The sequence below is a fragment of the Vicugna pacos genome, chromosome 18 (genome assembly GCF_048564905.1).
Source record: "Vicugna pacos chromosome 18, VicPac4, whole genome shotgun sequence".
In the NCBI taxonomy this organism is placed as follows: domain Eukaryota; kingdom Metazoa; phylum Chordata; class Mammalia; order Artiodactyla; family Camelidae; genus Vicugna; species Vicugna pacos.
The window spans coordinates 4175562-4463919 of NC_133004.1; the positions used below are offsets into that span (position 1 = coordinate 4175562).

The 288358-nt window shown below is 42.2% G+C and overlaps 2 protein-coding genes and 2 long non-coding RNA genes across 6 annotated transcripts; 2 read left to right on the forward strand and 2 right to left on the reverse strand.

The window, feature by feature from the left end:
- Positions 1–8302: 8302 nt before the first annotated feature.
- Positions 8303–34468, forward strand: LOC140686861 (uncharacterized). 2 transcript variants are annotated; one of them, XM_072942036.1, is made up of 7 exons: positions 8303–8713; positions 9188–9468; positions 9994–10072; positions 31019–31045; positions 32855–32913; positions 33111–33263; positions 33800–33861. In XM_072942036.1, the coding sequence occupies exons 1-6, from the start codon at positions 8521–8523 to the stop codon at positions 33204–33206; spliced, it is 735 nt and encodes a 244-aa protein (XP_072798137.1). In that variant the 5' UTR covers positions 8303–8520; the 3' UTR covers positions 33207–33263; positions 33800–33861. The 2 variants fall into 2 exon arrangements, 1 of the variants encoding a protein (XP_072798137.1); XR_012060831.1 differs by lacking the exons at positions 8303–8713; positions 31019–31045 and adding an exon at positions 34205–34468 and having other exon boundaries at positions 9252–9468; positions 9933–10072; positions 33800–34001.
- Positions 34469–38531: 4063 nt separating this feature from the next.
- LOC140686864 (trafficking protein particle complex subunit 9-like) lies at positions 38532–185047 on the forward strand. 2 transcript variants are annotated; one of them, XM_072942039.1, is made up of 15 exons: positions 38532–38807; positions 39086–39206; positions 44314–44423; positions 45763–45886; positions 70692–70831; positions 75267–75485; positions 97200–97385; positions 98711–98832; positions 99488–99585; positions 99863–99983; positions 135652–136223; positions 151689–151776; positions 158008–158194; positions 158747–158890; positions 160673–160744. In XM_072942039.1, exons 9-11 carry the CDS (start codon positions 99534–99536, stop codon positions 135974–135976), a joined length of 498 nt encoding a protein of 165 aa, XP_072798140.1. In that variant the 5' UTR covers positions 38532–38807; positions 39086–39206; positions 44314–44423; positions 45763–45886; positions 70692–70831; positions 75267–75485; positions 97200–97385; positions 98711–98832; positions 99488–99533; the 3' UTR covers positions 135977–136223; positions 151689–151776; positions 158008–158194; positions 158747–158890; positions 160673–160744. The 2 variants fall into 2 exon arrangements, with proteins under 2 accessions (XP_072798140.1, XP_072798141.1); XM_072942040.1 differs by lacking the exons at positions 38532–38807; positions 39086–39206; positions 44314–44423; ... (8 more) ...; positions 158008–158194; positions 158747–158890 and adding an exon at positions 184521–185047 and having other exon boundaries at positions 135861–136223; positions 160673–160806.
- A 56418-nt stretch (positions 185048–241465) lies between these two features.
- On the reverse strand, positions 241466–248754 carry LOC140686880 (uncharacterized). The gene is made up of 3 exons (XR_012060859.1): positions 248606–248754; positions 245936–246050; positions 241466–241550 (listed from the first exon to the last, which is right to left on the reverse strand). It is a non-coding gene; the product is annotated as an uncharacterized lncRNA (long non-coding RNA).
- LOC140686875 (uncharacterized) lies at positions 248743–261282 on the reverse strand. The gene is made up of 5 exons (XR_012060854.1): positions 261251–261282; positions 251847–251994; positions 250551–250610; positions 249639–249833; positions 248743–248892 (listed from the first exon to the last, which is right to left on the reverse strand). It is a non-coding gene; the product is annotated as an uncharacterized lncRNA (long non-coding RNA).
- Positions 261283–288358: the final 27076 nt, after the last annotated feature.

Sequence of the window (288358 nt, forward strand, 5' to 3'; positions counted from 1 at the left end):
ATAACTTTTACAAATGTGAACATTATTATTCATAATTTAAGTAACCAGATAAAACCACAGTTATTTATTATGAAGATTGAAAACTATTTACACGGTCTCTTAATTAGAAGTAGCTTTATTAGAAGACTGAAGGGTATTTAAAAGATGGAAAAATACCCATGATGACACCATCATTTTTATTAACTAAATATCAAGAACTGTGCAGGGATAAGATTTAACCCTCTGCAAACTGCCAAGTTAGCATGAGGTAGTTTGTGGATGCTGCCAGAGGACAGGACACTCCCCCAGGATCAGAGACAAAGGACTTCCTGCCAGCACAGCAGGCAGCCTGTGGTTCAAGTTCATATTGGTTCCTGAGTTCCTTTCCTATTGCTGTTGTAACAAAGGACCACAGACTCAGTGGCTTAAAGCAATACACATTCATCTTCTCACTGTTCTAGGGTGCAGTAGTGCAAAGTCAATGTCAGTGGGCTAAAACCAACGAGTGGCCAAGGCTAAGTTCCACACCGAGGCTCTTGGGAGGGATTCGTCATCCTACCTTTCCCAGCTTGCAGAGGTGCTCACACTCCTTGGCCCAGGGCCTGTGTCACTGTGACCTCTGCTGCCACTTTACATCTCTGTCTCTGACTATATAGATATAGAGGAAGAGTCTTCTACATCTGGTATGGACCCTTTTTCCTACGTGGACATTGTATCCCTATTTATGTGCAGATGAAAACCCCTTCCCTCCAGGGTGCGGTGGCATCAGCTCACAAGATGACCACTCTGGGCTTTAAGTGTCCGCTTTGTATTGTCATCAGGGAACTTCTCTCTCCATAGTTAGCTCTGTGTTAATTTGTTGTTATATTTTACCCAGAATTACTGAAAGTTTTACTTAAAAGGGATCCTAATTAGCTCTGTTTACCTGTTTCCAGAGCTGAAAGCTTCAGTTCTAGAGTATCAGTTTGATTTTTCCTAAAAATACATTCCAGTATATTTCTCTGGTGAAAGTCTCTACCCTGTTATCTATTGTCCCATCATTTCCTTATTTTCTTGAATATATTAAAAGTATTTTATAGCCTTTATTGGTAACTCTGATGCCTACATCACCTGGGGTTTGCATCCTTTGTCTAATGCTCCTTATTCTCATGTTATCTGTCATATACTCTGGACATGTTGCATGTCTAGAAATTCTTTATTACATGGCAGACATTGCAAATGAAAAATCCATGTTATCTTCCGTGAGAGCTTTTCTACCTTCCCGTTAGGCAGACAGTGTGAGGGACTGATCATGTCACTCCAATCAGGCGCTGAGGTGGATCAGGACTAAAGTGCCTTTTTTCTTAAAACAGCTTTGAGGTATACTTGGCAAAATAATTTTCACACGTTTAAAGTGTACAGCTTAATACGTTTTGACGTAAGTATATCCCCAAGGAACCATGACCACACTCAAGTCAGTGAACATACCCATCACCCACAAAGCTTCTCTCCTGACTTTTGTTGTCCCTCCCTCCCTCCCCGTCTCTTCCCCTGGGAACCATTGATCTGCTTTCTATCACAACATATTGGTTTGCATTTTCAAGATCCTTATATGAATGGATTCATGCAGTATCTACTCTATGTTGTCTGACTTCTTTCATTCAGTGTAATTATTTTGAGAATCATCTGTGTTGCTGTATTAATAGCTTGTTTGTCTTATAGTAGAATATTGTTTAGTGCTGAGTTTTTACTGAAGAGTTTATTGTGAGCAGTGTTTGTATAGACCATCATTTCTTTCTGCATTTACTTCTTGATGGATGCATGGGTTATTTACAACTTGTGCTATTATAAATAAAATAGCAGTGAATATTTGGTTACAAGTCTTTGTATGGACATATGCTTTTCCTTTCTAAAGCACCAGATGAGGAATGTCTGGATTATATGGTACACAGGTGTTTACCTTTTTAAAAGAATCTGTTAAAGACTTTTCCAAAATGGTTGTACTATTGTAAATTCCTCGTGGTGTGTATCAGTTCTGGTTGCTCTACTTCCTTGCCAGCACCTTGTAAGGTCAGTCTTTCTAACTGTATTCATTCTAGTATGTATGTGAACTAGTATCTCACTGTGGTTTTTAAAAGTATTTCTCTAATGACTAATGACACCTTTAATCAGCATCTTTTCATATGCTTATTATCCATCTGGATATCTTTACTGAAGTGTGTTTTCTGGCCTCATTCATTCAGGTGTTTGAATTATTATTGAATTTTGAGACCTCTTTATTCTGGATCAGATACAAAGAGAGACCTTTATCAGATATATGATCTGCAAATAGCTTCTGTCTATGGCTTGTCTTTTCATTTGCTTAGCAGTGTTTAGAAGAGCATTGAAGAGTCTTCATGTTCATAAAGTTCACTCTATCAGTTTCTTTTTAAAATAGATGATACTTTTGGTGTCATAGCAAAGAAAAATTTGCCAAACCCAAGGCCATAAACCTTAAGCCTATGCTTGTTCTCCTAGCTGTTTTATAGTTTTAGATTTCCTATTAAGATCTATGATCCATTTTGAGGTAAATTTTGTATATTTTGTGAGGTGTGGATCAAAGTTCATTTTTTTTTTTTGCGTATCACGATCTAATTGTTCCAGCACTACATGCTGAAAAGATCCTTTCTCCACAGCATCCTTTTTGAGAATCAATTGTCTGTATAAGTCTTGGTTTAGTTCTGAACATTCTATTGTGTTCCATTATTCTATTTTCCTGTTTTACACCAACACCATAATTTCTGATTACTGTAGCTTTATAAAAAAAAGTTTGAAAATCAGATAGTGCAAGTCTTCCAACTTTGTTTTTCTTGTTCAAAGTTGTTTTGGATTTTTGGGATCCTTTGAATTTTTATATGAATTATAGAATAAGTTTTTAAATTCCTTACATCCTGTTCTGCCAAAATTCCACCCATGTCTTTGGCCGTCTCCAAAGCCACATTTTCTGAAGAAGTCTCTCTAGATCCCAGGTGAAAGGAATTTCTCTTTCGTCTGTGCTCAAATCACATTTGATATTATTTGATTACATTTAATCATATTTGCCTGTATGTACTTGTCTGACCTTTCCAGCCATTTAGTAAATCTCAAAAGATTAGGAATCTTGACTTGGTTCCCTCTGTGTGCTGAGAAACTAGTTCTATGCTTTGCAGGAGTGAGCCCTGCAGTAAGAGGTATCTGCAGCACACATCTAGCTCATTGCTTGAATATTGTCAAGGAATTCTGCAGATTTAGAATTGTTTATTGATTGTTGTCTCCAAGACGGCTCAGTCTTTTTTATTTCTATTGCTACTGCTGCAGTTTCAAAGAACAATGGGCTAGTTATTTTCCAAATATCAAATCATACTCTAATTGTGTTGTCACGCAAATTATGTGCTGCTGTGTCTTAACAACCTGCTTAGTGTTCACAGGCTCCTTCACTCATGGAAAATTTGGGAGAATGTCATATCCTTAGAGATAGCAATGCTGTCTTTGGCGACCTGAGCAGCAGTATCTGAATTCACTCCTGCTGTTTTTCCAGTGTCCCCTCTAGACCTCCTCCAGCCCTCCATGGGGGGCCCTGCAGTTCTGCCCTAGAAAAGCCTGTTGCTTCTCAGGAAGACTTCCCTATGAAACATAATCATGTCCTTCTTGTGGGGACATTCAGTCCAGAGACCTGAAAGCAGGGGAAAATATTTAGCCTGCTTTTGGTAGAACCTAAATTCTTCCATACTTGTTAGAAGCAATTTCAATGAGGAAACTGTTTTGGCATCTAACAAATCAGCATAAATGACTGATGAGGAAGATCAGCTTCCCCATCCCACTCAGTCATCATGTTGATGTGACACACACATTGGCAAACATTTTCTCCTGTGAGCAACATAAAGTTCAAGACGTTATGAATGGCTTTTTGTTTTTATTTCTTAGTCTTTCCACATTCACTGTGTCTCGTGAGATTATATGAATCCTGCTTATTTTCAGCCCAGCACTAAACTTTTTAAAAGGATCACGTGTTTAAAAGGCTAGTGGACAATTTTTTAGAAGACAGAAATCCTTAGATTTTGGTCCCAGAGTTGAATCTTGGTTAGTGGTGAATGAAAATTCCCGTTAAAATTTTAAATTCAGTGATATAAAGTCTTAAAAATAGTTAAATATTAGTCAATTTCATTAAACACTATAAGAGTTATTTACCTTTAAGCCTGTTTCTGGGGCAATTTTGCAATGATTCCCTCCCTTTATCGATTCCCTCTTTATCAGAATCCTTGAGAGGCCCCTGTCATCATTGTCAGTATCATCATCATCATCATGGAACTGATTCTTCTGGAAGATTCTAGGAAAATAAAGAGATGGACGGGATTATGTGTAGGTCAGTGTGTGCATATACAATAAGAACAGCTGTCAGACATTAGATGCAAGATACCCATTTCATTTAGGGGAGAATGTGGTCATGAAATCCTGATGTGGTGAATGAAGGAAGTGGTGGGAACAGGATAGTCAATGGAAAGGAGGAGGAAGTGAGTGAATTGGAGAGCATAGATCCTTGGTTAGTTGATCAGCACATTGGTGAGAATGAGGGGAGTGTGATGGCAGAATCATGTCCCTCCCCGGCCACAGGGTAGCCACCTGTGACATGTTACTGTACATGGCAAAAGGGATGACAGATATTTTAGGATTAAAAATCTTAGAGGATTTCTGTCTCCTAAATTGTCTATTAGTTAGCCTTTAAACCCATGATACATTATTATAGATTAGTGCAGGGGCACAAATAAAAAGGATTCATATAATCTCACCAGACAAACTGAATGTAGAAAGGATAAGGAAGAAAAACAAAAAGTCACTTATAAGTGCCTTGAACCATAAATTGCTCATGAGGAAATGTTACACAAGGTGAATGTCACAGCCACATACATACTGCCTGAGTGGGATGGGACAAGGGGATCCTGAGATGAGACAATAGGGTGAGTAGTCTGGATTGTCCAGGTGGGCTGAATGTAATCACAGGGGTCCTTAAAATGGAGGATATTTCCCAGCTGAGTTTAAAATCAGAGGGAGGTGTAGCGATGGAGCAATGTTCAGAAAGGCTGCTGACCATGAAAATGGAGGAAGTTGAGGGGCACAAGCTAAGGAAGGTGGGTGACCTCTGTAAACTGGAAAAAAAAAAGGAAACATTCTCTTCTAGACCCTCTAGAAGGAAGGAACCCTGCTGGTATCTTGAATTTATCCCAATGAGAACTGTGTTGGATCTCTGACATCCACAGCCATAAGCTAATAAGTCTGTGCTGGTTTAAGCTATTAAGCTTATGGGAATTTGTTACAGTGGTAATAGGAAAATAACATAGTGAGTGGTAGTGTAAGGGATTAAAGGTCTAGGATGGGGTGTGGAGAGAATTCTGACATTTACACCTAAAAAACAACCAGGTGAAGTGGGAAGGTGTTTTAAGGAAGACCTACCTGGCAGGGCTGTCAAGCAGACTGGAGTGAGCGAATCCTTGGAGTTAGAGGAATCAATTAAACCTCACAAGGAAAATAAGAAATAAAATGTAGCAGGGCTTCAGTGTTAGTAGATGTAGGAATGGAAATGGGCAGAGAGATATAAACATTATTTTGAAATTAGCTACAGGTTTGATGACTGCATGTTTGGGAGAGTTAGCCGATGTGTGGACTGAATGCATCCCCTCAAAATCCATATGTCGAAACCTCATCTCCCAGGGTGATGATATAGGGATGCGGGGCCTTTGGGAGGTGATTAGTAGGATAAAATGAGGTCATGAGAGTAGAGCCCTCATGAATGGTATTAGTGTTCTTATACAGGGCCCCAAAGTGCTTGCTTCTCTCTCCTCTCTGGGCCATGAAGATAGTGGGAAGACAGCCATCTTCGAGCTGGCAATCCTCTCCCAGATACATTGACCTTGAAAGCCTCAGCCTCCAAACCATAAGGAATATGCTGGTTGTTTAAGCCACCCGACACACGGTAATTTGTTACAGAATCCCAGACTGACGAAGACAGTGGAGAATGCCACTGTGTTTTGCACTGATTGCCTGGAGAATGCTGAAACCCAGGGAAGTGGGCAGCACAGACGTTTACTCATTTAATCCTGCCAACACTGTAGGGGATAGAGTCTACATTTTCCTCGCTATTTAAAAGGTAAGGAAAAAGAGGCACAAATAATAACAATGACAACGACAACAACAACAACAACAGCAACAATAATTTGTCCAAGATTCACACAGAACTCCCTGGAGGGAGAGTGAGAATTAATACTTATGCAGGCTGGCCCCAGAGCCCCTGCTCATAACTACTAAGTCAGATCACCTTGCTTATTTAATCAGTTTTTTTCAACTGTGATATGAGTGTACTGTGTCCAGTAACTTATAATTTCAAAATACCTCACTGTAAGGGAAACATTAGTCGCAGGCATTACAACCCACAGAAAGCTAGACATACAAAAATAACTTGTTAGGGCAAGATAACCAATAATGTTTTTAAATATTATACCTGCTGACCCTTTGCAATAAAGTGTTTATTTATAATTCTGTCTGGCTACAGAATAACATCATAATCCTGCATGTGGCTGGTGGCTCCCGTGTTGGACAGCACGGGTCTAGAGAATTTAAATGTCTTGCCCAGCCTTGCCCAGGAAGCTCGTGGTGGGATCAGAGCTATAGTCTGGGACTGTTCCTTCCTATCCAAGTCCCTCATGGAAGTTTAGAAGCTTCTCCTTTGGTGCCCAGCTGTCTATCCGTACTTATGACATCTTGTCAGGTGCCCCGGCCTGCTCCTGAACATCAGCCAGAACCCACTTCTGCTCTTTTTTGGCCAGGTAATACCTTCTAGCAACTTCCATTGCCTTCTTGGCATCAGTTTTTACATGGAAGGGTAGTGGCTAGAGAAGGAAATGTGTCCACATGACAGGTTTTTTATAAATATAGTAGGAGTGGTCAAGAGAAGAAAACCTCAGGAATACGAGTGGAAGCAGGTCATTTAATATACCAAATGCGTACTTTCAATGTATGTTTGTGTTTCCGAGTCCACGCTTGTTCTACTCGTGCATTATAGGCCAACACATCAGGAGACAAGGATTTGGGGCAAGAAATAGCGGCTTTAATTTGTAAAGCCAGCGGAGAAGATGGTAGACCAATGTCCTGGAGAACCATCATCCCAAGTCAGAATTCAGGCTCTTCTTATATTAAAAAGGGGAAGCGGGAATGCTTGGTTGTTGCAAACTTGGTGTATGAATTCTTTGTTGTTAGAATCCTTTGTTCTTGCAGCTCTTCACCTGGGTCAGATCCGTGTAAACCTCCAACAAGCAAATGTTATTTTCTATTCTGTATCTTGTTATCTTTATACGAATGGAAAAGTGATAATATCCTTCAAAGTCAGAGCCTTGAGAATAGGGTCTCCTGTATATTTCAGGATCTAGGCAACATTGTTTCACAAAAGGTGCAGAAACAGCAAGACTAAGCCTAGGAAACAGGGCACAGGTTTAAAGTCAAAGGAACAGATCTAATATGGAGTCAGATTTGTTCTTTCCTATTTCAGTAGTGCCATGGAGAAGGCACTGTGGGCAGCTTTCTGTAGGGTCCTGGAGGCTTTCTCTCTCAGCCTCTGTGCGCCTCTATTGAAAACCCGTCATCGCTATCTGGCCTGCTGGAAAACCAGTCCGCCTGTTTTGCCCTGAAGTTGTGTTCTGTTTATAACTCATCTCTACTCCTTGGAAAACAACTCAATAAAAACTCAGTTGGTTTCCCACCAGCCCTGAGCAGGGGTGAGGGATAGCATGTTAATATTTTATAAAAAAAATATATAAAAATGTTTTAAAACAGCACTGGGCACATAGGAGAGAGACAATCAATGCTTCCTGGCTTAAATCGAAAATGATGACTCAGTGAGTCTATGGCTGCTGTATTTGCTGAACTAGTTACTCCTTTGCTCCATTACACATTTATTTTAACTGAAAAAGAAATATATGCATATGGTTAAAAAAATTCAAACAGAGCAAAAAATACTCAAGTGAAAGAAGTTTTCCCTCATCCTCTGTTCTTACATGCCTCCCTGGAGATGCCAATGTTTACAATCCTTTGTGTGCTTTTCCAGATATGCTATGCAAGTTCCCACCAATGTATGTAAATTCCTTTAAAGTTTTACTTATTTTTAACTTTAAGGGATTTAAATCCTCAAGTGGCTTCTGCCACAGTAATAGAAAAGAAGAAATCTGACTCCATATTAGATCTGTTCCTTTGACTTTAACCCTGTGCTCTGTCTCCTAGGCTTCTTGCTTGTAAAACAATGTTGCCTAGAGCCTAAAATATACAGGAGAGCCTATTCTGAAGGCTCTGACCTTTAAGGGTATTTAACACTTTTCCAATCATATAAAGATAACACGTTGCAGAATAGAAAATAACGTTTGTTTTGTTGGAGGTTTACAGGGATCTGACCCAGGGAGATAGCTGCAAGAACAAAGGATTCTAACAAGAAGGAATTCCTACACCAAGAAGTTTGCAAAAACCAAGCACATAGGAAAGCAGCCTGAATTCTGACTTGGGGAGATGGTTTTCCAGGACATTAGTTTGCCATCTAGGTCTACAGAAACTTGCTATTCCATGCCCCAACACTTGGTCTCCCAACTTACTGGCCTGTCCTGCACTGAGGAGAATGAATTTGGACTCAATAACACTTCTACCTACCTAGCAAGTTGGACACTGGGACTGAGGGCAGCTCTCCCACACACAGGGGCCTACGGTGAGCCCTTGATTATTCCCCGAGGTTGGGGTGTGGTTTACCCAGGAGGGATGGGGACTCTACACCAACACTCAGGCAGTCTGCTCCTTCTGGGGCTCTGACATTTTACCTCCCGCTCCCTGCCAGCCCAACATTTGGGACAGTGGAGCTAAGGCAGAGATCGTGCCTGCCTGTTTCCCAGCGTGTAAAAGGGGAATATGTACTCTTCCCAAGGTAGTTCTGAGAAACAACACCTGCGGGTGCTTGGTTCCCTGAGCAACAGTAAACCTAGCTCCTTGTGGGGGCAACGGGTATGATACCCGTAGGGTTTCTGCAGAGACCTTAGCTGGAGGGCTGGGCCAGGGACGTAAAATATGAGCTGTGGGCAATGACGGGTAAGAGAAGGGTGTATAGGCAGGACTGCTGCCTCCTTCGGGGTGCCACAAGAGGTAAAACGCTTTCTCCCCATCTCTGTTACTCCCCTCCCAATTCCAGATAACTGCCTTCCCTCTGCTCCTCCTGTCCATGTGTCTCCCTCCACTTTTCCCCGCCTCCCCTCCTCCTCCCCTATTCTCCCTCCCTCGGTTCCCCTTCTCTCTCAGGACCCAGAGCGGATCGCTGGCCCTCCTGCGCATGCGCAGTTGCTGCCAGCTGGACCGCGGGTTGGAAGCTCCAGCTCCGAGCCGGGGATCGGCCCCAATGGCTTCTCAGCTCTGTCGCCCTGTAGGCCTTTGGCTACTGCCTGGGGCCGGGGCCTCTGGCTGTGGAAGTGCAAGGTGAGGGGATATCGGGAAAGGGGTGAGGCGGCTGCGGGAGGGCGGTCGGCGTGTCACAGCCCCCCAGGGCGCCAGTCAGCGTGTGTTCAGCTGGATTGCTCGGGCCAGACCCCTCTGCCCGCGCCACCTGCCCCGGCGCCCCGGCCACAGCTGTCCAGGGCCAGGTGTGCCCCTGCGCCTCTTGGCCCAGCCGGGCTCCCCTCAGTCCGCGGCTGGCGTCCGCTTCCCCTCTCCCGCCCGCGAGTCCTCCCCTCCCGGGCTTCCTCTCCTAGGCCGCCGACCCGTCCCCACCACTGGGCGGGCTGTGTCCCGGGCGGGCGGGGTCTGCACACCCGGACGGGGCGGGCGGCTTGGGCTGGGGCTGGGGCTGGCCTCCGAGCGGGGCTGCAGCCCGCGTCCCCCACCCCGCTCTCCCTGCCCCGCGACCCCGGGGCTGCCTTCCTCTCCCTTTCCCGATCCCTGAGGTCCAGATTAGCGGCGTGGGCGCTGCTCCCCAGGCTGAGAGCCCGCGGCTGTAACTCCCAGCTTCTCCTGGTGGAGTCGGGAAAAGGGAGCGGCAGTGCTGAGGGAGCTTCTGTCTCCTTGATCAGGATTTCTGCCCCAGGTAAGTACCTTGAACACTTTCAGGTGTTATGATGGCGGTGCTTGTTGATGTCACATGTTTTCATACTGAGAGGGATTACAGTGGTGAAAGCAGGGCTTGGTTCAGTTAAAAATGAGCTGAAGGCATGAGGCTGTCTCATCCTCCATCATTCACTCTCCCAGGGTGAAACGTGAGACCATCGATCTTAAAAAGATACTTATAGTCCGTAACTAGTCCAGCCCAGCTACTGTGTGTTAACAGGAACAGCACAACCTGAGGCGTTGGAGACCCAGGGACATTGCACTCCTAAAGAGCTCCTGGCAAAATCTGGTTTGTTTTGTTTTTTTTTGTTTGTTTGTTTTACTTAAATTGTGGGACAGACTAGTAGTATAGAGGGAAAAATAATTGGCAAGAAGGATTTTTTCATATAACAGCTTTATTGTGATATTGTTCTCACACCATGAAGTCCACCCACTTGAATGTTACAATTCAGCAGCTTTTAGCATATTCACATTTGTGCAACCATTATTATTCCAGAACGTTTTCATCACATCAGAAAGACCAGTTGAAATGCATGACCTATCCACCCCTTCCCAGTGGTGGTTCTAAAGAAGTTTCTTGGCTGTTCCTGACCATAAATTAACTTGTTACATTCCATGAAATATCTGGGAGGAATTCTAATCAGAATTGCAATGAATCTGTCTATCAAAGCAGGAAGAATTAATGTCTTTATGGCATAAACTTCTTCTACACATGAATATATCTGGGACCCTATCTTTTCATCTGTCCAGAGCCAGGCCTATGGGAAATCCTCATTAATTCTTGGGTTTGTGAATGATGAGATTCAATACATCATTAGATGCAACTGTAGCCTTTCACTGAAGAGAAAAGTAACCTCGTAGAAGCCAAGTGATTCTCTGATGGTTAGAATGAGTGACCGCCAGTGCTGGAGTAATCGAGTGGACTTGGTGCTTGCAGAGTTCTCCACCACCTACAGCTAAGGGGATTACTATGTTCTTTTACTTTTTTTTTTTATGGCGTTGCTTTTATTTTTACTTATTATATAAAATTATTTTTTATTGAAGTGTTGTAAATTTACCATGTTAGCTTCAGATGTACAGCAGAGATTCAGTTATAAGCTTATGCATATGTATATAAATGTTTTTCAGATTGTTTTTAGTACAACTCATTACAAGAAATTGAAAATAGTACCCTGTGCTATATAGTAGGTCCTTGTCATTTATTTTATATTTATTAATGTGTATCTGTTAATCCACCCTTTCCTGCCTGCTAACAACAGTTTGCTTTCTATGTCCATGAGTCTATTTCTAGCAGCACCGTTTTTGCTAGCAATATATGCTGGTTGGCTCTTTTCTGTTTCAGTAGTTCCATCTTATGTGTGGGCGTTTTTCTTCTGGTGGGCCTGTGTGTGGTTTGCACACGTGATAATAGAGATCTGTATTTGGGAGAACTCCAGGCCTCGTGTAGTCCCTCGTATGGAGCGCCCACTGAACTGATGCTTGAACTTGGAAAAAAACAGTAAATGTTGGAATTTCCACTATGGTTGAGACTTCCAGGTTTCTATAACCTCTTTAGCCCACCTAAATTTTGGCTGCACCCAATACTGGATAATTTGGTGGAACTTCATGGTATGGTGGTGTAGAGACAGGGCCTTGTATGCTTCTTCTCTTTCCTTTTTCTAACAATCATTTTCCTGGGCCTTCCAGGTACTCCCCCAGAAGGGCCCAGGGCTGGCTTGGTGTTGCACTGAGGCAATATTTGTTAATAAGTCCCTTTCCTCATCTCTTCTGAGCCTCCATTTCCTTCTCTGCACAATGAAGGCTTAGACTAGATAAGTGCTTTTCAGTTTCTTTTAAAGCCATGTTTCCTTTGAGAAACAGAAAATTCAAATCTCTCCTCCCATCACAACCCTTTAGATTTTGACACGTCCTCCAAGGAGTCACATAGCTCTTTGTGGTAAATTGACGTGATTGTGATTCCACGTGGCACAGAAAAGACTCTTCAGAGATTTATTGCAGGGAGAGGGCAGGAAAGGGGCAGTATGTCACACTTTCTTGTGTGAGCACTGGAGCAAAGGCTTGGGTTTAAATACAGTGTCTGATGTGGCATCTCTCTAATCTTGCACAATGTGATAAACCTCTATCCCTAGTTTCTTAATGTGTCAAGTTGGGGTGGTAATGTTTTAAGGCTTTTGTGAAACATTATACATATAAGCCATTTGTGTCTCGGTAGATACAAGACCTGCTAGAGAGTCGGAATTTCTTTAAAAATACATATATATTGTCCACATCACTCTGTCTGTGTGTATTTTGAAGTTCCTGGAGGGTGAGGGTTGAGTGTAATGTCCATCGTGGGACAGGTGGCCCATGGGTCTGTGTGCCTCAGATTGCCCCCTCCTCCCCAGTCCTCTTCCTCTCAGTCCAGGATGAAGTTCCCTAGTAGATTTACACACAGGTCTTGTGGAAATGGCTTTTCATTTTATTGTTTCACCAAGGAGGGTTGCCATCATGATCTCTGTGGTCAGGTTTTGGTGACCTGAAGGCTATGCAATTGGGGATTTCTATTTTATAAAAAGAAAAAAAATTACAAATACAAAATTAGACCTAGGTTGGTGGCAGGGGCTTTTGAAAGTGGGGACCATTAGCTTTTTTAGCTTCAGGTGCAGTGGCCTCTGGCCACGAGGACACATCCTCATGCTCTGAATTTGGAGGGACCAGTGGGTTCAGTGGGAATATTTACTGAGTGCATCTCATGGGCTGCGCATTCTCTTATTTGTACTGTGTGTTCCTTATTTGAGACGGTGAGCTGATTTAAACTCAATAGCCTCTTTAAAATAATAGACTTTTTATTTTTAGATGTAATGTAGATTCCCATGTAGTTGTAAGAGATAATATGGAGAGGGCCTATGGACTCTTTGCCCAATTTTCTTTAATAGTTCCATCTTGCAAATTTGGGGTACTATTCATTCGTGACTCACTAACCCTTTTAGGTTTGTGTTATTGCCCTCATTTCTATTTATGAATAAACTGGTGTTGAGAGAAGCACACAGGTCTGCCCAGGTCACCCACGTGGTTAGTGAAGATTTGGGTGGAACGTGGGCTTGGCATTTCCAAGCAGAACCATTATGATGGTCTGTGGCAGGGAGCAGCATTCACTTTGCTTGTTTATTCATTCATTCAACAAACATTTATTGAATAAACTCTGTGGGTCAGATGCTTTCATAGGGTTATCTGATTCTTCAGCAGTATGGAGAATCAGGTAATGTTTTCTTTTTTTTTTTTTTAATATGAGAAAAATATCTCTGAGAGGTTATAATCTCCCCAGAGGAAAAATAGCTCATAAATGAGGGATAGTACATTTGTACAGTTCCTTCTTCTTATGCAGGTGGTACCCTAGGCATTTTACATTTGCAAACTTCCATAATCCAGATATATTCTTGTAAGGCAAGAAGTTTTTTTTTAATTGAAGTATAGTCAAGTTTACAATGTTGTGTCAGTTGCAAGGTGGTTTTTTTTGAATTTTGAATGGAGAAAATATTTTTTGAGGGGGATAATTAAGTTTATTTATTTGTTTCATTTTTCTAAAATGAGGTACTGAGGATTGAGCCTAGGTCCTTGAACATGCTAAGCACGTGCTCTACCACTGAACTGTACCCTCCTCCCCAAAGCAAGTTTTCTTACCCATTATTCTGCACCTTAGGAGTTCAAATAAATTGGCGTTGAAATCCAGATATTTTGATCCTACTATGGTTCTTTTCATTATATTCTGCTGAGGGGTGGGGAAGCAGTTCCTTTATTCATTCATTTATTCAGCAGTTTTGAGCACCGACTTTGCATCAGGGCCTGCCTAGGTGCTTGGAAACAGAAAACAAGAAATGATCCTTTTCTGCAGGGGATGGAAGCCTAGACCAAAAGCTGGGTAATGTGATCTGAGCTTCAGTAGCCATGTGCAGACGCTGAGGACAAACTTATCCCCGATTTGCTTGGACTTCCCTTGCCTTCTGGCTGGTGCACACCAGGTCGCCGCATCCCAGTGAGGCCCGCAGCCCACAGCACAGTATGTACATCGATTTACCCTCCCTTCTCGGCAGGGCCTGCAACATGAACGCCCCTGACTACGTGCAGTGCGCTGAGGACCACCAGACTCTCCCGATTGTGGTCCAACCCGTGGGGATCATCTTAGAGAATTTCTTTTGCATCTATAATGGAATCTCCTTGGTGAGCCAGATCAGACCGTGCGGCTCCCAGTGGGCACTCTGTATCTACTATAGGTATCTCTATGCGCCCGAGAATGGATGGAGTGTCTTCCAGACCCACCGCAATGTCATGGGCCTTGTCACCATTACTGACTGCCTCTTGGCCAAGACCTTCTAGAAGCTCCACGCACAGAGGAGCTGTATGGCACCACGCTCTACGACTCTCAGCTCTTTGTCTTTGTGCTGTATGGGGAGGTGGCCGAGCAGCCGCACACCGACGTGGCCTTCAATCTACGAGGACTGCAGGGTGGTGGAGAAGAGGATCGACGACTTCACTGAGTCACTCTTCATCTTGCCCAAGTCCAAGTGGCTGGATGGGGACCCCGAAAATTCTGGGGAGAAGACCCCCCTCCTCTACATCCTATTTGAGAAGGAGGACTTCGTGGGACTGGACACAGACAGCAGGCAAGTCAACCTGAAGGCCGGGCCACCCTGGCTGTGTGACAGATTGCTTCCCTACATCCAGAATGGGATCATCAAGGAGGAGGGCTTTCTTGTAGCCAAGGCGGGAAGGAGGTGTAGCCCGCCGGTTTTCAGACGTTTAAAACTAAATCCGCCTTTGTTTCAGAGAGATCCTTTTAGGGTTAGTGTGGACACTTACTCCCCCTTTTCAGCCAGGACACTTGGGGGGACCCGTGGAGTTGCTGTCCAATAGAGTAGCCACAGCTACTGTTGTTAGTAGTGCTGGGGAGGAGGCCGGTCTGAGCTGAGATGTGCTGTAGGTCAAATGCACATCAGACGCTGAAACTTGTCTAGTAAAAAGAATATAAACTATCTTGTTACTTTCTATATTGATTACACGTCAAAATGATAGTATTTTACATACAGTAGTATAAGTAAGGTCTGTTCTTAAAATCAGTTACTTGGTTTTTTTTTTTGTTACATTTTAAACGTGGCAACTGGGAAACGTTATTTACATGACTCTCATTTCATTCCTGTTGGACAGCCTGTCCTGGGACAGTTTCATCCCTTTGCTTATAAATGAGACTCTGAATCCCGAGACGCAGAACGAGGTGCTGGTTGAGCTCAGGGTGGAGCCGATGTCTCCTGCCTCCCAGGCCCAGCACCAGCACGGCTCAGGCCCTCTCCCCTGCCTGACAGCCACCATGCCAATTTAGGACATCAGAAACACTGCCAGGGGCTTCCGAATTAGCTCCTTACGCAGGGAAAGGCGTGTCACGGTGTATGGGACACAGCAGGGAAAAATTCGTCCTCACTTTGTCCCTGTGATTAGGTCAAAGGCCCCACTCTGCCTTGGAAGTGCAGACGATCACTTCTGGGCTGCCTAACCCCTCACCCTCTACTATGTTTCCCTGTGTATCTTTCAAGCTGTCCCTCGGGCAGAAGAGGGTGAGACGTCTTTGCCGAGAGGTGGTCCCCCTTTACTGGGGAGAGTGAGGTGAGCTGTGTCCCCCCGGCCTACGGCCTCGGGCCTTGAGTCTGGAGAGCACTCATGGCGGTCCCACAGGTGACGTTCGGAGGACATGGCACGTGCTGCCGGGCCCGCTGTGCAGGAGGGGCTCTGTGATTCTCTGTGATTTTAAGGTCAGATTCTACTTTCTTGTTGTTGGTAAGATGGAGGAGAAGATGCCAGAGAATTGATAAAAAGAAAATCCACACCAGTCCTGTGAATGACAGACACAGGGGATCCGTGTCCCACCTGCGTGTGGTGCCTGGCAGGCTCTGGAATAATTTTCACTTCCTCCCCGGACATTCCTCTATGGCTTAAGGAAGGGGAGAGGCATGTCGTGGCCATGATCTGTACTTGTCCTCACAGGGCCCTGTGATCTACATGCCCACACTACACTTCTGCTCCTTGGAGATGAGGTGTCAGGTTTAGGAAACTGGGCACTGCTGAGGGCATAGCTGCCAGAACCGTGCTACACCAAGGCTGGCTCCGTTCACCTCACCTGTCACCTCCTGTTGAGTCCTAAGGCGTCATTCAAGGTAGGTGCATCGGTGCAATGAAAGCAGGGACCTCCTTCATCCCCTGGACAGACTGGTGGGTGATCAGTGGAAGCCTGGAGCCCTGCCCCAGCCCCACGCCAGTGCCTCCTATTTTGTCATAGGAGGCACTGGTGACATTTTTGCTCAGCAACTGCTTGGCTCTGATTCTGCAGAGCCAACAGAGAATGCCAGCTTGTTTTTGCCTTTTGAAGTCTGCCCTTGGGATTTGGCGGAGTAGCTGGATGTGTGCTTAGCCCATAGTGGTTGACACTGTCACCATTGTTTACCCAGAACCTCGTGTACCAGGCATGGCTGCCGGCATCAAAATACAGCAGCGCATTAAACCTCCCTCCTGGTGGGTCTGTCTGTTCTGGTACCATAAGGGCTCAGCCAGCATCTGAACGTCAGTGAGATAACGTGGCCAGTGAGCTCGGGTCAAGCACGTTCTCCTCCAGTGACTTTTACTCCATTGTTGCTTTTACTATTACACAGTCATTAATTTTTTAAACAATGCTTTGGTTCAGGAGCAGAACCTAATTCTCCCCTGTTCCTCTTGGTGGGAGTGAGTAAAGTTGTCCAGCTTGAAATGCGACCACATTTTGTAGCTCAAAAGCTGTCTACACGCATTTAGGTGAAGTTTTGGTTTGGGGCGCTGACCACGTTGGGGTCCCCCGGCAGCATCGCTCCCCTCAGGCCCCTGCCTTCCCTGGATCAGGAGGTGAGGGTGGGTCTCACCGTCCCCGCGTCCCTGTCCTCATCACACTCACGTAATTTCTTGTAAATGCTGTCAAAGTCATTTTTGTTCTCGTGTGTTTCTAATTTTGGCTGTTCCTCTATTCCTTTTTCTATTTTCCTTTATCCCTTATACCACCCCGTGAGCATGTTGTTCGGTCTGAAAATGTGGGCTGTGCACACCCTGCATTGGAATAGCCAGATCGCCCTCTGTGCCGTCTCCATCGCTATAAAAAGCAAAAACTTAACAGTTGCCATGATTCGTATATTATCCTAGTCATCTTATTTTCTACTTTTTTGGAATTTTTGCTATGTTAGCACATCACCCACTGGAGTTTGATATCTGTTAAAGTCCTTGCTTTGAGGAACCTGTTAGTTCGTCCTTATATTTGGTAACAAATGCTCTCTTACTAATTTTGTTTATTTGTTTTGAAGAAGTGAGATGCGAATTGATTTAGGCGGCTGCTGAGGGATTTTTTTCATGGAGTATTTAAACTTGGAAAGTCAAATTCTGCAGCACCTTGCTTGATTCTGGCTTTTACACAAACGTGCTCGGCACATGGTTCCTGGCTGTCGCTGTGTGACGTGCGTGACGGCGCTTCCTGGCCGGCGGTCACTGGTGAGGAAGTGGCCGGCTCGGGGGTGAGCAGCTGCAGGGGACGCTGTTGGAGGAAGCAGTCACCGGTTTTTTGTTTTTTGGTTTTTTTTTTTGCATTCACCTTCCCAGTGCCATTTACTTTACTTTGCATTCATAGAGGGGCAGGAGCGGGCCTAAAACCATGCCACTCTTTTGTTCCCTTTATGAGGCTGGTTTTTCTAAGTATCAGGAAAACATTGCCTTGTCCTAAGGAACTGGTTCACTTGGATCTGGTGGACACAGGGACCGCTAAAGGGGACCGTAGCTTCCTCTCTGCTTCAGCCAGTGGGCATTCAGAGCCAGGTCTGTGGTTTGCCTCAGCAGCCGTGCAGGCCTCCCTGCACCGGCCTTTACTTTTACCCCTTTTTGGCAGTAAATAGCTGACTCTGTGTCTGTTGCAGCTGATGTCCACCACTGACGGCCGTGTGGTTATTTTGCGGTAGTGAGTCTCCAACACCCCTGTCAGCCGTGAAGGGACCTTGCATTCTCACCCCGACCCTGGTTCATCTCACCCAGGGAAAGGGCTTGGCCACCACCGTCATGCTGGACATGAGGCCTTGTTTCTCCTTTCATGCTCTGGTCCAAATGTGGACACTTCATCCTTCACTGACTTGGTCTCGCTTGAGACAGTCCAGACTTTCTGAAAGAGTCCATCACATTCTGGGGGGGAACAGAACAGAAGTAAGAGTCGCAAGTAGGAGTCTAGGCTGTCTGGGTTGGCAAATGCAGGCTGGGATCTGTGATGGCCGGTCTGTGCCCTGGAAACTGGCCTTTCCCGTGGCTCCCGAGAGAAAAGGGGTCGGAGCGAGAACAGACTTGCCTGGGTTCCTACCATCCTCATCTGCTCACTGACAGGAGTGTCAGCTAACTAGGAGCTCCCCCAGACCTCGGGCCCTTCAAACCTCAGATCACGGGAGATCCTTGAGTCCCTTCTTCTGGTCCTTCTTTGTGAGAATCCAGTGCCTTCTGAGGTGACTGGCAGCAGGAGATGCCTCCCCCTCCAGGGAACTCCCTTCGGAGGACTGTGACTCAGTGCACCTTGCTGTGAGCTTGTGGGTTTCCATCGTGCTCCCTGCAGAACCAGACTTGAGACTGGCTTAGCGACAGAAATAACAAGACTGATTCCAGGGCAGGGCCAGGTGGAGGAAACAGTGGAAATTGAATGTGACCTCAAACACCTAGGTGGGTGCTGGGGCTGTTACTAAAATGGGGAGCCTGGGAGGTACCTGCCAGGAATCGAAGTCTAGAGTAAATGGTGGACATAAGGCCTTTTTTTTTGACATATGGCATTTTTAAGATGCCATTTGTCATCCAAGTTAGGACTTCCAAGAGGCACTCGTGTCTATGAGACTGGGGCTCAGGTGAAGGAGCCGGACTAGAGATACACATTGGGATTCGTCATTCTTAGCTGGTGTTCACAGCCGTGCAAGTGGATCAGCTCATCTCAAGAGGTGCAGACTGTGTCTGAGGGGGGGCAGGGCTGTGCCTGGTTTGGAGGAAAGCCCGGACCATGCAGCTTTGGTGTGTCAGTCAGCGGCGTTTGTGATTTTCAGAGCAATGGCATTTATCCTTAAGGTTCTGGGGGGTGGGCAGGGCCACACAGGAAGAAATCTGAAGAGAGGGTTTTGGCCACGTGTGCGCGTCTTGGGACGATCCAGAGGCTGCAGGGTCCAGAAGGGGAAACTCCTCAGAAGCTGGAGTCGGAGTGGGGAGTTGGGAGAATGTAGTCACACTCTCCTGTGATGAAGGGAGGCAGGCCTAGGGAGTCCGCACCCTAGCGGACTCTCTTTCCCACGAACAAAAGGCAATCAGACAGAAGATTTGAGGTAAGAAGGGATGGGCGTTGGGAGAGGAGCCAACCTGGAGAACGGTGGTTGAACAATTCTTGAATAGTCTCCCTGAAACATAGAGTTAAAAAAACCCAGACTCTTAAGAATATTGATAGTGACTGGGGAGGAGGCAGTTGTTTTTCTGACCTCCTAAGGGTAAGGTATGTATCCGGGGATATACAGAAGAATCGGGCAGTCTGTTCCTGGGGCTTCACCCTTACCAGGGGGAACAGTGCAAGTTTAAAGGGGGAGAAGGGCAGCGGAGGGAAACTAGCCAGGCCCCGTGTCACGTACCAGTCGGCCGCCCTACTTGCGTGTTGCATTCACATCCATGCCTCCCAAGTGGGCGGTGGCAGCCCCGTTTTGAAGATTGGGAAGCCTCCTCAGAGGTTTAAGGAATTGGTTCATTTAGCAGCTAGTAAATGCTGTAGCAGGATTCCAGCAGGGCCTTGTCAGACTTCAAGGGCATGTTCTCTCTACTAATTCCGGTTGTACCTGAAATGGTGAAGTGAGTCAGTTTCGGAGCCTTTCAGAGAAAGTACGCTTTAAGTGCCTCAGGACTGTTGCACAAAGCTCAGTGTTCTTTCATGGTTCGGAACCACCGCAGTGCTTTTTGCCCCACAGATGTAAGGTCTTACTCCTTTGACGATGGCGTGGTTGTAAATGACATACAGGTGCAAAACCACACTTAGCAGCTTCTGAAGGGAAACTCTCCTGTTCTCCCTTGATCGGCTTTCTTCCACGGGATGTAACTGTGCTGCAGCTAAGGCCTGAGCTTTCCGTATGGAGTGAGGGTTTGATATCCAAATTTAGCATAAAACAGTCAGATGGAGAAAATCGAAGATGACAATATATTTTGGGGTTTCATTAGACAAGACATACTATCTGTTAATGGCTCATAAAGCTAATGAAATTGAGTACAGAACATTGCATTTCTTACTTTCTACTGAGAGCTGTCTTCCAACATAAGGTTCTCTGCTTTGGAACTTCAGCTCAGCCACTAGGGCGCCTGTCATTGTGTTGGTGTGATTGCATTTACACAGTGCATGTAATCTGGGCTTCCTTAGCCCCAAACACTCCAGTGCAGAATCATAGGCTGTAGCCATCACTTAGTTATACAAATACTTCTAAAACTATATGATACCAAAAAAAATAAATAAATAAAAATAAAGAGAGAGAGGGAGATTGCCTTTATCAAAGTTCCTTTGGATTTTAACTGCAAAGTGTTGTTGAGCAGCTCTGGTTTCCTTTGGATATGAATATATACATTTCTTTGCATGTAACTTGGATTTCAGGCTTGAACACCAAGCTCTTGTTTTCCATGAGCCACAAAAATCATAGCCAAATGACACACGTATGAAACAGTTTATTCTTTTTATCTGAGACAGAATCCTTGAATTTGGGACTTGAGCTGCGACTTTCCTGTTTGCTCTTCCCACCCCTCTTGTCACCTCACTCCTTTTTCCCACGTGGCCTCCAAGAGGTCATGGTCTCATAAGAGCAGGTGGACAAATACCAGTTGGTCGCCAAGCAGTGCTGCTGTAGATGGAGCCCAGCCAAGAGCTAAAGGACATCATCAGGGAGGACTTCCTGGAAGAAATTGGCTCTACATTCAGTTCTGGGGACAGAGTAAGAGTCAGCCAGGGGAAGGAATCAAGAGGGTGACTCAGGTGGCAGGAGCAGCCCGGGTAGAGGCCTGGAGGCTTGTGGGGTGGGGACTCGGGGAGACTGCCCTGTGTGGTCCAGGGTGGTGGGTGACCCTGCTTTGAAGGACACTGGAGAGGGCCTAGGGGTGGAGGGCTTTGGAGGAGCTTGGTTTTTACTAGAACTGACACAGAAGAGGCAGTGAAGGGTGTCAGCATGAAGTGACCCTTAGGAGAGCAGCTCTGCCTGTCCTTTTGAGTCCCACCCCTTCATTCTTTTATTCACAACACACGCAATTCTGAGTGTCTAGGGGAGAGGGGGTGGACCCACAGTAGTAAGCAAAATGTACTTGCTTCTTGAGAGCTTAGCAGTGTCAGAAGTTGACTTAGATTAAAATGTTTTATTAACACAGCAGGGCACCTAATCCAAAGTGCGGAGGTTGGAGGGAAGGAAGACTTCCTTGACAAACAGTTAAAATGAGCCTGGAGGCTAGTGGGAAGTAGCAGCAGGTCACGGGGCCCCTGAGGTCACTGGGGACCTGGTACTGAGGTGAGGATGGACAAGCAGGGTCGGGGGTGGGGCTAGAACTCTACCAGGGAGCCTCTGATGGGTTTGGAGTGGGGGAGATGTAATCAAATTTGTGCTTTGGGAAGGCTGCCTTGGCTGTGTGTGTGTGTGTGTGTGTGTGTAGCGGGGAAGAGGGGGAGGGTGTCACCAACTGGGAGGGTCATTAGAAGACCATTCACAGGCTCGGAGGCCACCAGTGGGAGAGGGGCGTCGGGACTGCTTGGGGACCGCAGGGGCAGAGTGGATGCCGGGTTTCCTTGTGTGGAGGGCTTGTTAGCGGGGTCGCTCTAGCGACACCTTGTGGCTGGAAGTAAACAGATGGAGGCCGCCAGGTGGACTTACCTCTTCTCTCCTTCCCTGCCTTGTGTGATGATCTTAGCTCTGCCAACATATGGAACAGAAGAGCTAAGTTCCAGAGTAGCCCAGGACTTTGCTGGGCTCGTTCAAGTGAGAGCAGATAGGATTTAGGCTTGTGTTGAGATCTGTAAGTTAATTTAGCTAGAAACGTCCTGTCTTTTGGATTTTCATAGGGGTAGTAATTCTTGATAAAGTTTGCTTTCTTGGTGAGAGGAATTTTAATACAACTGATGTCTTTCTCAAAAAATATCTTATCTTTTAAGAAATTTAATATTCAAAATAATAGGAATATTTTAAAATGATAAACTAAGGCTTTCGTGTAGTTTCTTTGGTTTCTGAGTTGATGTGTAGGTAGACCCTTTGCATTACATAATAGCACATCTTTGACAGTATTTAAAGAGCTGTTAGTGAGCGCCCCCAATTTGAAAGCATCATTAAAGCTTGCTCTGAAATAGTGAAGTCATATAGGTCTTGTTTGCAGAAGCCAGATATTTGGTTTATAGTCTGCAGCATAGCTCCCTTTATAAAATAATAATAGATTCAAAATTAACAAAGTGGAAAATAATTGATTTTTTTTAAAAAATGAAACATAAACTTTCTTGTGCTATTGTTGCAACTGGAAATTTTGAAAAGAAAAATCCTATTGTAATATCATCTAAGTGAAATACATATATGTCTGTCACATTTGAATAGTAACTGCACAGTGGTTTTTGAAGTCAGGATCATTCCAGCTCAGATACTGGCATTGATGGTTGCTGGTTTTCAATGGAAGAGCCTAAATTTGCTTTCTTAGCTTTATTCTTTTCATTTCTTATATTTTCTTTTCTTTTCTTTTCTTCTCTTTTCTTTTCTTTTCTCTCTCTCTCTTTTTTTTTTTTTTTTTTGGGTAGTGCGAGGGTTGAGTAGTGCTGTGCCAGCATGATTTGGGGGCAATTTGTGGGCAGATGTCGTGCAGCAGCAGTGAGATATTTCCATGCATTTTACTTTCCGGACATCACCAGGGAACATGTGTGGTTTGTGCCTGCAGGATGGGATGCTGCAGGACTCCCTGGTCCATCAATGTTATGTCTTGGAGCTGCTCCGGTCAGTGAATGATTTTCTGTGGCTTGGAGCTAATGTGGTCTGATGCAGATGATCAGATGTGTAACTAAAGTACTATTACTTGAAATAAGAGAAAAGCTAGCAAAAATGTCTCTAAAATACAGGATGAGGGAGGAGAATTGGCTGAGCTGCTTGCAGTGGGGAATATTCTCAGGTGACCCCCTCACTGTGTCTCCTGTCACTATCCCCCACAGCCCTGCATGGCAGTCCTACTGAAGCAACCATGCACTTTCTCAGAAACGCGCTGAATTTCCTTGTGCCTCTGATTGTTCACTTTTTTTTTTTTGAAAGCACATCTTGCCCTTTGCTTAAATGCCATCCCTGCTAGCCACCACTTACACTCATTCTTCTGGACCTCGTCCATATATAGCTGCTGAATGAAAGAACAAAATGTAGTATCTCCATTTAGTGGAATATTATTCAGACATAAGAGTGAATAAAAAAGAAAAAATAAATAAAGGGGAATATGAAAAAAGCCATCTGCTCTGGGTAGTCCACCCTGACTGCTCAACCCGGCCTTTTCCCTTTGAAACCCCACCCCTTATACCCCACTCTAACTATTTTTGATAGTATTTACCACCTTCTAATAAAGTTTAACATTTTCAAAAAAAAAGAGGCATGCTGATACCACTTCAACATGGGAAAGCCTTGATAACAGCACGTTAACTGAAAGGAACCAGACACAAACGGCCACATATTGTTGATTTCAGTGATCTTAGAAATGCCCAGAATTGGCTCATGCAGTGGCAGAGAGCAGATGATGGTTGCAAGGGGCTGGGTGGAGGGGGTTTGTGGAGTGACTGCTAGTGACAGGGGTGTTCTATTGGGGTGATGAAGTGTTCTGGAAATAGATGGTGGTGAGGGCTGCACAACCGTGAGTGTGCTGAAGACTGCTGAGCGCTGTCTCTGGGAGTGCTTGTTGTTGGGGCGGCTTTATTTTGTTCTCATCCTGTAATGTGAAGGGTCATCTTGTGCTGAGACCATTCAACTCCTGTGAGTGGTAAGGCTAAGAGACTTTGCAGAGTCATGTTTCTTTTTTCCCCCTTGCTGAGTGTAGGCAAAAATGGTTTAAGCCTGAGAAAGTGCTCCATATGCAGAAATGTCTTTCAGTTTTGGCTGGTGTAAAAATCTTGTGAGCTTTTTAATCATTTAGGACAGTCTGTAGGGGAAAACAGCCTGTGAAGCCTGGGTGAGACTTGGAAGAGCCGCACTACCCTCCCAGACACGGGTGGGGATTTCACCCCCATTCAGGCAGTGAAGGGCCAAGACCCGTGAGAGGAGTTGACAGTCATGAATATTTATGTGTATCCGCTGCTTCATCTTGGATATTAATTTCTAGCTGAGTCATTTTGTGGCAGCAGCCTCATCCTACATCAGGAATTTATAGTATCTGCTCTTTGAGGTGAAGAGCTGACAGACTTGATTATTTAACAGTCTATCTTGTATTGATATCTCAGATTCCTTTGTCAATCGCAAAACAGCAGAAATACAGACGTCCTTTAATGCCGATGTGACCTGGAGCAGGTTCAGTTTCTGTACCTCAGTGACCTTATCTGCGTGTGGGGAAGATGATAACAGTGCTTCCCTCAGAGGGGCTGGTGAGAGGAGACTGAGAAGCACAAATGGAAGACTTACACGAGATGCTCATGAATGACAAAATTTAGTGCTCTCAGCCTGGTGAGGCCTCAGGGGCAGAGATGTCAGAACAGAGCAGTCCTAGCCGGAGTTCGATCCGCATTGGCAGGTTTTATGATCACTATCACCACTGTGGGTTATCAGGTAGTTTTAAGACTTGGTAATATGAATTCATGAATAATGTTAAAGACTAGACAACTCAGATCCGGTTTACATAGTTCTCAAGATTTCCTGTGAGAAATGGATAATTTTTCCCCATCTTAAATCTGAGTGGATTCTCTAAAAAAATTCTGTATTCCTCCATCTTTTTCCTTTAATTCTCCTTTTTTTTAAATAAAAGTTTTTAAATGGAGTTACTGGGGACTGAACTGAGGGCCTCATGCGTGCTGAGCACATACTCTCTCAACTGAGGTATACTCTCCCCCATAATTGTTTTAAACTTTACTTTCTTAGTATTCAGAGGTTAGAGGCCTCTAATTCTTTTTTTGGAGACTTGTCCATAAACCGGTAAATCTAAAATTAATGGACAAAATTTGGTTTATTAAAAAAATCATTAGAACTTTTATCAATCCATTCAAAAGGAAATGCTTATTGAGTTAAAATGTTTCTCCTTTATGGTGACTTCTAATTTTTGGTCTAGCTTAACTTATTAAAAGTAATCCTCATCATCATAATGACCAAGCTTGCTGTGAGTGGACACCTACCAAAGGCTAAACTGTTTTTCTCATGTTTTACTTCAAAGCAGGTGTTTGACGGTAGGTATCAATGTCTCCTTTTTGCAGCTGAGGGATTGAGAGGTGGGCAGCTTGTCCCAAATCAAACGCAGCTGGCGGTGCCTAGCTCGGTGCTGGAACCCAGGCTGCACAGGATGCATTCTCAATTTCTCCTCTGATCAGCCTCCCGTTGAGTGGTTTCCCGAACTCCTGTGAGTCCATAAATGACCGATTTTGGCGATCTCAGCCTGATGAGGCCTTCAAAGGAGAGACACCAGTGAGAATGTGAGACAGAGTGGCATAAATTAAAATTGTACATTTTCACAAATGTTGCATTCTCAGGTAATGACTTAAATAGTTTATGTTTTCTTTATATTAGTGCTATGTAAGCACTAAAAACAAAACATTAAAAATGATTATAGTGCAAAATAGGAGTGGGCTTTGAAAGTCCAATCATTGCTAATGATGTTGCTTGTTTTTCTCTAGTGGTGCTTATTGACAGAATAATTTACAATGACTGAATTTGTTTTATGTATGTAGTCTTAGTATGGAGGAAAAGTTTGTCAGTGCATATTGAAAGTAAAATCTTTACTCTTTTCTTTCCTGATGATAAATATGTACGTTGTTTCCATGGCTTAAGTATATTTCCTCATTTGTGAAATTTGAGTGATGCCGTTTACCATGTCTGACTGTGAGAGGTAGACGCCTTGTATACAAAGCATCCAAGAGCTGCTTAGTAAAAATGTGCTGTCACAATGACAGATAGTTTAGAAGGATCAACTGTGAATACTAAAGAGGGTGGCTTGTTTCTGATGCATATTCAATATGGATATATATGAATATGGCTTAAAGTAACAAGGATTCAGGGTTTTGTGTGTGTGTGTGCGTGCAGTATGAAGTTTTAATGAAATCTGTATCATTCTATTGAGACAGGGACTAGTTAAATTGACTTAAGCAGACGACCTTGAAGATTATTTACACAGAATGTGTATTGTTACAACTCAGTGTTCATGCTGCCGTGTAACTCTACACTCAGACATTTAAATTCGTAGGACTCTGACCAGAAGCATTAAGTTTAGAAAAATCCACATTGATCATTTTCAGGGAATAAGCTTCTCTCTTTTGTGATTAAAGAAAATTTTGATTTATTTTTCTGCACTCTTAATAGGTTTTAAAATATCAAAACATTGATTTGACATGTCAGCTTTTTTAATAGAAAAAAGCTCATGCTGTTTTAATATGTAAATAAATGTTTTTGTATTTCAATACACTTCTATGATTTCCTGGCTCTTTGAGAAGTATTTTGCAAGATACTTAGATTACCTCCTGTTGGAAAAATACAGACATGACTTTTATGAATATAGGCCTAGTACAGGTCTGTTGGTTTTTGCTACAGTGCAAGACATGAGGACTAGGAGAGCAGTATGTGCTACATAAGCTTTTAGTTATCTGATTCTTGTTTCTGATCCACAGGCAATTTTTGTGTTGCACCTTTCCAGGCAACCAGGAAGGCCTTTTAAGCCATAGGTGGCGCTGTTACACCTTCTTACAGTCTTAACTTTCCTGTTTGTAAAGGAAGTCTTAAACAACTTTTTTTTTTTTTTGATTCCTTTGCTTAGTGCTTCAGGGTAGCACAATGTCCATTATGTCTGACTACCTGGAACTATTATTCTGCTTATGTCTTAGTTTTATTCTATCATCTCGCTGTGAACATTTCAGACTTCCTGTGCAAACAGTTGCAACATCGGACTTTTCTTGCAGTGTTAGAAACCAGTGAGCCGGGATTTTATAAAAGAGCTAGAAGCGGCCTCTGGAGCACCTTAAAGCTGAAAAGTGTACTGAGTTCCCTAAGTATTATCCCCACCGCTGTGTGTCAATGGGTGGTAGGAGATTTGGTACATATACAAAGGGGTGTGGTGTTTTGACTTGGGTTTGCGTGCACGCGCTGCCACTGAGCTACGTGATCCTGAGTCAGTTCTTTCTGAGTTTTTCCCTCGTCTGTGAGATGGGGACACTCATTTCTGCTTTGTAGAATTGTGAGAATTAGAAATTATGTAAAGTGTTTAGCACAGTGTGTATGAAAAGAGGGCTCATAATCTTAACTGCTGTTTGGTGTGAAGCCATCATTTGAGAGTCTTTGGCAATTACTGAGAAACAGGAAAATAAGAAAAGCTGGTTTTATGATGAAAGATATTTGAGGAGGTTCCATAGTTCCTATACACATAATTTAGCATCAGCAGAGTCAGGACAGTTACACAGTCGCCCTGAACCAATGTTAAGCCACAGAATTTTTGTTACTTCATATATGTTGGGGCTTAAGGGGACCCAATACTTATACACATGTTGTGTCCAGCAGCCAACTGAGAGATGACAAAGAAGAACAGGCAGGCGATAAATGTCTCCTTTATTACTGATGAAGCCACGTTCTCCATGAAATTCAGGGCTGTGGGAGAGTGAGTGTCATGACACTATGTCCCAGAATTAGAGACTTACGCAGTCCCAGGTAACTCTGGTCCACAGCGAGCATTCCCTTGAGAGATTCTGACCCATAATGCACAGGACTGTCTTGCCATGGAACTGAGCATCCCAGCTGCTTCCTAAGGGTGGCCAACACTGGAGGGGAAGGAAAGCTTTCATATGCCCTGCTTGTCTCCCCGGACTCACACCTCAATCTGTTAGTGTGAGGAGGGCTAGCCGTGGGCCAGTGGTCAGGGGTGTGAAGGGAGAAGCAGTCTCCCATGGACCAGAGGAGTGGGGAGGAGGGAATCCCCCCTCAGATTAAACAGGTGGTGGCTTGAAACAGAAGGGTGCTCCTCAAGAGTTTATAAGAGGGGAAATAAGGATTTCCTTTGGGACTCAGAATAGTCATGAAACACAGAAGATGATTAGATGGGAGACATGTAAATCACTTTCTTATTAAATTGAAATTTGTTGGGCACCAAAAATGTGCTACATTCTTTTCTGAGAGTTTTACAGAAATGAATCCTCCAATTTTCACAACAAGTGAGTAAGAAAGATTTGATTGTTATCCCAGGTTTACAGTGTGGAAATTGAGGCACACAGAGGGTAAGTAATTTGGCCAAGGTAACAGAGCTAGTAAGTGGCAGAGCTGGGATTTAAATCCTGGCTATCTGGTTTCCAGGCTCCCAGGGATGGGCTTTGGGTGTTTACAGGTATCTGCATCCCTGGATCTCTGTACCTCTGCATCAGTTAGACCAGAAAGGACAGGGAAAGTGGAGTTATACAGGTACTCACAGTCGTGTCTCAGCCACTGTCCATGGAGTGTGCCCCGTGATTGGCATTAATTGTTTTCCAGGCAGTAGATCTGTTCTTATAACAGAAATTTAGTCCATTGAGTTAATCTAGAAACCCTTCCTGCTCTGCTTCTGTCCACGCTTGCCATGTGACTGCCTGCCCGAGATTGGGCCGTGGAGGAGAATCTGTACTCATGGTTGAACTCTGATATTTCAATCTGGTTTGTAGTTTCACATCTCCTGTTACATTAATAAATTGAATTTCTGGTTTTCTTGCATCAGTGTGTCATAAGTTTGCTTAATGTGAAACCAGTCCATGGGAGCCGAGGGGTGCTGACGGTATAATTTCTGAGCATGTGGCATTTCTACCCGTGCAGAAATGGCTGGAGGATGTCCACCTTCCTCACTGATTTCTCCCAGCAGCAGGGTCCTCTCCCACCCCCGGATGTGAGGATGGGATCTCTCTGAGTAGGCCATTCAGAGGCCGAGTAGACCAATCAGATGAAGTACCTGGAAGTGGGTTTAATAGAAGAAAAGGGCTTCCAGGTAGTCCGATGGGCTGTTTGAGTCCGTTTGGTGAAAAGATGTCCACTGTCTGTGGTTGAGCTGCTTCTTTGCTGTTTAAAAGTCTGTATTACATGAAGGGATTTTAAAAAGCAGAAAGGTGTGATTTCAGGTGGTACATCTGCACCGGTGAGTAGTGCTGGATGACCGCCTGTGTGAGGAATAGACAGAGTCTTACAAACTTCATAAAACAGCTTTTAAAGCTCTTCCATCTGAGTGCACTTCGTATGGGGTCCAGTTCATGACTGGTCGCGCTGAGAGGGCACGTAACTGATGATGGCAGAAAGGACACGGAGGCATCAAAAAGGTCCCAGACATGTTCTGTGTTTAGAGGATGGGGCACAGAGTAACATATTTGAGCTGGTTTTTCATTGAACACTTTTGAGTATTTTCTAGGACTCCCCAATCCCCCATGGTTCCATGCAGCTGGGTGTCCCCTCAGTGCAGCTCTGTCAGCACTTGCCCTGGGCTGACGCGGTGTCACGGGGAGCAGGACGGTCAGTGTCCCCGGCTCCTCCGAGCTCCGTCTCCTCATCCGCAGAGCCGGGTTTCTCATCCGTGTCTACTTAGTAGGATTGCTGAGAATCACACGTGATGATTGTCAGGTGTGATTTGTGGTTGTCTCTGTGATTGGCGTATAGTCAATATTTGATAGAAACACATGTTTTTTATTATAATTGTGGCTCCTAGATTGCAGTGGTTTTTAGTCTGCATTTATTTTTTTATATAAATTTATTCTTATTTTTAAGTAAGCACTTGTATTTATTTATTTTCATGAAGGTACAGGGGATTGAAGCCAGGAACATGTGCGTGCACAACAGGTGCTCTACAATGGAGTAATACCCACCCTCCTTGTCTGCACTTAAAAATAAATATTTCAATACACAAAATATTTCTTAAACACCATCATGGGTCCTATTTTCTGCATAGACAATTGAATACATATGCCATCTCAATAAGAATAAATGTCATAGGGACATACCTTTCTAAATCTGTTTACGTGTTTTAAAACGATCATAGCTAGTGAAAAACACGAGTCTTGGATCCACTACTTCTTAGGGTCTGCTTTGCCATCATGGGGAATTACATTCTACAGAGAAGGCTAATTGGATCTCATTGATATTTGGATGATTTTGCAATGTTCAAGGCTTTCAAAAGCTGACCGTTTTGTATTTTAAACTAACTACAAAGTTATCTTCTAGAAGTTGTAAGTCCTTAGCTTGTGAAGTGCCCAGTAATTCAGTTTGTATATGTCTGTGTCTCTGTGAACGTGTATGTGTGTGATTTCAGGAATGTAGCAATAAGTTCCATATAGCCTTCTGAAATCTTTCTCCTCCAGTTCAAGGTGTAGGTATATATTTACACAAATAAATTGATACTCTTTTGTGATTTGGCATATTGGTGGGAATAAGAGGTTCTCATAATTGTTTCAGAAGGGTTGGGGAGCATGAGCTTAGAAAATGGGAGGAGATAGAGGCAGGGAGGTTCTTTAAACTTTGTGCAAGATGAGAAACAGTAGCTTTTCTTTTTTCTTCTAAAGCAAACTGGCACTGAATTGTAACATACTAATACTCAGAATTGCTTTTCTGATCAGAGACAAGTGCCTCAGATTTTTCAAGGCAACATGAATGATGAAATGTGTTTTAGCAGTTATCTTTAAAAGTAGTTTTATTTTTCAAGTATAAGTCTATAGACTGTTCTTTTTTTCCAGCTGTACAAGAATTTCTCATTGATCCAGGTACGTGATCAATGTGTTTAGTTTCTTTGGGTTATTTATTTTTTTTAAGTGCTTGATTCATTCTGGTGTGAATGAATGTTTAAAATTTCTGGATTTTGATCTTTAAAACTTGCTGATTTATCAGAACTGCAAAAAACCTGATGTTTGTTCCTTGTTTGGTGGGGCAACCTATTGATTTATGTTGTCTGTTATAGAGGGAAATTCTTCCTCTAGCCTGTAGATAATTAAGTGAATGGTTTGCAGTGTGCCTTAAAAATTATTTGAATGCATTGAGCATGTTTGTCCAGTGAATTTTGGATTGAGTCATAATAATGACTTTGCTTTGATTCTGTGGCTTTTGTCCTCTCCACAAGAATTTGAATTCTCTGTTGCATTTTGTATTCGTGTTCTTAACAGGGGAAGGAATTTTGCATTTTTTACAGAGGTGGGTTTTCCTATCCCCTCTGAATTCCTTCTGTAATTGATACAGCGAAAATCTGTTATTGCAGTGCTTAATTATTTCATAAAAAATTTTTTGGCTTAATCAGAAACAATGACAAAGAATGATAATAAAAAATACGAAAACCTTCCTTCCTTTGAAGAATAGAAATGAGGTGGTCAGGCTCACGCATGCTTTGTACCTGACACACTTACTCTCATGTCATTGTGTATCATGAGTCGGAGATGGAGTTGCTTCAGGTTTATAGATTTTTGTTTTAACATTTGTGTTGAATTCATTCTCTAGGCATGATGATTCCTGTTGCCTTTGTGGAAAGTGTAGATGAAGGGAAACAAATGCTTTGTTTTGTTTTCAGGAGGCCTGAGATGCTGATGAGAAAAGAGTAGAGGGTGGGCTGAGGAAAATAGTGATAGACCCTCACCTCCAGGCTGAAATTAATGAACAAAGAAATCAATTAAGTGTATTGGTATTTGACTAATAGAAGTCAGACAGCCCAGACTGTCTAGTTATGCCCAAAGGAAAGTACTGAATTCACCTGCAGAATTAGGTGCTTTACCATGTAGAAGCAGCTTAGAGCAATCAGAAAAATCAGTCTTATGATGAGATATAAAAAGAATATAATATCTTTTATTTCTGAAACTTTTCTACATTAAGTTGTGTAGAGCTAAAATTAAGTTTCAAGCACCAGGAGTTAAGAGTTTAGGTGGTTCTGTGGGATCGTTATTCAGGGATGTGTCTAGACCCTGCTGGAGTGGCCGAAGCTGGCAGGAAAAGATCCAGAGCCAGGATTTGTCATCCTAGGATGTCCTCCATAATGGTTCCATGTGGGAGCCCATGATTGAGTTAACAAGTTGTAACACATCCCAGCCGCCTGTCAACTTTAAGAAAAAAAATGTGCTTATTAACTGCTTTAAAGCAAACACCTGTGCATCCTCACTCCTGTCTCCTTGCCATAAAAAGCAGAGACAATGCCTTGCTTGCATATTTGAGGTTATAGATAGCACACTGCTTATTGCAGAGCAATGACCCAGGCCCTCAGCTATAAACGCCAGGCCTGCGTGGTGTTAGATAGTCTATTATCCCCAAAACAGGGACCAGGCTGGTCTGGTGGTCTGCTTTGTAATGAACATGTCTAAAAAATGTATCTTGTTCCCCTCAGCCCATGACTTCCCTAAAGGTAAACTAAGCCTTAGTACTCATGGTGGAGTCTACAATCTCTGTCTCATCCCTTCTTTCCCCAAGTTCCTGCCTACTATCTCACAACTGTTATTGACTTTTTACTTTGATTATACACAATAAATATGGGAGCATTTGAGAGACTCGTGGATTTGGCTCCCTAATCCCTCTCGCTTTCTTTCCTTTTTCCACAGTCTTGAGAAATTCATTCCGTGTCGGTAAGACTTCCGCCAGCCAGAACCCACAGTTCCAGGTGAGAAGGATGCAGGCTTTATCCCTCCTACCCGAGGGAGAGAGAGGAGATAATTGAGATATGCTCCCCTGTGGTCCCTTCCTGCCCCAGGGCCACTCCAGTTCACCTGCAGCCTTCTGGCCTCTGCTCACAGGGCCTCTGTCCCAGGATTGACCGCAGCCTTTTATTCCCTTGTCAACATTCCCTGTGCCTTTCAGAGGTTGCTCTCTTCTCTGCAATTCAACCCTGGCAGATGTGATGGTGGTCAGCGTGCTGATGGGCAGTTACTTGGGGACTCCCAGGAGCCATGCTGATTCTCCTGAGTCATTCGGGGTTACAGAACTGTCAAGCACTGCAGGAAGCCCATTCACGTGAGTTCAACACAGCATTACATCACTTTCATTTTATTTTTGAATTTTCAGTGGAGAAATTATTTGTAGCACACTGTTCCAGATTTTAGGCCGCCTGCTTTCCTCACCACCATTTCCTTGTTGGCTCTGGTGCTTGTTTTAAGAACCAGGTTTCTTCTCTGGTCATTTGTAGCAGCTGGGCTTGCCGAATCCTTGATTTGCATTTGAAGCAGAATGCTTCTTCGTGATGTCAAACTGATTTTCCTTGTCATGTCTGAATATTTCTTGTACACTCAGCAACAGTTTCAAGTGAAATGCTCTTGTCCAATTTCGGTTAACTAATATTTGCTGATCTCCTGCTTTCATGCTGAGGGCAGTTTCTTCTTCCTGTAATAAATGTTAGCAATTTGCATTTACTATGGAAGGTACTAATCCGAGGTGCTTTTGTTCTTAACAGTTTTAATACAAATCACCCATTAAAATGTACAGCGGATTTTACTCTATGCCCAGAAATGTGCATCCCAGTCAATCTTAGAATATTTTCTTCCCCCCAACAGGAAACCCAGTACGCATAAGCAGACATTATCAACTTCCCCATCCTCCCCAAGCCCCAGGGAGCCACTCTTCTGTCTCTGTGGATTTGCCTGTGCTGAACATTTCATGCAAATCGAGTCACTTCATGGAAGTGGAACCGTCTATTTTGACTGACTTCTTTCACACTGAGTAACGTTTTCAGTGTTTGTCCACGTTGTGGCCTGGGTCAGTACTCTATGCTTTGCTATTGCTGAATAATATTTCACTGTATGGCTGGGCCCCTTTGTTTACCCATTCATCACGTGATAGACATTTGGGTTGTTTCTGTTTTTTGGCTCTGAAAATTAATGGCGAAAAGTAATGGTGAATATTCCTGTAGGAGTTTTTATGTTAACATTTGTTTTCAGTTCTCTTACTTGTGTGCCCAGGAAGCAGAATTGCTGGATCATTCAGAAGCCAAATGTTCAACTCTCTGAGGACGTGCCAGGATGTTTTCCAAAGTGGTCACGCTGTGTTACATCCTCACCAGCAATGGCTGCGGGCTCCGCTTCCTCTGTGTCCTCATTAGTGCTTGTTAATCTTTTTTTGATTTTAACCTATTGTAGTGAATGTGAAGCGGTTTCTTCTAGTTGTTTTGACTTGATTTCCTTTAGAGCTAATGTTATTGAACACCGTTTCATTGTGCTTATTGGCCATTTGTATATTTTCCTTGAAAAATATCTTTTCAGATTCTTTTTTCATTTTTTAATTGAGTTGCCTTTTTATTGTTGAGCTGTGGAATTTTTTTTTTTGATACACAAATTCCTTATCAGATAAATGATTTGAAAAAATTTTCTCCTGAGTGTTGTTTTTTCACTTTCTGGATGGTGTTTTTTGAAGCAAAGTTTTAAAGTTTAATGAACTCCAATTTATCTCTGTTTTCATTTTTCCTTGTGCTTTTGGGGTAATATTTAATATCTGATGTATTTTATTAAAACTTGTATATATAAAATAACTTAATTCTTAGGACCGTTCTAGGAGATGGGTGCGGTGGTTGTCCCCAGTCTATGCATCGGAGACTGAGATGCAGAGAATTTGACTGACATATTAGTGTCAAAGCTACCCAGTGCTGTGGGAATTCAGACCCTCATGTTTTTCCCTAGCATCTGAGCTCAACACCACCATGCTCCAATCTTTCCAGGAAACGTTAATGAAAAAAATCTTTACTTTTTTGATTTCTTGTTAGATTTTTTTCTTATTGGGGACCTCAAATTCTCATTTTCTTTTCGGATATCAGTGTCAATTTATTTTAGGTCTCATGTAGGGAGAAGCATTGCTATCAGTTAACTTCTTTATTACTCACTCTCCAGTGATGATTGTTGCTAGTTGATCTAATCAAGTCATGCTTAAGTCTTTCCTGCTCATGACACTAACAGCAGAGTCATGACTTATAGAATGCTCAAAGAAGAAAGTACTTGATTGATTTTATTTTGCCAACCAATCAAACCAATCAAATAAAACCCTGGTGTTGACACAGACTATAAGCCCTCCAAAATAGGGTCACTGTCTTCATTGTGTTTCATTTGTTGGGTCACAGTGTCTGGATAGTGCCTTGCTGTCCAGCAGTTTTGTGAGGATACGGTGCTCGTGAATCATTGTAAGGACAGAATTTTGACAACAGACTGTGTTGTTCATTTCACGACGGAAAAGGTAATATAGAATTACTGTTCAGATCTGTTTTAAAATTAAGCTTTGAATTTTGAGAATAGTTCAAGAAGCCATACAAAGCTCTTTTTCACTAATTTTAGATCTATCTTAGACACATTATGTTTACATAGCAGAGTAACTTATCAAGTAGATTTGACAAAGGAGTGTTATATTGATTATTTGTTTTAGTTGAAATATTCTACCAGGGATAAAGTCATAAGTGCCCATAAATGAACAAATATGTTTGTATTTAAATGCAACATGGGAGCAGACTACATATGTTTCTATATAATATATATGACTATGTGTTTTAATCTTTCTGTCAGTGTTTTTATAGTTTTTCATCAATGTTGTAACTTTAGAATTCTTCTATGGAAATCACCCCCAATTCTAGTGCAGTTTGTACTGTGTATCCTGTCTTATGCATGGGATTCCACTGTCCCCTCAGTGAGGAATTTCCTCTCCTATTGTGTTAGGAGCAGAGTTAAAGGAACTGTGATTTCTAGGCCTTTGCTCTCCATGTGTTTGCAGTTGGCTCTCAGTCACGATTTTCCCTTTCCAGAGTTTTCATTGTTAAATTAGAATTTCTGAAAATAACTATTAATATGTTGCATTGGTCTCCCTAGAAACTTGACGTCTTTGTGCTTTTCAGTTTTCAATTTATGAAAAATGCAAATGCACTCTTGTTTTTAAGTTGTCCTTTTTCAATAGATATTTGTCTCTTAATTGATAGAATAATTTTTCCCAATGAATGAATTGGTGTGCATGTTTTAAAGGATAACTTACTTTTTATTTTTCTTATTGTAACAGTAATATTCATTGTAGAGAATTTAGTAAATAAGGATTAACACAGTAATAACTTCACAATGGCCTCTAATCTCACCTGGAGATACAGTTGTAAGGTTTGAAATTGAGAATTATAAGTCCTCTCAAATTTTTCTTTTTCAAGTACGTATAGGTTACTGAGATCCTCGAATTCCCATATGAATTGTAGCATCAGATAGTTTCTGCAGAGGAGCCCGCTGGGATTGTGATCGAGACCACGTTGAATATACGGATCGCTCTGGGGAGCACTGCCATTCCAAGAGCACTTTCTTTTGATAGGGGAATGTGTGTGGAGTGTCTGTCCTGGTATTTAGGTCTTCTTTAACTTTTTTTTTCAACAATGCTTTGAGTTTACAGAGTATTATTTTACTTTAATTATCTTTGCCTTTATATTGAGGACAAGTGTGCAAGGTACTGGGATCAGAAGTGTATTTGAGCCCCGCAACTTGCTGCCACCATGGACGCTGCGCTCTTGCTTCACCCGCTGTACAATCTTGCACAGAATACGACCTCAGTAACTCTCTCTTGAATGAATGATTATATGATTGTTGGATGATGCTTGAGAGTCCTTGTGATGATTTTTTTCCCCAGCCTTTCCCCAGTTCTTAACTATGCCCTTTCTCTTCCTAAACTCCAGCCTGGGTTTCAGCCTGCCTATGGCATTGATTTTCCTTGTCTGTGGACTCTTCCTTTCACTGGTTCCCGATAATGTTACATGTGGGCTGTGGAAACTTGCTAGATGTCAAGAAAGAGCTAATCCATTGTAGGCCAGTATTTTTAGAGTTTGTTATTGTTTTATTGATTGAAATTAAATGAGGCTGCCCCCTGAGCCCTCCCATGAGCACTTTTGACCTTCCTACAGCTGATACTGCTCTAGTTGCTACATGTGCCCTTTCCCCAGCCTTGATTTTGTAATTGAATAAGTCACCATCACTGGAGCCCTCTCTTTAAAAGATAAAGAGAACATTTGCTCCTTTTCCCTGTTTGGGGACTTCAATGAGATGAGATCCCAGATAAAGAATGGAGCCCCACCTCTTTCTGACCCCCGCTGTTTCCGTTCCTTTCTTCAGGGGAAAAGAGTACAATTCAACAGTATAAAGATTGATTGTGAGCTAATGAGATAGACAAGACAACCGATCATTTATTAAATAACCTTTCATGATAGAAACAAATGTATTATACACACAAACAGCACACAAAGCACTGTAGTACCATGGTTACAATCGTGGGTCCGAGTTCGTGTCCTGCTCTGGAGAGACCAGTCCTGTGAGATGGAGAACTGGTAAGTCGGCTTAGCCTCTCCAGAACTGGTTTTCTGTCCTGCAGAGACGGGGCTCGCTAGGCGTCCTCCCCGTAGAGGTGCTGTGGGGTGTAAATGACGCGCGTGGGCAGCCTGAGCACAGCTGCTCATTCCTCGTAAGTGCAGGGTAGCATAGCTTTTGCGGTGATGGCTTTATGACCGCCCCATGTAGACTGTCAGTGCTCTGAAGGGATGCCTTGTGGTTTGGAGATGGGATTCTCACTTCTGTAAATACCCAAGTATAGTGTTATTGGGTCCTGCTGATTTCAGTCTTTTCTTTAGAAAGTACATATTGTAGATATATTTTTCAAGCATGCGTGCTTTTTTTCTTTTACTATTTAAAGTTCTACCCTCTCATCTCTTGGTGTTACTTTTCATGGAATCCAGGAAACAGTCCTAAGCTACCTGCCTCTTCACACTTTTCCGTGGTGGTTTCCTTCCCTGATTAGAAGAGGGTTTTGCATAGGAAATTTTATTTGTTCCCCTTTTCTTGGAGTCTCTCTCTCTGTCTGCCCATCTCTCACCTCTCAATCTGTCCATTTCTCAACCCACTGCTTCTTCTGACATGTTCCAAAACGCATTTCAGGTAGCTTACAGAAGAACAGATACCAAATAAACAGGTGAGAAAATGGGGCCCAGTTCAGACAGTGAGGCTAGGAGGCGAGCCTGTGTGAGGGTTGCAGGCGTGAGACACATGCCTCTGCCATGTGACTTATAAGATCGACAGCAGCAGTGTGCTTCAAGCTCCCAGCAGACACAGGGAAGCAGGATTTGAGGGAGATGCTTACTGGCTGTGAAATAAATAAGTGACTTAGGAGAAGCCCAGCCTTTCCAGCTACTAAGGCTTAGGAGAATATTTTGAGTGTCTTCCAAAATCAGAGTATGGCATCTTTTCTTTTTTCAGAGTTCTATGTATAGTTGGTTACATTCTATACCTGGAAATTTCTCCAAAACTGCTTCCCACGTGAGTCCCATGGCTCGGGGATTGGGTGGTTCTGCTCATTGATGGGGGTTGGCCAGAAACAGAAAATGAGAGCCTCAAAGGGGCCTGGGATTTGTCAGTTATGTTTTGTCAGTGCTGTAGGGTTCAAGAAATGCTTTCACCGTTTCTCTCCATCTGAGGCGGCAGCGTAATCTCTTACCAGCATCAGGAGCTCAGGGCCACGGGATGGTGGGGGCTGACTGCACTGCCGTCAAGACAGCTGAGCTAGTCACTGCAGGTGTGGTTCTTTTACATACTGCATTTCATGTTCTTTACTAGAATGTTTCAACAGGGAGTTAATTAACTGAGTTAATTAACATTTAATAAATATGATCTTTGTTGAAAAGACAGTTATAAGCAGAATATAAGCTGTGAAGTCTTTAAAAACGGTTTCATTACTGAAATTTCATTTGGGGAGATACACGGTTTATCTTATATATGGCTCTCTTTTAAAGTAACAAAGAAACAAGACAGAAAAGGCAGAGGATGATTTCTGTTCTTCCTCTCGGCTTGCAGGTGCCCTCACCCCCAGTAGCATCAATCAAGACACCAGCACTGACACTGGCCGTGCTCAGAACTGCCTCAGCCCTGAAGACACTGCTGACAAATAGAAGGGGGCCACGCCCTGTTACAGCAGGTGCTCTCACTTTGTGGGTCCTTATGTAACTGCGTGGTGTTAATCAGGATCGCCCGTCCTATATTGTGTGATGCTGCTGCTTTGTCTCCTAGTTACTTGTTTCTCTAAGTATTCTTGTATTATTCTCCAATGCATAGTACTACACACCTAAAAACGCTTTTTTTCAGATGAAAAAGAATGTGCATTTAAAATAATAACTCTGAAAAAGGGGGCAAAAAAGGCTATCCTTGTCCCGCTATTCAAAGATAATAATTAACACGTTAACGTATATTTTCATCAGTGTGGATCACCTCTGTCATAAAAAACCAGAGAGCACTCTGTGACTGTTTACTGTGTGGACACCTCCATTTTCCATTCGGCTTTTTATATGTTTTTCTACAATATTCTATCTCCTCTGGCATGATTTTTGATGACCAGTATAGCATTCTGTCTTGTGGAGGCATTGTCCATTTTACTTCGGACTTAAATAAACTTTTAAATTCCAAGTATACTTAACTGAAATACTGAAAAGAGAACTGTGGTGGTAGAGGAAGGCCCTACCTTCCTTCCCCTTATTTCCGAAGAGTAAAAACTGTTGAAAATTTGATATATATGTTTCATGACCTTTATGCCTATGACATACATATATACACACATATGAGAATTCCATGTATACGTGTGTGTATATATGCTTTATTTAAATATGAGACCATACTATATGTTTTTCTGCAGCTCGCTTTAATCACTCAGGTGTATATCATAGACGTCCTCCCACTCCAGACTCACACGGTCCTTTCAGATAGAGTGGAGGGGTCTCCTGATTTGCGGGTGTGGTCTCTTTCCCACGCACACCTTTGGTGAGAGAATGCTGTGGACAAGGCCCTGGACCACGGCGAAACGCCGGCTCCCTCATTGCTCGCAGCTCGTCGTGATTTAACGCATCATTGTCTTGATGGTGGACAGTTAAGTTTTCTCCATTTTCCACTGTCAGAAAGGATATTTGACTGGCATCTTTCTTGTACAGACATTCCTGTGATCTTTTATGAGTATTCCTTTAGTTAAGGCTTCTGGAAATTTAGTCCCTGGATGTGACATTTACATTCATCACAGACTCCATTCAAGTAACTCTAGAAATTCCTTCCATAGGGGAATGAAAAGATGCACAATTACTTATGTAACCAATTCTCTATTGCTGGATATGATTTCACTTCAGTTTTTCTTCCCACCATTGTAAACAGTGCTGTGTAAATGCCCTGATGGGTACATCTTTTTGGACTGAATTTGTTTTTTCCTAGAGGAAACGATTCGTAGAAGTGGTGTTGAGTCAGTGTGTACGTACGTTTTTCAGAGTTTACATATCCATTGACATGTCGTCCTCTGAAAATGTCGCTCATGGTTTCTTCTCCCACAGATGGACACTAGATAGAATATCTTTTAAAAATATTTGCCAATATGATGAGCAAAAGTGCTTTTTCATTGTTTTAGTTTGCATTTGATGACCAGTGAGGTATTGAGCATTTTTCACTCATTAGCCATTTGACTTTTTTAAAATGAATGATTCCTTTTATCCTTTGCACACATTTAAGTGGGGGAGCTTCTTGTTGGTTTGTGACAGCTCTTTGTATGTTATGAACATTAACTTCTTGTCTTCAACAACATGTATCACAGAGCTTTTTCTTGTCATTTCTTGCCTTTCATTTTGTTTAGGAGGATTTTAATTTTGGTAGTGTCTCAAAATATTCTTATGAAAATAAATGTATTCCTTATGTGTTTTATCTTTGAAATTATTCTTAAAAATAATTTCTTATACTGGAATAAATCTCCTCTGTAGGTTTTTTTTAATCTCTAAGATGGAGATGATAATAGTACTTGTTAATGTAAGGGTAAGTTGAGTTAATAAGAAGAAAGTGTTGTATTTGCTGTTATTAGTACTTTTTTATATTTACATCACTGTCTGTAAATTATCTTGTGGTCCTTATGAGAGGAATAGTATTTATTCTTTCTAGGTGATTGTCTGATTGTCTCAGGACAATTACTGAAGTCATACTTTTCTCTTTGATTTGAAATCCCACCTTTACAAAATACTTATGTACACTAGAGTCTCTTTTTGAGCACATGGTTCCCTTCTGTCAATCTGCCTTTCTTACTCCAGCACCATAACTTACATATTGTAAAAATTTATTTAATAATTGGCAGTCTGAATTTTTTTTCATTCTTTTCTTCCATCCCAAATTTTCTTGTCTATTATTATGATTTTATTATTCCGGAAGAATTCCAAAATATTTTGTTCAAGTTAAAAAAAAATCAGATTGGAGTTGTCATGGGAGTTTTCAGTAAGTTTTGAATTATTCTGATGAGAACTTACATCTTTACAAAACTGCTTTCCTCCATGCAATTTGTTGATGTCTCTACATTCTCACCTCTTACTTTACCCCTCAGTACAGCCCTGAAGTTTCTCCATTTAGAACATGGGCATTATTTTTTAACTTATTCCAGATTATTGTTTATGTTTTTGTCAATTTTGTAAGTGAAAATTTTTTGCTATTATATTTTTAAACGCTTAAAACTGAAATTTAGAAAGGAAGATTCGGTTTGTAAATACTCACTTTGTAATTTGTCATTTAAAATTGTAAGTATTAAGTAGTTGTTCCAGAATCCTTTCTTTTTTGTTTTTAAAAATTTGTGTCGAAGATTCTCAAAATGTTCATAGCTAAGTAGTATAGGTGGGGAGACAGATGGAGAGAGGTAGTGTGGCTCATGTACAAACTGTGAGCAGTTTCATGGCTGCCTTTAGGCTGGAGAAACCACAGAAGAGCCCAGGTTAGACAAGGAATGGCTTTGTATGCACTTGAAAGCCAGCTTTCCTGCCTGTATGGTGAAGCCTGGTGGGCGTGGCAGGTAGATGATCAAGGTCTGATCAAGGTCATTTGCTGCACAGAGCGCTGTGTCTGTGAGAAATGGTGACCATTGCCATGGCAAATGCTTGGTGCCAGGAACAATGCAGGGGAGCTGGGGAGCCTGTGTTAAGGATTTTCCAGTCCTGGGAGTGGGAAGATCAGACTCTGCATTCAGATCTGAGTTTGAATTATTCCTCTTTAGTTTACTGGACCTCTGACTTTTGTCAAGTTATGCATCCTGTTTGAACTCCTGCTTTGTTGTCTCTCAAAACAGAAGAATTACAGCCTGCTGCTAGAGTGTTTGATCAGGGTAAATGATTTGTGTCTATAAGATGCCACGTACAGTCACAAGCTCAGTGAGCAATGAGCTGTCCCCTCTTCTCCTGCAACTCAGTGCTCGATAAGTCATCAGCAGAAAGCGAGTCCCTAATTTGTATGTGGTGCAAGGAAGAACAAAACTAACGTCTTGCCTTTCCCTGGCAGTATTCTTACTTCTTTGCTTCATGTACCTCTTTCCTCCTTCACTCTCCCCTTTCACCTCCTCCACCAAGAGCCCGAGACTCTCTCAGAACACTAGATTCAAATTATTTAAATGTTGGCTCATTCCCATGAAATGACAGTGACTTAAAAAAACTGTACACATCCCAGAATTCATTGTATTTGATTTACACACACACACACACACACGTGCACACACACACACACACACATCAGGCTACCTCCCATTTACTGAGGGAGAAGGGCCACTTTTTCTGAGTTTTCATTTACTCAGCATGAGAGCAGTCTCTTAAGCAGAATTTCACCTGGCTTCGTGCATGGTTTTTTAAATTGGATTTCTGCTTTTTGTCCATAAAAATATTCTCCTATTAGAAGACAGGAAGTGGAGACATAGATATTCTGCTGAGATATTGGTGTTATCATATTTGAGTTTTAATGGACATAAGGCGGCATAGAGTCATACATTATTATGGATGAGAATCCATGATGATGTAACTTGGACAAGAATCTGGGTCTCCTGCCATCGTGTCCATGCGGGTGAAGAGGCAACTGGGTGGGGGATGGCAGGGAACCTTCTTGCTTGAGTTCCAGGTTCTTGTTAGTTTTCATTGCTCAGCTGCCTTTAGTTTATGTCCATGAGGCCTCTCATGGGAAGGTCACTATGTCCTGAGAGACTGAGTTACTAATCAGCAGAAAGCTCTGGACCCACTCATATTTTCCAGAGTTTTTCTGCTGACCTGCTGACACTTTATATAAATGAGACCTAACAAACTACTGGATATAAAATCCTTATTGTTATCATTTGCCCTCGAGTTCCATAGGAATGGGGTGCTGTCTCAGGCTGTCTAAGGCTAGATCTGAACAAAGATAGGGTGATAGGCTCTGCTGCTGGACCCTCCCTAGTCGAATGGGATTTCCACCTTAGTTTTTAGAATTAGGCAGATGAGTTCAAATCTTGTCTTTACCAATTATTAGCTTTGTGACCTTGGGGAAATAACTACTTTTTTGGTTCCAATTTTCTTTATCTGTAAATAAGTTCAGTATTTATTTTAGGGTTTTTGTTTTAGAATTGAATGTGCTAATTCCCTAATTTATTCCTAAAATACTGATCACATGGTTCTATGCTGGTGCCTTAGTAGTTGATTGCTAAGGGACTCAACAGTGAGAATGGGGATGGGGCCCCCTGGATCATACAGCTTATATTCCAGGATATGCTTGTAAAAGACAAGATTGCAGTGGATTTTTAGTAAATGTCCATTCCTTTCCTAATCCCCATTGATTGTGTATATATCTTTATACTAATATATGAACAATTTTTTTTGCAATTTAAATCTCTTTGTAGTATTTAAAGAATGTAGCTATAACAAAAATACGTGAAATAAAATGACTTGACTTTTATTTTCCTTTCAATAAGCAAAACAAAATAAAATAGAAAAGAAAAGAAAAAGTATTGAAGGAGTAGAAATAATTTTATTTCCGTGGAATCAACTCCCTATGTTAGGTTTTTCCATTGTGTTGTTCAACATCATATAAAATTGACAGGTTGTGACTTCAGTGTTGATAGCTAGGTGAGTATAGTTTCTTTTTGTGGTTGTCTTTGATGAATTATTTGCACTAGATCATAAATGATGTGCATGTTACATATTGGAAACGAGGAAACATTGGAGACATACTACCTCCAATGCAGTCATTTTGTTACCGAGTCCAAACTCGTTCTGCTCGCCGCATGACAGGCCAATAAACCGGGAGATGAGGTGTTGGAGCAAGGAATAGTGACTTCACTTGCAATGCTGGCAGACCCAGAAGACGGCAGACTGATGTCCTGGAGAACTATCTTCCCCAAGTAAGAATTCAGTCTCCTTTTATACTAAAAAGGGGGGGGTTGTGGTTGGTTGTTGCATACTTCTTGCTTTATGAATTGTTTGTCCTTTGAATCCGCTGTTCTTGCAGCTGTCCATGTGGATCAAATCATGGTACCCCTGTAAAACCTCCAAAAAAACAAAGGCTATTCTCTATTATGCAACTTGCCATCTCTACAGAAGTGCAGATGAGCTAACATTTTTAAAGATCAGGGCCAGGAGAATAGGCTTTCCTGCAGATTTCAGGCTAAAGGCAACTTTCTTTTTCAAATGGTGCAGAGCTACCAAGTCTGAGCCTAGGAAACAGGGCACAGGTTTAAACTCAAAGGAACAGATTTAACATAGGGTAAAAACTGTTACATTTTACTACAATTCCGTTTCCAGCTTCATAGATAATATTAGTAAGAAATATGAGTAATTTTGTATTTTTGCTTCTTAATAACCGATAAGTGTACCAACTATATTTTGTGAGCAGGGATGCTGTGCAGGCATTGGGGTGACAGCAAACTCTTGTAGGTGTGGCCGACCCTGCAACATCTCTGATGCCCCGTGAGTGTTGGTGAGGGTCCCCGTAGCCAGGGGCTCTCTTCAGGAACCAGCATATGGGCATTGACCTCTGGAGACCTCTTTTTCGGCTGCAGGAATTTTTTCAGATATTGAGATTGAAAAATCACTCCAGCTGGGAATAATTAGGGAAAAAAAAGAAAAGGAAAAGGGTTTGGAGTAGAGTAGAAGAGTAGGACTTAAGATCACGGAGCCTGAGTGCTTGGCAGTGGGGCCTCGGGAGAGAGGGGAGCAGAGGTGGGGAGGGGCCTGGCTCCGGAACCAGCTCCTGTAATTGTCCCTGCACGCAAGCCACATAGCTTTAAATTGGCCTGGGCCACCTCTCTGGGCTGGATATCACCCTGGGCAGAACCGTGGTATCTGTAAAGTAAAATGACTTCACAACTATTGCACAGAGCTGCAGGTGTAAGAGAGCCTAAGCCTGTCTCAGAGTGCAGGGGACAAGCGGAAAGGAATGGCAAAATTTCCACTGACAATTGAAATTTTGTTAAATAGCCTGCTACAGTTGTTTGCATCACTTGAATGAATGCAGGCATATTTCTGTGGGCATTTATAGGTTCACTGAACCCCACCAGCCCCTCTTGCCCCCATCGGAGATGGGCTTTCTCAAGCACAGTGCCCCTCCTGCTTGGGTGGAAAACGCTGCTGGTCCTTGCCTGGGGCCGGGCTGCTGCAGGGCACTGAATCCCCGAGGCACGGCCTGTGAGACACGACAGGAACATCTCTGCTCTTGACTGGGTGCCTCCGTTTCCCCTGCAGTGTAAAAATGCCGGTGACTGAGTTAGAAGCATGCTTCCAAGCTGTCCATGTCCTTGGCATCCAGAAGCGGAGCCTGGAAGCTTTCGAATTTATCCAGAATGCGGTTTACATTCACCTTCAGCAGGTGAGTGTATGTCCTTACACAAGTGGAGGAATTACTGCAGTTTTCCTGGAACTTTCTCACTACAAGTCCATTTGATTTTTCTGTGCTAGGATTCAGTATGGCCTGCTAAAAACTCTGGAGTGAGATCTTGAAACCCTGATGAAGAGCATTATTTATTTCATTTCTCTATATGATACTCTTTTACTTTTAAAATTCAGAATTTTTGGTTGTTTCAAAAATTTTTGGGGGGGGTTGGAGAATCATGTTTACTCTTACCATCTTTGCAACCTGTTGCTTTGTGCCTCTCACCTGTCTTCTGTCACTTGTGAGGCGGTTCCATTTGTGACCCTGTCCGGGTTGTTCATGTTATAAAACATAAAGCCTGTAAAAGTACAGTCCCTTTTCCTCCGAAGACATTCCACAAATACTCCTTTAACCTGGGTGTGGTTTTAAGAAGACAGAATCTTTAGAACATGTCCTTGCAGGTTGCTAGTGCAAAATCCCAAAATCAATAGTCTAGCTCAACATCTAAAATCTTTCTAATTTACCTTGGAATTGTATGGATAAGTGAAGCAGTTTGCTAAGAACTCAGACCAGGTTTAGAATACAGGTTGGTGTAGCTCAGCAGGTCCTCCCAAGCTGATGCTCTGCCAGAGGGCGGGGCCGAGGGGAGAGGGCGGGTCCTGCCCTCCCTGAGGTGACAATTTCATGGCAAAGACTTTCACCTGGTGAAGAACTTGGAGTTTCTTCTAAGAAGAGTGGGTCTTAAAAGAGTCCAAAAAGCGCGGGAGTGGCACAGTCCCATTTGTCTCAAGTAGGGGAGAGCGGCTGTGGGGCCACTTAGGAGACTCGTGAGTCCAGGTGGGCAGTGTTGGTGGCTTCCACTTGAGCGGTGGGACGGTCAGTGTTTAAAAGCGAACATATTGAAGGCATGTTTAGATGGTAAAAAGGAAAGGATGAAGGCTGGCTGTGAATGCAGGATGGAGTAAGGCCCAGGTTTCTGGGTGGATTAATGAGGTAAATGATGGTCCTTCTGTGCTCTGAGGAGGGAAAGCTGCAGAGGGAGTTCTGCGGAAAACTGATGAGTTCAGCTGTGGGTAAAGTGAAAGGTTGTTAGATGTGTGGTCTGGGAGCTCAGGTGAGAGCCAGTAGTGAGTAGGGGGAGGTGAGAGGGACTTTCAAATAATTTTGTATTGTGAACATACAAATAAGTATGAGTAATGACACATTTAACACCTCTATATTCTGGATTTAAAGCCCAGTAACATTTTGCTATACTGACTGCAGAGGTTCTTAATATTTTTTAATAGAAATAAGTAGAAACAAAATAGTGGAGTTAGTGAGCATCTTAGAGTAGATGTGTGTCCTTGTATGTATTTTTATACCTCATCTGTTTATAACCATAATCTACAAAAAGTTATCTTGCTTAGCATAAGAGTTAAACACAGGGAAGTGACACACATTGTTGGGGGTTGAAGCTGATCTTCTCGGGCAAATTATGGACCCTCTCTTTGCCTTAGTTGCATCGTCTGTGACTGCCCCAGGGCCCCTCATCACAGCTGATTTCCTAGAGTAGATGTTGGGAGGGAGGCTGCTGAAGGGAGTAAGAGGTGGCAACTGCTAGGGATATTGAAGAGAGACAAAAACAGATTAAAGCCGATAAACTGAGTACAAATACCCTCTAAATAGAAGGAATCCCGCAGTGTTTTGAGCCGCTTATCATAAGGGAAAGAAAATCACTTGGATCCAAAGCTCTTGAGCATATGAGTATTGTGGGTGGGAGGGTGTCATTATAAAAGTGTTGAGAAAAGGCCTCTTTGTTTTCCTTGACATTACCAGTAAGGATGGGGAGCTGAAGCGAAACCCTCTGCTTCACAGTTGAAGGTGCTGTTTTGTGCGAAACTGACCAAAGTTTGGAAACAAGTCATCAGCGATGCTGGCAAAAGAAGAGACTTCTGGATTGGGTGGGGCACTTGCTGTGACTTCCAGGTGACCTGCTGGCTGGGGGCTGTGTGGCGGGCAGTAGTTTTGCAGGGTAGCCCGGGCATAATCCCTAGCTCTGATGCTGCTGGTCTGATTAACAGACCTGGGCGCACACTGTCCTAATGGGGCAGCTCGGGATGTGGCCCTGCCGTGCTGAGAGCGAGAAGAGGGCTCCCCTGAGGAGGTGTCCCTGTGGAGAGTGGAAACGTACTCCTGCAGGGGAGGAAGAGCCTCTGAGCAGCGGGCCGGATGCACAGGCAAGACCAGCATGATCACTGATGTTTCCGGGAGCCGGAAGTCATACAGTGGCCCAAACGGCCTTGTTCCTGAGAGACTGGAGGAAATAGATGCTGAAAAGGCAGGCTAGGGTCAGACCCTGTGGTGGGTTATGAGTGACAGGAGAGGATTGTTCAGGCAGGCATGAGACAACCCTGTGGGCGTCCCAGCTGGGGCGTCACGCCGAAGGGAAGAGCAGAGTTATAGACTTTGCCACTTATTAGCTGTGTGACTTTGAGCAATATCACCCCACCTCTCTCTATATATATCTTCATCTGTAAAGTGACACAGTGACAAGGTCGTGTCATCAGAAGCATTAGCTTAGCTCTGATCCTCTTTGTCGACTCCTGTCAGTGCTTCCCTGCAAGGTTCTGCAACGGCTGCTTTTACCATGAGACGGGAGGGCATAGAGGGACACTGTAATACCCGAGGGCAGGAAGGGGTTGCTTTAAAAGCAGACATGTAACAGCCTGCAGCTGCAGACCTGCAGGCAGTTTGGTTGACGGTCCTTGAGAGGACTTTGGAGGCCTTAGCGTCGTCTTAAGTCTTGTTTCCCCTTGGGGACCGGATTTGCCTTTGGGGATTGATGTTGAAGATTTGAGCTTCTGCAAAGCTGTTTTCAGAGATGTGTATATACGTAAAATATCATATAAAATAAAATGATTTATTTAACGTGTGCGAATTTATAGCTGTTAGGAACAGCTCTGGTGGCCTGGTCTCCACGGGGGACACCAAGGGTCAGCAGAGCGTGCAGGAGGGCAGGCAGCCTGCAGTGCTTCTGTGCGGTGTTCTCCCCAGCAGGGCGCTCTGCTGAGTTGAGTCTTCTACGAGTTTTGTTGCCAGAGGAGCAGACAGCAAATTAATGAGTTCTACAGGGATTGTATAATGACAGGAAGAAATAGGAACCCGGAGATTTTCCGGACTAAAACACGCTTTGGTTCCTGATTCAGTGTGTTCCATTACAGAATTGATGAGTTGTGTCTATTCTGGAACGTCATTGAAATAAAGTTCAGCCTATATGTTAAGGGCTTTGTTTTATTTGGCTGGAGGACTCGAGCCGGGATGACAGCCTCTCAGATCACTCTGAGGGACTGCTCCCAAGAGGTAGGGGAGGAGCTAGGATATATAGAAGCTTACAACAAAGACCAGGTAATTGGAACAATAAAATATTGCTTGTTATCTAAAGAAAACCAGATATCTCATGTTCAAGTATTTACTGCTTTTCTATGTATGGTGAGAAGCAAACATTTGAGTCATTGAATTCATTCCTTTGGCAAGCCCCTGGTTATCTAGGGCCAGTATCCTGTCCTTTCTTACTCTGAGTCTGCTCAGAGGGCACCACTGTGAGTGGCTGAGAGGCCGGGCTGTAGGCATGTACTCGCTGGGGGTTGGCAGCAGCCGCTGATGACTCGGATTCAGCATTCTTTGTTTACTGTCATGGTTGCAGTATTTTCATGCACATTGTAGTATTTTCATTCACAGTGCTCCCACTTGGTCCTAAATTTGACCAATATTTTGAGAGAAATTTCATGACCAATTTTGTCCCATGGTGCTAGGATGGCTCATTCCTAGTTCAGGTGAAGAATCTTCTAAGTTGCCATTCAAGGTGTAAGTTTTTTTTTGTCAGGCCCTGTTGATACTAAAAGTTCTCTGGATCACCTGTCTTACTAGTCTATTATGATACAGAAAGTGTTTACCCATCTTTGCTCATTCCCATACCTAGAATCACACTATTATATTTATTTTATTCAGGGTTATAAATTTTATCTGTTTCTTCAAGATGTTTAGCCATCATCAATCTTGTGGGCCTAGTTACACATTGGGAAATGTAACAGACAACAATTTTATAAAATAGACAGGATATAAGTAATACAGCTAGTAACGTTAATAAAGTCACGAGTAAGAATTTAATAGTCGAGAAGTTGTATTTTTGGGTTAAAATTTTGCTTGTGTTTCTGAGTTTGATCCTATGAGAAAGTTCATATTTATGGTCAGGGTCAGAGCAGGTATTAATTGGCCAGTTGAAATCTCCCACCTTGTAAGATCAACAGTGGCCTAAACAGAACTATAAATTCTTTTTAGAATAACGTTTCTGAGGGCTATCTAATTAGAGCCTTGGAGTAGGGAAACCCACCAAGGTAGCACAGAAGTACTAGACATAGGTAATTTATCATAAACTTAACAAGTGGAGTAGATCATAATCAAAGGTTGGAGAAATTATCAAAGTAATTGGTATACAGTCCTGGTCCGGTGTCTTGGGTCAGCTGTCTAGCTCAGATGTCGTCTTCTTCTCATCCTGGTCTGGTAGCTTTTTCTCCATTTGGGCATTGTTTTAAGGTGAGCAGCACTCGATAGGCCAGTGCACTGCAGGGGCTGTTTCAGATAGGAAATGAATCCGAGACTCCGTTTCCTTCAGCTTTGGTGTGTATGGTCTGGTAAAGAGTACCTGAAAAAGGATCTTCCATTCAGGTTGGAGACAGTTCTTTAAGTCATGCCTGTTGCAGTATGTATAATCCCCTGGCTACAGGTCATGGGGCATTGGAACTTTACCCAAGGATAGATTTCTGAGCTTCAGAAACAAACCTAGAGTATCCTTTTCATAATTCAATTAAACCGTACAGTAATGTGACATAACAGCAAGGAATGATCTGGGAAGTGTCTTAGTAAATATGGACCTCAATTAACAAAACTAGAATTTAATATCCACTAAAATATAATTTATTTTCTCTCTTAAGTTACCCTCAGTTTTCTCAAATATAGCCAAATCAAGATTAATTTTTTACAAGTTAAGTCTGATTATTTGATCATATAGGCTTTTTTAAATTGGCTGTGTTGGAAGTTTTAATACGGAGTCTCAGGGTAGAATGTTAAGGTTTGCTAAGGCCAAGAAAGACACGTCAAGGCTTTTCATGGGTTTCTGCCTTACAGATTTAGGTAAATTCTTTTCTCTTTAAAATCCTTAAAATATCTTTATACTCCTATATCTGTTAGGAGATGATCTCCCTAATTTGTTTGATAGAGCCACTGGGGACCTAAGTGTTTTTAGTCTCTTGAGGGATCAGATAGAGAGAAACGATAAGTGTTCCAAGTGTGATTACATAGGTATAATTTATCAAATTGCTGTGAACCATAACTAGCTTAAGGAGAAGAGATTCTTTACGTCTGGGAAACAGGTTAAAAGCCAGTAGTATTTCAAACAATATCAAAAATTATAACCATATTCAGCAGGTTAATCAGTCCCATGTAACTAATTCTTTTAATGAGAGTTTTCATTAGAACTTTAAAATGTCTTACCCAGTTTAGTTCAGTGCTATAGTGTGAAATTTATTAGGAATCAGTAAATCTCCTTGAAGAGAAAGCATTTTGCAAAACCATCAGAAGAAAACAATTAACTGTCTATAAATGACAAAAGATTTAAAAGCATGGTTAAACACCGTTACACTATAATCAATAAAGAAATCTGTTCACTATACCCATAATTATCACTGGTAACATTTCAGATATACCAGAATTTTAGGGAGTCCATATAATTTCTACAATATCTATATTAATAATATTGTCTCATTCAATATAACCTTAGAAGTTTTATGATTCATTTGACAATTCCATGTTATTTAAAATGCCAAATGAAACTTTATAGTTAAAAATCTCTCTTTGGGATGTTTCAGGGGCCTTCTGTAGCATCCCAAACTTAACTGGAGATTAAAAGAATTTTAATTAATTAAATTAATTTTTATTTAATTAATTAGAATTTTATATTTGGGGAGCTTTTTGAAAGATTTCAGAACACTTGATCAGATAAACATATAGATCACTGTAAAGTAGTACTAATTCATTAACAAGAAAATACGTCAAAGGTAAAGGCAGAACAGATCAGCTAAGTGGTATAAGAAGTTTTACAATCTGTTACTGAAGGAGGATTAACATTTTAAGAAAATTTTTTCCTCTTAACAGAGAGAAAAACAATTCTAATCTTGTACCAGCTTACTTCTAAGATTCATTTACGTTGCCCAATTTGTTTCTAAACTTAGCCAATTCTGACCATGTACAAAACTCTTCCCTCAGGGTTCCTTTTCCACAAGCCTTCCACAGCTTTCTATACTTATATTAGTGTGTCCCTTATTTTTCTTCTATTCAGAAGTAACCAGGTTCAGGAGAAAGTCACTATTTTTCATTAACAAAATATAATTCCATTCTTATATCTTCCTTTATGCATTTATATTACTTTCCTAGGATACTGAGATCATTCCCTTACTAATAGAGACTATTTCAGTGTGGCACCAACCATTTATTAATATTTCTATATACCTTTAGTTTCACTGTAAGAGGAAGTTAAATGTTAAGTAATTCGTATTTCAATGTTATTTTATCTGAAAATGGCATAGCTATTTAATAAAATCTTGTCATTTAACTTAATTTAGCACAACACTAGAATTTAAAGATACCAAACACTTAGAGATTATCTTAAACATACATTTTAAAAATATATTTTAAATATTTACCCAAAGCTCTCATCTCATTTGCATTTAATTTACTTAAAATTTTACCACAGCACATTACTTTTATTTTTTTTTTGACAAATCTGCAACAGATATAACAGGATCTTATTTGACTTTCATTAAACCTAGGTACAGTAAAGGTATTATACATAATATTGATGACTTTAAAGATGTCTATATTAATTAGAACATACTTAAACTAAACAATATCAAATATTATCTTAATATTGAATATTTTCCATTTCACATGACGCTGAAAGTCAATTTGTTCAGTTGTTATTTTAAAAATACTTAATGTTTAAGCTCTTATATTTTTACGTCAATTAAGCAGAGCTCTATGACTTTGAATTGTTTTTCTTTAGCAGTAGAAATATCTCACTTCTATAATGTGTACACAGGCTTATAATCAGAAAAAAGCTAGAGATCTCATAGCTTCACTTTAAAACTTACTTATAAGATATGTATAATAATAGTTGGAGTAAGCTGAATCTGCTTGCTCAAATCATTAAGGCTTACTATTTATGAAACAGACAGTTAAAATTTCTTCACAATGTCTGAAGGACCCTTCAGAGTTCTGAGTTCTAATATGCCAAAAATTTCTTGGCCTTAAGGTTTATTTCGTTGAGCTAATTAAACTCAGTCCTAGGTCACTGTTTGTTGTATTTATATTTCTGATGTGCAAGACAAAGACACTGTCTTCCAGGTCCCCAGAGAACTGCTCTCTCACCCAGGACGTATTTTATCTCCTTAAATGGCATTTTTGTATCAGTGAGAAGAGCTGTAAACAAAGAATTCCATGTTTTAAAACTTTAAGGCTTACTTAAATATGTCTGCCAAAACTTGCATAAGGCATTTAGTAAGATCTCTTTTCCTTGTGTTATAAGTTAAACCCAGGGTAAACCTGTATTTTTTAATTAGCCACTCAAATTAGTTTTTAGTTTTACATTATATTGGACGGCTTATGTAACTATATTGGTTTATTTTAATTTGTTCAATTAATATTTTCAGGGGGACAGATATGTGCCTAGCCTTATAATACCAAGAAGGGGAAGTGTTTTTCCTCTTAAACATATGTATCCCACAACACAAGCAAAAGTTTTGTATAAAGACCATTTAAATATACCAATTTCACAAACTTTTATCTCAATTTTATTAAATCTTATACCTTTAATTTTTATATTTATTAAGTTTAATCAATAATTCTTATTTCTAGAAGGAGTGTCAGAAACCTTTTTTTGTGTGTGTGTGCATTGTATATAATTTTATAGAAGTCTCTAGGATGCCCAAGATTCAGCCAAAGAGCTTAGGCACTTCTCAGTTTTTAATTTCATTAATTGGTTTGTTATCCCAATTATTGATCAAGTATTTCAGTCTATATATACATATATTTCAAACTGTGGTAAGTAAAATGGGCTTGTTTGAACTTTAATCTTGGGGGGGAGTAGGTGAACTCTTTGGCCCTTTTTTTTTTAACTTTACGTTGTGTAGTATCAAAACCCTGTATGTAAACCCAAAAATGTCCATTTTATTTATTTGATTCAAAATAACCATATAAAAATATTTATCCTTTTGGGATAAGCCACTTATTTTTTTTTTCGACATTTTTACAATCATTTTTCCAGTTATTCAACCTAATTAACATTAATTATTCTAAGTTTTTATTAGCATATCTAGAAACATTTATCAGAAAGGAAAACACAAACGTAGCTTTTCAAACCAGTTTTATTTTTTTAACTAAGTTCTTAGGTTAACCATTAGATATATTTTTCTACATTTAAACTTGATTTTAATAGAAACCATAAAACAACTGTTTATAATGAGATCTCTTTAAACTTTCACCAATTAAAAAGTTTTTCCAAATTAAAAAATCCATCATATGGCCGTCAATTTATATACAAATATAATATATATATAGTGATTTTAAGCCAATAAGATGAAGAGGCCCTTCCACATGAGAGTCGGGGTGTTGCCTAAATAAAATTCAAAGGTTTACTCTCCAAAAGCTAAAAGCCTTTGTGGTCCAGGCTGATGCAGCCAAGTTTAAGATGGCAAAATATCTGAAAATTGGTACAATCAAAGAATTGCTTAGAATCCCAATTTATTTGCGTGGCCACCATATGTACACAATACTTGAAACTTTTGTATGGTGGAGTCCAAGGTTTCCTTTAAAAAATAAATTAAACATACATATACATACATACACACACTTAAAACACCCAGAGAAAGATAAAACATTTACATTTCAAGGACACAGGAAGAGAAATCCAAGTTACCCCTAAAGGGGATTTTGTTTTTATAAGTTCAGAATTCCAAAAAATGTTTTTATCAGGCCTGGTTAGTTATTTTCAGAGTGAGTTTTTTTTTTTTCTTATTCCCAATTAATGTTGTAAATTTTGTATGTACATAAACCTGGCTGGGGTAATAGTTGGAGACTGGCAATCTGTCATTTCTTTTTCTTTTCTTTTCTGTTCTTTATTTTTTTTTTTGAAAGTTCTATTCCCCATTGTAAGGTCGGGTTCTCAGAATAAATTTGCTAGTAAGATTTCCCACAGGGACAACTCTGTGTCATGAAGTCTTTGTGTCTACCACTCCTGGAAGATTCTCTGTCACCCGAGAAAGCTGTTACCAGCCAGGAGGATGGTCCGAATTTTGGAGTTGAAAGTTTCCTCATAAGAGTTTTACTTTTATCCTGAAAAATTCAATGGAGGTAACCAAATTGAGGAAAATATTAGACCAGACTCTTACCTAACCACTCAGTCCTGAACCCAGTGTCTTTCAACTTGGACTCACTCAGGATGTCTCCACTGGGTGAGTATTTTCCTCATATGTTTCCACCAGCCCCACTTTGGACATATCCTCAAGGTGGATATTTCCTGTTATCTTTCAACCAGGCCCCACTCAATATGTCTCCACTGGGTGGGTAATTCACCTCAGTTTCTTTCAACTGGAGGGCCACGTACCTGGATACACCGCCAGATAAAACTTAGGATCATCAACCAATATGTGAGATCCGAGAACCTAGAGAGACTCACCCAAATTCATCTGGACTCCCCGAGGAGGTGGATGGGCACAAAGGGCCACTGCTGGTACCAAGGCTCTGGTTACTTGGAGAGTTCAGGTGGAGAGAAATCTGCTGTGGTGCTTCATGGTGTCCAAAACTGTTGACTGAAATACATGTGCAGCCTAAAAGTTAAGAGTTATGTTTCATTTGGCGGGAGGACTCGAGCCGGGATGACAGCCTGTCAGAACTCTCTGAGGGACTGCTCCCAAGAGGTTGAGGCAGAGCTAGGATATATAGGAGCTTTACAACAAAGACCAGGTTGTTGGAGCAATAAAAGATTGCTTGTTATCTAAAGAAAGCCAGGTATCTCAAGTTCAAGAATTTAGTACTTTTGTATGTGTGAGAGGAAGCAAATATTTGGACTCACTGAATTCATTTTTTAGACAAGCACCTAGTTATCTCGGGCCAGTAGCCTGTCCTTTCTTATTCTGAGTCTGCTCAGATGACACCATTGTGAGTTGCTGTAGCAGCTGGGCTGCAGGCCTGTCCTAGCTGGGGGGTGGCGGCAGCCTTTAATGACTTGGTTTCAGTATTCTTTGTTTACTGTCATGGTTGCAGTATTCTCATTCACATTGTAGTATTTTCGTTCACAGACTGATTATGGATAATCTGCAACCTTGGAAAGCAACCGAGATGGAATTACTGCAGGTACCTTCTGCTTTAATAAGCCATGTGCAAACATAAACAGGGAGGAAGCATACACTTGGATTTGGAGGTGTAGGAAAGGGATCCTGCACATTGCAGGAGAACGCAATGCAGAATTCCTTAAGTCCAACTTTCTTTACTGTAGTGGTTTCTGAGAACAGTTTATGGTAATTAACCAACATTGACAAACTGCACAAATTGCATTTAAGAGCTGGCCGGCTGAAACTTGTGTATTGGAGAGGTGGAATTCAAAGGTAAGTGGTCAGGTGGATTGGAGAGAGATGGAGCCAAGGCCTGGGCCCAGATTCCGGTTTAAATTGCCACTTCTTCACCATAGGGCCTTGGAATAGGATTCAAAATCTCTTAACCTGTTGGTGAATCTGTGAAATGGGCATAATATTCGTTTCACCCTGGGATTGTTGTAAGATCTAAAGAGTATTATAGCACACATGAAGCACTTAACCCACTGCCACTTAGCAGTGTTCACTGTGTGGGGCCGCCCCGCTTAGCATGTGTCAGAGCCGTAAAGGCAGCATTTGTCTGTTGAGGATGCACTTGCAGCCCCTTGGCTAGGTTATGAATTTGGTGATTTCCTATAATCCTTGTAATTCTATGTGCCGTGGACAGTTATTTTCATGGACAGATGAGGAATCTCATGGTAAAAAGACTGTATAATTTGCCCAAAATCAGACCATAATTTTGGGTGCAGAGGCCTCGGTTCAGCATGGGCCCCTGGGCCTTCTGCCCTCTCTGTTCAGCACCAGAGCCAGATATGGAGTCGGCTGTTTCCCTGCCCAGAATATCCGGCAGGCCGCAAGACACATCTGGCCCTGTGCTGCTTGAGCAAAAACTCCGAAGGAGAGACAGTCACAAAAGGGATAAACATAAAAACAGACGACAGCAAATTGTGATCAGCTCTGAGAAGGAAAGGAACATGTCTCGCCGTGCAGAGCTGGGAGCTTTCCCGTCTGGGCTGCTCTGGGGGTGTTCATCTCAGCTAAACAAGTTCTGCTGCTGCACCAAGGCAGGAAGGCAGGGCGCGTGTGGCCAGGTAGACAGGGCCTCGTTGATCTTACTCATTCCCCATTAAGCGACAGTTGTCTCGGGCACTTAACTAATAAACAGATGTTGGCCATAATCATCACGCACTTTGCTTGGTAGTTTTATTGGCCCCAGCATTGAGATGAGGTCATTGAAGCTGGGGAGTTTGCTGCATGCCCGTGATTACCTTGCAAATACCCCGACTGTTCTTTCAATCTAGACTGGTAATGGCTGTCATGTCCCAGCCCTGTGAATGGCATCGTGTAGCTTCTCCCAAGTGGCCCAAATGACTGACATTGATATGCTTAATTCGTTGGAAATAGTATGTGACAATAATAGAAAAAGGTAGTAAGAAATTGTTTGGAAAACTGGAAAAAACCTTTTCTTCCCCAGCTGGGGGAGCGTAACCTGTATCACTCACCCTACTCACTGCCTGTCACCTCCTCCCCGCCGACTCCGTGTTCATAAGCCACACTGAGTCTTGGGAGAACATTTTGCCTCATGACACTTTTGACTAGGACCTGCAACTTCTTTGTCCCTGGTTAACTCTCTCTTCAAAGCCATTCAACTTTTTTGCAGGCTCCTCCACTCAGATGTAAGAATAGCCTCTTTAAACTTCTTGATGCAGCTCCTTAATGAAGATCTTGTGATGGAAACCTAGCCAAAACTGGGATGTATGCATATAGTGACTGCAAACTCAGCACTTTGTTAGTTCAGAATCAGAGGGGTGAGTGACTCAGGAAATGCTTTTTTAAGGTAACAAGGGGAAAGTGAAAGGACGCTTGTTGTGTGAGAAAGAAACATCTCAATCACAGCCAGTAAGGCACCTGTGTTCAGGATGGGGTGTGGCGAGTGCAGAGTTCTCACAAAGAAAATAGTGGTGTGATGGGAGCGGGGACAGTTGGGTACTTTATTGGGGAGGAAAAAAAGTGGGCTGAACATTTCCTTGTTGAACAAGAGGATTGTGACATGATGTGCTTGTATTTTGGAGAGAAGGGTTTTGTGGGGACAAGCCTAGGAGTACGCTGTATGTCTGGGGAGTCAGCACAACAGAGAAACACAGAGAACCGGGCAGACCCCAAGACCCATGCTGGGGGAGAGACTGCCCACCAATTGGAGCCCTGGAGGCTGCTTCTGTCCCTTAGCTGTGGCCTCAGACCTCCCTTCACAGCCCAGTCCTGTTGATACAAGAATAAAAAACGTTGGGCATGAGAAGGGCTGTGTCCCAGGCTTTCATTGAGCCCCTGGGATGTGCCCCACCAGATTTTGTTCCTTAACTTAATGCAGTAAAGAATTCAAGAGGAAGCCAGTGTTGAGTAAAGGTAGATTTATTCAGAGAGATACATTGATAGGCAAGAGAAACTTCACGAGGTGTGGGGGTTTGGTGCTCATATTAGAAGTAGGTACACACTCCACACATTGTGGGCCTTCCCCAAAGAGGGAGAGAGAGTGGTGACCGCGAGGTGGCGCTGTGTTGCTTGTTTTCTTGGGCTTGGTGGTTTCATATGCTAATAAGTAGAAGGACCAGCCTTAGGGCAAGGGGCTAGGATTCCCAGGGAGTTGGCCATTTCCCACCCTTTGACCTTTTGTGGCTAGCATTGGGACTGCCATGTTGCCTGGGGCATGTTATTCACCAAGTTACTATTACAATGGATGTTTACTGAAGCTCAAGATCTGCTAGAAGTTAAATCTCTTCATCCTGAGCCTCAAGGCCTATTGCGGTTTGAATCCTTTAGCATTTTGATGTTAATTGCTGTGGCCTTCCTTGAATGGCTGTGCTCTTCCCCCTTCCATCCTGTCTCACTGTGATGACACAGAGACAGCAAAGTTCGGGCCCTACCTGTGCTCCTGCATTTAAAGGTGGGAGGTGTGAGGTGGGCTTATGATGACCCTGAATGGTAAGAAAAATGTTTCAGATTTTCCTACGTGAGACATGGGGACCTGACAGCAACCTCCGCAGATTTATCTCACGGGCATTATCGCTTGTGTTGTTATAGAAACAACAGGCAAGCCAAGAAACAAGTATAACTCACAAGGTTGTAGTACTGAGATTTATTTCGCTGGCACGCTCAGACGGGCTTCATTTCCAAAGCTCTGAGCACCTCCAAGACGTGCACATGAGGTTTTATAGGGTTAATTACAAGTATGGGGCTATTAGCCAATAAGGCTCAAACAACAAAAAGCAAGGAATCAGTACACTGAAGCTTATCAATTTGGAACAGATCCCGTTACTGACAATTGTTGTCCTTGGATTTACGTGTTAGCTTATTAGCCCATTAAACTGACACTAAACTTCAGGTTTACCAGGTAGCTCAGCAAAACTTAGATCAGTAAACCGACACTTATCACACTTAGATTTGTGACTTAGCTTGTTAGCCCAGCTGGGGTTTTCCTTCACAGTGTCACATATATTTTTTATTTTTCTTTTTATCTTTTTTTAAGTATTTAACCCAAATTTAATATCAGGGTTTTTTGGGAAAGAAATTTCTCTTTATCTTTTCTTTGGGGTTCTTTTGGGGGGGAGGTAATTAGATGTATTTATCTGTTAGTGGAGGCCCTGGGGCTTGAACCCAGGACCCCGTGCACGCTAAGCACATGCTCTACCACCCGCCCCTTCATCATTTTCTTTTTGCTTTAGCTGCCAAGAATCTTACAGCTGAATTTGTAGTCGGCCTTTAACACTTGCCCTGACTTCATGGAATCCATTTTTATGAGTTTATCTCCCCCTGGTTTCATTTAAGTATTGAATCTCCATTTTCTCTTCACTCTCCGTTTTGCATTTTTGTTGTTATGGTTGTTAAGCTGTGTTTAACAGAATTGTTTAAATTCTCTTTTAGCAAGAGGCTGAATGTAAATAAATATGTAAGCAAACAGCACAATTAAATGCTTTTATACATTCTGAGCTGTTTAGTAGTAACTTAAAAACCGAATTGAATATTAAAGTGATAGCATTTTAAAAATATTTTTTAATTTTTCATAAAAATATAGCTGATTTAAAATATGATATTAGTTCCAGGTGTACAATAGATGCTCCATTTATAGTTACTGTAAAACATTGTCTGTATTCCCTATGTTGTAAGATACATCCCTCTAGCGTGTTTACATTACATGTTGCAGTTTGTATAAGAAAGTTGGGTAACGCAGAGTCTGGAACGTGGCTGTGTATGACTCAGGTTCACGCTCACCCTGCCTGTCAGAGCTCAGGCCTTCACTACTTTCTGCAGGGGAGCGAGTGGAGGCAGCTCTCATCAGCGCTGTCACCACCCTCTGAGTGGCAGTGACAGCAGTGACTGTGTGTGGACGTGCAAATTGTTTTTCCAAGAGCTTTATATGCGTTTCTGCATTTAATAATTAAAGCCCTCCTGTGAGGAAGCGTTTTTAATGCATAATACATTTTATTTTGATATTGATAGATTTCAAACCTCTGGAAAATTTACAGTAGTACAATAAACGCTTAGATACAGTTCACCTTATAGGGCACAATTTGGCTTTCTGTGTCTGGCTTATTTTAGCATAAAATTTCAAGGTTCATCCATATTGTAGCCTGAATCAGTACTTTATTCTTTTTGTTTGATAATATCCTTTTCCATTTTTTTTTGGTTTTAGTCTATTTAAAAATATTTTCATTGAAGTCTAGTCAGTTTATAATGTTGTGTCAGTTTCTTGTCTACAGCAAAAGACTTCAGTTAAAAAGGAACATACCTGCATTCATTTTCATACTGTTTTTAAACATAAGTTACTATAAGATATTAAATATATTCTCCTGTGCTATACAGTATAAACTTGCTGTTTATTCTTTACATACTCAGTAACTGCAAATCTTGAACTCCCAATTTATTCCTTCCCACACCCTACCCCCTCTGGTAACCACAGTTTGTTTTCTGTGACTCTGTGTCTGTTTCTGTTCTGTAGATAAGTTTATTTTTTTGTTTCTTTCTTTTTTTTTTTTTTAGATTCCACATGTCAGCAATCTCATGTGGTATTTTCCTTTCTCTTTCTGGCTAACTTCACTTAGAATGACATTCTCCATGTCCATTGATGTTGCTGCAAATGGCATTATTTTATTATTATTTTATGGCTGAATAGTAGTCTATTGGACAAATATGCTACAACCTCTTTATCCAGCCATCTGTCAGTGGACATTTCGGTTGTTTCCATGTCTTGCTATTGTAAATAGTGCTGCTGTGAACATTGGGGTGTAGGTGTCTTTTTTAATTAGGGTTCCTTCTGGATATATGCCCAGGAGTGGGATTGCTGGGTCATCTGGGAGGTCAAGGTTTTGTCTTTTGATGAACCTCTATACATTTTTCCACAATGGCTCCACCAAACTGCATTCCCACCACAGTGTAGGAGGGTTCCCAATTCTCCGCAGCCTCTCCAGTATTTATTGTCTGTGAACTTCTCAATGATGGCTATTCTGACTGGTGAGAGGTGATATTTGATTGCAGTTTTGATTTGCATTTCTCTGATAATGATATTGAACATTTTTTCATGTGCCTACTGGCCATTTGTGCGTCTTCATTGGAGAAATGTTTCTTTAGGACTTCTGCCATTTTTTGAATTGAATTGTTTGTTTTTCTTTCTTATTAAGTGTAAAAGCTGTTTACATATTCTGGGAATTAAGCCCCTAGCAGTTTCATTTATTGCAAATATTTTCTCCCATTCCATAGGTTGGTTGTCTTTTTGTTTTGCTTACTGTTTCCTTAGCTGTGCAAAAGTTTGTAAGTTTAATTAGATCCCTCTTGTATATTTTTGGTTGTTTTTCTATTGCTTGAGTAGACTGCTCTAGGAAAACATTGCTGAGATGTATGTCACATGTTTTGCCTATGGTTGCTTCTAAGAGGTTTATAGTGTCTTTTCTATATGTTTAATTCTTTAACACATTTTGAATTCATTTTTGTGTATGCTGTGAGGGAGTAGTCTAACTTCATTGATTTACATGCAGCTGTGCAGTTTTCCCTGCACCATTTGCTGAAGAGGCTGTCTTTACTCCATTGTATGTTCTCACCTCCTTTGTCAAAGTTTCAATGACCAAAAGTTTGTGGGCCTATTCTTGGTAAATGTGTTTATCCGTTCATTGATGGATGGATATTGTTAGTAACTTTTGGCTACTCTGAATGATACTGCTATGAATATTGATGTGAAATTTTTATGAGAATATGTTTTCATTCTGTTGGCTGTACAGTTGGCCCTCCATATCTGTAGTTTCCACTACATGGATCCAGATGGCTGATTGTAAAGGGACTCGAACATCCTTGGATTATGGTATCCAGGGTGTGGGGTTCCTGAAACCAACCCCCCAAGGGTATTGAGGGATGACTCTACATATAGGAGTGGAATTGCTGAGCCATATAACTCTAAGCTTTTGAGGAAATACCAGGCTTCTCCAAAGAAGTTGCACAATTGTCCCTTTCCCCTGGCCGCATATGAGGTTTCTCTGCCTCCTGAACGACATTTGTTATTGTCCGTGATTTGGTAATAACCATCCTAGTGGGTGTAAAATGAGATCTCATTTTGATTTTGATTTGTCTAGTGATGTTGAGCATCTTTTCATATGCTTATTGGCCATTTGTATATGTATCTAAATTCGTGGTAAATTTAAAAATTGGGTCTGTTTTATTGTATTGTTCAGTTGTAAGAATTCGTTATATATCCTGGATGCTACTGTCTTATTAGATACATGTTTTGCAAAATTGTTCTTCTATTCTGCACATTGTCTTTCACTATATTTTTTTAAACATTAAAACAATTTCTTTACAGGGGAGGTAGTTAGATGTAATGATTTATTTTATTTTTCTTGCTAAGCAAGCACTCTCTGACTTGAGATACCCATTTCCCCTGTCATTTCACTTTCTTGATGATGTCCTTTGTAAGAAAAGGGTTTTAATTTTGATGAAGTCCAGTTTATCTGCTTTTTTCTTCTATCACTTGTGGTCTTGGTATTGTATCCAGGAAACCAAAGCCTATCCTAGGACCACAAAGATTTATACTGTGTCTTCTTTTAGAAAGTTTATAGGTTTAATTTTTACATTTCTGTCTGTGATCTACTTTGTTTTAATTTTTATTTGTTATATAAAATATGGGTGTTCAGATTCCAGATTGATTCTTTTGCCTGCAGACACCCAGCTGTCCCTGCACAATTTGTTGAATAGACTATTCTTTCAATGGGGTGTTTTTGGCCCCCTAGTGGAAAACTGTCTGTAAATGTAAGTTTTTCCCCGTGGGTTTTTATTGTGTCTCATAGATTTATTTATCCAAACTTATGCCAGCAACATACTGACTTATTACTATAGCATTTTAGTACCTTTTAAAGTGAGTCCTCCAACTTTACTCTTCTTTTGCAAGGTTGTTTTGGATATCCTGGGCCCCTTGCACGTCCATATTAATTTTGGGATCAGTTTTTCAATTTTTGCAAAGAAGTCAGCTGGAATTTTGATAGGGATTCCACTGTATATGTAGATCATTTTGAGGAGTCTTAATATTTTTAATAATACTGTCTATCATTCCATGGAAATGGGATGTCTTCCATATATGTAGATCTTTTAAAATTTATTTTGGTGATACTTCAAAAAGTTCAATGTACAAATCTTGTAAATTTTTGTTAAATGTATCTCTCATTTTATTTTTAATGCTGCTGTAATTGGAAATGCTGAGTTTCTTATGGGTGGGACTATATATCAATCTTCTTATTTCTAGAATTCCTTAACAGCAATTACCCTAGTTATATATTTGCTACTTAAATCTATCCACAACAATTCCCCACCCCGTGTTATAAGAAACCAAGACCCAAGTTAAGCTACCTGAACACCTATGTGGAAATGTGAAATGAGACACTTGGGTGGAGCTTTGTGCAGATGATACTGGAGCTTATTCAGGATGGCTTCATCGTAATTTCTTTTAAACAACCCTTCCAGTGTATTTAGTCAGATACATTAAGAACATGCCCTTTTGATGTGCGGAGTAGCTAAGACTATGATTTTCAAATAATTTCTATTGAGAGTGTTGTTCTTGAAACCTAATTTGCATCAATCTTTGAAGATTTATGTTTCAGGGGCTTTGACTAAAGAACACCTGCCTTTAATCAATAACGACAACTAAATGCTCAAGCAACATGTAAGAGCTTGAGCAAACTGCCCCTACCCCATAGTGCTGGGTGGCTGCAGCTGCAACTGGAGTCAGCGCTTACCTATCCCAGTACGCTTGTGCTGATCTGCTCAAAGTGGTTCGTCCAACAGTTTGTCAGTAGTCTGTTGGACAAAGTCATTAAAAATTGATTGAAGGTTGCTGGAATGCAATATAATCTTATTAATATTAATTAAGCACATATTGAGTGCTTATTGTATGATGGAATTGTCCCTCAGCCTCACATGAATATTATTTCTCATAAAACCTCACATATTTCCTTGTTAATCTCACTTTACAGATAAGGAGACAGACAATTAGGTCTTCTCTCTTTTGGGGGAGCTCATTATCAATGATGGGAAGTTATAAGGAAAAAGATATTGATTCATCATGAGAAAACATTTTTCTGAGGGTCAGCAAAGAAGAAGATGAACACTGAAGAAGGTGATCATTGTTCAAGTGAGACAAGCCCTGGGTTGTGCGGAGTCAGCATCCCTGTCCTAGAGAAGGCACGTGTAGAGCTGCGTACTGGGTGAGGCGGCGCGGCCGCGCAGGGAAAGCGGATGCTGGGCCGTTGGGCTGTGCTCAGGCCCGGTGGGGCTTTCTCCTAAGGGCAGTGGACCATCATTGACAGATTTTATGTTGGAGAGTGGGGTGCTCTCGTAGTTCACTTTTGTCTTGTAGAATGCTTGGAAACATTTAGAAGGCTTGGCAGGAGGTGATGTGATGAGTCAGAGTAGGGTGGCTGCGAGGTGTAGCAGTGTTCAATTTTCAAGTTGTTTTCAGGCCCAGGCTTGTGGCTCAGTAGCCGTGTCAGTTTGAATGACGCACTCAAGGAAGTGAAACAATTTATCTAATCAATTGAAGCAGTGATGTACCCAATTCCCAGGACTGTTGTGGAGATCCAGTGAGATAACGTTTGCAGTGTGCAGCATGGTCCCAGCACAGAGTCAGTGCTGAGTGAGTGACAGTGAGTATCTGGTAGGTCAGGTGTGGGTGGTGGGACTCGGTGTCTGAGGATATCTGGGCCCTGAAGGAGGGGTCCATTCACATCTGTGAGTGATGGGTCTGAGATGGGAGAGGCACGGAGAACTTAGCCCCGGACCAGAGGCCCTGGGCAGGACGGCTATGGGAGGAGCACCGTGAAGTCAGCTCTTTGCAGGTGGAGTTGGAGGTGCCCTTGTGACATCTAAGTGCAGTGTCACGAGCTGAAAGAGGAGGTCTGGGCCCAGGCTGTGCATTTTCGAATAATGTCAACTCCTGAGGACACCGAAGTATTGATCACTGAACGGAAGTCATACTTTACAGGACAAATGAATAGTAGTATCACCTCTGTCATCAAAGCTCACGTCTATTTATTCATCACTCAGTTTGCTAATTGGGTACTTACAGAGCTCACTTCACCGTCCTCCCGTGGGCTCAGGCTCCACAGAAAAGAGCTGGTGTGTCTTCCTCTTTTCCAGAAGAAGACACATTTAGCTTGTAGCCTTCTGTACCTCGCCAGACTTAGGATATTAGTTTGTTGGTTTAATTGTATTTTCTGTTGGCCATGTCCTGACAGGAGAGAAATTTTACCTCATGGTCATGTTTCAAATAGCTGTTACTGAGAATTGCTGATCTGATACATAGTGTATGTATTATATTAACTTTGTAGAGTAGTTATCATTTTTCTGTCTTTGCCCTTTAATTTTGATTGCCCCTTCAGTGTTCTATCCTTTTTGGGTCCTTATTTTTTTTTAATTAAAAAATGTCTGTTAACAGTTAAGAAAACAAAAACAAAGAAAAAATGCACATGGGAGCTAAATTTAGAAAATGTCTAGTGTGTTTTCTATCTCGGCAATGGAGGGTTCTAGAAACTCGTGAAAACTTTCATTACACAAGTTCCTTAAAATGCTGATTAAGAAATAAAACCTTCCTTCCTCATCTTTCAAGCTGCACAACTAATTGTCAAGAAAGTGAGGGGAAATTCTCAGAAGCCAAGACAAATGAGAAAGCAGGGTTTCTGGGAGATATGCGAGCCTTAGAATCCCTGGGGTGCTGGTTCGATCCTGAACTGATTTTCAGTTGCCTTGACAGGAGGGCAGGATGTGAGCCCCAGGCCTCTGACACTAGGAGTTGGATGGGGGATCATATTATGGGCCAAGCCCATCCTGAGGATCTTGGTTTACTAAAGGGTGAAATATGAAAAAAAAAAATTCCTCAAGGCAAGAAAATAAGGAAAGTCAATTTTGTTGGAAGAGGGGAAAAATAACAAATCCAAAGTAAGGATATAGTTTAAAGTTGTTCTGGCATTAGAGTGACCACAAACACCTCGCAGAAAAGCACAGCTACTCCTTGATTGATAAGTTGTGTTTTGAATGAATCAGTGAACAGCCATTCTGAAAAAGGCCTCCAGAGTCTTGTGGATCAAGATACTGGACAGCAAACACCTCCCTTCCAAGGTCTCATTCAAATAACCAGAAAGGTTTTAAAGGAAAGAAGCCATGATCATAGATCTATTTATTAACATTTCTATATGCTACGAATTCAGAGGTGACTATGTAGTTGTCTCCTCTATTATGGACCTTACTTTCTCTTTGGGGAGACAAAATGACATAGTTGGTAATCTTGGTGGAGGGAGGTGTTAGTCTGTTGCACTTAGCCAGGAGAGGAGATTAAGAAAACAGTGAAGGGTGGGTGAACTTTTTAGCTGAGGACAGTCTTGTTCACTTGGCTTTTAATTGCAGGCTCAATGAGCTGTCACTGGAGGGAATAGATCTTACGGAGGATGGGCTTAGCTCAGGCCTCTTTGGAATGGACAAATGAACCTGGAGAAAGACAGTCAAATCTGTGCAGACATTAAAGTTCACTTGAACGTGCTGCATCCCTGAGCCAAAGATAGGACAAATATGCAGCAATTCTTGAGGACAGAAGAGTGGTTTTTAAGGTTCTCCAAGAATGAATCCCATGGAACCGAGATGGCCAGTTGTCAAACTGAGACTTTGTTCTTTGGACGGTGTACCCAGCAAGGGTATTGGCCTTTTATATGTTTCCATTTGTCTTTAATACATGTCTGTTGATGAGGACATGGGCACAAATGGTTGACACCTTGTCGAGGCGATTTTGGATACCTGCCTAGAAGCACGGGCACAGTTGCGGCTGCTTCATACATCTTGCAGCCCGTCCCTTTCCCCGGCTCCGTGATCACGGCAGAGTGGTTCCTTGTTGACCTGTCTGTTTCCTCTGTGACATCATAACCAATGAAAAGACCGGAGCATATTAACTTGGCTTTGTTAAAGTCAAAGAAACAGATCAAATATGGAGTCAGATTTGTTCTTTCCTATTTCAGTAGTACCATGGAGATGGCAGTTTGGGCAGCTTTTTGTAGTGTCCTGGAGGCTTTCTCTCTCAGCTTCTGGGCGCCTCTATTGAAAACCCTTCATTGCTGTCTGGCCTGCTGGTAATGCACACTGCCTGTTTTGCCCTGAAGATGTGTTCTGTTTATAAACTCATCTCTACTCCTTGGAAAACAACTCAAGAAAAACTCAGTTGGTTTTCCACCAGCCATGGGCAGGGGTGAGGTATACCATGTTATTATTTCATAAAATAATAGTAATAATAGTAATAGTAATAGTACTAGAAATAATAATAGTATTATAATAATAATAATAATATAAAAGAAGTCTTAAAACAGGACTGAGCACATTGGAGAGAGTCAATAAATGCTTTCTGGCTTAAATCAAAAGTGATGACTTAGTGATTCCATGGCTGCTGTATTTGCTAAGCTAGTTACTCCTTTGCTCCATTACACATTATTTTAACTAAAAAAGAAATGCAAGCAAATGGTTAAAAAAAAAACTCAAACAGAGCACAAAAATACACAAGTGAAAGAAGTTTTCCCTCATCCTCTGTTCTTTCAGCCCTGTCTGGAGATGCCACTCTTTTGGGTGCTTTTCCAGATATGCTTTGCACATTCCCACCTATGTATGTAAATTCCTTTAAAATTTTAGTTATTTTTAACTTAAAGAGATTTAAATCCTCAAGTGGCTTCTGCCCGGGTAATAGAACAGAACAAATCTGACTCCATATTAGATCTGTTCCTTTGAATTTAACCCTATGCTCTGTCTCCTAGGCTTCATCTTGCTTGTAAAAAATTGTTGCCTAGATCCTGAAGTACACAGGAGAGCTTATTCTGAAGCTCTGACCTTTAAGGATATTTAACACTTTTTCATTCATTAAAAGATAGCAAATTGCAGAATAGAAAATAACGTTTGTTTTGTTGGAGATTTACAGGGATCTGACCCACGCAGATAGCTGCAAGAACAAAGGATTCTAACAAGAAGGAATTCCTACACTAAGAAGTTTGCAACAACCAAGCGCGTAGGAAAGGAGCCTGAATTGTGACTTGGGGAGATGGTTTTCCAGAACATTAGTTTGCCAACTAGGTCTACAGAAACTTGCTATTCCAAGCCCCAACATCTGGTTTCCAAACTTATTGGCCTGTCCTGCACTGAGGAGAATGAATTTGGACTTGGTAACACTCCTATCTACCTAGAAAGCTGGGCACTGGAGCTGAGTGTTATGGAAACAGGCCAGCCAAGAAACAAGCACCAATCGGAGTGCTGGAGTACTCAGAATTATTATGCCGGCGGGCTCAGAGGGGCTTCTGCTCCGAAGTTCTGAGCACCTCCAAGACGTGCACATGAGGTTTTAAATACTTCAATACAAGTAAGGGAATATTAGCCAATAAGACTTAAAGAACAAAAAGCAAGGAATCAGTACACTGGAGCTTATCAATTTGTAATAGATCACGTTACTGACACTTGTTGAGCTTGGAATTACGAGTTAGGTTGTTAGGCCAATAAACTGACACTAAACTTCAGATTTACGAGATAGCCCAGTAGAACTTAGATCAGTAAACCGACACTTATCACACTTAGATTTGTGACTTAGCTTGTTAGCCCAGCTGGACTTTTCCTTCACATGAGGACAGCTCTCCCACCCCCAGGAAACCACTGTGAGCCCTTGATGTTTCCACTAGGGTGGGGTATGATTTACCCAGGAGGGATGGGGACTATGCACCAACACTCAGGCAGTCTGCTCTGTCTGGGGCTCTGATCTTGTACCACACCACTCCCCCCAGCCCAACACCTGGGACAGTGGAGCTAAGGCAGTGATCCTTCCTGCCTGTTTCCCAGCGTGTAAAAGGGGAATATGTGCTCTTCCCAAGGAAGTTCTGAGCGACAACACCTGCGGGTGCTTGGTTCTCAGAGCAACAGAAAACCCAGCTCCGCATGGGGGCAACGGGTGTGACCCCGTAGTGTTTCTGCAGAAGCATCTGATGGAGGGCTGGATCAGGGAGGTAAAACATGAGCTGCGGGACTTGAACGGTTACAGAAGGGTACAGAGGTAGGTCTGCCATCTCAGGGTGCCCTAGAGGTAAAGCTTTTTCTCTCCAACTCCGCTACGACACTCCCCTATCCAGACCCATCCCTTCTCTGCTCTTCCTGTCCATCTGTATCCCTCCACTTTTCCCCTCTTCTCCACCCGCTCCCATCTTCTCCCTCCCTCGCTGTCCCACCTTCTCTCGCAGAATCCAGAGAGGATCCATGTCTCTCCTGCGCATGCGTTGTCGGTGCCTGGTGGTCCGCTGGTTCGAAGCTCCATGTCCGAGCCGGGGATTGGCCCCAAATGCTTCTCAACTCTGTCGCCCGTTAGGCCTTTGGTTCCTGCCTGGGGCCGGGGCTTCTGGCTGTGGAAGTGCAAGGTGGGGGGCTCCCGGGAAAGGGTTCAGGCGGCTTCGGGAGGGTGATCCGCCTTTCACAGCCCCCAAGGGCGCCAGTCAGCCCGTGTTCAGCTGAATTTCTCTGGCCAGACCCTTCTGACAGCACCACCTGCCCCGGCGCCCCGGCCACAGCTGTCCAGGTCCAGGTGTGCGCCTGCCACCTCTCACGCAGCCGGGATCCCCTCAGTCCACGGCTGGCGTCCCCTTCCCCTCTCCCGCCCGCGAGTCCTCTCCTCCCGGGCTTCCTCTCCTCGGCCGCCTGCCCGTCCCCACCAATGGGCGGGCTGTGTCCCGGGCGGGCGTGGTCTGCGGACCTGGACGGGAGCGGGCGGCTTATGCTGGTGCTGGGGCTGGCCTCCGAGCGGGGCTGCAGCCCGCACCCCCCCTTTCCCTCCCCCCTAGGGCTGCCCTCCTTTCCCTTTCACCCTCCCTCAGGACCAGCTCAGTGGCGTGTGTGCTGCTCCCCGGGCTGAGAGCCTCTGGCTGTAGCGCCCAGCTTCACCTGGTGGAGTCGGGAAAAGGGAGCATCAGTGCTGAGCAAGCTTCTGTCTCCTCCCTCAGTGTTTCTGCCGCAGGTAAGTACCTTGAACACTTTCAGGTGTTATGATGGCGGTGCTTGTTGATGTCACGTGTTTTTATAGTGAGAGGGATTAACAGTGGTGAAAGCAGGGCTTGGTTCTGTTAAAAATGAGCTGAAGGCATGAAGCTGTGATATCCTCCTTCCTTCCCTCTCCAAGGGTGAAACGTGTGACCGTCGATTTTAAAAAGACAGTTACAGTCCCTAACTAGCCCAGCCCAGCTAGTGTGTGTTAACAGGAACAGCATCACCAGAGGCCTTGGAGACCCAGGGATATTGCAGTCCTAAAGAACTCCTGGCACAGTTTGGTTTGTATTGGTTTTTTGTTTTTCTTAAATTGTGGGACAGACTAGTGGTATAAAAAGAAAAATATTTGTCAAGAAATATTTTTTCATATAACAGCGTTATTGTGATATAGTTCACACACCATGAAGTACATCCATTTAAATGGTAAAATTCAGCAGCTTTTAGCATATTCACAGTTGTGCAACCATTATTATTCCAGAACGTTTTTATCACTTCAGAAAGAGCAGTGGAAATTAATGACCTATCCACCCCTCCCCAGTGGTGGTTCTAAAGAAATTTCTTGGCTAATCTTGACCATAAATTCACTTGTTACATTCCAAGAAAAATCTGGTAGGAATTCTAATCAGAAATGCAATGAATCTGTCTATCAAAACAGGAAGAATTAACGTCTTTATGGCACAAACTTCTTCTACCCATGAATATATTTCGGACCCTATATTTTCCTCTGTCCAGAGCCTGGCCCATGGGAAGTCCTCACTACTTGTTGGGCTTGTGAATGATGAGATTCTATACATCGTTAGTTGCAGCTGTAGCCTTTCACAGAAGAGAAAAGAAACCTCAGTGAAACAAGTCACTCTCTGATGGTCAGAAAGAGTGACAGCCATTGCTGGAGTGATCCAGTGGACTTGGTGTTTGCAACCAGAATTCTCCACCACCTACAGCTAAGGGGATTAGAGTGTTCTTTTATTTTTTCTTAATGGCGTTGCTTTTATTTTTACTTATTTTTTAAATTATTTTTTATTTAAGTGTAGTCAATTTACAATGTTAGTTTCAGGTGTACAGCAGAGATTCAGTTATAAACATATGCATATGTATATACATATGTTTTAGATTGTTTTTAGTATAACTCATTACAAGAAATTGAATATAGTTCCCTGTGTTATATAGCAGGTCCTTGTCATTTATTTTATATTTACTAATTTGTATCTGTTAATCCCTCCTTTCCTGCCTGCTAAATACAGTTTGCTTTCTTTGTCCATGAGTCCATTTATAGGAGCACCATTTTTCCTAGTAATATATGCTCTTTGGCTGCTTTCAGTTTCAGTAATTCCATCTTATCTGTGGGCGCTTTTCTTCTGGTGGCCTTTATGTGGTTTGCACACGTGGTAATAGAGATCTTTATTTGGGAGAACTCCAGGTCTCGTGTAGTCCCTGGTACAGAATGCCCACTGAATTGATGATTGAACTGGGAAAAAAGCACAGTAAATGCTGGAATTTCCACTATGGTTGAGAATTCCAGGTTTCAATAACCTGTTTAGACAACCTTAATATTGGCTGCACCCATACTGGGTAATTTGGTGGAAATTCATGGTATGGTGGTGTAGAGACGGGGCCTTATATTCTTCTTCTCTTTCTATTTTCTAACACTCATTCTCCTGGGCCTTCCAGATCCTCCCCCAGAAGTGCCCAGGGCTGGCTTGGTGCTGCACTGAGGCAATATTTGTTAATAACGCCCTTTCCTCTTCTCCTCTGAGCCTCCGTTTCTTTCTGTGCACAATGAGCGCTTAGACTAGATAAATACTTTTCAGTTTCTTTTAAAGCCATGTTTCCTTTGAGAAACAGAAAATGCAAATATCTCCTCTCAACCCAACCCTTTAGATTTTGGTATGTCCTCCAAGGAGTGACATAGCTCTTTGTGAAAAATTGATGTGATTTTGATTGCAGGTGACACAGAAAAGACTCTTCAGAGATTTATTGCAGGGAGAGGGCAGGAAAGAGGCAGTATGTGACACTTTCTAGTGTGAGCAATGGAGCAGGGACTTGGATTTAAATACGGTGTCTGACGTGGCCTCTCTCTAATCTTGTAGAATGTGATAAACTTCTCTACCTCAGTTTCTTGATGTGTCAAGTTGGGGTGATAATATTTTAAGGCTTCTGTGAAACATTATACAAATAAGACATTTGTGTCTCGGTAGAAACAAGATCTGCTAGGGATTCAGGGATTTGTTTAAAAAAAATTCTTGTCCATAGCACTCTGTCTGTGTGTATTTAGACGTTCCTGGAGGGTGAGGGTGAGTCTAAAGTCCATTGTGGGACAGGTGGCCCATATTTCTCCATGTCCCAGTTTACCCCCTACTCCCCAGTCCTCTTCCTCAGTCCAGGATGAAGTTCCCTAGTAGATTTACACAGAGGTCTTGTGGAAATGGCTTTTCATTTTATTGTTTCACCAAGAAGGGCTGCCATCATGATCTCTGTGGTCAGGTTTTGAAGGGCTGCCATCATGATATCTGGTAAGAATTCTATGCAATTTGGAGTTCCAATTTAATGAAAAGAAAAAAATTACAAATAGAAAATTAGAACAAGGGTGGTGACAGGGGCTCTTTTAAGTGGACACCATTAGCTTTGTTAGCTTCAGGTGCTGTGGCCTGTTGCCACGAGGACCCATCCTCTTGCTCTGAAGTTGGAGGGACTAGTGGGCTCAGTGGGAATGTTAACTGAGTGTATCTCATGGGCTGGGCATTGTCCTATTTGTACTGTGTGTTCCTTATTTGAGACAGTGAGTTCACCTAACCTCGATAACCTCTTTAAAATATTAGACTTTTAATTTTGAGATGTAATGTAGATTCCCATGTGGTAGTAAGAGATTATATGGAGAGGGCCTATGGGCCCTTTGCCCAGTTTTCTTAATGGTTCCATCTTGCAGTGTTGGGGTACAATTCATTACTGACTCACTAACAATTTGAGGTTTGTGTTATTGCCCTTATTTCTATTCACGATTAAACTGGGGCTTCGAGAAGCACGCAGGCCTGTCCAGGTCACCCACATTGTTAATGCAGAGTCGGGTGAACGTGGGCTTGGGATTTCCAGGCAGTACCATTATGATGGTTTGTGGCAGGGAGCAGCATTCACTTTGCTTGTTTATTCATTCATTCAACAAACATTTATTGAGTAAACTCTGTGGGTCAGATGCTTTCATAGAGTTATCTGATTCTTCAGCAGTACTGAGAATCAGGTAATGTTTATATTTTTTAATCTGAGAAAATTAGCTCTGAGAGGTTATAACCCCCCCAAAGGAAGTATAACTCATAAAGGAGGGATAGAACATGTGTACAGTCACCTCCTTTTATGCAGGTGGTACCCTATGCATTTTACATTTTCAAACATCCATAATCCAGATATATTCTTGTAAGGCAAGGCTTTTTTTTTTAATTGAAGTATAGTCAAGTTTACAATGTTGTGTCAATTGCAAGGTGTTTTTTGACTTTTGAATTAAAAAATACTTTTTCAGCTGGGTAATTAGGTGTATTTACTTGTTTCATTTTTAAAATGAGGTACTGGGGTTTGAACCCAGGACCTCGTACATGCTAAGCATATGCTCTACCAATGAACAATACCCTCTACCCCAAGGCAAGTTTTCTTATCCATTATTATGAAGCTTAGGAGTTCAAATAAATTGAATAGGAATCCAGATCTTTTGATCCTACTGTGGTCCTTCTCTTTATATTCTGCTGAAGGGGGTTGGGGAAGCATTTCCTTTGTTCATTTGTTTATTCAGCATTTTTGAGCAGTGACTTTGCATCAGGGCCTTGCTAGGTGCTTGGAAATAGAAAATAAGAAATGACCTATCTCTGCAGAGGCAGGAAGCCTAGACCAAAAGCTGGGTAATGTGATCCGAGCTACAGTAGCCATATGCAGACTCTGAGGACAAACTGTACCCTTGGATTTGCTTTGGCTTCCCTTGTCTTCTGGCTGGTACACACCAGGTCACCGCAACCCAGATGGGCCCGTAGCACACAGCAGAGAATGTACCTCGATCTCTCCCCTCTCGGCAGGGCCTGCAACATGAGCATCCCTGACTACGTGCAGTGTGCTGAGGACCACCAGACTCGTCCCGTTGTGGTCCAATCCATAGAGATCATCTCAGAGGAGAATTTCTTTTGCATCTATCAGCTACTCACCTCGGTTAGCCATATCAGCCCTTGTGGCTCCCAGTGGACACTCTGTATCCACTACAGGCACCGCTATGTGCCCGAGAATCGGTGGAGCGTCTTCCAGAAACACCCCAAGGTCGTGGGCCTTGTCACCATTACCGAATGTCTCTCTGCCAAGGCCTTCGAGAAGCTCCACATGCAGAGGAGCTGTATGGCACATCGCTTAATGACTCTCAGCTTTTTGTCTTTGTGCAGCATGGGGAGGTAGCCGAGCAGACGCGCACCGACGTTGCCTTCAATCTAAGAGTACTGCAGGGTGGTGGAGAAGAGGATCGAGGACTTCACTGAGTCACTCTTCATCTTGCTCAAGTCCAAGTGGCTGGATGGTGGCCCCAAGAATTCTGGGGACAAGATCCCCCTCCCCTGCATCCCGTTTGAGAAGGAGGACTTCATGGGACTGGACACAGACAGCAGGTAAGTTTACCTGGAAGCCAGTCCACCTTGGCTGTGTGCTGGATTGCTTCCCTACATCCAGAAAGGGATCAGCAAGGAAGAAGTCAATCTTGTAGCCAAGGGGGGAGGGAGGTGCAGCCCGCCGGTTTCCAGACATTTCAAAGTGAATCTGCCTTTATTTCAGAGAGATCCTTTTAGGGTTAGTGTGGACACTTACTCCCGCTTTACAGCCAGGAACATGGTGGGACCCCTGGAGTTGCTGTCCAATAAAGTAGCCAAAGCCACTGATGCTAGGAGCACTGGGGAGGAGGCTGGACTCAGCTGAGATGTGCTGTAGGTCAAATGCACATCAGACGCTGAGGCTTGTCTAGTAAAAGTACATAAACTATCTCTTTACTTCCTATATTGATTACATGTCAAAATAATAGTATTGTACATACAGTAGATTAAGTAAGATCTGTTCTTAAAATCACATTCTAGTATTTGTTTTTTGTTTGTTGGTTTGTTTCTTTGTTTCAAATTTTAAACGTGGCAACTGGGAAACTTTCTTTACATGGCTCTCATTTCATTTCTGTTGGGCAGCCTGTCCTGGTTCATGCTCATCCCTTTGCTTATAGATGAGATGCTGAGCTCCGAGAGGCAGAACGAGGCGCTGGTTGAGCTGCGGCTGGAGCCGCTGTCACCTGCCTCCCAGGCCCAGCACCTTTTCAGCTCAGGCCGTCTCTTCCTGCCCGACAGCCACCATGCCAAGTTAGGACATCAGAAACACCGCCAGGGACTTCCTAATGAACTCCTTATGCAGGGAAAGGCGTATCACGGTGTATGGGACAGAGCAGGGAAATGTGCATTCCCACTTTGTCCCTGTGATTAAGTCAATGGCCCCACTTTGCCTCGGAAGTACAGATGAGCTCTTCTGGGCTGCCTAACCCCCACCTTCTGCTCTGTTTCCCCATATATCTATCGTGTTGTCCCTCGGGCTGAAGAGGGTGAGATGCCTTTGCCGAGACGTGGTCCCCCTTTGCTGGGGTGAGTGAGGGAAGCTGTGTCCCCCCGGCCTACGGCCTCGGTCCTTGAGTCTGGAGAGGGCTCATGGTGGTCCCACAGGTGGCGGTCAGAAGACCTGGCATGTGCTACCGGGCCCGCTTTGGAGGTGGTGCTCTGTGATTCTTGAACTTACCTAAGATCAGATCCTACTTTCTGGTTGTTGGTAAGTTGGAGGAGAAGATGCTAGAGAATTAATAAAAAGAATGTCTAGACCAGCCCTGTGAGTGAGAAGCACAGGGGACACTAGTCCCACCTGCGAGAGCCCACCTAGCAGGCTCTGGATGAATTTTCTGTTCCTCCCCGGAAATAGCTCTATGGCTTAAGGAAGAGGAGAGGCATGTCGTGGCCATGATCTGTACTTGTCCTCACAGGGCCCTGTGATCTACATGCCCGCACTCCCCATCTGCTTCTTGGAGATGAGTTGACATGTTTAGGAGCCTGGGCACTGCTGAGGGCATAGCTCCCAGCACCGTGCTACACAGAGTCTGGCTCTGTTCACCTCACCTGTCAACTCCTGCTGAGGCCCCAGACATTAGTCAAGGTAGGTGCATCAGCGAAACCTAAGCAGGGACCACCTTCTCCCCCTGGACAGAGTGGTGAGTGAGCAGTGGAAGCCTGGAGCCCTGCCCCAGCCCCCACGCCAGTGCCACTTCTTTTGTCATAGGAGGCACTGGTGACATTTTTGCTCAACAAATGCTTGTCTCTGAGTCTGCAGCCCCACCAGAGAATGCCAGCTTGTTTTTGCCTTTAGAAGTCTGCCCTTGGGACTTGGCGGAGTAGCCGGATGTGTACTTAGCCCACAGTGGTTCAGCGCATTAAACCTGCCTCCTTGTGGGTCTGTCTATTGTGGTACCATAAGGGCTCAGCCAGCATCTGAACGTCATTGAGATAACGCGGCCAGTGAGCTAGGGTCAAGCACATTCTCCTCCAGTCACTTTTACTCCATTGTTGCTTTTACTATTACACAGTCATTAATTTTTTAAACAATGCTTTGGTGCAGGAGCAGAGCCTCATTCTCTCCTGCTACTCTTGGTGGAAGTGAGTAAAACGGTCCAGACTGAAATGCGACAACAATTTGTAGCTCAAAAGCTGCCTAGACTCTTGTAGGTCGAATTTTGGTTAGGGGAGCTGAACACGTTGTGGTCCCCCGGCAGCGCCGCTCCCCTCAGGCCCCTGCTTTCCCTTGAGCAGGAGGTGAGGTTGGGCCTCACCATCCCCGTGTCCCTGGCCTCACACACTCACATAAATTCTTGTACATGCAGTCAAAATCATTTTTGTTCTTGTGTGATTCTAATTTTCTCTTGTTCCTCTTTTCCTTTTTCTTTACTCCTTTTTCACTTGTACTGCCCAGTGAGCATGTTGTTGCTTCTGAAAATGTGGGCTGTGCACACCCTGCATTGGAAATAGCCAGATTGCCCTCCGTACAGTCTCCATCACTTTAAAAAGCAACAACTTAACAGCTGTTTTGATCCATCTATTATCTTAGTCATTTTTTATTTTCTAATTTTTTGGAATATTTGCTTTGTTAGCTCATCACCCACTGGTGTTTGATACCTGTTGAAATCCTTGCTTTTGAGGAACATGTTTGGTCCTCCTTTTATTTGGTGACAAATGCGCCCTTATTAAATTTGTTTGATTGTTTTGAAGAAGTAAGATGCGAATTGATTTTGTCGGGTGCTCAGGGATTCTTTTCATGGAGTATTTAAACTTGTAAGGTCAAACTCTGCAGCATTTTGCTCGATTCCTGCTTTTACACAAACGTGCTCGGCACGCGGTTCCTGGCTGTCGCTGTGTGACGTGCGTGACGGCGCTTCCTGGCCGGCGGTCACTGGTGAGGAAGTGGCCGCCACGGAGGTGACAGCTGCAGGGGACGCTGTTGGAGGAAGCGGTCACCGTTTGGTTCTTTAATTTTTTTTTTTTGCATTCAACTTCCCCGTGCCATTTACTTTACTTTGCCTTCATAAAGGGGCAGAATTGGGTCTAAAATCCATGACACTATTTGTTCCCTTTACGAGGCTGGTTTTTCTGGGTATCAGGACAACATGACCTTCTCCTAAGTAGCTGGCTCACCTGGATCTGTTGGACACAGGGACAGCTAAAAGGGCCGTAGCTTCCTCTCTGCTCCAGCCAGTGGGCATTCAGAGCTGGGTCTGTGGTTTGCCTCAGCAGCCGTGCAGACCTCCCTGCCCCGGCCTTTACTTTTAACCCATGTTGGCAGTAAAGAGTTGAATCCGTTTCTGTTGCAGCTGACATCCACCACTGACAGCCGTGTCGTTAGTTTGTGGTAGTCAGTCTCCAACACCCCAGACAACCGTGAAGGAAGATGATTTGGCCGACCTAGGACCCTGGATTCTCACCCTCACCATGGTTCATCTCACCCGGTGGAAGGGTTTGGCCACCACCATCATGCTGACCATGAGGCCTTGTTTCTCCTTTCATGCTCTGGTCCAAATGTGGACACTTCATTTTTCACTGAATTTGTCTCTCTTGAGACAGGCCAGAATATCTGAATGAGTCCATCACATTCTGGGTGGGGAACAGAACAGAAGTAAGTGTCGCAAGTAGATGGAGTCTAGGCTGTCCGGGTTGGCAAATGCAGGCTGGGATCTGTGATGGCTGGGCTGTACACTGGACACAGGCCTTTCCCGTGGCTCCTGAGAGCCCATGAGTTGAAGTGATAACAGCCTTGCATGGATTCCCCCATCCTCATCTGCTCATTGGCAAGTGTGTCTGCTAATTAGGAGCTCCCCCAGACCTCGGGCCCTTCAAAGCTCAGACCATGGGAGAACCTTGAGTCCCTTCTCCTGGACATCCTGTGTGAGAATCCACTGCCTTCTGAGGTGAACAGCGGCAGGAGATGCCTCCCCCTCCAGGGAGCACCCTACGGAGGACTGTTAGTGCACCATGCTGTGAGCTTGTGTGTTTCCGGCCATGGTCCCTACAGAACTACAGTTGAGATGGGCTTATTGATGGAAATAACAGGACTGATTCCAGGGCAGGGCCTGGGGGAGGGAACAGTGGAAATTGAATGTGACCTCAGACACCTCGGTGGGTGCTGGGGCTGTTACTAAAATGGGGAGTCTGGGAGATACCTGCCAGGAATGGAATTCTAGAGTAAATGGTGGGCATGAGGCATTTTTAAGATGCGATTTGTCATCCAAATTAGGACTTCAAAGAGACACTCGGGTCGATGAGCCTGGGGCTCAGGTGAAGGAGCTGGACTAGAGATACACGTTGGGAGTCGTCATTCTTAGCTGGTGTTCACAGCCTTGCATGTGAATTAGATCATCTCGAGAGCTGCAGACTGAGGCTGAGGGGGGGCAGGGCTGTGTCTTGGTTGGAGGAAAGCCCAGACCTTACAGCTTTGGTGTGTCAGTCAGTGGCGTTTGCCATTTTCAAAGCAATGCCAGTTATCCTTAAGGGGCCAGGGGCTGGGCAGGGCCAGCCAGGAAGAAATCTGAAGGGAGGGTCGTGGCCACGTGTGCGTCTTGGGAAGGTTCAGAGTCTGCAGGTTACGGAAGGGTAGACTCCTCAGATGCTAGAGTTGCAGTGAGGAATGGGGAGAAGTTAGTCACAATCACCTGTGAGGGAGGGAGGTCTAGGGAGCCCCACCTTACCGGACTCGCTTTCCCATGAACAGAAGGCAGTCAGACAGAGGATCTGAGGTGAGAAGGGATGGGCACTGGGAGGGGAGCCAACCTGGAGAATGGTGCTTGCAAAATTCTGGAATAGTCTCCCTGAAAAATAGAGTTAAAAATACCCAGACTCTTAAGAACATTGTTAGTGACTTGGGAGGAGGCAGTTGTTTTTCTGGCCTCCTAAGGGTAAGGCATGTATCCAGGGATACACAGAAGATACGGGCAGTCTGTTCCGGGGGCTTGATCGTTACCTGGGGAACAGTGCAAGTTTAAAAGGGGAGAAGGGCAGCGGAGGGAAACTAGCCAGGCCCCGTGTCAGGTACCAGTCGGCCGCCCTACTTGCTTGTTGCATTCACATCCATGCCTCCCAGGTGGGCGCTGACAGCCCCCTTTTAGGGATTGGGAAGCCTTCTCAGAGGGCTTAAAGAATTGGTCCATTTAGTGACTAGTAAATGCTGTAGCAGGATTCAAGCAGGGCCTTGTCAGAATTCAAGGGCATGTTCTCTCTACTGTTTCCAGTACTTCCCTGTTATACCTGGAATGGTGAAGTGGGTCAGTTTTGGAGCCTTTCAGAAAAAGTATGATTTAAGCGCCTCTGGACTGTTTCACAAAGCTCAGCATTCTTTGATGGTTCTGAAGCACGCAGTGATTTTCGCCCCAGAGAGGTAACGTCTAACTCCTTTGATGATGACGTGGTTGCAAATGGTGTACAGGTGCAAAACCAGACTTTGCAGCTTCTGAAGGGAAACTCTCCAGTTCTCCCTTGGTCGGCTTTCTTCCTCGGGATGTATCTGTGCTGCAGCATAGGCCTGAGCTTTCCATATGGAGTGAGAGTTTAATATCCGATGTTAGCATAAAACGGTCAGATGAAGAAAATCGACGTTGACAATTTATTTTTGGGTTTCATTAGTCAAAATATACTATCAGTTAATGGCCCATATAGCAAATGAAATTGAGTACAGGACATTGCATTTCTTACTTTCTATTTAGAGTTCTCTTAGAGAATAATGTCGCCTGCTTTGGAACATCAGCTCCACCACTCACGGCACCTATCAGTGTGTTGGTGTGATTGCATTTACAGAGTGAATGTAATCTGGGCTTCCTCAGCCCCAAACACTTCAGTGCAGAATCACGGGCTGTAGCCGTCTGTTAGTCACGCAAATACTTCTAAAATTATATGATTCCAGAAAAGAAAGAAGAGAGAGAGAGAGATTGCCTTTATCAAATTTCCTTTCAGTTCTAACTGAAAACTGTTGTTGAGCAGCTCTGGTTTCCTTTGGATAAGAATATATACATTTCTTTGCATGTAACCTGGGTTTGGGCTAGAACACCAAGTTCTTGCTGTCCACAAGCCACAAAAATAGTAGCCAAATTGCACACGTGTGAAATAGTTTATACTTTTCTCTGAGAAAGTATCCTTGAATTTGGGACTTGGGCTGTGATTTCTGCTTTTTGCTTCCCCCACCTGTCTTGTAATCTCTCACTCCTTCCCACGTGGTTCCCAAGTGTTCGTGGTCTCAAAGGAGCGGGCAAACACCCAGTTACTCACCATGTACTGCTGCTATAGATAGAGACCAGACAAGACCTAAAGGACATTATCGGAGAGGAATTCCTGGAAGAAATGGGCTGTACATTCAGTTGTGAGGACAGAGTAAGAGTCAGCCAAGAGAAGGAGTCAAGAATGTGGCTCAGGTCGCAGGTGCAGCCCGGGCAGAGGCCTGGAGGCTTTTGGCGTGGGGACCCGGGGAGAGTGCCCTGTGCGGTCCAGGGTGGAGGGAGCCCCTGCTGGGGAGGACACTGGAGAGAGTCCGGGGTGTAGGGCTTTGGAAGAATTTGAGTTTTACTAGAACTGACACAGTAGGCAGTGAAGGGTGTCAACAGAAGTGACCCTCAGGAAAGGTACTTCTGGTTTTGCTTCTGATATACTACAGACAAAAGGGTCGGGACGGGCGAGAGCAGGTATGTCTGTCCCTTTGAGATCCAACCCGTCATTCATTTATTCATAACACGTGCACTTCAGTGAGTCTAGGGGAGAGAGAGTGTAGCCACATAAATAAGCAAAATGTATTTGCTTCTTGAGAGCTTAGCATTGTCAGAAGTTGACTTAGCCTAGAATGTTCTAGGAAGAGAGGAACAAATTGTGGAGGTTGGAGGGAGGGAAGGCTTCCTTGGGAAACAGTCAAAATGAACCTGGAGGCAAGTGGGAAGTAGGAGCAGGTCAGGGGGCTCCTGAGGTCACTGGGGACCTATGTACTGAGATGAGGCTGGGCGAGCAGGGTCTGGGGTGGGGCTAGAACTCTACCAGGGAGCCTCTGAACTGTTTGAAGTGGGGTTGATGTAATCAAATTTGTGCTTTGGGAAGGCTGTCGTGGCTTTGTGTGTGTGTGTAGCGGGAAAGAGGTGGAGGGTGCCACCAACTGGGGGATCATTTGAAGACCATTCACAGGCTGGGATATGGGCTTCGGGGCTACTTGGGGACGGCAGGGGCAGTGTGGATGCCGGCTTTCCTTATGGGGGACTTGTTAGCGGGGCTGCCCTAGAGGCACCTTGTTGCTGGAAGAAAACTGATGGAGGCTGCCAGGTGGACATTCCTCTTCTCTCCTTCCCTGCCTAGTGTGATGATCTTAGCTCAGCCAACATTTGGAAAAAAAGAGCTAATCTCCAGGGTTGCCCAGGCCTTTGTAGAGCTCCTTCAAGTGAGATCTGATAGGATTTAGGTTTGTGTTCAGATCTGGATGTTCACTTAGTTAGAAACGTCCTGTCATTTCGATTTCCATAGGGGTTTTTATTCCTGATAAAGATTGCTTTCTTGGTGAGAGGAAAATTATTACAGCTGTTGTCTTTTGCAAAAAAAATCATATGTTTTAAGAGCTTTAATATTCAAAAGAATAGGAATATATAAAATATTTAAGGAAGTCTTTGGTGTAGTTTCTTTGCTTTCTGAGCTAATGTGGAGTTAGAGCCTTTGCATTACTTAATAGCACATCCTTGTCAGTATTTAAAGAGCTGTTAGTGAGCACCCCAGGCCCCACCTCTCAAAGAATCGTTAAAGTTTGCTCTGAAATAGTGAGGTCATAAAGGTCTTGTTTTCAGAAATCAAAAGGTTTTAAATACGCACCATAGCTCCATTTATAAAATAATAATAAGTTCAAAATTAAGAAAATGGAGGATAATTGATTTTTTTTAAAGCCTAAACATAAACTTTCTTGTGCTAATGTTGCAACTGGAAATTTTGAAAAGAAAAATCCTACTGCAATATCATCTACGTGGTATATATATATAAGTTTCACGTTTGAAAAGTAACTGCGCAGTGGTTTTCAAAGTCAGGAGCATTCCAGCTCAGATACTGGCAGTGATGGTTACTGGTTTTCAATGGAAGAGCCTAAATTTGCCTTCTTAGCTTTTTTTTTTTGTACTGAGAAGGTTGAGTAGTGCTTTGCCAGGATGATTTTCGCGCAATTTGAGGGCAGATGTCATGTTCCAGCAGTGAGATATTTCCATGCATTTTATTTTCTGGACATCACCAGGGCACATGTGGGGTTTGTGCCTGCAGGCTGGAATGCTGCAGGACTCCCTAATCCATCACCATTATGTCCTGGTGCTGCTCCGGTCAGTGAATGATTTTCTGTGACTTGGAGGTAATGTGGTCTGATGGTGATGATCAGACGTGCAGTTAAATGCTATTAATTGAAATAAGAGTAACCTAGAAACATTGCTCTAACAATACAGGATGAGGGAGGAGGATTGGCTGAGCTGCTTGCAGTGGGGTGTCTTCTCAGGTGACTCCCTCACCGTGATTCCTGCCAATATCCGCCCCAGCCCTGCACGGTAGTCCTGCCGAAGCAAGCAAGCACTTTGCTCAGAAACGCACTGAATTTCCTTGTGCCTCTGTTTGTTGGCTTTTTTTTGAAAGCACATTTTGCCCTTTGCTTAAATGCCATCCATGCTAGTCATCCCTTACACTCATTCTTCTGGACCTCGTCCATACATAGCTGCTGAATGGATGAACAGAATGTAGTATCTCCATGTAGTGGAACATTATTCACACGTAAGAGTGAATAAAAAAGAAAAAAAGAGGAGGAAAATGAAAAATGCCACCTGTTTTTGGAAGTCCACCCTGACTGTTCAACCCACACTTTTCCCTTTGAAACCCAATCACTTATGCTCCATTCTACTCTTTTTGATAGTACTTACCACCTTCTAATAATCTTTAACGTTTCCAAAAGAAAAAAAATAAATAAAGAGATGCTGATGCCACTTCAAAATATACAAGCCTTGCTAACAGCATGTTAATTGAAAGGAAGCAGACACAAACGGCCACATATTGTTGATTTCAGTGATCTGAAAAGCCCAGAAAAGGCACATGCAGAGGCAGAGAGCAGGTGATGGTTGGAAGGGGCTGGGTGGAGGGGGATTACGGGGTGAATGCTAGTGATAGGGGGATTCTTTTGGGCTGATGAAGTGTTCTGGAAATAGAAGGTGTTGAGGGCTGCACAACCGTGATTGTGCAGAAGACTGCTGAGCGCTGTGTCTGGGAGTGCCTGTTGTTGGGGCATCTTTATTTTGTTCACATCCTGCAATGTGAAGGGCCATCTTCTGCTGTGGTCATTCTACTCCTGTGAGTGGTGAGGGTCAGAGACTTTGTAGAGTCCTGTTTCTTTTCTCCCTCTGGCTGAGTGTAGGCAAATAAATTTAAGCCTGAGAAATTGCTCCATCTGCAGAAATGTCTTTCAGTTTTGCCTGGTGTAAAAATCTTGAGAGCTTTTAACCTTTGAGGCTAGTCTGTGGGGGTAAATAGCCTATGAAGCCTGGGTGAGCCCGGGAAGAGCCGCGCTTCCCTCCCAGACACGGGTGGGGATTTCACCCCCTTTCAGGCAGTGAAGGGCCCAGACCCGTGGGCAGACTTGACAATCGTGAATATTTACGTGTATCCGCTGCTTCATCTTGGATATTAATTTCAAGCTGAGTCAGTTTGTGGCGGCAGCCTCATCCTACAACAGGAATTTATAGTATCTGCTCTTTGAGGTGAAGACCTGACAGACTTGATTATTTAACAGTCTGCTTTGAATTGATATCTCAGATTCCTTTGTCAAAAGCAAAACAGCAGAAATACAGACGTCCTTTAATTCCAATGTGGCCTGGAACGGGTTTAGTGTCTGTGCCTCAGTGGCCTTATCTGCGGGTGGGGAAGATGATAACAGTGCTTCCCTCAGAGGAGCTGGTGAGGGGAGTGTGAGAAGCACAAATGGAGGACTTACACGAGATGCTCATAAATGACCGAATTTAGTGCTCTCCGCCTGGTGAGGCCTTAGGGGCAGAGATGTCAGAACAGAGCAGTCCTAGCCGGAGCTCGATACGTGATGGTAGCTGTTATGATCAGTATCACCACTGTGGGTTATCAGGTAGTTTTAAGACTTGGTAATATGATTTCATGAATAATGTTAAAAGACTAGACATCTCAGATCCAGTTTACATAATCCTCAAGATTTCTTCTGAGAATTGGATGGTTTCTTCCCCATCTTAAATCTGAGATGAGTCTCTAAAAATTTCCGTATTCCTCCATCCTTTTGCTTTAATTCTCTATTTCTTAAAAAACAAAGTTTTTAGATGGAGTTACTGGGGACTGAACTGAGGGCCTCATGCATGCTAAGTACATACTCTCCCAAATGAGGTATAATCTCTTCCCTGATTTTTTTTTAAAATTTACATCTTAATTTTCAGAGGTTAGAGGCCTCTAATTATTTTTCTGGAGACTTGTCCATGAACCTGTAAATCTACAATTAATGGACAAAATTTGGTTTATTAAAAAAAATCTATAGAATATTCTGCAGTCCATCCAAAAGGAAATGCTCATGGACTTAGAATGTTTCTCCTTTAAGGTGATTTCTCCTGTTTGGTCGAGCTTAATTTGTTAACAGCCATCCTCATCATCATAATGACCAAACTCGCTGTGAGTGGACGCCTAACTGAGGCTAAAATGCTTTGCTCATGTTTTACTTCATAGCAAGTGTTTGATTGTAGGTATCAGTGTCTCCTTTTTTGTAGCTGAGGGATTGAGAGATGGGTCAGCTTGCCCCAAATCACACGCAGCTGGCGGTGGCTAGCTCGATGCTGGAATCCAGGCTGCACAGGATGAATTCTCAATTGCTCCTCTAATCAGCTTCCCGTTGAGTGTTTTCCCGAACTCCTGTGAGCCCATAAATGACCGATTTTAGCTATCTCAGCCTGATGAGGTCTTCAAAGGAGAGACACCAGTGAGAATGAGAGGCAGAGTGGCATAAATTAAAATTGTACATTTTCACAAATGTTTTATTCTCAGGTAATGACTTTAAAGGTAATATTTTTTTAATTTAGTGCTTTGTGAGAACTAAAAACAAAACATTTAAAATAATTATTGTGCAAGAGAGAAGTGGTCTTTGAAAGTCCAACTGTTGCTAATGATGTTACTTGTTTTTTCTAGTGGTGCTTATTTACTGAAAAATTTCCAAACACTGAATTTGTTTTATGTAGTCTTAGTATGAAAGAAAAGTTTGTCAGTGAGTATTGTAAGTAAAATCCTTACTCTTTTCTTTCCTGATGATGAATATCTTAGTTGTTTACATGGCTTAAGTATATTTCATCATTTGTGAAATTTGAGTAATATGGTTTACCTTGTCTGACTGTGAGAGCTGGACGCCTTGTATACAAAGCACCGTAGAGGTGCTTAATAAAAATGTGCTGTCACAGTGACTGATAGTTTAGAAGTATCAACTCTGAATACTAAAAAGGGTAGCTTATTTCTGATGCATATTCAATATGTATATATATGATATACATTATTATGGCTTAAAGTAACTAGGATTGTTTTTTTTTAAGTGCAGTATGAAGCTTTAATGAAATCTGTGTCATTCTAGTGAGACAGGGACTACTTAAATTGCCTTAAGCAGACGACCTTGAAGATTATTTACACAGAATGTGTATTGTTACAGCTCAGAATTCATGTTGCCGTGTAACCATCCATCAGACATTTAATTTCTCGGGATTCTGACCAGAACCATTAAGTTTAGAAAAATCCACATTGATTATTTCAGGGAATAAGCTCCTCTCTTTTGTGACTAAAGAAAATTTTGATTTTTTTCTGCACTCTTTTCAGGTTTTAAAATTTCAAAATTTTGATTTGACATGTCACTTTTTTAATAGAGAGAATAAAGCTCATGCTGTTTTAATATGTAAATAAATGTTTTTGTATTTCAATACCCTTCTATGATTTCCTGGCTCTTTGAGAAGTATTTTGCAAGATACTTAGATTACCTACTGTTGGAAAAATACAGACGTGACTTTTATGAATATAGGCATAGTACAGTTCTGTTGGTTTTTACTACAGTGCAAGACATGAGACCTAGGAGAGCTTTGCTGCTGATTGCCAGGAGGACAGATCTCAGGTCTCAGTCTCCCCTGGTGTAAAATGAAGTGGCTGGACTGGATTCTTTCCTCTTCTAAGATGAGCTTCCATGAGCCTATGTCTTTTGTTTATATTTAGGAGTATTAGCAATATCAGATTAAATACTGAATACCCCTCCATCCCCCCGAAGCAAAGTGCAGTATATGCTACATAAGCTTCTAGTTATCTGATTCTCGTTTCTCATCTTACAGTCAATTTTTGTGTTGCATGTTTCCCGGCAACCTGGAAGATCTTTTTAGCCATAGGTGGCGCTGTTGCAACTTTTTACAGTCTTAATTTTTCTGTTTGTAAAATAAGGCTTAAACAATGTGATTTTATTTTGATTCCTTTGCTTAATGCTTCAGAATAGCACAACGTCCATTATGTCTTTCTACCTGGAAAATTTTTTCTGCTTATATCATAGTTTTATTCTTTTATCTCGCTGTGAACATTTCAGACTTGCTGTGCAAACAATGGCAAAATCGGGCTTTTCTTCTAGTGTTAGAAACCAGTGAGCCGGGATATTTTAAGACAGCTAGAAGCTGCCTCTGGAGCACCATAAAGCTGAAAAGTGTGTTGAGTTCCCTGAGTATTGACCCCGCCGCTGTGTGTTAATTGGTGGGAGTTGATTTGGTACATATATGATGGGGTGTAGTTTCTTGACTTGGGTTTGCCTGCACGTGCTGACACTGAACCATGTGATCCTGAGTCAGCTCGTTCTGAGTTTTCCCCTCGTCTGTGAGAAGGGGACACTCATATCTGCTTTGTAGAATTGTGAGAATTAGTAATTATGTAACATGTTTACCACAGTGGGTATGTCAAGAGAGCTCATAAACTTTAGCTGCTGTTTTGTGTGCAGCCATCATTTTATAGTCTTTGGTAATTACAAAGAAACAAGAAAATAAGAAAAGCTGATTTTATGATGAAAGATATTTGAGGAGGTTCCATAATTCCTACACCCATAATTTAGCATCAGCAGAGTCAGAACTGTTACACAGTCGCCCTGGACCAATGTTAAGCCACAGAAATTTTTGTTACTTCATATATGTTGGGGCCTAAGGGGAACCAATACTTATACACATGTTGTCTCCAGCAGCCAACTGAGAGATGACACAAAAGAGTAGGCAGGTGATAAATGTCTTCTTTGTTACTGATGAAGCCACGTTCTCCATGAACTTCAGGGCTGTGGATAAATGAGTGTCATGATACTGTGTCCCAGAAGTAGAGACTCACCCTGTCCCAGGTATCTCTGGGCCACAGCAAGCCTTCCCTTGAGAGAATGTGCCCCATCATGCACAGGGCTGTTCTGCAATGCAGCTGAGCATCCAGGGTGCTTCCCTAGGGTAGTCAACACTGGAGGGAAAGGAAGGGTTTCACATGCCCTGCTTGTCTCCCTGGAATCACAACTCAATCTGTTAATGTGAGGAGGGCTAGCTGTGGGCCAGGCGTCAGGGCTGTGAAGGGAGTAGCACTCTGCATGGCCCAGAGGAGTGGGGAGGAGGTATCCCTTCCATCAGTTTAAACAGGTGGTGGGATGGAACAGAAGGGTGCATCCCATGAGTTTATAAAAGGAGAAATAAGAATATCCTTTGGGTATTAGTCTAGCCAGGAAACACAGAAGATGATTAGGAAGGAGACTTTAAACCACTGTAAAATTAATTTGACATTTGTTGAGCACCCAAAATGTGCTACATTCTTTTCTGAGCGTTTTACAGAAATGAATCCTTCAATCTTCTCAACAAGCGAGTAAGGAAGGTTTGATTGTTATCCCAGTTTCACAGTGTGGAAATTGAGGCACACAGAGGGTAAGTTGACCAAGGTCACAGAATTAGTAAGTGGCAGAGCAAGTATTTTAACCCTGGCTGTATGGTATTGTGGCTCCCAGAATGGGCTTTGGGTGTTCAGATGTATCTGCATCCCTCGATTTCTGTACGTCTGTGCATCAATTAGCCCAGAAAGGACAGGGAAAGGAGAGTTACACAGGTGCTCACAGTCGTGTCTCGGCAACTGTCCATGAAGAGTGCACCGTGATTAGAATTAATTGTTTTCCAGGCAGCAGATCTGTTGGTATAACAGAAATTTAGTCCATTGAATTCATCTAGAAATCCTTCCTGCTCTGCTTCTGTCCACACTTGCCATGTGACTGCCTGCCCGTGTTTGGGCCGTGGAGGAGAACATATACTCATGGTTGAACTCTGATATTGCAGTCTGGTTCATAGTTTCACATCTTCTGTTACATTAATAAGTTAAATTTCTGGTTTTCTTGCATCAGTGTCTCATGAGTTTGGTTAATGTGAAACCAGTCCATGGGAGCCCAGGGGTTATGATGGTATAAATTTTTAGCACGTTGTGGCACTTCTAGCCATGCAGACATGACTGGGGGATGTACGCCTTTCTCACTGATTTCTCCCAACAGCAGGGTCCTCTCACGGATGTGAGGCTGGGAGCTCTCTGAGTAGCTCAGTCAGAGGCCAAGTCCACCAATCCGAAAATGATGAAGTACCTGGAAGTGGGTTTAATAAAAGTAAAGGGCTTCCAGGTAGTCCGATGGGCTGTTCAAGAAATTTGGTGAAAAGCTGTCCACTGTCTGTGGTTTAGCTGCTTCTTTGCTGTTGAAAAGTCTGGAGTAGATGAAGGGATTTTAAAAAGCAGAAAGGAGTGATTTCAGGTGGTACGTCCACACCGGTGAGAAGTGATGGATGACCGCCTGTGTGAGGCACAGACAGAGTCTTACAAACTTCATAAACCAGCTTCAAATGCTCTGCCATCTGAGTGCGCTTCATATGGGGTCCAGTTCATCACTGGTCACGCTGTGAGGGCAAGTAACTGACGATGGCAGAAAGGACACGGAGGCATCAAAAAGGTCTCACTCATGTTCCCTGTTTAAAGAATGTGGCACAGTGTATTATATTTGAGCTGGTTTTTCACTGAACAGTTTTTAGTGTTTTCTGGGACTCCCCAGTGCCCCAAGGTTCCATGCAGCTGGGTGTCCCCTCATTGCAGCTCCGTCAGCGCTTGCCCTGGGCTGATGTGGTGTCACGGGAAGCAGGACGGTCAGCGTCCCCGGTTCCTCTGAGCTCCGTCTCCTCATCTGCAGAGCCTGGTTTCCCATCCGTGTCTACTTAGTAGGGTTGCTGAGAATCACACGTGATGGTTATCAGGTGTGATTTCTGGTTGTCTCTGCGATTGGCAAATAGCCAATAATTGATAGAAACTCTTGTTTTTTTATTGTAATTGTGTCTCCTAGATTGCAGTGGTTTTTAGTCTGCATTTTTTTATAACTTTACTCATTTTTAAATATGCCCTTATTTTATTTATTTTTTTTTGAGGTTCTGGGGACTGAAGCCAGGACATTGTGCATGCTATGCAGGTGCTCTACAACTGAGTAATACCCACCCTCCTTTTCTGCACTTAAAAATAAATATTGCAATACACAAAATAGCTCTTAAACTCCATCATGGGACCTGGTCTCTGTATAGGCAAATGAACACGTATACTATTTCAATAAGAATAAATGCTGTTGAGACATAAGTTTCTGAATCTGTTAATGTGCTTAAAAACGATCATAGCTAGTGATAAACACGAGACTTAGATCAAGGACTTTTTAGGGTATGTTTTGCCATCATGGGAAATTACATTCTACCGAGAAGGCTAATTGGGTCTCTTTGATATTTGGATGGTTTAGCAGGTGATCAAGGCTTTCCAAAGCTGACAGTTTTGTATTTTAAACTAACTACAAAGTTATCTTCTAGAAGATGGAAATCCTAAGCTTGTGAATTTCCCAGTAATCCAGGGGGTATGTGTCTGTGTCTGTGTCTGTGTGAACGTTTGTGTGTGTGATTTCAGGAATGTAGAAATAAGTTCCATATAGACTTCTGATATCTTTCTCTTCCAGTTCAAGGTTTAAGCATATACTTACACAAATAAATTGATTTTCTTTTGTCATTTGGCATATTGGCGGGAATAAGAGGTTCTCATACTTGTTTCAGAAGGGTTGGGAAGCATGAGCTTAGAAAACGGGAGGAGAAAGAGGCAGGGAGACACTTCACACTTTGTGCAGTATATGAGAAACGGTAGCTTTTCTTTTCTCTTTTCTTCTAAAGCAAACTGGCTCTGAATTGTAACACACTATTACTCAGAATTGCTTTTCTAATCAGATACAAGTGCCTCAGATTTTTCAAGGCAACATGAATGATGAAATGTGTTTTAGCATTTATCTTTAAAAGTAGTTTTATTTCTCAAGTAAAAGACTATAGCCTGTTTCTTCCAGCGTCTCAAGAAATTCTCATTGATCTATGTACATGTTCTATGTGCTTATTTTCTTTTCTTTTTTTTTAAGTGCTTGTTTCATTGTGGTGTGAATCAATGTTTAAAATTTCTGGATTTTGATCTTTAGAAAATGCTGATATATCAGAACTGTTAAAAAACTGATTGTTCTTTGGTCCTTGTTTGGTGGGGCACCCTATTGATTACTCTTGTCTGTTAAAGAGAGAAATTCTTCCTCTAGCCTGCAGATCATTAAGTGTATGGTTTGCAGTATGCCTTTAAATTTCATTGAATGCATTGAACATGATTGTCCAGTGAATTTTGAGTTGACTCATAGTAATGACTTTGCTTTGATTCTGTGGCTTTTGCTCCTCTCCACAAGAGCTTGAATTCTCTGTTGCATTTTGTATACGTGTTCTTCACAGTGGAAGAAATTTTGCATTTTTTACAGAGGTGGTTTTTCCTAACACCTCTGAATGCCTTCTGTAATTGATACAACAAAAATCTGTTATTTCAATGCTTAATTATTTCATAAACTAGTTTTTGGCTTAATCAGAAACAATGACAGAGTGATAATAAAAAATAGGAAAACTTTCCTTCCTTTGAAGAATAGAAATCAGGTGGTCAGGCTCACCCATGCTTTGGGCCTGACACACTTAATCTCATGTCATTGTGTATCATGATTCGGAGATGGAGTTGCTTCAGGTTTATTGATTTTTGTTTTAACATTTGTGTTGAATTCTTTCTCCAGGCTTATGTATCTTGTTGGGTTTGTTGAAACTGTAGAAGGGAAACAAAAGCTTTTTTTGGTTTCCGGAGGCCTGAGTTGCTGATGATAAGGGTTGAGGGTGGGCTGAGGAACAGAGTGACACTCCCTCTGCTCCCAGCTGAAATTGATGAACAATGAAATCAATTAAGTGTATCGGTATTTGACCAATAGAAGTTAGCGAGCCCAAACTGGCTAGTTATGCCCAAAGAAAGTACTGAATTCACCTGCAGAATTAGGTGCTTTACCAAGAAGAAGCAGCTTAGAGCAATCAGAAAAATCAGTCCTATGATGAGATATAAAGTAAATATAATATCTTTTATTTCTGAAACTTTTCTACGTTAAGTTGTGTAGAGCTAAAATTAAGTTTCAAGCACCAGGAGTTAACAGTGTGGGTGGTTCTGTATGATCATTATTCAGGAATGTGCCTAGACTCTGCTAGAGTGGCTGAAGCTGGTAGGAAAAGACCTAGAGCCAGGATTTGTCACCTTAGGGTGTCCTCCATAATGGTTCCATGTGGGAGCCCATGATTGGGTTAACAAATTGTAACAGACCCCAGCCGCCTGTCAAATTTAAGAAGAAAACGTATGCTTAGTAACTGCTTTGCAAGCAAGTGCCTGTGCATCCTCACTCCTGTCTCCTTGCCTTAAAAAGCAGAGATAATGCTTTGCTTGCGTAGATGATGTTTTAGATAGCACTCTGCTCATCGCAAAGCAATGACCCAGGCCCACAGATATAAAGGCTGGGCTTGTGTGCAGTTAGATACTCTATTATCCCCCAAGCAAGGACCTAGCTGGTCTGGTTGTCTGCTTTGTAATTCACATGTCTAAAGAATGTATCTTATTCCCCTCACCCCATGACTTACCTAAAGATACACTAGGCCTTTGTACTCATGGTGGATTCTACAATCTCTGTCTCATCCTTCTTTCCCCAAGTTCCTGCTTACTATCACACAACTGTTAATGACGTTTTCCTTTGATTATACACAATAAATATGGGATCATTTGAGAGGCTCGTGGAGTTGGGTCCCTACGCCCTCTCTCTTTCGTGACTTTTTCCACAGAGTCTTGAGTATTCATTCCCTGTACGTAAGACTTCTGCCAGCCAGAACCCACAGTTCCAGGTGAGAAGGATGCAGGCTTTATCTCTCCTACCCGAGGGAGAGAGAGTAGAAAATTGAGATCTGCTCTTCCGTGGTCCCTTCCTGCCCCAGGTCTGCTCCAGTTCACCTGCAGCCTTCTGGCCTCTGCTCACACTGCCTCTGTCCCAGGACTGACAGCAGCCTTTTCTTCCCTGGTAAACATTTCCTGTGCCTTTTAGAAGTTGGTCTCTTCTCTGCAATACAACCCTGGCAGATGTGATGGTGGTAAACGTGCTGGTGGGCAGTCACTTGGGGACTGCCAGGAGCCATGCTGATTCTCCTGAGTCTCTCATTCGGGGTTACAGAACTGTCGAGCAGCAGAGGAAGCCCTTTAACGTGAGGCCAGCTCAGCATTGCATCACTTTCATTTTATTTTTGAATTTTCAGTGGAGAAATTATTTGTAGCAAACTGTTCCAGATTTTTGGCTGCCTGCTTTCCTCACCACCATTTCCTTGTTGGCTCTGGTGCTTGTTGTAAGAACCAGGTTTCTTCTCTGGTTATTTCTAGCAGCTGGGCTTGCCGAATCCTTGATCTGCATTTGAAGCAGAATGCTTCTTCGTGATGTCAAGCTGATTTTCCTATTTCTGAATATTTCGTGTACACTCAGCAACTCTTTCAAGTGAAATGCTCTTGTCCAATTCTGTTAACCCATATTTGCCGATCTCCTGCTTTCATGCTGAGGGCAGTTTCTTCTTCCTGTAATAAAAGTTAGCAATTTGCATTTACTATTTGAAGGTTCTGGCCCTAGGTGCTTTTGTCCTTAACAGTTTTAATACAATTCACCCATTAAAATGTGCAGCGGTTTTTACTCAAAGCCCAGAATTGTGCATCGCAGTCAATCTTAGAATATTTTCATCCCCCAGCAGGAAGCCCTGTATGCACAAGCAGTCATTCCCATCTTCCTCATCCTCCCCCAGCCCCAGGCAGCCATTGTTCTCTCTCTATGGATTTGCCTGTGCTGGACATTTCATGTAAAACAAGTTATTTCATGTAAATGGAACTGTCTATTGTGACTGACTTCTTTCACACTGAGCAACTTTTTCAATGTATTTCCAGGTTGTGGCCTGGGTCAGTACTCTATGCTTTGCTATTGCTGAATTATATTCTACTGTATATCTGGGCCCTACTGTTTACCCATTCATCAGGTGATAGTCGTTTGTGTTGTTTCTGCTTTTTGTTTGTGAAGAGTAATGGCGCCGTGAATACTCCTGTAGGAATTTTTATGTGAACATTTGTTTTCAGTTCTCTTACTTGTGTGACCAGAGAGCAGAAATGCTGGGTCATTCATAAACCAAATGTTCAACTCTCTGAGGACCTGCCAGGCTGTTTTCTAAAGTGGCCACCCTGTGTTACATCCTCACCAGCAAGGGCTGCGCGCTCCGCTTCCTCTGTGTCTTCATTAGTGCTTGTTACACCTTTTTTTTATTATAACCTATTGTAGTAAGTGTGAAGCGGTTTCTCCTAGTGGTTTTGACTTGATTTCTTTTACAGCTAATAATATTGAACATCGTTTGATTGTGCTTATTGGCCATTTGTATATTTTCTTTGAAAAATACATTTTCAGATACTTTATACACATTTTAATTGAGTTCTCTTTTTCTTGTTGAGTTGTAGGAGTTTTTTCTTTTATTTGAAGATACAAATACTTAATCAGATAAATAATTTGAAAAAATTTTCTCCTCTCTGTTGTTTTTTCACCTTCTGGATGGTGTCCTTTGAAGCAAATTTTTAACATTTGATGAACTCCAATTTATCACTGTTTTCTTTGTTCCTTGAGCTTTTGGGGTAATATTTAAAATCTGAGGTATTTTATTTAAACTTTTATATAAAAAATAACTTAATTCTTAAGACCGTTCTAGGAGATGGGTGCTGTGGTTGTCCCCAGTCTATGGATAGGAGACTGAGGTGCAGAAAATTTCACTGAAATATCAGTGTCACAGCTACCCAGTGCTGTGGGATTTCAGACCCTCATGTTTGTCCCCAGCATTTGTGATCTTCACCACCATGCTCCACTACTGCCTGGAATCATTAATGAAAAAGTTTTCCTTTTTTGATTTCTTGATTGTTTGTTTTCTCATTGGGGAACTCACCTCTTCATTTTCCTTGCAGAGATCTGTGTAGGTTTATTTTAGATCTCATGTACTTATTTATTACACAGGCTCCAGTGATGATTGTGCCTAGTTGTTCTAATCAATTCATACTCAAGTCTTTCCTGCTCATGACACTAAAAAGAGAGTCATGATTTACATAATGCTCAAAGAAGAATGTACTTGAGTGATTTTATTTTTCTAACCAATCAAACAAATCAAATAAAAACCCGGTGTTGGAACAGATTATAAGCCCTGCAGAATAGGGTCACTGTCTTCCTTGTGTTTCATTTGATTTGTCACAGTGTCTGGATAGTGCCTTGCTGTCCAGCAGTTTTGTGAGTATACGGTGCTCGTGAATCATTGTAAGGAAAGAATTTTGACAACAGACTTTGTTGTTCATTTCACAAGGGAAAAGATCATATAGAAATACTGCTCAGATTTATTTTAAAATTAAGCTTGGTGTTTTGAGAAGGGTTCAAGAAACCATACAAAAATCTTTTTCACTAATTTTAAATCTATCTTAGACACATTATGCATACATAGCAGAGTAACTTATCAACTAGTTTTGACAAGAGGTGTGTATTATTGATTATCTATTTTAGTTGAAATATTCTACCTGGGATAAAGTAATCAGTGCCCATAAATGAACAAATATGTTTGTATTTCTATGCAACATGGGAGCAGACTTCATATGTTTCTATATAATATATATGACTGTGTGTTTTAATCTGTCTGTCAGTGTTTTTATAGTTTTTCAGCAATGTTGTAACTTTAGAATTCTTCTATGGAAATCACCCCAAATTCTAGTGCAGTTTGTACTGTGTATCCTGTCTTATGCATGGGATTCCACTGTCCCCTCACTGAGGAATTTCCTCTCCTATTGAGTTAGTAGCAGAGTTAAAGGAACTGTGATTTCTAGGCCTTTGCTCTCCATGTGTTTGCAGTTGGCTGTCAATCAAGATTTTCTCTTTCTTGAGTTTTCATTGTTCAATTAGAATTTTGGAAATAACAATTAATATGTTGCAACACTCTCCCTAGAAACTTGATGTGTTTGTGCTTTTCAGTTTCCAATTTACAAAAAATGTAAATTCACTCCTGTTTTTAAATAGTCCTTTTTCACTAGATATTTGTTTACTTCTTTATAGTCAAAATATTTTCTTCCCAATGAATGAATCGGTTTGCATGTTTTAAAAGATACTTTACTTTTTAAATTTCTTATTCTAACAGGTATATTCGTTGTACAGAATTTAGAAAATAAGGATAAACACAATTATAACTTAAAAATGGCCTCTAATCTCACCTGGAGATACAGTTGTAAGGTTTGAAATTGAGAATTACAAGTCCTCTCAAACTCTTCTTCTATTTCAAGTACGGTTTGGTTACTGAGATCCTCGAATTCTCATATGAATTGTAGCAGCAGATAGTCAGTTTCTGCAGAGGAACCCACTGGGATTGTGATCGAGTCCACGTTGAATATATGGATCGCTCTGGGGAGCACTGCCATCCCAAGAATGCTGTCATTTGATTCAGGAATGTGCGTGGTGTGTCTGTCCAGGTATTTAGGTATTCTTTAATTTTTTTCAGCATTGCATAGAGTTTACATTGGATTATTTTACTATATATTTTGCCTTTATACTGAGGACAAGTGTGCAAGGTACCGGGATCAGAAGTGTATTGGAGCTCCGCAACTTGCTGCCACCATGGACGCTGTGCTCTTGCTTCGCCCACTGTACAATGTTGCACAAAATAGGACCAAAGTAACTCTCCCTTGAAAGAATGATTATATGATTGCTGGATGATGCTTGAGAGTCCTTGTGATGATGTCTTTTTCCCAGAATTTCGCCTCTTCTTAACTATGCCCTTTCCCTTCCTTTCCTCCAGCCTGTGTTTCAGCCTGCCTGTGGCATTGATTTTCCTTGTCTGTGGACTCTTCCTTTCACTAGTTCGTGATAATGTTACATGTGAGATGTGGAAATTTGCTAGATGTCAAGAAAGAGCAAATCCATTGCATGCTAGATTTTTTAGAGTGTGTTATTGTATTATCGATTGAAATGAAATCAGGCTGACCCATTGAGCCATCCCCTGAGCTCTTTTTGCCTTCCTACAGGTGATACTGCTCTCGTTGCTGCATGTGCCCTTCCCCCAGACTTGGTTTTGGAGTTAAGTCACCATCACTGGAGCCCTCCCTTTAAATGATGACGAGAACATTTGCTCTATCTCCTTGTTTGGGGACTTCGATGAGATGAGGCAACAGATAAAGAATGGAGCCCCACCTCATTCTGATCCCCGCTCTTTCCGTTCCTTTCTCCATGGGAAGAGTACAATTCAAAAATATAAAGATTGTGAGCTAATGAGATAGACAAGACAACCGATCATTTATTAAATACCCTTTCATGCCAGAAACAAATGTATTATACACACAAAAGCACATAAAATACGGTAGTACTGTGGTTACAAACGTGGGTCCGAGTTCGAGTCCTGGTCTGTAGTGACAAGTCCTGTGAGATGGAGAATTGATAGGTCGGCTTAGCCTCTCTTGGACTTGTTTTCTGTCCTGCAGAGATGGGGCTCGCTAGGCGTCCCTCCCCCATAGAGGTGCTGAGGGGTGTAAAAGACACGTGAAGGCAGACCGAGCACAGCTGCTCTTTCCTCGTAAGTGCAGGATAGCATCGCTTTTGCGGTGATGGCTTTATGACCGCACCGTGTAGACTCTCAGTGCTCCAAAGGGATGCCTTGCAGATTGGAGATGGGATTCTCACTTCTGTAAATACCCAAGGATTGTGTTATTGGGCCTTGCAGATTTGACTCTATTCTTTAGAAAGTACATAATGTAGATATATTTTTCAAACATGCATGAATTTTTTCTTTTATTATTTATAGTTCTACCCTCTCATCTCTTGGTGTGACTTTTCATGGAATCCAGGAAACAGTCCTAAGCAACCTGCCTCTTCACACTTCTCCGTGGTGGTTTCCTTCCCTGACTAGAAGAGGGTTTTGCATAGGTAATTTTGATTGCTCCCCTTCTCTTGGAGACTCTCTGTTTTTCTGCCCATCTCTCACCTGTCCATCTGTCCATTTCTCTACCCACTCATTCTTCTGACTTGTTTCAATAAGCATTTCAGGCAGCTTACAGAAGAACAGATACCAAATACACAGGTGAGAAAATGGGGCCAAGTTCATACAGTGAGGCTAGGTGTTGAGCCTGTGTGAGAGTTGCAAGCGTGAGACACACGCCTCTGCCTTGTGACTTATAAGATAGACAACATCAATGTGCCTGAAGCTCCCAGCAGACACAGGGAAACAGGGTTTGTGGGAGATGCTCATTGGCTGTGAAATAAATAAGTGGCTTAGTAGAAGCCCAGCCTTTCCAAGTACTAAGGCTTAGGAGAATATTTTAGTGTCTTCCAAAATCAGATTATTGCATCTTTTCTTTTTCAGAGTTTTATGTATAGTTGGTTTACATTCTATACCTGGAAATTTCTCCAAAACTGCTGCCCACGTGAGTCCCATGACTCGGGAATGGGGTGGTTCTGCTCATTGACGGGTGTTGGCCAGAAACGGAAAATGACAGCCTCAAAGGAGCCTGGGATTTATCAGTTATGTTTTGTCAGTGCTGTAGATTTCAGAAAATGCTTTCACCTTTTCTTTCCATCTGAGGCAGCAGCGCGCTCTCTTACCAGCATCAGGAGCTCAGGGCCACGGGATGGTGGGGGCTGACTGCACTGCCGTCAAGACAGCTGAGCTAGTCACTGCAGGTGTGGTTCTTTTACATACTGCAGTTCATGCTCTTTACTAGAATGTTTCAACAGGGAGTTAATTAACTGAGTTAATTAACATTTTATAAATATGATGCTTTGTTGAAAAGACAGTCATAGGCAGAATATAAGTTGTGATCACTTTAGAAATGGTTTCATTACTGAAATTTCAGTAGGAAAGATCCAGTTTATCTTATTTCCGCCTCTCTTTAAAAGTAACAAAGAAACAAGACAGAAAAGGCAGAGGATGATTTCTGTTCTTCCTCTCGGCTTGCAGGCGCCCTCACCTCCAGTGGCATCCATCCAGACACCAGCACTGACACTGGCCGTGCTCAGAACTGCCTCAGCCCTGAAGACACATCTGACAAATGGAAGGGGGCCGCGCCCTGTTACAGCAGGTGCTCTCACTTTGTGGGTCCTTATGTAACTGCGCGGTGTTATTCAGGATCGCCCTTTCTACACTTTGTGACGCTGCTGCGGTGTCTCCTAGTTATTTGTTTCTGTAAGTACTCGTGTAATTTTCCAATGTGTGGTACTAGACATCTAAAAATGCATTTTTCAGATGAAAAATAGTGTGTATTTAATATAAATGTCTGAAAAAAGGGTCAAAAGGATCTATCCTGGTGCCAGTACTCAGAGATAATAATTAACACATTAACATCTATTTTCTGTTCTTTTCATCAGTGTGTATTACCTCTGTCATAAAAACCAGCGAGCAATGTGTGCCTGTATACTGTGTGGAGACCTCCATTTTCCATTCGGCTTATTACACATTTTTCTACAATATTCTATCTCCCCTGGCATGATTTTTAATGACTAGTATAGCATTCTGTCTTGTGGAGTCCTCGTCCATTTTACTTTGGACTTAAATAAACTTTTAAATTCCAAGTATACTTAACTGAAATTCTGAAAAGAGATCTGTTGTGGTACCGAAAGTCCCCTACATCCCTTCCCCTTTTTTCCTGAGAGTAAAAACTGCTGACAATGTGGAGTATATATTTCATGACCTTTATGCCTATGTCATATAAATAAACACATACATACACGTATATGAGAAATCTATGTCTATGTGTGTGTATATATGCTTTATTGAAAAATAAGGCCATACTATATGTTTTCTGCAGCTCGGTTTATTCACTCAGGTATATATCACAGACGTCCTCTCCCTCCAGACTCACCCGGTCCTTTCAGATAGAGTAGAGGGTTTTCCTGATATGCAGGTTTGGTCTCTTGTGTAAGGACACCTTTCGTGGGAGCGTACTGTGGACAAGGCCTTGGACCACGCCGAAACACCGGAACTTTAGTGCCCACAGCTCACCGTGATTTACCGCATCATTGTCTTGATGGTGGACACTTAAGTTTTCTCCATTTTCCACTGTCAGAAAGGGTGTTTGACTGGCATACTTCTTATACAAACATTCCTGTGATCTTGTATGAGTATTATTTTCGTTAAGTTTTCTGGAAATTTAGTCCTTGGATGTGACAACTACATAAATCACAGGCTCCTTTCAAGTGAATCTAGAAATTCCTTCTCCTGTGGGGCATGAAAAGATGTAGAATAACTTATGTAACCAATTCTCTATCGCTGGATATGATTTCACTTCAGCTTTTCTTCTCACCATTGTAAACAGTGCTGTGTAAATGCTCTGATAAGTACATCTTTTTGAACTGAATTTTTCTAAATGAAACGATTCCAAAATGTGGAGTTCAGCCTGTGTGTACACACGTTTTTCAGAGTTTACATATCCATTGACATGTCATCCTCCAAAAGACCGCTCACAGTTTGTTCTCTCAATGATGGACACTAGCTAGAATATCTTTTAAAAATATGTGCCAATATGATGAGCAAAAGTACTTTTTCATTGTTTTAATTTGCACTTGATGACCAGTGAGGTATTGAGCATTTTTCACTCATTAGCCATCTGACTTTTAAAAAGTGAATTATCTCTTTTGTCCTTTGCACACATTTAAGTGAGGCAGCTTCTTGTTGCTTTGTGACAGCTCTATGTATATTATGAACATTAACCCCTTGTCTTCATCAACATGTATCAGAGAGCTTTTCCTTGTCATTTTTTGCCTTTCATTTTGTTCAGAAGGTTCATTTTTGTTGTGGCCCAAAATAATCTTAAGATTGTAAATGTCTTCTTTTTGGGTTTTATTCCTGATATTATTCTTAGAAATACTTTCTTATAATGGTATAAATTTCTTCTGTAGGTTTTTTTAATCTCTAAGATGGAGATGATGATGGTACTTGTTATAGTGAAGAGAAGTTGAATTAATATGAGCAAAGAATTATATTCGCTGTTATTAGTACTTTCTAATATTCACATCACATTCTGTAATTTTTCTTGCGGTCATTATGACTGGAATAGAATTTGTTTTTTCCAGGGGATTCTCTGATTGTCCCAAGACAATTATTGTAATCCTACTTTGCTTTTTAACTTGAAATCCCACCTGTAAAGAATACTTATGTACACTAGAGTCTCTTTTTGAGCTCATGGTTTATTTTTATCAATCTTACTTTCTTACACTAGCACTATATCTTACATATTGTAAACATTTATTTAATATCTGACAGTGCGATTTTTTGATTCTCTTTTCGATCCCAAATTTTCTTGGTTAGTATTATGACTTTATTATTCCTGAAGAATTCTAATATAATTTTTCAAGTTAAAAAAAAAAAGAAGTGCTGTCGTGGGATTTTTTAGTACTTTTGAATTATCTTTAGGAGAACGTACATTTTTACAAAACTGCTTTCCTCCATACAAAATGTTGATGTCTCTACTTTCACACCTCATACTTTACCCCACAGTACAGTCCTGTACTTCCTCCATGTACAACATGGGCATTGTTTTTGAGTTTATTCCAGATTATTGTTGATGTTTTTGTTAATTATTTAAGTCAGAATTTTTTGCTATTGTATATTTTAACTGTTAAAACTGACACCTAGGAAGGCAGATTCGGTTTGTAAATACTCACTTTGTAACTTCTCATTTAAAATTGTAAGTATTAAGTACTTGTTACAGAATCCTTTCTTTTCTGTTTTTAAATATTTGTTTCCAAGATTCTCAAAATGGTCATAGCAAAGTAGTATATGTGGGGACAGAGATGGAGAGAGGTAGTGTGTCTCATGTACAAACTGTGAGCACTTTCATGGCTGTGTTTACGCTGGAAAAGCCACTGAAGAGTCCAGGATAAAACAGGGGTGGCTTTGTATGCAGTTGAAAGCCAGCTTTCTTGCCTGGTGAAGCCTGGTGGGCGTGACAGGTAGATGATCAAGGTCGAATGGAGGTTATTGGCTGCACAGAGCGCTGTGTCTGAGAACTGGAGACCATCGCCATGGGAAATGCTTGGTGCCAGGAACAAAGCAGAGGAGCTGGGGACCCTGTGTGTTAAGGAATTTCCAGCCCTCGGAGTGGGAAGATCAGACTCTGCATTCAGATCTGAGTTTGAATTCATCCTGTTTAGTTTACTTGTCCTCTGACTTTTGTCAAGCTATATACCCTCTTTCACTTCCTGTTTTCTTATCTCTCAAAATAGGAGAATTACAGCCTGCTGCTAGATTGTTTGATCAGGTTAAATAATTAGTGTCTATTAGATGCCACGTACAGTCACAAGCTCAGTGAGAAATGGGCTGTCACCTGTTCTTCTGCAACTCAGTGCTTGACAAGACATGTGGGAAAGCCAGTCCCTAATTTGTGTGTGATGCAAGTAGGAACAAAATTAATGTCTTGCCTTTCCCTAGCAGTATACTTACAGCTTTGCTTCATTTACTTCTTTCCTCCTTTCCTTTCCCCTTTCCCATCCTCCACCAAAAGATCCTGAGACTCTCTCAGAATAGTAGATTCAAATTACTTTAAAGGTTGGCTCATCCTCATGAAATGATAGTAACATAAAAAAAATCTGTGCACATCCCAGAATACATTGTATTTGATTTACACACACACGTGTGCACACATACACACACACAATCAGGCTACCTTCCACTTGCAGAGGGATAAGGACCACTTTTTCTGAGTTTTCACTCACTGAGCTTGAGAACAATGTCTCTTACACAGACTTTCACCAGGCTTCGTGCATGGTGTTTTTAATTGAATTTCGGCTTTGTGGCCATAGATATAGTCTCCTAATAGAAGAGAGAAAGTGGAGACATAGACATTCCGCTGAGATATTGGTGTCATCATATTTTAGTTGGAAAGGACTTAAGACAGCATAGAGTCGTAATATTATATGGGTGAGAATCCATGATGTTGTAACTTGGACAAGAACATGGACCTTCTGCCGTCTTGTCCACAAAGGTGAAGAGGCAACTGGGCAGGGGATGGTAGGGATCCTTCTTGCTTGAGTTCCATGTTCTTGCTAGTTTTCATTGCTCAGTTGCCTTTAGTTTATGTCCATGAGGCCTCTCATGGGAAGGTCACTCTGTCCTGATAGATTGAGTTTCTTATCAGCAAAAAGCTCTGGACCCACTCATATTTCCCAGAGTTTTCTGCTGACCTGCTGACACTTTATATAATTGAGACCAAAGAAACTACTGAATATAAAATCCTTATTGTTATTGTTTGCCCTCGAGTTCCATAGGAAGGGGTGCTGTCTCAGGCTGTCTAAAGCCAGATCTGAACAAAGATAGGGTGACAGGCTGTGCTGCTGGTCCTCCACAGTTGAAGGGGATTTCCAACTTAGCTTTATATTCAAGGCAGATGAGTTCAAATCTTGCCTTTACCAGTTATTATCTTTGTGAATTTGGGGAGAAACTGTACTTTTTTGTGTCCAAATTTGTTTATCTGTAAGTAAGTTCAGTATTTATTTTAAGGTTTCTGTTTTAGAATTGAATGAGCTAATACTCTCATTTATACCTAAACTAGTGATCTCATGGTTCTATGCTGGTGCCTTGGTAGTTGATTACTAAGGGACTCCGCAGTGAGATTGGGGGTGGGGGACCCTGGATAATAGAGCTTATATTCCAGGATATGCTTGTAAAAGACTGGATGTGCAGTGGATTTTTAGTAAATATCTACTCCTTTCCTAATCTGCATTGATTGTGTATATATCTTTATACTAATATATGAACAATTTTTATTGCAATTTAAATATCTTTGTAGTATTTACAATATCTAGTTATAAAAATACGTGAAATAAAAAGATTTGAATTTATTTTCTTTTCAATAAGCAAAACAAAATAAAATAGAAAAGAAAAAAGTTTTGAAGGAGTAGAAATAATTTTATTTCTGTGGAATCAATTCCTTGTAATAGGTTTTTTGTTCATGTTGTTAAAAAGCATATAAAATTGATAGGTTGTGAAATACTGGAAATGAGGAAACAGTGGAGACATACTACCTCTAAGGCAGTCAATTTGTTACCAAGTCCAAACTCGTTCTGCTTGCTGCATGACAGGCCAATTAATCGGGAGATGAGATGTTGGAGTAAGGAAAAGAGACTTTATTTGTAAAGCTGGCAGACCCAGAAAATGGCATATTGTTATCCAGTAGAACTCCCTTCCCCAGGGCAGAATTCAGTCTCCTTTTATACTAAAAAGTGGCGGGGATGTGGCTGGTTGTTGCAAACTTCTTGCTGTATGAATTGTTTGTCCTTGAAATCCTTTGTTCCTGCAGCTGTCCATGTGGGTCAAATTATGGTGCCCCTGTAAAACCTCCAAAAAAAAGAAAGTTATTCACTATTTTACAACTTGCCATCTATACATAAGTGTAGAAGAGCAAATATCCTTAAAGATCAGAGCCCGGAGAATAGACCCTCCTGGATATTTCAGGCTAAAGGCAACTTTCTTTTACAAAAGGTGCAGAGATAGCAAGTCTGAGCCTAGAAAACAAGGTACAGGATTAAAGCCAAATGAACACATCTAACATGGAGTGAAATTTGTTCTTTCTATTACAATTTCTTTTTCTCCCTCATAAATAATTTTAGTAAGAAACGTGAGCAATTTTTTTATTTTTGCTTCTTAATAAAGGACTACAACTACAATTTAGTGAGCAGGGATGCTGTGCGTGCCTTGGTGTCACAGCAAACTCTTGTTGGTGGTGGTCGACCCTGCAACATGCCTGATGCCCCGTGAGTGTTGGTGAGGGTCCCCCTAACCAGGGGCTCTATTCAGGAACCACCATATGCGCGTTGACCTCTGGCACCTCTTTTTCAGCTGCAGGAAAATTTTTCAGATTCTATGATAGAAAAATCACTCCAGCTAGGGATAATCAGGGAATAAAGGAAGAGGAAAAGGGCTTGAAGTAGAGTAGAAGAGAAAGACAGAAGCTCAGGGAGCCTGGGGGCTTGGCAGCGCTGCCTCGGGAGAGAGAGGAGCAGAGGTGTGGATGGGACCGGCTACGTAACCAGCTCCTGCAGCTTTCCCTGCACCCAAGCCACACAGCTTTTAATAGGGCCCAGGACTCTCTCCTGGCTGGATGTCACCCTGGGCAGAACCTTGAGAATCGAAGGTAAGGGGTGGGCAGCACTCACCTAGGGGGTCACTGAGGACTTTGGTCAAGTCCACATTGACTTTTCCAGTCATGTGCCTTCACCTGTTCTTTATCTCAGGATCTGAGAAGCAGGAGCAAGGAACTCAGGGAGAGATCCAGGAAGATATCTGACTGTGTTAAGAGACGACAGTCACAGTGACACTGGGAGCGAAGACACTTGCAGCAAAGTAAAATAACTTCACAACTATTGCATCAGAGCTGCATGTGTGAGAGAGCCTAAGCCTGTCTCAGAGTGCAGGGGACAAGCGGAATGGAATGGTAAAATTAACACTGACAATTGAAATTTTGTTAAATAGCCTGCTACTTTTAATTTTATCACTTCAATGTGCATTTATAGGTTCACACAACCCCACCAGCCCCTCTTGCCCCCATGGGGGATGGGATTTCTCAAGCACAGTGCCCCTCCTGCTTGCTTGGGCCACGCTGAGGGTCCTCACCTGGGGCCAGACTGCTACAGTACACTGAGTCCCCGAGGCACGGCCTGGGATACATGACAGGAACAACTGTGCTCTTGGCTGAGGGCCTCCATTTCCCCCTGCAGTGTAAGAATGCCGGTGACTCAGTTAGAAGCATGCATCCAAGCCGTCCTTCCGTGTCATCACCATCTAGAAGCGGTGCCTGAATCTTCTGAATTTCTGCAGAATGTGGTTTACAATCACCTTGAACAAGTGAGTGTGTGTCCTCTTTCAAGTGGAGGAGTTACTGCCGTTTTCCTGGAACTTACTCATCACTAGTCCATCTGATTTTTCTGTGCTAGGATTTAGTATGGCCTGCTAATAACTCTGCAGTCAGATCTAGAAACCCTGATGAAGAGGATTATTTATTTTCTTTCTTTATATGATAGTATTTTACTTTCAAATTTCTGAGTTTTCAGTTCTTGGAGGAATTTTTTCGGGGGTTGGAGAAACAACTTTGCTCTTACCATCTTTGTGACCTGTTGCTATATGCGTCTCACCTGTCTTCTGTCACTTGTGAGGCGGTACTATTTTTGACCCTGTCCGGGTTGTTCATATTTTAAAACATAAAATCTGTAAAAGTACAGTCCCTTTTACTCTGAAGGCATTCCACAAATACTCCTTTAATCTGGGTATGGTTTTAAGAAGACACAATAATTAGAATATATACTTGCAGGTTGCCAGTGCAAAATCCCCAAATTAATAGTCAAGCTCAACATCTAAAATCTTTCAAATCTACCATGGATTTGTATGGATAAGTGAAGTAGTTTGCTAAGAACTCAATCCTCCCAAGCTGATGCTCTGCCAGATGGTGGAGCCGAGGGACGAGGGTGTGTCCTGCCCTTCCTGAGCTGACAGTTTCATGGCAAGGACCTTCACCAGGTGAAGAAATTGAAGTTTCTTCTAAGAACAGTGGGTCTGAAATGAGTCCAAAAGCGTGGGAGAGACACAATCACATTTGTCTCAAGTAGGGGAGAGTGGCTGTGGGGCCACCTGGGAGACTCATGAGTCCAGGTGGGCAGTGTTGTTGGCTTCCAATTGAGCGGTGGGACGGTCAGTGGGTAAAAGCGAACAGATTGAAGGCATGTTTAGATGGTAAAGAGGAAAGGATCAATGATTTCTGTGAAGGTAGGATGGAGTAAGGCCCAGGTTTCTGGGTGGATTAATGAGTTAAATAATGGTCCTGCTGTGTTCTGAGGAGGGAAAGCAGCAGAGGGAGTTCTGGGTGAAAACTGTTGAGTTCAGCTGTGGGTAAAGTGAAAGGCTGTTAGATGTGTGGTCTGGGAGCTCTGGTGAGAGCCAGTAGTGAGTAGGGGGCGGAGAGAGAGACTTTCAAATCATTTTGTCTTGTGAAAATACATACAAGAATGAGTAATGACACAACCCCTGTATATTCTGGATTTAAACCCAGTAACATTTTGCTATATTGACTGCGGGGGTTCTTAATTTTTTAATAGAAATAAAATAAATAGAAACAAAATAGTGGAGTTAATGAATATCTTAGAGTTGATGTGTGTCCTTGTATGTATTTTCATACCTCATCTGTTTATAAACATAATCTACAAAAAGTTAACTTGCTTAGCATTAGAGTTAAACAGAGGGACGTGACACACTCTGTTGGTGGTTCAAGGTGATTTCTTGGGCAAATTATGTAGCCTCTCTGTGCCTTAGTTGCATCTTCTGTGACTGCCCCCGTGCCCCTCATCACAGCTGATTTCCTAGACTAGATGTTGGGAGGGAGGCTGCTGAAGGGAGTAAGAGGTGGCAACTGCTAGGGTCACTGAAGAGAGAGACAAAAACAGATTAAAGCCGAGAAACTGAGTGCCGATACCCTCAAAGGAGAAAGAATCCCTCAGTTTTTTGAGCCACTTAGCCTAAGAGAAAGAAAATCATGTGGATCCAAAGCTCTTGGGCATATGAGTATTGTGGGTGGGAGGGTTTCATCAGAAAAGGGTTGAGAAAGGCCTTTTGGTTTCCCTTTACGTTTCCAGTAAGGATGAGGTGCAGAAGAAAAACCACCCTTTTCACAGTTGAAGGTGCTGTTTTGTGCGAAACTGTCCGAAGGTTGGAAACCATTCATCAGTGGTGCTGGCAAAAGAAGAGACTTCTGGATTGGGTGGGGCACTTGCTGTGACTTCCAGGTGACCTGCTGGCTGGGGGCTGTGAGGCGGGCAGTAGGTTTGCAGTGTGACCTGGGTATAATCCCTGGCAGTGAGGCTGCTGATCTGACTAGCAGAGCTGGGCAGACACCGTCCTAACGGGGCTGCTCGGGATGAGGCCTGGGACACCTGCCATGCTGAGGGCGAGAGGAGAGCTCCCCTGAGGTTGTGTCCCTGTGAAGATTAGAAACGTCCTCCTGCAGGGGAGGAAGAGCCTCTGAGCAGCGGGCCGGATGCACAGGCAAGACCAGCCTGAGCACGGAGATTTCAGGAAGCCGGAATTCATACAGGCCCGAACAGCCTTGTTCCTGAGAAACTGGAGGGAAAAGATGCTGCAAATGCAGGCTAAGTTCAGACACTATTGTGTGTCATGAGTGATAGGAAAAGACTGTTCAGGCAGCCACGAGAGAACCCTGTGGTTGTCCCAGTTGGGCGTCACACAGGAGGGAGGAGCAGAGTTATATACTTTGCCACTTATTAGCTGTGTGACTTTGAGCAATATCACCCCACTTCTCTCTATATATATCTACATCTGTAAAGAGACACAGTGACAAGCTCGTGTCATCAGAATGCTTTGTTTAGCTCTGATCCCCTTTGTCCAGTCCTGTCAGTGCTGCCCTGCAAGGTTCTGCAGCGGCTGCTCTTGCCCTGTGATGGGAGGTCATAAAAGGGCATTGTAGCACCCGAGGGCAGAAAGGGGTTGCTTTAAAAGCAGACATGTAGCCTCCTGCAGCTGCAGACCTGCAGGCAGTTTGGTTCATGGTCGTGGAGAGGACTTTGGAGGCCTTAGCGTCGTCTTAAGACTTGTTTTCCCTTGGGGACCTGATTTGCCTTTGCAGATTAATGTTGAAGATTTGGGCTTCTGGCAAAGCTGTTTTCAGAGATGGGTATATACGTAAAATATCATATAAAATAAAATGATTTATTTAACGTGAGCGACTTTGCAGCTGTTGGGAAGAGCTGTGTTGGCCTGGTCTCCACGGAGGACACCAAGGGTCAGCAGAGCGTGCGGGAGGGAAGGCAGCCTGCAGTGCTTCTGCGGGGGGTTCTCCCCAGCATGGTGCTCTGCTGAGTTGACTCTTCTCTGAGTTTGGTTGCCAGAGGAGCAGACAGCAAAGTAATGAGTTCTGGAGGGATTGTATAATGACAGGAAGAAATAGGAACCTGGAGATTTTCTGGACTAAAACACGCTTTTGGTTCCTGATTCAGTGTGTTCCATTACAGAATTGATGAGTTGTGTCTATTCTGGGACTTCATTGAAATAAACGTTCAGCCTAAATGTTAAGGGATTTGGTTTATTTGGCTGGAGGACTCGAGCCGGGATGACAGCCTCTCAGATCACTCTGAGGGACTGCTCCCAAGAGGTAGGGGAGGAGCTAGGATAAATAGAATCTTTACAACAAAGATCAGGTAATTGGAACAATAAAATATTGCTTGTTATCTAAAGAAAACCAGATATCTCAAGTTCAAGTATTTAGTGGTTTTCTATGTATGGTGGGAAGCAAACATTTGGGTCATTGAATTCATTCCTTTGGCAAGCCCCTGGCTATCTAGGGCCAGTATCCTGTCCTTTCTTACTCTGAGTCTGCTCAGAGGGCACCACTGTGAGTGGCTGAGAGGCCGGGCTGTAGGCATGTACTCGCTGGGGGTTGGCAGCAGCCGCTGATGACTCGGATTCAGCATTCTTTGTTTACTGTCATGGTTGCAGTATTTTCATGCACATTGTAGTATTTTCATTCACAGTGTTCCCCCTTGGTCCTAAATTCGACCAATATTTTGAGAGACATTTCATGACCAATTTTGTCCCACGTTGCTAGGATGGCTCATTCCTAGTTCAGGTGAAGAATCTTCTGAGTTGCCATTCAAGGTGTTAGTTTTTTTTATCAGGCCCTGTTGATACTAAAAGTTCTCTGGATCACCTGTCTTACTACTCTATTATGATCCAGGAGTGTTTAACCTTCTTTGCTCATTCCCATACCTAGAATCACACTATTATATTTATTTTATTCAGGGTTATAAATTTTATCTGTTTCTTCAAGATGTTTAGCCATCATCAATCTTGTGGGCCTAGTTACACATTGGGAAATGTAACAGACAACAATTTTATAAAATAGACAGGATATAAGTAATACAGCTAGTAACGTTAATAAAGTCACGAGTAAGAATTTAATAGTCGAGAAGTTGTATTTTTGGGTTAAAATTTTGCTTGTGTTTCTGAGTTTGATCCTATGAGAAAGTTCATATTTATGGTCAGGGTCAGAGCAGGTATTAATTGGCCAGTTGAAATCTCCCACCTTGTAAGATCAACAGTGGCCTAAACAGAACTATAATTTCTTTTTAGAATAATGTTTCTGAGGGCTACCTAGTTAGAGCCTTGTATTAGGGAAACCCACCAAGGTAACACAGAAGTACTAGACATAGTTAATTTATCATAAACTTAACAATTGGAGTAGTTCATAATCAAAGTTTGGAGAAATTATCAAGGTAATTGGTATACAGTCCTGGTCCGGTGTCTTGGGTCAGCTGTCTAGCTCAGATGTCGTCTTCTTCTCATCCTGGTCTGGTAGCTTTTTCTCCATTTGGGCATTGTTTTCAGGGGAGCAGCACTCTATAGGCCAGTGCACTGCAGGGGCTGTTTCAGATAGGAAATGAATCCGAGACTCCGTTTCCTTCAGCTTTGGTGTGTATGGTCTAGTTAAGAGTATCTGAAAAAGGGTCTTTCCATTCAGGTTGGAGACAGTTCTTTAAGTCATGCCTGTTGCAGTATGTATAATCCCCTGGCTGCAGGTCATGGGGCATTGGAATTTTACCCAAGGATAGATTACTGAGCTTCAGAATCAAACCTAGAGTATTCTTTTCATAATTCAATTAAACTGTACAGCAGTGTGACATAACAGCAAGGAATGATCTGGGAAGTGTCTTAGTAAATATGGACCTCAATTAACAAAACTAGAATTTAATATCGACTAAAATATAATTTTTTTCTCTCTAAAGTTACCCTCAGTTTTCTCAAATATAGCCAAATCAAGATTAATTTCTTTACAAATTAAATCTGATTATTTGATCATATAGGCTTTTTAAATTGACTGTGTTGGAAGTTTTAATACGGAGTCTCAGGGTAGAATGTTAATAAGGTTTTCTAAGGCCAAGAAAGCCACGTCAAGGCTTTTCATGGATTTTTGCCTTACAGATTTAGGTAAATTCTTTTCTCTTTAAAATCCTTAAAATACCTTTATACTCCTATATCTCTTAGGAGATGATCTCCCTAATTTGTCTGATAGAGCCACTGGGGACCTAAGTATTTTTAGTCTTTTGAGGGATCAGATAGAGAGAAAAGATAACTGTTCCAAGTCTGTATACATAGTTATAATTTATCAAATTGCTGTGAACCATAACTAGCTTAAGGAGAAGAGATTCTTTATGTCTGGGAAACAGGTTAAAAGGCAGTAGTATTTCAAACAATATCAAAAATTATAACCATATTCAGCTGGTTAATCAGTCCCATGTAACTAATTCTTTTAATGAGAGTTTTCATTAGAACTTTAAAATTTCTTACCCAGTTTAGTTCAGTGCTGTAGTTTGAAATTTATTAGAAATCAGTAAATCTCCTTGAAGAGAAAGCATTTTGCAAAACCATCAGAAGAAAGCAATTAACTGTCTATAAATGACAAAAGATTTAAAAGCATGGTTAAACACCGTTACACTATAATCAATAAAGAAACCTGTTCACTATACCCATAATTATCACTGGTAACATTTCAGATAAACCAGAATTTTAGGGAGTCCATATAATTTCTACAATACCTATATTAATAATATTTCTCATTCAATATAACCTTAGAAGTTTTATGATTCATTTGACAATTCCATGTTATTTAAAATGCCAAATGAAACTTTATAGTTAAAAATCTCTCTTTGGGATGTTTCAGGGGCCTTCTGTAGCATCCCAAACTTAACTGGAGATTAAAAGAATTTTAATTAATTAAATTAATTTTTATATAATTAATTAGAATTTTATATTTGGGGAGCTTTTTGAAAGATTTCAGAACACTTGATCAGATAAACATATAGATCACTGTAATGTAGTACTAATTCATTAACAAGAAAATATGTCAAATGTAAAGGCAGAACAGATCAGCTAAATGGTATAAGAAGTTTTACAATCTGTTACTGAAGGTGGATTAATATTTTAAGAAAATTTTTTCCTCTTAACAGAGAGAAAACCAAATCTAATCTTGTTCCAGCTAACTTCTAAGATTCATTTACGTTGCCCAATTTGATTCTAAACTTAGCCAATTCTGACCACGTACAAAACTTTCCTCAGGGTTCCTTTTCCACAAGCCTTCCACAGCTTTCTATACTTATATTAGTGTGTCCCTTATTTTGTCTTCCATTCAGAGGTAACCAGCTTCAGGAGAAAGTCACTATTTTTCATTAACAAAGTATTATTCCATTCTTACATCTTCCTTTACGCATTTATATTACTTTCCTAGGATACTGAGATCATTCCCTTACTAATAGAGACTATTTCTGTGTGACACCAACCATTTATTAATATTTCTAAACACCTTTAGTTTCAGTGTAAGAGGAAGTTAAATGTTAAGTAATTCATATTTCAATCATTTTATCTGGAAATGGCATAGATATTTAATAAAATCTTGTCATTTAACTTAATTTAGCACAACTCTAGAATTTAAAGATATCAAACATTTAGAGATTATTTTAAGCATACATTTTAAAAATATATTTTAAATATTTACCCAAAGCTCTCATCTCATTTGCATTTAATTTACTTAAAATTTTACCACAGCACATTACTGTTATTTTTTTTTGACAAATCTGCAACAGATATAACAGGATCTTATTTGACTTTCATTAAACCTAGGTGCAGTAAAGGTATTATAGTTAAGATGGATGATTTTAAAGATGTCTATATTTATTAGAACATACTTAAACTAAACAATATCAAATATTACCTTAATATTGAATATTTTCCAATTCACATGACACTGAAAGTCAATTTGTTAAGTTTTTATTTTAAAAATACTTAATTTTTAAGCTCTTATATTTTTACATCAATTAAGCAGAGCTCTTTGACTTCGAAATTTTTTTTTTTTAGCAGTAGAAATTTCTCACTTCTATAATCTGTATGCAGGCTTATAAACAGACAAAAGCTAGAGATCTCATAGCTTCACTTTAAAACTTACTTATATTTATAATAATAGTTGGAGTAAGCTGAATTTGCTTGCTCAAATCACTAAGGCTTACTATTTATGAAACAGATAATTAAGATTTCCTCACAAAGTCTGAAGGACCCGTCAGAGTTCTGAGTTCTAAAATGCCAAAAATTTCATGGCCTCAAGTTTTATTTCGTTGAGCTAATTAGGCTCAGTCCTAGGTCACTGTTTGTTGTATTTATATTTCTGATCTGCAAGACAAAGACACTCTCTTCCAGGTCCCCAGATAAATGCTCTGTCACCCAGACCCAATTTTATCTCCTTAATTGGCATTTTTGTATCAGTGAGAAGAGCTGTAAACAAAGAATTCCATGTTTTAAAACTAAGGTTTTCTTTATTTTGTCTTCCAAAGCTTGCATAAGACATTTATTAAGGTCTCTTTTCCTTGAGTTATAAGTTAAACCCAGGGTAAACCTATATTTTTTTTTTAGCTACTCAAATTACTTTTTAGATTTACGTTATATTGGACGTCTCAAGTAACTATATTGGTTTCCTTTAATTTGTTCAATTAATATTTTCAGAGGGATAGACATGTGCCCAGCCTTATAATACCAAGAAGGGGAAGCGTTTTTCCACTGAAACATATCTATCCCACAACATAAGCAAAAGGTTTATATAAAGACCATCTAAATATACCAATTTCACAAACTTTTATCTCAATTTTATTAAATCTTATACCTTTAATTTTTATATTTATTAAGTTTAATCAATAATTCTTATTTCTAGAAGGAGTGACAGAAACCTTTTTTTTGTGGGTGTACATTGTATATAATTTTATAGAAGTCTCTAGGATGCCCAAGTTTCAGCCAAAGAGCTTAGGCCCTTCTCGATTTTTAATTTCATTAATTGGTCTGTTGTCCCAATCCTTGATCAAGTATTTCAGTCTACATATAAATATATGTTAAACTGTGGTAAATAAAACGGACTTGTTTGAACTTTAATGTTGGGGGGGAGTAGGTGAACTCTTTGGCCCTTTTTTTTTAACTTTACGTAGTGTAGTATCAAAACCCTGTATGTAAATCCAAAAATGTCCATTTTATTTATCTCATTCAAAATAACCATATAAAAATATTTATCCTTTTGGGATAAGCCACTTATCTGTTTTTTTGACATTTTTACAATCCTTTTTCCAGTTATTCAACCTAATTAACATTAATTATACTAAGTTTTTATTAGCATCTCTAGAAACATTTATCAGAAAGGAAAAACAAAAATGTAGCTTTTCAAACCAGTTATATTTTTATATCTGAGTTCTTAGGTTAACCATTAGATATATTTTTCTGCATTTAAACTTTATTTTAATAGGTACCAATAAAACAGCCGTTTATAATGAGATCTCTTTAAACTTTCACCAATTAAAAAGTTTTTCCAAATTAAAAAATCCATCATATGGCCATCAATTTATATATATATAAATATATATATATATATATATATATATATATATATATATATATACTGATTTTAAACCAATAAGATGAAGAGGCCCTTCCACATGAGAGTCGGGGTGTTGCCTAAATAAAATTCAAAGGTTTACTCTCCAAAAGCTTAAAGCCTTCGTGGTCCAGGCTGATGCAACAAAGTTTAAGATGGCAAAATATCTGAAAATTGGTACAATCAAAGAATTGCTTAGAATCCCAATTTATTTGCGTGGCCACCGTATGTACACAATACTTGAACTTTTGTATGGCAGAGTCCAAGGTTTCCTTTAAAAACTAAACTAAACATATATGTACTTACATGCACACACTTAAAACATCCAGAGAAAGATAAAACGTTTACATTTCAAGGACACAGGAAGAGAAATCCAAGTTCACACTAAAGGGGATTTTGTTTTTATTAGTTCAGAATGCCAAAAAATGTTTTTATCAGGCCTGGTTATTTCCAGAGTGAGTTTTTTTTCTTTCTTATTCCCGATTAATGTTGTAAGTTTTGTATGTACATAAATCTGGCTGGGGTTTTACTTGGAGACTGGAAATCTGTCATTTCTTTTTCTTTTCTTTTCTGTTCTTTATTTTTTTTTTTTGAAAGTTCTATTCCCCATTGTAAGGTCGGGTTCTCAGAATAAATTTGCTAGTAAGATTTCCCACAGGGACAACTCTGTGTCATGAAGTCTTTGTGTCTACCACTCCCGGAAGATTCCCTGTCACCCGAGAATGCTGTTACCAGCCAGGAGGATGGTCCAAAATTTGGAGTTGAAAGTTTCCTCATAAGAGTTTTACTTTTATCCTGAAAAATTCAATGGAGGTAACCAAATTGAGGAAAACATTAGACCAGCCTCTTACCTAACCACTCAGTCCTGAACCCAGTGTCTTTCAACTTGGACCCACTCGGGATGTCTCCACTGGGTGGGTAATTCACCTCAGTTTCTTTCAACTGGAGGGCCACGTACCTGGATACACCGCCAGATAAAACTTAGGATCATCAACCAATATGTGAGATCTGAGAACCAGGAGAGACTCAGCCAAATTCATCTGGACCCCCCGAGGAGGCGGATGAGCACAAAGGGCCACTGCTGGTACCAAGGCTCTGGTTACTTGGAGAGTTCAGGTGGAGAGAAATCTGCTGTGGTGCTTCATGGTGTCCAAAACTGTTGACTGAAATAAACGTGCAGCCTAAAAGTTAAGAGTTATGTTTTATTTGGCGGGAGGACTCGAGCCAGGATGACCGTCTCTCAGAACTCTCTGAGGGACTGCTCCCAAGAGGTTGAGGAAGAGCTAGGATATATAGGAGCTTTACAACAAAGACCAGGTTGTTGGAACAATAAAAGATTACTTGTTATCTAAAGAAAGCCAGGTATCTCAAGTTCAAGAATTTAGTGATTTTGTATGAATGGGAGGAAGCAAATATTAGGACTCACTGAATTCATTTTTTAGACAAGCACCTAGCTATCTCGGGCCAGTAGCCCGTCCTTTCTTATTCTGAGTCTGCTCAGAGGGCACCATTGTGAGTTGCTACAGTGGCTGGGCTGCAGGCCTGTCCTCGCCGGGGAGTGGCGGAAGCCTTTAATGACTTGGTATCAGTATTCTTTGTTTACTGACATGGTTGCAGTATTCTCATTCACATTGTAGTATTTTCGTTCACAGACCGAATATGGATAATCTGCAAACTTGGAAAGCAACCGAGATGGAATTACTGCAGATACCTTCTGCTTTAATAAGCCGTGTGCAAACATAAACACGGAGGAAGCATACACTTGGATTTGGAGGTGTAGGAAAGGGATCCTGCACATTGCAGGAGAACGCAATGCAGAATTCCTTAAGTCCAACTTTCTTTACTGTAGTGGTTTCTGAGAACAGTTTATGGTAATTAAACAACATTGACAAACGGTGGCAGACATTGCTTTTAAGAGATGGCCGGCTGCAAACTTTTATATTGGACAGGTGGAATTCATAGGCAAGTGGTCAGGTGGATGGGAGAGAGATGGAGCCAAGGCCTGGGCCCAGATTCCGGTTTAAATTGCCATTTCTTCACCATAGGGACTTGGAATAGAATGCATACTCTCAACCTGTTGGTGAATCTGTGAAATGGGCATGATAATATTCATTTCTTCCTGGGATTGTTGTAAGATCTAAAGAGTATTATAGCACACATGAAGCATTTAACACCCTGGCACTTAGCAGTGTTCACTGTGTGGGGCCGCCCCGCTTAGCGTGCGTCAGAGCCGTAAAGGCAGCATTTGTCTGTTGAGGATGCACTTGTAGCCCCTTGGCTAGGTTGTGAATTTGTTGATTTCCTTTAATACTTGTAACTCTGTGTGACATGGGCAGTTATTTTCATGGACAGATGAGGAATCTCAGGGTAAAGAAGACTGTAATTTGCCCAAGGTCAGCCCATAATTTTGGGTGCAGGGGCCTCAGTTCAGCATGGGCCCCTGGGCCTTCTGCTCTCTCCGTTCAGCACCAGAACCAGATATGGAGTTGGCTGTTTCCCTGCCCAGAATATCCGGCAGGACCCAAGACACACCTGGCCCTGTGCTGCTTGAGCAAAAACTCCGGAGGAGAGGGAGTTACAAAAGGGATAAACATAAAAACATACGACAGCAAACTGTGATCAGCTCTGAGAAGGAAAGGAACACGTCTCGCCGTGCAGAGCTGGGAGCTTTCCCGTCTGGGCTGCTCTGGGGGTGTTCATCTCAGCTAAACAAGTTCTGCTGTTGCAGCAAGGCAGGAAGGCAGGGCGCGTGTGGGCAGGTAGACAGGGCCTCGTTGATCGTACTCATTCCCCATTAAGCGGCAGCTTTCACTGGCACTTACCTAGTAAACATTGGCCATAATCTTCACGCAATTTGCTTGGTAGTTTTATTGACCCCAGCTTTGAGATGAGGTCATTGAAACTGGGGAGTTTGCTGCATGCCCGTGATTACCTTGCAAATACCCCCACTGGTCTTTCAACCTAGACTGGTGTGGCTGTCATGCCCCATCCCTGTGAATGGCATCGTGTAGCTTCTCCCAAGTAGCCCAAATGACTGACATTGATATGCTTAATTCGTAGGAAATGGTATGTGGCAATAAGAGAAAAAGGTAGTAAGAAATTGTTTGGGAAACAAGAAAAAAACCTATTCTTCCCCAGCTGGGTGAGCATAACCTGTATCACCCACCCTAATCACTGCCTGTCACCTCCTCCCTGAGGATTCTGTGTTCAGAAGCCACTCTGAGCCTTGGGAGAACATTTTTCCTCATGACACTTTTGACTAGGACCCGCGACATCTCTGTCCCTGGTTAACACTCTCTTCAAAGCCGTTTAAATTTTTTGCAGGTTCCTCCACTCTGATGTAAGAATACCCTGTATAACTTCTTGATGCAGCTCCTTAATGAAGATCTTGTGATGGAAACCTAGCCAAAACTGGGATGTATGCATATAGTGACTGCAACTTCAGCACATTGTGAGTTCATAATCAGAGGGGTGGGTGACTCAGGAAAGGCTTTTTTAAGGTAACAAGGGGAAAGTGAAAGGACGCTTGCTGTGTGAGAAAGAAACATCTCGGTCACAGCCAGCAAGACACCTGTGTTCATGATGGGGTGTGGCGAGTGCAGAGTTCTCACAAAGAAAGAAGTGATGTAATGGGAGGGAGGACAGTTGGGTAATTTATTGGGGAGGAAAAAAGTGGGCTGAACATTTCCTGGTTGAACAAGAGGATTGTGACATGATGTGCTTGTATTTTGGAGAGAAGGGTTTTGTGGGGACAGGCCTAGGAGTACGCTGTATGGCTGGGGAGTCAGCACAACAGAGAAACACAGAGAACCGGGCAGACCCCAAGGCCCAAGCTGGGGGAGAGGCTGCCCGCAAATTGGAACCCTGGAAGCTGGTTCTGTCCCTTAGCTGGGGCCTCAGACGTCACTTCACAGCCCAGTCCTGTTGATACAAGAATAAAAAACGTTGGGCATGAGAAGGGCTGTGTCCCAGGCTTTCGTTGAGCCCCTGGGATGTGCCCCACCAGATTTTGTTCTTTGACTTCATGCAGTAAAGAATTCAAGAGCAAGCCAGTGTTGAGTAAAGGTATATATATTCAGACAGATACATTGAAATGCAAGAGAAACGTCACGAGGTGTGGGGGTTTCATGCACAGATTAGAAGTAGGTACACACCCCACAGACAGAAGGTCTGTCTTCTCCAAAGAGGGAGAGAGAGTGGTGACCGCGAGGTGGCGCTGTGTTGCTTGTTTTCTTGGGCTTGGTGGTTTCATATGCTAATAAGTAGAAGGACCAGCCTTAGGGCAAGGGGCTAGGATTCCCAGGGAGTTGGCCATTTCCCACCCTTTGACCTTTTGTGGCTAGCATTGGGACTGCCATGGTGCCTGGGGCATGTTATTCACCAGGTTACTATTACAATGGATGTTTACTGAATCTCAAGATCTGCTAGAAGTTAAATCTCTTCATCCTGAGCCTCAAGGCCTATTGGGGGTTGAATCCTTCACCATTTTGATGTCAATTGCTGCGGCCTTCCTTGAATGGCTGTGCTCTTCCCCCTTCCATCCTGTATCACTGTGATGACACAAAGACAGCAAAGGCCGGGCCCTAACCGTGCTCCTGCATTTAACGGCAGGAGGTGTGGTGTGGGCTTATGATGACTCTGAGTGGTGAGAAGGATGTTTCAGATTTTCCCACGTGAGACATGGGGATTTACCAGCAGCCTCCCCAGATTTATCTCACGGGCATTATCGCTTGTGTTGTTATGGAAACAAAAGGCCAGCCAAGAAATAAGAATCACACAGAGGGTTGGAGTACTGAGATTTATTACGCTGGCGGGCTCAGAGGGGTTTCTTTTCCAAAGCTCTGAGCACCTCCAAGACGTGCACATGAGGTTTTATAGGGTTAATTACAAGTATGGGGCTATTACCCAATAAGGCTCAAACAACAAAAAGCAAGGAATCAGTACACTGAAGCTTATCAATTTGGAACAGATCACGTTACTGACAACTGTTGACCTTGGATTTTCGGGTTAGCTTAATTAGCCCAGTAAACTGACACTAAACTTCAGATTTACCAGGTAGCCCAGCAAAACTTAGATCAGGAAACCGACACTTATCACACTTTGATTTGTGACTTAGCTTGTTAGCCCAGCTGTGGTTTTCCTTCAGTGTCACTTATCTTTTGAATTTTTCTTTTTTCTTTTTTTTAATATTTAATCCAAATTTAATATCAGGGTTCTTTGGGAAAGAAATTTCTCTTTTTCTTTTCTTTGGTGATCTTTTAGGGGGGCAGTTAATTAGATGTATTTACCTGTTAGTGGAAGCCCTGGGGCTTCAACCCAGGACCCCGTGCACGCTAAGCACACGCTCTACCACCCGCCCCATCATCTTTTCTTTTTGGTTTCGCTGCCAAGAATCCTACAGCTGAATTTCTAGTCAGCCTTAACACTTGCCCTGACTTCATGGAATCCATTTTTATGAGTTTACTTCCCCCTGGTTTCATTTAAGTATTGAATCTTCATTTTCTCTTCACTCTCAGTTTTGCCTTTTTGTTGTTATGGTTGTTAAGCTGTGTTTAACAGAATTGTTTAAATTCTCTTTTAGCAAGAGGCTGAATGTAAATAAATATGTAAGCAAACAGCACAATTAAATGCTTTTATACATTCTGAGCTGTTTAGTAGTAACTTAAAAACCGAATTGAATATTAAAGTGATAGCATTTTAAAAATATTTTTTAATTTTTCATAAAAATATAGCTGATTTAAAATATGATATTAGTTCCAGGTGTACAATAGATGCTCCATTTATAGTTACTGTAAAACATTGTCTGTATTCCCTGTGTTGTAAGATACATCCCTCTAGCGTGTTTACATTACATGTTGCAGTTTGTATAAGAAAGTTGGGTAACGCAGAGTCTGGAACGTGGCTGTGTATGACTCAGGTTCACGCTCACCCTGCCTGTCAGAGCTCAGGCCTTCACTCCTTTCTGCAGGGGAGCGAGTGGAGGCAGCTCTCATCAGCGCTGTCACCACCCTCTGAGTGGCAGTGACAGCAGTGACTGTGTGTGGACGTGCAAATTGTTTTTCCAAGAGCTTTATATGCGTTTCTGCATTTAATAATTAAAGCCCTCCTGTGAGGAAGCGTTTTAAGTTTTTAATGCATAATACATTTTATTTTGATATTGATAGATTTCAAACCTCCGGAAAATTTACAGGAGTAGTACAATAAACGCTTAGATACAGTTCACTTTAAAGGGCACTATTTGGCTTTTTGTGTCTGGCTTATTTTAGCATAAAATTTCAAGGTTCATCCATAATTGTAGCCTGAATCAGTACTTTATTCTTTTTGCTTGATAATATCCTTTTCCTTTTTTTTTCGTTTTTGGTCTATTTAAAAATATTTTCATTGAAGTCTTGTTAGTTTATAATTTTGTGTTAGTTTCTTGTGTACAGCACAACACTTCAGCTAAATAGGAACCTACCTGTATTCATTTTCATCCTCTTTTTAAACATAAGTTACTATAAGATATTAAATATATTCTCCTGTGCTATACAGTATAAACTTGCTGTTTATTCTTTACATACTCAGTATCTGCAAATCTTGAACTCCCAGTTTATTCCTTCCCACACCCTCTCCCCACTGGTAACCATAGTTTGGTTTCTATGTCTCTGTGTCTGTTTCTGTTCTGTAGATAAGTTTATTTTTTTGTTTCTTTCTATTTTTTTTTTTTAGTCCACATGTGAGCAATCTCATATGGTATTTTCCTTTCTCTTTCTGGCTTACTTCACTTAGAATGACATTCTCCAGGTCCATTGATGTTGCTGCCAATGTCATTATTTTATTATTATTTTATGGCTGAATAGTAGTCTATTGGACAAATATGCTACAACCTCTTTATCCAGTCATCTCTCAGTGGACATTTCGGTTGCTTCCATGTCTTGATATTGTAAATAGTGCTGCTGTGTACATTGGGGTGTAGGTGTCTTTTTCAATTAGGGTTCCTTCTGGATATATGCCCAGGAGTGGGATTGCTGGGTCATCTGGGAGGTCAATTTTATGTCTTTAGAGGAACATCTATACACTTTTCCACAATGGCTCCACCAAACTGTATCCCCACCACAGTGTAGGTGTGTTCCCAATTCTCCGCAGACTTTCCAGTATTTATTGTCAGTGAACTTCTGAATGATGGCTATTCTGACTGGTGAGAGGTGATACTTGATTGCAGTTTTGATTTGCATTTCTCTGATAATGATATTGAATATTTTTTCATGTGGCTACTGGCCATTTGTACGTCTTCATTGGAGAAATGTTTCTTTAGGACTTCTGCCAATTTTTGAATTGAATTGTTTGTTTTTCTTTCTTATTAAGTGTAAAAGCTGTTTACATATTCTGGGAATTAAGCCCCTAGCAGTTTCATTTATTGTAAATATTTTCTCCCATTCCATAGGTTGGTTGTCTTTTTGTTTTGCTTACTGTTTCCATAGCTGTGCAAAAGCTTGTAAGTTTAATTAGATCCCTCTTGTATATTTTTGGTTGTTTTTCTATTGCTTGAGTAGACTGCTCTAGGAAAACATTGCTGAGATGTATGTCAGATGTTTTGCCTATGGTTGCTTCTAAGAGGTTTATAGTGTCTTGTCTACATGTTTAAGTCTTTAACACATTTTGTATTCATTTTTGTATATTCTGTGAGGGAGTAGTCTAACTTCAATGATTTACATGCAGCTGTTAAGTTTTCCCTACACCATTTGCTGAAGAGGCTGTCTTTACTCCATTGTATTTTCTCACCTCCTTTGTCAAAGTTTCAATGACCAAAAGTTTGTGGGCCTATTCTTGGTAATTTTGTTTATCCGTTCATTGATGGATGGATATTGTTAGTAACTTTTGGCTACTCTGAATGATACTGCTATGAATATTGATGTGAAATTTTTTATGAGAATATGTTTTCATTCTGTTGGCTGTACATTTGCCCCGCCATATCTGTAGTTTCCACTACATGAATCCAGATGGTTGATTGTAAAGGGACTCGAACGTCCTTGGATTATGGTATCCAGGGTGTGGGGTTCCTGAAACCAACCCCCCAAGGATATTGAGAGATGACTCTATATGTAGGAGTGGAATTGCTGAGACATATAACTCTATGCTTTTGAGGAAATACCAGACTTCTCCAAAGAAGCTGCAACATTGTTCCTTTCCCCTGGCCACATATGAGGTTTCTCTGCCTCCTGAACGACATTTGTTATTGTCCATGTTTTGGTTATAACCATCCTAGTGGGTGTAAAGTGAGATCTCATTTTGTTTTTGACTTCCCTAGTGATGCTGAGCATCTTTTCATATGATTATTGGCCATTTGTATATCTATTTAAATTCGTGGTAAATTTAAAAATTGGGTGTATTTTTTGGTATTGTTCAGTTGTAAGCATGCGTTATATATCCTGGATACTACTCTCTTATTAGATACATGCTTTGCAAAATTTTTCTTCTATTCTGCACATTGTCTTTAACTATATTTTTTTAAACATTAAAACAATTTCTTTACAAGGGAGGTAGTTAGATGTAAAGATTTATTTTATTTTTTTGCAAAGCACGCACTCTCTGACTTGAGATACCCTTTTCCCCTGTCATTTCATTTTCTTGATGATGTCCTTTATAAGAAAAAGTTTTAGTTTTGATGAAGTCCAGTTTATCTGCTTTTTCCTTCTATCACTTGTGCTCTTGGTTTTGTATCTAGGAAACCAAAGCCTATCCTAGGCCCACAAAGATTTATACTGTGTCTTCTTTTAGAAAGTTTATAGGTTTAAGTTTTACATTTCTGTCTGTGATCTATTTTCAATTAATTTTATTTGTTATATAAAATATGGGTGTTCAGATTCCAGATTGATTCTTTTGCCTCCAGATACCCAGCTGTCCCTGAACCATTAGTTGAATAGACTATTCTTTCAATGGAGTGTTTTTGGCCCCCTAGTGGAAAAGTGTCTGTAAATGTAAGTTTTTCCCCGTGGGTTTTTATTGTGTCTTTTAGATTTATTTATCCAAACTTATGCCAGTATCATACTGACTTAGTACTATAGCATTTTAGTACACTTTAAAGTGAGTCCTCCAACTTTACTCTTCTTTTTCAAGGTTGTTTTTGCTGTCCTGGGCCCCTTGCAGGTCCATGTGAATTTTGGGATCAGTTTTTCAATTTTGCATAGAAGTCAGCTGGAATTTTGATAGGGATTCCACTGAATATATAGTTCACTTTGAGGATTTTTAACATTTTTAATAATATTGTCAATCATTCCATGAAAATGGGATGTCTTCCATATATGTAGATCTTTTAAAATTTATTCTGGTGATACTTCAAAAAGTTCAATGTACAAATCTTGTAAATTTTTGTTAAATGTATCTCTCACTTTATTTTTAATGCTGTTGTAAATGGAAAGGCTGAATTTCTTATGTGTGGGACTATGTATCAATCTTCTTATTTGTAGAATTCCTTCACAACAAATACCCTTGGTATATATTTGCTACATAAATCTATCCACAACTATTCCCCGCCCCGTGTTATAAGAAACCAAGACCCAAGGTAAGCTACTTGAAAACACCTATGTGGAAGTGAGAAATGAGACCCTTGGGTGGGTCTTTGTGCAGATGATACTGAGAGCTTATTCTGAATGGCTTCTTCTTAATTACTTTTAAACAACCCTTTCAGTGTATTTAGTCAGATACATTAAGATTATGCCCTTTTGATGTGCGGAGTAGCTAAGACTATAATTTTCAAATAAATTCTAGTGAGAGTGTTGTACTTGAAACCTAATTTGCATCAATCTTTGAAGATTTATGTTTCAGAAGCTTTGACTAAAGAACAACTGTCTTTATTCTATAATGAGAACTAAATGCTCAAGCAACATGTAAGAGTGTGAGAAAACTGCCCCCGCCCCGTAGTGCTGGGTGGCTGCAGCTGTAACTGGAGTCAGCACTTACCTCTCCCAGTATGCTTGTGCTGATCTGCTCAAAGTGGTTCGTCCAACAGTTTGTCAGTAGTCTGTTGGACAAAGTCATAAAACATTGATTGAAGGTTGCTAGAATGCAATATATTCTTATTAATATTAAGTAAGCACATATTGAATGCTTACTGTATGATGGAATTGTCCCTCAGCCTCACATGAATATTATTTCTCTTGAAACCTCACATATTTCCTTGTTATTCTCACTTTACAGATAAGGAGACTGAGAATTAGGTCTTCTCTCTTTTGGGGGGAGCTCATTATTAATGATGGGCAGTTGTAAGGAAAAAGATATTGATTCATCATGAGAAAACATTTTTGTGAGAGTCAGCAATGAAGAAGATGAACACTGAAGAAGGTGATCATTGTTCGAGTGAGACAAGCCCTGGGTTGTGCGGAGTCAGCATCCCTGTCCTAGACACGGCACGTGTAGAGCTGCGTGTTGGGTGAGGCGGCGTGGCCGTGCAGGGAAAGCGGATGCTGGGGCCTTAGGCTGTGCTCAGGCCTGGTTGGGCTTTCTCCTAAGGGGAGTGAACCATCATTGACAGATTTTAAGTAGGAGAGTGGGGTGCTCTCATAGTTCATATTTGTCTTCTAGAATGTTTGGAAACATTTAGAAGGCTTGGCAGGAGATGATGTGATGAGTCAGAGTAGGGTGGCTGCGAGGTGTAGCAGTGTCCAATTTTCAAGTGGTTTTCAGGCCCAGGCTTGTGGCTTAGTAGCCGTGTCAGTTTGAAGGACGCACTCAAGGAAGTGAAACAATTTATCTAATCAATTGAAGCAGTGATGTACCCAATTCCCAGGACTATTGTGGAGATCCAGTGAGATACACTGTGCATTGTGCAGCGTGGTCTCCAGCAGAGAGTCAGTGCTGAGTGAGTGCCAGTGAGTATCTGGTAGGTCAGTTGAGGGTGGTGGTACTCTGTGACTGAGGATATCTGGTCCCTGAAGGAGGGGTCCATTCACATCTGTGAGTGATGGGCCTGAGTTGGGAGACGCAGGGAGACCTTACCCCCCGACCAGGGGCCCTGGTAAGGACGGCTATGGGAGGAACACCGTGAAGTCAGCTCTTTGCATGTGGAGTTGGAGCTGCCTTTGAGACAACTAACTGCAGTGTCACGAGCTTAAAGAGGAGATCTGGGCCCAGGTTGTGCATTTTCCTAAAATCTCAACTCCTAAGGACGCCGAAGTATTTATCACTGAATGTGAAGTCATACTTTAAATGACAAACGAATAGTAGTATTATCTCTGTCATCAAAGCTCACGTCTATTTATTCATCACTCACTTTGCTAATTGGGTACTTACAGAGCTCACTTCACCGTCCTCCCGTGGGCTCAGGCTCCACAGAAAAGAGCTGGTGAGACTCCCTCTTTTCTAGAATAAGACACATTTAGCTTGTAGACTTCTGTACCTCGCCAGACTTAGGAAATTAGTTTGTTGGTTTAATTGTATTTTCTGTTGGCCATGTCCTGACAGGAGAGAAATTTTACCTCATGGTCATGTTTCAATTAGCTGTTACTGAGAATTGCCGATCTGATACATAGTGTATGTATTACATTAACTTTGTAGAGTAGTTATCATTTTTCTGTCTTTGCCCTTTAATTTTGTTTGCCCCTTCAGTGTTCTATTCTTTTTGGGGCCTTATTTTTTTTTAATTAAAAAATGTCTGTTAGCAGTTAAGAAAAAAAAAGCAAAGAAAAAATGCACATGAGAACTAAATTTAGAAAATGTATAGTGTGTTTTCTGTCTCGGCAATGGAGGGTTCTAGAAACTCCTGAAAACCTTCATTACACAAGTTCCTTAAAATGCTGATTGAGAAATAAAACCTTCCTTCCTCATCTTTCAAGCTGCACAACTCATTGTCAAGAAAGTGAGGGAAAATTCTCAGAAGCCAAGACAAACGAGAAAGCAGGGTTTCTGAGAGATACGTGAGCGTTAGAAGCCGTGGTGTGCTGGTTGGCTCCTGAACTGATTTTCAGTTGCCTTGACAGGAGGGAAGGATGTGAGCCCCAGACCTCTCACACTAGGAGTTGGATGGGTGATCATATAATGGGCCAAGCCCATCCTGAGAATCTTGCTTTACTAAAGGGTGAAATAGGAAAAAAAAATTCCTCAAGACAAGAAAGTAAGAAAAGTCAATTTTGTTGGAAGAGGGGAAAAATAACAAATCCAAAGTAAGGATATAGTTTAAAGCTGTTCTGGCATGAGAGTGACCACAAACTCCTGGCAGAAAAGCACAGCTACTCCTTGATTGATAAGTTGTGTTTTGAATGAATCAGTGAACAGGTATTCCGAAAAAGGACTCCAGAGTCTTGTGGATCAAGATACTGGACAGCAAACACCTCTCTTCCAAGGTCTCATTCAAATAACCAGAAAGGTTTTAAAGGAAACTAACAATAATCTGAGTTGTATTTATTGACATTACTATATGCTAAGAATTCAGAGGTGACTATGGAGTTGTCTCCTCTTTTATGGACCTTATTTTCTCTTTGGGGAGAAAAATGACATAGTTGGGTATCTTGGTGGAGGGAGGTGTTAGTCTGTTGCAATTAGCCAGGAGAGGAGATTAAGAAAACAGTGAAAGATGGGTGAACTTTTTAGCTGAGGACAGTCTTGTTCACTTGGCTTTTAATTGCAGGCTCAATGAGCTGTCACTGGAGGGACTAGATCTTACGGAGGATGGACTTAGCTCAGGCCTCTTTTGAATGGACAAGTGAACCTGGAAAAAGACAGTCAAATCTGTGCAGACATTAAAGTTCACTTGAACGTGCTGCATCCCTGAGCCAAAGATAGGACAAATATGCAGCAATTCTTGAGGACAGAAGAGTGGTTTTTAAGGTTCTCCAAGAATGAATCCCATGGAACCGAGATGGCCAGTTGTCAAACTGAGACTTTGTTCTTTGGACGGTGTACCCAGCAAGGGTATTGGCCTTTTATATGTTTCCATTTGTCTTTAATACATGTCTGTTGATGAGGACATGGGCACAAATGTTTGACACCTTGTCGAGGCGATTTTGGATACCTGCCTAGAAGCACGGGCACAGTTGCGGCTGCTTCATACATCTTGCAGCCCATCCCTTTCCCCGGCTCCGTGATCACGGCAGAGTGGTTCCTTGTTGACCTGTCCGTTTCCTCTGTGACATCATAACCCATGAAAAGACCGGAGCATATTAACTTGGCTTTGTTAAAGTCAAAGAAACAGATCAAATATGGAGTCAGATTTGTTCTTTCCTATTTCAGTAGTACCATGGAGATGGCAGTTTGGGCAGCTTTTTGTAGTGTCCTGGAGGCTTTCTCTCTCAGCTTCTGGGTGCCTCTATTGAAAACTCTTCATTGCTGTCTGGCCTGCTGGTAATGCACACTGCCTGTTTTGCCCTGAAGATGTGTTCTGTTTATAAACTCATCTCTACTCCTTGGAAAACAACTCAAGAAAAACTCAGTTGGTTTTCCACCAGCCATGGGCAGGGGTGAGGTAAACCGTGTTATTATTTCATAAAATAATAGTAATAATAGTAATAGTCATAGTAGTAGTACTTGTAGTAATAGTAATAATAATAATAATAATAATAATAATAATAATAATAATAATAATAATAATATTAATAGAAGTCTTAAAACAGGACAGAGCACATTGGAGAGAGTCAATAAATGCTTTCTGGCTTAAATCAAAAGTGATGACTAGTGATTCCATGGCTGCTGTATTTGCTAAGCTAATTACTCCTTTGCTCCATTACACATTTCTTTTATCTGAAAAAGAAATACAAGGAAATGGTTTAAAAAAAACTCAAACAGAGCACAAAAATACACAAGTGAAAGAAGTTTTCCCTCGTCCTCTGTTCTTTCAGCCCTCTCTGGAGATGCCTCTGTTTACTATCCTTTGGGTGCTTTTCCAGATATGCTTTGCACATTCCCACCTATGTATGTAAATTCCTTTAAAATTTTAGTTATTTTTAACTTAAACGGATTTAAATCCTCAAGTGGCTTCTGGCCGGGTAATAGAACTGAACAAATCTGACTCCATATTAGATTTGTTCCTTTGAATTTAACCCTGTGCTCTGTCACCTAGGCTTCATCTTGCTTGTAAAACAATGTTGCCTAGAGCCTGAAATAAACAGGAGACCCTATTCTGAAGGCTCTGACCTTTAAGGATATTTAACACTTTTTCATTCATTAAAAGATAGCAAATTGCAGAATAGAAAATAACGTTTCTTTTGTTGGAGGTTTACAGGGATCTGACCCACGCAGATAGCTGCAAGAACAAAGGATTCTAACAAGAAGGAATTCCTACACTAAGAAGTTTGCACTAACCAAGCACATAGGAAAGGAGCCTGAATTGTGACTTGGGGAGAAGGTTTTCCAGGACATTAGTTTGCCATCTAGGTCTACAGAAACTTGCTATTCCATGCCCCAACATCTGGTCTCCCAACTTATTGGCCTGTCCTGCACTGAGGAGAATGAATTTGGACTTGGTAACACTCCTATCTACCTAGAAAGCTGGGCACTGGAGCTGAGTGTTATGGAAACAGGCCAGCCAAGAAAAAAGCACCAATCGGAGTGTTGGAGTACTCAGAATTATTATGCCGGTGGGCTCAGAGGGGCTTCGGCTCCGAAGTTTTGAGTACCTCCAGACGTGCACATGAGGTTTTAAAGGCTTAATTACAAGTAAGGGGGGATTAGCCAATAAGGCTCAAAGAACAAAAAGCAAGGAATAAGTACACTGGAGCTTATCAATTTTTAACAGATCACATTACTGACACTTGTTGAGCTTGGAATTACGAGTTAGGTTGTTAGGCCAATAAACTGACACTAAACTTCAGATTTACGAGATAGCCCAGCATAATTTAGATCAGTAAACTGACACTTATCACACTTAGATTAGTGACTTAGCTTGTTAGCCCAGCTGGACTTTTCCTTCACATGAGGACAGCTCTCCCACACCCAGGGAACTACCGTGAGCCCTTGATGTTTCCACTAGGGTGGGGTATGGTTTACCCAGGAGGAATGGGGACTATGCACCAACACTCAGGCAGTCTGCTCTGTCTGGGGCTCTGATCTTGTACCATCCCGCTCCCCGCCAGCCCAACACCTGGGACAGTGGAGCTAAGGCAGAGATCCTGCCTGCCTGTTTCCCAGCGTGTAAAAGGGGAATATGTGCTCTTCCCAAGGTAGTTCTGAGTGACAACACCTGCGGGTGCTTGGTTCTCAGAGCAACAGAAAACCCAGCTCCGTGTGGGGGCAACGGGTGTGATCTCCCTAGGGTTTCTGCAGAAGCATCGGACGGAGGGTTGGATCACGGTGGTAAAATTGAGCTGTGGGGCTTGAAGGGTAACAGAAGGGTACAGAGGCAGGTCTGCCGCCTTGGGGTGCCCCAGAGGTAAAGCTTTTTTTCTCCAACTCCGCTAAGACCCTCCCTTCTCCAGAGCCCTTCCTTCTCTCTGCTCATCCTGTCCATCTGTATCTCTCCAATTTTCCCGTCCTCTCCACCCGCTCCCATCTTCTCCCTCCCTCCCTCCCTGTCCCACCTTCTCTCACAGAACCCAGAGAGGATCGCTGGCCCTCCTGCGCATGCGCAGTCAGTGCCAAGTGGTCCGCTGGTTGGGAGCTCCATATCCGAGCCGGGGATCGGGCCCAAAGTCTTCTCAACTACGTCGCCCGGTAGGCCTTTGGTTCCTGCCTGGGGCCGGGGCCTCTGACTGTGGAAGTGCAAGGTGGGGGGCTCCCAGGAAAGGGGTCAGGCGGCTGCGGGAGGGCGGTCCGCCTGTCACAGACCCCAAGGGCGCTAGTCAGCCCGTGTTCAGATGAATTGCTCAGGCCGGACCCCTCTGCCAGCGCCACCTGCCCCGGCGCCCCTGCCACAGTGTCCAGGGCCTGGTGTGCACCTGCCACCTCTCACCCAGCCGGGATCCCCTCAGTCCGCGGCTGGCGTCCCATTCACCTCTCCCTCCCGCTAGTCCTCTCCTCCCGGGCTTCCTCTTCTCGTCCGGCGGCCCGTCCCCGCCCCTGGGCGGGCTGTGTCCCGGGCGGGCGGGGTCTGCGGACCCGGACGGGGGCGGGCGCTTGGGACTGTGGCTGGGGCTGTCCTCCGAGCGAGGCTGCAGCCCGCGTCCCCCTCCCCGCTTTCCCTGCCCCGCGACCCCGGGGCTGCCCTGCTCTCCCTTTCCCGCTCCCTGAGGACCAGCTCTGTGGCGTGGGCGCTGCTACCTGGGCTGAAAGCCTCCGGCTCTAACGCCCAGCTTCTCCTGGTGGAGTTGGGAAAAGGGAGCGTCACTGCTAAGCGAGGTTCTGTCTCCCCCCTCCATGTTTCTGCAGCAGGTAAGTACCTTGAACGCTTTCAGGTGTTATGATGGAGGTGCTTGTTGATGTCACGTGTTTTTATAGTGAGAGGGATTGCAGTGGTGAAAGCAGGGCTTGGTTCTGTTAAAAATGTGCTGAAGGCATGAGGCTGTGACATCCTCCTTCCTTCCCTCTCCCAGGGTGAAAGGAGTGATCCTCGATTTTCAAAAGATAGTTACAGTCCCTAACTAGCCCAGCCCAGCTAGTGTGTGTTAACAGGAACAGCACCACCAGAGGCCTTGGAGACCCAGGGATATTGCAGTCCTAAAGTGCTCCTGGCATAGTTTGGCTTGTTTAGGTTTTTTGTTTTTCTTAAATTGTGGGACAGACTAGTGTATAAACTGAAAAATAATTGTCAAGAAATAATTTTCATAGGACAGTTTTATTGTGATATAGTTCACACACCATGAATTCCATCCATTTAAATGGTACAATTCAGCAGCTTTTTGCATATTCACAGTGGTGCATGCATTATTATTCCAGAACGTTTTCATCACTTCAGAAAGAGCAGTGGAAATGAATGACCTATCCACCCCTCCCAAGTGGTGGTTCTAAAGAAATTTCTTGGCTATTCCTGACCATAAATTAACTTGTTATATTCCAAGAAAAATCTGGTAGGAATTCTAACCAGAATTGAAATGAATCTGTCTATCAAAACAGGAAGAATTTATACCTTTATGGCATAAACTTCTTCTACCGATGAATATATCTGGGACCCTATCTTTTCATCTGACCAGAGCCTGGCCCATGTGAAGTCCTCACTACTTTTTGGGCTTGTGGATGATGAGATTCTATACATCGTTAGTTGCAACTGTAGCCTTTCGCAGAAGAGAAAAGTAACCTCAGTGAAGCAAGTGACTGATGGTCAGAAAGAGTGACAGCCAGTGCTGGAGTGATCCAGTGGACTTGGTGTTTGCAGCTAGATTTCTCGACCACCTACAGTTAAGGGGATTAGAGAGTTCTTTTATTTTTTCTTAATGGCATTGCATTTATTTTTACTTATTTTTTAAAATTATTTTTTATTTAAGTGTAGTCAATTTACAATGTTAGTTTCAAGTGTACAGCAGAGATTCAGTTATAAACATATGCATATGTATATATATATGTTTTAGATTGTTTTTAGTATAAATCACTACAAGAAATTGAATATAGTTCCCTGTGTTATGTAGCAGGTCCTTGTCATTTATTTTATATTTACTAATTTGTATCTGTTAATCCCCCCTTTCCTGCCTGCTAAACACAGTTTGCTTTCAATGTCCATGAGTCCATTACTAGGAGCACCGTTTTTCCTAGTAATATATGCTCTTTTGCTGCTTTCAGTTTCAGTAATTCCATCTTATCTGTGGGCGCTTTTCTTCTGGTGGCCTTAATGTGGTTTGCACACGTGGTAATAGAGATCTGTATTTGGGAGAACCCCAGGCCTCGTGTAGTCCCTGGTACAGAGTGCCCACTGAATTGATGCTTGAACTGGGAAAAAAGCACAGTAAATGTTGGAATTTCCACTATGGTTGAGAATTCTATAACCTCTTTTGACAAACTTAATATTGGCTGCACCCATTCTGGGTAATTTGGTGGAAATTCATGTTATGGTGGTGAAGAGACGGGGCCTTGTATGCTTCTTCTCTTTCTGTTTTCTAACACTCATTCTCCTGGGCCTTCCAGATCCTCCCCTAGAAGTGCCAGGTCTGGGTTGGTGCTGCGCTGAGGCAATATTTGTTAATAAGGCCCTTTCCTCATCTCTTCTGAGCCTCCGGTTCTTTCTCTGCACAATGAGGGCTTAGACTAGATAACTACTTTTCAGTTTCTTTTAAAGCCATGTTTCCTTTGAGAAACAGAAAATGCATATCTCTCCTCTCAAACCAACCCTTTAGATTTTGAAAAGTCCTCCAAGGAGTGACATAGCTCTTTGTGGAAAATGAATGTGATTGTGATTCCAGGTGACACAGAAAAGACTATTCAGAGATTGATTGCAGGGAGAGGGCAGGAAAGGGGCAGTATGTCACACTTTCTAGTGTGAGCACTGGAGCAGGGGCTTGGATTTAAATACGGTGTCTGACGTGGCCTCTCTCTAATCTTGTAGAATGTGATAAACTACTCTACCTCAGTTTCTTGATGTGTCAAGTTGGGGTGATAATATTTTAAGGCTTTTGTGAAACATTATGCACATAAGCCATTTGTGTATGGGTAGAAACAAGACCTGCTAGGGATTCAGGGATTTGTTTAAAAAAAAAAATCTTGTCCATAGCACTCTGTCTGTGTGTATTTAGTAGTTCCTGAAGGGTGAGGGTGAGTCTAAAGTCCATCGTGGGACAGGTGGCCCATGATTCTCTGTGCCCCTGAATGCCCCCTCCTCCCCAGTCCTCTTCCTCAGTCCAGGATGAAGTTCCCTAGTAGATTTACTCAGAGGTCTTGTGAAAATGGCTATTCATTTTATTGTTTCACCAAGAAGGGCTGCCATCATGATCTCTGTGGTCAGGTTTTGAAGGGCTGCCATCATGATATCTGGTAAGAATTCTATGGAATTGGGTGTTTCTATTTAATGAAAAGAAAAAAATTACAAATAGAAAATTAGAACAAGGATGGTCACATGGGCTCTTGGAAGTAGACACCATTAGAAGTTGGAGGGACTAGTGGGCTCAGTGGGAATGTTAACTGAGTGTATCTCATGGGCTGGGCATTGTCCTATTTGTACTGTGTGTTCCTTATTTGAGACAGTGAGCTCACCTAACCTCGAAAACCTCTTTAAAAAGTTAGACTTTTTATTTTGAGATGTAATGTAGATTCCCATGTAGTAGTAAGAGTTAATATGGAGAGAGCCTATGGACTCTTTGCCCAGTTTTCCTTAATGGTTCCATCTTGCAATATTGGGGTACAATTCATTACTGACTCACTAACAATTTGAGGTTTGTGTTATTGCCCTCATTTCTATCCACGATTAAATTGGGGCTTAGAGAAGCACACAGGCCTGCCCAGGTCACCCACATTGTTAGTGCAGAGTCTGGTGAACGTGGGCTTGGGATTCCCAGGAAGTATCATTATGATGGTCTTTGGCAGGGAGCAGCATTCACTTTGCTTGTTTATTCATTCATTCATTCAAGAAACATTTATTGAGTAAATTCTGTGGGTCAGATGCTTTCTTAGGGTTATCTGATTCTTCAGCAGTACTGAGAACCAGGAAATATTTATATTTTTTAAACTGAGAAAATTAGCTCTGAGAGGTTATAACTCCCCCAAAGGAAGAATAGCTCATAAAGGGGGGATAGTACAATTGTACAGTCACCACTTTTTATGCAGGTGGTACCCTAGGCATTTTACATTTGCAAACATCCGTAATCCAGATATATTCTTGCAAGGCATGGATTTTTTTTAATTGATGTATAGTCAAGTTTACAATGTTGTGTCAATTGCAAGGTGTTTTTTGACTTTTGAATTAAAAAATACTTTTTCAGGAGGGAAATTAGGTGTATTTATTTGTTTGATTTTTTAAAATGAGGTACTGGGGTTTGAACCCAGGACCTCGTACATGCTAAGCATGTGCTCCACCAATGAACAGTACCCTCTACCCCAAGGCAAGTTTTCTTATCCATTACTATGAAGCTAAGTGGTTCAAATAAATTGAATAGGAATCCAGATCTTTTGATCCTACTGTGGTCCTTCTCTTTATATTCTGCTGAAGGGGGTTGGGGAAGCATTTCCTTTGTTCATTTCTTTATTCAGCATTTTTGAGCAGTGACTTTGCATCAGGGCCTTGCTAGGTGCTTGGAAATAGAAAATAAGAAATGACCTTTCTCTGCAGAGGCAGGAAGCCTAGACCAAAAGCTGGGTAATGTGATCCGAGCTACAGTAGCCATGTGCAGACTATGAGGACAAACTGTACCCCCGGATTTGCTTTGGCTTCCCTTGCCTTCTGTCTGGTACACACCAGGTCACCGCAACCCAGATGGGCCCATAGCACACAGCAGAGTATGTACCTCGATCTCCTCTCCTGTCTCGGCAGGGCCTGCAACATGAGCATCCCTGACTACGTGCAGTGTGCTGAGGACCACCAGACTCTTCCCGTTGTAGTCCAAACCATGGAGATCATCTCAGAGGAGAATTTCTTTTGCATCTATCAGCTACTCACCTCGGTGAGCCATATCAGCCCATGTGGCTCCCAGTGGACACTCTGTATCCACTACAGGCACCGCTATGTGCCCGAGAATGGGTGGAGCGTCTTCCAGAAACACTGCAAGGTCGTGGGCCTTGTCACCATTACCGACTGTCTCTCTGCCAAGGCCTTGGAGAAGCTCCACGTGCAGAGGAGCTGTATGGCACCTCGATAATGACTCTCAGCTCTTTGTCTTTGTACTGCATGTGGAGGAAGTCGAGCAGCCGCGCACCGACGTTGCCTTCAAATTTAGAGGACTGCAGGGTGGTGGAGAAGAGGATCGAGGACTTCACTGAGTCACTCTTCATCTTGCTCAATTCCAAGTGGCTGGATGGTGGCCCCAAGAATTCTGGGGACAAGATCCCCCTCCCCTGCATCCCGTTTGAGAAGGAGGACTTCATGGGACTGGACACAGACAGCAGGTAAGTTTACCTGGAGGTCAGTCCACCCTGGCTTTGTGCCGGATTGCTTCCCTACATCCAGAAAGGGATCAGCAAGGAAGAAGTCTGTCTTGTAGCCAAGGGGGGATGGAGATGCAGCCCACCGGTTTCCAGACATTTCAAAGTGAATCCGCCTTTGTTTCAGAGAGATCCTTTTAGTGTTAATGTGGACACTTACTCCCGCTTTACAGCCATGACCATGGTGGGACCCCTGGGGTTGCTGTCCAATAAAGTAGCCAAAGCCACTGATGCTAGGAGCACTGGGGAGGAGGCTGGACTGAGCTGAGATGTGCTCTAGGTCAAATGCACATCAGACACTGAGGCTTGTCTAGTAAAAGTATATAAACTATCTCTTTACTTCCTATATTGATTACATGTCAAAATGATAGTATTTTACATACAGTAGATTAAGTAAGATCTGTTCTTAAAATCAGTTTCTAGTATTTGTTTTTTGTTTGTTGGTTTGTTTCTTTGTTTACCATTTTAAACGTGGCAAATGGGAAACGTTATTTACATGGCTCTCATTTCATTTCTGTTGGGCAGCCTGTCCTGGGACAGTCTCATCCCTTTGCTTATAGATGAGATGCTGAACCCCGAGAGGCGGAACGAGGAGCTGGTTGAGCTGGGGCTTGAGCCGGTGTCTCCTGCCTCCCAGGCCCAGCACCTATTCTGCTCAGGCCCTCTCTTCTTGCCCGACAGCCTCCATGCCAAGTTAGGACATCAGAAACACCGCCGGGGACTTCCGAATGAACTCCTTATGCAGGGAAAGGCGTATCACGGTGTATGGGACAGAGCAGGGAAATGTTCATTCTCAGTTTTTCCCTGTGATTAAGTCAACGGCCCCACATTGCCTCGGAAGTACAGACGAGCTCTTCTGGGCTGCCTACCCCCCCAACTTCAGCTCTGTTTCCCGGTGTATCTGTTGTGCTGTCCCTCAGGCAGAAGAGGGTGAGATGCCTTTTCCGAGACGTGGAAACCTTTGCTGGGGAGAGTGAGGGAAGCTGTGTTCCCCCGGCCTACGGCCTCTGTCCTTGAGTCTGGAGAGGGCTCATGGTGGTCCCACAGGTGACGGTCGGAGAACCTGGCACATGTTTCTGGGCCCGCTGTGAAGGAAGTGCTCTGTGACTCTTGAACTTAGCTAAGATCAGATCCTACTCTCTGGTTGTTGGTAAGTTGGAGGGGAAGATGCTAGAGAATTGATAAAAAGAATGTCTAGACCAGCCCTGTGAGTGAGAAGCACAGGGGACACGAGTCCCACCTGCGAGAGATAATGTAGCGGGCTCTGGATGAATTTTCTGTTCCTCCCAGACATACCTCTATGACTTAAGGAAGGGGAGAGGCATGCTGTAGCCATGATCTGTACTTGTCCTCTCAGGGCCCTGTGATCTACATGCCCGCACTCCCCATCTGCTTCTTAAGATGAGCTGGCATGTATAGGATCCTGGGCACTGCTGAGGGCATAGCTGCCAGCACCGTGCTACACCAAGTCTGGCTCCGTTCACCTCTCCTGTCAACACCTGCTGAGGCCCCAGGCATTAGTCAAGGTAGGTGCATCAGTGCAACATAAGCAGGGACCACTTCTCCCCCTGGACAGACTGGTGAGTGAGCAGTGGAAGCCTGGAGCCCTGCCCCAGCCCCCACGCCAGTGCCTCCTCTTTTGTCATAGGAGGCACTGGTGATATTTTTGCTCAACAAATGCTTGTCTCTGAGTCTGCAGCCCCACCAGAGAATGCCAGCTTGTTTTTGTCTTTTGAAGTCTGCCCTTGGGACTTGGCGGAGTATCCGGATGTGTAATTAGCCCACAGTGGTTGACACTGTCCCCATTGTTTACCCAGAACCTCGTGTACCAGGCATGGCTCCCAGTATCGAAATACAGCAGCGCATTAAACCTCCCTCCTTTTGGGTCTGTCTGTTCTGGTACCATAAGGGCTCAGCCAGCTTCTGAACGTCAGTGAGATAACGCGGCCAGTGAGCTCGGGTCAAGCACATTCTCCTCCAGTCACTTTTACCCCATTGTTGCTTTTAGTATTCCACAGTCATTAATTATTTAAACAATTCTTTGGTACAGGAGCAGAGCCTAATTCTCTCCTGCTACTCTTGGTGGAAGTGAGTAAAACGGTCCAGACTGAAATGCGACCACAATTTGTAGCTCAAAAGCTGCCTTGAAGCTTGTAGGTGGAATTTTGGTTAGGGGCGCTGACCACGTTGGGGTCCCCCGGCAGCGCCGCTCCCCTTAGGTCCCTGCTTTCCCTGGAGCAGGGGGTGAGGGTGGGTCTCACCATCCCCTCGTCCCTGGCCTCACACACTCACGTAAATTCTTGTACATGCTGTCAAAATCATTTTTGTTCTTGTGTGTTTCTAATTTTCTCTTGTTCCTCTTTTCCTTTTTCTTTATTCCTTTTTCATTTGTACTGCCCAGTGAGCATGTTGTTGCATCTGAAAATGTGGGCTGTGCACACCCTGCATTGGAAATAGCCAGATTGCCCTCCATACTGTCTCCATCGCTTTAAAAAGCAAAATCTTAATATCTGTCTTGATCCATGTATTATCCTAGTCATTTTGTATTTTCTAATGTTTTGGAATATTTGCTTTGTTAGCACATTACCCACTGGTGTTAGATACCTGTTAAAATCCTTGCTTTGAGGGACCTGTTTGGTCCTCCTTTTATTTGGTGACAAATGCGCCCTTATTAAATTTGTTTGATTGTTTTGAAGAAGTAAGATGCGAATTGATTTAGTCGGCTGCTCAGGGATTCTTTTCATGGAGTATTTAAACTTGTAAGCTCAAACTCTGCAGCATTTTGCTCGATTCCTGCTTTTACACAAACGTGCTCGGCACGCGGTTCCTGGCTGTCGCTGTGTGACGTGCGTGACGGCGCTTCCTGGCCAGCGGTCACTGGTGAGGAAGTGGCCGGCTCGGGGGTGACAGCTGCAGGGGACGCTGTTGGAGGAAGCGGTCACCGTTTGGTTCTTTAATTTTTTTTTTTTGCATTCAACTTCCCCGTGCCATTTACTTTACTTTGCCTTCATAAAGGGGCAGAATTGGGTCTAAAATCCATGACACTATTTGTTCCCTTTACGAGGCTGGTTTTTCTGGGTATCAGGACAACATGACCTTCTCCTAAGTAGCTGGCTCACCTGGATCTGTTGGACACAGGGACAGCTAAAAGGGCCGTAGCTTCCTCTCTGCTCCAGCCAGTGGGCATTCAGAGCTGGGTCTGTGGTTTGCCTCAGCAGCCGTGCAGACCTCCCTGCCCCGGCCTTTACTTTTAACCCATGTTGGCAGTAAAGAGTTGAATCCGTTTCTGTTGCAGCTGACATCCACCACTGACAGCCGTGTCGTTAGTTTGTGGTAGTCAGTCTCCAACACCCCAGACAACCGTGAAGGAAGATGATTTGGCCGACCTAGGACCCTGGATTCTCACCCTCACCATGGTTCATCTCACCCGGTGGAAGGGTGTGGCCACCACCATCATGCTGACCATGAGGCCTTGTTTCTCCTTTCATGCTCTGGTCCAAATGTGGACACTTCATTTTTCACTGAATCTGTCTCGCTTGAGACAGGCCAGAATATCTGAATGAGTCCATCACATTCTGGGTGGGGAACAGAACAGAAGTAAGTGTCGCAAGTAGATGGAGTCTAGGCTGTCCGGGTTGGCAAATGCAGGCTGGGATCTGTGATGGCTGGGCTGTACACTGGACACAGGTCTTTCCCGTGGCTCCCGAGAGCCCAGGAGTTGGAGTGATAACAGCCTTGCATGGATTCCCCCATCCTCATCTGCTCACTGGCAAGTGTGTCTGCTAATTAGGAGCTCCCCCAGACCTCGGGCCCTTCAAAGCTCAGACCACGGGAAAATCTTGAGTCCCTTCTCCTGGGCCTCCTGTGTGAGAATCCAGTGCCTTCTGAGGTGACCAGCGGCAGGAGATGCCTCCCCCTCCAGGGAGCACCCTACGGCGGACTGTTAGTGAACCATGCTGTGAGCTTGTGTGTTTCCGGCCATGGTCCCTGCAAAACCACACTTGAGATCAGCTTATTGGCGAAAATAAAAGGACTGATTCCAGGGCAGGGCCGGGGGGAGGGAACAGTGGAAATTGAATGTGAGCTGAGACAACTAGGTGGGTGCTGAGGCTGTTACTAAAATGGGGAGTCTGGGAGGTACCTGCCAGGAATCGAATTCCAGAGTAAATGGTGGACATGAGGCATTTTTAAGATGCCATTTTTCATCCAAGTTAGGACTTCAAAGAGGCACTCGGCTCTATGAGACTGGGGCTCAGGTGAAGGAGCTGGACTAGAGATACAAGTTGGGAGTCGTCATTCTTAGCTGGTGTTCACAGCCTTGCATGTGAATTAGATCATCTCGAGAGCTGCAGACTGAGGCTGAGGGAGGGGAGGGCTGTGCCTCGGTTGGAGGTAAGCCCAGACCACGCAGCTTTGGTGTGTCAGCCAGCGGCGTTTATCATTTTCAGAGCAATCCCATTTATCCTTAAGGGGCCTGGGGGTCAGCAGGGCCAGCCAGAAAGAAATCCAAAGGGAGAGTCTTGGCCACGTGTGCGTCTTAGGAAGGTGCAGAGGCTGCAGGATACGGAAGGTTAGAATCCTCAGAAGCTGGAGTTGGAGTGGGGAGAAGGTATTCACAGTCACCTGTGAGGGAGGGAGGGAGGCCTAGGGAGTCCCCACCCTACCGGACTCGCTTTCCCATGAACAGGAGGCAGTCAGACAGAGGATCTGAGGTAAGAAGGATGGGCACTGGGAGGGGAGCCAACCTGGAGAATGGTGCTTGGAAAGTTCTGGAATAGTCTCCCTGAAAAATAGAGTTAAAAATACCCAGACTCTTAAGAATATTGTTAGTGACTTGGGAGGAGGCAGTTGTTTTTCTGGCCTCCTAAGTGTAAGTCATGTATCCAGGGATACACAGAAGATACGGGCAGTCTGTTCCGGGGACTTGATCCTTACCAGGGGGATCAGTGCAAGTTTAAAGGGGCAGAAGGGCAGCGGAGCGAAACTAGCCAGGCCCCGTGTCAGGTAGCAGTCGGCCGCCCTACTTGCGTGTTTCATTCACATCCATGACTCCCAGGTGGGCGCTGACAGCCCCCTTTTGGGGATTGGGAAGCCTTCTCAGAGGGGTTAAGGAATTGGTTTGTTTAGCGGTTGATAAATGCTGTAGCAGGATTCAAGCAGAGCCTTGTCAGACTTCAAGGGCATGTTCTCTCTACTGTTTCCAGTACTTCCCTGTTATACCTGGAATGGTGAAGTGGGTCAGATTTGGAGCCTTTCAGAAAAAGTATGATTTAAGTGCCTCAGGACTGTTTCACAAAGCTCAGCGTTCTTTGATGGTTCTGAAGCATGCAGTGCTTTTCGCCCCACAGAGGTAACGTCTAACTCCATTGTCGATGATGTGGTTGCAAATGATATACAGGTGTAAAACCACACTTCGCAGCTTCTAAAGGGAAACTCTCCAATTCTCCCTTGGTCGGCTTTCTTCCACGGGGTGTAACTGTGCTGCAGCATAGGCCTGAGCTTCCGTATGGAGTGAGGATTTAATATCCGAAGTTAGCATAAAATGGTCAGATGAAGAAAACCGACATTGACAATTTATTTTTGGGTTTCATTAGTCAAGATATACTATCAGTTAATGGCCCATATAGCAAATGAAATTCAGTATAGGACATTGCATTTCTTCCTTTCTATTTAGAGTTCTCTTACCGAATAAGGTTGCCTGCTTTGGAACATCAGTTTCACCACACGGCACCTATCAGTGTGTTGGTGTGATTGCATTTACAGAGTGAATGTAATCTGGGCTTCCTCAGCCCCAAACACTTCAGTGCAGAATCACGGGCTGTAGACGTCTGTTAGTCACGCAAATACTTCTAAAATTATATGATGCCAGAAAAGAAAGAAGAGTGAGAGAGAGATTGCCTTTATCAAAGTTCCTTTCAGTTCTAACTGCAAACTGTTGTTGAGCAGCTCTTGTTTCCTTTGGATATGAATATATACATTTCTTTGCATGTAACCTAGGTTTTGGACTAGAACACCAAGTTCTTGCTGTCCCCAAGCCACAAAAATAGTAGCCAAATTGCACACGTGTGAAATAGTTTATACTTTTTTCTGAGAAAGTATCCTTGAATTTGGGACTTGGACTGTGATTTCTGCTTTTTGCTTCCCTCAACCGTCTTGTAATCTCTCACTCCTTCCCACGTGGTTCCCAAGTGTTCGTGGTCTTAAAGGAGCGGGCAAACACCCAGTTGGTCACCATGTACTGCTGCTATAGATAGAGACCAGACAAGACCTAAAGGACATTATCGGAGAGGAATTCCTGGAAGAAATGGGCTCTACATTCAGTTGTGAGGACAGAGTAAGAGTCAGCCAGGAGAAGGAGTCAAGAATGTGTCTCAGATCGCAGGTGCAGCCCGGGCAGAGGCCTGGAGGCTTTTGGCGTGGGCACCCGGGGAGAGTGCCCTGTGCAGTCCAGGGTGGAGGGAGCCCCTGCTGGGGAGGACACTGGAGAGAGTCCGGGATGTAGGGCTTTGGAAGAAGTTGAGTTTTACTAGAACTGACACAGTAGGCAGTGAAGGGTGTCAACAGAAGTGACCCTCAGGAAAGGTACTTCTGGTTTTGCTTCTGATATTCTACAGACCGAAGGATCGGGACGGGCGAGAGCAGGTATGTCTGTCCCTTTGAGACCCAACCGGTCATTCATTTATACATTACACGTGCACTTCTGTGAGTCTAGGGGAGAGAGCGTGTAGCCACTTTAGTAAGCAAAATGTATTTGATTCTTGAGAGCTTAGCATTGTCAGAAGTTGACTTAGCCTAGAATGTTCTAGGAAGAGAGGAACAAATTGTGGAGGTTGGAGGGAGGGAAGGCTTCCTTGGGAAACAGTCAAAATGAGACTGGAGCAAGTGGGAAGTAGGAGCAGGTCAGGGGCCCCTGTGGTCACTGGGGACCTGTGTACTTAGGTGAGGATGGGCGAGCAGGGTCTGGGGTGGGGCTAGAACTCTAACAGGGAGCCTCTAAAGGGTTTGAAGTGGGGGTTGATGTAATCAAATTTGTGATTTGGGAAGGCTGCCGTGGCTCTCTGTGTTTGTATAGCGGGAAAGAGGGGGTGGGTGCCACCAACTGGGGGATCATTAGAAGACCATTCACAGGCTGGGATATGGGCATCGGGGCTACTTGGGGATGGCAGGGGCAGTGTGGATGCCGGCTTTCCTTATTGGGGGACTTGTTAGCGGGCCGACCTAGAGGCATTTTGTGGCTGGAAGAAAACTGATGTAGGCCGCCAGGTGGATTTTCCTCTTCTCTCCTTCCCTGCCTATTGTGATGATCTTAGCTCAGCCAACATTTGGAACAAAAGAGCTAATTTCCAGGGTTGCCCAGGACTTTGTAGAGCTCCTTCGAGTGAGATCTGATCGGATTTAGGTTTGTGTTCAGATCTGGATGTTCACTTAGCTAGAAACGTCCTGTCATTTCGATTTCCATAGGGGTTTTTTACTTCATAAAGATTGCTTTCTTGGTGAGAGGAAATTTAATACAGCTGTTGTCTTTTTCAAAAAAATCATATCATTTAAGAACTTTAATATTCAAAAGAATAGAAATATATAAAATATTTAAGGAAGTCTTTGGTGTAGTTTCTTTGCTTTCTGAGCTAATGTGGAGTTAGAGCCTTTGCATTACTTCATAGCACATCCTTGTCAGTATTTAAAGAGCTGATAGTGGGCGCCCCAGGCCCCACCTCTCAAAGAATCGTTAAAGTTTTCTCTGAAATAATGAGGTCATAAAGGTCTTGTTTTCAGAAATCAAACGGTTTATAATACGCAGCATAGCCACATTTATAAAATAATAATTAGTTCAAAATTAAGAAAGTGGAGGATAATTGATTTTTTTAAAGCCTATACATAAACTTTCTTGTGCTAATGTTGCAAGTGGAAATTTTGAAAAGAAAAATCCTACTGCAATATCATCTACATGGAATACATATATGAGTTTTACGCTTGAAAAGTAACTGCGCAGTGGTTTTCAAAGTCAGGAGCATTCCAGCTCAGATACTGGCAGTGATGGTTGCTGGTTTTCAATGAAAGAGCCTAAATTTGCCTTCTTAGCTTTTTTATTTTTGTATTGAGAGGGTTGATTAGTGCTTTGCGAGCATGATTTTGGGGCAAATTGAGGGCAGATGTCGTGTAAAAACAGTGAGATATTTCCATGCATTTTATTTTCTGGACATCACCAGGGCACATGTGGGGTTTGTGCCTGCAGGCTGGAATGCTGCAGGACTCCCTAATCCATCACCATTATGTCCTGGAGCTGCTCAGGTCATTGAATGCTTTTCTGTTGCTTGGAGGAAAGGTGGTCTGATGGAGATGATCAGATGTGCAGTTAAAGTGCTATTACTTGAAATAAGAGTAACCTAGAAACATTGCTCTAACAATACAGGATGAGGGAGGAGAATTGACTGAGCTACTTGCAGTGGGGAGTCTTCTCATGTTTCTCCCACACCGTGACTCCTGCCAATATCCGCCACAGTCCTGCACGGTAGTCCTGCCGAAGCAAGCAAGCACTTTGCTCAGAAACGCACTGAATTTCCTTGTGCCTCTGTTTGTTGGCTTTTTTTTGAAAGCACATTTTGCCCTTTGCTTAAATGCCATCCATGCTAGTCAACTCTTACACTCAGTTTTCTGGAACTCGTCCATAAATAGCTGCTGAATGGATGAACAGAATGTAGTATCTCCATGTAGTGGAAGATTATTCACACGTAAGAGTGAATAAAAAAGAAAAAAAAAAGAGGAAAATGAAAAAGGCCACCTGTTTTTGGAAGTCCACCCTGACTGTTCAACCCACACTTTTCCCTTTGAAACCCAATCACTTATGCTCCACTCTACTCTTTTTGATAGTGCTTACCACCTTCTAATAATCTTTAACGTTTTCAAAAAAAAAAAAAGAAAGAGATGCTGATACCACTTCAAAATATACAAGCCTTGATAACAGCTTGTTAATTGAAAGGAAGCAGACACAAACGGTCAAATATTGTTGATTTCAGTGATCTGAAATGCCCAGAAAAGGCACATGCAGAGGCAGAGAGCAGGTGATGGCTGGAAGGGGCTGGTTGGAGGGGGATTAGGGAGTGACTGCTAGTGATAGGCGGATTCTTTAGGGGTGATGAAGTGTTCTGGAAATAGAAGGTGATGGGTGCTACACAACCGTGAGTTTGCAGAAGACTGCTGAGCGCTGTGTCTGGGAGTGCCTGTTGTTGGGGCATCTTTATTTTGTTCTCATCCTGCAATGTGAAGAGCCATCTTCTGCTGTGGCTGTTCTACTCCTGTGAGTGGTGAGGGTCAGGGACTTTGCAGAGTCATGTTTCTTTTTTCCCCCTGGGTGAGTGTAGGCAAAAAAAGATTTAAGCCTAAGAAAGTGCTCCATCTGCAGAAATGTCTTTTTGTTTTGCATGGTGTAAAAACCTTGAGAGCTTTTAATCGTTGAGGCCAGTCTGTGGGAGGAAATAGCCCGTGAAGCCTGTTTGAGCCTGGGAAGCACCGTGCATCTCTCCCAGACACGGGTGGGGATTTCACCCCCGTTCAGGCAGTGAAGGGCCCAGACCCGTGAGCAGACTTGACAATCGTGAATATTTACGTGTATCCGCTGCTTCATCTTGGATATTAATTTCAAGCTGAGTCAGTTTGTGGCGGCAGCCTCATCCTACATCAGGAATTTATACTATCTGCTCTTTGAGGTGAAGACCTGACAGACTTGATTATTTAACAGTCTGCCTTGAATTGATATCTCAGATTCCTTTGTCAAAAGCAAACAGCAGAAATACAGAATTCCTTTAATGCCAATGTGACCTGGAACGAGTTTAGTCTCTGTGCCTCAGTGGCCTTATCTGTGAGTGGGAAAGATGATAACAGTGCTTCCCTCAGAGGAGCTGGTGAGGGGAGAGTCAGAAGCACAAATGGAGGACTTACAAAAGATGCTCTTGAATGACCGAATTTAGTGCTCTCAGCCTGGTGAGGCCTGAGGGGCAGAGATGTCAGAACAGAGCAGTCCTAGCCGGAGCTCGATCCGTGATGGAAGCTGTTATGATCAGTATCACCACTGTGCGTTATCAGGTAATTTTAAGACTTGGTAATATGAATTCTTGAATAATGTTAAAGGGCTAGACATCTCAGATCCAGTTTACATAGTCCTCAAGATTTCTTCTGAGAAATGGATGGTTTCTTCCCCATCTTAAATCTGAGATGAGTCTCTAAAAAATTCTGTATTCCTCCATCTTTTTGCTTTAATTTTCCATTTCCTAAAAAACCATGTTTTTAAATGGAGTTAATGGGGACTGAACTGAGTGCCTCATGCATGTTAAGCACTTACTCTCCCAAATGAGGTATAATCTCCTCCGTGATTTTTGTTAAAATTTACTTTCTTAGTTTACAGAGGTAAGAGGCGTCTAATTCTTTTTCTGGAGACTTGTCCATGAACCTGTAAATCTATAATTAATGGACAAAATTTGGTTTATTAAAAAATCATTAGAATATTCTGCAATTCATCCAAAAAGAAATGCTCATTGACTTAAAATGTTTCTCCTTTAAGGGGATTTCTCCTGTTTGGTCTAGCTTAATTTGTTAACAGCCATCCTCATCATCATAATGACCAAACTCACTGTGAGTGGACACCTACCTAAGGCTAAAATGTTTTCCTCATGTTTTAATTCATAGCAGGTGTTTGATTGTAGGTATCAGTGTCTCCTTTTTGCAGCTGAGGGATTGAGAGATGGAGCAGCTTGTCCCAATTACACGCAGCAGGCTGTGGCTAGCTCGGTGCTGGAACCCAGGCTGCACAGAATGCATTCTTAATTGCTCCTCTTATCAGCCTCCCGTTAAGTGGTTACCCGAACACCTGTGACTCCATAAACGGCCGAGTTTAGTGACCTCAGACTGATGAGGCCTTGAAAGGAGAGACACCATTGAGAAGTTGAGACAGAGTGGCAGAAATTAAAATTGTTCATTTTCACAAATTTTTAATTCTCAGGTAATTACATAAAAAGTTATTTTTTTTATTTTAGTGCTCTGTAAGCACTAAAAACAAAACATTAAAAATAATTATAGTGCAAAAGAGAAGTGAGCTCTTAAAGTCCAACCACTGCTAATGATGTTGCTTGTTTTTCTCTTGTGGCCCTTTTTGACAGAAACACTTACAAAGACTGAATTGGTTTTATGTAGTTTTAATATGGAAGAAAAGATTGTCAGTGAATATTGTAAGAAAAGTCTTTACTCTTTTCTTTCCTGTTGATGAATATGTACTTTATATTCATGGCTTATGTACATTTCCTCATTTGTGAAATTTGAGTAATATCGTTTAATTTGTCTGACTGTGAGAGGTAGATGCCTTGTATACAAAGAACCCAAGAGGTGCTTAATAAAAGTGTGCTGTCACAATGACAGATATTTTAGAAGGATCAACTCTGAATGCTAAAGAGTGTCGCTTATTTCTGATACATATTCAATATGTATTTGTATGATATATTTGAATATGGTTTAAAGTAACAAGGATTCATTTTTTTTTTGGTGTAGTATGAAGTTTTAATGAAATCTGTATCATTCTAGTGAGACAGGGACTAGTTAAATTGCCTTAATCAGATGACCTTGAAGATTATTTACACAGAATATGTATTGTTACAAATCAGAATTTATGTTGCCGTGTAACCATCCACTCAGACATTTAAATTCGTGGGATTCTGACCAGATCCGTTAAGTTTAGTAAAATCCATATTGATCATTTTCAGGGAATAAACTCCTCTATTTTGTGATTAAAGAAAATTTTGATTTTTTTCTACATTCTTAACAGGTTTAAAATATCAAAACATTGATTTGACATGTCACTTTTTTAATAGAGAGAATAAAGCTCATGCTGTTTTATTATGTAAATAAATGTTTTTGTATGGCAACAAAATTGTATGATATCCTGGCTCTTTTAGTATTTTGCAAGATACTTAGATAACCTACTGTTGGAAAAATACAAACGTGAATTTTATGAATATAGGCCTAGTACAGATCTGTTGGTTTTTGCTACAGTGCAAGACATGAGGCATAGGAGAACTTTGCTGCTGATTGCCAGGAGGACAGATCCCATGTCTCAGTTTCCCCTCCTGTAAAATGAAGTGGCTGAACTGGATTCTTTCCTCTTCTAAGATGAGTTTCCATGAGCCTATATCTTCTGTTTATATTCAGGAGTATTAGCAATATCAGATTAAATACTGAATATCCCTCCTTTCCCCCGAATCAAAGTGCAGCATGTGCTATATAAGTTTTATTTATCTGATTCTCGTTACTGATCCTACAGGCAATTTTTGTGTTGCATCTTTCCTGGTAACCTGGAAGGTCATTTTACCCATAGGTGGCACTGTTGCACCTACTTACAGTCTTAACTTTCCTGTTTGTAAAAGGAGGCTTAAACAACGTTATTTTATTTTGATTACTTTACTTAATGCTTCAGAATAGCCCAATGTCCATTATGTCTGTCTAACTGGAAAAGTTATTCTGCTTATATCTTAGATTTATTCTGTCATCTCACTGTGAACATTTCAGACTTGCTGTGCAAACAATAGCAAAATCGGGCTTTTCTTCTAGTGTTAGAAACCAGTGAGCCGGGATTTTATAAAACAGCTAGAAGCGGCATCTGGAGGACCTTAAAGGTGAAAAGTGTATTGAGTTCCCTGAGTTTTGACCCCGCCGCTGTGTGTTAATTGGTGGTAGGAGATTTGGTACATATACGAAGAGGTGTAGTTTTTGATATGGTTTGCCTGCACGCGCTGCCACTGAGCCACTTGAGCCTGAGTCAGTTCGTTTTGAGTTTTTCCCTCGTCTGTGAGATGGGGACATTCGTATCTGATTTGTAGAATTGTGAGAATTAGAAATTATGTGCAGTGTTTACCACAGTGTGTATGTCAAGAGGGCTCTTAAACTTTAGCTGCTGTTTTGTGTGAAGCCATCATTTGAGAGTCTTTGGCAATTACTAAGAAACAGGAAAATAAGAAGAGATGGTTTTATGATGAAAGATATTTGAGGAGGTTCCATAGTTCCTATACCCATAATTTAGCATCAGCAGAGTCAGAACTGTTACACAGTCGCCCTAAACCAACGTTAAGCCACAGAATTATTTGTTACTTCATATATTTTGGGGTTTAAGGAGATCCAATACTTATACATATGTTGTCTCCAGCAGCCTACTGAGAGATGACACAAAAGAGTAGACAGGCAATAAATGTCTTCTTTGTTACTGATGAAGCCACGTTCTCCATGAACTTCAAGGCTGTGGGAAAATGCGTGTCATGATACTGTGTCCCAGAAATACAGACTCACCCTGTCCCATGTAGCTCTGGGCCACAGCGAGCCTTCCCTTGAGAAGACCTGCCCTTTCATGCACAGGGCTTTCCTGACATGGAGCTGAGCATCCCGCGTGCTTCCCAATGGTGACCAACACTGGAGTGAAAGGAAGGGTTTCACATGCCCTGCTTGTCTCCCCGGACTCACACCTCACTCTGTTAGTGTAATGAGTGCTAGCTGTGGGCCAGGGGCCAGGGGTGTGAAGGGAGAAGCACCCTCCATGGCCCAGAGGAGTGGTTAGGAGACATCCACTCCCTCAGTTTAAACAGGTGGTTGGATGGAACATAAGGGTGCTCCCCAAGAGTGTGTAAAAGGAGAAATAAGGATTTTATTTGGGACTTAGGCTAGCCAGGAAACAGATAAGATGATTAGAGGGGACACTTGTAAAACAATTTGATATTAAGTTGACATTTGTTGAACACCCAAAATGTGCTACATTCTTTTCTGAGCATTTTACAGAAATGAATCCTTCAATCTTCTCAACAAGCGAGTAAGGAAGGTTTGATTGTTATCCCAGTTTTACAGTGTGGAAATTGAGGCACACAGAGGGTAATTAAGTTGGCAAAGTCACAGAACTAGTAATTGGCAGAGCTGGTATTTAAACCCTGGCTGTCTGGTTTTGAGGTTCCCAGAGATGGGCTTTGGGTGTTTAGCATTATCGACATCCCTGAATCTTTATACCTCTGTGCATCAGTTAGCCTAGAAAGGACAGGGAAAGGAGTGTTACACAGGAGCTCATAGTCATTTCTTGGCCGCTGTCCACGGAGAGTGCACCGTGATTGGCGTTAATTGACTTCTGGGCAGTAGATCTGTTCGTATAATAGAAATATAGTCCATTGAATTAATCTAGAAACCCTTCCTGCTCCGTTTCTGTCCATGCTTGCCATGTGACTGCCTGCCCGTGATTGGGCCGTGGAGGAGAAAATGTACTCATGGTTGAACTCTGATATTTCAGTCTGGTTCATAGATTCACGTCTTCTGTTACATTAAAAATTTAAGTTTCTGGTTTCCTTGCATCAGTGTCTCATGAGCTTGGTTAATGTGAAACCAGTCCATGGGAGCCCAGGGATGATGACGGTATAATTTCTGAGCACGTTGAGGCACTTCTACCCGTGCAGACGTGGCTGGAGGATGTCCAGCTTCCTCACTGATTTCCCCCAACAGCATGGTCCTCTCCCACCCCTGGATGTGAGGTTGGGAGCTCTCTGAGTAGGCCAGTCAGAGGCCGAGTCCACCAATCAGAAAATGATGAAGTACCTGGAAGTGGGTTTAATAGAAGACAAGGGCTTCCAGGTTGTCAGATGGGCTGTTCGAGTCCATTTGGTGAAAAGCTGTCCACTGTCTGTGGTTGAGCTACTTCTTTGCTGTTGAAAAGTCTGGAGTAGATGAAGGGATTTTAAAAAGCAGAAAGGAGTGATTTCAGGTGGTACGTCCACACCGGTGAGAAGTGATGAATGACCGCCTTTGTGAGTCATAGACAGTCTTACAAACTTCATAAACCAGCTTTAAAAGCTCTTCCATCTGAGTGCACTTCATATGGGGTCCAGATCATCACTGGTCGCACTGTGAGGGCAAGTAACTGATAATGGCAGAAAGGACACGGAGGCATCAAAAAGGTCTCAGTCACTTTCCCTGTTTAAAGGATGCAGCACAGTGTAATATATTTTAGCTGGTTTTTCACTGAAAAGTTTTTAGTGTTTTCTGGGACTCCCCAGTGCCCCAAGGTTCCATGCAGCTGGGTGTCCCCTCAGTGCAGCTCTGTCAGCGCTTGCCCTGGGCTGACGCGGTGTCACGGGGAGCAGGACAGTCAGCGTCCCCGGCTCCTCCGAGCTCCGTCTCCTCATCCGCAGAGCCGGGTTTCTCATCCGTGTCTACTTAGTAGGGTTGCTGAGAATCACACGTGATGCTTCAGGTGTGACTTTTGGTTGTCTCTGTGATTGGCATATAGTTAATATTTGATAGAAACACTTGTTTTTTTAGTATAATTGTAGCACCTAGATTGCAGTGGTTTTTAGTCTGCATTTTTTATAACTTTATTCTTATTTTTAAATATGCACTTATTTTTATTTATTTTTTTTGGAGGTACTGGGGACTGAAGCCAGGACATTGTGCATGCTAAGCAGGTGCTCTACAACTGAGTAATACACACCCTCCTTTTCTGCACTTGAAGGTAAATATTGCTATACACAAAATAGCTCTTAAGCACCATCATGGGACCTAGTCACTGTATAGACAATTGAACACGTATACTATTTCAATAGGAATAAATGTTTTTGAGACATACATTTCTGAATCTGTTAATGTGCTTAAAAACGATCATAGGTAGTGATAAACACGAATCTTTGATCCAGTACTTCTTAGAGACTGTTTTGCCATCAAGGGAAATTACATTCTACAGAGAAGGCTAATTGGGTCTCTTTGATATTTAGATGGTTTAGCAGATGATGAAGGCTTTCAAAAGCTGACAGTTTTGTATTTTAAAGTAACTACAAAGTTACCTTCTACAAGTTGTAAGTACTAAGCTTGTGAAGTGCCCAGTAATCCAGGGGGTATGTGTCTGTGTCTGTGTCTGTGTCTGTGTGAACGTTGGTGTGTGTGATTTCAGGAAGGTAGAAAGAAATTCCATATAGACTTCTGATACCTTTCTCCTCCATTTCAAGGTGTTGGCATATATTTACACTAATAAATTGATATTCAGTTGTCATTTGGCATATTGGGAATAAGACTTTCTCATACTTGTTTCAGAAGGATTAGGGAGCATGAGCTTAGGAAATGGGAGGAGATAGAGGCAGGGAGGTTCTTTAAACTTTGTGCAGAATTAGAAACAGTAACTTTTCTCTTTTCTTCTAAAGCAAACTGGCACTGAATTGTAACATACTATTACTCAGAATTGCTTTTCTGATCAGATACATGTACCTCAGATTTTTAAATGCAACATGAATGATGAAATGTGTTTTAGCAGTTATTTTTAAAAGTAGTCTCTTTTCAAGTAAAAGGCTATAGCCTGTTCTTTCTTCTAGCGGTACAAGAAATTCTCATTGTTCTGTTGCAATGATCTATGTGCTTACTTTCTTTTTTTTTTTTTCTTTAAGTGCTTTTTTCATTGTGGTTTGAATGAATGTTTAAAATTTCTGGATTTTGATCTTTAGAACATGCTGATTTCTCAGAACTGTTAAAAACCTGATTGTTCACTGCTCTTTGTTTGGTGGGGCACCCTATTGATTTCTGTTGTCTGTTAAAGAGTGAAATTCTTCCTCTAGCCTGCAGATCATTAAGTGAATGGTTTGCAGTGTGCCTTTAAAATTATTTGTATGCATTGAGCATGTTTGTCCAGTGAATTTTAAATTGACTCATTGTAATGACTTTGATTTGATTCTGTGTCTTTTGCTCCTCTCCACAAGAATTTGAATTCTCTGTTGCATTTTGTATACGTGTTCTTTACAGGGGAAGAAATTTTGCATTTTTTACAGAGGTGGGTTTTCCTATCCCCTCTGAATGCCTTCTAAAATTGATACAATAAAAATCAGTTATTGCAGTGCATAAATATTTCATAAATTATTTTTTGGCATAATCAGAAACAATGACCAAGAATGATAATAAAAAATACGAAAACATTCCTTCCTTTGAAGAATAGAAATCAGGTAGTCAGGCTCCCTCATGCTTTGTGCCTGACACACTTAATCTCATGTCATTGTGTATCATGATTCGGAGATGGTATTGTTTCAGGTTTATAGATTTTTGTTTTAACATTTGTGTTGAATTCTTTCTCCAGGCTGATGTTTCCTGTTGGGTTTGTGGAAAGAGTAGAAGGGAAAAAAATACTTTGTTTTGTTTTCAGGAGGCCTGAGTTGATGGGAAAAGAGTTGAGGGTGGGCTGAGGAAAAGAGTGACACTCCCTCTCCTCCTGGTTGAAATTGATAAACAAAGAAATCAATTAAGTATATCGATATTTGACCAAAAGAAGTTAGCGAGCCCAAACTGGCTAGAAATGCACAATGGAAATTACTGAATTCAGCTTCAGAATGAGGTGCTTTACCAAGTAGAAGCAGCTTAGAGCAATCAGAAAATCAGTAATATGATGAGATATAAATGGAATATTATATCTTTTATTGCTGAAACTTTTCTACGTTAAGTTGTGTAGAGCTAAAATTAAGTTTCAATCACCAGGAGTTAAGAGAGTGAGTGGTACTGTAGGATCGTTATTCACGGATGTGCCTAGACCCTGATAGAGTGGCTGAAGATGGCAGGAAGAGACCCACATCCAGGATTTTCATCCTAGGGTGTCCTCCATAATGGTTCCATGTGGAAGCAGATGATTGGGTTAACAAATTGTAACACACCCCAGTCGCCTCTGAATTTTAAGAAGAAAAAATATGCTTTGATACTGCTTTACAAGCAAGTTCCTGTGCATCCTCACTCCAGACGCCTTGCCTTAAAAAGCAGAGACAATGCTTTGCTTGTGTAGTTGAGGTTTTAGATAGCACTCTGCTGGTTGTAAAGCAAGGACCGAGACCCTCAGCTATAAACGCTGGGCTTGTGTGTTGTTAGATAATGTATTATCCCCAAAACAAGGACCTGGCTGGTCTGGTGGTCTGCTTTTTAATGAACATATCTAAAAATGTATCTTGTTCCCCTCACCCCATGACTTCCCTAAAGATACACTAATCCTTTGTACTCATTGTGTATTCTACAATCTTTGCCTCATCCTGTCTTTCCCGAATTTCCTCCTTACTATCTCACAACTGTTAACGAAGTTTTCCTTTGATTATACCCTATAAATATGGGAGCATTTGAGAGGCTTATGGAGATGGCTCCCTAATCCCTCTCGATTTCTTGACTTTTTCCACAGAGTCTTGAATAATCATTCCTTGTCAGTAAGACTTCTTCCAGCCAGAACCCACAGTTCCAGGTGAGAAGGATGCAGGCTTTATCTCTCCTACCGGAGGCAGAGACAGAAGAGAATTGAGATATGCTCCCCCGTGATCCCTTCCTGCCCCAGGTCTACTGCAGTTCACCGGCAGCCTTCTGGCCTCTGCTCAGAGGGCCTCTGTCCCAGGACTGACTGCAGCCTTTTCTTCCCTTTTCAACATTTCCTGTGCCTTTCAGAACTTGGTCTCTTCTCTGCAATTCAAACCTGGCAGATGTGATGGTGGTCAGCGTGCTGGTGGGCAGTCCTTTGGGGACCCCCAGGAGCCATGCTGATTCTCCTTAGTCTCTCAATCAGGGTTACGGAGCAGTCGAGCACAGAAGGAAGCCCATTCTCGAGATGTCAACAGAGCATTTCATCACTTTCATTTTATTTTTCAATTTTTGGTGGAGAAATTATTTGTAGTGAACTGTTCCAGATATTTGCCGCCTGCTTTCCTCATCACCATTCCTTGTTGTCTCTGGTGCTAGTTTTATAAACCAGGTTTCTTCTCTGGTCATTTCTGGCAGCTGGGCTTGCCGAATCCTTGATCTGTATTTGAAACAGAATGCTTCCTCGTGATGTCAAGGTGATTTTCCTATTTCTGAATATTTCCTGTACACTCAGCAACTGTTTCAAGTGAAATGCTCTTGTCCAATTTCGGTTAACTCACATTTGCTGATCTCCTGCTTTCATGCTGAGAGCAGTTTCTTTTTCCTCTAATAAAAGTTAGCAATTTGCATTTACTATGGAAGATACTGGCCCAAGGTCCTTTTGTTCTTAAGAGTTTTAATACAATTCACCCATTAAAATGTACATCGGTTTTTACTCTATGCCCAGAATTGTGCATCCCATTCAATCTTAGAATATTTTCATCCCCCCAACAGGAAGCCCTGTATGCATAAACAGACATTCCCATCTTCCCCATCCTCCCCCAGCCCCAAGGAGCCACTTTTCTCTCTGTGGATTTGCCTGTGCTGGACATTTCATGTAAATCGAGTCACTTCATATAAGTGGAAACGTCTATTGTGACTGACTTCTTTCACACTGAGTAACGTTTTCAATATTTGCTCATGTTGTGGCCTTAGTCACTATTCTATGCTATGCTATTGCTGAATAACATTCCACTCTATGGCTGGGCCCCACTGTTTACCCATTCATCAGGTGATACGCATTTGGGTTGTTTCTGTTTTTGGCTGTGATGAGTAATGTCGCCGTGAACACTCATGTGGTATTATTTATGTGGATATTTGTTTTCAGTTCTCTTACGTGTGTGCCCAGAGAGCAGAATTGCTGGGTAAGTCAGAAACGAAATGTTCAACTCTCTGAGGCCCTGCCAGGCTGTTTTCCAAAGTGGCCACGCTGTGTTACATCCTCACCAGCAAGGGCTGCGTGCTCCGCTTCCTCTGTGTCCTCTTTAGTGCTTGTTACGCTTTTTTTTTTATTATACCCTATTGTAGTGAGTGTGAAGCGGTTTCTCCTAGTGGTTTTGACTTGATTTCCCTTACAGCTAATGGTATTGAACATCATTATATTGTGCTTTATGGACATTTGTATATTTTCCTTGAAAAATACCTTTTCAGATACTTTATTAACCTTTTAATTGAGTTGCCTTTTTATTGTTGAGTTGTAGGGTTTTTTTTCTTCATTTTGAGATACAAATTCCTTACCAGATAAGTGATTTGAAAAAATTTTCTCCTCTGTGTTGTTGTTTCACTTTCTGGATGGTGCCCTTTGAAGCAAAGTTTTAAATTTTGATGAACTGCAATTTGTCTCTGTTTTCTTTGTTTCTTGTGCTTTTGGGGTATTATTTAAACTCTGAGGTATTTTATTTAAGCTTTTATATATAAAATAACTTAATTCTTAGGACCGTTATAGGAGATGGGTGCAGTTGTTGTCCCCAGTCTATGGATAGGAGACTGAGATGCAGAAAATTTCACTGAAATATCAGTGTCACATCTACCTAGTGCTGTGGGATTTCAGACCCTCATGTTTGTCCCCAGCATTTGTGATCTTCACCACCATGCTCCACTACGGCCTGGAATCGTTAATGAAAATGACTTTCATTTTTTGATTTCTTGTTAGTTTGTTTTCTCATTGGGGACCTCATCTCCTTATTTTCCTTTCGGATATCAGTGTAGATTTATTTTAGGTCTCATGTAGGCAGAAGCATTGCTATCAGTTAACTTCTTTATTACTCACTCTCCAGTGATGATTGTTGCTAGTTGACCTAACCAAGTCATGCTTAAGTCTTTCCTGCTAATGACACTAAAAACAGTCATGACTTATAGAATGCTCAAAGAAAGTACTTGATTGATTTTATTTTGCTACCCAATCAAACCAATCAAGTAAAAACCCCAGTGTTGACACAGACTATAAGCCCTCCAGAATAGGATCACTGTCTTCCTTCTGTTTCATTTATTTGGTCACAGTGTCTGGATAGTGACTTGCTGTCCAGCAGTTTTGTGAGGATATGGTGCTCGTGAATCATTGTAAGGACAGAATTTTGACAACAGACTGTGTTGTTCATTTCACAAGGGAAAAGATAATATAGAAATACTGCTCAGATTTATTTTAAAATTAAGCTTGGAATTTTGAGAAGAATTCAAGAAACCATACAAAGCTCTTTTTCACTAATTTTAGATCTATCTTAGACACATATGGTTACATAGCAGAGTAAGTTATCAAGTACATTTGACAATAGGAGTGTAATATTGATTATTTGTTTTAGTTGAAATATTCTACCTGGGATAAAGTAATCAGTGCCCATAAATGAACAAATATGTTTGTATTTCTATGCAACATGGGAGCAGAGTTCATGTTTCTATATAATATGTATGACTGTGTGTTTTAATCTGTCTGTCAGTGTTTTTATAGATTTTCAGCAATGTTGTAACTTCAGAATTCTTCTAACATATTCACTCCCGATACTACTGCAGTTTGTACTGTGTATCCTATCTTATGCATGGGATTCCACTGTCCCCTCAGTGAGGAATTTCCTCTGCTATTGAGCTAGTAGCAGAGTTAAAGGAACAGTGATTTCAAGGCCTTTGCTCTCCACGTGTTCGCAGTTTCCTGTCAATCACGATTTTCTCTTTCTTGTGTTTTCATTGTGCAATTAGAATTTTTGAAAATAATTATTAATATGTTTCACCAGTCTTCCTAGAAATTTGATGTGTTTGTGCTTTTCAGTTTTCAATTTATGAAAATTGTAAATGCAGACTTGTTTTTAAGTAGTCCTTTTTCACTAGATATTTGTTTACCTCTTTATAGTTAAAATAATTTTCCCCAATGAATGAATCGGTGTGCATGTTTTAAAAGATACTTTAGTTTTTATTTTTCTTATTCTAACAGGTATATTCGTTGTACAGAATTTAGAAAATAAGGATAAACACAATAATACCTTAAAAATGGCCTCTAATCTCACTTGTAGATACAGTTGTAATGTTTGAAATTGAGAATTACAAGTCCTCTCACTTTGTTCTACTCTTTCAGGTACGTTTTGGTTACTGAGACCCTCGAATTCCCATATGAATTGTAGCAGAAGCTAGTCAGTTATTGCTGAGGAGCCCGCTGGGATTGTGATCAAGACCACGTTGTATGTGTGCTTCACTCTGGGGAGCACTGCCATCCCAAGAATATTGTCATGTGATCCAGGAATTTGCGTGGTTTGTCTTTCCAGGTATTTAGGTCTTCTTTAATTTATTTCAGCAATGTGTATGGTTTACATAGTATTATTTTACTTTAATTTTTGCCTTTATACTGAGGACAATTGTGCAAGGTACCAAGATTAGAATTGTATTATAGCCCTGCAACTTGCTGCCACCATGGACGCTGTGGTCTCTCTTTGCCCTTTGTAAAATCTCGCACAAAATAGGACCTAAGTAACTCTCTCTTGAAAGAATGATTATATGATTGCTGGATGATGCTTGAGAGTCCTTGTGATGATGTATTTTTCCCAGACTTTCCCCTCTTCTTAAATATGCCCTTTCTCTTCCTTTCCTCCAGCCTGGGTTTCAGCCTGCCTGTGGCATTGATTTTCCTTGTCTGTGGACTCTTCTTTTCACTAGTTCATGATAATGTTACATGTCGGCTGTGGAAACTTGCTAGATGTCAAGAAAGAGCAAATCCATTGCATGCTAGTATTTTTAGAGTGTGTTATTGAATTATCAATTGAAATTAAATCAGGCTGACCCATTGAGCCATCCCCTGAGCTCTTTTTCCCTTCCTACAGGTGATACTGCTCTCGTTGCTGCATGTGCCCTTCCCCCAGACTTAGTTTTGGAGTTGAGTAAATCACCATCACTGGAGCCCTCTCTTTAAAAGATGAAGAGAACATTTGCTCCTTCTCCCTGCTTGGGGACTTGGATGAGATGAGGTAACAGATAAAGAATGAAGCCCCACCTCATTCTGACCACTGCTCTTTCCGTTCATTTCTCCAGGGGAAGAGTACAATTCAAAAATATAAAGATTGTGAGCTAATGAAATATACAAGACAACCGATCATTTATTAAATACACTTTCATGCCAGAAACAAATGTATTATACACACAAAAAGCACATAAATTACGGTAGTACTGTGGTTACAAACGTGGGCCGAGTTCGAGTCCTGCTCTGGAGTGACAAGTCCTGTGAAATGGAGAACTTGTAGGTCGGCTTAGCCTCTCCCGGACTTTTTTCTTTCCTGCAGAGACAGGGCTCGCTAGTCATCCCTCCCCCGTAGAGGTGCTGTGGGTTGTAAACGACGCGCGTGGGCAGGCCAAGCACAGCTGCTCGTTCCTCGTAAGTGCAGGATAGCACAGCTTTTGCGGTTACGGCTTTATGATTGCACTGTGTAGACCCTCAGTGCTCCGAAGGGATGTCTTGCGGATTGGAGATGGGATTCTCACTTCTGTAAATACCCAAAGATTGTGTTATTGAGCCTTGCTGATATAAATCTATTCTTTAGAAAGTACATAATGTAGATATATTTTTCAAACATGCATGCTTTTTTTCTTTTATTATTTATACTTCTACCCTCTCATCACGTTGTGTGACTTTTGATGGAATCCAGGAAACAGTCCTAAGCCACCTGCCTCTTCACACTTCTTCGTGATGGTTTTCTTCCTTGACTAGAAGAGGGTTTTGCATAGGAAATTTTGTTTGCTCCCCTTCTCTTGGAGTCTCCCTGTTTGTCTGCCCATCTCTCACCTGTCCATCTGTCCATTTCTCTACCCACTCATTCTTCTGACTTGTTCCAAGAAGCACTTCAGGCAGCTTACAGAAGAACAGATACCAAATAAACAGGTGAGAAAATGGGGCCAAGTTCACAAATTGAGGCTCGGAGTTGAGCCTGTTTGAGAGTTGCAGGTGTGAGACACACGCCTCTGCCTTGTGACTTATAAGATAGACAGCATCAATGTTCCTGAGGCTCCCAGCACACACAGGGAAGCAGGGTTTGTGGGAGATGCTCACTGGCTGTGAAATAAATAAGTGGCTTAGGAGAAGCCCAGCCTTTCCAAATACTAAGACTTAGGAGAATATTTTGAGTGTCTTCCAAAATCTGAGTATTGCATCTTTTCTTTTTCAGAGTTTTATGTATAGTTGGTTAACATTCTATAACTGGAAATTTCTCCAAAACTGCTGCCCACGTGAGTCCCATGACTCGGGAATGGGGTGGTTCTGCTCATTGACGGGTGTTGGCCAGAAACGGAAAATGACAGCCTCCAAGGAGCCTGGGATTAAGCAGTTATGTTTTGTCAGTGCTGTAGATTTCAGAAAATGCTTTTACCGTTTCTCTCCATCTGAGGAAGCAGCGTGCTCTCTTCCCAGCATCAGGAGTTCAGGGTCTCGGGATGGTGGGGGCTGACTGCACTGCCGTAAAGACAGCTGAGCTAGTCACTGCATGTGTGGTGCTTTCACGTAGTGCATTTCATGTTTTTTAAAAGGTTTCAACATGTAGTTAATTAACTGAGTTAATTAACATTTAATAAATATGAGGCTTTTTTGAAAAGACAGTTATAGGCAGAATATAAGTTGTGAACACTTTAAAAATGGCTTCATTAGTGAAATTTCAGTAAGGAAGATTCAGTTTATCTTATTTACGCCTCTCTTTAAAAGTAACAAAGAAACAAGACAGAAAAAGCAGAGGATTACTTCTGTTCTTCCTCTCGGCTTGCAGGTGCCCTCACCTCCAGTGGCATCCATCCAGACACCAGCACTGACACTGGCCGTGCTCAGAAATGCCTCAGCCCTGAAGACACAACTGACAAATGGAAGGGAGCCCCGTCCTGTTACAGCGGGTGCTCTCACTTTGTGGGTCCTTATGTAACTGCGTGGTGTTATTCAGGATCGCCCTTTCTACACTGTGTGACGGTGCTGCGGTGTCTCTTAGTTATTTGTTTCTGTAACTACTCATGTATTTTTTCCAATGTGTGGTACTAGACATCTAAAAATGCATTTTTCAGATGAAAAATAATGTGTATTTAATATAAAAGTCTGAAAAAAGAGTCAAAAGGGTCTATCCTGGTCCCAGTACTCAAAGATAATAATTAACACTTTAACATCTATTTTCTGTTCTTTTCATCAGTGTGTATCAGCTCTGTCATAAAAACCAGTGAGCACTGTGTGCCTGTTTACTGTGTGGAGACCTCCATTTTCCATTCGGCTTATTACACATTTTTCTACAATATTCTATCTCCCCTGACATGATTTTTAATGACCAGTATAGCATTCTGTTTTGTGGAGTCCTCGTCCATTTTACTTTGGACTTAAGTAAACTTTTATATTCCAAGTATACTTAATTGAAATTCTGAAAAGAGAACTGTGGTGGTACCGAAAGTCCCCTACTTCCCTTCCCCTTTTTTCCTGAGAGTAAAAGCTGCTGACAATGTGGAGTATATATTTCATGACCTTTATGCCTTTGTCATATATATATATACACACATACATACACGTATATGAGAAATCTATGTATATGTGTGTGTATATATGCTTTATTGAAAAATAAGGCCATACTATATGTTTTCTGTAGCTCGGTTTATTCACTAACGTATATATCATAGACCTCCTCCCACTCCAGACTCACCCGGTCCTTTCAGATAGAGTAAAGGGGTCTCCTGATGTGCAGGTTTGGTCTCTTGTGTAACGACACCTTTCGTGGGAGAGTACTGTGGACAAGGCCTTGGACCACGCTGAAACGCTGCAACTTTAGTGCCCACAGCTCTCCGTGATTTACCGCATCATTGTCTTGATGGTGAACACTTAAGTTTTCTCCATTTTCCACTGTCAGAAAGGGTGTTTGACTGGCATCCTTCTTGTACAAACATTCCTGTGATCTTGTATGAGTATTCCTTTAGCTAAGGTTTCTGGAAATTTAGTCCTTGGATGTGACAACTTCATACATCACAGGATGCTTTCAAGTGAATCTTGAAATTCCTTCTCCTGTGGGGCATGAAAAGATGTAGAATAACTTATGTAACCAATTCTCTATCGCTGGATATGATTTCACTTCAGCATTTCTTCCCACCATTGTAAACAGTGCTGTGCAAATGTTCTGATGAGTACATCTTTTTGAACTGATTTTTTCTAAATGTAACGATTCCTAAAAGTGGAGTTCAGCCTGTGTGCACACACGTTTTTCAGAGTTTACATATCCATTGACATGTCATCCTCCAAAAGATCGCTCACAGTTTGTTGTCTCAAAGATGGACACTAGCTATAATATCTTTTAAACATATTTGCCAATATGACGAGCAAAATGATTTTCATTATTTTAGTTTGCACTTGATGACCAGTGAGGTTTTGAGCATTTTTCACTCATTAGCCATCTGACTTTTAAAAAGTGAATGATCCCTTTTGTCCTTTGCAAACATTTAAGTGGGGGAGCTTCTTGCTGCTTTGTGACAGCTCAATGTGTATTATGAACATTAACCCCTTGTCTTCATCAACATGTATCAGAGAGCTTTTACTTGTCATTTCTTGCCTTTCATTTTGTTCAGTAGGTTCATTATTGTTGTGGCCCAAAATAATCTTAAGATAGTAAATGTCTTCTTTTTGGGTTTTATTCTTAGAAATGCTTTCTTATAATGGTATAAATTTCTTCTGTAGGTTTTTTTAATCTCTAAGATGGAGATGATAATGGTACTTGTTACAGTGAGGAGAAGCTGAATTGATATGAGCAAAGAGTTGTATTTGCTCTTATTAGTACTTTCTAATATTTACATCATTTTCTGTAATTTTTCTTGTGGTCATTTTGACGGGAATAGAATTTGTTTTTTCCAGGTATTCTCTGATTGTAACAAGACAATTATTAAATTCATACTTTGCTTTTTAATTTGAAATCCCACCTGTAAAAAAAATACTTATGTATACTAGAGTCTCTTTTTGAGATCATGATTTATTTCTGTCAATCTTACTTTCTTACTCTAGCACTATATCTTACATATTGTAAAAATTTATTTAATATATTACAGTGTGAATTTTTTGATTCTTTTTTCGATCCCTAAATTTCTTGGCTTGTATTATGACTTTATTATTCCTGAAGAATTCTAATATAATTTTTTCAAGTTAAAAAAAAAGATAAGTGTTGTCATGGGATTTTTTAGTAATTTTGAATTATCTTTAGGAGAACGTACATCTTTAAAACTGCTTTCCTCCATACAAAAGGTTGATGTCTCTACTTTCACACTTTTACTTTACCCCTCAGTACAGTCCTGTACTTTCTCCATGTACAACATGGGCATTGTTTTTGAGTTTATTCCAGATTATTATTGATGTTTTTGTTAATTTTTTAAGTGAGAAATTTTTGCTATTATATTTTTTAACTGTTAAAACTGACACCTAGGAAGGCAGATTCGGTTTGTAAATACTCACTTTGTAACTTCTCATTTAAAATTGTAAGTATTAAGTACTTGTTACAGAATCCTTTCTTTTCTGTTTTTAAAAATTTGTTTCCAAGATTCTCAAAATGGTCATAGCTAAGTAGTATAGGTGGGGAGACAGATGGAGAGAGGTAGTGTGGCTCATGTACAAACTGTGAGCACTTTCATGGCTGCCTTTATGCTGGAAAAGCTGATAAACAGTCCAGCTTAAACCAGGGTGGCTTTGTATGCACTTGAAATCCAGCTTTCCTGCCTGTATGGTGAAGCCTGGTAGGCGTGGCAGGTAGATGATCAAGGTCGAATGGAGGTTATTGGCTGCACAGAGCACTGTGTCTGAGAATTGGAGACCATCGCCATGGGAAATGCTTGGTGCCAGGAACAATGCAGAGGAGCTGGGGAACCTTGTGTTAAGGATTTTCCAGCCCTGGGAGTGGGAAGATCAGACTCTGCACTCAGATCTGAGTTTGAATTCATCCTCTTTAGTTTACTTGTCCTCTGACTTTTGTCAAGCTATATACCGTCTTTCACTTCCTGTTTTCTTGTCTCTCAAATTAGGAGAATTACATCCTGCTGCTAGAGTGTTTGATCAGGTTAAATAATTTGTGTCTATAAGATGTCACATACAGTCACAAGCTCAGTGAGAAATGGGCTGTCGCCTGTTCTTCTGCAGCTCAGTGCTTGACAAGACATGGGGGAAAGCCAGTCCCTAATTTGTGTGTGATGCAAGTAGGAACAAAATTAATATCTTGCCTTTCCCTAGCAGTATTCTTACAGCTTTGCTTCATTTACTTCTTTCCTCCTTTCCTTTCCCCTTTCCCATCCTCCACCAAAAGAGCCTCTCAGAAAAATAGATTCAAATTACTTTAAAGGTTGGCTCATCCTCATGAAATGATAGTATCATAAAAAAAACTGTGCAAATCCCAGAATATATTTTATATGATTTACACACACACATGTGCGTGCAAACACACACACACACAAAATCAGTCTACCTCCCACTTACAGAGGGAGAAGGTCCACTTTTTCTGCGTTTTCATTCACAGAGAGTGAGAACAATGTCTCTTACACAGACTTTCACCAGGCTTCGTGCATGGTGTTTTTAATTGAATTTCTGTTTGTGGCCATAGATATAGTCTCCTAATAGAAGAGAGAAAGTGGAGACATAGACATTCCGCTGAGATATTGGTGTCATCATATTTTAGTTGTAAAGGACTTAAGACAGCATAGAGTCGCAACATTTTATGGGTGAGAATCCATGATGTTGTAACTTAGACAAGAACCTGGGTCTTCTGCCATCTTGTCCACGCGGGTGAAGAGGCAACTGGGCAGGGGATAGTAGGGATCCTTCCTGCTTCACTTCCATGTTCTTGCTAGTTTTCATTTCAGCTGCCTTTAGTTTATGTTCATGAGGCCACTCATGGGAAGGTCACTCTGTCCTGATAGATTGAGTTTCTTATCAGCGAAAAGCTCTGGACCCACTCATATTTCCCAGAGTTTTCTGCTGACCTGCTGACACTTTATATAATTGAGACCTAAGAAACTACTGAATATAAAATCCTTATTGTTATCGTTTCCCCTCGAGTTCCATAGGAATGGGGTGCTGTCTCAGGCTGTCTAAAGCCAGATCTGAACAAAGATAGGGTGATGGGCTGTGCTGCTGGACCTACACAGTCGAAGGGGATTTCCACCTTAGCTTTATAATCAGGCAGATTAGTTCAAATCTTGCCTTTACCAATTATTATCTTTGTGTCTTGGGGGAGAAACTGTACTTTTTTGTGTCCAAATTTGTTTATCTGTAAATAAGTTCAGTATTTATTTTAAGGTTTCTGTTTTAGAATTGAATGAGCTAATTCATTCATTTATACCTAAAATAGCGATCGCATGGTTCTATGCTGGTGCCTTGGTAGTTGATTACTAAGGGAATTGGCAGTGAGAATGGGGGTGGGGGACCCCTGGATAATAGAGCTTATATTCCAGGATATGCTTGTAAAAGACTGGATGTGCAGTAGATTTTTAGTAAATATCTACTCCTTTCCTAATCTGCATTGATTGTTTATATATCTTTATACAAATATATTAACAAGTTTTATTGCAATTTAAATATTTTTGTAGTATTTACATTATGTAGCTATAAAAATACATGAAATAAAATGATTTGACTTTTATTTTCTTTTCAATAAGCAAAACAAAATAAAATAGAAAAGAAAAAAGTCTTGAGGGAGTAGAAATAATTTTATTTCTGTGGAATCAATTCCGTATAATAGGTCTTTGTCATGTTGTTAAACAGCATATAAAATTGATAGGCTGTGACATACTGGAAATGAGGAAACAGTGGAGACATACTACCTCTAATGCAGTCATTTTGTTACCAAGTCCAAACTCGTTCTGCTTGCTGCATGACAGGCCAATAAATGGGGAGATGAGATGTTGGAGTAAGGAATAGTGACTTCATTTGAAAATCTGGCAGACCCAGAAAATGGCATATTGATATCCAGTAGAACTCTCTTCCCCAAAGCAGAATTCAGTCTCCTTTTATACTAAAAAGCGGCGGGGATGTGGTTGGTTGTTGCAAACTTCTCGCTGTACGAATTGTTTGTCCTTGGAATCCTTTGTTCCTGCAGCTGTCCATGGTGGGTCAAATTAAGGTGCCCCCATAAAACCTCCAAATGAAAGAAAGGTTATTATCTATTTTGCAACTTGCCATCTGTACATAAGTGTAGAAGAGCTAATATCCTTAAAGATCAGAGCCCGGAGAATAGGCTGTCCTGGATATTTCAGGCTAAAGGCACCTTTTTTTTACAAAAGTCCAGAGATAGCAAGTCGGAGCCTAGAAAACAAGGTACAGGTTTAAAGCCAAACGAACACAGCTAACATGGAGTCAAATTTGTTCTTTTCTTTTACAATTTCTTTTTCTAACTCATAAATAATTTTAGTAAGAAACATGAGAAATTTTTTTTTATTTTTGCTTCTTAATAACGGATTACAACTACACTTTAGTGAGCAGGGATGCTGTGCGTGCCTTGGGGTCACAGCAAACTCTTGTTGGGGGTGGTCGACCCTGTAACATACCGGATGTCCCGTGAGTGTTGGTGAGGGTCCCCCTAACCAGGGGCTTTCTTCGGGAACCACCATATGGGCATTGACCTCTGGAGACCTCTTTTTCAGCTGCAGGAAATTTTTTCAGATTTTGTGATGGAAAAATCTCTCCAGCTGCAGATAATCAGGGAATAAAGGAAGAGGAAAAGGGCTTGAAGTAGAGTAGAAGAGAAGGACAGAATATCAGGGAACGTGGGGGCTTGGCAGCGGGGCCTCGGGAGAGAGAGGAGCAGAGGTGTGGAGGGTCCCGGCTACGGAACTAGCTCCTGCACCTTTCCCCGCACCCAAGCCACACAGCTTTTAATTGGGCCCAGGACTCCCTCCTGTCTGGATGTCACCCTGGGCAGAACTTTGAGAATCGAAGCTAAGGGGTGGTCAACACTCACCTAGGGGGTCACTGAGGACTTTGCTCAAGTCCACATTGACTTTTCCAGTCATGTGCCTTCACCTGTTCTTTATCTCAGGATCTGAGAAGCAGGAGCAAGGAACTCATGGAGAGATCCAGGAAGATATCTGACTGTGTTAAGAGACGACAGTCACAGTGACACGTGGAGCGAAGACACTTGCAGTAAAGTAAAATAACTTCACAACTATTGCATCAGAGCTGCAAGTGTGAGAGAACCTAAGCCTGTCTCAGAGTGCAGGGCACAAGAGAAAAGGAATGGTAAAATTACCACTGACATTTGTAATTTTGTTAAAAAGAATGCTACTGTTAATTGTATCACTTGAATGTATGCAGGTGTTTTTCTATGAGCATTCATAGGTTCACAAAACCCCACCAGCCACTCTTGCTCCCATCTGGTGTGGGCTTTCTCAAGCACAGTGCCCTTCCTGCTTGGGTGGGCCACGCTGCTGGTCCTCGCCTGGGGCCGGACTGCTACAGGACACTGAGTCCCCGAGGCACGACCTGGGATACATGACAGGAACATCTCTGCTCTTGGCTGAGGGCCTCCGTTTCCCCCTGCAGTGTAAGAATGCCGGTGACTCAGTTAGAAGCATGCATCCAAGCCATCCTTCCGTGTCATCACCATCTAGAAGCGGTGCCTGAATATTCTGAATTTCTGCAGAATGTTGTTTGCAATCACCTTGAACAAGTGAGTGTGTGTCCTCTTTCAAGTGGAGGAATTACTGCCATTTTCCTGGAACTTACTCACCACTAGTCCATCTGAATTTTCTGTGCTAGGATTCAGTATAGCCTGCTAATAACTCTGCAGTCAGATCTTGAAACCCTGATGAAGAGGATTATTTATTTTCTTTCCTTATATGATAGTATTTTACTTTCAAAATTCTGAGTTTTCTGTTCTTGGAGGAATTTTTTTGGGGTTTGGAGAAACAACTTTGCTCTTACCATCTTTGTGACCTGTTGCTATATGCATCTCACCTGTCTTCTGTCACTTGTGAGGCGGTTCCATTTGTGACCCTGTCCGGGTTAGTCATGTTATAAAACATAAAATCTGTAAAAGTACAGAACCCTTTTACTCCGAAGACATTCCACAAATACTCCTTTAATCTGGGTGTGGTTTTAACAAGACACAAACATTAGAACATATACTTGCAGGTTGCCAGTGCAAAATCCCCAAATGAATAGTCTAGCTCAACATCTAAAATCTTTCTTATCTACCTTGGATATGTATGGATAAGTGAAGCAGTTTGCTAAGAACCCAAGACCAGGTTTAGGATACAGGCTGATGTAGCTCAGCGGGTCCTCCCAAGCTGATGCTCTGCCAGAGAGTGGGGTTGAGGGGAGAGGGCGTGCCCTGCCCTCCATGAGCTGACAGTTTCATGGCAAACACCTTCACAAGGTGAAGAAATTGGGGTTTCTTCTATGAACAGTGGGTCTGAAAAGAGCCCAAAAAGCATGGGAGTGACACAATCCCATTTGTCTCAAGTAGGGGAGAGTGGCTGTGGGGCCACTTGGGAGACTCGTGAGTCCAGGTGGGCTGTGTTGGTGGCTTCCACTTGAGCGGTAGGATAGTGGGTAAAAGCGAACAGATTGAAGGCATGTTTAGATGGTAAAAAGAAAGGTTTAAAGCTGTCTGTGAAGGTAGGATGGAGTAAGGCCCAGGTTTCTGGGTGGATTAATGAGTTAAATGATGGTCCTGCTGTGCTCTGAGGAGGGAAAGCTGCAGAGGGATTTCTGGGGGAAAACTGATGAGTTCAGCTGTGGGTAAAGTGAAAGGTTGTTAGATGTGTGGTCTGGGATCTCAGGTGAGAGCCAGTAGTGAGTAGGGAGAGGGGAGAGAGACTTTCAAATAATTTTATCTTGTGAACATACATATAAGGATGAGTAATGACACACTTAACCCCTCTATATTCTGTATTTAAAACCCAGTAACATTTTGTTATATTGGTTGCAGGGGTTCTTAATTTTTTAATACAAATAAAATAAATAGAAACAAAATAGTGGAGTTAATGAATATCTTAGAGTTGATGTGTGTCCTTGTATGTATTTTGATTTCTCATCTTTATAAACATAATCTACAAAAAGTTAACTTGCTTAGAATAAGAGTTAAACACAGGGACATGACACACTCTGTTGGGGGTTGAAGGTGATATCTTTGGCAAATTATATAGCCTCTTTTTGCCTTTGTTGCATCTTCTGTGAATGCCCCCGTGCCCCTCATCACAGCTGATTTCCTAGACTAGAAGTTGGGAGGGAGGCTGCTGAAGGGAGTAAGAGGTGGCAACTGCTAGGAACAAAGAAGACAAAGACAAAAACAGATTAAAGCCGAGAAACTGAGTCCTAATACCCTCAAAGGAAAAATAATCCCGCAGTGTTTTGAGCCACTTATCGTAAGGGAAACAAAATCACGTGGATCCAAATCTCTTGAGCATATGTATATTGTGGGTGGGAGGGTATCATCAGAAAAGGGTTGAGAAGAGGCTTTTTGGTTTCCCTTAACGTTTTCAGTAAGAATGGGGTGCAGAAGCAAAAACCACCCGCTACACAGTAGAAGGTGTTGTTTTGTGCGAAACTGACCAAAGTTTGGAAACCAGTCATCAGTGGTGCTGGGAAATGAAGAGGCTTCTGGATTGGGTGGGGCACTTGCTGTGACTTCCAGGTGACCTGCTGGCTGGGGTCTGTGAGGCGGGCAGTAGGTTTGCAGTGTGACCTGGGCATAATCCCTGGCTCTGAGGCTGCTGGTCTGACTAGCAGACCTGGGCAGATGCAGTCCTATTGGGGCATCTCGCGATGTGGCCTGGGACACCTGCCATGCTGAGGGCGAGAGGAGGGATCCCCTAAGGGGGTGTCCCTGTGAAGAGTAGAAACGTCCTCCTGCAGGGGAGGAAGAGCCTCTGAGCAGCGGGCCGGATGCACAGGCAAGAGCAGCCTGAGCACGGAGATTTCGGGGACCTGGAAGTCATAAAGTGGCCCGAACAGCCTTGTTCCTGAGAAACTGGAGGGAAAAGATGCTGCAAATGCAGGCTAATTTCAGACCCTGTGGTGGGTCATGAGTGATAGGAAAGAACTGGTCAGGCAGGCACGAAAGAACCCTGTGGTTGTCCCAGTTGGGGCGTCACACCAGAGGGAGGAGCAGAGTTATAGACTTTGTCACTTTTTATCTGTGTGACTTTGAACAATAACACCCCACCTCTCTCTATATATATCTTCATCTGTAAAGTGACCGAGTGACAACTCGTGTCATCAGAAGGCTTAGTTTAGCTCTGATCCTCATTGTCCAGTCCTGTCAGTGCTGCCCTGCAAGGTTCTGCAGTGGGTGCTCTTACCCTGAGATGGGAGGGCGTAGAAGGGCATTGTAGCACCCGAGGGCAAGAAGGGGTTGCTTTAAAAGCAGACATGTAGCCTCCTGCAGCTGCAGACCTAGAGGCAGTTTGGTTTATGGTCGTGGAGAGGACTTTGGAGGTCTTAGCATCGTCTTAAGACTTGTTTTCCCTTGGGGACCTGATTTGCCTTTGCAGATTAATGTTGAAGATTTGGGCTTCTGGCAAAGCTGTTTTCAGAGATGGGTATATATGTAACATATAGTATAAAATGAAAGGTTTTATTTAATATTTGGGACTTTGTAGCTGTAGGGAACAGCTCTGTTGGCCTGGTTTCCACGGAGGACACTAGCAGTCGTCAGAGCGTGCGGGAGGGCAGGTAGCCTGCAGTGCTGCTGCAGGGGTTCTCCCCAGCAGAACGCTCTGCTGAGTTGACTCTTCTCTGAGTTTGGTTGCCAGAGGAGCAGACAGCAAAGTAATGAGTTCTGGTGGGATTGTATAATGACAGGAAGAAAGAGGGAGCCGTAGTTCTTAGGGACTACTACACTCTTTTGGTTCCTGATCCAGTGTGTCCCATTACACAATTGATGAGTTGTGTCTATTCTGGGACTTGATTGAAATAAACGTGCAGCCTGAATATTAAGAGTTATGTTTTATTTGTCAGAAGGACTCGAGCCAGGATGACCGCCTCTCAGAACACTCTGAGGGACTGCTCGCAAGAGTAGGGGAGAAGCTAGGATTATATAGGATCTTTACAACAAAGACCAGGTAGTCAGAACAATAAAACATTGCTTGTTATCTAAAGAAAGCCAGGTATCTCAAGTTCATTAATTTAATGCTTTTCAATATATGGGAGGAAGCCAACATTTGGGCTGACTGAATATATACTTTAGACAAGCACCTAGCTATCTAGGGCCAGTAATCTGTCCTTTCTTATTCTGAGTCTGCTCAGAGGGCACCGTTGTGAATGGCTGCAGGCCTGTCTTCACTGGGGGGTGGCGGCAGCCGCTGATGACTTGTTTTCAGCATTCTTTGTTTAGTGACATGGTTGCAATATTTTCATTCAATTTGTAGTGTTTTCATTCACAGAAAATTATGGTATTACCCTGATTATGGATAATCTGGAAGCTTGGAATGGAACCGAGATGGAATTACTGCAGGTAACTTCTACTTTAATAAGCCATGTGTAAACATGAACACGGAGGAAGCATACAAAAGGATTCGGTGGTGAATGGGAAGGGTTTCTGCACGTTACAGGAGAAGGCAAGGCAGAATTCTTCTTCTCTGTGGGCAGGTATGTGAGTCCAACTTTCCTTTCTGAAGTGCTTTCTGAGAACTGTTTATGGTAATGAACCAACATTGACAAACGGTGACACACATTGCATTTAAGAGCTGGCTGGCTTCAACTTGGGTATTGGACAGGTGGAATTCATAGGCAGTGGTCAGGTGGATGGGACAGAGATGGAGCCCAGGCCTGGGCCCATATTCAGGTTGAAATCGCCATTTACTCACCATAGCGCCTTGGACTTGAATGTAACCTCTCTTAAACTGATGGTGAGTCTGTGAAATGGGCATGATAATATTCGTTACTTCCTGGCCTTGTTGTAAGTTCTGAAGATTATTATAGCACACATGAAGCACTTAACACACTGACACTTAGCAGTGTACACTTTGTTCGACCACCACGCTTGGTGTGTGTCAGAGCCTTAAAGGCAGCATGTGTCTGTTTAGGATGCACTGGTAGCCCCTTGGCTACTTTGTGAATTTGGTGATTTCCTTTAATAATTGTAACTCTGTGTGCCATGGGCAGTTATTTTTATGGACAGATGAGGAATCTCAGGGTAAAAAAGACTGTGTAATTTGCCCAAAGTCAGACCATAATTTTGTGTGCAGGGGCCTCGGTTCAGCATGGGCTCCTGGGCCTTCTGCTCTCTCCGTTCAGCACCAGAGCCAGATGTGGGCTCGGCTGTTTCCCAGCCCAGAATATCCGGCAGGCCACAAGACACACCTGGTCCTGTGCTGCTTGAGCAAAATCTCCGGAGGAGAGGCAGTTACAAAAGGGATAAACATAAAAACAGACGACAGCAAATTGTGATCAGCTCTGAGAAGGAAAGGAACACGTCTGGCCGTGCAGAGCTGGGAGCTTTCCCATCGGGGCTGCTCTGGGGGCGCTCATCTCAGCTAAACAAGCTGTGCTGCTGCACCAAGGCAGGAAGGCAGGGCGCGTGTGGCCAGGTAGACAGGGCCTCATTGATCGTACTCATTCCCTATTAAGTGGCAGGTGTCACAGGCACTTAACTAATAAACAGATGTTGGCCAGAATCATCACGCATTTTGCTTGGTAGTTTTATTGGCGCCAACTTTGAGAGGAGGTCATTGAAGCTGGGGAGTTTGCTGCATGCCCGTGATTACCTTGCAAATACCCCGACTGTTCTTTCAATCTAGACTGGTAATGGCTGTCATGTCCCAGCCCTGTGAATGGCATCGTGTAGCTTCTCCCAAGTGGCCCAAATGACTGACATTGATATGCTTAATTCGTAGGAAATGGTATGTGGCAATAAGAGAAAAAGGTAGTAAGAAATTGGAAAACTAGAAAATAACCAATTCTTCCCCTGCTGGGGGACCGTACCCTGTGTCTCTCACCCCACTCACTGCCTGTCACCTCCTCCCTGCCGACTCCGTGTTCAGAAGCCACTCTGAGCCTTTGAAGAACATTTTGCCTCATGACACTGTTGACTAGGACCTGCGACCTCTCTGTCCCTGGTTAACTCTCTCTTCAAAGCCATTTAAATTTCTTGCAGGCTCCTCCACTCAAATGTAAGAATAGCCCCTTTAAACTTCTTGATGCAGCTCCTTAATGAAGATCTTGGGAAGGAAACCTAGCCAAAACCTGGGAGGTATTCACAGAGTGAATGTAACCTGAGCATTTTTTGACGTTCAGAATCAGAGCGGTGGGAGACACAGGAAGGCCTTTTTAAGTTAGCAAGTCGAAAGAGAAAGGACTCAGGATGTTTGAGACTGAAACATCTCGGTCCCAGCCAGCAAGGCACCTGCGTTCAGGATGGTGTGTGGGGAGTGCAGAGTTCTCAAAAAGAAAGAAGTGGTGGGATGGCAGGGAGGACATTTAGGTACTTAACTGGGGAAGGAAAAAGTTGGCTGAACAATTCATGGTTGAACAAGAGGATTGTGACATGATGTGCTTGTATTTTGGAGAGAAGGGTTTTGTGGAGCCAGGCCTAAGGAGAAATCTCTCTGACTGGGGAGTCAGCACAACAAAAAAACACAGAGAACCAGGCAGACCCCATGGCCCCTGATGGGGGAGAGGCTGCCCACCAATTGGAGACCTGGAGGCTGCTTCTGTCCCTTAGCTGGGGCCTCAGACCTCACTTCACATCCCAGTCCTGTTGATACAAGAAAAAATATGTGGGGCATGAGAAGGGCTGTGTCCCAGGCTTCCGTTGAGCCCCTGGGATGTGCCCCACCAGATTTTGTTCCTTGGCTTCATGCAGTAAAGAATTCAAGAACAAGCCAGTGTTGAGTAAAGGTAGATTTATTCAGAGAGATACATTGACAGGCATGAGAAACGTCACGAAGTATGGGGGTTTGATGCTCAGATTAAAAGTAGGCACACACTCCACAGAAATAGTGTGGGCCTTCTCCGAAGAGGTAGAGAGAGGGGTTCCTGGGATGTGGCTCTGTGTTGCTCCTTTTCTTGGGCTTCGTGGTTTCATATGCTAATAAGTAGAAGGACCAGCCTTAGGGCAAGGGGCTGGGATTCCAGGGAGTTGGCCATTTTCCACCCTTTGACCTTTTGTGGCTAGCCTTGTGACGGCCATGGTGCCTGGGGCCGTGTTATTCACCATGTTACTATTACAATGGGTGTATAATGAAGCTCAGGATCTACTAGAAGTTAAATCTCTTCATCCTGAGCCTCAAGACCTATTGGGGGTTGAATTCTCCACCATTTTGATGTTAATTGCTGTGGTCTTTCTTGAATGGCTTGCTCTGCCCCCTTCCATCCTGTCTCACTGTGATGACACAGAGAGAGCAAAGGCCGGGCCCTGCGTGTGTTCCTGCATTTAACAGCGGGAGATGTGGGGTGGGCTGAGGATGACTCTGAGTGGTGAGAAATATGTTTCAGATTTTCCCACATGAGACATGGGGACCTGCCAGCAGCCATTGCAGATTTATCTCACGGGCATTATCGCTTGTGTTGTTACGGAAACAACAGGCCAGCCAAGAAATAAGCAGCACTCAGAGGGTGGGAGTACTGAGATTTATTATGCCAGCGGGCTCAGAGGGGCTTCTGTTCCCAAGCCCTGAGCACATCCAAGACGTGCACATGAGGTTTTATAGGGTTAATTACAAGTATGGGGCTTTTAGCCAATAAGGCTCGAACAACAAAAAGCAAGGAATCAGTACACTGAAGCTTATCAATTTGGAACAGATCACGTTACTGACAATTGTTGACCTTGGATTTACGAGTTAGCTTGTTAGCCCAGTAAACTGACACTGAACTTCAGATTTACGAGTTAGCCCAGCAAAACTTAGATCAGTAAACCGACACTTATCACACTTAGATTTGTGACTTAGCTTGTTAGCCCAGCTGGGGTTTTTGTTCACAGTGTCACTCATCTTTTCTATTTTCCTTTTATTTTTAAAGTATTTAATCCAAATTTAATATCAGGATTTTTTTGGAAAGAAATTTCTCTTTTTCTTTTCTTTGGGGCTCTTTTGGGGGGTAGGTAATTAGGTATATTTATCTGTTAGTGGAGGCCCTGGGGCTTGAACCCAGGACCCTGTTCACACTAAGCACACGCTCTACCACCTGCCCCATCATCTTTTTCTTTTTGCTTTAGCTGCCAAGAATCTTACAGCTGAATTTCTAGTCGGCCTTTAACACTTGCCCTGACTTCATGGAATCCATTTTTATGAGTTTACCTCCCCCTGGTTTCATTTAAGTATTGAATCTCCATTTTCTCTTCACTCTCAGTTTTGCCTTTTTGTTGTTATGGTTGTTAAGCTGTGTTTAAAAAATTGTTTAATTTCTCTTTTAGCAGGAGGCTGAAGTAAATAAATATGTAAACAAACATCACACTTAAATGCTTTTATATATTCTAAGCTGTTTAGTAGTTAATTAAAAACCAAATTGAATATTAAAGGGATAACATTTTTAAATTATTTTTTAATTTTTTATAAAGACATAGCTGATTTAAAATATATGTTTCAGGTGTACAATAGATGCTCCATTTATAGTTACTGTAAAACATTGTCTGTATTCCCTGTGTTGTAAGATACATCCCTCTAGAGTGTTTACATTACATGTTGCAGTTTGTATAAGAAAGTTGGGTAACGCAGAGTCTGGAACGTGGCTGTGTATGACTCAGGTTCACGCTCACCCTGCCTGTCAGAGCTCAGGCCTTCACTCCTTTCTGCAGGGGAGCGAGTGGAGGCAGCTCTCATCAGCGCTGGCACCACACTCTGAGTGGCAGTGACAGCAGTGACTGTGTGTGGACGTGAAAATTGTTGTTCCAAGAGTTTTACATGCTTTTCTGCATTTAATAATTAAAGCCCTCCTGTGAGGAAGGGTTTTAAGTTTTTAATGAATAATACATTTTATTTTGATATTGATAGACTTCAAAACTCCGGAAAATTTACAGGAGTAGTACAATAAATGCTTAGATACAGTTCACCTTAAAGGACACTATTTGCCCTTTTGTGACGGGCTTATTTTAGCATAAATTTTCAAAGTTCATTCATATTGTAGCCTGAATCAGTACATTATTCTTTTTGTTTGATAATATCCTTTTCCTTTTTTTTCGTTTTTGGTCTATTTAAAAATATTTTCATTGAAGTCTAGTCAGTTTATAGTGTTGCATCAGTTTCTTGTGTACAGCACAAAACTTCAGTTAAATAGGAACATACCTGCATTCATTTTCATATTCTTTTTAAACATAAGTTACTATAAGTTATTAAATATATTCTCCTGTGCTATACAGTATATACTTGCTGTTTATTGTATACATACTCAGCATCTGCAAATCTTGAACTCCCAATTTATTCATTCCACACCCTCTCCCCTCTGGTAACCATAGTTTGGTTTCTATGTCTCTGTGTCTGTTTCTGTTCTGTAGATAAGTTTATCTTTTTGTTCCTTTGTTTTTGTTTGTTTTTTTGTTTTAGATTCCACATGTGAGCGATCTCATATGGTATTTTTCTTTCTCTTTCTGGCTTATTTCACTTAGAATGTCATTCTCCTGGTCCATTCATATTGCTGCAAATGGCATTATTTTATTATTATTTTATTGCTGAATAGTAGTCTATTGGACATATATACTACAACCTCTTTATCCAGTCGTCTGTCAGTGGACATTTAGGTTGTTTCCATGTCTTGATATTGTAAATAATGCTGCTGTGAACATTGGGGTGAAACTGTCTTTTTGAATTACGTTTCCTTTCGGATATATGCCCTGGAGTGGGATTGCTGTGTCATCTGGGCCCCCAAGGTTTTGTCTTTTGAGGAACCTCTATACAGTTTTCCACAATGGCTCCACCAAACTGCATTCCCACCACAGTGTAGGAGTGTTCCCAATTCTCCACAGCCTCTCCAGCATTTAGTGTCTATGAACTTCTGAATGATGGCTATTCTGACTGGTGAAAGGTGATACTTGTTTGCAGTTTTGATTTGCATTTCTCTGATAATGATATTGAGCATTTTTTCATGTGCCTATTGGCCATTTGTATGTCTTCATTGGAGAAATGTTTCTTTAGGTCTTCTGCCCATTTTTGGATTGAATTGTTTGTTTTTCTTTTTTATCAAGTGTAAAAGCTGTTTACATATTCTGGGAATTAAGCCCTTGTCACTTTCATTTAATGCAACTATTTTCTCCCACTCCATAGGTTGTCTTTTTGCTTTAATTTTTGTTTTCTTTTCTGTGCAAAAGCTTGTAAGTTTAATTAGAACCCACTTGTATATTTTTGCTTGTATTTCTATTGCTATAGTAGACTGCTCTTGGAAAATATTGTTGAGATATATGTCAGATGTTTTGCCTATGTCTTCTTCTAAGAGGTTTATAGTGTCTTGTCTACAATTTTTAGTCTTTAAGCCATTTTGAATTCATTTTTTTGTATGTTGTGAGGGGGTAGTCTAACTTCATTGATTTACATGCAGCTGTGCAGTTTTCCCTGCACCATTTGCTGAAGAGGCTGTCTTTGCTCAATTGTATGTTCTCACCTCCTTTGTCAAAGATTCAATTACCAAAAGTTTGTGGGACTGTTCTTGGTAATTTTGTTTATCCATTCATTGATGGATGGATATTTTTAGTGACTTTTAGCTACTCTGAATGATACTGCTATGAATATTGATGTGCAAGTTTTTGTGAGAATACATTTCCATTCTGTTGGCTGTACAGTTGGCCCACCATATCTGTAGTTTCCACTTCATGGATCCAGATGGCTGATTGCAAAGGGACTTGATCATCCTTGGATTATGGTATCCAGGGTGGGGGTTCCTGAAACCAACCCCCCGAGGACACTGAAGGATGACTCTACATGTAGGAGTGGAATTGCTCAGCCACATAACTCTAACCTTTTGAGGGAACATCGGGCTCTTCCAAAGAAGCTGCACCATTGCCCCTTTCCAACGGCTGCATATTGAGGGTATCCATTTCTCTGCCTCCTGATTGACACTTGTTATTGTCCATGTTTTGATTATAACCATCCTAGTGAGTTTAAAATGAGATCTCATTTTGATTTTGATTTCGCTAGTGATGCTGACCATCTTTTCAGATGCTTATTGGCCAATTGTGTATCTATTTAAATCCTTGGCAAATTAAAAAATTGGGTCGATTTTCTTTGTATTGTTCAGTTGTAAGCATTTGTTTTATATCCTGGATACTAGTCTCTTATTAGATATATGCTTTGCAAGATTTTTCTCCTATTCTGCAGATTGTCATTTCACTTTAATTTTTTTAAACATTAAAACAATTTCTTTATAGGGGAGGTAATTAGATTTATTCATTTTGTTTTTCTTCCTTAGCACGCACTCTATCATTTGAGCTACCCCTTTCCCCTTTCATTTCACACTCTTGATGTTGTCCTTTGTAACAAATGATTTTAATTTGATGAAGTCCATTTTATCTATTTTGTTTTATCACTTGTGCTCTTGGTATTGTATCTAGGAAGCCATAGCCTATCCTATGACCACAAAGATTCATACTATGTCTTCTTTTAGAAAGTTCATATATTTAGTTTTTACGTTTCTGTCTGTGATCCATTTTGAATTAATATTTGTTATATAAAATACGGGGTCCAGATTCCAGATTCATTCTTTTGCCTTCAGATACCCAGGTGTCTCTGCTCCATTTGTTGGATAGACTATACTTTCAATGGAGTGTTGTTGGCACATTTCTGGAAAACTGACTGTAAATGTAAGTTTCCCCCCAGGATTTTTTATTGTGTCTCATAGATTTCTGCATCCAAACTTATGACAGAAGCATAATGACTTGAGTGCTCTAGATTTGCTGTAACCTTTGAGTGAGTCCTCCAAATTTGCTCTTCTTTTTCAAGATTGTTTTGGCTGACCTGGGTCCCTTGCTTTCAATATGAATTTTGGGATCAGTTTTTCAATTTTTGCAAAGAAGTCAGCTGGAATTTTGATAGGGATTCCATTAAATATGTAGATTACTTTGGGAAGTCTTAACATTTTTAACAATATTTTCTACCATTGCATGATCATGGGATGCCTTCCATATATGAAGATATTTTAAAATTTTTTTGGTGATACTTCAAAATATTCAATGTACAAATCTTGTAAACTTTTGTTAAATGTATCTCTCATTTTATTTTTTATGCAGTTGTAAATGGAACGGCTTAGCTTCATAAGGGTGGGACTATATATATAAATTTATTTCTTTCTAGGATTCCTACATAGCAAATACACTAGGTTTATATTTGCTACATTGATCTATCCACAATTCTTCCCACCCCCGTGTCATAAGAAACCAAGACCCAGCTTAAGCCATCTGAACACCTATGTGGAAGTGAGAAATGAGACCTTTGGGTGGGGTTTGTGTAGATGATACTGAGATCTTATTCAGGATGGCTTCATCTTAATTTCTTTTAAACAATCCTTTCAGAGTACATAGTCAGATACATTAGGAAAATGCTGTTTTGATGTGCGGAGGAGCTAAGACTATAATTTTCAAGTAATTTCTAGTGAGAGTGTTGTACTTGAAACATAATTTGCATCAATCTTTGAAGATTTATGTTTCAGGAGCTTTGAGTAAATAATACCTGTCTTTATTCAATAACTACAACTAAATGCTCAAGCAACATGTAAGAGTTTGAGCAAACTGCTCCCGCCCCGTAGTGCTGGTTGGTTGCAGCTGTAACTGGAGTCAGCGCTTACCTCGCCCAGTACACTTGTGCTGATCTGCTCAAAACAGTTCGTCCAACAGTTTGTCGGTAGTCTTTTAGACAAAGCCATAAAGCATTGATTTAAGGTTGCTGGAATGTAATCTATTCTTATTAATATTAAGTAAGCACATATTGAGTACTTACTGTATGTTGGGAATTGTCCCTCAGCCTCACATGAATATTACTTCTAATAAAACCTCTCATATTTCCCTGTTATTTGCACTTTACAGATAAGGAGACTGAGGATTAGGTCTTCTCTCTTTTGGGGGGAGCTCATTATCAATGATGGGAAGTTGTAAGGAAAAAGATATTGATTCATCCAGAGAAAATATTTTTCTGAGATTCAGTATTGAAGAAGGTAACCACTGAAGAGGGTGATCATTGTTTGAGTGAGACGAGCCCCGGGTTGTACGGAGTCAGCATCCCTGTCCTGGACGCTGCACGTGTAGAGCTGCGTGGTGGGTGAGGCGGCGCGGCCGCGCAGGGAAAGCGGATGCCGGGCCGTTGGGCTGTGCTCAGGCCCGGTGGGGCTTTCTCCTAAGAGCAGTGGACCGTCATTGACAGATTTTAAGTAGGCTAGTGCGATGCTCTCGTAGATCACTTTTGTCTTGTAGAATGCTTAGAAACATTTAGAAGGCTCGGCAGGAGGTGATGTGATGAGTCAGAGTAGGGTGGCTGCGAGGTGTAGCAGTGTTCAATTTTCAAGTGATTTTCAGTCCCAGGTTTGTGGCTCAGTAGCCGTGTCACTTTGGATGACACACCCAAGGAAGTGAAACAATTTATCTAATCAATAGAAGCAGTGATGTACCGAACTCCCAGGACTGCTGTGTAGATCCAGTGAGATAACGTGTGCACAGTGTGCAGCATGGTCCCCAGCACAGAGTCAGTGCTGAGGGAGTGCCAGTGAGTACCTGGTAGGACAGGTGTGGGTGGTGGATCTCGTTGACTGAGGAAATTTGCCCCTGAAGGAGGGGTCTTGTCACATCTGTGAGTGATTGGCCTGAGCTGGGAGAGGCAGGGAGACCTTGCCCCCGACCAAGGGCCCTGGGCAGGATGGCTATGGGAGGAACACCGTGAAGTTAGCTCTTTGCAGGTGGAGTTGGAGGTGCCCTTGAGACATCTAAGTGCAGTGTCACAATCACAGAAGTGGTCTGGTCCCGGGCTGTGCATTTTCCTGATGAGATATTGATCTCTGAACGCGAAGACATACTTTACAGGACAAGTGAATAGTAGTATCATCTCTCATCAAAGCTCACATCTCTTTATTCATCACTCACTTTGCTAATTGGGTACTTACAGAACACACTTCACTGTCCTCCCCTGGGCTCAGGCTCCACAGAAAAGAGCTGGTGAGTCTCCCTCTTTTCCAGAAGAAGACACACTTAGCTGGTAGACTTCTATACCTCGCCAGACTTAGAATTTTAGGTTGTTGATTTAATTCTATTTTCTGTTGGTCATCTCCTGACAGGAGAGACGTTTTACCTCATGGTCAGGTTTCAATTAGCTGTTACTGAGAATTGCTGGTCTGATCCATAGTGTATTTATTCTATTAACTTTGTAGAGTACTTATCATTTTTCTGTCTTTGCTCTTTAATTTTGTTTGCCCCTTCAATTTTCTATCTTATTTGGGACCTTATTTTATTTTTTAATTAAAAAATGTCTATTAGCAGTTAACAAAACAAAAGCAAAGAAAAAATGCACATGATAGCTAAATTTAGAAAATATCTTGTGTGTTTTCTGTCTCAGCAATGGAGGGTTCTAGAAACTCGTGAAAAGCTTCATTACATAAGTTCCTTTAAATTCTGATTAAGAAATAAAACCTTCCTTCCTCATCTTTCAAGCTGCACAGCTAATTGTCAAGAAAGTGAGGGGAAATTCTCAGAAGCCAAGACAAACCAGAAAGCAGGGATTCTGGGAGATACGTGAGCCTTAGAAGCCCTGGGGTGCCGGTTGGCTCCTGAACTGAGTTTCAGTTGCCCTGGCAGGAGGGCAGGAGGTGAGCCTGTGGCCTCTCACACTGGGAGTTGGATGGCTGTTCTTATATAAGGCCAAACACATCCTGAGAATCCTGCTTTATAAAAGGTTGAATTAGAAAGAAAAGAATAAAAGCATTCCTCAAGGCAAGGAAGTAAGGAAAGTAAAATTTTTTGGAAGCGGGAAAAATAACATATCCAAAGTAAGGATTTAGTTTAAAGCTGTTCTGGCATGAGAGTGACCACAAACCCATGGCAGAAAATCACAGCTCCTCCCGGAAAGAGAAGGTGTGTTTTGAATGAATCAGTGGACAGCCATTCTGAAAAAGGCCTCCAGAGTCTTCTGGATCAAGATACTGGACTCAAACACCTCCCTTCCATGGTCTCATTTAAATAACCAGAAAGGTTTTAAAGGAAAGAAGCCATAATCATAGTTCTATTTATTGACATTACTTTATGCTAGGAATTCAAAGGTGACTATGGAGTTGTCTCCTCTTTTATGGACCTTACTTTCTATTTGACATAGTTGGGGAACTTGGTGGAGGGTGGTGTTAGTATGTTGCAATTAACCAGGAGAGGAGTTTAAGAAAGCAGTGAAGGGTTGGTGACATTTTTTGCTGAGGACAGTCCTGTTCTGTTGGCTTGTAATTACAGGCTCGTTGAGTTGTCACTGGAGGGAATTAATCTTAAGGAATTTGGACTTAGCTCAGGCCTCTTCAGAATGGACAAGTGAACCTGGAGAAAGACAGTCAAATCTGTGCAGACATTGAAGTTCACTTCAACATGTGGTATCCATGAGCCAAAGATAGGACTAGTAGGCAGCACTTCTTGAGGACAGAGGAGTGGTTTTTAAGGTTCTTCAAGAATGAATCCCAAGGTACCGGGATGGCCAGTTGTCAAACTGTGACTTTGCTCTTTGGACGGTGTATCCACCAAGGGTATTGGCCGTTTATAAGTTTCCATTTCTCCTTAATACATGTCAGTTTATGAGGACGTGGGCATAAACGTTTCACACCTTGTCAAGGTGACTTTGGGTACCTGCCTAGAATCATGGGCACAGTTGCGGCTGCGTCATACATCTTGCCGCACATCCCGCTCCCCGGCTCCGTGATCACGGCAGAGTGGTTCCTTATTGAGCTGTCCATCTCCTCTGTGACATTGTAACCAAACAAAAGATTGGAGAGTATTAGCTTGGCTTTTTTCTTTTCTAACATTCCCTTCAAATTATGGTGACTGATAGTGGACCCAGTTACGTTTGCAGATGATTTACAAGTAGGGCTGTCAGTACAAACCTTGTAATCCCCGCTGTGTGATCTAGAGAAGAAAGTTACACTCTTTCCAAATTGTTTTGATGCACTTATGTGGGAAAATGATGTATGTTTGAATATGTATTTCCTCTCTTACTCATCATGGCTAGAGATGAATATTTGTAGACATGGAATGAGTACTCTGTATTTGAACTGTATGGTCCCCTAAATTCTCCCCAGCTTTTTAAAGTCATCACTGGAGTGCTACCTCCAGAGTGCCGCAAAGCATCCAACACTGCCTGCTCTTCGGACACTGTAAGTTTCCAAGTTGGAGAAGGCTGCTGGCTGGTGAGGCAATCTCTCGCACATCTCTGGTTGGGTGATGTGAGCTGAGAACACAAGAATTGGCAGACAGTAACTAACCACGATCACGTCCATTTCTGGAACACTCATGGAGGATTTTACACCTATGCTAGTGGAATACGTTATTTCATTTAGTTTTCCCAAAAATCATAATTAGATTTTATCACCTGTATTAAAAAGGAAACTGTCAAAGCGAGTGACGTGCAGACTTTGGACTGGAACACGGGTCTTTCTGATCCCTGTCTCTGTTCCCTCCCCGGCCTATCCTTGCAAATGACCAGGAGACTCTTCCTCTGTCTTGAGTTTCCCTCTGATGTTACCGCTCTCTTTGTTTCTAAGAGAGGAAAACAAGTCTAAACTTACTTTCCAGTTGGAAATGGAATGGAGAGTTAACGTTGGAAGCCGGGAGAATCTGTCCTGTGATGAAGTGGTCTCCGAGCCACTTCCACTGGGATGTCACATCACTGTCTGGGCCCCTTGCTCAGCCTGTGCACAGGTGACAGCGCAGTTGTGCCGAGCAGTCCTCCCGGACAGGGCAGTGGGTTGGAAATGAGTTTGGGGATTTGGTTTCATTACACAAGTTCCTGAGGGCCTTGACCTGGCACTTCGAGTGGGAGCATTCCCTGTCCCACAGACTGTGCTCTGGGCCCGTGCAGACCTGACGTGGCCTCAGCCTGAGTCTCAGGGCCCGTGGTGATGAGGAGCATTTTAGCCCAGGGTCTGCCGGAGGCTCTGAGACTACTGGGCTGTGGGACTTTGTCCAGGATGATAATAATTCCTCCCCGAGTTTCAGATTTCCTTGCCTGTGAGCCGGGGTAGTAGTTGTTTCTGAGATGATTGTAATGATTCAGTAATGGGCGCAGCGTGTGCTGACAAGTAGCTGGGTGCTTTAGGAGCAGAAGTCGCAATCACTCTGTCAGCCTCTCCCTGTGCGCTCTGTGCTTTGAGAAGTTGTGTGTTTGGTGAAAGTCCCGCCCAGACCCTAGGGTCTAGATGAACTGTTGTTCCTTTACTTTCCCTTCCTTTTCCTCTTTCCCTTCTCTGTGTCCCATGTTTAGGTAGCAGATTCCTCTATTTCAGGGAATACGGGCTTTTCTAGTAAAGGGACAGGTGGAATGCGGAGAGGTGGGGCCCAGAGGGGGTCTGGAGTGTCTGCACAGTGCTGCTTCCCTGCGTTTCTGCATCTGGTCCCATCAGTGCACTAAGTCAGCCTTCCTCTTCCTTCCTGTGTCATCGGGTCTCTGTTTTAAGGGAAAACCATTTTTATGGGTCTTTTTTCACTTACGTGTTTCATTCAGATGCTTGTTGCTTTTCTCCCTGTGCTTCAGCATTCCGAGGAGAAAATTCAGCCGTGCAGCATCCTCTCCGAGCTCTACGAGTTGATCGGCTTCCACTGCAAGTCCACCTTCTTCAAGCGGGTGGCCCCCTTGCGGCACGCGGCCCCCGGCATCCCGGAGCCTGGCGGGAAGGCCTGCTCCCGACTCCTCCTGCAGACGCTTCCTGGCTACAGTCTGTCACTGGACTTGCAGGACTTCAGCAAATGTGTTGGAACTAAAACATTGCTTCAGCCCCATTAACCATGCCTGGTTTGGGCCCTGCTGTCCTGCCTCATCAGGGTGAATCTTGATTCATTTAGAACAGGGCTCAGCCGACTTTTCCTTTCAAGGGCTTGGGGGTAAATATTTCAGGGTCTGAAAACCTCCTGATCTCTGGTGCAGCTGCTCAGCTCTACTGTTTAGATGCCAGAACAGCCAGATAGTCCACACACCCATAGAGCTTTATTAACAGCGGTGGCTGGGGCTGGATTGGGTGTATGAACTGCAGTTTGCCCCCACAGCCTCCTCAATATTGACACCTGCACCAGAGTGTACATTTGTGACAATGGGTGAACCTACACTGACATGTCATCATCACCCATAGCCCATAGTTGACACTAGGATTTACACATTGTGTTGTGCACTCTGTGGGTTTGGACAGATGTACAATGACATGTATCCACCATCACAGCATCATACAGAGTCGTGTGTCTTAGTGACCTTAAAATGCTCCGTGCTGCACCTCATTCATTGCTCTTTCCCCTCTAGCCTCTGGCAGCCACTGATCTTTCAGTCTCTGTGTTTTTCCCTTTCCCAGAACACCATACAGTTGGAATCAGACAGTTGCTGAAACTTCCCAGATTGGCTTCTTTCACTTGGTAATATGCATTTAAGGTTCCTCCATGTCTTTTCATTCCTTGATAACTCATTTCATTTTAGCACCAAATAATAGTCCATTTTCTGGCGGGACCACAGTTTATTTATCCATTCACCTACTGAAGAAGAGCTTAGTTGCTTCTGAATCCTGTTGAGTATGAATAAAGCTGCTATTAACATCTGTATGCAGATTTGTGTGTGAACATAAGTTTCCATTTCATCGAGTAAACACCAAGGAGCACAGTTGCCGGATCATATGTTAGAATTACGTCTAGCTCTGTAAAAAATTGCCAGACCGTCTTCCAAAGTACCTGGGCCATTTTTCATTCCCACCAACAATGCATTATAATTTCTGGTGCTCCACATCCTCACCAGCATTCGGTGCTGTCAGTGTTCTGCATTTTGGCAGTTCTGACAGGTGTGCAGTGGTATCTCGCTGTTTCAGTCTGCATCCCCTTGATGACAGGTGCTGTGGAGCATCTTTCCAAAGGCTTCTTTGGCATCCAGATTTCTTCTTTGATGAGGTGTGTGTTCAGGCATTTTGCTCATTTTTTAATCAGGTTATTCATCCTTCTTGTTGAGTGTAAAGAAATTTTGGTATATTCTGGATTTCAGCCCTTTATCAGTGTGTCCCTGCCCTTCACCTGTAGCACCGGAGTTGTCCTTTGGGTCTCAGTGGAGTGTCAGATCTTCAAAGAGATTCCCTGTCTTCCCTCAGCCTAAATACTGTCCTTGTATTTTTCACTTTCAGTGACTCATTTTGTTCTTTTTAAATAGCATTTCCCATAATTTCTAAGTATATTAAAGACAAAAGGGCAATGATTGAACACCGCCTGCCCCACCAGGCTGTGTGCCCTGTGAGAGCAGAGGCCCTGTCCCCACTCACCGTTTCCCATGACAGCACATGGCACATGTCCATGTAAAAGTGTGTAACGTGGGGCCAAACCTGATGAGCAGCTATGACGACATGTGTTGTCTACCATTTATTGAGTAGACTTTGTTTCTGATCTTAATTATTAAATCATATGAATGAAACTTGGTTGTTTTGAAAAATAAAACAACAAAGCACACCTCAATGTGATTGGTAATTTCTACTTAGATTTCTGACCCAGGAGGGGATGTTCACCATCATTTTGTGGAGGAGGTTGGGAAGGTAAAGTAAGAGAGTGAGATCAAATAAAGTAAAAATGATAACAGTCAGTTGGCTTTATTTTCACTGAAATAAAAGTTATTTTAAACCCTATCTCAGCTGTTGTCCTGTTGTTTTAAACATTTCTCATAGAATTAAATGGAAGCCCACTAAACCCTGAAAGGGAAACTGTGTGCTCAGGTCCTGAAAATTGTTTATGTCTATTTCTTGAGATACAAATTTCCCTGCTGGTTACAGAAATACGAGGCGGGAACACAACAGTGCACTGCATGTGTCTGCCGGCTTCACGGGCTGCTCAGTGTCAATTTCATTTTCTTGGGTTGCAGTTTAGGACGGATTTCCATGAGAAATATTGCTCAGACTTTTCCTGAATGAAGGATTGAATTTTCCACAGGAAATATTATGAAACAGAGTGACAAGGCACAAGGGTTTCCCATAAAGGAATAGTTGATATAATAAACTCTCACTATGGTGAATATTTTTAATAAAAGCAAGTTGAAAATTTTATCACTAGGTCAAATGGCACAAATGCGTCTGAAGAAAAAAGATTCAAATTTTATAGAAGAAGTGGTTTGAATCAAGTAGAAATTATGATTTCTACACTATTTGTTGTAAGAACTTATACTCAGTCTTATCATAATTGCCGGTGGTAGGAAGTGGATCATTATTTATTTATTAAAAAAAATTCACAAGGTGCTATTTGCCCCATTCTTGATGCGGGAGTCCTGTGGCTAGTTCAGTTGGGACATTTAGGAAACTTAGCTAGGTTTTCCGGACATTGATTTCAGCCACTTTATATTTACTACAATCTCTTCTTTTGTGTCGGCATATGGTCCATACATAAATATGGGGAGGAACAACCTCCAACTCGGTTTTACAGTGAAAACGGCAGGCACTTCAAACCGGCACTAGGAAACAGACTGAGAAACCAGAGTAAGGGTTTCTCCTGCAACCCGTTCCCTTTGTGCTGGATGAACGAACGTCTCTCCACATGCTCAGTTCTGAGAGATAAGTGTGTGTGAAAGCCGTCCTTCACCTAGCTTGAAGGGAACACAAAGTTTCTTTTCAGTTGCCAACTCCACTCCATACATATATATGGGGAGGTACAAGCTCCAACTCGGTTTTACAGTGAAAACGGCAGGCACTTCAAACCGGCACTAGGAAACAGACTGAGAAACCAGAGTAAGGGTTTCTCCTGCAACCCGTTCCCTTTGTGCTGGATGAACGAACGTCTCTCCACATGCTCAGTTCTGAGAGATAAGTGTGTGTGAAAGCCGTCCTTCACCTAGCTTGAAGGGAACACAAAGTTTCTTTTCAGTTGCCAACTCCACTCCATACATATATATGGGGAGGTACAAGCTCCAACTCGGTTTTACAGTGAAAACGGCAGGCACTTCAAACCGGCACTAGGAAACAGACTGAGAAACCAGAGTAAGGGTTTCTCCTGCAACCCGTTCCCTTTGTGCTGGATGAACGAACGTCTCTCCACATGCTCAGTTCTGAAATTTAAGTATTTATAAAACCCGTCCTTCAACTTGCTTTTTGGGAACACAAACTTTCTTTTCAGTTTAAAGCTACACATTTGGAGTGACTTTCGTACATCTAGCACAATTGAAACTTGTTTCTGGTGGAACCCTCACCCTGCTTTCTCAGACTTTTTCTTAGTGCCGATTTTAATTTCCTGCGATTTTCAATATTAAACAGATTTGGAGCTTTTACCTCCCCTTATATATATTTGTAGTCTAGTTTCCAAATGAAAAGCATCTTTTTTCCCACAAAGCTTGGTGGTTTTTTTTTCACACACACTTCTCTGTAATAATTGAGCATGTTTATTGTCATTCGTCTATCTAGCATTAAGTGAATTTTTGTCAATTTTTACACTTACTCTTGTTTCTGATTATGTTTCCAAAACTGCTTAGACGTTCATGCAGTTTTCACTTTAAATCGATTTCGAGTTATTACCTCCCAATACATATCTATAGAGTTTTTTTCCAGTAGAAAAAACTATGTGTTCACAACATGCTTTGTGATTCACGGATTTCACACAAACTTTATTCTCAGGGTTCAGCATTTGAACAGACGTCCTTTCATCTAACCTAAAGTGACTGGGTTGTAGTTGATTCACTTACTCTGGTTTCTCAGTATGTTTTTTGTGTCAATTTGAAGTTCATGCGATTTTCACTGTAAAACAGGGTTGAGCTATTTCCCCCATATATATGTATGTAGATTGTTTTCCCAGTGAATTAAACTCTGTGTTCCCTTCAAGCTATTTTATTGATGGCTTCCGCACAGTCTGAACTCTCAGTACTGAGCAAATGGAGTTACGTTTGTTCATATAGGATAAAAAGAATAGGTACCACTAGAAACTCATACTCTGTTGTCGCAGTATATTTAATATTTTTGGTTTGAATTTCATGATGTTTTCACTGTATAACCTAGTTGAAAACTGTACCTGCCAATGTATATTTATGTAGTGTGTTCCTCACTGTAAACAAACTATTTGATCCCGAGAAGATTTGTGATTTTCGGCTTTCACACACATTCAATTTTTGAAACTGAGTATATGAGGTGGGATTCGTTCATCTAAACTAAACAGAATGGATTCCTGTAAATACACTTACTGTGGGGTCTGAATATGTTTCCTAATTCCGGTTTGAAATTGATGCATTTTTCACTTTAAAACCAATTTGGAGCTAGTACCATCCCGTATATATATATATACAGTGTAGTTTCCTGCTGAATAAAACTTTGTTTTCCCAAAAAACTAGCTAATTGATGACTTTTACACTGACCTAAATCTCAGAATTAACATGTGGAGAGATATTCGTTCATCTAACCTTAAGGGAATGTCTTGCAGTAGAAACGCTAACTTGGTTTCTCAGTATGTTTCCTAGTGCCGGTTTTAATTTCATGCAGTTTTCACTGTAAAACCGAGTTGGAAATATTACCTTCCCATATGTATTTATATAGTGTAGTTTTCCAGTGTAAAGAAAGTGTGTGTTCCAAACAAGCTAGTTGGTTGACGGCTTTCACACACACTTAACTCTCAGAATTGAGCATGAGGTGTGAATTTTTTCATCTAACATGAAGGGAATGTGTTGCAGTTGAAACATTTACTCTGGTTTCTCAGTATGTTTCCTATTGCCGTTTTGAAGTTCATACACTTTTCACTTTAGACACGAGTTGGAGCTTGTATCTCCCTATATATATAGAGAGAGAGATTAGTTTCCCACTGGATAGAATCTGAGTTTTCCCAAGTTGCTTGATGATTGACGGCTTTCACACACAATTAATTCTCAGAATTGAGCATGTAGAGAGACGTTCATTCTTTTAGCAAAAAGATAATGGTTTGCAGTAGAAAGAATTACCCTGGTTTCTCAGGATGTTTCCTAGTGTCCTTTTAAAGTTCATATATTTTTCAGTGTAAACCCGAGTTGGAGGTAGTACGCCAATATATATGTATATATGTAGTGTCGTTCTTCACTCTTTAGAAACTATGTTTTCCCTTCAAGCTAAGTGATGTTTTACATTTGCACACATTCATCCCTCATAACTGAGCATGTGTAGACGCTTTCGTTCAATTACGATAAAGGGAATTCTTTGCAATTGAAACACTTACACGGGTTTCTCAGTCTGTTTCCTCATGCCGGTTTGAAGTTCATGCAGTTTTCACTGTAAAACCGTGTTGGGGCTAGTACCTCCCCATATAAAATCATGTCATGTATTTTCCCCATGAAAAAGATTGTGTTTCCCCAACAAGCTAGGTGTTTGACGGCTTTCACACTCACTTACTCTCAGAATTGAGCATGTTAAGATACGTTCTTTCATCTTGCATAAAGAGAAGAGGTAGCACTTGAAATATTTACTCTGTTTTCTCAGTATGTTTCCTAGTGGCGGTTTGAAATTCATGCAGTTTTCAGTGTAAAAACGACTTGGAGCTATTACCTTCCAATATAGATATATGTAGTGTATTTCCCCACTCAAAGGAAACTATGTTTTCCCTACAAGCTAAGTTATAGTTTACATTCACCCTTATTCAACACTCAGAACTGAGCATGTGGAGAGGTATTCTTTCAACTAGCTTAAAGGGAATGATTTGCAGTAGAAACACTTACTTTGTTTTCTCAGTATGTTTCCTAATTCGAGTTTGCAGTTCATGCAGTTTTAACTGTAAAACCAATTTGGAACTAGTACCTCCCCATATATAGGTATTTAGTGTTGTTTCCCACTGAAAAGAATTTGTGTGTTCCCAAAAGTTAGCTTCCTAACGGGTCTCACACTCATTTAACTCTCAGAATTGAGCATGTGTAGAGACGTTCATTCATATAGCATAAAGGGGATAGTTAGTAATAGAAACACTTACTCTGGTTTCTTAGTATATTAACTAGTGCTGGTCTGAACTTCATGCATTTTGCACTTTTGAACCGACTTGGAACTAGTACCTCCTCATTTATATGTATGTAGTGTATTTCCCCAATCAAAAGTAACTGTGTGTTCCCTACAAGCTAAGTGATAGATGGCTTTCGCACAGAGTCTGCTCTCAGAACTGAGCATGGGGTGAAGCGTTAGTTCATCTAGGATGAAGGGAATGGGTTGCAGTTGAACCACTTATCTGGATTCTCAGTTGTTTCCTAGTGCCAGTTTGAAGTTCATTCAGTTTTCATTGTAAAATCGACTTCGGGCTAGTACCTCCCCGTATATATGTATGTAGTTAGTTCGGCACTCAAAAGACACTGTGTTCCCTACAAGCTAAGTGATAGATGGTATTCACTAGCATTAAACTCAAAACAGAGCATGTGGACAGGCTATCGTTCATCTAGTATAAAGGGAATGGGTTGCACTAGAAATAATTACTCTTGTTTCTTAGTATGTTTCCTAGTATCGGTAAATTTGCTGCAGGTTTCACGGTGAAACACTTGGACCTAGTACCTCTCCATATATATGAATATATTGTAGTTTTCCACTCAAAAGAATATGTTTGTTTCCAACAAGCTAGGTGACTGTCGGCTTTCACACACACTTAACTCTCAGAATTGAGCATGTGGAGTCTGGTTCGTTTATCTAGCATAAAGGGAATGGGTAGCATAAGAAACACTTACTCTGATTTCTCAGTATGTTTCCTATTGCCGGTTTGAAGTTCATGCAGTTTTCACTGTAAAATCGACTTGGAGCTAGTACCTCCCCATATATATATGTAGTGTAGTTCCCCAGTCAAAAGAAACTGTGTGTTCCCTACAAGACTAGTGATAGATGATTTTGCACACATTCAACCCTCAGAACTGAGCCTGTGGAGAGACGTTCGTTCATCTATGTTGAAGGGAATGATTTGCCGTAGAAGCACTTACTGTGGTTTCTCAGTATATTTCCTCGTGCCGGTTTGAATTTCATGCATTTTTAACTGTAAAACAGAGTTGGAGCTAGTACCTCCCCATATATATTTATATAGTGTCATTCCCAACTCAAAAGAAACTGTGTGTTCCCAAAAAGTTAGGTGATTGACGGCATTCACGCACACTTAAGTCTCAGAATAGAGCATTTTAAGATACGTTCATTCATCTACCATAAAGGGAATGGGTTGCATTAGAAAGACTTACACTGGTTTCTCAGTTTCGTTCCTAGTGCTGGTTTGAATTTCATGCAGTTTTCACTGTAAAGTTGACTTGGAAATATTACCTCCCATATATATGTGTATATTGTTTTTCTCCACTCAAAAGGATCTGTGTGTTCCCTACAAGCTAACCGATAGATGGCTTTTGAACACATTCATCTCTCAGAACTGAGCATGGAGAGAGGCGTTCATTCATCTAGGATGAGGGCAATGGGTTGCAGTAGAAACACTTAGTCTGGTTTCTCATTATTTTTCCTAGGTCCGGTTTGAATTTCATGCAATTTCCTCTGTAAAACCAGGTTGGTGCTAGTATCTCACCATATAGATATTGTGTAGTTTCCAATAGAAAAGAAACTGTGTTTTCCCAACAAGCTAGTTGTTTGATGGCTTTCACACACATTCAACTCTCAGAATTGAACATGTGTAGAGGCATTCGTTCATGTAGCATAAATGGATTTTGTAACTTTAGAAACACTGCGATTTGTACGTATGTTTTCTAGTGCTGGTTTGAAGTTCATGCAGTTTTCAGTGTAAAATCGTGTTGGAGCTACTAGCTATCCATATATATATATATATATATATATTTAGTTTAGTTCCACACTCTAAAGAAACTGTGTGTTCACAACAAGATAGGTCATTGACCGATTACATGCACATTCAACTCTCAGAATTGAGCATGTGGAGACGCGTTCGTTAATGTCGCATAAAGGGATTGAGGAGCCATAGAAACACTTAATGTGATTTCTCAGTATGCTTCTTAGTGTGAGTTTCAAGTTCATGCACTTTTCTCTGTTAAACCGAGTTGGAGCTAGTACCTCCCCATATATATTTATGTCGTGTATTTTCCCACTGAAAAGAAACTGTGTGTTCCCAACTAGCTAGGTGATTGACGGCTTTCACACACACTCAGCTGTCAGAATTGAGCATGTGGAGAGGCGTTCGTTCATCTAGCATAAATGGAATTTGAAAGCGATTATAATGACCTATGTTGGTATTAAAACAGTAAAGGGAGGATTAATTTAGAGCCTGTATAGTTATGATCAGCATACATGACAGAATTTCATTTTCAGCATAAATTTCTTTTTTTAACGTTCAGAAAACTTAATTCTTTCCTGTAACTGGATATAGATAGTGAATGTTTTAAAGTCTTTGAGCAACTGCTTTAAACTAGAATTGTTACTTTGCTTCTGGTCTTTAACCTAAGGGAATATCCAGAATTCCAGTGGCAGTTCAAAGCAAGGGCCTGAAACTTGCCTATTACTTGTTTTAAGTACAGTAAGAATAACTGTATACTAGGGTACTGTGGATAACTGAAGGGCTGCTTGGATATGTTATATGTAAGTTATATTTTCAAAAATTATTAATATCATGAAAATCAATCAACCTTGGTGATCTATTTGGTATAATTTAATCTTTAATAATGTAAATTTTGATAGCCCTTTTATTTATGTAACTTATGAAAAATAAGTTGGCTTTATATAACTACTTTTTAAATAAATGATTAAATTTTGGGTTTTTTATCATTTGCTTATTAAAAATAGGATATTAATTACACAATATGTATTTTCCTTCAAGTTCATACATTTTTCCCAAAACTATCTTGATTTGTTTAGATAAGTTAACCCATAGTCTGATTTATTTTAAACACTCAGAATGTTCTTATGTATGTTGCTTTATTAGAGAGCAAGAATTCCTTATTATTTTTAATAAAATATACTTGCAGGAAACTATACTGGGATTCTTTCATTCACAGAGTCAAGCAATGATTCCTGTTTTGTTAGATCAGGTGTCTAGGTCTCTCAACTTCCAAAAGATTACATGGACAAAGTTAAAAACGCCATTAATGATCTACTAAGAAAGTTTATTGTGTTCCTTGATTAAAAGTATAAATATGGGTCAGCCTTAAATTCGGATGTAAAACTGTTATGAATTACATGAGTCTTCTCCAAAATTCTTTTTTTAAACATTTTTTATTGATTTATAATCATTTTACAATGTTGTGTCTAATTCCAGTGTTCAGCACAATTTTTCAGTCATTCATGGACAATAACACACTCATTATCACATTTTTTCTCTGTGAGTTATCATAACATTTTGTGTATATTTCCCTGAAAAATTCTTTAATTTGGGCTTTAAACCCTCCAGTAAAATACTGGTTTGAAGGAAGAAGAAAGTTGAGAAATGATTCAATCCAAATTCTATGGGAATAAACAAAGCTAAATGTTTCAGTCATTATTTGAAGCAGAACAGATATGTTTTCTGCACCATATGATTTTAATATTATTCATCTGAACATACGGTATAGACACCATGAGACCACAAGCCAACAAACAAGATGTCAGGTAAAGCAAGAAAAACAACTGGGGGGATTTTCTACTGCAAAATTTCCCCTAACTCGAACTGTAATAGAGAACAAATCTGACGCCACATTGGATCTGTTCCTTTAGTTTGAAGCACTGTGCCCTGTTTTCCAGGCTTAATCTTGCTGGCTCTGCACCTTTTGTAAAACAACGTTGCCTTTAGCCTAATACCTACAGGAAAGCCTATTCTTGGGGCTCTGACATTTAATGATGTTAGCACTTCTGCACTTATGCAGGGATGGCAAGTTGCAAAATAGAGAATAACCTTTGTTTTGTTGGAGATTTACAGGGACACCACAGCCTGACACACATGGATGACTGCAAGAACAAAGAATGCCTGCAGCAAGAAGTTTGCACAGCCAACCACACTCCCTCCCCTTTTTAGCTTAAAAGGGGCCTGAATTCTGACTTGGGCAAGATGATTCTCCAGGACATTAGTCCCCCATCTTCTTGGTCTGCCAGCTTTCTGAATAAAGTTACTATACCTTGCTCCAAAACCTTGTCTCCTGATTTATTTTTTTATCGCTGTTGTGTAGTGAGCAGAACAAGTTTGGCCTCGGTAACAGAACCAGCTTTGTCATTTCGTCTGATGTGAAATCTCTCTGGGTGTACACGTGCTTGCCTGGTGGTGGTGGTGGTAGTAGGCAAAAATATTTCACTTCTCCTGATTTCAATAGGCTAAAATTTCCTGCTATTTAAGTCAACTCTAGACTTTTACAGAATCACCTGCAGATGTGCTTCTGGAAGCTAGAAAAATTCCAACAATGAAAATAATTGTATTGTCTCCAGACAAGATACTTTTCCTCAAAACTGAGTAGCTGTGAGACACAATTCAGGAGTACAGATAGATGCAGTGTGCTTCATTTCCCATGTTGTTCCAACACAATTTTCCAGTTATATCAAAGTAAATTAAAATCAGTCTTCAATAGCAGATGCTCTGGCATGATACAACAATGTCAATTCCACATATTGAGCCAGAGCAGCTTTAGAGTAAATAATTTTATACCAAATCCTGCTTGATGTCCTGTCTTCTCCCTGGTGGCTAATTCCTTCTTCTGTCTTCCTAAAAGTTCTCCTGTTATGGGAAGTTAGCCTTTACTGTGCACATTCAATTGAGAAGACACAAATTAAATATAGGAGGGGATGACATGCATATTTAATTCTTACTTATACATAAATACAAACACACAGGACCTGTGTCTTGGAAGACGTCACTTCCTAATGTGGGCAAGAGGATGGTCTATAGTTCAATCAATGATCTAAAAGCAGTTTTCTAGGATATAATAAAGCAATGCCTGAGTTATAAGACAGAACAACCCCTGGATATGAAACAGTGGCACCAATCAGTGGGGGCACATGTGTGCACACACACGCCCATGCACACAGAGCAGCCTTGGAGACACTCCATCTGTGCTGATGGAGCAAAGTCATGCTGGGGAGATGAGGAAAAAGTGCCTAATACAATCAAACCAGGACACCTGAGGAATGGGTCATAGGAGTCAATTAAATTTTCTGGTTAGCTGTAGGTCAAACAAAAACACTTTTAGTTTCAAACGTCATTATTAAAAATTTTGTTAAAGCACAGGAGCCTGTTTTCCTGCCTTGCTTAGTGTCATATGCCATATTAAACATGACAGATTCATGCTTCTCTGACTGTGGAATGGGAAAGGCCTTGCTGTCCTATTCTGAATATTAGTCTATGTTTTGCAGCACAGTGGATACTGAAAATGGGGCAATTTGAGTGAATGGGAATGGACATAACCTAGCAGTCATTGACTGTGTGTGATCTGCCAACTTTCTCCAAAAAGAAGGGGTAGCAAACAAATCAGATTAATTCAGGGATCTTGGGGTGGGGAGTCGGGTGGGCTGACAGCTGGGTGGTCTCATGTAGCTGTTTTACTGTGTAAAATAGTGACTATGAGCCACAGTGACACATTGTCAAATTCTTGTGCCTGTAGCTGTGATACCTGGCCAAGTCTGTGCAGCCAATTTTATCGATGGTGCATAATGAAAATAACTAACCTTCCCTGAGGACCATCTTATGTGAAATCCATTCATTGTCTCACTGAATTCCCTAAGCACACTTTTTGGTACATAACAGTCTTAAAATATGAAGCAGGGATAAAATGAAGCTCTGAAGTGTTGAAGCCTTGCCCGAAATCATGCAGTTGGGAAGACGCGGTGCTGGGAGCTAAGCTCGAGCCAGACTACAGAACCTGAAGGGCCCAGCAAGTCCCCTCACCCAGGAACCTGGCCCACAGCCACTGCCAGGTCCTGTTCTGTTTCTATGAGTTCTCATGGGAAAGTGCCAGGGACTTAGCGTAAATATGACTTGATTAAGAAATTCAAACTGGGATAGCCTTTTGTTTGGGACTGCAACCTGGGAGTGAAACTGGCAGTGAAGTAAGGGAGGAAACAGCCCTGGTTGTAAGAACATTTCTAGGGAAGAAGGCTCCCTGATGGGCTGGCATGGGAATCGCTGTGGTTGTGAGCCCCCTGTTGCCCTGTGGGGGTGTGGGCAGGGAAGGAGAGAGACTGTTCAAACTGGTCATAGTCACTACAGTTTGTAAACAGCTGAGTTCTGTTCCCTCACAGCTCAGACACATGCAGGACATGAGGCTGCTTAGCTAATGACCAACAGTGGGTAGCAAAGGCCAAGAGTGGGGTGGGGAGGAGAGATGGGACCACCTTCTAGAAGAACCTCTGCCCCAGGGGTCCAGGAATGTAATGAATGATTGGGGATTCACAAAGGGTTTATATGACCTCATCAGGTAGTTCCTACTTTAAACTGAGAGTCTGGAATATATGGTAAAATATGGTGGAATGACTGCTCTTATTTTAGGTTCTGCAAAAACTTAAACAGATGGATTTCTATCTCCATTATACAAGCACTGCTGGGTAACCTTTAGAGCCATGTGAGGATCAAACGAGTGAGTACTTATTAATACTATTACCATGCTTCTACTGAATTAACACTTCTGCAACAGTATAATGGCCACGCTTCTTAACAACTGCCTCTGTAAGAGCTCTTGTAAGTCATAAATAATATTTATAAAGAAAATATATTAAAATAATAACAATTACAGTTACAACAAATATGTTGTTTATAGCGATGTCAGTGTTAGCATCTGCCTCTCATATTAAACAATGCCCAACACTGGATTCCTTAGGAAGTATTGCCAATGCATGTTTGGACTTTTCAAAGTCTTCAGCCCATGAAGACGTTTTACTCACATTGGTCCACCACAGCCAGAATTGCTGTTCCTTGCATGGTGGGCTGCCATGCTGCGATGTCCTGGGCTTTTTCTGGTACCATGCGTCTATACAGGGTAGTCAAGTTTCCACATACTCACTCTGATTTGCAATATATTGTTCTCCAGAGCCAACAGATTGGCCACTGGAAAGAGGCCACAGATAAGGTGGTGAACCCAAACTGAATACCTGTTGAAGGAATGGACACACAACATGGAGTGGTGGATGGATGGAAGGACAGCATCAATTCCTTTACTCCTGTAAAGAGAGAGGGGCAAATGGTGAACTAAATCCCAAAGAGAAAAGACATTCATGGTAATAATAATGTTCAACAGTGAAAGAATCCAAACAAAAGGCAAATATAAAATCTCTCGGAAGAAGACGCATTACAACCTGTTTCTTTCACGTATATACCCTTAGTAGGAATAACATACTTAAAAATCTTCAACCAATCATAGTTATTTTCTGGTAACAAACTTGGGAATCTTGAAGCATATTATTCACTCTCAGTGTTGAAATAATACAATCTTGGAAGATGATTTGTCATTGAGGATTAAGAAAAAGAATATTGTGGTTGTATATAAGAATTTAAAAAGGAATAAGGAATGTACTTTTGGGAAAGCTCTGCATAGAGAATGTTGGAGGAAATGCACTGAAAATAGGCAAGTGAGCAAGCTCCCTTGAGTCTGGGAAGGTGAGTGCAGCACATTCAGAGAGTCTATGAAGTTATTACAAGTCACAGAAAGGTATGCAATTAAAGTGTCTTCCTAAGCAAAATATCCTTCTTCAGGAATTTTTATCTTGATATTTCTATGGTCTGTGTGGTCACAGGAAGTCAAAGTTATGGTGGTGGCTTAGAAGTTCTTTTCTCTCTGTCTGTAATTTACAGGGCATTGCTACAGATGGGGCAGCAGAGATCTGCGGTAAGCTGTTCCATGGGGTGGGGGAGCAGTTAGAAATGATAAGGCCAGAGATCTAAAAGACTTTTAGACCCTAACTGGCAGACTTTTAAGTAAACTACCACAGGTATGTAACTAAGACAGTGGATGAAAGGCAAGTTTGTAGTCCCTTCAGTGTTACTGCTCAGTCAAGGGATAGGGACCACTCTGGCCAGGAACGGCAAGACCGTGGATTGGGTGGATGAGTAGGAGGAGCTGACATTTGCTTCTGACCTGAGAGGCAGGGGTGTGTTGCCGAAAAACCGACAGTGCTGGAAAGAAGCCTCATGTCCCCAGCCTAAAAGGAGATGTCATATTCAGGGAAGTCACAGAGAAAGAACCAGAGTTAGTGATGCCACAGGGTCAGCAGCGTGGCAGCAGTGATGTCAGTATCTGTTTCCATAACCCACCTAACCCTACATGAACAAGTCTGCCTACAGGGGGCGGGTAAGTATCAGAAAAATGTGGAGTAGGTGCAGCCACTGGCAAATTGGCAAGTGGACATCTTAATGAAATGCACTGCTCACAGTCACCATATTGGAAAGAGGGCCCCACACTGTCAGATCCCTTTCTAATTCAAGAGAAACTAGAAATTAAGACTTCATTAGCAATCACCCCTGTTCAAACCCAGAAAAGATATCATTTATAATGACAACCAAGGCACAGACTATTCAGAAATAAATTAATGAAAAATGTTAAAATGATTCTGATAAATGACTTAAAAAAGAAAAAAAATGATGATTGAATGAACAATAGAATGCACCATCCTCTTCAGTTGGCAGACTCAAATTTGGGGGACATAGAACATTTTTTCTCCAAAATAAATTTAGTATCTGAATGCAAATTTACTTAATAAACCCGAATGGATTTAAGAAAAATTTCTGAAAGGTGATCCTAAATTACTTCCAGAAATATACACAAATATACAAATAAAATAATGAGGAGGGATGTTTGAATTTGTAATATTAGGCACACTCTGGAAAAGGATAAAATAGGACCAACTGTAGGAGATATTAATCTATGGTCATGGAAACAGTATAGAAATAGTGCACTGAGAGTATGAATGAAATAGAATACATTTCAAGAATAGATGTGGATATTTAAGAGATTTTAGTAATATTATAAAACTGACACTTAAAATCAGTGGATTCAGGTACTGGTGTAATTAACTAAATCATTAGAAGGCCTGGTACATTGTCCGCACTTTTGACATTAAAATAAATTCCAGAAAATTTTTTAATTAAAAATAAAACACTAGAAATAACCCAACATGATTTAATCTGTTCAGATAGTCAAGCGAGAAGAACTTTCTAAAAAGCTTTTGGAACAAATACCAACAAGAGCAAAGGCCTAGCAACACAGCAAGGCCAGAAACGCCCCCTGTAAAACAAAACTGACCCTTGCCCAACCCTCTCTCACTGCCCTGTATTGCTCTCTGATACTTTCTATACTTTCTTCTTCCCTTTAAAGTCCAGTAACTTGGAGAAGTGCCTGCGCTGATGACTCCTCCAGGGCTCAGAGCCCTGCATCCCCCACGGCCCTCACCGCGGCACTGAGAAAGGAGTTGCACTGCCTGTGGCTGCGTGTTTCAAACCAGTGGGCATTTTCAGCTCCTGTTTATTTGATTACCAGGTAGCTTTTGCCGTGGACAAATATTTTCCTCTCAGTGGAATGTTTTCCCCCCTTAATTTTTGTTTTAATTAAATAAATATTAAAAGCCCAGGCAGAAAAGTGTGTGTGCACATATGCACACACACAGATACACACAGATCTGTTTTTTAAAAGCTACCTAAGTGTAGTCCTCCTCCGCCTTTTCCTCAGTTTAGACAATTAGAGGTGGGCTTTAGCCCTTGCTTTTATGCCCCACACAACCCCCTTTCTCACTACGCTCCTTTTATTCAGTGTTCAAATCCCTCTTAAGCCAGGTTACAGCCTTCTCTGTGTTGCCTCAACTCGTTTTCTCTCAACTGCACTGCTATTCTTCTTTCTCTTGGTGGACCTCTCTTCTCCCATTTGCCATGTACATGGCCCTTTTCCCCAAGGCCTCGTCTTCAGTCCTCCACCTGGCAGGACTGAATCGCCCCCACAGCCTCACCCACATCTCCTCTGAGCTCCTGACTGGTGAAACCAGCTTAACAATGGACATCACCCCTTAGATGTCCCATAGACACTTCACACTCAAAATGTCACACACAGAACCATCTCCTCGAAACCAGCTCCTCCCCTTACACTCCCCCTGCAGATCTGCTCTCTGGATGGGTCACTGAAAGTCAACTCAGCAGCTCTGCGGCCCACCGCCCCGGTCCTGCAGTCCCCACTGCAGCAGTCACCACTTATGCCGCCCATGTCTCTCTCCTTCTGCCCACGGCCTCTCTGCAGGCATGTGCCAATTGTTGTCTGGGTTACCTGGGTTGGTCCCCGAAATATCCTTTCCCCCAAAATATGGGCATCCCCCCAAAAATAGTATCTTCCATTCTGCTGCCAGAATAACCAGATATTCTGCAACATAAACATTATGCAATTCTCTTACAAATATTCCAATATATCCCTGCTTCCTTAAGGATATATTGAAGTCTAAGCACACAAGGCCCATCGTGACAGAGGCCTTGTGCACCTGATATTCCCACCTATGGATCCTTTGTTCTAGCTCTACTTGTTGTTCTTCAGTCTGGCCAAGCCACTTCATGCTGTGTACACATATATGTCTCTACCTCTCTGCATGAAGTGTCCACTCCCTCTACCACAAAATTGAGAGCTAACTTCCTTTCACCTTTCAAGATTCAGTTCAAATATTTCCAGCTCTAGGAAGTCCAATTTGTGTTCACCTGCTTAGCAATCAATTAACTACTTGCCATGCCTCGCCTGGCCTGGGAAGTGCAGACACCAAGTCTTACCTGTCTTGGTCTCCCCAGCAGTTGATGCAGTGTTTGGCATAGCAGTACTCAATGTTTGTTGGTTGGATAAATGAATGAATCAGTAAAGAGATGAGAGGTCTAAAATCGCCCCCAGTTACTCAGCTGCCATTTTGGAAAGTTTATTCTGCCGAGTTAAGGAAATGTCAGTGCAGGTGGTGGGCAGTCAGAACAGAGGTGAGGGCGTGGGGGAGACAGGCCTGTTCCTGGAGAGCGCAGGAGAGGAGTGGGTGGGAGAGCACTGGAGAGATAGGGAAAGGAGGGGGCGGGTGCAAGGAGATGTTGAAGAACAACTGATATTAAATGCAGTAAATTAAATGGAGAACATAATATATGAAGAGAAGATCAAGTTAACACAGCAAGGGTGGAAAAGGCAGTACCAGAGATGCAGAGCTCTCACTTCATCCCTCACAGCATTCCACTTATGGCACCCGCCCTCTGGGAAGGCAGCGTCAAATTCTTGAGAGACTGGTGTTTGTGCTGTGGGTGCTCTAAGTACAAAACGGTATCTTATGGCTTCCAGATTTTAAGACTGATAGATTATTTCTCTTATGTCCCATGTCTGAGTTCTCAGGCAGCAGGATCATTCACTGGTGGGGGGAGAGATATTGTGGTTAACAACTCAGGGTTACTCTAATAATCTCAAAGGACAGTGGGGAATTCATGAAAACAAATAGAAGAGAAATTTCACTCAGAAAAAACCATTTGCCATATAGAACCTTGTGGGGGCATTGGGGGCAATGTTACCGCCACCTCATCTAATAGTTGTATGTGAGTGTGTTGAAACTACAAGCTCAAGTCACTTAAACACGTAGGAGAACCAGGGTCCAGGCTGTGGTGCTCCAGACATGGACGGGAAGATGAAAAGTCTGACTACTGCCTCCGACAGGATCACTACAGTCGGGGAGCACAATGGACATGGACACGATCATGCACCATCAAGACAAGAATCAAGTACAATTCATGCCTAGACAGGAGAGCAGATAATCTCTAAAAAGTGGAGGGGTCCCTGTCAAGGCTTGGCAAGAGTCCTTCCAGGCAGAAAAGCAGAGAAAGGTAATTCAGGCGAAGGAGACTAGGGTTGGTGGCTGCGTGCAAGGCCTAACGAAGCACGGGTGGAGGGCTCCAGGGTCATCTATCAGTAGCTGTTCCCCTTCAGCAGCTAAGAGGCATAACTAAAAGGCAGGTGGGGTGTCATTAATGATCATGGGGAAAACTGGGAGGAGGAAACTGAGGTCAGGAGGTCACCACCAAAGGCAATTTATTTTAGAGGAACAAAAATAATTCAAAAAGCACTTGGAAATTCTATCTCCCATGAATGAAAAGAACACAAAATAAGTTTCACTCCAGCATTGAATACAGAATAACAGACTTCCTACTCTCAGAAATGGATTGAATTTTCTAATTCGTCAGGGATTATTTAGATAATAGGAAAACGAATAAATCTGAAAAATCTCTCTAGAATAGCTGTTACTCCATCCTGTTATGTAGGGTAGAGTTAGGCTGAATTATTTAATTGGTATTTTAATGAGACTATAAAGTTCTAAAAGCCCTATCAATTTCTCCCAAAAGCGTACAATTTTTCCTTTCATGACATTTATTTGACTTAATTAGAACAATAACTTTTTTCCAAGGCTTTTTTTGTGTGTGTTAAAATACCTAATGATATGCTGCCCCCAGAATGTTGTTGTTATTATTAATGCTGATAATACCCCCAATAAGACATATTTACCATTATGACTCATTTTGGAATAACAGGTCATTGGCTTAAAGTCCTTTTGAAAATAAGAAGAATAAACGAACATAATTTCTACACCAGGGACAGCAGCTGCACCCTTCATGGAACCTGGTCACTAAACACAGCAAAATCAAAGATGAAACTCAAATCAGACACCAGGCCACAAAGCATAGCTGACTGAAGATGCCACAATATGACCTTTCATTCACTGAGGGAACCAGATGCATTTCTATGTATAATGTATATTTTTAAAAGCAATTATTTTATATATAGAATGTAATTTAGGAAAAAGAAAACTCCATCTGTAGACTTATAAACAGGAAGCACAAAGGGTGCCTTTGCAGACAAGAACCTGCATGCATAAATGCAAAGCCTATTGACAAAAATCCTTTCCTGTCTCCTAAGTTTAAAAGAAACAACTACTTCAAGGCAGTGATGAGCTGAAAGGTTTCAGATACAAAACGTGCACATCAACAGCCTTCTAGTAGATAAAAGTGCACCATGCATAATAGAAAAGATAACGTTTCCTATGGAAATCTATTTTGAGATGCAACAATTTAAAGGCAACTGAGAGCTCAAAACCAAGTTCAACCAAGAGGAACAGAGCCCAAGCAAATGTACGGAAATGGACAAAGACATTGGAGAAGGAGGGGATCTGTGTTCTACCGATACTCCAGATCAGCAAATTCATCCTGAATTCAAGCCAGTGATGTGTCATGAGGTCACTCAAGGAACCAGGCAGAAACCATCAGCCAGAAGAAATAGGAACAATATCAAAGGCAGGTGTGAGATGTGGAAGGGGTGACCCGGTGCACCTTGCTGCAATGAGGCAGGATGCGCTTGCGGGCTTTCTGTACAGGCTGACTGGCTCACATGACTCTGTTTAGAAGGATATCAGCCAACAGCTGTGCCACACGGGCTACAGCCTGAGCTGAGTCACATCTAGTAACGGTTCTGAGTTCATCCTTAGACGACATGACCAGAAGGATCTGAGAATCAATGGTGGAGACATATCTGAATAAGTATTCCATTTCATTCCTTGGCAGTAAATCTTCAGCTTTGTACAACATAAATATTGACAAAGATATACACAGGCACCCTATTTGAAAGCCTGACTGCATAATTGCATCTAATGGAAAAAAGCGGGCTCCGTTTCGGTATGCTAGGACATTGTTTGGCTTGGTAACCGATGCTTCTGAGACCCAAAGCATACTCTAGTATAACCGACAGCACAGAAATCTCCACTGATGACTTACTCATTTCAGGGTATTCATAAAATAACCCCAGTTTGCTCATGGGATACAGATGGTTTTCCCGTTCCCATCGTGGGTTGGTCTGTTCTGCTCCCGAAACTGTGGCATCATTAGATTCATGATCCAGCTGTCAAACAGATCAAATTATAAGGCAGGATATTATCAGACCAAGGTCATAAAAGTATTACTGATATCTCAAGCTGAACACATCATCTTCCCAAGAATTTAATTTCTTGTTTTCAGGATAAATTTCTTTTTATTGCTGCCTCCCTACCCTCAAATATTGTGAAAACTAGTCCTGACTACCTGCCTTGGGTTTACCAAAATTGTAACGACTACTACTACTTTATCTCCTACCTCCTTTTCAGGTGGGCATTTTAGCTTTTAGAAGATGCCTTCCCTCATTTGTCTTTTTTACCCCCACTTTTCTGCTATTATCCACCATGGCCTTTCCAGTCTGAAAATCGTCAGAGAAAATAAGTAAAAGAAAGAAATACAGGTTCTGTGAGCTGGTGATAAGTGCTGTGGAGGAAAATAAAGGAGAGTGAAGAATATGTGCTAGGGAGGAGTGGGGATGGGGCAGTGACCTTTGAATAAGGCAAAGACGGGAGCAAAGGGGTTTGCAGAGAATGGGCAGAGGAAACAGTGATCACAGGCCTGGAGGTCCCTCACGCTGGACAGACAGCATGGAGACTGGTGTGGGCCACAGTGAATAGGAAATAAGTGGTGGTTTTGGGGGTGGAGCCTTAGAGGCTGCCGTGAGGATGTGGGCATCTTTCCCTTTGAAGGAATTGCGGAGCCCTGGAGGGTCACCGAGCAAAAAAGTGATACTCTAATTTGGATAGAACAGGTCCAAGACCCTAATATAAGCTGAACAAATCAAGGGCCAAAGAAGTGACATGCCACCTCAAATTCAGTGCAGAGCTTGAAAGAAACACAGCCTCGACTCGCAGCCCAATGCTCTGCCCCCTTCTGGATGCTGTCCCACAGAGCTGTCTCTAACGTTATGTTTTTTCCTCACTCAGAGGCTTGTGGGCCAACTGAATGCTTCCCCCTTTTTCAAATGGCAATTTGTCCTGAAAGGAAATCAGAGTTGGCAGTGAAACAAGGCATGGACCTGTAGCCTACAGAGCTGTTGTCTCTGAAAGCAACAGGTGGCACGTGGTTTACTCGTGGAGTTCAGCAGAAGAGACAGAGCAACAACAGACAACTTAGCATCTGGCTGAGCTTCGGCTGACAGCACTGCACGTTTGGATGGATTTCAAATTTGGACAGTGAGGCGGCTTCACACGAAAGGCAGGTGTATACATCATACATGCCCACACGTCTGTATGCATACACACGTAGACACACACAGAGCATATGATGTGACTTGTAAAGAGCTGCCTCTGCTTGGTTTCCCACGGCCTCTAATTTCAGCATTAACCTTTCATTGGCCATGCTCCCAGGTCTGCTACGAGATTTCTTTGCAATGGAACATGCCCTTCGCTTCACAATCTTTCCCCACTTCTTTCAATGACATTAGGGGAAGAGCAGGGAGCCCTGGGAAATGCTGGGGATATGGACTCGAGATACCGCTGAATCTGAATCCATACTTCATGGCTTATTTGTTATTTAACTTTATTTACATTCAAAATGCAATTGTTGCAGATCTTAGAAGATGATTTACACTCACTGCTATGGCAGAATGTTGCGGTTAGTAGACTCACCACTGGATCCTCTTATTCAACACGTTCTTCCAATATTTCAGATATTACTGTATCACACATGCCCATTTCTATATTTTGATATCTGCTTTTCAGTATAATTATCTTCCTTCTTTATTCTCTAAATCTTATGGTTTTAAAACATTTTTCTGAGAAGTGTTCCACAGGCACTTTACATATGATAATTTGATAAAGAGATCCTGGAGATCAAAACCACATTTAAATCCTGAGATAAACTCAACTGTGTCATATACATGGCTAGGTTTAGTCTGCTTACTTTGTTACTTTGTTTAGTAATTTTTGTTTCAAACAACAAGATCCTTCTGTATAGCACAGGGATCTACACTCAATAACTTTTAATGGCCTTCAGTGGAAAAGTATATGACAAGGAATATATATATATAGTCCAAGAATTAAACAAGAATTAACACAATATTGTAAACCAACTATAGTTTCAACAAAAAAAGTTGAAATAAAATTGAGAGATGAAACTTCCACTGCCCAGGCTGCTATGAGGATGAAAAAATTCAAAGCAGGCCAGGTATTAGCAACCCCCCTGACACAGCAAAACCCCATGTGGGGTCTTCCTTTTGAGCAGCACAGGCTAACCGGCTGTGGTCACCTGTAAATAAGGTTGAAGTCACTTAGACCCTTGGCTTGGGATCACCGTGGCCACAGGGGTGGGGGTCACTGTAGCACCTACGAAAATGACGGGGCCAGCCTGCTGCTGAAGCCACTCCCCAGGCTGCAGCCCAGAGCGCTGCAGGCAGGTCTGTGGTCCAGCCGGGGGCGCACAGCTCCACAGCCCCTCGGAGCCCTGCAGTGCGGGTGGCGCTGGGACCGCACTCGTCCATTACCCTCCCTGGCACCCAGACTCGGGATTCTCCTGGGGGAATTTTTCTCTGCCTCATACTTCCTGTCTCAGCCACTTGTGGGATCCGGTCCATGCCCCAGGGAAGAAGGGCTTTTACCCTCTGGGACCCAAATCCATCACGGTTTGGATCCAGAATGAAACTTCCATGTTAACTCACCTGGCGCTCCCTTCTTGTGCTGAACTGCCCTCCCCCGTCGATGGCATTAGGTCATATTAGAAGTCCCGACTTGCTTGTCCTTAGCTAAGACTCTGAGCCTCTTGCTCAGTGTTCCTGAGTGGAATCACTCATCTGTGGCAGAAAAGCTTGGGCTGTCGTCTACCCATCATTGTCCACGGTCTTTTGGGCTTTCTGTTGGTTTAAGGTTCTCGTGCAGGGATATCAATTTGCACATGAGAAGCAACTGTAGACATTTTAAAAAATACAGACACTGGATCCTCCCCCCTCTCCTGCCAAGGCTGGAAGCTTTCTCCCTCTAGCAGGGGTTACACAATCATTTGCTTGGGAATTGACCACACATATTGGCATAATCATAGTAAATTGCCCTTTACTCTGTGCTTGCCACGTGGCATTTTCTACTTCATGTTGTCTTTGTACCTTCATTATCACATTTAATCCCTGCATTATAGATTATCACCATTTCTGTTGAGGACACTCCTACTTGCTAATCTTGAATACAAGTATCTTTGATTTTCTTAAACTATTTCATTCCTGAGTTTCCTGTTCCTGAATTTAAAGAGTGAATTATGGACGCATGTATTTAAGATTCTCTTATTATATGTATCTGACTCATCCTCTAACCAAATCATATCTGGAGAAGAGAAATTTTCTCTTTTAAACATTTGCTTTTTCTTATTATATAGTAGTGCATACACACAGTGGAAAATGTAGAAACATATAAAGTAAGAAAATTACAGCCATACATTATCTAAACACCAAAGGACTATGCTATGTCATTTTGGGCATTTAACTATTTTTCTTTATATTTTATCATAAAATTTCCCTAGGAAAGTTGCTTAACCCTGGAATTGTACTAGCCTTTTGTCCAGTACAGAATAACATTCCCAGAAATGACCCCAACATCAAAATAGTATGTGAGGCTGGGAAGGCCACAGGGCACTCAGCTTATTGTCTGAGTCCTACAAAGAATGCTGTTAATTCACTGATGTTACGCATTCGATGCCTGTGAGTCATTCACTCACTCAGCTGGCTCGGACTGAGACCTACTTTATACCAGGTGCCGATCCAAGTGCTGGGGAGACCCCAGAGGGAGCCTGGATCACGGCATCACTGTCCTTAATTTGCTCCCAGAATCCTACTCAAGAACCCTACATGGGATAGGGGGGGCGGAGGCAGGTGAGATATGGTGAAATTCATTTCATTATGTTCCTTTAGACATATTTAAAAAGCATGAAAATAGTCGCTAATTTTGGTAAGTTTTCTTTTCCTTTCCTATGTATTTTTGAGGATGGGTATAGTTTTGGTGCAGCAAGAGTAATTGATAGATCTTTGGTATGTTAGGATTTTATATGAAAAATTAAGAAGGAAACTGCACTTATACAAAGAGAAGAGGCAGTGAGGAAAAAACAAGCCACCCTCGAACTTGGCTACAATTCAGAATTCCTGGTTTTCAAAAAAGGGAAACATAATTCAAAATAAATTCCCTAAATATTTTAGCCCATAGTAGAAATACATGGAGGCAAAGTTCAGCTCACTGGAACCTAGAACAATGTGCTTACTTAAGCGAAGGTATAAACAGACCACAGATACTATAATGCATCCTTTATTTTAAACTAGTTCATGTGAGCAAGTTTCATTTCACATAAATTGCTAAGTAACAGTTTTGGAAATATATCCTTCTTGATTGGTAAAAATAGCTCACGGATTACCAGATTCAACAAAATTTAGTATTAAATAATTTACTTATTTCCTTCAGGAAATTCTTTTGAGTAATCTGAGTTAAGTGTTTCCTCTATCTGATCTATTACTTTTCACAGAGAAAAGTAGTATTATTTGCACATGACCTACTTTTACTCCTCTGGAAATATCTGACTGTGAGCTCAGGTTAAGGGTTGTCTACTGCACAGTAGGGAAAAAAAAAGTTTCATTTCACAGCAGAGATCAGAATCATTTTTTTGAGGGGCGTGGTGAGCTGGGGGAGAAGGGAAATGCCTTTGTTTCGAGACAGACCCCAGGAATCCACACTGAAGCTGAAAGATGAAGCCCTTGTGAAGAAATGTGGAAGGACACACTGACACGAAAATGTGTTCACTCTGCAAAAACAGAAAGAAAGAAAGAAAAAATAATTTAACTGCCCTATAAAGAGAATGGACAGAAACTTGGTAATAAGGGAGAGAGAAGGAAGGTTAAGAAAGGGAGGAGAAACAATGAAAGGAAACTTGGATGCGGTGGGCAGAATACCAGGTTTCTGGAGCCTACAATGAAGGATGATAAGAAAAAAAGTACAGTTTAAAAAAAGTTACAAAGTTTAAAATAGTTTAAAAATTAAAAAACAAAGTTAAAAAAATAAAATTTTATAGTGGCATGGAAGATTTTAAAATGATGGAGGTTTTTTATTTCAAAATTCAAGTTGTTTGAGTTTCTCCCCCATGCTACAAACAACAATAACACCTGCTTGTGTAAGTGGTTTTGGGGGACACCACAGAGAGGGACGAGCTCTGCAGTTAGGTTGGCCAGGAGCATAATGCTGGTGTGGAAGGCAAGACAGAAGAGAGATCAACAGTTTCATGAAAACAGATACTCAAAGCCAGAAATTATCTTAAAAAGGTTAGTGTGGTAGGCAGAAAAATGTTCCCCGCCAATATGTCTATGTCCTCATCCACAGAACATAGGAAGAGGTCAGATTCCCTGGCAAAGGGGCCTATGGTTGCAGATGTGGTTAAGGTTGCTAACCAGTCGACTCTAAGAGAGACCAGCTGGATTATAGATTTGGGCTCAGTGTAATCACCAGGGTCGTTAAAGGAGGAAGAAGGAGGCAGAAGAGGGGAGAGAGGAGAGGAGATCTGACCACAGGTTCAGAGTCAGAGGCACACAACCATGCTGACCTTGAGACAGAGAAAAGAGGTCACAGGCCAAGAGACGCAGGTGGCCTCTGGAAGACAGAAAAGTCAAAGATACAGTTTCCCCTGAGGCCTTCAGAAACAGCCGTGTCAACACTTTGACTTCATCAGGCTTCTGCGTTCAAGAACCATACAAGGTTAAATTTGTGTTGTTTAGTGGAGACTTTTTCTTTTTTCTTCCTACTACCATGATGTTTGGGGATACTAGTTACAACAGCAACAGAAAGCGAATACAGTAAGCTCCTTGAAATGTTCAGAAATTGCAGATAACACTGGACTGTCCACTTTGATGTGGGATTGGGCTTATGTGAAAATCAAAAGGACAGTGTGACCTTTGCTAACATCTGCTTTTCTCATTTTTAGGAAGAGAACAGTAAGTCAAAACCTCTGTTGTTATTATTTTAGACAGTGTCTCTTAAAACATTATGTAACCCTGTGCCTTAGGACCCTAAGAGAGTCTCTGTTCTTAGAAGAACCTGGATTCAGAGAGATAGGGTCTTACATCTGAGTCCCACAGTGGTCTCTTATTGGCAATGAGAGCTTGGGCAAATCAGTTACCCTCTTTAAGCCACAGGATCTTCATTTGCAAAAGGAAGATAAGAATAAGGATTGTTTGGTTGATTAAATTGTACACACACACACATGCACACATACATATATGTACAACATTTAATACAGTGACTAGCACATACTAGGCACTCAACAAATTCCTATTATGGATTTTTAAATGCATATATAAAAGGAGGAGAAATTTGCAGGAAGTTGTAGGAAAACTTAGTTCATGGCCCCAAAAAGGGCTCTGATCAGTCAGTCCCCAGTGCTGTGCTAATAAGCAGAGACTATAGCACTTGAGGATTTATGTTAAACATAAAAAGGAAGGTATTTAAACATAATTATTAAACAGCAGGTACATTTATAATGTTGGCTGGATCATCTTATCTGGAGAGCTTTAATAAGCAGAGAGTCTCCCCTGTTCTAGAGATGGCCACGCAGGAAAATGACGTGGGTGGGTGGGCCGTTCTCACCCCAAGATCACATGACTGAGTACTCACGGAAGTAACACCTCTTGTATGTTATTCCAGATGGACTGTCCTCACATGATTATTGTCAGCTGTGTCATCAGTTCAAGGAGACAGCCACTTGAGTCACACTGGAATATTAGAAAGAAAATCTCATTTAAATTTTGGATAGCTCTAACATGAAATAAAGTCATTATTTTATGCCTAAAATATCTAAGGAACAGAGAGTAAAGACACTCTTCATTGGGCAACTAAGAGAAAACCTGAAACAGGTTAGACTGTCAGAACACAAAGCTGTATTCACACCTCTTCATTTCTGTATTTTTACAGCCAATACACCAGATCTCACAGATAAGTCACAAATCTGCCCTTAAAGAATGTGTTGTAGAAACACGAGGAGTAGTAGTTGACAAAGTGGAACAAGAACACCTTCATGGCTGGGTTGTTCTCATAGTCAGTCTGGTCCTTGGGAGCTCTGCAGCTGGAATAAAGAAAAGTTAAGTCTGCAAAATTGTGAACGGCTTTGAGACCCTAATCAAAGCCACGGACACATGAGTTAACACGCTAAATATGTATATATATATATATATATATATATATATATATATATATATATACACACACACAATTCACACTGTTTTCATATCAGCTCTTTTGAATTTCTTAACATATCCACTATGTTAATTCCAACTGTACACACTGTTGTAAGAGTTTCTCCCACTAAGAACGAAATATCCCACAAGGCAAAAAAAAAAGTCACCCGTTCCTTAAAATTTATAAGCACAACAGTATCCAATGGGCAAGAACTGTCCTCTGTCAGGTGTAATTTGAAAGAAAGCTACTTCTAAACATCCTGCTAAATAATATTCTCTTGTCTCCCTGAACGGCAGTAAGGTAGGACTATTGAAGAAGACAAACAAAACACGGGGCAACTTGCTAGAAGCATTTGGGGAACATAAAACGGGTCATCCTTCTAGTTCAGAATTTGAATTGGTCTTAGTATTTTCAGAAGATGACAACTGAGCAGACCACTGGGAGAACCACCCAGCCACATGCAACGTGTGGGAAGCACTTAACTTAGGCCGCTAAGCCGCTGGGTGGGATACAAGCCAGAGAGAAGAAACATTTATTATAGAAGTCGCAGCTGATGAGAATAGAGCTACACTAACGGGAACAGCATGGGGGGAAGACATATAACAGTGTGATTACTTGTCCTCTCCGTAACGCACAAGCAAATCTGCCACTGGAACCACGACCCTCTTCCACTTATTTGCAATACAGAGACTATTTACTTTCAACAATAGGGTACATTATCTAATGTAATTGAAATTATTATTAAGCACTGACATATTTACACAGAGTTTGGACATTCTAAAGCTTCCTTTGTCCCTTTTACTAATGCAAAAATGGAGCTAATTCACTTCTCACATAGGCTAGAGAAAATACGTTTACACTTGATGTTAACTAAAGACTGTAATGTACTGCAATTGAAGTGCTTAAAAGATAGTCTCTGTTTTGACCTGGTTCTAAAACTAGTGTAGAAATTATCTCAGCTGCAGGAGGACCTTACCAGAGTCAGTCATCATGATTGCCACTTTCTCATATATGGTGTTCAGGGTCACCATGATGATAAAACTGATGAGGGAAGCAGTGATGGGCGTGGCCCACCTGCACAGTCAGGTACTTTTGGATTGGGTCTGTTCCATTCAGGTTCTTGGGAAGTTTTGCAGAAAATACAATGAACACTGAAAGTCCTTAGACAATGATCCCAATAACTGAAGCAATGGTCAACAGGACCTGACAACCCAAAAACCCAGCAGCATAAGACTCACTAATGATCGTATTTTTACACAGAAAACTTGCCCCCAACCCAGCTTAAACAGAAAACATGCATGTGTTGTAAACCTCACATAAACGTGAGAAGTGATATAAATCGCACGTAAATGCCATGAGACGTGAATATCAGGCATGTTAAATTTTAGGGGAGAAGGAATGAAAGATGTCAAAAAGAATGAGTGCATCCAGTAATGTAACATGCTGACAGCAGGAGCAGCTGTGTGCAGGGCATAGGGAATATATGGGAACTCCACTTTCTGTGAATTTTTCTGTAAACCTAAAACTGCACTAAAGAAGGAAGCCTGTTAAGTATATTTTAATGGGTGAAAATGGGGTAACTGGTGGCATGATATTTTGGAGGGAAGTCTGTGATAGCAGAACCAATGAAAGTATCCCTTCTACATCTGTAGAATTACTTAGGTTATGAACTAGTTGTAACCCATGAAGGGGATATGCTTCCTTTCAAGGGAGAACCTATCACTGATTCAGGGGTCAGCAGGTGCTAGCTATCGTCTTCATTCTGAATAAAACCAGTGAAGCTGTGGACATGCCCTGAGGGAAACAGTGGAAGTGACAGCAGGTCTCTGCTGATGAAAGCTTCACATGCTTTTCATACTCCTTGAGATCTTAAAATGGCAGGTATTCCTACTCCCTGCATTTACATAAGTTTCATGTCCCTGATCCCCTGTAGTTCTGACTGTGTGGACCCAAGGGCAGCGGGGGTGTCTGAAGCATAATTTGCACGTGGCTGATAGGGTTTCAGTTCCTCACTTGGCAGGTTTTTTCCTGCCCATTGAAGAATGCACATTAAAGATCCCATTTTTAAACTGTTTTCCTTCCATCTACCTTCTTGGTCATAGTCCAGAAGCATGTACTCAGTGTCCCTGGCTGCTCCTGATGACTGCCCCAGACAGAAAGCTACAAAGAATGTGAATTTCAGGACTAAGTGAACCACATCATGTTATTTACAGTAACAGCGGGTGGCTGGCTTGCACCTGCAGGGGAGAGCAGAGGGAGTGTTTACAAGACCCCCTGGAGCCACACTCCTGCATCTGGATCCCAGCTCCGATGCTAGCTGTGGGGCCTTGTGGAAATTTCTTAACCTCTAGGGGCTTCAATCTCCTCACCCATATAATGGGAGGATAATAATAGCAATTTATAGGACCATTGTGATGAGTCAATTAGTTACTAATTGTGAAAACAATTGGAACATTAACCGCAGGCATGTGAAAAACTCTACCTAAGTATTAGCTATGAATATGGTGACCAAAGTCTTTTTTTAATTATTATTATTATTTTTTTTACATTTTTTATTGATTCATAATCATTTTACAGTGTTGTGTCAAATTCCAGTTTTCAGCACAATTTTTCAGTCATTCATGGACATATACACACTCATTGTCACATTTTTTTCTCTGTGATTTATCATAACATTTTGTGTATATTTCCCTGTGCTATACAATGTTATCTTGTTTATCTATTCTACAATTTTGAAATCCCAGTCTATCCCTTCCCACCCTCTACCCCCCCGTAACCACATGTCTGTATTCTCTGTCCATGAGTCTATTTCTGTCCTGTATTTATGCTTTGTTTTTGTTTGTTTTTGTTTTTTAGATTCCACATATGAGCGATCTCATATGGTATTTTTCTTTCTCTTTCTGGCTTACTTCACTTAGAATGACATTCTCTAGGATCATCCATGTTGCTGCAAATGGCATTATGTTGTCGGTTTTTATGGCTGAGTAGTATTCCATTGTATAAATATACCACATCTTCTTTATCCAGTCACCAGTTGATGGACCAAAGTCTTAAAAAGGCGTTTTTCTTAGTTTTTAAGCCATCAGTTTGTAGAGAAAGCATTTTATTTTCTCCTCTACTCTCTTTCATCATCCTTTCCTTCACAGTTAAGTCTTCATGCTTGTGAAAGGAATAACTTTTTGGTGTGTGTGTGATTAAATGTGAAAATTAGTTAAGGCTGAGAAAAATGTATTATAGAAGGTATATTAAGCCTTCCTCTCTTGTACAGCACATATAGGCCATTTAAATAGTATGCATTTTTTAAAAGTCTGCATAATAATTTTTTAATTATGTATTAAGTAAACATAAAAGTTAAGAATCCTTAAATGCTTACTATTGCCTCAGCACACATCTATTTTTCAAAATCCTCACAATTACCCTGTGGGGAAAGTAATATTATATCTCTTTTACAGATGAGGAAATAGAGCCATGTGGAAATGATGCAATTTGCCCCAAATGAAGCAACTTTTATGTGAAAGTACTGAAATACTCAAAGAGCCCAAAGACACACTAACTGTATAGCACTGTCTCCTACATGGTCTGTAAAATCAATTCTAATTCATTTCAGAACTTTTACAAACTTGAAACATTTCCATTTTTCTTCCAAGCACTTAATGGGTTCAATATTTCTTAAGAAACAGGAAAGCTTTCCATTCTCCTTCCTTAAGTTTCTTATTTATCATCTTTTCTGATCATAAATTTAACATTTGCTCATTAAAGAAAATTTGAAAGCACTCAGTAATGGACAGAACTTCTGTCCTGTATCTGTCCCCAGTCTTAGAAGAGGACCCAGAACTTGCTTTAGGATAAGTAACCTCCCTTTCGTTTTTAGTCCTGTGATTTAACCTCGATTGACCCACTCTTTCTGAAGCACCAGAAGTAGATCTCAGTTGGTTTAAGACAAATAATACCCCTCATTGTATTGGCCTCGCACATGATTGGAGAATTGGCAAATAACCCAGGAAGAGCCACTATTATGTGAGGAGATATGTGCTGGTGCCCATGTGAATCATAAGCTTCCTCTATCAAGAGAGAAAGGGGCCAAAAGGGACCTGTCTTGGTTTGGATGGATGATCTGGGATGCTGCGTGCCTAGAAGCATCATGCTGAGACATCTTTGGACACAGAATGAAGACAGGACAAAAGCAGCCCTTGACATCATCTGGGCTAGAGTATCTCTCCTTGACTGAAGCCAGACCTCAGACTGGAGGTTTTCATTTACAGGAACCAATAAATCCCATGCATCCCCATTTTTTGGTTGTTATTTAAACACATTGGAGATTGATTTTGTCACCTGCAATCAAAAGACCCCAACTCTGAAAATGAATAAAAAATAAAATAAGAATAATTGCTTCGACCTTTAGACATAATTCCTTCAGAACGGTGCATTGTTTGTATATTACAAATCATTTTATATATTAATTTTATCCTCAAATCTATCATAACACTTTGACATGTCATAAAATATTTTCATGGACACACTTTTTCATGACTGCATACTATTCTACTTTGTGAAGGGTTGGAAGAATATTTTGGCTGAGATTTTATATATATATTTATACACATACATATAAAAGTATGTCTGTGACTTGCATCCATACTGACTTTTCCCTGCCATTTTGAAATAATTCCTGATTAAAAGTTTTTCAAAGCTGAATTAGTGGATTAAAACATATGAGTATTTTTGACTCTTGATATCAACTGCTAGACTGCTTTCTAAGAAGGCTTGAGGAGTACACCAGAATTTAACACAGCATTGTAAATCAACCATACTTCACAAAAATTATCCAGTAACTAGGCATGGTATTGGTGATCACTGGCATTTCATCCTCATAAACAGAGCTGTGTCACTTGAGAGGTGGAAAACTATTTCATTTTGATGTGCACTGAGTGAATTACCATTGAAGTGTGACATCTATTTTTTCCTTTGTGAATGTGTGTTCATCTTTTCGGCCTTCTGCGCTCCTGAGATTTTTTGATGTTACCTTTGAAGTGATCTGAACTCTCTATGTATTGAAGGAATTAGCCCCTGGTAGGATTTGTAAACAAATAACATCCTCTGGTGTTTTGTTTAAAATTAGGATGCTTCTGATGCATGGAAATCTTTGTATACTTTCCTCTGAAACTTACTGTTCATCTAGAGGCTGTATACTCATCCATATTTATTTCTAGTTTTTTTTTTCTAATTGTGTTACTTTTTAAGTGTTTCTGGAATTTATCACAATATATGGTTCACTGTATGATTTCAATCTTTTCTTTTCCCCTCAAGTAGCTAACAAGTGTTCTATTCACTGAATAACCTTTATTTATCTCCCTGATTTGTAATGCCTTCCATCTCTTATATTAAATTATTATTGATATCAGAGCCCATATCTGGACTTCCTGCCCTATTTTCTAATCTGGCTATTCTTGAACAAGTAAAACTCTCATTATCTTTTTAATTATTATATTACTAATATTATTTTATTCACAATAAACCCAAAAGAATTTTATAATTTCTGATACTTTGGAGATATGATCTTTTAATCTAGAATCATGTGATTAAAGCACCTTTTATACCTTTCAGTAGTTTTTACTTTTATTTTTTGATAGTTCCTACTATCCTTTTGTTAGGCTATTTTTGGATATTTTGCGTTGGCTGTTACACTTGGAAAATTTTAGAAATCTTAATGCCTCCAACTGGTCTCTTAATCAGACCCTGGAGAATCCTAAACCACTGATCTGATTTGAACAAATGAGGTGAAAAGAATTGGGTGAAGCACTGTGAGCAGAAGAGACTGTGGAATCTCCAGAGTGGCACCCTGCATTGGCTCAGATGTTCTCTGGAAAAAGTTTTCTCTATGAGACTACATAGTTCCCAGCTTGACTTTCAGTTTTCTCAGCATTTCACATTAGATTTTAGAAGTCAGTGTCAGGTTCTTACCCAGAAATAGAGCACTTGCACAAAGGGTTATATGTATACACTTTCCCCAGGTGGTAAAGGGAACACGCTCTTCTTCCTAATTAAAAAACAAGTTTAGTCAATCAAGGGATTACACCAATGAAATGATATTTTTCCTAACTGGTCACTAAATCCTAAACATAATATAAAAAAATAATAATTTTCAGACATAGCCTCATTGTTTGTAAATGCATGGGTTTTTTTTCTGTTTTTTTTTTTTCTTTTCTGTTAACGATGTCAAACGCACAACAAAATATGTACAGTGTTCGTTTTAATACTATTTTTTGAAAATGCACATGTGAACAGTAAACTGTCTCTGCCATGGTCTGAGCACCTAACGAGGCCAAGCTGTAAAGCTCTATTCCTTAGCTTGCCTTTGATTTCAGAAGTGACGGTAGTTACAGCTTAGAGTCTGTGCAGGACAGAAAATATCACAGCTGTCTGCAGCTAACTGGTCTCTACTGTGTGTTTCTTGGTTGAACTTTATGTGTTAATTAGCTACAACTATGAAGTTTAAGAATTTCCATTTTAGAGTTTATATTTAGAATTTTTTAAGAGATGAAATCAGTAAGACTCAAGATTTACCTGGATTATAAAACCAGATATAGTATAATAATAGCTGTAACTAAGTACATGGCCCTTCCTCTCTGCCAGGAGGCCTTCCAAGTAGATTCTGTACATTACTTCGACCCGTCTTTACCACTGTCATGAAGAAGCAACTCTCTTATTCTTATTTTATAGGAAACAATGGCACAGAGAAGTTAAGTTGTCCAAGATCACTCAGGAAGTAAGCTGCTGTGTTCAAATATGAATTTAGGCAACTTCATTCGCAAGATCTCACTACCACGACGCTGGCCTCTCTAAACAATGGAGCATGCTTTCGCAAGTAAAGTAAAATACTTCAAATAAAAAACTAAAAAAAAATAAGGCAATTTTTTAAATAAGGAAGAATGATAAAGTTAAATGAGTCTCCATCTTCAATTTTTCAACAAGCATGTTTCAATGAAAATTTAAACTTATTAGTTGGCAATTTTAAATTTAAACTTGGCAGTTTAAATGACCAAAAAACTTTTCTTCAGTATTTTTTGTATGCTGCCAATATGATAAGTTTTTGTTTTTCAGGACTCAAAAGCATTATGAACATCTAATTTTGTCTTAGTTTCAGCTTTCATCTCTGAATGTACAGTCTTTCACCAACATACGCTTTTACCCACATCTTCAGTTGTAAACAATGGGAACTATTCATAATGGGGATTATTAGAAGCTTATTACATTGTAAAAGACCAATGTCACTTTCTATTGGTAGCTGAACCTCATTTTTGTTCATTTATAAAAAGAGGAGTTTGACCTACTCCCTCCATATCTTTTCAGTGCCAACATTCTGTAGATCTGTGATTCAATTTATTAAATCAATATTTGGAGACATTTTCAGATGATCCTAGTAAAAGCATTTTTTTCCCAAGAGTTATTCATGCTCACAACCTACTGTCCTGTTGCTGCTGACCGCAAGCACCATCAGCTCTAAATTATCTCAGCTGATGGAAAGAAGCAATAATACAGATGACTCAAAAATCATCTTTTCATAGCTCTGGAATGTTGATACAAAGATATATAGTTTTATTTTTTTTAATTTTGCAGCAGGAGTGGCAGCAATAAATTTACATTTCCAATTATGTAAAATGCCTAGCTCAAACACTGCTCAAATACTGATGGCACCTCAACAAATGTTTCCCTGCTTCTTCTACCCTTTCTCTGACTTTAGGATGAGAGTCATGCTTCTTTGTGCACATCCCAATAGGAAGGGGGAGCAGTGACCGGGACTTAGTTCAAGACAAAGGGGCACCTAGTCTATGATGAAAAGGAGGCCGCAATAATGAAGGTGCATGTGAAAAAATGGGAGTCAACTATAAAAACCAATTTGTCTTTCCTTCTACATCTGTGTCATTGCAGCTAATTTATATTTTGCATTTTTTTATTGGTGTTATGAAAGGATACAGATCAATGCCTCTTTTCATATACACTTATACCAGTCTTTTTCTTTTCCCCTTTTTTCTGTTATTATGAAGGAAGGACCTCACTTCTCTTCTGTGTCCACCATTCCAGGCAGTGCTCCTTCAACTTGGCTGCACATTAGAATAACCAGAGGAGCTTTAAAAACTTCCCTATGCCAGAATGCACCCCAGGCCACTGAGTACCATCAGAGTTTGCAGTGATGGAATCCAGGCACCAACATTTTTTAAGGTCCCCTGGTGATTCCAACATGCAGCCAAGGCTGACAAGTCCAGAAGTAAACACACTAAAGTGCATCTAAACAGCACCCGCTTTTCCTGGGTAATCTCATCTATCTCCACGTGGGGACAACGTGCCTCCTGTTCTGGCCAGACTTGTTCTTCCTGCTCAACCGTGTCCCATTTGTACTCAAGCACTGCCTGGCGCCGATTCCAGAACTCCAGAAGTAAGGTGACTAACAGAGAGAGAGAACAGCAGAATGTGGATCTTCAGTGATGACTGATGCTTCAGAAATCTGTACTTAATATTTATTACACTTAACACTTTGGTAAATGGTTAATAAAATCACATTTTATTTATAGGCGATACTAAAGAGAAAAATGAGTTAATACCTTTTTTTTAAGAAAAAAGAAAATGAAGATAATTTATTGAACTTTTGGAAACAGACAAGCTCTCTAGCTCAAGGGAAAGGTATTAACGTGATGGTCAGAGGCAGGTGACTGTCTGATGCTAAAGTACCTGCTTCCAGCATATTATGCCCACTAAAAACACAAATATCGGGGGGAAGGGTGGGTATATCTCAGTGGTAAAGCACGTGCTAAGCATGCACAAGGTCCTGGGTTCAAGTCCCATTACCTCCATTAAAAAAATTTTAAAAAAGCACAAGTAAGTGTCACAATTTAAAAGCAATGCACGGTGCACCCTCCAAGCCTTCTCCTCACATCACTCTGTCTCTTCTGTCCAAAGGATCTGAGGGTGGGGAAGGGGATGAGAATACTTTAGTAGCCCCTGCATTTCTATTTTCCACCACCCCAGTCCCACAAACTTAAAATAATATTCTTAAATATGGAAAACTGCCATTTTCCTCAATCATCGGTAATTTTTAGAAATCATCATTCTGTTTTAAGACTCGTAATTTTAAATAGTAGACAAAAACAACATGAAATGTTAATTGAAAATGTGGCTTCAGGGTGAATCCCCTAAGCCCTTCTTCCCACCAGACTGTTACCCCTAGGCCCCAACTCTAGAGAAATTGCAGAATAACCACTGTGTCCTCCACCATTGTACCTGAGTCTCTACAATGCTCTGAGAATAAAGAGGAAAAAGACACAGTCCCTGCTTCCGGGAGCTCCTAGGTGCACAGGACTCATTGTGAAATGATGGCTGAGGAGGCGTGTTAAGAGGGCTTGGATAACAGTCAGCAGAGGGTGCTCGGGGCAGGGAGCCGGAACTGTAGCCAAGGCTCTCCCAGAGGAGAGAACCACTGTGGTGAGCTCTGAGATGCCCTAGAATTGATCAGGTGAACTTATAATGTTAAGGCCATTTCTCCCTGGGGAGCTGCACATGCAAAGGAGGGAGGCCAAAGAGAGCCAGGTCCCTTCCAGGAACTGCAAATTGTCTAGAAGCGAGCACAGGGTGTGGGAGGCAGGTGAGGCAACCAGGTGGAGAGATCACAGGGGCACATCACAAAGGGCTCTGTGTGCCTCCAAGGTAGAGGAGACATGCAAAGTGATCTAGAAAGAGACAAGATAGAGGCAGGGAGGACTATTGGCAGGTTCATGTGAAGGCCTGCTGAGGCCCTGCCAGGAGGAGAGAGAAGAAAACATTTCAGCAGGTGGACGGATTGGCCACAGGTGTGATGGAAGGGCAGGAAGGGGACAAAGATGCCGACCAGCTTTCTGGCTTTGGCAGTGTCTAATTTATAATGCCATTCCCTGAAATAAGAAAGGCAGGAACCTCCTAGAGGAAAACATAGGCAAAACATTATCTGACATACATTTCAAAAATTTTCTCCTAGAAGAAATAAAAGCAAGAAAAAACAAATGGGACCTAATGAAACCTACAAGCTTCTGCAGAGCAAAGGAAACCAGAAATAAAACAAGAAGAAAATCTACGGAATGGGAGAAAATTTTTGCAAGTGAAACCGACAAAGGCTTGATCTCTAAAATATATAAGCAGCTCATACGACTCAATAAGAAAAAAATAAACAACCCAATCCAAAAATGAGCAGAAGACCTAAACAAGCAACACTCCAAGGAAGACATACAAATGATCAAAAAGCACATGAAAAAATGCTCAATATCACTAATTATCAGAGAAATGCAAATCAAAACTACAATGAGGTATCACCTCACACCAGTCAGAATGGCCGTCATTCAAAAATCCAAAAATGACAAATGCTGGAGAGACTGTGGAGAAAGGGGAACCCTCCTACACTGCTGGTGGGAATGCAGTTTGGTGCAGCCACTATGGAAAACAGTGTGGAGATTCCTCAAAAGACTAGGAATAGACTTACCATATGACCCAGGAATCCCACTCCTGGGCTTGTACCCAGAAGGAAATCTACTTCAGGATGACACCTGCACCCCAATATTCATAGCAGCACTGTTTACAATAGCCAAAACATGGAAACAGCCTAAATGTCCATCAACAGGTGACTGGATAAAGAAGACGTGGTATATTTATACAATGGAATACTGCTCAGCCATAAAAACTAACAACATAATGCCATTTGCAGCAACATGGATGCTCCTGGAGAATGTCATTCTAAGTGAAGTAAGCCAGAAAGAGAAAGAAAAATACCATACGAGATCGCTCATATGTGGAATCTAAAAAACAAAAACAAACAAAAACAAAGCATAAATACAGGACAGAAATAGACTCATGGACAGAGAATACAAACTTGTGGTTACCAGGGGGGTAGAGGGTGGGAAGGGATAGACTGGGATTTCAAAATTGTAGAATAGATAAACAAGATTACACTGTATAGCACAGGGAAATATACACAAAATGTTATGATAAATCACAGAGAAATAAATGTGACAATGAGTGTGTATATGTCCATGAATGACTAAAAAATTGTGCTGAACACTGGAATTTGACACAACCTTGTAAAATGATTATAAATGAATAAAAAATGTTAAAAAAAAAAAGAAGGGCAGGAAGAGGGGCAAGTCATGAGAGGAGACAGCTGATTCAGTTCTGGCTGGGTGCCTGTGGGCTCCAGGAGAGATGTGCAGTAGGCAAATAAAAGTCTAGAAATCGGGAGAAAGTTCTAGGCTGAGCCAAGTAGTTTTCCTGTTTCAAGAGGCTAATTGGTGTGAGTGGACAAGCTCACAAGAGGTGTATAGGGATAGCTGTCACCCTCCTGCATATGGGATGCATTTGGGAGCCTTTAAAAAATAGTGCACCACAGCCTGGAGTGGGGCCTTTGTACTGTTTATTATTTTTTAAATACTTCTTTTATTTTTGTGGGGAGTATTGAGCTTTATTTATTTTAATGGAGGTACTGGGAATTGAACCCAGGACCTCTTGCATGCTAAGCACGTGCTCTACCACTAAGCCATACCCTCCCCACCTTTTTTTGTTTTTAGACGTTAGCTCTACCCAGCAGTCAGGGTTGAGAATCAACCTGCAGAGAGCAGAGAGCCTTGGGGTTAGAGAACAAGGAGAAGCTGCCCAGAGCCCTGTAGACCCCACCAGGGGCAGCCGGAGATGCAGGGAGCCTCGGAAGGGCTATGAGGAATGTGAACTCAACACTCCCCAATGGCAAAGACGTCAAACATGTTTCAAGCACCCACTTCCCAGCAGTGTTTGTTCTGACTTTACTAGTATTCCAGTAATACTGAGTGAGAATAGAAATTATCTGGACACAGGGATCAAATTCAAATGCTGATTATGACCATTCTTAGTTGCATGATTACTGATTAAAAATTACTCGTCTGCCACGTGTAAAACGGGGGACCTAGCACAGTGCTCGTGGGCTGCTGTGAGCGTAATGAAATGACATCTATAAAGGCGCTCCTGACTCTCAGAGGTAATTGCTACTATTGTCCCCATTTGGGACACCAAGAAACAGAGGCACAGAAAGCTTCAAACATTTGCCCAAGATGAGGGTTGAGGTCAGGAATCAAGCCAATGACTTCTTGGATCCAGAGCCCAGGATCTTCTTACGAACAACACGGCACTGCCCAGGCTCCCTGCTTCAAAACCAGCCTCCCTTTGGCTCAGTTCCATGGCACCTGCACTGCACAGATGTCCTCACTGCCTGCCTGCCCTCCCGGTGTCTGACCCCAGCACTCCTCCCTCTGTCCCACACAGCGCTTCCTTGGGCACACCATCGCTCACGAGGCCATTGCTGTAGCTACTCGGATGTTTACACGGAAACGCAGGTGGCAGCCCAGCTTTTTGCTATACATGCTGCTGTCAGTGGAGGCAAAGAGCTCACAGTTGGTGGGGGAGGCCACTTGTGGTCTCCTCCTTGGCTGGAGAGCTGGATGAAATCCAGTTTCCCTTTGCGACTTAGACATCCAGCCTGAGAGATATGTAAGGCCATCTGCCCTCTCAACATAGAAATGATGCCCCCGCAGTCGTTCTTAACATTGTAATCTCCTGGCTCCACCAGGGAGCAGGGGCCATGGCCTGTTGTCCACCAAGTTTTGTTTCCTTGCACAACAGCTACAATGGGGTGAGTTAACACCGGACCAGAAAATCTACAAAGCCCTCGTGTACTATTTCCTGACACTTGCAGGTCACCAAAATACCCCAGATCCTCCAAGTAAACAACTAGTAAGAGGAACTGAGCTGGCTCGTCTGTCAGACCCCTGAGGGCAGGACTGATTTGGCCTCTCCTGCTCTCGGGATGATCCGTTCTCCTTCTGTGTGCCCTTCCCCGAGTGAAAGGGACTGTTCTTTGTTTATGGGCTAGGGAGTATTTATGGCTGTCTGACCAGAACCTTCAAAAGTAGAGCTCTTGGTGAGAGTGGAAGCATGGCACCCACGTCTCATGAGCTCAGCTACTCAACAGCCTCATCTAGCCAAGACTGTGGCCAACACCAGGGGTCCATGCTGTTGAGTGTTGGGTCTGGAGAGCAATGCCTTCGCCACTGAGAAGCTGCCCCACCACTTGTGACCTTGTCCCCATCGAGGGGGAGGTGACGCATCCATGGGATGAAAGCCGCGAGGGCACTAGGTGACTGTGGACCAAGCTGTGACTGGCTGGTCCTGCCCCCCATGTGACCCATGTTATCCTCAAGTGCAGAAAATCCCCAAAAAGACCCCTGCTTGAGTGAATGGGTCACCTATAAGCCAACTGTTCTTGAGCCGCCTAAGCAGCAACACAGTATATACAGTGAGCCACCCACTCACTGAAGTCCCCAAGGCTCACAGCTCCCTAATGTGACACCAGGTAATCCCAGCAAACAGAAGACCCTTACTTTATAATTGACTTGAGAATTCTACTACCAACACTGCCTTCCACCTTCCACTTATGAAGTTCTTTCCACTCTATCCCCTGCTCTGCAATTGTGCAATCAGTCCAGAGCTCCTTCATGAGACAGGAGGGAAGGGGGAAGGGCACTGCCATTAAAAGAATGGCACAGCCATTAGCACCGAGACGGTGGAAAAGTCAACTCCCAGTAGAACTTGAGCTTCAATACACACTCACTGAAATACAGCAGGATGCTAACTGGCACTCCCACAGGTGCCAGGACAGGTTCAAGGCTGACCATGAAAGGTCAAAGGGTGAGTGGTGGCCCAATTTCTGGTAATCGCAACACCTTCCCCAAAACGGTTGGAATATTCCTCCCACTTATTAGCATATGAAGATACTGAATGCATAAAAACTAACAACCACACCTCGTGGCTGCTCTCTCTGCTGAGGGAGACAGCCCACACTATGTCTGTGGAGTGTGTATCTACTTTTCCTTTAAACTGGAGCACCCAACCCTCACGCCTCATGGCCTTTCTGTTGCCTTCTGAAACAGCCCACTCTGTCTGTGGAGTATATATCTCTCTGAATAAATCTACATTTACTGAATTGTGGCTCTCTCTTGGATTCATTCCTGTGCAAACCAAGGACCCACACATCACGAGGTGCATCTCAGGGACCCAAATAAGACCTGGGATACGGCCATCCTCTCCCCCACATTTTCCTGTATCATACATTCCTTCCCAAAGGATCTCACCTTGTGCACTCCAAAGTAGACGGCACTCATGTGTCCTGACGTGGATCTGCTTCTGCGTTTATCATTTCTTATGTCCACTAGAACGTCATCTTCATGAGGACAGGGATTTGGTTCTGTTCACAATGGAAGCACCAGCACATGACAGGTGCAGAAGAAGTATTAGCTGAATGAATGAGCTGTGGGAAGTCCTGGGAATTCAACCTGGATCTCCTAGCCACTTGGGCCCCAGCTCACTCCAGTTGCTCCCTCCTACTCATGGCTGACCTCTTGCCACCACTCTCTGCTCTGCCATCACCTGAGCCTGGATGAGCTGAGATGAGCACACACCACGGAGAGCATGGTGAATGGTTCACGTCGTTGCAACACACTCGGCCTCTGACTGCCAGGGGTTACTTAGGATGGACAAACTGAAGGGAGCACCATGTGCACCGCCCTAACCTACAACTCACTTGAAGCACCAGGAATGCACACATGGGAAGCGCAGGCCCTTTCCAACCTAAGGAGAGGGACTATGGGTGAGAAGAGGGTCTCTGTCAACTAACAGTCTCTTTACAAGCCCAGTCTTAGAAAAGCTCTTTAAAGACACTTTTGGTATCTTCCTTGTGTTTCGGTAATCCCTCTAGATTTTGTCATTTTAATCTATGCATCAGAAATACAGATGCTCTTGAAATCTCTATTGATTTTCAATGAAGAAAATCCTCAATTTCCTTCTCTGCTAGGAAAATTACTGCACTTTATATAAAAAAAGGCAGCTTCCTTTCATGAGTTTCTATCTTCAAACACCTAATTTCACAAGAATCAGTGAAGCAGGACATGAAAATCTCGCTGTGCTTTATCACCTACTGGTGGGCAGGAATGAAATGAATGAGTACTGATCTCATGAGATGGGAAGGCTGGGGCTGTCTTATTCCTGCTACAGATGGAAGGGTCCATATCTGTGAAGGGGAGGAAGGACCAAGGATGAGAAACCAACATTTTCTAACCCATTTCTCTTTTACAGAGTCTCAGACAAAACGCTGTGATTTTATAAACAAAACAAGAACATCTGCACCCTTTTAAAAGCACGCTACAACTTTACTACTACACACGGCACTCTGTCATTGACCTAAAGGCGAATGACAGCCAAGAAATTTGCGGGGATCTTATTCTGTGCTCATCCCTTTTGGTCTTTGGAACCTCAGGAAGTTTGCCTCCTCTCCCTGAGTGTCGTTTTTCTCATCCTTCAAATGGGAGTGTAACAGTCATTCATTTGCTCAGTGTCCATTCGACAACAGGAGACGGCTTATGAAAACAATAATAAAAAAAGCAAAACAGCATTTCTGATCTGTGCTTCTTCCTCCTCCTCCCTGAACATGAACTTACAGGCTAAAATGGCATCTTTCACTAAATCCCGAACGTAAGGAGCAGTTCTGATAAGGAAGTCACAGGACTGCAGGTGTAACCGAGAAATGACCCAGTGAAAAAGAATGAGTTGCCAGCAAATCCTCAAAACCCGTAAGGGTGCAAACCCTGGGAGTTACAGCCATGGGTGGGAGTTCCTTAGTTCCCCATTTCACAAAGCCGAGAACTTTGCAGGGCCCATGAAAGACACAGATAACCCAGTAAAACCACACCATGTTTTGGAGTACACCGGGGCCACATTGCTGCTGACCTGCACTGCTGTGTGTCCCAGAGCAAGAGCCCTCGGCGGGGGTGACTGTGTTTGAGGCTGGACAAGAACTTCCTGTTCTGTCTCTTTTGCTCTCTCTCTTCCTGCAATAAAACAACTGGTAGGACTCTGGTGGGGAGCACTGCACCCACATTCTCTGGGAAACCACACACCAGGCAGCTCTAGCTGATCTGAGAGAGGACACGTCAATGAACATATATACACCAAAGTTAGGCAGAAGGCTGCCTGTGGCCTTGGGAATCCAAACTAGCTTGTCCTGTTAATCAGGATATTACACATCTAAAGAAAGTGTGCACCAGATGAAGACGATGCCTTAGACAGCGTCGGTGGTTATGTCCAGCAGTGTCTAAGGACAAGTCATGCTCTGGTAGATGGGAGCATTTTGGTTGCTTTAAGAGTTTGCTACTGAAGGGCTGGGACATTTCATTGGGACTTGAAACTCCAGACCTCTTTACTCACAAAGGCAGATAAGTTAGGTGAGCCAGGTCAGCCTTTATTCCAACTTCCTAACCAAAAGGCTATGAGGTCGAAAATATATTTCTCAGACTCTTCCACAACAAGGATTCCAGATGTGGCTTTAAAAATTCCCATCAGAGACTGAGATTTGCAAATATTAACTACTATATATAAAAATAGCTAAAAAACTAAATTTCTTCTGTATAGCACAGGGAACAATATTTAATATCTTATAATAAACTTTAGTAAAAAAATATGAAAAGGAATTCATACATATATATGTGAATATGAAAGACTGGAACATTGTGCTGTACATCAGAATTTGACACATTGTAACTGACTCTACTTCAATTAAAATATATATATATAATGCCCATCAGCAGCATCTGAGTGGCACTGAAAGAAGAAACCCAGATGAATGGACGCTGAGGTGGTTGGATGAGCTACGTTATTTTGCTGGGGTGGATGCAGCCTGCATGGCAGAGATCTAGAAGGAATGCTCACAACAGCCACTCACTGATCTGAAAGTGAGTTAGGTTAACAGCTTTCTGAAATCCTCACTGCCCCTCCTGATGAGCCAAGTGTCTGGCGTTTCTCTGGAAATCACTAGGCGCAATCTGGAACTCAAAGGTAAAAATTAAAAACTGCAGTCAGGTAGCAAAGAGACTGGCAGGACGCGTTGGACAAAAGTAGGTCAGAATCAACAAGGAATGGGGAGGGGATAGAATGTGTGTTGAGGACCCTGAATTCAGGGGTGGATTGTCTATGTTGAGGACTCTGAGTCAGTATGAGTAGATGGATTTGTGTGGACTATGGACTAAAATGGTGGCCATTGTTCAGATAAGTGTGATTTGGAGTATATTTATTTGAGGAGGGTTTTTTTTTTCCCCCTTCAACATTGATCATTTCTAGGGAGCAGAATAATACTCTGCCACACAACATCTAAGTGCAAAAGAGATGCTATGGGATGATGGTGGTATGAAAAATTTCAGTACTGCAATTTCAAGCTTTCCTTAATGAGGTGCACAGCAGTAGGTACTTAAAATAAAATAAGGTACTTATATTAAAGACATCATCATATGTACATATCCTTTAAGATACACATATGGTGCTATAAGTGGGCCTGAAATGTGTTCTGCATTCTAAAATCCGATGAAATAAAATCAGTAGTTCAATATGCCTGTCGGCTCTAAAAACATGATGTAGCTCATGATCACAGAAAGCAAGATCAGCTAGGGAATTTGAGCTTTGTCGTTTCCAGTGTCAAAGTTAATATTTTTTGCTTTACTTAAAAAGCATTTTTTTTAATTAGGTCTGTCAGCATCCATTGGTATACGGGGTTCAGTAGATGTGTTCAGATATTCCAGACAGTGAATCAGAGCAAAGACTGAGGTTTAGACAGTAGTTAAATGCCTCACCCGTGTGATCAGCATCCACAAACTGCTTTACTGAAAATCCTTAAAAGTGAGAACTTCATTAAAGCAATGATAAGTGAGGGGAAAAAATAGCTACAGACTAGTGGAAGTTTTATAACGTGTAAAAATGACAAAAGGCTATTCATGAGCATATTTTTAAAAACCCCTACACTTTAATAAGAAAAACAACAATCTGACAACAGGTTGCACACTGCTGTAGGAGAATCCATGCAGATGGACTCTTATGTGAATGGGGCTGGAGCTGTAGAATTAGTTAGTCTTGCAAGTAACTCAGTTAAACACAAATGCAAATGGGATACACTTCTAGAATATCTGAGGAAATATCTTGGAAAACTTACTCCTCTATGAAGCAATGACAATGGCAAAATTTGTCAAAATTAACCTCTGTAGAACTCTGGAAATTAAACCAAGACTTCCAGCAATCCGGGGAGTCTTTATTTGAGAAAGAAAAACAGCTAAATCTCCATAAAGATAGTGAGTTTTGAGGCATTATAACTTGATCTACCCCATCCCTGTATCCTCACCTAAATGGTGGCCTTTATAAGCAATAGTCTCACAATCAAGGTAGGGGCAGAAGTGATTTAAAGTTACCCAAAAAATCCGCCCCCAGAGAGCTGTCACTATGTGACCTGTCACAAACTCATGCTGTGCAAACAGCCTGTCCCCAGAGTGTGTGTGGGAAAAAATCAGCAGTGAGTATCTAACATTACAACTGCCTGAGGCAGTGGGACCAGTAGAGGCTAACTAGGTGCTGACTAGGAAACTTAGAAGGCAAAATTGAGTAATGAGAAGTTCTGGGGGTGAAGGTAGGGTTAAAAAGCTCCAAAAAATTCTGAGAATTGTAGAAGGCAATATACATGTGTGGCACATGGCAAGGAAAGATCTGAGAAAATCCTAAGCCTTCAACACTGGCTGAACTTGAGGTTCTGCATAAGCAAGAACTAAAGGCTACTTAAGAGCTGCTGACTGCATGCTGGTGCTGAGGGCATCCCTCAGCATGCGGACACACAGCCACCTGGCAACAGCTCAAACGATTGGCTCCAGGCATTGAAAGTAATCACTGTCCAATTATTATTACAGTGATGACAACTAGGCTTTCTTCACACACACTGATCTCATGGTCATGCATGATAAAGAAAACAGACTTTAAAGAATTTGTTCAGGAAAGTAACTAAATAAATAGCTGCAGCAGCAATGACAATGGAAGCAACAATAAACCCTTGAGATGAGGAAAATCTGGCTTTCAGATCTGCCACATTGTAATATTTTAAATGTCCAGTTTTCAACAGAAAATTAGAAGATGTACAAAGAAACAGAAAAGTTTGGTCATAACAGATGGGGAAAAAGTAGTCAATAGAAACTCCCTGAGGTAGCCCAGACACTGGACTTACTAGACAAAGATATAAATAAGCAATTACACACATGTTCAAAATACTAACAGAAACCATGCCTAAAGGATTAAATTATGTGCACATCTCATTGTACAGAGAATATCAATAAATAAAATTTATAATAAAAACCAACTAGAAATTCTAGAGATACAAATATGACTAAAATAAAAACTTCAATAAGAGGTTTCTCTGTAGATATGAACTTGTTGGAGAAAAAGTCAGTTAAATTAAAACTACTGAAATTATCCAGTCTGTGGAACAGAAAGAAAAAGGAATAAAAAAAAAATAGAACACTGTGTCAGAGATAGGTGGGACACCATCAACAATATCAATACACACATAATGGGAGCGCCAGAAGGAGGGAGAGAAAAAAAGGGGCAGAAAGAATATATAAAGAAATAATGGCTGAAAACTTCCCAAATTTGATGACAGCATTAATTTGTACATCCCAGCAGTTCAACAAACTCCAAGTGCTATAAACGTAGAGACATCTAAAATAGGCACATCAGACTCAGTGTGTCAAAAGACAAGAATAAAGTATCTTGACAGCTGAAAGAGAAAAGTGGTTCAACATATAGAAAGGCTCCTCAGTAAGACAGTTGATTTCTCATCAAAAACCATGGAGACCAGAAGGCAGTGGATGGTATCGTCAAAGAGATAAAAGGAAAAGACTGTCACCAAGTATTTTATAGCCAGCAAAATGATTCTTTAAAAAAAATTAAAGGAGAAATTAAGACACTCCTACAAAGACAAAATCTGAAAGAATTCATTGCTAGCAGGCCTGCCCTACAAGAAATACTAAGGATAGTCCAGCAGGTGTAAATGAAAGGACACTTGCCTGAAAAATAAAGAGCACTACTACATGAGTAAAAAAATAAAACAGTATAAATCGAGTATTACATGTAAATGTTTTGTTCTATTTGATGTAAAGGACAACTGCATAAAACAATACTTATGAAACTGTGTAGATGAGCTTATAAATGCATAAAGGTGCAATTTGTATGACAGTGACAGCATGAGGAGGGGGAGGGAAAAGACTGATACCAAAGCAAAGTTTTTGTGTACTGTTGAAATTAAGTTGGTATTCATGTCAACTAGATTGCTTTAAAACAAGATGTAAATTATAATCTCCAGGGCAATGGAAGGGAAGGAGGAGGAGGAAGAGGAGGAGGAGAAGAAAAAGATAAAATAAACAAATTAAAATGACACACTTGAAAATGCTTACTTTGTACAAAAATGTGTAATAATAGAGGAATGGGAAAAAAAGACATATAGAAAGTAGACAGCAGTTGTAACTTCAATCTGATAAGAAATTACATTAATGTAAATGAATTAAACATTCTAATCAAAATACTAAAGGCAGAAATAAATGGAATAGACAATAGATGAACAATAGAGAATAATCAACAAAAGGAATAGTTGGTTCTTTGAAAAGATCAATAAAATTGACAAATTTTATCTAGTACTGAAAAAAAAAAGAGAGAAGATTCAAATTACTAAAATGAGAAATGAAAGGAAGGATGTCACTACTGCCCTTACAAAAATAACAAGGAATGTAAGGGAATGCCATGGATAATTATATAGCCAATACATGAGATAATGCAGATGAAATGGATAAATTCCTAGAAGGACATAAATGACTGAAGCTAATTCAAGGAGAAATAGAAAACTCAAATAATCCTACAGTAAGTAGTAACTGAAATAGCAATCCAAAACTTTCACACAAAGAAATGCTAGGCCCGTATGGCTTTGTTGGTGAATTCCATCAACTACTTAAAGAAAAAACAAAAACAAAAACAAAAACAAAAACAAACAAAAAATGCTTCACAAATTCGTCTGAAAATAAAAAGGTGGGCACACTTCCCAATTCATTCAATGAGACTAGTATCACACTGATACGAAAACCAGACAAAGGGATCACAGGAAAACTAAAGAATTATCTCTTATGAATATAAATGCAAAAAATCCTCAATAGAATACAAGCAAATCCAAAACAGTAACATATAAAATAGACCACCATTAAGTGGGATGTATCCAGCTTTGCAAAGGCAGTACAACATACAAAAGTCAATTCATGTAATACACCATATTAATAGAATAATGGATAAAAACTAGGAATAGAACTTCCTCAACTTGACAGAGAACATCTATGAAAAACCTGAAGCAAAGATCATACATAATGCAGAAGCACTGAATTATTCCCTCCCAAAATCAACATTGTACTAGAGGTTCTAGTCAAATCAATCAGACAAAGAAAATAAAGCCTCTAGATTAGAAAGAAAGAAATAAAACTGTTTTGATTCCAGATGACATGATATTATATATTGAAATCACAAGGAATCCACAAAGGAAAAATAGAAAAGAAAAAAAAATCCTCTTAGAATTAATAACCCAGTCTGACCAAAATTGTAAGACACAGATGAATATATGAAAAGTAATTACATTTCTATTCAACAGCAGTGAATAATCTAAAAATAAAATGAAGGAAACCTTTTCATTTACAATAGCATCAAAAAGAATAAAATAATTAGTAATATTAAGAAAAAATATGTGGAATACTGAGAAAAATATCTGAAACTTGTATATTGAAAACTAAAATACTACTGATAGAAGTTAAAAATGACCTAAAATAAATGGAAAGCTCTTCTGTGTTCATGGATCAGAAGCCTTATTATTGTTAGGATGGCCATTGTCCTCAAAATGACCTATATATTCAATGCAGCTCTGGCTTTTTGGCAGAAATGAACAAGCTGATCCTAAAACTAATATGGAAATGCAAGATACCCAAAACAGTCAAAACAATCTTGAAAAATAACAAAGTTTTGAAGTTTCCAAATTCAAAACTCACTAACAAAACTGTGATCCATACAGTGTGGTACTTGCAGAAAGGACAGAAAAATAGATTGAGAGAAAAGAACTAAGAGACCATAAACAAAGTCTTACATGCAGCCATTTAATTTTTGACAAAGGTGCCATGACAATCCAATGGGGAAAAATAATCTTTACAAAAATGATGCTGGGACACCTGTACATACACCTGGAAAGAAAGAAAACTGAACTTTTATCTTAACACCATTTATGGAAATTAACTCAAAATAAATCACAGACCTGAAACTATAAAACATTTAGAAAATGAACAATGAGGAAATCTTCAGGACTTTGGATTACAAATACTTGTAATATATGACACCAAAAGCACAAACAACAAAAGAAAAAAATCAAGTAAACTGGACTTCAGTGAAATTAAAAACTTCTGTGCTTCAAAGGACTTCATCAAGAAAGTAAGAAGACAATCCACAGGATGGATGAAAATATTTCCAAAATTTTCCCTGATAAGGGACTTTTACCAGAATAGACAAAGAAGACTTAAAACATGACAATACAAAGACAAATGTAATTAAAATGGGCAAAGAATTTGAATATATGTTTCTCCAAAGAAGACATACGAATGGGAACTAAGCACATTAAAAAGATGTTCAACATCAGTAGGCATTAGGGAAACAGAAATCAAAATCACAATGACATACCACTTCATACCAACTAGGATGACAAATATATATGATATATGATATATAAATATGAATCTATAAACCCAGTAATAAAAAGTGTAGATGAGGATTTGGAGAAACTGGACTCCTCATACATTATTTCTGGACATATACAATGCTTCAGTCACTTTAAAAGCTATATTAGCAATTCCTCAAAATGTTAAAAGCAGAATACATCCCAGCAATTCCATTTTTTGATATATCCTGAAGAGAAGTGAAAATATGTGTTCACACAAAAACTTGTCCATGAGCATTTACAGCAGAATTATTCATCATCAACTGATGGATGGATAAGCAATGTGGTGTATTTATAACTACGGCATATTATTTGAATACAAAAAGGAATTTGGGTATTGATATATGCTACACTATGGATGAGCCTTGACAACGTCACACTAAATGAAAGACGATAATCAAAAAAGGCAGCATACTGTATGGTTCTACTTATATGAAATGCCTAGAACAGGCAAACCTGTAGAGGCAGAAAGTAGAGTGGTGGCTGTTGAGGGCTAAGGGAAAGGAAGGTTAGGGACTGACTTACTAAAGGGTACTGGTTCCTTTTGGGGGTGATGGCTACACAACCCTGAAATGTACATAAAACCCTAATGCACACTTTCAAAGGCTGCATTTTACGGTATGTGAATTATATCTTCATAAACCTGTTATTCTTGAAGCTGAGCCCACCTATGGAGCAACTGACACAGCACTGACTGTGGCATCCGAACGGGGAGTGACCCACCCGCCCACCGCGAAGGAGAGCAGCACCTGACCCAGTGTTGGAGGGGTGCAGTCTTCTTGCCAATGGACACTGTGAGCAGCACAGATGAGGGGGCCAACAGAGCAAGCTGAGTTCATGAAACAGGGAGAAGACACAAAGACCTCTCAATAAAACCATTAAGAGCGTTCAGTCTCTAGGAGAACACATCTTTGTTTTCAAAATCTTTTTATACCTGTTTTATTTTCTATTAGCTTTTTAATCTTTACTTTTTAAACAGTTCTATATGTTTACAATTCTCATTTCATTTTTAATTCTCTTGGATTTGATCTGTTATTGATTATTCACAGGTTTTAAATATTGTGTTTTGAGTTTTTTCTTCTTTGCATTAAGGTTTTAAAAAGACATCTCAACTCGATTCCTATTCTTCTTCAACTTGCTCTTCTATTATTGATTATACACTGTTTTCAAACCTTCTTTTCCTCCATTCTTTTAAAATTCTATTTCTCTCTCTCATTTTTAAGTTTTATTCCAGCATAGGCCTTAGATAGATAAAGAAATAAACCCCTTTAAGGGCCACAATAGATAACTGATACTCCTTAAGCCACAGTGCCAGAGAGATATGAGCAGTTGAAGAAGCAGAGAAAGTATTCCCAATTAAAAGAGAAAGAGAAATCCCCTGAAAGAATGATCAATGAAATAGATATTAATGGCCTATTAGATCAAGATTTCTAAAAAGAAGTGATCGAATTACTGAAGGAACTAAAAGAGATAGTATTTAGAGACATAAAATATGTCAAAAACAAAATAGTAGCTATAAAGAAGAGCCAAGTAGAATTGGTAAATTCATTGGCTGAAATGAGATCTGACCTAAAGGCAGTACAACTCAGGCTAGATAATGCAGAGGAACGAATAAGTGACCTAGAAGACAGGACAACAGAAAGCACACAATCAGAACAGTTGAGAGAAAAAAATAAAAAACAATGAAAACAATATATGGAACCTATGGGATAATATAAAGCATGCCAACCTATGCATCATAAGAGTTCCAGAAGGGGAAGAAAGAACAAAGGGGATGGAGAAGGTATTTAAAGAAATCATAACTGAAAAATTCCCAAACATAAAGAAAGAATCAGACACCCAAGTACAGGAGGCTCAGAGGTTCCCAAACAGGAAAAGCCTAAAGAGACACACACCAAGACATAACAAAATCAAGATGGCCAGACTGAAGGATAAAGAAATGATCCTAAAGGCAGCAAGAGAAAAACAAAGAGTGAGTTACAAGAGATGGCTCTCAGCTGATTTCTCTACAGAAACACTGTAGGCCAGAAGGGAGTGGAAAGATATATACAAAGTCCTGAATGAAAAAACAGATGCAGCCTAGGATACTTTCTGCAGCAAGGCTATCCTTTAGAACAGAGGGAGAGGTAATGAATTTCACAGAGAAGAAAAACTAAAAGACTTTAGCAACACTAAACCCATGCTAAAAGAAATATTGTAAGGTACACTTTAAATAAAAAAGAAGCAGGATGATACAGAAATGAGAGCTCATAACTGGAAAGGTGATAACTACCATGAATTACAAATAGAATGAACATGAAATTGTAAAAGAAGACATCTAAATCATTGAGTGGGAGAGGGAAGCAAGAAAATATAGAGTATTTTTTTTCTTCTTTTTTCTTAAATTTTTCGTTCTAGGTAGGATGGGTTAGAGATTTCATTACTATCTGTTTAGTACACACAGTTACAGTAATTGCTTAACAGACTTACAAAAAAGTGTAACCACAAGCCAAAAACTTACAAGTGAGTAACAAAAACTAAATACAATCCAAGATAACACAAAGGAAAATTACCATACCACAAAAGGAAGAAGAAAGGAACAAAGAAGAAATATGAAATCAACTGCAAATAAAAGTTCAAATAGCAATAAACACTCATTTATCATTAATTACTCTAAATGATAATGGACTAAATGCTCCAGTCAAAAGACAGAGTGGCAGACTGGATAATAAAGCAAAAAACTTCAATAAACTGCATACAAGAGACACATTTTAGGGAGAAGGACACATATAGATTGAGAGTGAATGGACGGAAAAGGATATTCCATGCAAATGGAAACTCCAAAAAAGCAGGTATAGCAGTTCTGATTTCAGACAAAATAGACTTTAAAACAAGGGCCATAAAGAAAGATAAATAAAGGCATTTTATAATGATTAAAGGAGCAATACAAGATGAGGATATTACAATCATTAATATATATGCATCCAACATGAGCACCTAAGTACATAAAACAACTACTAACAGAGATAAACGGGGAAATTGATGGGAATACAATCATTGTCAGAAGTTTTAACACCACATTAACATCACTAGACAGATCTTCCACACAAAAAATAAATAAGGCAACAGAGAAATTAAATGATACAATAGAAAAATTAGATTTAGTGGATATTTTCAGAGCATTACAACCCCCCAGAATAGGATATACATTCTTTTCAAGTGTGCGTGGAACATTTTCTAGGATTCATCATGTACTTGGTCACAAAAGAAGCCTCAAAAATTTTAAGAAGTTAGAAACTATCTCAAGTATCCTTACTGACCACAATGCCATTGAAACTAGAAATCTCTTCAGAGAAACAAAGCATAAAAAAAAGGAAAGCATAGAGATTAAACAACATGCTATTAAAAAAAAATGGGTCAATGATGAAATCAAAGTTGAAATTAAGGAATACATTGAGACAAATGAAAATGAAAACAACCACAAAAAACTTATGGGACAAAGCAAAAGCAGTGCTAAGAGGAAAGTTTAGGGCGATACAGGCCTTCCTCAAAAATGAAGAACAATTTCAAAAAAACAATCTAACCCACCAGTTAAAAGAACTAGATACTGATGAGTAAAAACACCCAAAAAGTCAGCAGAAGGAAGGAAATAATTAAGATCTGGGAGGAAATAAATAAAATAGAGATTAAAGAAATAGAGAAAATAATCAATCAAACCAAAAGCAATTTTTTGAAAGAGTAAATAAAATCGAGAACCTCTGGCCAAACTCACAAAGAAGAAAAAAGAGAGAGCACAAATTTGCAAAATAAGAAAGGAAAATGGAGAAATTACAACAAATAACATAGAAATATAGACTATCATATGAGAATATCATGAAAAACTACATAAAAAAAGGGATAACCTAGAGGAGATGGACACGTTTCTGGAAACATACAGTCCACTAAAACTGAATCAAGAAGAAACTGACCACTTGAACAAAATGACCACTAGGAATGAAATCGAATTAACAATAAAAAAAATCCCTACAAATAAAATCCAGAACTGGACCGCTTCACCAGGGAATTCTACCACACATACAAAGAAGTACTCATACCAGGCCTTCTCAAACTCTTCCAGAAGATTGAAAAGAAGGTATATTCCCAAACTCATTCTATGAAGCCACAATCACCCTGATACCAAAACCAGGCAAAGACACCACCAAAAAAGAGAATTACAGAACAATATCACTGATGAACACAGATGCAAAAAAAAGTCCTTACCAAAATACTAGCAAATAGAATTCTACAGCACATAAAAAAGATTATACAACATGCTCAAATGGGGTTCATCTCAGGGACACAAGGGTGGTTCAACATATGCAAATCAATCAATGTAATACTTCACATCAACAAGAGAAAGGACTAAAACCACATGATCATCTCAATAGATGCATAAAAGCTTTTGATAAAATTCAACACCCATTTATGATAAAAATTCTCACCAAAGTGGGTATTGAGGGAACATAACTCAACATCATGAAAGCTATATATGACAAACCTACAGCCAGCATAGCACTGAACGGTGAAAACCTCAAAAGCTTCTCACTAAATTCTGGGACAAGACAAGGATGCCACTATCACCACTCTTATTCAACATAGACTTGGAAGTCCTGACCATAGCAATCAGGCAAGTAAGAGAAGTAAAAGGGGTCTAAATTGGAAAAGAAGAGGTAAAAGTGTCACTACATGCAGATAACATGACACTGTATATAGAAAACCCTAAAAGGTCCACACCAAAACTACTAGAGCTGATCGAAGAATTTAGCAAGGTAGCAGGTTACAAGATTAATGTTCAAAAATCAGTTGCATTTCTTTACACTAATGATGAATCAACAGAAAAAGGAAGTAAAGAAATAAAACACTTTAAAATAGCACCCAAAGTAATAAAATTTCTAGGAATATATCTAACCACAGAGGTGAGAGAATTTTACACAGAAAACTATAAACCATTGGCGAAGGTAATTGAAGAAGACTTTAAAAAATGGAAAGGTATCCCAAGCTCTTGGATTGCAAGAATCAATATTGTTAAAATGGTCACACTGCCCAGGGCAATATACAGATTTAATGCAATCCCTGTAAAATTACCCAAGACATATTTCATAGAACTAGAACAAATCACAATAAAATTTATATGGAACCATCAAAGACATAGAAATTCCAGGGTATTACTGAAGAAAAAAAAGAAAGAGCCTGGAGGAATAACTCTCCCAGACTTCAGACAATACTATAGAGTTACAGTCATCAAGACAGCATGGTATTGGTACAAAAACATACATATAGACCAATGGAACAGAATAGAGAGCCCAGAAATGAACCCAGAAACTTTTGGTCAACTAATCTTCGACAAAGGAGGCAAAAATATACAATGGAATAAAGACAGTCTCTTCAGCAAGATAAACATAAGACAAGATACAATAAACCTCCTAGAAGAAAATACAGGCAAAATATCTGACATACATCTCAGAAATGTTCCCTTAGGGCAGTCTACCCAAGCAATAGAAATAAAAGCAAGAATAAACAAATGGGACCTAAAGAAACTTACAAGCTTCTGCACAGCAAAGGACACCATAAGTAAAACAAAAAGACAACCTATAGAATGGGAGAATATTTTTGCAAATGAAACTGACAAAGGCTTGATCTCCAGAATATATAAGTAGCTCAAATGACTTAATAAGAAACAACCAAATAACCTAAACCAAAAATGGGCAGAAGACCTAAACAAGCAATTCTCCAAGGAAGACATACAAATGATCAATGGGCACATGAAAAAATGCTCAATGTCACTAATTATCAGAGAAATGCCAATCAAAACTACAATGAGGTATCACCTCAAACCAGTCATAATGGCCATCATTCAAAAATCCACAAATGACAAATGCTAGAGAGGCTGTGGAGAAAGGGGAACCTCCTACACTTCTGGTGGGAATGCAGTGTGGTGCAGCCACTGTGGAAAACAGTATTGAGTTCCCTCAAATGTCTAGGAATAGACTTGCCATATGACCCAGGAATCCTGCTCCTGGGCATGTATCCTGAAGGAACCCTACTTCAGGATGACACCTGCATCCCAATGTTCATAGCAGCACTATTTACAGTAGCCAAGACATGGATACAGCCTAAATGTCCATCAGCGGATGACTGGCTAAAGAAGTGGTATATTTATACAATGGAATACTACTCGGCCATATAAACTGACAATATAGGGCCATTTGCAGCAACATGGATGCTCCTGGAGAATGTCATTCTAAGTTAAGTAAGCACGGTAACAAAGAATAAAGACAAGTTACCCACAGGTACACTTATTTTGATTAAAAAATCCACACAGAAAGCAAGTCACCCTCACGACTGCTGCCAGGAGGAGCATCTGAGTGTAATAGCCCAGCCAAGCAAAGTAGATTCCGAACTTCTCTCCTTAGAATTTCCTGCAGAAAGACAGAAGGAAGTTTCAGAAGACACAAATAATCACTCTGTAGCTTCATCCTCATGTTAATTTATTTTTTTCTTTTTTGGGGGGCATAATTAGGTTTATTTATTTGTTTTTAAATGGAGGCATTGGGGATTGAACCCAGGACCTCATGCATGCTAGACATGCACTCTACCACTGAGCTATACCCTCCCTCCATCATATTAATTTCTGATTCTAAATCAAGGGGGCTTTAAGTTTAAACCTCCGACTCAATTCACTCTTAAAACATATGCGTTATCATAGCAGCCCCCAAATTCTACCATGAAATAAGAAGTGTTTTATGTATCATAGAAGTACAGATCACTGGCTCACCTGCTGAAGAGAGATAAATGAGAACAGAGCAAAGGAGGGGACGAGGCCAACTCGAGAGCAGATGCAGGGGATCATCACCACTCACTGGACAGTCTGGCACATTCAACAAATCCCCCCAAAAATCATTCTTAACAGGCTTGACACAAGTGGACATCAACAAGTGGCTCAGTCATCTGCTCCTGCCTTATCTCGGGAAAGTCCCTGGAGCAAATGCATCATGAACCACAGATAATAAGGAAATGGCTGATAATGATAACAACTGGGAGTGCAATGTCTGTCTGACAAAATATTTATAAAACTCATTGTGGGAATGGGAGAGGGCAGGAGGGATGTGACTGAGGAAGACACTGCCCTGTATTCTTTGTATCTAGCACGTCTGTTGTTCCTAGGTTTTAAAACCTCTTCTCAGTTAACCTGGAGTAGATGGAACAGGCCAGGGAGGCAAGATTAGAAGAAAGGAGGCAGGGCATTAAGTGGTGCCAGGCTGATCCTAAAAGGGAGACCGACACAGACAGGCAGACACAGAGAGTTTAGGGATGAGGCGGAACAATGAGACGGTGGCTCAGGTGTGTCTTGCTGTTGCTGAACCTTCCCTCAACTGGCTCACTGATGACTTGGCAGTGCTGGGTAAAACCTGTGGATTTCCTCAGCTCTGAGTTCTCTCTGAGGCTTCCGGCTCAGTCTGGAGCTGAGATGAGTTCCGTGGGCTTAGCCTAGGGGGGACTCAGCTCCGAGAATAGCCTGGAATCCTGGAAAACTTCACGCAGGAACCCCGGAGGCTGGACCAGCACTCACAGGGCTGCTGTGAGACCAGCTCCATAGTCAGAGCCCTGGGCATGGACCATTCCATGGGGAAAAGGGCTGAGCCCGATGCCAAATCAGATAGGAGCGAAAAAGTGTGTTCATTCTCATGTGACTGGGCTTTGTGGCCTGGCTCACGGGTCGCAGGCTCAGGATGGTGTCTGGCAGAGAAAACCCTGGCAATGGGTTTGAGATGTCTTGGACTCATTCTTGTTAAGCTTTTTGTAATACATTCTTATCAACTATCCATCCTGAAAATGCCAAATTCAAAACTGAAAGAATGTTAGAAGTTGCCTGCTCTAACTGCCCAGTGGTAAACACACCCTGCTACAGTTAGAGAGCTGGTCTGGCAGCCTCTGCCTGTATATTTACAGTGACGGGGAGTTCATTACTTCCAAAGGTTACAAGTCGGCAGGAAGGTCAGACAGAATTTTTGAACCTTAAACAGATATCTGCCTCCTAGTCCTTGCTGAAAGGCAAGGAATAATGAGGATCCCTTCAAATGTAGTTTTGCCTGATTGTTATCTCTCTCTGTCAAAAGCACCCCAATTTTTTTTTCAAAATTCAGCTTTGATTTCTTTTTATCAAAGTAATGCCATACATTTAATAAAGAGTCAAACAGTTCTCGAACACCGATTGTAAAAAGGAGCAGTTCCCATCAACCGCCCCATTTCCTGGCCAGAAACAACCACGTTCAGCTCCTACTGCTGACTCTTGGAATACTTACTCCCTTTCTCTGACTAATATCCTTGTAACACAGCCTACTGACTTTTTCAGCTTTATGTATCACCTATTTAACTTTCTATTTTGGAAAATGAGGATTCAGCTCTCTTTCAAACCCCATCTCATCTACACACCCAAACCTTCATTCTTCCAACCTTTTGATACAATTACATTATAATTTTCATCAGCTCAGTATCCTTGATTTACATTATTATTACTCTGTACAGACTATTCAGAGCTGTAGCAATTTGTGCTAGTCTTACCTTTTCTTCCCTACTTCGTTTTCCTGGAGTTAATAATTGTCTTGGTTTTTCATAGCTTAGATTTCTGTGCACTTAATAATTCAACCTCAGACCTTCTCTTAACGAACAACTTTCACAATACTTTCCAATACATTGTCTACAAATTTCATCTCCTTGAATAAATCTCTTCAGATCTCCTTCCACATGGATTAACGACATGCTAGTCTTGTCACAGAGCTCATGGGGCCACTAGTGGGAAGTAACATGGGAATACATGGATCAGGATCAGGGAAAAGATCAACATAATTGCCTTAGCAATACATACTTAAAATAGTAGGAAAATTGTTTTCTTTACAAACACAAACACACACACAAACCCCAAAAGCCCATAAAGAATGATTAAAGAGTGGTCAAACCCATTGCCCTGCCTTCAAATTCTGTATAACATAAAACAAAAATAACAGAAGGAAGATATCATATAAATATGAATCTCAAGGGGGATTGGGTACACTCAGTGGCAGAGTGTGTGCTCAGCATGCTTAAGGTCCTAGATCCAATCTTCAGTACCTCCATTAGAAAAAAAAATTAAAAAGAAAAAAAATTATCAATTTTAAATATTTACATATTAACAAATATCCTCCTTTAAAACTGTGTTCTAAAGGATAACCCGGGTTAAGGAGAAAGTACCTCTTCATGACTGTGATCCTGCTGATAATTGAGGGAGGAAATTAGAGTATGACCACATGAAATAAAATTCCTTATGAAATAATGATCCCGGGTGACAATCATTATTGGCTGCTGTCATCACAAAAAAGAGAGTCAAATGTAATATTATGTACCTTATGACAGGAGTACAAAACTTCACATAACAATTATTTTTGCACAAAGTTGAACCTCAATCAGATCAAGCTTTTAGGGGAGGATTAAATCACTTAGCTAAAGCCAATACATAGGATGGAGAAACAAGTCTAACACCATAGGGGAGAATGAAATCAGCCAAACAGGAAATAGAGAAACCCCTCAGCAATTTCAAGGAAAATGAGAAACAGGAAAATTATAGATTAGAACGCACTTGAGAGATATGCTAGCTGCAATGTCTGAATCTTGTCTGGATCTTGATTTCAACCCCAAAACTACTTAAAAGTGTATTTTTGTGACAAGCAGGGAATTATTTTGTAACCCTAAAAAAAAGGAATATTCCAATTTTATTTGAAAGAGACCTTGTCATTTCACTAATGAAAGGTTAAGCTATGTAGGATTGTCTTCAAAATGACCCCATAGTGGGGGAGGGGAGGAGATGGAGATGAAAGATGCAACAACAGTGACTCTGAGTTTATAATTCTGGAGCTGGGTGACTGATAACACCCAGGCAGGCTGGCTGTACTGTTCTCTCTATTTCTGTACATGTTTGAATCTTTCCATAAAATGTGAAACAACAAATAGACTTCAGTGTTTTAAAACCCTCACTTTGAAAGTTAAGAGGTTTGCCCAAGTAGGTGGGCACCTGCATGGGGCACTGAGATAAGAAAGAACAGACACCTGGCTCCAGACCGACCTGGGGCTACCTTGATCCTCCTCTTCTCCTAACCATCCACAGCCAGCCCATAACTGCATCCCGTCAGCCCCACTCCCCAAATGCATTCCTCATTGGCTCCCACCATCTCTCAACTGGCCCAATCCAAGAGCCTCCTACCTGGCCTCCCTGCTTCCTGGGTCCCTGCCATACATTCTCCACATTATCTTTGCAAAATGTGAGTGAGAGAAAATTACTTAAGTGCTTAAGCTATCATGACTGCTTCTCACTGCGCTTAGAGTCTACACTCCTTTCCGTGCTCCTGATGCCCTTCTAAACCTCGCGTCTCATCACTCTCACCAGCGCTGGCTCCAGTGTCTCCACAAACCTGCTGAGCACATTTGTGCCTCGGGGCCAATGGACAAGCTGCTTCTATTCCATGGGTGACTTTTCCCAGATCTTCAAATTCCAGCCTCCTTATCGCCATCTCAGCTCACATGTAACCTACTCAAAGATAGCTTTCTTAACTCACTTCCCCCCGAGTCTCCCATCTCAACACTGTGTTATTTCTTCATTTCAATCTGACATTGTTTCCTTATTTGCACGATTATTTTTGTTTTCTCGGTTGTCCTTGGCCTCCATCCCCCCAGCAGCCTTGCCCAAACAGCATAAGCCCCCGGGGAGCAGCCGGCGCTGGTGCTCTGAGAAGACACATGCTGAGCGCGACATTACAATCACGTGGTGTAGTGAAACGGTGTCGAACAGCAGATACAGAAAAGCAGTGAGAATTTCTCTCTTATTTTATAATTTAAATGAAATATAACATTTACTCCTATGTAATGAAGAATTTGGTAGGTCTTTGTTCCCAGTTCCTAGGCAGCAACCGCTAAAGCCTCGAAATTTCCCAAGATAAGAGTGTCTTTGCTATTCATGGTGGAACCTTGGATGGCTTGTGTTCATGAGATGACTCAGGATGGGGACTGGCCAGCCAGAGACACCAACCATGTGATTAGAGGAGTGGGGCTTTGAGCTTTGTGACAAGTGAGTGGCCACCAGGAGAGGAAGGGGCTCAAAATTTAGGGCTAAGGAAAGGTTTGACTTACAGTTAGGGTTTGGGTTAGCCATGTCGGTAGTGACCCAATAAATCATGGCTTTGTAATAAAGCCTGCAGTAAAAACTTGGGGCAACGAAGCTCAGAGCTCCTGTGAGCTTCCTGGTTGGTAACACTCTTGGAGGACTGTCACACTCAGATGCCATGAGGACAACCCTGAGCCCTTCCCACTGGGGTGCTCTCCACAACAGCTCACCTGATGAGACCTAAGGGCTGCTGCTTGTCTGTGCTTCGAGGAGGAGCCCATTCCCTGTACAGAAGGCCCTGATCACTGGGGCAGCTGAGGTCCTCTGACGGAGGCTGAAGTGGCACTGGGAATCAGAAGCAAACAGGTGAGCGTCACTGTCACAAAATGTTCACATGTTCTGTTGATAAAATTTGGTGCTAACACTTCATGGTCATTTGTAAATAAGGGGCCCTCACTTGCCAGGAGGGATGGAGGTACCATATAATTTTTCATAATTCTCACCCAGGATTAATATTAACCCCTTGAGGGTCATTTGCAAACGTGGGTGGAAAGGAACGCTTGGATGTCACAGTCCTGGGACCACCGTGGGTACCTGGTGAGAGCCTTGCAGATGCTTAATGTTCTACAACCGGGCCAGTGTTCCACAGCAAAAATCTAGTCCACCCAAGTGCCCAAACTGCTGCAGTGGAGGGACACCTGATGGTCCAGCCCCCTCTTTGGACACCCGGAGGAACTTGGACCCTGACAGGTTAGGGGCAGGGTCAATTCTAAAACCCAGGCATTTTTGTCCCCACAATTCAGTAGTTATTCGGTGACAGCACATGGAATATAAACAACAAAGTAACTTGACATGATGTTATATATTTAGCTTACTCAAGAAACAAAGTTTAAATCCAGTCATTCTCCTTCCCACCTGACCTACTTTCCTTTGTCTTGTACTAGCACCAGATTATTACCCACCCAGCCTTAACAAGGGTCCTGACTCCACTTACCTCCCTCCCAAACACCACATGAGATGATTCCTCAGCCTGGATGTGGGACCAGCAATTACAAGAAGCTTTAGTGGAAAAGAACTGGTTATGCACAGATACCAACTAAACACTGTAGATTCCTGGTGTCCCACAATAGTAATCATGACAGCTGTTTGCAAGTGTCCCCAAAGTTCATTTAAGACTCTCACTGCTAATTTTGCTGGGACATAAATATGAAACATGTGGACTGCTGGGCTGGACTGCTAAGCTGGGTCTCTAATCCAGGAAGCTCAGTGTCTGCTCCCTGCACCCAGCTCCCTGTTCTGTTCATGCATATGCATCAAGAAGCTGTTTAGTGTCCATTTTAATATCTTAAACAGTGCATTTCAATATTGTCTTCATCCACAAATACGTGTACCACATAGTAGTAATGATCAATCTTAGTATTTGCTTTCTTTGGTCTTAGAGAGTCAGATAAATGGATAGCAAAGATAACAAAGTCATAGAGGGCTATAATATAGTATTTCCTTTATTTCAATGACAGGATTTATTTAAAGAGCTTAGATATAACATCCTTGCATTTATGGCATCATTAAGCATCTGAAGCTGTTACATTATAAAAACTTCATTTCTAGCGAGATGTTATCAGTTAGAGAAGAGCTCCTAAATTTGAGGGGTTGCTGTCATCTCAGACAGAGTCCCTAAAAAATGTCAGCAATCTGCAGTATTGCCATCATGACAAGAACCCAGACAGATGAAATTTGGAAAGCCCTGTGGCTTTCTAGTGTACAGACATAAAATGGTATTTCAGAGGGAAAAGCCTGAATTACAGAAAGTGATAAATGAAATGGTCTAACATGCATTTCCCTTTCAAAGAACTAATATGTCTTTTGTCGATAATAACATCTGTCAGTAATTATGAAAAGAGCTGACAGATGCATAGTACTTAATATAAGCCAGGGCAGTTGTATCACTGACACAGATTCATTAATCCCCATAGCATCTCTACGAGGTGGGTACTACAATTATCCCCATTTTATTGGTGAGGAACTTGATAGACACAGAGGGTAAATGACATTTACAAGGTCGACAGCGAGAAACCAACACAGGTGTTCCAGCTTGAGTCTACGCTCTTGGCCACTTCTCTTTTTTTTTTTTTTTTGGTGGTGGGGAGATAATAAGGTAATTCTGGTGGGGGGTGGGGAGGTAATTAGGGTATATGTCTATTTTAGAGGACGTGATGGGGGCTGAACCCAGGACCTTATGCTTGCTAAGCATGTGCCCATTCACTTGAGCTGTGCCCTCCCCTCTAGAGTCTATGCTCTTAGCTGCTAATCCTCACTGTCCCACATGGTAACTGTGGGGGAAGTACAGTTCATTCATTCACTCGTTAAACTCAGCCTTCCCGGTGCCTGAGATTCAGCAGTGAACAAGACAACATGTTTCCTGCCTTAAATGATCTTGTCGCCTCCTGATATATTATCTTCATTTTACCCAGGAAGAAACAAGGTCAAGAAGATTAGCCTTTTCCTGTTAACACCGGAGGAGACATGAGGTGCTTTATTTCAATTCTGCCATTTGACTTACACCATGGGGAGGGAAAGCTGCCTTGCAAATCCTGGAGCTCACAAACCTGTTAATCCTGAATTTTTTTTAACACTGTCCCTTACTTGATACTTGATCTGAGAAAGGATGAAGTAAACCTAAAAATGTTCTAAGAGAGCTTGTGGCTTATACAAGGTAACTAACCAGCCACTGTTTACTATCCTAACAGGAATCTGTAGGCATATTTCTTTTCTTTCTCTTTTTTCCTTTTTATGGGCAGCTTTTAAAAACCAAATCAAACCAACCAAACCAAATCACTGATAATTCAACAGCAGGTTCTAAATCACCCCCAAGACAGCAGCTAAACTCGGTTTAGACTTACAATGCGGTTTCTGGTGGTTGGATTGAAGAATGTATCTCTATCCTGAATATAAAAGTCTTTCATGGAGCTCTTCTCAAATAGGGCAATGAAAAACTCTTGTTCCGGTTGTTGATACTTTCATCCACTTGGAGGACTTTCATCAAACAGCGGAAGTTATTAAAGGCTGAGGACCGGGTTTTCAAATCATTGGGCTTCAGAGGCAATATTATGTGCAGTATCTCAGCGTATGTACAGAACACCTCCCACAGGGGGTGTACTTTTGCAAATACAAGCTTGTCATCCAAAACCTATATTGGGAGAATGAAAACACAAACCAGGAAAATATTTTCACATTTTTAGTATACAGATTTTTCCTACGTTGCTGGTAGTTAAAGCACTTGTGCAAACACACACATATGTCACACTGGTAAAAGTGAAGATATAATAAAAATAGATTTGCAATACATCATACATTTTTGCCTTAAAGATAATTTCTTTGTTGAAATTACTGAAAAGTTTTTTAAATTCCTTACAGTTCCTTCATAAAATAACCAATGTTTTAGATAAAGAAAAGCAAACTTGTTAATTTTTAGTCCAAATTAGTAACTAAAAATAGAAACACCAAAATATTCTTTGCAGTGGTATTGTAATGACAATTTTTTAAATTTCTGAAACCTAGAACTATTTACATATCTGTTCAATATATTGTTAAACAGCCATTAAAAGGGATTTAAAAGATTTATATTTATTGATATGGAATATATAATAAAAGGAGAAAACAAAAAAATGTGAAATAATAATTTTCCTTTTTGGAAGGGAAAAATATCTTCATTTGAACAAAAAAAAGTTTAGAAGGATTTTATGATCCTTTATATATAATTAAGGTACAGATGGTTTTTAATTCCACTGTTCTTTCACTTTCAATTTTGGGGGTAACTTTTTATAATAAAAAAATCTTTAAAAAGGTTCTTGCATAAATACATTAATAGATATATTTATGACTATATTCTCTGGCTATTAAAAAAGATCTCCTAGCTGTGGATCTGAAACTTACATTCCATAATGCAGATTCTGACTGACTCGCCTCCCAGCCCACAGCAAAGGCACGGCTAGTGTGACATGTTTCAAATACCATTCCAAGGAACATGCAGGCTCCCAGCCAATGGCTGCAAGGGGACTGACACTGATCTGGTTGCTCCCAGCTGCAGACCATCACAGATGAGGTTAGATCCACAGGCTCATATTTTCTCTGTCAAAAGAAATCAGAAAGTGTTAGGCTTTTACTTACACCAGGGAACAAGAATTTGTTTTTTTATGCAAAAAAATAACAACAAACCAATTTGAACCTGATGAAAAGACATTTACTCAAAACAGCACAGTAGCAATGAAGGTGCTCTGGCAGACAGGGACTTGTTGGATTCCTGTGAGTGCTGGACTCCTCACATGGAATTTCCTTGGCACTCCAGAAGGCCTGTGGTTGTCCTCATGGGTTTGTGGCCATAAGTGGCGCACAAAAGTCTCTGGCTTTGCCACAGTTTCAAAGCCTTTTTGGCTTATGAAAGGTTTTGCCCTCAAATGGAGTTTTCTTGAGTCCAGTCACTGATGTCATTTACCAGAGTTACAGTCCAGATCTGATATTCTAGACTCTTAATATCTTGCAGACATTCAAATGGTTCAGGTTTGGATGTGTATTCACCTCTGCAGGCCTGGACCAAATCCGATAAAGACACCCGGACAAGTTCAGCAAAATACAAAGAAATTTTTCTCTCTGCAAGACTGAAATGTCTGTGAAGCTATAAAAACATCTGCACCTACAAAAATAGGGAACCAACTCATCAATAACATATCTATCCATAATGCATGGACATTCAAAATAAATAATTTTCTCCTATTAAATTCTATCTTGCTTTTGCCAAACTGTGTCCTAAACTGAAAGGAAAGTAGGTAAATGTAGAGAATTTTTTACCTTTTAAGAGAAAAAGGAACCCTCCTACTCGGTTGGTGGGAATGTAAATTGGTGCAGCCTCTATGGAGGACAGAAAAGAGGTTCCATAAAAAAATGAAAATAGACTTCCGTGTGATCCAGCAATCCCATTCATGGATATATGTTTGGAGAAAAATTTAATTCAAAAAGACACATGCACCCCAATGTTCACAGCAGCACAATTTAAAATAGCCAAGACACTGAAACAACCCAAATGTTCACTGACAGATGACTGGATAAAGAAGTTGTGGTATATTATATATATATATATATATATATATATATATATACATGTATGCATATATATACACACGCATATATACACATGAACACAAACACAAATGGTATACTGTTCAGCCACTAAAAAATAAAATAATGACATTTGCAATAACATGGATGGACCTACAGGGTATTATGCTAAGTGAAATAAGTCAGAGAAAGAAAAACAAATATTCTATGTATTAACTTATATGTATATCTAAAAAATAAAACAAATTAATGACTATAATAAAACAGAAATAGACTCACAGGTACACAGAACAGACTGGTGGTTACCAATGGGGAGAAGGAGAAGAGGGGAGGCAGGAAGGGGTTAGGGGATTGAGAGGTAAAAATTACTAAGTATAAAATGGATAGGTTACAGGGCTGTATCATACAGCACAGGGAAATATAGCCATTATTTTATGGTGACTTTAAATGGAATATAATCTATAAAAATGTTGAGCCTCTGTTTTGTACACCTGAAACTAATATGATGCAAATCAACTACTCAATTACAAAATTTTTAATCAAAGTTTTCTTTTCATATTATTTGCAATAAGTTAGAAGCCAGCACTGTCAACAGAAACATAGTGCAAGTCACAATTTTCCAGTAATCCCATTTAGAAAATAAAAAGGAACAAGTGAAATTAATTCCAGTAATAATTACATTTATCCCAAAATATCCAATATACTATCATTTCAAAAGTGTGATTGACACTTTTAAAACTTATTAATAATATTTTACATTATTTTTGTTGTACAAAGTCTTGAAAATCTATTATGTATTTTCCACTTATAGAACATCTCAATTCACAATAGCCACATGTGGCTGGTGGCTACCATACTACACAGACCAGATTACACCATTCACACTTCTGATAAATTAACTGCTCTTATTTATTTAAAAAACTTGCAGAAAAGGGTTTAGATATTCCCTCTATCAAACAAAGCAACCTTGACAGGTGGGGATTATTTTCATTATAAAGTGAAAAATAAAGGTAAGTGAGCCATGCTTACATGTATGTTAAGGTAACAATACCTTCTTAATTCATTCAGGACTTTACAATCTTTCTTCATATGCCAAGGATTCACTGTCACTGCGCAATGTTTTTCACTACTATCATCTTTGTGATTGAGAGGCTTCTGATGACCCTGCTTTGTGCTTCTGTACATAAAGTAACAAAACAGAGAAAAAGACCTTATTAAAGATAATTTAGGGGGGAGGGTATAGCTCAAGTGAAAGATCATGTTCTTAGCATGCACAAGGGCCTGGGTTCAATCTCCAGTAATTCTTCTAAAAATAAAATAAATAAATAAAAACCTAATTACCACCCCCCAGCAAAAAATTAATTTATTACTTTAATTAAAAGTTTAAAAAAGATAATTTAGTGCAGGCTTATCAGGCTACAAGAGCTACAATGAATGCCCCCACCCATTAATTTAGAAGAAGTCTCACAGTATTTCTCAACATAAAGGCTAAAATATAATTGAGAACACTTCCTGATGGTCAGCATCATTTTAACAAAAATGTAGATAATTACGTCCCTGTTGTCAAATTTCTGTCAGAGTTGGGCATGGAACATTTAGTTAGTAAAAGTGACTTTGCAGCTCTCTTTGAAAGAAATGCTGAGAAATGATCTTTTCTGTTGGAAATTAGCCTGCTTTTAAATTCTTCAGTAGGCATAAGTGTTTACAAACCAGGCAGGAACTGGATTATATTTTACATGTACTTTAGAAACTGATTTGAATTTTGCCCTCTACCTGCAAGGCTATTTCTTAGGTAATAACATAAGCAGGCCACTATACTAAATTTTGTTTCCCTGTTTGCTTAATCCTCACAACAACTCTGTAAGCTGCTATTATTACCCCCATATAACAGATAAAGAGCTTGAGGCAGAAAATAATTTGGGTAACTTGGTAAATGGTGGAGCTGGGTAAGACTGCAGCCAGTCTGACACTCAGGTCCATTCTTCTCACCAATGTCTGATACTGCTACCTACATTCAGCAATGACCGCTAATTTCATATTTAAGTGTGTCATTTCTAAAAGTGCAAAGCTATATTAGTACTGCTGTGTAAATTATCCGTTTGAGATGTGATTGCCAAAAAAAAAAAAAAGAAATAAAATCAGGGTGCCACTGAGGGGGGGCAAACTGCATATGGACGGACACAAGGGACTTTGTGAGGAAAAAGTTGCACAAATCTAGAAATAGCTAAAATGGCTGACTTGTACAATTATAATGTGTGAATTTTATGGCCTGTAAATTACACCTTAATACAGATATTAAATTAAGAAACTGGGATACAAAATTAAGACTAAAACACATATATAAATCACACAAAGAACAACAGGCAAATATCATTATTTACTGCACCATTGTCCTTGATGCAGCTTCCTATCCTCACCCATTCCTGAAAGGATGATTCATTTTTAAAATAGTCTTTTAATTTATTCAGCAAATAATTTTTGATTGCCTACTATGTACCCAGGACTAGTCTAGGCAGTTGGAATAGATAAATAAACAATACAAAATCCTGTCCTCACGGAGCTTTGTTGGAGTCTAGCTGGGATGGGGGTGGAGATGACAATTCACACAACAGAACAGCAGAGGAGGTGGCATGTTAGGAAAGAGGAACCATGGAAAAATCAAAAAAGGGCAAGGTAAAGAGAGTTTAGGGTATGGGATGAGGGTGATGTTGTATTAAATACCAGAGCAGGCCACACTGAGGACTGAGGTTAGAACTAAGACTTGGAGGTGAGAAGTCCCAGGTGGACGGAATAACCATCACCGAGGCCAGCGTGCACTTCGCATGTTCCAGAATGGGGGCACGGCTGGAGCTGCGGAGAAGGGTCAGTGCAGATCCTGTATGGCCTTGGAGGACGTTGTAAGGACTGTGGCTTTTACCCAGAGTGAAATGGGGAGGCACTGCAGAAGGACGACACAATCTAACTTAGGTTTTCGAGGCTCACTTGACTGCCAGGTGAGAATAGTCGAAACGGGTCAGAGATGAAAGGAGGGAAGCCTCTGAGAAGGGCTGTGCAGGAGGAGAGGACAGTGGCTCAGGGTAGGGAAGCAGCAGTGGAGGCAGGAACCATGGTGAGAAGTGGCTGGGTTCTGGATATGTTTTAAAGGCAGTGTTAAACCAGATCTATTGACAGAATTCATGTGGTATGTCAGTGAAAGTCAGAATAACTCCAAGTTTTTTGACCCAAGCAGCTGGATGGATTAAGTTTCCACTAACTGAATGGGGGAGGTTGCAGGAAGAACCAGTTTGGGGTGTAGGAGAACAAAGAGCTCAGTTTTTACACATGTTGCTTTTAAGATATCAGAGTTTCAAGTGAAGATGTCAAATCAGCAGAAGATTGTAAGAGTCCAGAGTTGGAGAGAAAAATTCTAGCAGGAGACAGAAATGTGGGAATCATGGGTCACACAGGTGGCACAGGAAGACATGAAACCCAGGTACTCAAACATTAAGATAACCTGGCATTAACCATAGAAGTTGTCCTTGAGGGCCTGCCTACTAGGTGTGGATATCAGTCCTATTTCCTGACCACTCGAGTTTTAAAAAGCAACTTACAAATTAATTCGTGCAAGACACTGCCTCCAGTGGGTGGGTCCAGAGCTGGAGTGGGAGAATTGGATGGTGCACACTACTCCCTACAGTAGAATGTGTGTGTGTGTGTGTACACATGTGTGTGTGCGCAGGGGGATGAGATACACCTGGCTTAAGAAAAAGAGCTAGTAAGTCTAGAAGCTGAAAGATGAAAGAACATCCAGATATGGTAGAGGGAACAGGGGAAACACTGTGTACTGTAAGACATATCCCCATAATGCCATTTCCCACCATCCTTTCATCAGGAACACAGTTGGAAAGGGGGGAATTATGTAGATACGTGTGATGTACACAAACTTTCTGAGTATGTAACACAGAATATCTACATATGTAGCAAGTTAGTGATATTTATATATGCTTCAAGTTTAAAAACAAGTTCACAACAGAGGGAAAATAAAATACTGAGGAGTGGTAGAAGTATCATAGAAGGCCTTTCAATGCTCAGAATGGAAGCAAAAGCAGCTTCACCCAACAAAGAACGTCAATAAGAGTCAAGAATGTTTATATTTGCTTAAGAAATTGAGAGTTACAACTTCCTGCTTTAAAGAATTAACATAAGATAGATACCACACTATAAGCAACGTCTATACTGGAGCTTTCTTAAAGCTATTTTAGTTCCTGCTTGTTCTGATGTACTCCAGACACTCTGCAAAGAAAACCTTCTATTCAAAGGCTTAAAGGAATAAAATAAGAAATAACACTGCATTCTTTTCAGTGGTCTCTGTACTGAAAGTCACTTGCAAATGCAGCACCCTGCCACAGGTCCACATTTTTAACAATAAAGACCTTTGCGCAATTTTTCAATTGCTATGTGACTTTGGGTCAGTCTCTCACTAAGAAGCAGAATGGAGTACCAGAAAATAACACATCAGGTCTAAAACTACAGATGTGGGAGATGAACCTACACCAGGAAACAGCTAAGTGGGAGGGTAAGGTTTACCTTTTAAGTTACCGTAAGTGCAGTTACACCTGCTCCCTGCTTCCCCTGTGAAGTGAAGAGCTAGTCTTTTCCAGAAAAGCTCTCATTCTGAGAACTGTCTTCTTTAAAATATTCGGAGATTCTCTTTTAAGGTTCTTGCACTTTTAAGCCTTTCCCCAACTCTACATCCTATAACAAGTGTAAAAATTATCCTATAGCCTATTGTTACAGAACATACTCTACAAAAGCTGAGGTTTCCCAGGGTTTGGATCCCAGAACTCTGCTACCAGATAATCCTAAAGCTTTCCTTCCATAACAGTGTCTTCCGCCAATTCCCAGCTGTGGGCAAATTCGGCTTCCCAGATCAGGTAACTTTCTAACTCTGCCTACGAACACTCTGCTGCCAGGAAAGGAACTCTCAGACAGAAAGCACACAATGCCCCTAGTGAGGGTTGCCTCCTTCAATCAATCAAGATGCCATCACCAAGCAAATATTTAAACCTACTGCAAAACCTCTAAAGACATCTTACAAACAATATAGTTTGTATAGATGCATACTATTTGCTCTGGAATAGTGATTTCCAATGGAAGGAACAAAGGACCACATGACCCAAGCAATTTTTTAAAACTGCACATAACCATCCCTCTTCACGTGAGGATTCAGGCAAGACGGTCTTACAGGCCTAGGTGTAACAGAATGACAGCACCTCTAGGAGTAGGTTGAAAAGCAGCGAGGTAGACTTCTAGTGAAAGGGGGTGATGTAATAGGCCCCATCGCCCACTTACCTACCAGCACAGGACAGTCATCTCAGATCGAGAACAAACACTTTGGGAAACAGAGGTTGTTTATATTTTTATGGTATTCTGGTGGAAATAATGCCCTGAGTCATGTGAAGTTGTGGCTGCAAAATTGAACAGGGGACTGGACATTTTCACATTCAGGACAAAAATAGCCCCTGGATAGCCACCATATCTGCTCTCCCCTTTGCCTGTTCACCCCAAAAGCTGCAGGACTCTCCTGCTTGCAATGACACCCACCACTTCTCACAAATTCTTGCCAAGTTCACATCAGCAGCTGGTGGTGTCAAAGTCACCATTTGTACTGCTATGAAGTCCCTCCATTTCTTTATATCCCTTCTATTTTCTCTGTTGTCTTCCTAGCTACACTTGCATTCACAAGATAGTTACCGCACTAACATTGCCTCTGTAATCAGTCCAGGATATAGGAAGTAGAGATTCAACTGTAACCAGTCCCAGAATACTTGTCATGCCACACTAGTGTCCCAAAAAATACTCTGGCATCCCTCATCTCACTCAAAGAACCACTGCATTACTTAGAGGTTGTAAAATTAGAGGGCTTTCTCTACTGGGAAACACTGTGGCTTGTGGTAGACTTGTGATTTCAGTTTTTGCAACTACTTACAGGCAAAAAGACATGGCCCGCAAATTTTCTTCAAGTGTTTGGTATTTAAACTTTCATTAGATACAGAGCCGGTGGACTAACCGTAATCTAGGAACATATGGTCATATTATCAAATAATGTTCATGTCTACCTTACAGACATGTAAGAACTTGGATTACACCTGCAAGCCTCTAGGACTTTAGAATTAGATGTGAAGCATCCTGTGAGATAAAAAACCTCCTATCCAGTCACAGAACACAATTACAGACAACATGACACTAATGTCACTGAATACATTAGTATAGTCCATGTATGGTTAAGTTACATCTCCAATTTCTCAGAGCTGGAAAGGAGATGTCTAGAAAAGCTGGAAAAGCCCAATTACCAAAACAGCTCAAAAGTTAATGCAGACTCCTGCACCTCCCAGAGCAGAGGGCGGAGGGAGCATTGCCCAACACTCTGTCCTCCCCCAGGATGTGGCATGTGGGGAAGCAGGCAGGAATGGGTGGCTGGGACTCGGAGGTGGAGAGGTGATGAAAGCAAGAGTGGAACTGCTCTGGTCCTAGAACAACAGAGATGTAAAAACTCGGCTTCAGTTCAACCAACTCCCTCTCCCACTTTCCCTCCCACCTACGTGACAAACAGAGCACAGCCAGGCACTTTCTGCCCATGACGGTGACTACTAGCAGGAAAGGGACCAGGATAAAAGCATGTCCTATAAAAGATCAGTCTGATTTTAAGGCTATGTTATAAACAATGAACAGCACTGTCAGAGTGGGACACTTGTGTGGCGCTCAAGTAGGGAGGAGGAGGTTGAGGATCCATTTCCAGCACTTCCATGTCTTTTATCACTCCTATTTCTGACCTCTCCTTTGCCACTTTTTGAAGCACTGCCATCACTGGCAGGTAAAGGGGCAGCAATGTGACTTGGCCGTTTGGCTGATGGGGCTACATTTCCCAGCAGTGGAATGAAAAGGCACTGGAAGAGGATCAGCTGGAAGATGTGAACTGCGGTCCTGGCCTGTGCCAAACACTAACCAGGTGACCCTGGGTTAGGCTCTTAGTCTCTCTGGGCTTCCGGCTGTTTACTTATAAAAGAAGGTTTTGTCATTGCACAAATATATCCAATATGAAATGTAACATGAAAGTCAAACATAATGACATCTCACCTGCTTGCTTCAGGGAACTGTACAAGCACTGAACACTATGTGAATGTAAACACAGTCTTAAGAAAACTATTGAGGTAAAGCACTAAACTGAACATGGAGATAAAGTTTTATGGATTTTCTTGGCTTTCTTTTTTAATTGCAACACTGAATTAATAGTTATTAGCTATAATCCACACCACCACCACTGCGAATAAATAAAGAAGATAAGCACTGCCTGGATGCCTGTTATTGCCCGATGCTAAGCAGGGTGAGGGGTATAAAGGAGGCTGAACAAGTGAGTCTTCTCCAGTTACCAGCTAAGTGAGGAGACACATTGGAAACCACCCAGGAATGGTACCAAGTCAGTACTCAAATCCAAGATTACAGACTACTGATCATAAACAGTACAGGAATACAAAGAGGAGCTAGAAGTATTTGGAATAAATAGGGAAGACTCTATGAAGGGCATAGGGCTCCAACTAGTTCTCAGGGCAATTCTAAGCTGTTTTAACTGAGGACTGGATAGGAAAAGGCTGGTGACTCCTGGTTTTTAATAAGGCACAGGTTACCCTAGGAGGCTAAGTTACATAATGATTGGAACAAATAAGGTAAGTCCAAAATGATGAAGGGTCGAGACTCCCTGGCTGAGATCTGGTTGTGTTAAGTCTTTGACTTGACTGTAGATGTGGGAGCACCAAAACTGTAGGTTGACTGAAAGGGGGGGAGAGAATATCCAAGAATTCAGCAGAAGGAAAAATTCATGTATCAGGGATGAAAGCTCTTCATCAGAGTATCAGCAATCAGAATAGACACTTGAAACCAAAAACATACAGTTCAAGAAGCTGACAAAATGTGGAGGGTGGTGAGAGAAAGATAAATCAAAGACCACTCCAAGCCTTTGTGTATTCAAGACCGAAAGAATGATTATCCCACTGAATAAGTGGAGACGCTGCAAGAAAAAAGATTATGAAATCAGCTTTAGACATGTTGAATCTGACGTATGAGCTAAGAGTAGGTTTTCTCTAAGAAGCTCAAAATTCAAAACTGAAGCACAGATGTTGAGTACAGGCTTAAGATGCAGATGGACAAGACATGATAAATCTCCTAAAAGAAAACATAGGCAAAACATTATCTGACATAAATCTTAGCAACATTCTCCTAGGGTAATCTACCCAGGCAATGGAAATAAGAGAAAAAATAAACAAAAGGGACATAATTAAACTCATAAATTTCTTCACAGCAAAGACAACCATAAGTAAAACAAAAGGAAACAACAACCTACGAATGGGAGAAAATATTTGCAAATGATACGACTAACAGAGGCTTAATTTTCAGAATATATATAACAGCTCATACAACTTAATAACAAAAAAACAAACAACTCAATCTTAAAATAGGCAGAAGACCTAAACAAGCATTTCTCCAATGAAGACACAAATGGCCAATAGGCACATGAAAGAATGCTCGATATCACTAATAAACTGAGAAATTCAAATCAAAACTATAATGAAGTATCAGCTCCCATCATTCAGAATGGCCATCGCTCAAAAGTTCATGAATGATAAATGCTAGAGAGGCTGTAGAGTGAAGAGTACCCTCTTACACTGCTGGTGGGAATCTAGTTTGGTGTAGTCATTATGGAAAGCATGGAAATCCCTGAAAAAACTAAAAGTAGACTTACCCTATGACCCAGCAATCCCACATCTGGGTATATAACTGGAAAGAACTCCAATGTGAAAAGATACCTGCACACCAGTATTCACAGCACCACTGTATACAAGAGCCGAGACATGGAGGAAAGCTAAATGTAGCAACAGATGACTGGATAAAGAAGTTGTGGCATATTTATACACTGGAATACTACTCTACCATGAATAGGACAAAATAAAACCATTTGCAGCAACATGGATGGAGCTAGAGATCGTCATTCTAAGTGAAAGCAGCCAGAAACAGAAAAATACCAAATGATACCACTCATATGTGCAATGTAAAAAAAGAGAGAAAAAGACACTGTGAACTCATCTACAGAACAGAAACAGACTTGCAGACTTAGTAAACAATCAAGGTTACCAGGGAAAGGGGATAGGAAGGGATAAATTTGGGAGTTCGAGATTTACAAATGTCAGCCACTATATATAAAAAGAGATTTTAAACTAAGTTTCTTCTATATAGCACAGAAACCTATGTTCATTATCTAGCAATAACCTATAATGAAAAAGCTGATACAGCCACCAACTGAGGAAGCAGGAGAAGAAAGGAGAGTTAGTTATGCGGGGCTAGAGCCCACTTCTAAAATCCTTGTCAGCCACTGAGGCTGCCCCGAGTACACTGAGCTTTCCTCCCAGGGACAGGCTGACATGACATGCGTCCTGCAAACCTGGGGCAGCAGAGGCCGTCCCCAGGTCTGGCCCTAGGGGAGATGGGAGCAAGTCCACCTGCTCCCCTTGGGGCAGCACCCCTCCCTGCAGCCCCCGCCACCTGACTGCACCACGCCTGCATCTCAGGAAACCACTGACTTGAAAACAACTGATCCACGAACCTGGGGCAGCGGCAGGGAGATGGGCAGCGACCTGGCAAGCTGGTAGACTTGCCCCCATCTCCCCCATGGCCTGTCCAGGGCTCGGCCTCTGCTGCTCCAGGCACGGTCCGCAGGTCAGCCTGCTCTCGGGAGGAGGGCACGGTGTGGTTGAAGGCAGTGGCGGGTTATGGGGTCTGCCCATGGGAGCCCTTGGATTTGCTTCAAACTCCCCAGCGCATGGCCTGAGCTTGGCCTCTGCTGCCTCAGGTTCGTGGAACTCAGGTTACAGGTCAGCCTGCTCCTGGAAGGCGGGTGCTGTGTTGTCAGGGAAAGGCGGCAGCTGCGATGGCGGGATTGGGGCTGCCCTGTGAGAGCGCGGGGGTTGCAACAATTTCCCGCTGCTGCTGCAGCCATCCCAGCACACTCATCGCACCGAGCCCATCTCCCAGGAGCAGACTGACCTGTAACCTGAGTCCCACTAACCTGGGTCTTTAGAGGCCGCCCCCAAGGTCAGGCCGCAGGTAAGATGGGAGCAAATCCATGGGCTCTCATGGGGCAGTCCCCATTCCATCCGAGGCCCCGCGACCGCACCGCACCCACCTGCAAGGAGCAGGCCATCGTCTGAGGGCCAGTCGGAGATGCTCTGGAACCGTCCGGCGCCCTCCCAACTCCCGGGGCTGTACCTGCTCTCCTAAACCCGTGTATAAGCGGCGGCAAAAACACGGTGTTCAGGAACTACTAATACCGGGGTTACCACGAACCACAGCGGCGGCTGGGACCCGCCTCAGGGTCCTAACGGGACGCGCGGCCGGGACCTCACCTCCGCACCCCTCCCTGGGCGCCTCCTCAGCTGCACAGCCCAGGCGTCACCCGCTGGCTCCCCGAGCAGCGCGCCCCCACCAGCGCCCTCTTAACTGTCCGGCAGCGGCAGCCGAGCCGCGGGCAAGCGGCGGCCCAGGCCCCAGGCCGTGTTCCTCTTCCAGGAGCTGGTCCAGGAGTAACCGGCTGCCGCCAGCTTCCACGCGTTCTGGGTGGGTTCCGGCGTCCGCGCGTCTGTCCGTCTGCGCGTGCGCGCCCCTCCTCCTCCCGCCCGCAGCGCAAACTGCTCGGGTGGGTCTCCTGCTTTACCGGCCCTGGCCGCTGGGGCCGGGAGGAGCCAGGTGGGGCCCCTCCTGCTTGTCCCGCCGGGTCTCCATCCCCAGAGCCTTCACCCAGCCACCGACTGGGTCCTGGCATTGAACTAGAACCACGACTGCCCTAGGCCAGGCCTCACCCACCCAGCCCCTTTCCCTGCTCAACTTCCCCTCCCTGTTACTACCCTCCCACCACTGGCCAGGCCCAGTCTCCCACCAGACCTTGAAGACAGGGCTCCTTCTCCTCACACCATGGTCCCTGCCCTGACACTCCATCCTGCTAGGTCCTAACCTATGGCCCCTACACCCACAAGTTTACCCCTCATGCCTCAGCACAGGACACCCAACATCCTGAAATTATCCCCCTCACCTCTCAGCCAGGTCATTTCCACTCTGATCGGGCCCCACACCTCTCAACCTGTACCCCCACACCATGGGATCCCCTTAAATCTGAGTGCACCCCTACCCTGAGCTCACTCACTCACCCTTCACCCTGTGGTTGGGGTGGGGAAATCCGTGCTCCAGTAATGATGACTAATGCCACAAGTGGAGGATCGAGCCTAGTGTGCACCTTCAGAGTTAATGTCTGAGGCTACAGGGTGAGGCAGGCTGGGATGAAGGTGGTTCCAATTCCTGCCTTGGCACCCTGATCCCCGCAGCCTGTGCCTGAACTGACCTGATGGGTCAGGTTGATCCCAGACTGCCAGCCACTGGCCTTGGGCTTTCGGTGGTTGATGGTCCTGATGGTGATCTGGACTCCTAGGGCGGAGGCACTGGGCACGCGGACCTTTGGGGTGGGGGAGTTCAGAGTATGCACTTAATCCCAGGGTTAGACATCAGATGGTGGGCTGTGTGCATGGGGCTTTGTGCATGGCATGGACTCAGCACAGGTGGGTGCAGGGAACTTGTTCATTCACACCAGGCCAGAGGGAAGAGGGAAGGGAGCTTTTAAAGTGTCAAAGTGAGGAAGCCAAAGCTTTAGAGCAAAGTAGGAAGGTGCACTGGCCAGGCCACCATGGATCTCGCGGCAACGTTTGTCCCTTGCATCAGGGGAGACTGGCAGTTGACTGGCCAATGAGACATCCCCTGCTGTGGTATAGTTTACAGGCAATTGATGGGATTTTGAAAGGTAATTTTAATCCAATAATTTTCAGTTTCTCTGTGGTAGATTAGGTCCAAAATCATGGTGAATCTGGCAGGGATCCTGCCTGAAATCCAGCCTGGGACAGTGGAGGACCCACCCAGGAATCATCCACTTAGCTCTCACCAAAAGTCACTGTAATAGAGAAGAACAAATCTGACTCCATATTGGATCTGTTCCTTTTCCTTTAACCCTCTGCCGTGTTATCTAGGCTTAGACTTGCAAGCTCTGCACTTTTTGTAAAACAGTGTTGCCTTTAGTCTGAAATAAACAGGAGAGCCTATTCTCAAAAGTCTGAGCTTTAAGGATATTAACACTTTGCACTCCTATAAAGATAACAAGTTGCAGAATAGAAAAAGTTTGTTTTGTTGCAGGTTTTGCAGGAACACCATGATCTGACCCACGTGGACAGCTGCAAAGGATTCCAAGAACAAAGAATTCCTACACCAACAAGTTTGCAACAACCAACCACAGCCCCTCCCCTTTTTAGTAGAAAAGGAGCCTGAAGTTGACATGGGGAAGATGGTTCTCCAAGATATTAGTCCGCCATTATCTTGGTTTACAGCTGTTTACGTAGACCAGGTCATAGTGCCTCTGTAAATCCCCTAACAAAACAAAAGTAGTTTTCTATTCTACAACCTGTTGTCTTTATATAAGTGCAAAAGTGTTAATATCCTTAAAAAATCAAAGCCTTGAAAGTAGGCTCTTCTGTATATTTAAGGCTAAAGGCAACATTGTTTTACAAAAGGTGCAGAGCTAGTAAAACTAAGCCTAGAAAAGAGGGCAAAGGGTTAAAGCCAAAAGGACAGATCTTCTATGGAGTCAGATTTTTTCTTTTCTATTATACTATATTCTATTTTTGTTTTAAGTATATAAGAATAAAGTTTAGCCTTTTCCCATTTTAAATTGTGCAATTTTAAGGAGCATTAATTGCATTCACAGTGCTGTGAGACCAGCACCACTTGTTTCAGACTATTTCCTTCCTCAAAGTAAAAGCTTGTATACAAAGAGCACCCCACGTCCTACCTCGCCCAGCCCATGACAAGCCCTAATCCCCTTTCTCTCTCTATGTCTTTACGTATCCTGGAGGTTCCCTATCAGTGAAATCGTATAAAAGGTGGCTTTTTTTTGGTTTGTCTGCCCACATATCTTAAGTAGGGATGGGTGAATTATTTTTTTTGTTGTTTTCACGTGAATTAGCATTTTTGTATTTTGAGAGGAAAGTCCAGATGGATTAAAGATGAGACGTACCAAATGAAGCCCTTTTAGTAACTCTGTGTATAATCTCGGGGTAGGCACTGCTGTTCTAACTGTGAAACCAGAGCCAGAAGGGAGATGCTTAGCTCTTCTTGTGGCAAAATAAATCCAAACAAAAGCAGAAAACAAAGGCCAAGAAAGACAGCTGGAAAGACAAACCACAGCCTGGAAAAACCTTTCCTCATGACCCAAGATCGGAAAAAAGCTTCACATCCCTGTGGTCCAAAAAGCTCTTGAAGCCCAGTGTTCTGAAAAGAAACAAAACACACAGAGTCAGTTCCAACGAGAGGCAGTGCAGGTGGCCAGTTTGTACTGGAGATGCTTGACCTCTCAGGTGAGGACACAGGCAGACAGACAGACTGCAGAGACAGCATTGGCCACCATCACCCTGGCAGGTCTTTAGCCCGGTGACAACCAGCCCTGGTGACAACGTGAGCAGGCAGAGGCCCCAGGAGGTACCCTGGAAGGAAGAGCAAATGGACGCTCCTCTCCGGCAGAACAAGGTGTAGGATGCATCAAAGTGCCACAGGTGCATCCCTTCCCTAGCAGTGCTGAGCCTTAGAGAAGATCCCACCAAAGTGCTTGAACAATTTTCAAAGATAATGTTTCTTCAGTAACATGAATTCAAAATAATCAATATGTCGTCAAGGGATTTTCAGAAGTGACCTGCCCTGGACCCGTACAATACACACACATAAATACACACATATACACATAAATATATACACACATACATACAGGAAAAGAGACAGACAGACTGAAACACAGAGAAGCAGGGGGAGACAGAGAAACAGAGAGAGAGACAACTCAGAGAGGCACTGAGAGACAGAGACAGAGAGAAGGAACACTGGAGCTGGTAATGAGTGGAACTCACATACATTTTCACAAGTCAGTCTATGTGTCAGAACCTGGTCCCAAAGTCGATCCACCCTCCAGGGGAGGGTGTGGGGATCCCACAAGTGTGTGGGGATCCCACAAGGGTGTGGGAACAGAAGGCAAAAAATAGGAAGCCATTGTGGGGCAGCCCACCACAGAGGCCGAGATGGGACACTGGGCCTGTATGTCAACATGACAGAATGACCTAGGAGGTTGTATGCCAGAGCGGACGATGTCAGAGTTGTATTTAATTTCAGTCTCACGACTGTGAGCGGGGAAGCAAGCAGCAAGGAAAGTGACTGTCTCCAGACCCCAGGGCAGACCCCGGCCTGTGTGGGGTGTGCTTTGAACTCTGCCAGCCCTCTGTGGGGTCCTTCCTTTGCTGAGTCTGTGCACGATCTCCCTGTGATGCCAGCCCGTGGGGGTGACAGAAGCAATAGGTGTTTCTAGGTCTAGAGACAGGATGGGTTCTCTAGGAAGCAGGGGCCAGAATGATCCCCACTGTGCTGATGGGGGATTGGGGAGGCCCTGAGAGGCACATGGCTTGTCCAGGATGATAACACTGCTGAGTAGGGGGAGCCAGGTCTGAACCCAGCTGTGTCTTCAGAGCTGCGGCACTGGTTGCATCCAGGCCTCCCCAGGGCTATGGGGGGGCTGAGTTGGTGTCACTGTGTGTGGACATGGCATGGAGTGAGAATTGAGAGATTGGAAGCCCAGAAAGGCCCTTGAGGAGCTTTGTGTCAGGAGGAAGCTTGGAGAAGTGGACCCCAGGAAGTGACCTCACTTCCCTGGCAATAGAGCCCAACAGAACTTGGAACCGAAGTCACCAGGCACCCGCTCTGTAGAGAAGTCCCTACTCAGCTCACCTGGTTGGAGACAGAGGCATGTTCTGCTGCATCCCATTATCCTGAGGCCACAGGCCCCGGAAAGCCCTCAGCGAGGGTCTCTACCAACGCTGCCGGCACTGGGTCAGGTCTCACCCAAGGCGCCTCTGGCCTTTTGGCCAGAGAGACCCAAAGGTAACACAGGGAGGCCCAGGGCAGGCCCCCCCAGGCTGGGCCACCACTCAGATCCCATCCAGGTAGCCACACGGCCCCATCCTGCCTGGTGGAGGTGGAGCAGTCATGTTGGGGATGGGTATCTGCCTCAAGAAAGAGCAGGACAGAGGCCTGGGGGCCCAGTCACGTAGACAGCCCAGGACAAAGCTGGCTGGCTGGGATGTGGAGAGCCGGGGAAGGGTCCTGCCGCCCGAGGTGGAGCCCATGCTCTCTGGGTATGCATTTTCCCTCCCGGATGTCTGAGCTGAACAAGGTTCCGGTCTGATCTAGCAGCAGAGGGTAGAGTCTACAGAATCAGGAGTGTTCCTGGCCGGGAAGGACTCTGAGACTTCCATGCTGGGTCAGCTGCTGGTCACTATCATTGCAGAGCCAGATACCACATGTTGAAAAGAAGCTGATGAATAAGAACACCAACGCCCCCTCCCCAAGTGAAGGACTGGTGTGTCACTCTTCTGAGGGCCAGCGCAGACTCCTGGTGGGTCTGGATATGGAGGGGTCCCCACCACCATGGCCCACAAATCAGTGGGGCAGGCCTCCGACCCAGACATCACCCAGGGCTCTCCCAGGGACCTACCCGGGGCTGACGGGTAGCTCAGCACACCCTGGTCTGACCTGGAGCACCGTGCCCACCTCGCTGCAAGTCAGGTGGAGGACCAGGAGCCCCCGAAGCAGAGACCAAAGGTCAGAAAAGCAGGGCTGGTGTATGTGTGTAGGTGAGGGTGGGGCAAAGGCTGGGCCACACAGGGAGGTGTCCCTAGAGGCTACTGTTGGGACCAGAAAAAAGAATGGCCTCAGAACACCTGTCTGGAAAAATTCAGTCACAGAATACATCCTGTGGGCACTTTCTGGGTGGGAGCTGTCTGGAAAGCTCTGGGAAGATTTCTGTCCTTGTAGAGGCACATGGAAAGGGAGGCAGGTGCGTAAATTTTTCCTCTCTCACAGCATGAGATCTTCCACAAGACTTAAAACTCTCTCCACTTCCAATAGTTACAGAGGAGGCAGGGGCAGGGGAAGATATCAGAGACCAAAAATGGGACGAACTGGATCCAGCAGGAGACCTCGAGCTCCCTCCTGCCGCTCCTGCAGCTCCTCCTGAACCTGCGTCTGCAGCTGGACTGCTGGGCAACGGAGAAACAGTTCAGGCATCACCACCACCTGGGGTAGAGCCCCCTCTGCACCCACCCACACCTTCTTCTCCAAAATGTTCTCCAAAATTCCACCGTCAGTCCCCCCACAAACTTGACGTCCCTTCCGCTGGAGATGTTTTTGTTTCATTTTCTTTAGTTTCCTTTGCTTGTTTCACATCATTTATGACATCCTTTATTTTTCTTTTTAGAGTTTCATGTAATAAAATGTAGACTTTTCCCCTTTTAAATTGTGCAATTCAGGAGCATTAGGGGCATTCACAATGTTGTGCGACCATCACTACCATCTAGTTTCACACTATTTTTTCCTCAAAGTGAAACCTTGGATCCAGAGCATGCACTCCCCTCCCTCCTCACCCAGCCCCTGACAACCCCAAGGCCTCTTTCTCTTTGCGTGTCTTTACCTCTACTGGTTGTTCCCTGCCAATGAAATTTTAAAAAAGGATATTTTCCTTCCTGCCCACATGTTTTCACCTGGGGCTGAGGATTTTTGTTTGTTTTCACTTGAAACAGCATTTTTATTATTTTCAGGGGATATGCAGGGGGATTAAAGATGTGATGCACAAAATGAAGCCCTTTTGGTAACTCTGTGCATAATCTCAGGGTAGACACTGCTGTTCCCCCTGTGACACCACAGCCAGAAGACACAAGGGAGATGCTTAGCTCTTCCTGTGGCAAAAACAAAACCAAACGAATCAAAAAAATTAGTAAAAGCCCAGAAAAATTGCTTGAAAGGCAAACCACAACCTGGAAAATGCATTCCTCATAACCCAAGGTTGGAGAAATTTTTCCCATTCCTGTAGTCCAAAATCCTTTTGAAACTCAGTGTTCTAAACAGAAACAGAACAGACATGGGCAGTTCCAATGAGAGGCAATGCAGGTGGCCAGTGTGTGTTAGAGATGCTTGACCTCTCAGGTGAGAACAGAGGCAGACGGAAACACTGCAGAGACAGCATTGGTCACCATCACACTGGCGGTTCTTTAGTCAGGTGACAACCAGCCCTGGTGACAATGTAAGCAGGCAGAGGCTCCAGCAGATCCCCTGGAGGGAAGAGTGAAGGGACGCTCCTCTTCAGGAGAACAGGGTGCAGGACGCATCAAAGGGCGACAGATGAATCTCTTCCTCAGAAGATCTGATACTTACAGTTCATCCCACTAAAATCCTTACACACCTATTCAAAGATGCCTTTTCAAGGGTGTTCATCACAGCACTGGTTGAAACAGTCGGAATTAAAGCAACAATAATATTGATGGAGAGGGGATGGGGTCCATTCGTTCTGGTTCATGTGGATGAATGAATGCTGTTCAGTTGGAAAAGTGGGTGCCTGGTCTCAACCCAATGTCAAGGGAGGCCTCAGGGTGGAAGTATGCAGACCCACTCTCTGCATCCAGGGTCCCATCTGCACGACCACATGTGTGTGAAATCAATATAGATGGAAATTGATCTGATTGTGAGTGTGTGAGAGACAGAGATGGAGAGAGACATACTGAGAGACACAGAGACTGAGACATAAGCACCAAATCATTCATGACAGACACCGCTGTGGGTGGGAATTACAAATCACTTCTTTTTTAGGCAATATTTCAATTTTTTGTACTGTGTCTGTATTACTCTACTAATTCTAAAAGGATTAAAATCCTATGCTAATGTGACCCATTCATTACTCATCTATGGAGTAATTAAAGTACATTAATCCTATTTTTAAAAGAATTTAAAGCCTTCTCAGGACTCAGTTCCATTTCAGCTCAGTGGAAGCAGAGGTTCTCCAGGAGGTCGTGTCTCTTCTGAATCAGCATCCAATACAGGTGAGCAAGAAGTACCCGACTTGGACACTGAAGACTACAATAGATGAGAGAGTCTGTTGAGAGAAATTAAGACCTAAATTCAAAGAGAATAATCCCATATTCATGGAGCAGAAGGCTTCATTCTACTAAGATGACAAAGGTCCATGAATAGATCTAAGGATTCAAAGAATGCCTACCCAAATCCCAGGTGGTATTTTGCAGGAATTGACAATCAATCTAAAATTCACGTGGAAAATCCAGGGGGTCAGAATACATGAGTGAATCTTGAAAAAGAAGAACAAAGTTTGAGGAATGGAAAGTCAGATGGAACCCACGGTTAATACAAAACCTCTTTAAGCTGAAGATAACTGAGATTCAAAAGATGCAGAAGAAAACCTGTCATGGAAGCCAATTCTCTCCTTTCCCTTTTCCCTATTAAGTTAGGTTGATAAAAAAGCCTTTAACTTTCACCATTTAACATGGTAGGTACTTTTCTGGTTGGCTCCTGCGTGTGTATAAATAAAACGTTTCTCTCGTTCATCTCCTCTTTACTTCTGTGGGCTCTTTGGGAGGGACTCTGGATTATGGGGACCTGCTCTTTTCTCACCTTCTTTAGTGACATCTTTTGCCCATGGTGAAGTTCTTAAAAAAAAGAAAAGTCTCATTGGTTTTGGGTCAGATTTGGAACATGTATACCTTTGGAGACCCCCTGGAGGAACAATGGGGTTCAATACTGCCTGGAGAATTCACTTGTCAAAATGCCTAACAAGACGCTATTTGCAAGGTTTTTTTTTTTTTAAAGATTCTTACCCTAAAACAAATCCCCTATCTAAACCTCTTGGATGATCAAATATAAAGAAAAAAGGAGAATCATGTCTGGCCTAAGAACACTTGCTTAACAAAACAGAAGGACAGAATCAGTTTCAGAGCAAAAATTAAAATGCATTTATACCATCAACCCTCCCACCCTTTTGTACACTGTCCTCATGTAATCTGCCAGATGGCCCCCTGGAGAAGGCCCTTTGCCCGGAACTCGTGCTCATTTTCAGAGCTCGGCCAAGCGGGAGGTTGGTCCCCAGGGCCTGAGAGGGGCTATGTGTGACATCTTCTCTGCTGAGACCCAGTGGGCTGAAGGGAACTGTGTTCTCTGAGGGAGAGAGAGCACACCGAGCCTCTGTGGAGGCATCTCTGAGATCCTCCCAAAGGCACACATCTCTAACTCTGGACACGGGAATTTTTGATTAGCATCTTAGTTGGAAATCTCCTCCTGGATAGAAAGAAGCAGATTCAAGATGTTGCAATTGGATGGGCAGGTCGGCCTCTCAAATTAGTCGATGAGGAGGACACGCAATTCTCTGCAGAAGTAGGAACACCCATCCCTGCTCGGCTGACGTCATGTACAGAGAAACAGACGCGACTCTAGGGGGAATTCAAAACCCACCAACCTTTCTTACCGACGTCAACATCCCCACTTTATTCTCCTGTCAGGTCTCTGCACAAAAACTGTGGCTCATCCCCAAATATCACATACCCATCACCCTGTACCACTCTGTGTCTGTGTCCAACTCGAGCATTAAGGCCTGTGACCGTTACTGTTAATTCGTGTCCCCCTTTCTGCCCGTCTCCCGCCATCATCCCAGTCCAACCTCGGTGTCTCTCTCCAGGTCAGCAGTACTCTTCCCACTGGCTTCCCATCAGCTTACCTTGCCCTGCTTCCATTGCTTATTCCCCATACGTTACCCACAACGGTCTTATTAAAGTATTAATCAGATCAAGTTGTTCCGCATTGCAAAATACTTTTGTGATTTTCCATTGTATTCAGAAGGATATCCAGAGTCCCTACCAAGGCCCTATGTGATCCGGGCCCTCACCGATCTCTGCAGCCTCAGCTCTCACCGTTCTGCTCCAGCCCATCTTCACCGCCCCGATGGTCCCCACCAGGACAGCTGCGTTTCTAACTCCAAGTCTAGTACTTACACTTCTTCCGGCCTGGGAGGCCTTTCTTGTCTGTTACATACGTGGCTTATTCTTTTGCTTTATTCAGGACTTTGTTCAAATTATTTACCCTCAGAGAGGACTTATCTGACCAGATTATTTAGAATAGCATGCACATATTTCCTATTCAAAGATTTTCCCTCCTAAAATGCTTTATGTTTCTTTGTGGCAATTATTAGTACCTGGTAGTACATCATATTTTTATTTGCTTACTGGTTTACTGTCTGTCTTTCTTACTAGACCTATATTCATGGAACCACAAATAACTGTTTTAACCAGTAACTTTCAAACCACCTTTAAATGAATTCTTTTATAAGATGAGAATTTCAGAGGCTTCCACGGGTTGCTTAGGGGAAAAAAGAAAAAGGATTCAGGTTGAAATAATTTATTAAGGACCTGAGAGTTGGTTATTTATTTTATACATAGTAGTGTGTACCTGTTAATCCCAAACTCCTAATCTAGCAAAAGACCTAGCTGACTACTATTTTTAAAGGAATTTTTTTTCTTTTTAAACTGGGGTTGTTTGAGATCTCTTTTCTTCTTCATTATTTTTCTTTTTTTAAAGATTTTTTCTTATTATTTTTTTACATTGAGGTTCCGCAAATTGAATCCAGCATGTACTCTACCCCTTGAACTATACCATCCCCTCCAAAGACAATTATTTTTATACTTTGACAATACCATATTGAATTAAGATTTTTGTTCCATTTTCCCTTCATAGAGTTTATAACTGAGGGAGAGAGTCAGAGGAAGCCCTGGGCCAACCCTTCCTTCTCAGCGGGTCACTACACAGCAGAGGAGCTTGGCTGTCTCCAGGCCCAGCTCACCTTTCTGCTCTGAGGGCCGACTCAGGCCACTTCTCTTAAAAGCGGCGTGTTAGAAGCAGCAGAAAGCCAACTAGCGAGCAACAATGACAAAACTGACCCACCTGCAGTTGGACATCATCTGCTCTGAAACGAACCTCTTAAATTTCTTCTTATTAGTGGATGGTTTTCAAAAATATTCCCAAGGAGATGAATCTCACTCCATTTTTCTGGATTTCTTAGGCCTTCTATGACTTTAACTGCAGGCTTCATTTTCTGCACAACATCTGCAGGGAAGCCAGGCAGAACACGTGAACAGACCCTGCAGGCCGCAGCTGAGGCCTCCCGTCAAACATCCTTGTTGTGCAGAGCCTACGTTCATGGGACCAGTTTCATTACTGCTGTAATTAGTTCTTGTCCAAGTGTCCCACCGGAAATGTTTCTAGATAGAACGTGGCCTGACGCAGATGAGCAGTGGGGATGTGGGGTGCAGATGACACACAGACTGGAAGGAGAAAAGGGAAATGTTTCTTCAGGCTTCAGTTTGGAAGATTTCTGATTTTTATATGGACATTAAACTTGGTCAGGCTGAAGCACCATTTGCTCTAAGACGGGGTGATGTACACGTATCCCTACAACTTCAAAAAATATGTTGAAGCTGGGCGTAACAGCCTAGGGGACAGACAGCTTTGAGTGACACCTCCGTTCCAGGATGCCTATGATCTAGGGCTCACAAAGAGGAAAAGAATACACATATTTTGCCTCTGTAGTTCTATGTGAAATTATTTTGACCCTTGCCGGATGGTGTAAGATCAGAGAGCATGTAGTCTTTCGTACATCGCAAAGACGACAAGTCTTCTTGATGAGTCAGCAGACTGTTTCCGATGGCCCGGGGTCTATGTCAGACATTAGCTGTCTAGACAAATACCACACAGCCCCCCATCCCTCAAGGAGATCACAGTGTGTCGTGGAAGGGAAAAATTTAAATAGGTTTTCAAAACAATTTGGTAAGAGTCACTTTGCATCATATATACTATATGTTCAGAGGGGCTCTTGCACTGCCTGGGGCTGTGTTCTAGAAGGTAGGGAAGGTGTCAGAGAGGAAATGCTTTCTGCACTGACATCTGACGGATTCCAGCAAATCTCTAGACCAGGAGAGTGCGTGGTGGGGACGGGATTCTCAGCAGCTTGCGTGTCTTGTGCAGACCCCTGGTCATGTCTAAGAGCACTTTGCACTTAGGGAAGGAAGGTCAGTGAGGCTAGAGGCTGTGAGGAACTAACGGAAGCTGAGGCTGAAAAAAAGCAGCAACGAGGTGATGAGAAGGTGTGACGTTAAATCAGAGAGCGTGGACTTCCTCACACACGCAGCGTGGAATTCTTTGCGGTTTTAAGGAGGAGAGTGACACAGATTAGTCATTAAAAGTGAGCAAAGTGGATTGTTCACTCTAAAGTACAGCACTGGGGAGACTAGAAAGGGGTGGGAATTAATGCAGTGGGGAGCGAGGAGCAGGGACTTAGTTGGGGGACATTAAGGAATAGAATTGTAGTACTGATGGGGGTGAGGGAGTGGAAAAGTAAAGGAAAACTCCCAGATGTTTGGCACAGAAAAGAGATGGGACAGTGATGCCATTGTTTGAGAAAGTAAAACTAGTTCTGGGCGAGTGTAAATCCAGACAAACAGAGCTTGAGATTTTTATGTGCTAACCAAATGTGAATGTCTACTTGTCAATTAGAAATATATTTCTGGGACTGAACTGAGATGTCCATGCTGGAAAAGATTTGACAGTTAATCATTGGACAGAGAGCAGTTGAAGCCATGGGAATAAATGCCACCCACTGACAGTTTACCAAAGAAAAGGGAAGGAGGGCACTTCTGGTTCAGAAAATATGGCAGACCAGAATCTTGAAGACCCACTCACTTAAGACACATAAAAACGTAGGACAAAATGCTGCCAGTGTTTTCCTGTTTTTTTTTAAAGGGCACGTTTATTGTGGTATGGTACCTGTACAATAAAATACACATATTTCACATGTACTACTTGGTGAATTTGATAAATGTCTACACCCAGAAAACCATAACCACGATCAAGATAGCTAACATTTCCATCACTCCCCAAGAGGGGCACTTTTCGAATCCCCATATTTATCCCTTCCCATCCCCTTCTCTCCCTGTGAACCGTAAGTTTGTTTCTCTATGTCTGTGGGTCTGTTTATCTTCTGTATTTAAGTTCATATGTTTCTTTTTTTGATTCCACATATAAGTGATATCATATGGCATTTTTCTCTTTTTCTGGTTTACTTCACTTAGAATGACTATCTCTACGTCCATCCATGTTGCTGCAAATGACATTATTTGTTTTTTCATGGCTGAGTAGTATTCCATTGTATAAATATACTACTACTTCTTTATCCAGTCACCTGTCAATGGACATTTGGGTTGTTGCCATGTCCTGGCTATTATAAATACTGCTGCTGTGAGCATTGAGGTGCATGTGACTTTTTGAATTAGAGTTTTCTTCTGACATATGCCCGGGAATGGGAAGGCTGGATCATGAGTTAAGTCCATTTTCAGTTTTTAAAGGAACCTCCACACTGACTTCTCTAGTGACAATGCAGCCCATCTTGTGAAAGCAGAGCCATGCTCAGAAAGTAATGGGTATTTCTAAGGGCCAGACATGAAGTGCAGTGAGTGTGGCCTGTTCAAGAATCAGAGGGCAGTCTGCCAGGGCTGGAGGAGAGTGACAAGGGAAGTGTGGTACAGGTAGGAGTCAGACCATGTGGGGACATGGCAGGCTGGGATAAGGAGCCTGGACTTCCAGTAATCCCTTGGTAACCATGGGGCACTGGTTCCAGGACTCACCCTGAAGTCAACATCCATGGATGCTGACGCCTCTTGTATAAAATGACATAGGACTTGCATGGGACTCATGTACATCCCCCCATCTACTTTTATATATATATACAAACTTTTTTTATTGAGTTATAGTCATTTTGCAAAGTTGTATCAAATTCCAGCATACAGCAAAAGTTTTCAGTTATACATGAGTATACACATATATTTGTTGTCACTTTCTCTTTCACTGTGTCCTCCTGTGTACTTTAAGTTATCTCTAGATTACTCATGGTATCTAATACAACATGAATGTTATGTAAGTAGTTGCCAGTGTATGGCAAATTCAAGTGTTGCTTTTTGAAACTTTCTGTTTTTTCAACAATATTTTCAATCCACCGTTAGTTGAATCTGCTGGATAGGGAGGCCCTAGATATGGAGAATCCCCAAGCTCCTCCTTCCCACATCCTATATTTTCACTGCAAGCACTGAAGGGGTCCAAACATAGAAGAGACCCATCTACCTGCTGGAAACCCTGAGGAATTCCGTCAGCGTATGTAGAGCAGGAGAGAAGGTTTAGGGCCAACTAGTGGGAAAGGAGGGCCTGCCTGGAGAGGATGGAGGAAGGACAGTAGTGGAAGCCATCACGTACTCTTACTGGAACTAGCTGACAGCAGTGAGGGACGCCAAGGAACTGGGTACACGTCACGTGTGGGGCGATCCTGGCCACCAGGTGCAGGGTTCACATAACTGGGACCCAGTTTGCAAGATCAAAATAACAAGGAGGCAAAGGGGCTGCCTCAGTCCCAGGATCCTGACAACGGCCACAGCGACGTGACCCCAGCTAATGCGGTTCCTCTAGTAAGCCAGAAAAACGAAACTCTGAGCCAAGATATTGCAGATTCCACTGCAGCCACATGGATAACTAGATCTCTAACCTGACAAAATGTAACCACCAGAAACAGGAATCTTTCCTTTTCTCTTCCTTTGGAACTTTGGACAGGGAGTCACACATCTTTGACGGGAACCACCTATAAACCAATAGAGAGCTCACTTTTTCAGGAATAAGCATGGAGAAAAAGAGTGGGGTGATGGTTTAAAGCAGAAGTCAAAGTTGAAGCCCATCTGAGAAATGGTAAAAACATGTTTCTCAATGAATTCGAGTTATGGCAAAAAGAAGGAGGAAGGTTAAGGAAATCTCTATTAATATCCATTCACCATAAAAGACTAGCCAGCCATAAAAAGACAACACCTTAAATTAATAATTTTTTTTTTTTGGTGATGAAAAACAATGCCTTAATTTAAAACAAGGCTTGGGCCATCAACAACACTCTGAGAATTGTTGACGAGGAGAACATAAATCTGCATATAGATATGTAAGTGTTCCAAGTCCACCACTCAAAAACAATTAGTCAATCATGTGTCCAGTTGATTGGGAAATCCCAATAAGTAAATAACTCAAAAGTGGGAAAGACATGGGATTAAATAGTGGTAGTGAGCAATGAAATCCAAGATGTATATACCTATATTTTCTTTGTTAATGTAACAAACTTAAAGCAACTGTCTAAAAAGTAGTAACTGGAGCACACAAACACACACACACACACAATTTAGAACAACAGAGAGGTAAAATATGCTAAATTTATCATTATTGAGGAACAGGATCTAATAGATTATTTCATTTTTGAGACTCTTATAGGAATACTGGTCCAATTGCATAAAAATTTATGAACTTAGAGGTGATTTATAAAGATTTAGAGAGAATTTTCTTTAAGAGGCAATATAGCTTCCAAATCACTGAAGAGAAAATTAACAATAAAAAAATTAATTAATCTAGGTAATATGGAGTAACACTGACCATATTTACCACCCTAAAATAAACCACAAAATGGATAAAATATATGAAGCAATGATTTTTAAGACACGTGGAAACGATCATCCACTAGGACCTTGCCTTGCCACCTCAATACCAAGGCTCCTAGGCCTCCTACTGCCATCACAAAGGATGTCCACCAGGAGGCGACATTTCCTTCCTCTGCTCCTACTGCAGAGCCAGTCCTGAGCAGTCCTTTTCCAGGTGTTGGCAGGCAGCTCCCAGAAGTGCTCTCGTGGGCCTTGGTCCCTTTTGGCCACCAGCAAAGGGATCAAGGATGAGCAGTGAGCCTCCTTCCTCATCCAAGACCTAGGAAACTATCTGACTTCTGAGCAGCCCTTCACTCTTGTCTGCTGTCTGGTACTCTCCACCCGGCTTCCCGAGTCCCCGGCACGGGCAGCCTGCACACTGGCCACAGCCCATCAGAATCTGTTCCCCCGCCAAGAGGCCACGCATGATCATGAGCAGGGCTCCAGGCCTCTGGAGCAGTGCGGCTTGGACTGGGTCCTGGCCCTGGGCGCGCGAGCTCCATGCCCTTGGTTGAGTCAGTCAACATCTCTAAGCTACAGTTTCCTCATCAGTAAAATGAGGACATAATCAATATGGAAAAAAAACAGAATCTGAGGGGGACTAAATTTCTGGTGATTGAAGATAATTTTAATTTTGATTTATACAGCAAAGGACATCATACAATTTTTACTACATCGTATTTCTAAAGGACAGCTTCTACTATTAAAAGTAATGCATGCACGTACACACAAACACACGTGCAGACACACTGGCTCTAGTCCACATACATCCCCACGGGCACACACACATGGAGTCATGTACCACCCACACACCCATAACATACGCACAACCACACACATCCTCAGGCGCACACACACACATAACATACAGAACCACATACATCCCCAGGTGCACGTGAGCACACACAAACACAGTCATGTACAACACACGTCCCCAGGTGCGCGCGTGCACACACACACGTCTTACACACTTTGGCGTTATTCTAAATCAATTTACAATTGAGGGTCACAGTGTCCATTGTTTTATCCACTCAGAAGGTCCTGACTTTGGAGCGTGAAGCAGGAGCTCTCCTCTCTGGAGATGGTCTTTACCAATTACAGTCTCAGTAGAGCCAACATAACTGCTCTGGACCTTTGGAAGTGCAGGCCAGAGCATACCTGGGAGCTCACATCCTGTACATGTAAACATGTTAAGTGCAGTAGGTTCTAAAGTCCTGCCTTTACAAATATACGTTCATTATAAGGGGGAAGACCAGGTTCAAATTTAGAATTCCAAGACACAGGGGAGTCCGGCAAAGAAAGTGAGCGTGTGGGGAGAGCTGATTCCCAGTCTCTGACCACTAGCCTGATCCTTTTCTTCCCAATGCTGGGTCCATCCCTTGCCACAAGTGGCCTTGGATGTTCACAGGGGGACACTCAAAACTCACATTCGGGATCTGCTCATACCCTCCATACATACAGCTGCCCTTTGGCCTCTCTGTGAGTCCTGGGAATCTGAGCTTCCGGGAGAGCCGGTGCAGGCACTAGGAATGGGTCAGGGGCTGCTGAGACAGGGCATCTGGGGTCCTGGGCTTCTAGAGCATGGGATGGAGCCAATGACCCTGCCCCCTTGGCCCTGCTGACTCCACCCCATGGAGGGCGTGGCCAGAGGAAGTGTCAGGGCCAGAGGGACCCTCTGCAGTGCAGGACCCAGGGCAGCGGGCCCCCTTGCCGGGGTCTAAGAGCAGAAGGCCTAAGGAAAGGTCTGAAGAGGCTGTAAGGTATCTTCATTCCCATTAATTAAACAAAAATAAAAGCATACCACAGGCGTGAGTGGAAAGGGATTTGTTAGAACAAGGGAAGGCACTTGCCAAGGTCTGGCCATAGAGGGCTGGTGGGTTTGTCAGGTTGATGAGGAACCAAGAGGCTGTTAGTCCCTTCTGGGTCTAAACACCTCTTGAATTCCTCCGGGTGACACTGAAATGCAGTGAGACACGGAACTCTCTTAAGTTGTTAAAATCTTCATGGTGAACCATTCAACTCTCTCCTCATTCTTGGCTGCGAAAGCACGATAAACACAGGCCAGAAACTCATCAGCCTGTTGGTTGGTTCACTATCCGTCTGGCGCCTCCTCTTGTAGGAGCCTTTATCACATCACCCAGGGCTGACCCGGCTCAGGATTATAGCTGATTTTCCGCAGGTGGCATCACTTGCTAGTGACATGAAGCAGGCACATTAGCCACCTCCCAAACACTGAGGCTCCTCCTGGGAGGAGCCTTCAGACCCCCAATCCAGCCTCTGCACCACGATGTTCCTTAGTGTCACTACCGGTTTGCTGCCTTGGCCTCTAGCTTTGACCAGATCCTCGCCAGATTGTCGATAAATATCACCCATATACCACATCTAAGCTTGCGGTCCAGATGTGACCATGGTTCTTATTTTCTTCCCATCGATGGATTGTTTGATCTTTGTGAAATCATGTCGACAGCAAGGCCAGTACAGCCCTCTTGAGGCCTCCCCGAGCCGCCTCTGTGTATAACTGTCCTAGCACCCCAGGGGATCGGGTCTGAAGCCTGGCACTCAGACACGAGGATGTCAGCTGGAGAGACAGGAATCCACTCCTGCTGTGGCTTCTGCTGTGGCTCAATGTGGCCATAAAAACGGATCCCACAGGCCCTGACGTCACTTGACTCACTGCAGGGATGCTCCCACACTGCCGCGTTCCCCAAGAGACTGAGGGCTTTCTGCTTGTTCCGGAAGGCCCCACCCCCGAGGGGACACTGGGTCCAGTGGAGCGTCCAGCCTGCTTCCCCGCCAGCCCTTAGGGCCTTTGTGGGGCCTGGAACATCAACTAACCTCCCCTTAGGGACCCCTTTGTCCTTTGCAGCCAAGAGACCTAGGTCATAAGCACTTTAACTCACCTGAGGGTGTTTTCCTCACTTCAGGGGCAGTGAGGACTGGGCTTCTTCACACTCCAAGTGCCCCCGGTCTGGATGCAGACAGTCTGGCTCTCCCCCCAGCCCTGCAGGTTCCGGCCACACCTCCTGCTGGTCACGGAGTCTGTGCTGTATTCTCTTCCAGGACAACAGGTGCACTCTGCCCCCCGCCCCGTCCCCACCAGCAGTGGCAGAGGTGGAGGATAGGCGGGTGAGCTTGGGCCTGAGACACTGCCCTGAAATCAGTGCCCCAGAGGCCGCTGGTGACTAGAGGGACCACGGGGAAGAAGGCAGCATGGGATGGGAGGGGGAGGAAGGTTCAGGATAACGAGATGAAAAGGGGAACAGATAGCACCGTGAGGACCTCGACCATGAAAGGGAAGAAGATAGACAGTGACAGCTGGAGCGGTGTTGGCGTTAAAAGCTGCGGGCATTTTCATTTAATTTTATTAATTACCATTACATATAGTGACATATTTTTATTTGATTAAAGATTAGGTGCCATGTCATATAACAGGATATAGTATATTATTTATTAAATAATACATAATAGTAGATATACTAGCATGTTATGTTCTGTTTATTTATTATCAGATAGTATATAATACATATGTAGTTATTTATATACATAATATATAATTCATGCATCTATATAATATATAACACATAACAATGTAGGATTATGAATATTATATTTTATAACAAGATTACATAACAATAATGATGTAATATTATCCATTGTATATCTTGGCTCATGACACATTCTCACCTTAGGTGCCTGTCAGAAGTATTTATGTATTAAAATTAATATTATAAGAAACAGTTGTGAACCTGTCACCCAGCACCAGAACAGGACTATTGACAGTGACATACTGTGTCCTATCCTGCCCTAGGCCTCTTCTCACAGGAAGCAACCAGCATCCTGAATCCTGGCTTACACTTGCCTTGTGTTACTTTCACACACACAACATTTAAGATCAGTTAAAACAAATGAACTGCAGGTACATGCAACGAAGTGGATGCATCATACACCCTATGTTAAATTGAAAAAGTAAGCCCAAGAAGGTAGCCTATAGTGTGCTAAGCTTTTAACTGTGTATATATATGTCAACTAAACTCACTAAATTAAGAACAACTACAGCTAGAGTCCAGGTGGGAGAGGGACAGATAAAAGGTGAGGTGAGCAGATTTGCTGCAGGTGAGCGAGTTCCCTTCAAGTAACATGTCATTCTCTCTGAAGCAGGAGGCAAGGGCATCTGCTGGGAGTCAGGGAAGAGACAGAGGGAAGCTTAGAGGTGTGCAGAGAGCAGAGAATGTTGACACCACTGTGTGGCAAGTGGGGAAATGTGCTCACTAGAGAAATCCTGGAGGATTGCCTGGCAGTGGCAACATGCTGGGCATTGATTTGTAGTCTTAGAAATCTGTGCTGGGAGAGCCTGCTGCCTGCAGGCTCAGAACAAATAGAGCTGGGTGAACCGAGATGGAAGTCATCCTGGTGAGGAAATGAAAAGATCAAGGGTCAAGGGGGTTTTGTTTGTCATAAAGAGAGTGCTGACTGTGGATGCAGAGCTGGAAGGTGGGGAAGTGGAAGTAAGAGGAACGTGGACAGGTAGGAAAGCAGAGTCAGTGCATGATGCCCCAGTGAGGGTGAAGGAGGGCCAACGAGGCTGGTGGAGAAGCAGCTGGATGGCTAGAGTTGGGCACATAAAGGAGAGAGGCTGGACCTGGGGTGGAGACACGCCCGGGTATGAGCCCGGGGGTAGGGTGAATGGGAGGTGTCTGGCTCAGGCTGACGGAGAAGAAGACCCTACAATGACCATACTGGGTGGTGGAGGGAGAATCAACATTGACGTCTTGATGGTAGGCGGTGAGGCAATACAGAGTTGGTGGTCCAGCTGCTCCTGACTGAGGCAGATGAGCAGGGAGGCCAGGGTGGCAGGCACTGCTAGGAATGGACTGGGTTTTCCAGGTGTTCCCAAGAGAGGAGGAGAAATCACCTCATGGGGGAAAGTGAGCACAAGGAGGTCAACCCAGGCTCCTGATCAAACGGAGAGTGTGAGGGGGCAAATCGTCAACTCCAGAGATGGTGGCCTAGGAAGCAGGGACCATGGGTGAAGTGAGGGGACACTCAGAGAAGAGAGAGAGATGAGTCTTCTGGGTGTAGGGGGAAGAGAGGCCCCAGGACAAAGGAGCACAGGGGCACAGTGATGAGGATGGACTGGCTCTGTTGTGACACTGCAGGAATGGCTGGATCTTTGTCCTGAGGGCTTAGTTTGGGGGGGCTACTGGCCTCATGAGGGCCCCCCTCTCAGCAGCCTGGACAGATGCTCCCGCTCCTGATAGCTCTGTGGCCACCACTGTTCCCGGAAGGGCTCTGCCTCCATCTTCTATCAGACATTCCTGCCCAGTCCCCGACTGCCAGCGAGGGAGCCTGGGCCTCAAAGCCGTTTGCCGTGGAGGGACACAGGCTCCTTGGAGAAGCAGGCTGATCTTATTTTTCTCCGTAACCCACGGCCTAGCAAAGCGCCAGCCTATGGGTGGGCCATTCAGGGGCTCGGATACTTCTTAAATTAACTCAAAGCAGTAGAATAGCAGAGCTGGAGGAAGTGACCACTGAGCTCACAGAGTTCACTGCCCACACCCCCATTCTACAGATGAAGAAACAGAGGCCAAGCAGCCAAGGTGATGCTGCTCTTTAATGCTGGCCTCTGTTGGGCATACCAAGTGATGAGCTGCACTGAAGGGCCTGAGAGGGGGCTCTGGGGTCAGACAGCTTGGGTTCAAGTCCCACCCCTGCCATTTACTAGCTGTGTGATTAATGACTGTCCTTCCTGTAAAGTGCCACCTCATTTGTTTGTCATGAACACAGAGTTCCTTGAACAGCAGGACAGAATTCTTTAAAGGTTTGCTGTTGCTTTTGTTACTATTATCACCAAGTGAACCCTGAAATGAAGAACAAAGACAGCAAGATTTTTTATTTTAAAAGATTTTAAAATACGATGATGACTGTTTGATTTAATCTATTCAAGTTTGCATTTGACCATTATTAACAACTGCACAATGGATGACTTTTGAGGAAATGTTACTTCATGTCTTTAATTCTCACTAACTACACAGGCTATTCAACAGGAAGCAATTTTTTTTCCAGGAAGAGGGACAAAAAGTTAACAATATCTCTGTACCTCTCGGTTCCCAGTGAGTTGGTTGTGATCTGTCAACCCAACTTTGGGGAAATGCCCTCTCCTCCTGGGCTCGCTGCACTGCCACGTGGCCTCCAGGGGGCGATTTACCCCCACACGAATCCAGTATCTTGGTTCATATCTTTGCTTCAGATCCCTCAAGGACTGCCCATGCACCAGGGCCCCATCTGCCCCGCCAGTCTCACCTGCTGGCCTCCAGGAAACTATCCTGGGTCTCAACCATCCTCTGTTCCTATGCCCGCCCCACTACTCTTCATTTTGTCCTTCAAGTGTGGGCTCCTGTGGCTTGCCACCAAGCAGGGGTCTCCCAGTCCTCCACCTTGGGGAACTGCATCGTCCTGCACAGTGCCTAGCGAAACTGTGTGGAGGCCGGAAGAATACAGAACAACAGGTGCTCAGAGGGGCTGCCTTTCCCACTGCAGGGGCCCTGGAGAGCTTTCTCCCAGCTGGTTATTCACAGGCGCTGAAGCTGTGGAATCTCGATCTTACCAATTTAAAGGGCATCATCACTAATTACAAAAGAAATCATTTTTTCAGTAGCAAAAGGAGAAAAGACTTTGTGCCCCATGCCCCCATCTTTCTTCCTCCGCCTTCAGAGGTGATTCTCACTCTCTGGGCAAGGGTAGAAAGCAACAAACAGAATATTATTTTTCAATGATTCTTCTTTCCCACTCTGAAGATTGCATCCCAAGACTGATGAAGGCTAGGATGGTTTGGCTTCCCTGTACTGAGTATTCAGAGGCTCAGGGTGGAGGGGGTTAGGGAGATAATTCAGCATTATGGAACCAAACAGAGACATTAAAAGGTTCTACTCTAAACAGAAAGGAAGCAGGATGCTATAGAAATGGGAAAACCATCATTGGAAATGAAATAACGAGTTACAAGACAATAAACATGAAGATGTAAAAAAGAAAAAGTATATCAAAATACAAAAAGGTGGGAAAGGGAGATGGTAGCAAGAAAAGATAGATTTTTTTCTCTTTCTTTTTCCTTTTTCTCATTATTCTTAGGATGTGTTGGAGCCTACGTGATTATCAGTCTAAAGGAAATAGATATGATAATGGGTTGATATACTTGAAAAATAGGGTAACCACAAATCGAAAGCATATAATAGAGTTGAAAAAAAAAAAACCAAAAAAGAAACAAACTCTAAATGGCTTAAAGACTTAAACATTAGACAAGACGCTAAAAAACTCTCAGAAGAAAACATAGGCAAAACATTATTTGACATATATCTCAGCAGTGTTTTCCTAGGGCAATCCACCCAAGCAACAGAAAATAAAAGCCAAAATAAACAAATGGGACCTAGTTACACCTATCAGCTATTTCAAAGCAATAGAAACCATAAGCAAAATGAAAAGACAACCTATGGAATGTGAGAAAATATTTGCAAAAGATGAGACTGAACATGGCTTAACTTGTAGACTATAAAAATAGTTCATACAACTTAATAAGAAAAAAAAATAAACAACCCAATCCAAAAATGGGCAGAACAACTAAACAAGCAATTCTCCAATGAAGATATACAAATGGCCAATAGGCATATGAAAAAAAGGCACAATATCGCTAATTATCTTAGAAATGCAAATCAAAACTACAATAAGTTATCATCTCACACTACTCAGAATGGCCACCATTCAAACATCCACTCACCATAGATGCTGGAGAGGCTTGGAGAAAAGGGAACCCTCCTACATTATTGCTGGGAATGTAGTTTGGTGAAGCCAATGTGGAAAACAATATGGAGATACCACAAAAGACTAAAAAAAGACATCATTTGATCCAGCAATCCCACTCCTGGGCATATATCCAGAGGGAACCTTAATTTCAAAATATACCTGCACCCCAATGTTCACAGCAGCATTGTTTTCAATGACCAAGACATAGAAGCAACCTAAACGCCCACTGACAAATGACTGGATAAAGATGTAGTATTTTGATATAAAAGAATATTACACAGTTGTAACAAAGAAGGAAATAATGCCATTTACAGCAACATGGATGGACTTGGAGATTATCACACTAAAGTGAAATAACTCAGACAGAGAAAGACAAGTAACATATGATACCACTTATATGTGGAATTTTTAAAAAAGATACAAATAAACTTATTTACAAAACAAAAACAGACTCACAGACTTAGGAAACAAACTTAGGAGTTTGGGATTAACAATTACAAACTACTATATGTAAAACAGACAAACAGCAAGGATTCACTGTAGAACACAGGGGAAAATGTTCAGTATCTTGCAACCTATAATGGAAAAGAACCTGAAAAAGAATAGACTATGTATATGTACAACTGAATCACTATGCTGTATACCTGAAACTAACAAAACAGCTGTATATCTGAAACTAACTAAACATTGTAAATCAACCACATTTCAATTAAAAAAAAAGATAAGCTCTAAATAGCTGTATTCAAAGAAAATCTTCAAATCTTACCTCCTACAAAAAGTAAAATGGGAAGCTTGAGCAGGACCAAATTATACTGAATGAGAGGTTACATACCTTCTCCAGCACGTGGCCCATGGTACACATACATCGTGTTTTCCTTCAGGTAAGAATGGCCCTTACTGCCCAGGGAGCGAGTCCTGCTGGGACAAGGCCTCTGTGGCAGTGGCCTCCTTGTCACCGCTCCATCTCACCAGAAGGCCAGGGTTTTCAGAGGGGAGGGAACACAGAGCTCATACACTTCAGATATATTTCCTGAGAAAAACTGTGGAAAGACCAAATTCACCTGCAGTGCAGGAAACATGAGCACGGCCCCTAAGCAGACTGACAAACCCGAAGCAAGACGGCCCGATGTTCACATCGGAACCAGAACAAAAACCGTCTGGCCCCAGTTAAACGATCACCATCTCACCTGCAATGAACTGTTCGTACTCAGTGTCAGGGATGTTTCTGTTGAGACTTGAGAGATCAAAAAAGTCAGACCAGGGAATCCGGACCTGGTGGATGTCCAGGCTCTGCTAATGGTAGAGGCGGCCCCAAGGGGGTATCACCAGCACCGACTCTTCCATTTTCAGCAGGGTCTTCAGGAGGAAGGCGATGTGGATACAGACGCCCCTACGGAGGCTGAAGCCCTCCGGAGGGTTGACATAACACAGAAGGTACCTGGCAGGGAGCAAAGGAGAGCGGGTCTTCAGAGCCAGGTCTCTGCACAGGAATCCCGGCTTAGATAGAACAGATACAATGGGAATCTCTGCACAGCACATGGCCTAGACTCAAGACACGTTCAGCAGCTTCTGGTTTGTATAGTGGAGGCACTGCCCACCGATCTCTGTGTGGCCAATTATTTCGAGTCCGGGAGCACATGCAGAAGACATCTTGGCATCTGTCTATCAACGCTAAGCACCTGACTAGTACCTGAGCACCCGTTCTCCAGGGAATCTCAAACTTCTTGGCCTAAAGACCCCTGTACACTCTTAAATACTGAGGACTTCAAAAGGCTGCTGTTTATGTGGGTTAAATCTATCAATAGTTCCTGTGTTAGAAGTTAAATAAGAACTTTAAAAAATGCTTATGAGTTCACTTAAAAATAATAACAACCTACTACATGATACCATTAATACTCTTAAGCAAAAAATAAGTATATTTTTCTAAACAAAAATCATTAATGAGAGGAATAGCAGTGATTTTAATTTCTGAGAATCTCTTTTGGACTGGTGAGAGCTTAATTCTATCTGCCTCTACATTACCTGTTTTGTGATATCACAGACTAGGTTTTCCCTGGAAAACCCCACAGGAAACTCGGGAGTGCAAGAGTGTGCAAAAGGCAGGTGACTTCCCGGCGTTCCTACGAAAATAGTCTTGCATCTCAGGGGCCTCGGACTCACTTTGATAACTGCTGCCCTACCCTAGGCGAGACTCTCCTACACAAGAGCCAGGCAAGTGTCCTGGCTTCTTTAATGAGTTACCGCAGCAACACCCCTCCCTTCTCTGTGTTAATGTTTCCCACAACCTCCATTACTGCAGATGAGGATGTAATCCTCAACTGAGGCCTCTAATCCCAGAAGACTACCAACCTTGAAAGGGAGGGCCCATCTACCATCTCTACACCCCGCACAGTCTATTTTGAGTCAAGCCCTAGATAACTGCTAATTGACACTGACCCTTGTCTTATTCCTGAGTTTTAGCGAAGGAGCCAACATCTGGATGGAACTGAAATTTCCCTGCTGATATACAAGGCTGATAAACCACCCTATTCCAACATCTGATTCTGGGGCTCTTCAAAACGCGGGTAAGGCCCCGCTTCATAAAAGACGGGTCCTCCACCTGCCCTTCCCAGGGGTTCTGGGAGGCCGCGGCCACGCAGGGCTACCCGGAGTCGCGGTCCAAGCCCCAGAGCCCGAGGGGGAGGAAAGCCGGAGGCTGTGCCCCAGCCCTGTCCCCCCCGCCCCAACCCGCTCCCCGGCACCACAGCCCTCCCCGGCCGCCACACCAACCCGGATCCCACCCCGGTCCATGTCCACTGGCCCCGCCAACGGCGCTGCCGTACGTTTACCGTCTGTGAGACGCCGCCCCAGAAAGGATGTCGGCCGCCGACTGACGCGGCCAGAACTAGTGGCCCGGCCAAGCAAGCCGCCATCCCCAGCAGCAAACACCGCCATGGTCCCGGGCAGCTGCACACTTCCGGAGCCCGCTGCCTGCCCCAGAAGCGCACGCCAGCCCGCGAGGAGCGCGGCGTCTTTATCCATGGCAACGCCGCGGGGCCCTCCCCTAGCGCTTGCGTCTGCGTCCTCCCAAGGTTAGACGTGCGAGAGCAGAACTTTCGGAGCCAATGGGAGCCAGGGCGCGGCCAGGACGGGGGTGGGGGGAGGCTTATGGGGCAGCTGGGCGGGGCCGGGGCGGGCGGGGCCGCGCGGAGGTCCTCAGCTGCAGGTGGCACCGGCCGGAGGCTGGGGCAATGCTGCCAACAGTGGGCGGGGCGGCGGGGCAGCGGGGCGGGGGCACCCTCACCTGTCTGTGTGCGGGGCTCAGCCTGGGCTCCGCGGCCTCCGCTTGCACCGGAAGTGGACCCAGGCTACCGGTGGGCAAGATAGAGGACTGAGTCCAGGCAGGCACGGCTGGCCAGGTAGGGCACCTGAAGTGCAGATCCGCCAGGCCGGCTGCCGGCCTTGAATACGCGCTCCTAGGCAGTTTCCAAGAAGACGGGATCTGTCCCAAGAGGGGAGGTAGGGCAGGGTGCCAGATGCCTGGTTGGGTGCGGTCTTACAGGAGAGCCACGTTGAGAGGGTGCAGAGCAGCCCCTGTGTTGGCGGGGCTAGGAATTTGGGGTATAGGGTGGGGATGATGTGTGCCATTCCCTGTGGTCTCCCAAAGAACTCGCACCCCCAAGCAAAGGACCCTGCTCCCTCCACCCTTCACTGCATCCCCTGCCTTCCCCAGCACCACCGCCCCTGCCCCCGGAGTGTCCCATGACCTCTCCCCACACCAGGCACCGTCCCTGTTACAGGTACTTATCTCCTGGTGGTTCCAGCCCAAGGGTGGGGGCTGTATCTGACCAGTTAGGATGCCTGGAGCCTTTGTATGAAACCTCAGACTATAATGCAGGCGTGCACAGAGGCCCCTCAAACAGGATTCCCTGCATTCCCTCCCCACCACGCACCCACAGCGCAGCTGCCACACCAGGCCAAGCCTGCTGGAGGACCGCTGTTCCCTCTCCACCTGTCCCTGATCAAGAGTGCACCGCCCACACTGCTGGGTATTTAGTGGGCCTTAGAAGAGCAGCTGGTATTTTCATGGACAAATATTTGCTCTTTTGGGAAGAGTTGAGTGCAAAGGGATGTAGGGTATGCCTTTTCTGTTGTCCTGGAACTGGTGACTAGGATGCAAACTTAAGTCAAAGCAGTTTTTAGAGAGAGCCGCAATATATCTTACCCAAA

Bases quoted from the DNA above. Each gene is read 5' to 3' on its own strand.
- LOC140686864 (XM_072942039.1), top strand. From the start codon at position 99,534: ATGGTGGGGGCTGACTGCACTGCCGTCAAGACAGCTGAGCTAGTCACT. The intron at 99,586-99,862 runs GTGTGGTTCTTT...CTCGGCTTGCAG, and splicing joins AGCTGAGCTAGTCACTGCAG to GCGCCCTCACCTCCAGTGGC. The intron at 99,984-135,651 runs GTGCTCTCACTT...CTGTCTCGGCAG, and splicing joins GCCGCGCCCTGTTACAGCAG to GGCCTGCAACATGAGCATCC.
- LOC140686861 (XM_072942036.1), top strand. From the start codon at position 8,521: ATGGTTTTCCAGGACATTAGTTTGCCATCTAGGTCTACAGAAACTTGC. The intron at 31,046-32,854 runs GTACGTGATCAA...CTTTTTCCACAG, and splicing joins AGAATTTCTCATTGATCCAG to TCTTGAGAAATTCATTCCGT. The intron at 32,914-33,110 runs GTGAGAAGGATG...TGTGCCTTTCAG, and splicing joins GCCAGAACCCACAGTTCCAG to AGGTTGCTCTCTTCTCTGCA.